General features: G+C 41.1%; 8 protein-coding genes and 4 long non-coding RNA genes across 28 annotated transcripts; 6 read left to right on the top strand and 6 right to left on the bottom strand.

Moving 5' to 3' along the window:
• Positions 1-8,498: 8,498 nt before the first annotated feature.
• On the top strand, positions 8,499-18,820 carry ANKRD34B (ankyrin repeat domain 34B). 5 transcript variants are annotated; one of them, XM_038402918.2, is made up of 3 exons: positions 8,499-9,003; positions 15,902-16,049; positions 16,628-18,820. In XM_038402918.2, the coding sequence occupies exon 3, from the start codon at positions 16,671-16,673 to the stop codon at positions 18,216-18,218; it is 1,548 nt and encodes a 515-aa protein (XP_038258846.1). In that variant the 5' UTR covers positions 8,499-9,003; positions 15,902-16,049; positions 16,628-16,670; the 3' UTR covers positions 18,219-18,820. The 5 variants fall into 5 exon arrangements, with proteins under 5 accessions (XP_038258846.1, XP_043370940.1, XP_043370939.1 ...); XM_043515005.1 differs by lacking the exon at positions 8,499-9,003 and adding an exon at positions 9,893-9,959 and having other exon boundaries at positions 15,917-16,049; XM_043515004.1 differs by lacking the exon at positions 8,499-9,003 and adding an exon at positions 9,893-9,959.
• A 15,334-nt stretch (positions 18,821-34,154) lies between these two features.
• LOC122460309 lies at positions 34,155-53,864 on the bottom strand. Its single transcript, XM_043514948.1, has 3 exons — positions 53,854-53,864; positions 51,567-51,571; positions 34,155-35,386 (listed from the first exon to the last, which is right to left on the bottom strand). The coding sequence occupies exon 3, from the start codon at positions 35,135-35,137 to the stop codon at positions 34,232-34,234; it is 906 nt and encodes a 301-aa protein (XP_043370883.1). The 5' UTR covers positions 35,138-35,386; positions 51,567-51,571; positions 53,854-53,864; the 3' UTR covers positions 34,155-34,231.
• Positions 47,759-52,301, top strand: LOC119856252. The gene is made up of 3 exons (XR_005293224.2): positions 47,759-48,031; positions 48,623-48,671; positions 50,027-52,301. It is a non-coding gene; the product is annotated as an uncharacterized LOC119856252 (long non-coding RNA).
• A 1,133-nt stretch (positions 53,865-54,997) lies between the features above and the next one.
• LOC122460310 lies at positions 54,998-57,185 on the bottom strand. The gene is made up of 2 exons (XR_006281554.1): positions 57,016-57,185; positions 54,998-56,788 (listed from the first exon to the last, which is right to left on the bottom strand). It is a non-coding gene; the product is annotated as an uncharacterized LOC122460310 (long non-coding RNA).
• Positions 57,186-78,367: 21,182 nt separating this feature from the next.
• Positions 78,368-117,069, bottom strand: FAM151B (family with sequence similarity 151 member B). Of its 6 annotated transcripts, XM_043514953.1 has the most exons (7): positions 102,209-102,421; positions 98,252-98,377; positions 96,005-96,196; positions 93,142-93,307; positions 86,917-87,134; positions 84,342-84,477; positions 78,368-79,074 (listed from the first exon to the last, which is right to left on the bottom strand). In XM_043514953.1, exons 4-7 carry the CDS (start codon positions 93,294-93,296, stop codon positions 78,921-78,923), a joined length of 663 nt encoding a protein of 220 aa, XP_043370888.1. In that variant the 5' UTR covers positions 93,297-93,307; positions 96,005-96,196; positions 98,252-98,377; positions 102,209-102,421; the 3' UTR covers positions 78,368-78,920. The 6 variants fall into 6 exon arrangements, with proteins under 6 accessions (XP_043370888.1, XP_038259007.1, XP_038259008.1 ...); XM_038403079.2 differs by lacking the exons at positions 96,005-96,196; positions 102,209-102,421 and adding an exon at positions 116,933-117,069; XM_038403080.2 differs by lacking the exons at positions 96,005-96,196; positions 102,209-102,421 and adding an exon at positions 103,274-104,155.
• On the top strand, positions 101,600-104,345 carry LOC122460311. Its single transcript, XR_006281555.1, has 2 exons — positions 101,600-102,647; positions 102,896-104,345. It is a non-coding gene; the product is annotated as an uncharacterized LOC122460311 (long non-coding RNA).
• Positions 114,975-175,534, bottom strand: ZFYVE16 (zinc finger FYVE-type containing 16). 5 transcript variants are annotated; one of them, XM_038403071.2, is made up of 20 exons: positions 175,424-175,534; positions 174,107-174,724; positions 158,543-158,651; positions 156,092-158,337; positions 149,272-149,368; positions 147,520-147,696; positions 145,207-145,349; positions 134,948-135,326; positions 133,252-133,374; positions 131,358-131,513; positions 130,263-130,487; positions 129,118-129,200; positions 127,730-127,834; positions 126,226-126,373; positions 125,046-125,126; positions 124,244-124,406; positions 123,150-123,252; positions 122,364-122,528; positions 115,205-120,615; positions 114,975-115,006 (listed from the first exon to the last, which is right to left on the bottom strand). In XM_038403071.2, exons 3-19 carry the CDS (start codon positions 158,610-158,612, stop codon positions 120,454-120,456), a joined length of 4,626 nt encoding a protein of 1,541 aa, XP_038258999.1. In that variant the 5' UTR covers positions 158,613-158,651; positions 174,107-174,724; positions 175,424-175,534; the 3' UTR covers positions 114,975-115,006; positions 115,205-120,453. The 5 variants fall into 5 exon arrangements, with proteins under 5 accessions (XP_038258999.1, XP_043370878.1, XP_043370879.1 ...); XM_043514943.1 differs by lacking the exon at positions 175,424-175,534 and having other exon boundaries at positions 115,205-118,915; positions 119,835-120,615; positions 174,107-174,287; XM_043514944.1 differs by lacking the exon at positions 175,424-175,534 and having other exon boundaries at positions 115,205-118,483; positions 119,835-120,615; positions 174,107-174,287.
• Positions 174,854-196,812, top strand: LOC119856032. Its single transcript, XR_006281556.1, has 3 exons — positions 174,854-174,909; positions 176,896-176,985; positions 196,552-196,812. It is a non-coding gene; the product is annotated as an uncharacterized LOC119856032 (long non-coding RNA).
• Positions 185,336-223,215, bottom strand: CCDC125 (coiled-coil domain containing 125). 2 transcript variants are annotated; one of them, XM_043514946.1, is made up of 12 exons: positions 222,938-223,215; positions 218,339-218,696; positions 216,449-216,507; positions 214,123-214,209; positions 210,711-210,788; positions 207,061-207,146; positions 203,795-203,877; positions 201,393-201,508; positions 198,592-198,699; positions 195,182-195,356; positions 186,255-186,388; positions 185,336-186,102 (listed from the first exon to the last, which is right to left on the bottom strand). In XM_043514946.1, exons 2-12 carry the CDS (start codon positions 218,655-218,657, stop codon positions 185,713-185,715), a joined length of 1,635 nt encoding a protein of 544 aa, XP_043370881.1. In that variant the 5' UTR covers positions 218,658-218,696; positions 222,938-223,215; the 3' UTR covers positions 185,336-185,712. The 2 variants fall into 2 exon arrangements, with proteins under 2 accessions (XP_043370881.1, XP_038259006.1); XM_038403078.2 differs by having other exon boundaries at positions 222,882-223,188.
• Positions 223,216-225,030: 1,815 nt separating this feature from the next.
• AK6 (adenylate kinase 6) lies at positions 225,031-232,277 on the bottom strand. Its single transcript, XM_038401317.2, has 5 exons — positions 231,983-232,277; positions 230,951-231,043; positions 227,373-227,431; positions 226,593-226,738; positions 225,031-226,435 (listed from the first exon to the last, which is right to left on the bottom strand). The coding sequence occupies exons 1-5, from the start codon at positions 232,008-232,010 to the stop codon at positions 226,246-226,248; spliced, it is 516 nt and encodes a 171-aa protein (XP_038257245.1). The 5' UTR covers positions 232,011-232,277; the 3' UTR covers positions 225,031-226,245.
• An 11-nt stretch (positions 232,278-232,288) lies between these two features.
• On the top strand, positions 232,289-268,174 carry RAD17 (RAD17 checkpoint clamp loader component). The gene is given in 18 exon segments (XM_038401313.2): positions 232,289-232,733; positions 232,998-233,099; positions 235,258-235,518; positions 236,196-236,279; positions 240,867-241,023; positions 242,269-242,405; positions 246,695-246,747; positions 246,843-246,968; positions 247,059-247,128; positions 252,575-252,602; positions 252,605-252,685; positions 256,559-256,750; positions 259,483-259,568; positions 259,766-259,912; positions 260,279-260,425; positions 261,318-261,438; positions 263,792-263,849; positions 267,149-268,174. Coding segments are annotated over 17 exon segments (2,061 nt in total). The 5' UTR covers positions 232,289-232,733; positions 232,998-233,054; the 3' UTR covers positions 267,417-268,174.
• A 1,476-nt stretch (positions 268,175-269,650) lies between these two features.
• On the top strand, positions 269,651-283,345 carry LOC119855430 (MARVEL domain-containing protein 2-like). 3 transcript variants are annotated; one of them, XM_038401314.2, is made up of 7 exons: positions 269,651-269,902; positions 270,660-271,832; positions 276,157-276,189; positions 278,486-278,619; positions 279,244-279,415; positions 279,857-279,907; positions 281,714-283,345. In XM_038401314.2, exons 1-7 carry the CDS (start codon positions 269,837-269,839, stop codon positions 281,828-281,830), a joined length of 1,746 nt encoding a protein of 581 aa, XP_038257242.1. In that variant the 5' UTR covers positions 269,651-269,836; the 3' UTR covers positions 281,831-283,345. The 3 variants fall into 3 exon arrangements, with proteins under 3 accessions (XP_038257242.1, XP_043370882.1, XP_038257244.1); XM_043514947.1 differs by lacking the exon at positions 281,714-283,345 and adding an exon at positions 280,978-281,697 and having other exon boundaries at positions 269,718-269,902; XM_038401316.2 differs by lacking the exon at positions 269,651-269,902 and adding an exon at positions 269,947-270,066.
• Positions 283,346-288,358: the final 5,013 nt, after the last annotated feature.

Raw genomic sequence — 288,358 nt, 5'->3', positions numbered from 1 at the left:
AGGAAGCTTTCTGTGGGTTAGTGCACTGTTCAGTGGTATAGTGGAAATATTCCTTGAGTCAGAGATGGTGAAAGTAAGATTCCAGGTCACCACAGAACTGTATCATGTTTGTGGGAGTGGTGGAGCAGAAGGAGAGGCCCCAAGATAGGACAGACTCTTCTGCTGGGCTAAGAGTGTAGCTGGATAGATTAACAATATTGTTGGGTGAGTTAAGGGTACCACTGTTGTGGCCCTTTGTGGTATGTAGGTGTTTAGATAATTTAGTGTCCTTTTTCCTCTGTAGAGAAGCAAAGTATGTGTTGTAAATGGCTTGTCTGGTCCAACTCTATCCGCATATCTATTCAAGGGACACCATCATAGGACCTAACCTCATCAGCCACACCATCAGGGGATCATTCACCTGCACATCTACCAATGTGATATATGCCATCTTGTGCCAGCAATGCCCCTCTGCCATGTACATTGGCCAAACTGGACAGTCTCTATGCAAAAAAATAAATGGACACAAATCAGACATCAAAAATGGTAACATTCAAAAACCAGTAGGAGAGCACTTCAATCTCCCTGGACACTCATTAACAGACTTAAAAGTGGCCATTCTTCAACAAAAAACTTCAAAAACAGACTTCAGCGAGAAACCGCAGAGCTGGAATTAATTTGCAAACTTGACACTATCAAATTAGGCCTGAATAAAGACTGGGGAGTGGCTGGGTCACTGCAAAAAGTAATTTTCCCTCTGTTGATACTCGCACCTTCTTGTCAACTGTTGGGAATGGGCCACATCCATCCTGATTGAATTGGCGTTGTTAGCACTGACCCCCCACTTGGTAAGGCAACTCCCATCTTTTCATGTGCTGTATATTTATACCTGCCTACTGTATTTTTCACTCCATGCATCTGATGAAGTGGGTTATAGCCCATGAAAGCTTATGCCCAAATAAATTTGTTACTCTAAGCTGCTAGAAGGACTCCATGTTGTTTTTGCTGATACAGACTAACATGGCCACCCCTCTGAAACCAATCAATTTGTAAGCACCAAAAAGAAAATAAGGTAATAAGTACCTGTCAACATGGATTTGTCAAGAAGAAATCATGTCAAACCAACATAATATCTTTCTTTGACAGAGTAAAAAGTCTTGTGGATGGGGGTGAGAGAGGCAAAAAGCAGTAGATGTTAAATACTTTGACTTTAATAAGGCTTTTCATACGGTCTCACATGAGTTTCTCATAAACAAACTAGAGAAATATAGCCTAGAGGAATTGCTATAAGGTGAGTACACAACTGACTGGAAAGCCATATTCAGAGTAGTTATCAATTATTCATAATTGAGCTGGAAGGGCATATTGAGTGGTGTGCCACAGTGATCTGTCCTGAGTCCGGTTCTATTCAATATGTTCATAAATGATTTGGCTCATGGCATAAAGAGTACACTTATAAAGTTGGGGGATGGTACAAAGCTTGGAGGGATTGTAAGCGAGTTGGAGGACAGGATTAAAATTCAAAATGACTTTGACAAACTGGAGACAGTCTGACTTAAATAGGATGAAATTCAATAAGGAAAAGTGCAAGTACTACACTTAGGAAGGATTAATTAATTGCACAAATACAAAATGAGAAATGACTGCCTAAAGAAGGAGTACTTCAGAAAAGGATCTGGGAGATATAGTGGATCACCAACTAAATATGGGTACACAGTATAATGCTGTTGCAAAAAAAAAAAAAAAGTGAACATCACTCTAGAATGTATTAGCAGAATTGTTGTAAGCAAGACACAAGAAGTAATTCTTCCGATATACTCAGCACTGATAAAGCCTCAATTAAAGTATTGCATCCAGGTCTGAAAAGAAAAGATGTGGAAAAATTGGAGAAATTTCAGAGGAGAGCAACAAAAATTATTAAAGGTCTAGAAAACATGACTATGAGGAAAAATTGGGGTGGGGGAAAAATTGGGTTTGTTTAGTCTGGAGAAGAGAAGATGGATAGTCCTCAAGTATGTACAAGGTTGTTATAAAGAGGATGGTGATGTATTGTTCTCCTTAGCCACTGAGGACAGGACAAGAACTAATGGTCTTAACTTGCAGCAAGGGAGATTTAGGTTAACAAAAACTTCCTAAGTGTAATGGTAGTTAAGCACTGGAACAAACTACCTCAGGAGGTTGCAGAATCTCCATCACTAGAGGTTTTTAAGATCAGGTTAGACAAATACCTGCAAGGTATGATATATAACATTGGTTCTCAAACTTTTGTATTGGTGACCCCTGTCACACAGCAAGCCTATGAATGCGACCCCCTTATAAATTAAAAACTTTTTTTATATTTAACACAATTATAAATGGTGGAGGCAAAGTGGGGCTTCAGGGTGCAGGCTGACAGTTTGCAACCCCCGCCCCTTTTAATGACCTTGCGACCCCCTAAGGGGTCACAACCCCCAGTTTGAGAACCCCTGATATACAATACTCAGTCCTTCCTCAGTGTGGGGGATTAGACTAGATGATTTATCGAGATCCCTCCAGGCTTCCAAGTTTATGGTTTATAAACTAAAGTACAAATAAATACATAAAATAAAACCACCACCACAAAAATAGACTCAAACCAAGTGTGATGGGTTCAGTCACAGAGACCCCCCTTGGGACTGCCACCTGATGTGCTGGAATTACCTATGAGCCCATTTTCCCTGCCAGCTTAGGGCTCCAGAACCCTGCTTTGTTAAGCCAGACACCCTGGCCTATTCTACCAAAGACCCAGGTCTGATCCATGCCCTCAAAACTGCAGACTTTAACCAAAAACTGCTTAGCAGGTCACCTATTTCCAGAACCCAGACCCCAATGGGATCCAAACCCCAAATAAATCTGTTTTACTCTGTATAAAGCTTATACAGGGTAAATTCATAAATTGTCCGCCCTCTATAACACTGATAGAGAGATATGCACAGCTGTTTGCTCCCCAAGGTATTAATCGTTACTCTGGGTTCAATAATACACAAAAGTGATTTTATTAAGTATAAAAAGTAGGATTTAAGTAATTAACAAGTAATAACAGACAGAACAAAGTCAGTCACCAGGTAAAATACGCAAGTCTAATACATTAAGAAACTGTTTACAGGTAAAAATCTCTCTCATGTTCCAATAAGCTTCTTTCACAGACTAGACTCCTTTCTAGTCTGGGCCCAATCCTTTCATCTGGTACAGTCCTTGTGAGTTCCAACGGACATCTTAGGTGGAAACTAGGGGTGGTTCTCAGCCTTTCCAGACTACTATACCCTTTTCAGGAGCCTGATTTATCTTGCATACTCCAAGTTTCACCTCACTTAAAAACTACTTGCTTACAAAATCAGACATAACAATACAAAAGTGTCATAGCACACTATTACTGAAAAATTCCTTACTTGCTCATTTTGTCTATATGAAATTTTAGTTTCTACTGACTTTGCTAGTGCTTTTATATAGCCTGTTGTAAAACTAGGCAAATATCTAGATGAGTTGATTTACCCCCTGGAAGATCTCTTTGTACCCCTAGGGGTACTCATATCTCTGGTTCAGAACCACTGAATTAGAGCAAGAAAGTTCAGTAGAAAATAACAAAGACCTAGAGCCACTCACTACAGCTGTTTATGCACAGATGACCCAGACCTTTCAGGTGAGATTGTACTCAGATGGTGAGCCTGAGTGGTCACCCATGCTATAACTGTCACACTGCTACTTTTAGGCATTAGCTCAAGCAAAGCTAGTGTGTATACATCTGCCCAAACTGAGAATTACACCTCCCAGTTGTTGTGTAGATATTCAGCGATTAAAGAATCTTCCCCTTACTTTTTTTAATTCCCACCTTATTAATTAAAACAATGCCTTGAGGCTTATCAATATTTAGAGTGACTGCTCTGATCAAACAAACAGAATACAGGGATTTAGGCCCCACCTAGTCAGGAATGTGCTTAACTCTCATTGACTAAATTGAATGCAAGTATGTGCTTGAGTGCATTCCCGAATAAATATGCTTTCCTGAAATGGGATTAAGTACTGTGCTGAACAGAGATTGATATAAGAACATGCTTAAGTACTGTCCTGAATTAGGACTGGCTTGAAAAGGCAGGTGGCATGAAAAATCCAAATTCTTCCATCCTGATTTACATATTTTAGCAAGTGCATGGCTAATTTAGCAAACCTAGTGCGAAGTATTTTCCTTTAGCAATTAAACTTAATGAGCTATTGATACCAAATGGAAATCTTTTTAAAAAACCAAACAAACCATTATTTATAAACCATTCTGCCTATAAAATAGGTCAGTGGTTTTCTGTGTTTTCTTCTTTAGTTTTTATTACCAAAGACATTTGCAAGAAAACAGTATTTGATTTTTAGAAGTTCATCTGTTCTTACTGATTATTCCTCCCCGGAAGTCACAGAACCCCTTTTTCCCATAGATAAAACTTCTGCTGGAGAAAAGGGTACTTAAAAATACAAGTAACAGCCTTCCATGGTGTCAGTTACATTGAATTGCAGCCTCATGGAAAGGGAACTGCTGCTTAGGTGAAAGAACCACAGGAAACTGAGACCCTATCCCATAGACCCTCAACTTTACCAGCTCCTGTGCTGTGTTGCTATTGATCGCTTAACTCTGGGGTTCTTAAACTGGGAGTCAGGACCCGTCAGCCTCCACCCCAAACCCTGCTTTGCCTCCAGCATTTATAATGATGGTGTTAAATATATAAAAAAGTGTTTTTAATTCATTGGGGGGGGGTCACATTCAGAGGCTTGCTATGTGAACGGGGTCACCAGTACAAAAGTTTGAGAACCACTTCCTTAACTGCAGTTTAGCACTGGTGTTCCCTTTTCAGGGAGTAGTGTTGTGATGGGGAATTTAATGCTGGTCTGAGTAACATTAACATTTTCCACTTTTTAAGGGGCATTCCTCTAATGGCTGCTTCTCTTTGGTTGTCAACAGTCTTCAATACTCATGGATCCCACAGAGTGCTCTATTCTATTGAGAGTGGAAAGTCACTGTATCTCACGTAAGGTGGAGACGTGCACAATTAGAAGACTGGAAGGTGGACAGCAACATCTTGCTACCCACTATGTTCAGTCATCTAACTACTATCATTCTAAAAAGAAAAGGAGTACTTGTGGCACCTTAGAGACTAACAAATTTATTTGAGCATAAGCTTTCGTGAGCTACAGCTCACTTCATTGGATGCATATAGACTAACACAGCTGCTACACTGAAACCTACATCATTCTAGATATTGACTTGTAACACATTTAAAAAAAACAAAACAAAAAAAACTGCCTCTCACACAGTCCTACCATGGGGTGGCAGTGTAGAGGAAGGCCCAGTATTACATTAGTCCCACAATCCCTTGTTTAGTGTGGTAAGTATTTTCACAGCTACTAATAATGATGTCAACAAACAAAGGACTAGGCTGTGACTCCAGGAGCAGATGAACTCTTAAGAAACTAAAATATTAGTTGAATGCAAATAGACATTAAAAAGCAAAGTGAAAAATACGAAGTTTGCACTTCATATAAGCACAACTGCCTCTAAATAGAATGGATCAATTTAATCCATAGAGTAACTTCATTTAAACCAGTGGAGTTATATTGGGCTAAACTAATCCCCAATATATTTCAAAGTTTTCTGTGAGGCAGCAGAAATAAAGCGTTGCACTGAATCTCCAATACATTATTTTGGTAGAGCCTGCTTGAAAGAAACTCTCAATTTTATGAAGTACAAGGATACAAGATTCAGTGATCTAATCTCTTTGCCTAGCCTTCTTGTCATTTTTTGATGTTGAGAAATTCTCAAGCATAAAGCAGCATCCTCTTTCAGTGAAGAGTTCAGGTTGTCAAGAAAATGTTCACCAATTTAAAGATATTCCACTTAAAAAATAAAAAAAACCTAACATGAGTGTTTCTAATTTTTGGTTTCTGATTAGATCATTAACCACACAGAGGGTTCATCTCAGAATGGAGTGATTGTTTTATTAAAAAATACTTTGGGGCTAGCTGCTATTTCAAATCAATTAAATTGACTTTGACAGAGTCTTAAGACTCAGTGCCTTTCATCAAATAATTGTCTTTCTTGACATGGGCTCATATAAAACTGATTTTTCCCTTACTAATTCTGTTCTTTTTGAAGTTCACAGGTATACTGTCTATTGCACAATTGATTATTTACTTTTCTACTATACATTTTCAGTTTTCCTTAGAAAGTCTTGAAGTGTGCTAAAAGGACAAACATATGTATTTCAGCTATAATTTAAATAATAATTACTTGCACGCAATATTTTATATTTCCTTCATATGAAAGAAATCCATATCCTTTATTTGCTCAATCTAGCCATTTGGCAAGATGGCTACGGTAGCTGAATGCAGATCAATAAAAATAACGTCTCAGAAAAAACAGCTTTATAGTAAAATCTTGAGCATGTGGTTTGTGTATGGATTTCAAATATGAGCCTTTAAACACAGAAAATAACTGCCGATGTCTTGACATGATATATACACTTTTTGTCTTAATAAAAAAACAGAATCCTTGACCAGAATTTATTATATAGGAACAGGTATTTTATAACATGGATTAGGAGGAGTCCTTTGCTACAGTCTGATTATACCGATATGCCTAGTGCTACAATGTCATATTGTCTAGATGTGTATTCTTTTACAATCTTTAGTTTTGGTACCAGTACACATCTGAGGGGGGAAAATAAACTCTAGACATTCCCATACCCTATTTGGGCCATATGATTCACTCTACAAGAAGCAAAATGCTGACAAGAGTTAATAAATGAGCCAGATACTTAACTGGTGTAAAACCATGTAGCTCTAACGAACTAGCTTATGCTGTAGCCCTATCACTTGGTTATAGTACAAGAAATTTAAAGGTAAATTCTGTCAACAGATGTCAATGGAGCAAGATTTTGTTTATTTATTGTGCAACATACTCTAATATTATTTGAAAGTCCCATGTGCCCCACTTGTGGCTATTACTCATGCAAGTAATCCTACTGTCTTCAATAGGACTAAAGGTAAAAGATATTGGGCCCACCTTCTATCAGACCAACTTCCACTTGTGAGAGAGACAAGCTTTCAAACTTATACAGAGCTCTTCGTCAGGTCTAGGAAATGTACCCAGAGTGGACTAGTTCTTTAAGTGTTGTAGGATTGGGTTATTTTTTATTTAAGCTACTAAAAAAATACACCAAACACCAGAGAGAAAATATCGGTCCTGAAAGCCAAATGCGTACGCTAAAAAGGTTACATTTATTTAAAAAACAGGGGATGAAGTTCATGCCCAGTGTTACTCTGCTGAAGTAAATGAAGTAACAGTAGTGTAAATGACAGCAAAATCAGGCCCAAAAGTTTCACTTGATACAGTCAACATTACAAAAATGGTTCAGAGATAGTCGAGTAAATTACATGATGAATAGAAAACTTGGTATCTATAAATAGACAAAGAGAGTACCAATATAATTCCATGTAGAGCTTCTAATGACTCTGTACTCCAGACAGAGTGGTGGTTTATCCTCAGAATCTCAAAAGAGAATTGTTACCTTTGATTGTGTTTTGATTCTTTTTGTTCAAGATATGGCTTTCCTCTACACTCTGCTACTGCTCTTCTCTCTTTAGCCTTCTCAGATGGTGGCTACAGCTCTTTAGACATCCTTTCCCTTTAATTTTTTTAAACAAACAAGTTAATTTTGTGTAAAAAATTTTGTGATTCTTGAAAATATTTTATTAACAGTTTATTGATTCATTACTGTCAAATGTTCTATTACAGCAAAATGTGTATATTTATACATAAAATGTTAAAGTGTATTATTCTACACAAATAAGCAATTAACTCTTGCAATGTTAACTTCCCATCTTCTTTTTATTCACCATAACTAAACCAAAATAAGGAACAGTATTAAGAAATAAATATATTTTTGTGTTTATATGCTTGTTTCTAAAGTATGATGAATAAGTGGTAAGTTTAATAGTTATTTATAAATTCTTTAACTACACAAGAGAAGAATGGCTCCACTTTTCCTTTGAAGAAGCTCTTGGTACTGTGTGGGTAATATTTAAAGGAGCTGAAAAGGTAGAAGTGCTATGGATCATCCAAAAGACAAATAAGTGGAATGGACTAATAATAAACATTGACATCATCTTTATAATAATATTTATACTTACAGTAACTTAACTAATACTGCCTCAATGCTGCTATATTCCCTTATTTGATATAAGAAAAGGAGTACTTGTGGCACCTTAGAGACTAACAAATTTATTAGAGCATAAGCTTTCCTGAGCTACAGCTCACTTCATCGGTTTTAATATAACAAACAACATACTAGCAATATTACTAGCATACTAACAATTATTATGTTTATATTAAAATGTAGCTAAAAGGAACAAAAATATGCAATATGAGCTTCTAACAATATTCCTAAAAGTTCACTTTTCCGAACTGTTGAAGTAGTTTATTCTTTCTTTCTTTCTTTCTTTTTAAAAAAAGACTCTGACCTCCGCTACCCTAAGCGGACTAATTTAATGAGCAAGGCAAACAAGGACAAGTGGGCGTGTAAAAGAGTTGCAGTAGCTACAGTGGGGAAAATGCTCCCAGCAGCAGCACTGATGAACCATCCAGAAGTGTACACCGCCCCCAGGTCTTATAGATCGCACGCAACAACAGGTCTGAGAAGAGCAGTGACCTTTCTAAAGAGCGCGTGCTGCGTGCCTATGCTTTTCCCAGCGTGTTCAATAAAGAGCTGGTATTGACAATGTGGGGATAGGTGGGAGGGTGAAGAGGAAAAGTAAGCAGAGATCGTTAAAGAGCCAGCGCACAACAGCCAAGCATGTCCTTGGACAGTCTTAAAACTCGGGTCTTCAGACGTCAAGAGAACAAAGAAATTAAGCGATTCCCGCCCAACCTTGATGTTGGTTAACACGGTGCGTTGTTCACAGCGATTCACGCAGTTCTAAGCCTCAGCCAGAACATTGACCTGACCTCATCGCTTGCACTTCAAAAAGGTAACATAACACGATTCTTCTTCACAGCCCTCTTTAAAACTCACCACTGGCGATGCCTCGGAAGACACTTGAGCGCGGCGAGGCAGTCGCTGCTGCTTTATTTTCCTGCACGGGTTGGTCTCTCGCCTCCCACCGGCGTGTGTTGTGTTCAGCTGGTGAAAACACCTGTCGTCATCTGCTGAGGCCGTGACCCCCCCGGAGGCAGTGGGTGCCTAAAGAGGGGTTTCAGAGGAGCAGCCGTGTTCGTCTGTGTTCGCAAAAAAGAAAAAGGGGGACTTGTGGCATCCGATGCAGTGAGCTGTAGCTCACGGAAGCTTATGCTCTAATAAGTTTGTTCGTCTCTAAGGTGCCACAAGTCCTCCTCTTCTTTTTGTGGCACCTTAGAGACTCGCCAATTTATCTGAGCGTCAGCTCCCTTCATCGGATGCCTTCGGTGGAAAATTCAGTATTTTCCACTGAAGCGAGCTGTAGCTCCCGAAAGCTGACGCTCCGATGCATTGGCGAGTCACGAGTCCTCCTGTTCTTGTTGCTTGAAGAGCGCAGCACGTGGCGCAAGGGGCCTTGCTCCGCGATTGGCTCCCCCCGTAGAGAGGAATCATGGAAAGAGGAGCAGCCCGCCCGCGGGGGCTGCTTCCATTAGCTTTGCTTAAATAAAGTTCACAGGTTACGTCTTTGCCCTGGGCCGCCGGTGAGATGCGAGGGGTTAGGGCGGGAAGCCCCGGGGGCCGTTCAGACGGCGGCAGGGACACCGCTAAGCCCCCAACAGCCGTTGGGGCCGGAGGGCCGCTGAGTGGGAAGCGCCGCCAGGGAGCCGAGGGGCAGGCCGCTGAGAAGGGACGGGCGGAGTGCTGGCAGTTTAAACAAGCGGAGGGGGCAGGCAGAGGGGAGGGGTGGCCTTTGGTGACGCTCAGGGGGGAGGGGGCAGGTTTCCGGCAGCAAGTAGCTGTTTAGAAGGGGTAAGCGGAGAGGTGAGACCTGGCCCTTTAACATAGGGGGCAGGAGAGGCAGGGTGGGTGCAGCCGTTGAGGGGTTGTCACAGGGGTGTCTAGACCCCAGGGGTAGTAGGTGACCGGTGCCGGGCCCGGGCCCTTGATGGGTCAGCGCTGCCCCCGCCGCCTCAGACACCTACTCGCCCCCCCACACGCACCGTTCCTGGCTGTGCCACGGGGCGGGGGCGGGCCGCGGCGCTCGGGCTGGGAAACGTTGCCGCCGCTCCCCTTGCGGAGCGCGGGGGCGGCCGTTGCGGAGGCAGCTGGGGCAGGAGGAGGCAAGTGGCAAAGCAGCCGCAGCAGCGTCGGGAGGCGTCTCCAGAGCGGGGACTCTCGGTTGTTGCTGCCGCGCCGCATTCCTGTGCGCAGAGCTCGGCTCATCCTCCGCCGGGCTCCCGGGGGCGGGAGACGCGCCTGTCCCGCAGGTAAGAGCCGCGTGGATGCGCCGCTTCCTCTGTAGCGCCAATCTCTGCTCTGACCGCCCGCGCCGGGCGTTGCCGCTCTCCGGGATTGCGGGAGCGAGGGGTCGCCTCTGTCTGTGCATTTGTCCTGCTGGGGCCATTCCCCTTTTTCAGCGAATTTGCAACTCTCTCCCTTTCTCTTCGGTGCATATTCGCTGCTGGTAGCGCGGGAACTAAATGGCATAAAGTTAGTGCAGTGCCGCTCAATGGTATAAAGTTAGCGCCCAGCAGCGATGGGGAAAGCGGCTAGGCTAAAGCATGAGATTTTAAACAGTTCAGACTCCGAAAGGCCTTCCCCCCCCCCCCCGCACCGTAAGACAGCTGTTGAAGAAAGCTCCCGATTACCTAGCTGGCCCTTGACCTGGTCTCCAAATTCATTATGTTGTTCTGCACTCAAAATACTCAAAAGTTCCTAGCCTTAAGGAACTTCCTCAATATTTGTAAATTTTGATGGATCCTCCCCTTCCGCTCAAAGCCACTTAAGTTGCTGTCCGTATTCGAACAGCGTTCCCTCTCTGGGAGCGTCTTTCTCCCCACCACCGCTTCGCTGACTTTACCAAGAGCGCTGCAGGTGATAGGCTAGTTTGTTACTCTTGTTTATTGAAAATAAACAAAAAATCGCGTTTGTTCCCACGTTAATTATATTCTGGGATCCAGTGGCGAGATGAAGCTAATGGGGGGGGGGGGGGTGAAATAAATGAGAGAGTTTCTCACACGTTTCAGCTGGGTTTGCTGGAGAAACTCACCTTTACATTTTTCTTTCAGTAGCAAGATAGTCTATGCTCTTCAGCTGAAAGGATATTTGTGGGATTTATTCAAAATAGGTTAGTTTGCAATACAACCAGGAAGTCCACAGGGGTGGTTTCTCAGGCGTTCTGTTGACTTAAGTGATGAAGAATGGAAATGCTATTTAAGAGCCCAAACATTTTCCATTGTAACCTGCAGGCTCTTATCGAAAAAAGCATGATACGTTAGTCCAAATAGCTCCATCGCTAGAGAATCTGCAGGTGCATTATCTCTTCCAGCATCAGGTAATAGGGAAAAATCATGAATTGCAACACTGGAAAGAAGAAAAACTCTATTAATACAGTCCAAAATAAGAGATGTGCTCAGCTCTTAATGTAGCTCATTTTGGGGTTACAGTCAGTTTTATTTCATGTTTCAAAATGTTGTTGGGTATGGTACGTTTACAGTAAGTGTGCTCACGAGCCTGAAGAACAGTTCCAGTTAGACTGTACTGATTTTTGCCTTGCCTTGTTAGCTCTTCTTGCAGCTGCCTGTGTTTAAAGGTTACTGGGATTAAAGAATCCAGCATGCTTTGGGATGTTTTTGTTGGAACAAGATTCTGTGAGGCACTTCAAAGATTAAAAGCAAATCCAAGTCACGGGCCTTTCAGTGAGGAGGCAAGAAATTTTTAATGGAAGGGTTTAAAATGTGTGTGGTGTTCTAGGCTTGCTTTAAAAGTCCACAGAGAATATGCCTAAAAAGTATAAAGAGAAGTTGAATTTTCTTTGAGTAGGGAGATCTAGCCAATTTATTCCTGTTTTGCCAGGTCAGACTAGGATGCCATGCTACAAGCACAATCCACAGCAAGCATAATGTACTGCAGAACCCCAGACCACCATCTCTGACCAGTACAGATTTTCTCTCTTGCCCACTGCTCCACTCCACACCCCACCAGTTGCGAAACAGGGAATTCATTAGTTATATAAAACCAATTCCAGAAAACTCAAGTTGTGACTCATTATATACAGGAAACAGGAACTGTGATGGAGGAGACTGCGTTTAATAAGGTGGCTGGAGCATTCCAAGCTTTCTTAAAGACAAGAAATCTTTAGGCCTGGTTTACACTACAGAGTTAGGTTGAACAAAGCAGCTCTCATCAACCTATCTCTGGAAGTGTCTATTCTACAATGGTGCTCCTGCCTATGTAAATTGCCTACTATGTCGACTTTGGCTATGGCTACATTACAGACACTGTCTAAGCTGATGGGAGAGAGGTCTCCCATCAACTTAATTACTCCAGCCCCCACGAACTGCAGTAGCTATGTCGGTGGAGAAGCTTAGGTTGATGTTATTTACGTTGCTCAGGAGGTGGCTTATTCAGACCCCTGAGCAACGTAATTTATATTGACACAACTGGTAGTGTGTACATAGCCTTAATAACTCCACCTCCATGAGAGGCATAGTACTTAAGTCAATGTAGTTAGGGTGACGCGGTATCTGTGTAGACGCTGTGTTACTTATGTTGCCTGTTGGCTGTCAGCCCCACGGGACTGTTGTTGCTATTGATACACTGGCAAATTTTGAGATGCGTCCTCAAAGGATAGGATCTATAGTACACAAAGCTTCAATGAACAAGATTTAGGAATATTTTATTGTTATGGGATATGTAATTCTAGTTTAATTTATCAATCTATGATGAATTACAGTATTATGAATTGGGTTTCTGTTGGAATTGTGGTCTTTGGTACAAACAAACATATTTATACATCTATCCTTGAGCACAGGGCTCCTGATGGTGTAAAATGTACCTAAAAGGGAACCAATAATTAACCAGTGCGGGCTCAAAAAGGGGGTGACAATGGCTGGGGAAGCTTGTGTCCAGTGCAGCCAGGGGATGTATATTCCCATAGAACCTCTGTCAGAGCGGATCCTTTGCCAGTTTCACTTTAAAACATTTTGGTGAAACATTTTGGTTGGGTAGCACCTGATGGAAGATCCTTATGTTCCCCTAGGAGGAAGGCCTCTCCAAAGCATGAGTGAATCAAGACCAATTCCATATTATATAGTTCATAGTATATCACTGTAGCATTTTCTTTTTATTACATTGTGCTTGACTTTTGAAGTTCTAAGTGCTCATCACTTCTCAGGATCAGGCCTCTTATTTCCCTTTTGTTCCCCCCCAAGTGGAAAAATATAGTTTTTCTATCAATCAAATCCTGCTTGTTTTACTCATGGGAGTAGTCAAAATGCCCTGTAATGAGGCAACGTGCCCCAGTGGATAGGTGACTGGACTGCGAGTCAGGAGCCCTGGGTGCTGTTCCTGGCTCAGGCAGCTGACCTATTATGTGACTTTCATCAGGGTGCTTTGCCTCTCTGTGCCTCAGTTTGATGCTTTAGTAGAGTGCTTTGATATCTACAGATAAGTGCTACATATTTACACAGAGTGAGGCAAGCAGTTCAGGCCCTATGATTTATATTGTAGATATGAGATAAATGTTAAAGCATCTATATTTATTTATATTCACACATATTATTGGTGCCAAGAAATAGAAAATAACTTTTTAATCCAAAAAAGTTAAAATTCTAACATCTGTTACGTAAAATATATTACTATTAAATCTGTTTTTGGAAACCTAAACTTAAGTTTTTTATGGGATGCTATTTAATTTAAGAATAGACCAGGTGGGTGTGGATGCATTCTCTATCAAAAATACACCTTTCATAAAAATTCACCTTTCTATCAACTGGAGCAATAGACAACTACAGTACTCTGGAATATTCCCTTCCCTTCCCCCAGTTTTTGTCAGTGATCACACAGAGGAGAGGGAATTTACCCCTTCGCAGAGGGCCAGCACAAGGTCCATGTACCACTTAAGCCCTCAAAATAGGGCTTCTGTGGGATAAAAGTGGTGAATGAACCTTGTCCTGGCCCTCTGTGCCAAAGTCAATGTCATTCCAAGGTGAACACTTGGTTTCTTGCTCTATCACATTGGAGGACAGCTCCGTTTTCAAAAACACTACCATATATGTCTACATTCATTGTTTTGTAACAAGGTCAGTGATAGTATGTAATGCTAAGGAGACAACACAGCGTGAGCCTGGATTAATACAAATATTTTAAACCATTAACTGAAAGCTCTCATTGCATATGGTGATACTGGATTTTGCCACTTACTAAAACCAGATAATTTACATCTATACAGCATGTTAAAGTAGAATGAATTCAACTGAACAAGAACATTCCTGCAATAGAAGTTCCATGATGTTTATTTAAATTGATTTATATTAAACTTGCATTTTGAAAGAGTTATTAAAAAGTCATCTTTTGAGTCTCAGGATTCAGAGTAAAGCTCCAAGGGACTAAAAAATGAATGAAAATTGTTTTTCCTTAGTTGTGTTTTGAAACATTACAAACATCTTCATTGTATGGGTCATACTCGACATTAAAATATGAGTTTTTGAACTTTAATGTTGTCTCCTGAAAAATAGCCTTTTATCTATGAAATAGTACAAATTGCAATGTTATGTCTAGACAATTAATAGTCATATGTTTGAAGAAACACTGTGCTACAGATGGAACTGAATTCCATTTCTATTAGGACAACATTCTAAAATTACTAAGAGTATAGTTGTAGTCTGAAAAGTTACTAGCCTTGGTATTCAGCAGGAATAAAGAATATTTGTTTTTAATTAAAGCAAAACAGAAAAAAAATTGAAGGGACTGTTTTTTCAATATTTGTGAATTAAAAAAATATGTAGGGAATCAGCTTCTTTGTAATACCTTGTTTTATCGTAACTAATCAGCATTTTTCCCTCTGCTTTTACAAGAGGAGAGGAGTCAAAATTATCTAAACCTGCTAGACGGTTCCTTTGCAGGAGGTTCCCTCCTGCCCTCTAATACCTTGAAAAGTCCTCCACAACAGCTCAATGGAGTTAGAGTAGGAAAAGTAGAACTAGTGAGCACGCACGACAGACTGACCAGAAGTAATGACAGGTTTCAGAGTAGCAGCCGTGTTAGTCTGTATTCGCAAAAAGAAAAGGAGTACTTGTGGCACCTTAGAGACTAACAAATTTATTAGAGCATAAGCTTTCGTGAGCTACAGCTCACTTCATCCGATGAAGTGAGCTGTAGCTCACGAAAGCTTATGCTCTAATAAATTTGTTAGTCTCTAAGGTGCCACAAGTACTCCTTTTCTTTTTGACCAGAAGTAGAATTGCTTGTGCTAAGGGCCTAGAGACCACTTGACTTTAAAAAGAAGCACATGCAGCTGGACCTTGATACTAGCATTAGGAGCTAGTTTATAGTCTTACTGTAATTTAAATTTACTTCCAAATTAAATACATCTGTTAATACCATAATATGATGCTATTATTTAGGGGAAAATGTAACCAAGTGTTCATGTCAGCTGCAACAAAACAAATCCATTACTTTAAAAATGGAAAAGGATACATTTGAGACATTTTTATTCCTCTTATATTGTAAATGCTTTTTTCAGTAGTTTTTACAATTGATTTTGTGTTGACTCTATATTGATACTTTAAGTTGTTATTTCCTGGGGGTGGGAGTGAAGTAATTTACCTCTCCTTAGTTAAACATAAAATTAAGTTACTTTTAGTTATATCTTTAATGTCTACTGTAAATACAAAATAAGACAACATTTTTCATTACAGTGAACTCCTACTCCATGAGTTTAAAATATCACATTTTACTTTTGTTATCAGGTGTTTTTCTTCTAGAGTTGATAGTATATGCTGAGGCACTTGATCCTTCTCAGTCCAGTGAGCCCCAAGATGCATGAAACATACCGTATGTCACCCAAATACTGCTATTTCAGCCTAAGGAGTGTATTTTCAAAGCAGCACAAGGATGGTAATGTACACTCAGAACTATTGTTTTGTATTAGATGTTTACTAATTTTCCTAATAGTCTTTAATGTGTATTAGTATTTGATTTTGTTGTTCTATTATTGCCCAGATTTGTGTTTATACTTACTTGCACTCAATTTATTTTATAGAATTTTTTTGAGGAAAACCACAATGCAAAAAAAAAAAGTGTTTGAAATGTGATAATCTAATGCTGATGTGAGAAAATACTATAGGATTACTTCTGGTCTTGCATCCATTGGTGTACACTAGGAATAGCTCCCATCTGAGTGGAATTATGTCAAATGAGTGAAATCAGTGTAAAGCTAGTGTAAGTGAGTTTAGCATCACTTTGTGAATACAGTACGGGATGTAATATAGGCTACTACTGAATAAGCATGAACATTAAAAAGGGAACAGTTGTTCCTTAAAGATGTAAATCAATGATATGGCAATATAATTTAATATTTAAAAACTTTGTGTTTGTTCATGAAAATGGAAAGATTGTATCTTCACAAATTACTATCAAACAGGGAAATTATAGGCTGGTTAATCTTTTTCCTATTCATTCTCTCTGAAAATTAGGTGGTGTTTTCAACAGCTAGGGAAGAACAAGGGCAAGACTGGTATGATGGATGAAGCAGTAGAGGTATCAATTGATGGGAACTCCCTTATAAAAGCTGTCTATCAAAGCAGACTTCGCCTCACAAGACTGTTGTTAGAAGGTGGAGCGTACATTAATGAGAGTAACGACCGAGGTGAAACACCTTTAATGATTGCTTGTAAAACACAGCATGTGGACCAGCAGAGTGTTAGCAAAACAAAAATGGTTAAATATTTGCTGGAAAATAAGGCAGATCCAAATATACAGGACAAATCTGGAAAGACACCCTTGATGCACGCATGCTTGGAAAAGGCTGGCCATGAAGTGGTTTCTTTATTGCTGAAAAATGGAGCTGACCTAAGTCTGCAAGACCATTCTGGTTACTCTGCACTTGTTTATGCAGTAAACTCTGAAGACCGAGAGACCCTGAAAGTTCTCCTAAATGCTTGTAAAGCAAGAGGAAAAGAAGTAATCATCATTACAACAGACAAGTCTCCATCTGGAAGGCAGACAACTAAACAGCACTTAAATTTTCCTCCTGCTGACATTGAGGAATGCCATTCTCCAACTGCCTGCACTTCCCCATCAGAAATAGAACTTAAAACATCTCCACTTTTAAATTCATGTGAAACAGAAAAACCTCTTTTTAGCTTTAAAGAACCAGATCAGCCTGGAAGCATGCGAAGTATATCTGAGCCAGTCTCCCCTACTAGAAAACCAAATTTAACACATGTAGGACCCAAGCTGGCACAAGTGCAACGTCTGCATTCTGAGTCTTGGATAAAAAGCTCTCTGTTCCATCAGAATAAAATTTCCTCTTTACAAGAAGAACTTCAGGATATAACTCCAGAGGAAGAACTGTCTCTGAAAGTCAATGGACTAGCCTTATCTAAGAGATGTATTACTAGACACCAAAGCATTGATGTCAAAGACACTGCTCATTTGTTGAAAATCTTTGATGAAACTGGCTCAAAAAAGTTATTATATGAGGAGATAAATTCTCAGTCACCTTATCCTAAGAGAAACCATAGCCACAGTGAAATTCCTGTAGATCAGGATTCAGGTTCAGTCCAAATAAGATTTGTTTCAACTCTGAGAAGTATTATTCAAAAAAGAAGTTTAGGGGCAAATCACTACAGCTCTGATTCTCAACTAACTACTAGTCTGAGTCCTGCTACCACAGAAGATAGCAAATCACTTCTAGGAAAGAAAAAGATTCTCTCTCCTTCTCCCTCCTTGTTATCAAGTTCCAGAGAATTGCTAGAGAACATGCCTTCTGGTCCACTGAACAGGAGAAACCATTCTATTTTAGAGAGACGAGGGTCAGGAGCCCTCTCTTTAGATCATATTGCCCAAACTAGGCCAGGTTTCCTTCCACCTTTAAATGTGAATCCTCATCCTCCAATTCCAGATATTAGTTTTGGCAACAAGACTTCTGGAATTGTTTCTTTGGGACAAAAACCCCTAATTCCAACAGCACCTGCATTTCCCAAGGAGTTCAAAAGTAACAAAATGTTGGTAAGGAGGCAGTCATTACAAACTGAACAGATTAAGCAACTCGTGAATTTTTAATAGAGTACTAAAGTGTTAACAGATTTATACAACGTGTACATACTTGCAGTTTTATTCATTTGGAATAAATATACCCCTGCACCACAAAGGCCCTTAACATGGGACTCTTGGATAGACTCTGGGATGAGTTTCATCTTAGATTTAGCTAATAAGTGTGAGAGTAGCAGCCGTGTTAGTCTGTATTAGCAAAAAGAAAAGGAGTACTTGTGGCACCTTAGAGACTAACAAATTTATTAGTGCATAAGCTTTCGTGTAGCTCACGAAAGCTTATGCATTAATAAATTTGTTAGTCTCTAAGGTGCCACAAGTACTCCTTTTCTTTTTGCTAATAAGTGTGTTCAGCTAAATGTACTCTGCTGCTATAATCTGCAAAATGACAAATTATATTTTCACCATATTCTTCACAATAGAAAACCAAAACACTATGGACCTGATTCTCTGTGTCCCCATACTTTGTGAGTCATTGACACAAAACACTTTATATTCTGATTTGGTAGCATTTTACACTCAGTTTGTACTCACTTTGCACAGATGTTAATTTCTCTTAACTAGGGGTCACCAAATAAAATTAATAGGAGCCGGAGGGAGGACATGCTGCTGTTTCTGGGAGCTGCTTGAGGTAAGCACTGCCCAGATCCTACCCCCCGACCCTCTTCCATGCCCCAACCCCCTGATCCCCCCTCCTAACCCCTTATTCCCACACCCCAACCCCCAGTTTCATGAGCATTCATGGCCCGCCATACAATTTCCATACCCAGATGTGGCCCTCGGGCCAAAAAGTTTGTCCATCCCTGATTTAAGGGAATGTACACAGAAAGAGGAAAGGTTTTTTTTTTGTTTTGTTTTTTTTTAATATATTAGCCACTCATTTTTAAATGGTGATAAAGATAACTATTTGGGGATTTTGTAACATACCTAATTCTTTAAACATTGGATTAAATTCTGTATGTAAGTCTAACCACTAAATGAATGTTCCGTTTTAAAAACGGTTTCTCAGACAGGTTCCTGTCTTAAGATTTCCTTCATGTTTAAGAGCATTCAAACATCATGGAATTACTAAGTGCTTTTGACTTTAACAACTTACAGTGATTTGAGCTGTGCTACAAATAGGGCCCTACCAAATTCCCAGCCAAGAAAAATGCATCACAGACCATGAAATCTAGTTCACACCCCCACCCCCTGAAATCTGGTCTTTTGTATGCTTGTACCCTATACTATACAGATGTCACAGGGAAGACCAGCGTTTCTCAAATTGGGGGTCCTGACACAAAAGGGAATTGCAGGGGGGTTGTAAGGTTATTTTAGGGGTCATGGTATTGCCACCCCTATTTCTGTGCTGCCTTCAGAACTGGGCAGCTGGAGAGTGGCAGCAATTGGCCAGGCTCCCAGCTCTGAAGGCAGAGTTGCCACCAGCAGCAGTGCAGAAATAAGGATGGTGATACCATACCATGCCACCCTTACTTCTGCGCTGCTGCCTTCAGAGCTGGGCAGCCGCTGACTGAGGGTCCATCTCTGCAGGCAGCATCACAGAGGTAAAGGTGGCAATATCATACCATGCCATCATTATTTCTGGCTTGCTGCTGGCAGCAGCTCTGCCTTCAGAGCTGGGCTCCGAGCCTGCAGCCACTGCTTTCCAGCTGCCCAGCTCTGAAGGCAGTGCCACTGTCTGCAGCAGTGCAAAAGTAAGGCTAGCAGTACTGCAACCCCCCCCTTACAATAACATTGTCACCCCCCCAACTCCTTTTTGGGTCAGGGCCCCTACAATTACAACACTGTGAAAATTCAGATGTAAATAGCTGAAATAATGGAATTTATGATTTTCAAAATCCTATGACCATGAAACTGACCAAAATGGACTGCAAATTTGATAGGGCCCTAACTATAAACTTGCCATGTGTACTTTCTTGCAGAATGTGAACATTGGGTAAAATATTTTAATAAAACAGATCGTATAATAAATCAAATTAAATATTTAAATGTCTACTTTATTTTTTTCTTCTGCCGGTGTATAAGTGTCAGTATAAATTGTGACCAAAATGCATCCCTTGCCTGTTTCATTTAGGCCAAGTACTGAAATTTCTTGCACATGAGTTCTTATGCCCCAAGAAATTATCTTTAATTGAAATCCAAAATATAATATGGTATTTGTAAAATGCCAATAACTTGTCTGACCAACAGGTCATGAGTATTTTGTCCCCATTCTGAATGTGAAAAAAATTTTATACTGTGCAAAAAAAAGGCCTGATACAAAGCTCATTTAACACAATAAAAATATTCCCACTGATATCACTAGCCTTTGGCTCAGCCTCTATACGCCCCAGAAAAACTGAAGAGACTGTATGGTAATTAATTTTACTGACTTGGAGAGAACATCCAAAAATAACTCTCCTTTTGTATAATAATTTAGGAGGTGTTCAGCCAAGCAGCTGTGGTTTTGGTATTACACCAGTTGCCTCAACTGTACTGCCATGTCTCACCATAAGCAGCCTAACCACCTGTGGTAAATGTACCAGAGAGGGAAGCTCCAACCTTATCCCAGTGGGTGAAGCCCACTCAAGGGCTCTCATATCTTTCTCCAGGAGCCAGACCTAGGGTCAGATGAACTAATGAACCCCCGCCACACACAAACAAACCCAAGTGTGACAACCACAAATGCATTTGCCTCGGATCAACCTCATTCATGATCTATAAAAAATAATCTAATAATTAAGGATCTTTTACAATATTTGACTCTGACCCAATGAAAGCAAGATTGAAAAGACGCCCTCCTCACCCCAGAATATCTAATACATGATGACTGGACAGCATCAGACACCTGTCTCTGACAGGCATTCCACCCTGTAAATTGCTGCATTTTGTTCAGTACAGAACGTCATGGAAATGCATAATGTGCTTGGTGCCGCTACAGTGTCCAACTGACAACACGAGAACTAATCTAACCCTTCCTTACAACATTAACATTTAAAAATGCCAAAAAAGGCTTATTGGCCATAGGTGGCCATTTAAGATGCAGCAATCCATTGACAGTCTTCAATTAGTCCAATCCTGTCCTCTGTTGAAAGGATGCTTGCCCTGCCAGGGAGTTTTTTGGGGTGGTAGTAGTGAGGAAATAATTCAAATGGAACCATGCTGATCATGACCAGAATTTCTTAGGAGCAGATGATTGGGGAAATTAGGAATGGTGGGGATTCTAATAGCAATGCAGAAGAGTGGAGGAAAAAAAGTTAAACTCATTTATCTTATTTTTATGTCAGGTCATCGATCAGTTCACTTTGATTATTTATGATCTACAGAATAAATTCTGTCATTTGTTTTTATGGTTAAGACCAACAGAAGAAAACTGCTACTAGTATCAGATGCTAAATATTTACAGTGAGGAGTCTTTTAGAAATGCCCAAAATACTTAAGAAATAAATAGCCATATACAAAACATGACAAAATGGTAAAAAATGCTAGTGATTTCATTTTTAAAGCATTTATATTTCAAGTATGTACATCTTTAAACAGAACTGTTGTGATCGTAAAAATGGAAAAGACGATTACTCGCCTTGTTATAACTGTTGTTCTTTGAGAGGCGTTGTTCACATCCATTCCAACTAGATGTGTGCGTGCCATGTGCACGGTTGTCGGAAATTTTTTCTCTTAGCAGCTCCAGTCAGGTTGGCCTGTAGTGATGCCCTCATGGCGCTCAATTTATGACCCTGCCGTCCCAATCTCCCTTTGGTTCCTTCTTGCCAGCTACTCCAACAGAGGGGAAGGAGGGTGGGTATTGGAATGGATGTGAACAATGCCCCTTGAAGAATAACCGTTACAAGAAGGTGAGTAATCTTCTTTGAGTGATTGTTCACGTCTATTCCAATTAGGTGACCCCCCAATCTCTCCCACGGGGGTGGGGTCGGAGTTAAGGAATCACTGACTGAAGAACTGTTCTACAGAGAGCTGCATTGTCTCTAGCATGCTGTGTGATGGCAAAGTGGGTGGCAAAGGTATGCACCGAGGACCAGGTAGCCGCCCTGCAGATCTCTTGGATGGGTACCTGGGCCAGGAAAGTGGTGGAAGAGGCCTGAGCCCTTGTTGAGTGGTCCCAGGGCTAGGACCTTGGTGAGGTCATAGCAGGCACAAATACAGTCCTTAATCCAGGAAGAGAATCGCTGGGAGGAGACCAGAAGTCCCTTAATCCAGTCCGCCACAGCTACAAACAGTTGGTTTGAGTTCCTGAAAGGCTTTGTGTGCTCCATGTAGAATGCTAACACTCTCCGCACATCTAACGAGTGAAAACTTCTGCTCCTGTGCATTGGCATGCAGCTTGGAATAGAAAAATATCATGACTTGGGGAGAAAAGCTGGGTGCAGCCTGAGTTGTACCTTGTCCTTGTTGAAGACTGTGTTTGGGGGGGGGGGGGGTCAGAGATTAATGCTTTTATCTCAGATACCCTCCTGGCCGATGTGATTGCAACCAGAAAGGCTACCTTCCACAAGAGATACAGAAGAGAACATGTAGCGAGTGATTTAAATGGGGCTCCTATAAGCCTAGCTAGGACCAGATTGAGATCCCAAGTCGGTACCAGTGGGCAAGACTGAGGGTATAAGCGCTCCAGACCTTAAGGAAATGGCCCACCATAGGACTAGGGAAGACTGAACGCTCCAACTCGCCAGGGTGGAAAACTCAGATGGCTGCGAGGTGCACCTTGATAGACAATCTGGCCAGGCCTTGCTACTTCAGGTGTAGGAGGTAATCCAGGATGAATGGTATAGATGTCCGGAGTGGAGATGCTCTACTGAGATTACACCAGCATAAAAACTGTTTCCATCTGGCCAGGTAGGTGGCTATGGTGGAAGGTTTCCTGCTACCAAGGAGCACCTCCCTCGCCAATTCTGTGCACTGGAGCTCCCTTGTGTTTAACCATGAAACTTCCAGGCTGTGAGGTGCAGGGCCTGGAAGCCTGAGTGAAGCAGGTGGCCATGGTCCTGCGTAATCAGATCAGGAAGGAGCAGCAGTGCAATGGGAGTGCTGACAGCTCCAGAAGTGTGATGTACCAATGTTGGCGCAGCCAAGCTAGAATGAGTAGAATTACCACTGCCTTGTCCCTGCGAATCTTGAGGAGAACCTTGTGGACGAGTGGTATCGGAGGGAAGGTATACGGTAGATGGTTCCCCCAGTGCATTGTGAACGCATCTGAGATTAATCCCAGGCTGTGTGTTTGGAAGGATAAAAACATTGGACACTTGCTGTTGCTCCTTGTGGCAAATAGGTCTACCTGGGGAAACCCCCACCTTTGGAAGAGGGAGTGGATGACGTCCATCCAGATAGACCACTTGTGACTGCAGAATGACCTGCTGAGGTAGTCTGCAAGCTAGTTGCGTGCTCCCGAGAGATAGGACGCCTCCAGGTGAATGGAGTGGGCTACACAAAACTCCCACAGGTGGAGAGCCTCCTGACAGAGAGGGGAGGAATGGGCTCCGCCCTGCTTGTTTATATAGAACATGGAGGTGGTGTTGTCACTCAGCACTGCCATGCAGTGACCTTGCAATATTGTATGGAAAGTCTGACAGGCTAGTCTTACCACTCTGAGTTCATTTATGTTGATGTGGAGCAGGATCTTGAACTGTGACCACATGCCTTGAGTCTGTAAGTGTCTTAGGTGTGCCCCCCAACCAAGGTCTGACACGTTTTTGTTAAGATCATGGACAGTTGAGGGATAGTGAATGGGACTCCTTCGCAGACCATACAAGGGTCCAACCACCATCCTAGGGTGTCTAGACTCATGGCGGTACTGTTACTACCGAGTCCAGACCCGGGTGATAAGCAGTAGTAAACCACATCTGGTATGGTCCGAGTCTCATCCTGACGTGCTGCACCACATAGGTGCATGCTGCCATGTGTCCCAAGAGGCTGAGGCATGTCCTTGCAGTGGTGGTGGGGAATTGTCTGAGCATTTGAATGAGATGTGACAGGGTCTGGAATCTGGGTTGTGGCAGGATGGCTTTCGCCTAACCGAGTCCAGCACTGCCCCCAATTAATTCTATTCGTTAGGTGGGTGACAGTTGATTTGCCTACAGTCAGGAGGAGACCCAGCCTCTGGAAGGTCTCTCTGACTAACAGGACATGGGATTGCACCTGCTCGCTGGAGCTAATTGTTCAAGTAGGGGTATACTTGCACCTGTCTCTTTCGGAGAAAGGCTGTGATGACTGACATACACTTGGTGAACACCCCAGGGGGCTGTTGATAACCCGAATGGGAGCATCGTGAACTGATAATTTATGCGACTGACAATGAACCTCAGGAAGTGTCTGTGGGGTGGCCAGATGGCTATGTGGAAGTATGCATCTTTCATGTCGAGGGCAGCATACCAGTCCCCCCAGATCCAGAGAAGGGATAATTGTGCTCAGGGAGACTATGCGGAATTTCAACTTTACCATGAACTCACAGGTCTCTGATGGGTCTGAGACCTCCCTTTGCCTTGGAGATTAGGAAATAATGGGAATAGAATCCCTTGCCCTTAGCTCCTGAGGAAACTCTTCCACTGCTCCTGTGGTGAGGAGCGCCTGCACCTCCTGGATAAGGAGTTGCTCATGAGAGGGATCCCAGAAGAGAGATGGGGAAGGGGGGTGGGAGGGAGGGGATATGATGTTGCACTCTATATGTTTATGGAAATATGCTTTAGTGTAAATATGACGCAACTGGAATATATTTTGTGCTACACATGCCAGGTAACATATCTTTGTTAAGGTTATGATCTACTGAATATATTTGTCCTATTTGTACGCATGTATCATTTATATATCTGAAGTTATGAGCATTGGCTCTAAGCTTGTTTTTGAAGTGTTTGCTGTAGGAAACGCATAAGGGAGGTTTGGCCAATATATTGTGAAGAAGTTATTCAAGTAATTGGGAATACTTAACTAACAATGGACTTTGGGAGACGCCAATCCATATCTGAACTTTCCTGGGAACATTCAAACTAACATGTAAACAATAGCGTTGGCCTGCAAAAAGCTGACTCATTCATGAACGTGTGACTTGCCCAGGTGGCTACAAACTCCATCTTGTTGCTGTGATTTTGCACAGAAGAACAAAGGGGTTTCCACCCACAAGAGAGAGAATATAAAAGGCCTTGGAACCCTCTCTATTTTGTCTTAAGCTGGCTCAAGAGATAGCCTCTCCACCCCAAAGAGAAGCCTGAAAGAAAATGGAACAACGGACTGTAACTATGGGGGTATAAGTGATTACAGGACCCAGGCCATAAACGACAACATTGGTCTGAAAAGGATTGTACCTGAGATAACATCTAAGTTGAAAAGTTACTATCTGTAACGAGATGCTTAGTATTAAGTTAGCCTTGCGTGTTTTGTTTTATTTTGCTTGGTAACTTACTTTGTTCTTTTTTCAGAGTAGCAGCCATGTTAGTCTGTATTCGCAAAAAGAAAAGGAGTACTTGTGGCACCTTAGAGACTAACAAATTTATTTGAGCATAAGCTTTCGTGAGCTACAGCTCACGTCATCAGATGCATTTGGTGGAAAATACAGTGGGGAGATTTTTATACACACACACACACACACACACACACACACACACTGGAAACAATGGGTTTTGTCATACACACTGTCTTATTACTTGAAACCACTTACATCCTACTTTTTATACTTAATAAAATCACTTTGGTTTATTAATTAACCCAAAGTAAATAAGTAATACCTGGGGGAGCAAACAGCTGTGCATATCTCTCTATTAGTATTATAGAGTGCCCACAGTTTGAGTTTACCCTGTATAAGCTTTATACAGAGTAAAACTGATTTAAGCGGGGTTTAGGCTCCTAGAAAGCACTCAATATTCAGTCTGGGAAAGTCCCTGTTAACTGAGAAGCCCCTGGCCCTGCATTAGCCTGAGGGAGGGTTGGAAGGCCTGCATCTGGAATTCGTACCTCTCCAGCCCTGCAAAGGGTGGGGTTGGTATTGCCTGTGCTGTTGTACCAGCTGAGGTTTGAAGGGCTTTCTCGGGGTAGCAGGTGTATGCATCCCCAGAGATTTTATGGTTGTCCTGGAATCCTTAAGGCTTTGAAGCCTTGAATCAGTCTGGTCACAAAACAGCCCTGCACCCTCAAAGGGAAGGTCCTGCAGGGTCTCCTGAACTTCTAGGGGAAGCCCAGATGCTTGGAGCCAAACTGTTCCCCCTCATGACCACCCTCAAGGTGATGTTGGCCAAGTCGAGTGAGGCCTGCAGGGATGTCCTGGCAACTGTCTTCCCCTCCTCGACCAAAGCCAAGAATTCAGTCTTTGAGTTAGTGGGAAGTAACTCCTTATATTTTGACATGGAGTCGTAAGAGTTAAAAGTATACCTACTGAGAATAGCTTGCAGGTTAGCTGTAGACCCCCTGCGGCATACATTTTCTTGCCACAGAGGTCCATCCATTTGGCCTCTTTAGCCTTAGGAGCTGGTGCTTGCTGACCCGGTCCCTGACACTCCTTCTCATTCACCACAGAGACCACCAACCAGGGAGCAAGGGTGTGGGGGGGAGAACAAAAATTCATAGCTCTTAGAGGGAACAAAGTATTTTCTTTCCACACCCCTGGCAGTTGGTGGAATGGAGGCTAGAGTCTGCCACAAAGCACTATAATTGTTGCCAATAGTCTTAATTACTGATAACACCACTCTGGATGGGCCCTCGAGCATAAGAATGTCCACCACCAGGCCCTCTGGCTCAATGACTTCCTCTGCCTGTAGGCCCATATTATGGGCAATGTGGCGGAGTAGGTACTAGTGGGTCCTGTGGTCGATGGGCGGAGGCCCTGAAGTTGAGGCCCCTGCCACCGCCTCATCAGGAGAAGATGAAGAAGAGGTCAGTGGAGGCATAGGGTCGTCACGACCCACCATGTGCTCAGGTTGGTTCGGGGCAGCGTTGGTGCTAAGTGGCTGAGCATGGTCCATTGGAACCTTGGATGAGGGTGGATCTGGGGCTGGTTCCGATGTGCCTTCTGTAGTAAGCAGGGATGGTCTAGATAGAGCCGCCTCTGCGATACGAGGGGTGGTTCTGTCCACCGGTGACAGTGCCCGGTGATGCCTCAACCTAATGGACTAGAAACCCTGCAAGGGGTACCCCGGGTCTGATGATAAGCCCAGGGAGTCCAGAAGGGCCATTGTGCAGCGGGTGGCCATTGAGGTTGCCAGGACAAAGGAGTGTCTCCCACGCTTGTCCGACCTGTGCCTACTATGCTATGAGTAGTATAAGCTGTCCTCAGAGTCCGAGGAGGGTGATGACCATGGCAGTATCGAGGATCCCTGCACCAGTGGTTGCTGCTGAGAGGAGAAAGTCAGAAATTGGTGCCACAACAACTGTGTAGACAAATGGTGTCGGCTTTCTCATTACTTAAACTGGTGCCACAAGTCCAGTGCTGGGTAGCGGCTCCTATGTTCCGGTGCCGTATCACGGTGCCGGATTATAGAGAGTGATTGTGACCGGTGCCGGAGATCCCGAGTGATGCATTCCCTGGGTCTTGCTGTCATGTGCCGGTGGTGAAGTAGACTGGGAACAGTGCAGTTAACAGTACCAGACTGTAGAGGAAGATGGCCTCATTGCTGGTTTGCCTCTAGATGGCACCCATCTAGGCGGTGCCAGGGGCTTGTCTCTAACAGCAAGGGGCTGAGGCAGAGTACTTCCTATGAGGTCCCTTGCCAACTCGAAAGTATCTGGGGTGGAGGGAGTTTCCAACTCCTCTACCAAGTTGAGCTCCGCTGGAGAGTCGCTGGATGCTGGATTCAATGGTGCCAACTGGGTCACCAGAGACAATGGCACAAGGTCTTGCTGTTTGGAAGTTAAGTCCTTCCTCTGAAGCAGCAAGGTCTCCCCTGGGATTGTCTTGCTCTCTGAGGAGAGTGCCCTCTGTCGGCCTTCTTATGGTGCTTAAGGGGAACTGGGGATGTTAACCAGTGTCAGGGTGCCACACTGTGCTGTGGTGCCAGGGATCTTAGGTACCGGGGGTCTCTAGCACCAGAGTCCTTCCTCGGTACCGGTTCACAGACCGAGGCCGGGGCACTGTGCATCAAGCTCGAGTCTGGAACTTGGCAGTCAGGTGCCGCAGGATACAGTGTGGCTTCCATCAGTAGTTGTGTCAAACAGAAGTGGCGTTCCTTCCTAGTCCTAGGCTTGAAAGTCTTGCAACCTCCCCAAGACACCTCAAGAACGACTCGTGAGGGTTATTGTTTGGCATAGGCTTCTTTCATAGACCGCAAGATTTAAATCCTTGGGCTTGAGGCATGCCCTGGAGCCCAAGGCGGGGTGAGGGGAATGATCCGCTCACTGACTATATTACTAACAATAACTAAAACAAGAAAATAAAGAAATATTTCTAAAGAAAAACTAAGAATGGCTAAGGGAAGACTTGCAGGCAAGCAAGCTAATGCAGTTCCAATGCTGCCACGGACGGTAAGAAGGAACTGAAGGGGCATCAGGTCGGCAGGGTCACATATTGAGCGCCATGAAGGCACCACTCCAGAGGGCTCCCTGGCCGACCCGACGGGAGCTGCTAAGGGAAAAAGTTTCCGACAACCATGCCCGCGGCACGCGCGCACTTAATTGGAATAGACATGAACAATCACTTGAAGAGATATTTCTGTGGGTGGGTGAGTATTCTTTTAAACACAGATTACTGGTTTTAGTAAAATATACACACTATACATTTTGGTAAGCCTGACTATTCAAATCATACTGCAAGCTTAAAAAGATGAAAGAGAAAACAGTATGTTTCTTTGGCAACAATGAAACAAGGTTAGCTGGTTTTAATTTTCTCTCCAAAATTTCACAACACAATAGAACACAAAATATAGATTAGACAAAGTAGTACTAACCTCACAAGAAACAACCATCATCTGAAAATGCATATTCAGCTTCTGTATATGAAAAATTTTAAAAAATTCAGTGTACTTAGGATAGTAAATTATTGTACAAAAAGGAGGGTTATGCTGGATTGTTTTTTTAAAAACTGGTTCATGATGTGTGTTTAAAAAAGAGTACTTGTGGCACCTTAGAGACTAACAAATTGGAGCATAAGCTTTCGTGAGCTACAGCTCACTTCATTGGATGCATTCGGTGGAAAATACAGGGGGGAGATTTTATATACACAAAGAACATGAAACAATGGGTGTTACCATACACACTGTAACAAGAGTGATCAGGTAAGGTGAGCTATTACCAGCAGGAGAGCGGCAGGGGGACGGACGGACGAGCTTTTGTAGCGATAATCAAGGTGGGCCATTTCCAGCAGTTGACAAGAACGTCTGAGGAACAGTTGGGGAGGGGGGAATAAACATGGGGAAATAGTTTTACTTTGTGTAATGACACATCCACTCCCAGTCTTTATTCAAGCCTAAGTTAATTGTATCTAGTTTGCAAATTAATTCCAATTCAGCAGTCTCTCGTTGGAGTCTGTTTTTGAAGTTTTTTGTTGAAGAAGTGCCACTTTTAGGTCTATAATCGAGTAACCAAAAAGATTGAAGTGTTCTCTGACTGGTTTTTGAATGTTATAATTCCTGGTAGGGATGCTCTTCTCCAGGTAAGAGAAGACTAAGATATATTATTTCTCAAATCAGTAGTGAGTCCTGTCTCAATATATCACAAGCCTTGTCCATATGGGGAGTTTAATCAGCACTAACAAATTAGTTCAGTATGAAAATGCCTGCAGACACACAATGCAATTTATTAGAGTGCAATAACTCTGCATTTAATACAAACTCTGGAATCCTCTTTCAAAGTGTGTTATGTTTGATGCAAAGTGAGTTAGTCCAGTGAATTTTCGTGTGCACACAATGCTACCGCACATTAGTTTGGCAGTCCTCCAGCTCCTGTACCATACTGCTTTGCAGATGTCTGTTATTGACTTTGTTTACCTGCATGCCCTCCACTGTTCTGAGGTCAAGTTGACCAGATGTTCCCTACCCTGTTTAAAAACTGGCAGGGGAAACAATTTGTCCATTTGCTCCTATCACATTGCTGCAATATCACTTCAGAAGTCTTACGACATGCCTCAAGCAGCTGCTTGGAGGTGTGATGCAACCCTAGATCTCATCGCTATCTAGGAAGAAACGTCAGTGTTGCAAGCGCATATAGCCAGCCACCAGAATAAAGATCTTTTTGTGGACACTGCTAAGCAATTGAATGCGAGGAGCCACAACCAGGATGCTAACCAGGGATGGATATAGAGCAAACAGCTCATAGACTCAGACTTTAAGGCCACAAGGGATGATCATGATCATCTAATCTAACCTCCTGCATATACCCATAACCTTTGGCTGAGTTAGCTTCCTGAAATCATGATTTAATGACTTCAAGTTGCAGAGAATCCACCATTTAATCTAGTGACCCATGCTGCAGAGGAAAGTGAAAAAAATCTAGAGTGGCAGGAGAATTTTACTTTTTTCCTATCAACTTTTTATTACATTTTTATTTATATATATATATATATTAGTGACAAAGTCCCAAGCCTGTATTGGTGGGCCTCTCGCTTCCAGGCGGATTCAAAGGCCTCAGAACCCCATGAAGGTCCTCAATGTGACCTCCCTTTCTTAGTGTAATGGCAAGAGTCACAGCCTACCGAGCTATTTTCATCACAGGCCAGTACGGGAGGGGGAATACCCCACAGTCTCTCTTGCTCCGTTGAGATTAATAGATGCAGTTCGACCTCCCGCGTTTACCAAGGCCTGCTTCCCCTCTCAAGGGGTTTCTGTGAGGGACGGGGGGGGGAAACCCGGGCCCACCCTCTACTCTGGGTTCCAGCCCAGGGATCCTAATGGTAGCAGTTGTTAGCGGCTTCCCCTTCACCACTGGAGCTGCTTTGACTCCCTGAGCCACTTCCCCATGATCCCCTTTTCTAGCTTCATCCTTACCTCAGGCTTCAGCAATGCTTCCTCTCCTCCAGCTCTTTCCACCTGGGCTTACCTGAGGGAACTGGAAGGAGAGCTTTTAAACAATATAAGTGGAACCTTGGTTGGTTCCAGCTGTCACCATTAGCCTAACGGCCTTAATTGCCATGGTGTCTTAATTGGCTTGGAGTAGTCTTTGTTTGGCTATCCAGGGAACAGGGACCTACTCCTTCTGAAGGCTGATATACCTGCCTTCCTGAAGCGCCAGGGTCGTACTCTCTGTGGTTTTGGTGGCTAAACGGGTCACTAAAGTCAACAGGACCACTCTCTTATATTCTTCTGGTCTGAGTCTATCACAATACACACACACACACACGCACGCACACACACACACACAGAAAACAAACTATACATAAACATCTCATAATATATTAACTGTTTACTACCTAAACTTAGCTATAGTTGAAACATTATATATAATATGGTTAAAATAAATCAATTATTTGTATTATACAATTTACAAACGAAGAAAGTTTATGAAAGTCCAACTAGTTAAAAATATTAACGTAAGAATAGAAGCAAAATTCAGAGGAAGGGGATAGAAAGGGCAAGGGAAGGAAGTGGTTAGAGAAGTGAGGCTCACGCATTTAACAGGATCGTTAAGATATTTCCAGGAGGCATCCCATATTGCTGAGAATTTTTCTTGGGTATTGGTTACAGTATACTAATTCCTTTCATGGTGGCCATGGCCAAGCTTATGATGTTCACGCACTAGTCTTCAAGTGGTGGTTGTTTTTGGGATTTCCATTTGATAGTACTAGTCTTTTAGCAATTATTAGTGCTCTGCTGAGCCAAAGTTTTTCAGAATTATTTAGCTTCCAGTTAACACTGATTAGGTTTAATGTTACAATTAGCTTGTCACAATTTTATTTGATAAGAAAAAAATGAACTTTGCAATGAAGCAATGAACTCTGCCCAAAACACGCAAAGAGAATTCCCAGACCATATGGATTAAATTAGCACCTGCAGAATCCCAGTGCTAACATTTACCTGACTTAGTAGCACCTACTTCTTAATAGTCGGAAAGGGTTCCAATGCATCCTTCGTATCATTTTTTGCTGGATTAATCTTAAAACGGAACTCCCAGGAATAGTTCGGAGCACTGGCTGAAATTTGTTTCCATTGGGTAGTAGAAAAAAAATTGCCCTGGTTCCTCCTCCTGGGTTGTGTTTTTTTTTTTTTTTTTTAATAGGGAATCTGTTTAATTCCAATTTGCTGGCCAAGTATGCATGCCGTTTTGCCATATGTCTTGGCAATCTGGGTAATATTTGGAGAAATGAAAGCAGTTCAGCTGGATCAAGGGTAGCACAGGCATTGGGCCAAACAGATGAGAGACAATGTTTAAGTTGAATATATTGCCACTCTTCCTTAGTCTCTAGACTGAACCTTTTTTTTTTAATATTGTAAAAGGAGAAAAGTATCGCTTTGAACAAGTTGACTAGGGTCAAAATCCCTTTCCTTATCAAATCTGGCCAAATGGAGGGGTTGCCTGCTATACAGAGTTTCGAGTTACTCCAGCTGAAGGCCTTGGTATGTATTTTTAAATTTAGTAGCCATTGTATGCCAAGTATTTCTGACAGCCACAATAGTTGACAATCATTCTATTGGGAATTGGTAGTAATCAGAGTGCAGTGCATTGGAAAGGGATGAGGAACAACCAATTCTGCTTCCAGCTGGAGCCAATCAGGGGCTCTACAGCATGTGGGAATGAGCCACTGTGCACTTGGCTAAGAATTATTGCCGGATGGTAAAATTTAAAGTTGGGAAATCTAAAACCATATGTTTTGATAGGGATCTGCCATCTTTGTAAGGGAATTCTGGGTTTGTTACCATCACCGCACGAGAAGAAGAGGAAGTTACTCACCTTGCAGTAACTGAAGTTCTTCAAGATGTGTGTCCCTGTGGGTCTCCACTCTAGGTGACGGTGTGTCCTAGTGCTGTTGATCGGAGATCTTCGGTAGCAGTGCCTGGTCGGAATGCATGCACTCAGTTGGTATCTCCCATCTTGTTGGAATCTTCCTGAGTGCACGTGTCCCGCACCCTCCTCAGTTCCTTCTCTACCGAGGAGAAATCATACTAGTACTCCAAAGTAGAGGGGAGGAGGGCAGGGAGTGGAGCATCCACAGGAAGACACATCTTGAAGAACTTCAGTTACTGCAAGGTGAGTAACTTTTTCTTCTTCTTCAAGTGCTGTCCTTGGGGGTGTTCCATTCTAGGTGAATGTATAGCAGTACCCACTACGGTCGGTGGGACTTTGGAGATGCGGCAGGGAGTACTGTAGAGAGTACTGTATGGCCTACTATGGTGTCTGCTGGGGTATTTTGCGTGATAGCATAGGTTTGGCAAACGTGTTCAGAGGACCATGTAGCCACTTTACAAATGTCAGGAATGGGTATGTTATATAGGAAGGCAATGGATGTTGACATAGCTCGAGTGGAATGAGTTCTAATGCCTTCAGGCGGTTGAATATTTTGACAGGATCTGATGCAGTTAGAGATCCACTTAGACGTTGTTTAGAGAGAGTTGCACCTTTCGATCTTTCAGTAATGGAGACAAAGAGTCGTGGGGACTTACGGAATGGCTTAGTCCTATCTAATAAAAGGCAATTGCTCGCCTGACATCAAGAGTATGCAGGGTTGCCTCTTACAGAGTCTCATGAGGTTTAGGCTAGAAAGTAGATAAGTATATTGGTTGGTTAAGGTGGAAGGTGGATCCCACCTTAGGGAGAAATTGAGGATGTTGTCTCTGAAAGACTGTCTTTGGAGAAGGTTGTGTAGCGAGGATAGGCCATCAGGGCACTTATTTCACCTACTCTCCTTGCTGATGTTATTGCAACTAAGAAAGGTACCTTCACGGACATATGAAGAAGAGACGAGGTAACCAAGGGCTCGAATGGAGGTTTCATGAGATTGTGAAAAACGAGGTTAAGATTCCATGTAGCTGCCATGTAGCTGGGTAAATTTCAGGATAGAGATTTTGTAGGCCCATGAGAAATCATTTTATGGTGGGAGAGTCCGTGGACGACGGGAGGACATGCGGAGTAGGTAAGAATACCACGACTGTCTGGGCCAAGCCGGGGCACTAAGTATGACCCGTGCATTATCGTCTATGATCTTCCAAAGAACCCTGTGTAGCAGAGGGATTGGTGGGAAGGCGAACAGAAGAGAGTTGTTCCACAGGATGAGGAATGCGTCTCCTAGGGATGCAGTCCTGAGTCCCGCTCTGGAGCAAAACAGGTGACATTTTCGATTCTGGGTTGTGGCAAAGAGGTCTATTGATGGGGTGCCCCAAAGGGAGAAGAGCTGTTGAAGTATTGCGGGGTGCAGTTCCCATTTGTGTTCTGTCGAAAAGTGCCTGCTGACTGCATCGGCCGTAGTATTGTGGCAGCCAGGTAGGTATGAGGCAATGATTTGTATTTGATGTTGTGTGCACCAATTCCATATCGGGATGGCTTCCATGCATAGGGAATGTGATTGGGCTCCCCCTTATCTGTTGATGTAAAACATACATGCTATGTTGTCTGTTAAGACCAGAATAGATTTGCTCTTTATGAGGGGAAGAAAGTGAAGGCATGCTCGTCACACTGCTCTGAGCTCGAAGAGATTTATGTGTAGGCGCATCTCTGATGCGGACCACCGGCCTTGTGCCCTGTGTCTCCCTAGATGCGCTCCCCAGCCAATTAGGGAAGCGTCCGTGGTGAGCATGAGCATTGGGGATCATTGCTGGAAGGGAACGCCCATGCAGAGGTTTTCTGGTCTTGTCCACCAGCGTAGGGAAGCTAGAACATTGGGAGAAGGAGTTAGCAGGATCCCTAAGGTCTGTCTGTTGGGTTTGAAGTTGTAGTTGAGCCAGCCCTGAAGACATCTCATGTGTAGCCTGGCATGCTGGACCACGAAGGTGGTGGCTGCCATGTGACCAAGAAGCTGTAGACAGATTCTTGCCTGTGTCCTGGGATGAATAGAGAGTTTGCGTCTGAGCTGCGTGATAGTGAGGAATCTGTGACATGGGAGCAATGCTCTGCTTCGGACTAAGTCAAAATGAGCTCCAATGAACTCGATCCATTGTGTAGGTGTCAGGGCGGATTTCTGGATGTTTATTTGGAGGCCTAGGCTGTGAAACAGGGAGATGGCAAAATGGGTAACCTGAAGTGTCTTGCCATAGGAATTTCCCTTGATGAGGCAATTGTCCAGGTAGGGGAAAAAGCATGATTCTAGGTCTGTGGAGGTGAACCACAACCACAACTAGAGTCTTGGACTCTCTGTGGAGAGTCTGAAAGGAAGAACTCAGTAATGAAAATGGTCGTGACCGATTGTGAATCGTAGGAAGAATCTGTGAGCAGATGAATTGGTATATGAAAATAAGCATCCTCTAGGTCAAGGGGCTGTGAACCAGTCCCCTTGATCCAGTGCAGGAATTATTTTGCCCAGTGTGACCATCTTGAAATTTTGTATCGTCATGAATTTGTTCAGTCCGCGTAAGTCCAATATAGGCCTCCATCCCCTGGTCTTTTTCTGGGTCAGAAAGTAACGGGAGTAGAACCCTTTCCCTCGATGTTGTGTCAGCACAGTTTCCACTGTGCCTAGTTGTAGAAGGTGAGCCACTTCTACGCAAAGTAAGTGCTTGTGAGAGGGGTCCCTGAAGAGGGATGGGGAAGGAAGTAGAGTAACCGGATTGAACTATTTCAAGGACCCAGCGGTCCTGTGTAATCCGCTGCCAGGCATGTTGGAAACTCTGGAGGAGGTGGCCAAATGAGCAAGTAGGCGGTAGATTCAAGGGGAGGTCCTGCAGACCCTCAAATGTTTCAACGTTTCAAAATTGTTGTTTATTCCCTGCTGGGTGGGAAGTGGTTGCTTGAGCTTGATTTTGTCTATGCTTAGGGGGTCTAGTGCGACTTCTAGTTATGTTGTATGATTTGGGTTGTGGCCAATAATACTGTTGTGTGCGCGTGGTCTTTGGTAGTATTGGTATTGTTGTCTCCTGGGAAAAGATGGGTGAATGCCCAGGGTGCGCAGTGTCACTCTAGAATCTTTCATGGTGTGGAGGAGTTTTTTTTTTTTTTTTTTTTTTTTTTTTTTTTTGGAGAGAAGTTTATCCTTATCAAAGGGGAGGTCCTCCACTTTGGTCTGCAGATCTTTAGGGATGCCAGATGCAGAGAGCCATGAAGATCTGTGCATAATCACAGCAGTTGCAGTAGTACTGTCTGCTGTGTCTAGAGCTGCTTGTAGGGCCGTTCTGGAAATTAATTGGCCCTCAACCAGGACTGACTTGAAGTCTGCTCCCCTATCCTCTGGAATGTAAGAGGCAAATTTGAAAAGTATATTGTAATTATCTAAGTCGTAGCTGGCGAGGAGGGCAGAATAATTCGCAATTCTGAATTATAGAGTGGAGGACATGTAAAGCTTGTGACTGAAGACATCAAGGAGTTTAAGGTCCTTGTCTTGCGGAATGGGCTGATATTGCAGCTGTTTTGTCCGTTGTGCAACTGCATCCATGACAAGAGAGTTCAGTTGCAGATGAGAAAATAGGAAGTCAGCGTCCTTAACGGGAACATAGTATTTACGTTCAGCCTTTTGCAAGTTAGTAACAAAGAAGCTGGAGTTTGCCAGAGAGTGTCAGCTAGCTCCAAGAGTGCCTTGTTGATGGGGAGCATGATTTTTTGAGGGCACAGAGGTTTGAAGGATTCTGAGGAGTCTGTGTTGTGTTTCCTGAACCTCTTCTAAGGGGATGTCTTGACAGAATGCCACCCTCTTGAAAAGTTCTTGAAATTGTTTACAGTTGTCAACGTTCTGTGCAGGTGGAGGGAAGAGGGCTCCATCTGGAGCTGATGGAGAGTCAGGGGTCGGTGAGTCAGGATATGGTCCATAGCTCATGTTCTCAGGAGGGGGTTCAGGCACTCTAAAAGTGGATGGAGCTGGAGATCGACCCACAGAAAGAGTTAGTGGTTTGGTAGAAGAGGTCGGAGGGTGAGTGGTAGGAGAATGGGTTTCAGAGTAGCAGACGTGTTAGTCTGTATTCGCAAAAGGAAAAGGAGTACTTGTGGCACCTTAGAGACTAACAAATTTATTAGAGCATAAGCTTTCGTGAGCTACAGCTCACTCATGTGGCCAAGGGTACAAGGGTACCACTGAGGCCAAGGCAAAGGGTAGGAGAACCCAGGTGCTTTGCACAGAGGGGTGAAGTAGGGAAACTGAGACTGGTGGTTGTGAGCTGTGACCTGAGATGGAAAAGGTTCCGGTGGAGGAGGAGAGGCAGGTGGGGAGAACTCCACCTGCTGCTGTACATCAGGTTTGCTATCAGTAAAGGTAGCCAGTTCAGGTGGGGAGAGCAGCTGTTCAAAAAATGAGCCGTGTGTGTCCAGGAGCAGGGAGTTAGGCTCAGGTGGTACTGAGAGGTCACCTTGAGTGAGAAACTGTTGCTCCTGCTCCCTGGTCTCCGCTGAGCCTGAACTGTGCTCTAGCGCATTGTCAATTGAAAGCCTCGTTGGTGCCCCGGGGCATGTGGAGGAGCCCTGCAGGGGTCCGCTGCTGGTGCTGGGGCGCGAGGCAGGCTCGGAGCCGACGTTCTTCCCGGCCCTGGGGCAGAGAGCGCAGTCGGCACTGCAGCTATTTTTAGCTCGGAGGGGGTTGGTGCCGATGTTCTTGTCGGCACCGGAGCAGAGCGCGCAGTCCGCACCGTCGCTATTTTTAGCACTGAAGCGCTCGGTGCCGTGGAACCCTTCCCAGCACCGGAGGTCGGGTTCCTGCCTCTGCGGTAGCCGTGACTGAGGCATTGTGCCAGCCTGAGGCGCCTGCCTGCTGCGCTGTCAATACAGAGGGTAAGGATCTCGCGGAAGACCCTTTACCCTTGTTAAAAATCTCTCCTCGGAGACTGTTGGGCTTCTTGCCTCTGCTACAGAGAGGATGAAGCCATGCTCTCAATTGACTCTGATCTGGCTGGGGAGCATGAGGGAGAGGGTTTAACCTTACCTGTCTCCCAAGGCAGCTGCAGAGATTTTTCCATTAGTAACATTTTAAGCCACAGGTCCCTGTCGCGACGAGCCCTGGTCTCAAGGCTTGCACAGTGAAGGCATTTTGTGGGGATGTGTGTTTCGCCAAGGCACTTCACACATCATGAGTGTCCATCAGACCCTGGCATGGAGTCCTGACAGGAAACACACTTCTTGAATCCTGAAGCCCCTGGCATATTGAATTAGAAATGGCAGGGGAAAGTGTCTCAGCGGGAGACAAGCCTGAGGCTAAATTTTTTTTTATTTTTATTTTAAACTAAGTAACTAAACTATGTAACTATTCTAAAGGAAGGGAAACAACTGGGATGTAACTAATAACTATTTCTATGTTCTTTGTTACTGTTTCCTACAGAGACCAGGGAAGAGAAGCAGCACTGCACTGAGTCTCGTCTTCTCCGAGGATGGTTGAGAAGGAACTGAGGAGGGTGCGAGACGCATGCACTCAGGAAGATTCCAACAAGACAGGAGATGCCAAGTGTGTGCGTGCATCCCGACCATGCACTGCTACCGAAGATCTCTGATAAACGGTACCAGGACACACCGCCACCTAGAGTGGAGCACCACAGGGACAGCACTTGAAGAAGAACCTAAACAGGTTGTCCATTTTGATCAAATAAAAAGGAGAAATATGGATACAAAGGGAATTCAGGCTAAAGAGGATCCTGGGAAGAGCATTCATTTTAATTATGCTTATTTGTCCTCAAAATGGAGAGAGATAGTGCCTGCCATGCATTTAAATCGTTTGCTAACTGCATGATTCATGTTGCGAGGCTTTTGAATTTCCTTACGGAACAGGATGCCAAAATATCTGAGGTTTGTCTGTTGCCATCTAAATGTTCCTATAGAAAAAGACATTTCCAACTAAATCCTATGAGATCTTAATTGCTTCCAATTTATCCTAATTTATCTTTTAGCCAGAGTATTTACCAAAGTTACCTATTGTTTGTAGGTTTCAGAGTAGCAGCCGTGTTAGTCTGTTTTCACAAAAAGAAAAGGAGTACTTGTGGCACCTTAGAGACTAACAAATTTATTTGAGCATAAGCTTTCGTGAGCTACAGCTCACCTCATCGGATGCATTTGGTGGAAAAAAAATTTGTTTGTAGGAGAGACTGACCCAGATTTTTAATAAATGGGATGACATCTGCATATTTTAGGATTTTTGTCTCCTGAGTCCTTGAAGTTCCATACTTAGTGCTTGTCAAAGGCTTTCTCTGCATTGAATGAAATGATTGTATGGGAATTTCTAGAACGTTGATGGAATGCCATAACTCTAATCAACTGACGTGTTATCTGAACCAGGCCTTTTTAAAATAAATCCCACTTAACTGGGGAAGTATATCACTCATTACATTTTCAAGCCTCTTAGCAATATTTTTGGAAGGTATTTTTATAACTGTATTGATTAAGGAGATGGGTCTATAGCTGTTACACTTTTGCACATCCTTACCCAATTTTAATAGTATACTAATTAGGACTTGGCTTCTCTCAGACCAGGAGGTAACATATCTTTCTTTAAGGCATCTTTGTAAATGTCTAACAGCTAAGGGGTCAGAATTTCTTTGAAACTTTGACAGAATTCTATCGATAGGCTATCAGGGCTGTGGGTCTTTCCTGGACTCATTTCCTTCGTGAGCTTATTTCCTTTGATTGCAAAGGAGAGGCCATCCTGGTCTGCTGCTCTTCTGAGATTTGTGGGAGATTGAGTTTTAACAACATTATTCAGTTCTTTAGGGTCAAGTGGTAAATCATTACTCTAAAGAGCTAGATAGAATTTCAAAAATTGATAATTGATTAGTAAGAACCTGCCCTAGTTTTGATTTGAGTAATACTATTTGGGACCTTTGATCTCTCACTTTTAATCTGTATGTGAGAATTTCCCCCACTCAGTCCCCTGACTCCCAGTATGGTGGTTTGAATCTAAAAAGAGAATTCAGCATGTGCTGAAGTCAGCCTATTTACTTCATCCCAAAGATAAATTATTTTTTAAAGATTTTCTTGAGAAGGGTAGTTTGCACATTCTAAATCCATAGCTTTGAGTTGTTTGATCAATTCCAGGAGCTGAGCCTAGCTAGCCTTCTTCCTACTCGCTGAGTAGGAAATGATCCTGCTCCTACTAAAAGCTATTAATGTACCCCATAGGGTGGATCAGGATCTTTCTGGTTTGTCATTTGTTTAGAAGAAAAACCAAATTTCTTCTGTGACATAGTTCTGAAAGTATTTATTTTTCATAAGAGTTCCGTCTCCATCTTTTATGAGTCCAATTAATATCGGGTGGGAAAAACTGTAGTATCATTGGGCATGATTAGAGATCATGATAAACTTGTTTGCATTTTTAAGCATGGAGTCTACCAGATTAATAGAAATCAGAAAGAAATCTATTTGTAAATGTGAAGATGGGGAGGGGGAAAAAAAAGTAAAAATCCTCAGAGTAGGGTTCTGCAACTGCCATACATTTTTTTTTTAATGCCAATTCTTCCATATAATCTTTTATAATGTTCCTAGATGTGACTGTTTACATTGGGGCCAGCCTAACTTGTCTAAAAAAAAAAAAAAAGAGGCCAATGCCTCATTAAAATCTCCTGGTATGATGATTTATTCTAGTGGGTTAGTAATTAATTTAGAAAAAAAATCATTTAAAAAAAAACAACTTGAATCATTTTAAGTTGGTCCATATAGGTTAATTAAGATATACACAGAGTGAGATCTTACCTTCACCAGCAACAATCTACTTTCCTCATCTTTATTTATATCTAGAATGTGTAGTCTTTTGTTAAATAATATTTCTACACTTTTGGCTGCAGAGAAGAAATTGTTAAACACCCATCCATCCCTCCTAAATTTCTCTGTCTGAAAGTCATTGAGGTGCGTTTTCTGTAGGAAGAAGAAAAGGAGTACTTGCGGCACCTTAGAGACTAACAAATTTATTTGAGCATAAGCTTTCGTGAGCTACAGCTCACTTCATCTGATGCATTTGGTGGAAAATACAGAGGGGAGATTTATATACACACACAGAGAACATGAAACAATGGGTTTTATCATACACACTGTAAGGAGAGTGATCACTTAAAATGAGCCATCACCAGCAGCGGGGGTGGAAAGGAGGAAAACCTTTCATGGTGACAAGCAAGGTAGGCTATTTCCAGCAGTTAACAAGAACATCTGAGGAACAGTGGGGGGTGGGGGTGGGGGGAGAAATAACATGGGGAAATAGTTTTACTTTGTGTAATGACTCATCCGTTCCCAGTCTCTATTCAAGCCTAAGTTAATTGTATCCAGTTTGCAAATTAATTCCAATTCAGCAGTCTCTCGTTGGAGTCTGTTTTTGAAGTTTTTTTTTGTTGAAGGATAGCCACCCTCAGGTCTGTAATCGAGTGACCAGAGAGATTGAAGTTTTCTCCGACTGGTTTTTGAATGTTATAATTCTTGATGTCTGATTTGTGTCCATTTATTCTTTTACGTAGACACTGTCCAGTTTGACCAATGTACATGGCAGAGGGGCATTGCTGGCACATGATGGCATATATCACATTGGTAGATGCGCAGGTGAACGAGCCTCTGAAAGTGTGGCTGATGTGATTAGGCCCTATGATGGTGTCCTCTGAATAGATATGTGGACAGAGTTGGCAACGGGCTTTGTTGCAAGGATAGGTTCCTGGGTTAGTGGTTCTGTTGTGTGGTGTGTGGTTGCTGGTGAGTATTTGCTTCAAATTGGGGGGCAGTCTGTAAGCAAGGACAGCTGTAGCTCACGAAAGCTTATGCTCAAATAAATTTGTTGGTCTCTAAGGTGCCACAAGTACTCCTTTCTTTTTGCGAATACAGACTAACATGGCTGCTACTCTGAATTCTGTAGGAAGATATCTGCTTTCAGTGTTTTCAGAGTAATCATTCTTTTTCTTTTTAGTCGGTGATTCACCTCTTTGATGTTCCAGGGAACACAATTTATTATAATAGCTAGAAAGAGTTTTTAGGTCAAATATCTCTCTATCAAGTGCCTGAATAGTGTCATTGCTTGGGCCATTGTTAGGTTCAAATTTCAGAAAAGTGTATTGGTTATTCCTCACTGCTCTGGGGACATGAAGGGGAGGGAAAGGGGAGAGGATAAAGCAGACTAGGAAATGAAAAAGATTGGTATAATGTGGGAAACAGAAAAACAGAGAAAAAGAAAGGAAGTGATGAAAACTGACCAAGGATCACAAACATGCATATCTCTTATCCAAATTGAAAAAAGACCTAAATCCAGGAGGTTTACAAGGAAGTGGCCTCCCCCCCCCCCCCAAACACACTCAAATAGGGTACAACTGGTTTCCCTTTAATTTCATGAAGCAGAAATAGTCTTATATCAAGCGAAGGCATGGTTTCTGCACTGTTTGCAACAAAAGAAAAAGGGGAAGGAAGGGGAAGAAGGCTGGCATCTAATCTTAAGAACAAATCTACAGTGGATACATAAATTACACAAATTGTTTAAATATTCTTATTCCAACACAAATAGATCATTTGCAGATAAGGGTTCATTAGCAGAACAGTTCTGCCTAAACTCTGCCTCTGAGAGCCTTGTCCACACTGGATTATAGTGTGAACATCACTGCCCAATAGTTACATCAGCAATGTAAATCAGTGTGATGGGGTTGCTCTACTCACCACTGGATGTACTGCCTCCTGGTGGTTCTGTAGATTGGCTCGGTCATGCCAATACCCCTCCAGCAGTTACACTCCATCAATTTCTCCTCTGCAACCCATTTCTCACTCCAAGAACTGTAATGTCTTTTTCATGACTCAGCCTTCCGGCCAGGTCACTATTGTGATTCCCTGTTCCAGAGGGAAGTGTTTCAAGCAGTCTCAGACAGTCTTCCACTTCACTGCCTCACAGTGCCACTCCTACAGTGGCCGCCAGGGGAACCCAGGACCACCATATACTCCAGGTTCTGGCTCAGGGACCCGCTACACAGCGGCCAAGGTCCATTCCCTGCACCTTGCTGCCTTTCCCTGAGCTGCTTCCATACCTCCTGGCCCTCCCCACTCCTCTGGGTTTGCCAGTCTTTTCACTCCCTCCTCCCAGAGAGTAACTTTAGTCTACTGTTTTTCAAACTTTTTGATACAAACGACTGACTTACTGCCTTCCTAAACTGTGTCAGGGAGATCTCAGTGACTGGTGCCAGTTCACTGACTAGCCATTGAGTTGCTTAATAAGTGTTTCTCATCTCTGCAGCCCCCACAGACATAGCTCCCTTTCCCCACCACTACAGACTCCTTCCCTGCAGTCCCCAGCTCCTGGGCTTTGTACAGGCCCCTCCTGCTCCTGTTCAGCTGAGCATCATTTAATCAATCCCTGCTCCCTGGCTCCTTCTCCAGGTGCAGCCTGGGGAGCTAATTGACCTCCCTGGCCATCTTAACCCTTTCAAGCCTTGTGTGAAGTAGACAACCCATCACAAGCAGCATAACATTTATTTCAGCTCATTTAACAAAAATAAAAACTAAAGAAAAGAACCTGAACGAGCATTGAGAAAACACCTGACAGTCTCATAACAACACATTCTCAGGTTTCAGAGTAGCAGCCGTGTTAGTCTGTATTCGCAAAAAGAAAAGGAGTACTTGTGGCACCTTAGAGACTAACCAATTTATTAGAGCATAAGCTTTGGTGAGCTACAGCTCACTTCATCGGATGAAGTGAGCTGTAGCTCACCAAAGCTTATGCTCTAATAAATTGGTTAGTCTCTAAGGTGCCACAAGTACTCCTTTTCTTTTAACACATTCTCAGTAATTTAGTGAATCATAACCAACAATAATAATTATTCTTAGATAGGATTTTAGGAAATCAGATTTCTTTACAGTTGGGGAATTGAAAAGATTTGTTGTTAAACTGAAGTTGTCATTACATTGTTTAGATCTGGTATCTCTATAGAGAACCTTTCCCAGGTATCTGCCTGGCAGGTCTTGCTCACATGCTCAGGGTCTAACTGATTGCCATATTTGGGGTCGGGAAGGAATTTTCTCCCTGGTCAGACTGGCAGAAACCCTGAGGTTTTTTTGCCTTCCTCTGCAGCATGGGGCACGGGTCACTTGCAGGTTTAAACTAGTGTAAATAGTGAATTCTCTGCAACTTAAAGTCTTTAAACCATAATTTGAGGACTTCAGTGACTCACTCAGAGGTTAGGAGACTATTTCAGGAATGGGTGAGGTTCTGTGGCCTGCAATGTGCAGGTCATATTAGATTATCATGATGGTCCCTTCTGACCTTAATGTCTGTGAGTCTGTAAGTGTACCTTTAGGGCAAACGGATTGAATATTTCCAGATTTACTAAAAACCCAAAATCTAGGAAATTAGATGGGGATGAAACAAAAGGGCAGGGGGGAAAGAGATTAAAAAGGAGGGGGCGGGGAAGAGGGTTGGAAAAGGTACTAACTAGGAGGGAGAGTGCCTCAGACTGAAAACAAAAATCACACTTCCCTGTAGAATAATGCCAATACATGGAAGTAAAAAGTCCCCAGGTCCAGTTAAACAATTTGCTTAGAGTCAGGATTGCAAAGGTGGATGTGCTCCTGGTGACTGGAATCGTGAAGGGGTAGGGTAGAGGCAAGCAAAGTACGTACATCCATATTGTAAGTACTCCAACCTGCTAAATGCAGCAGCCAGAGCCCACAGTTGCTTCTTGAGTTTGGATGGAGGGTCAAAATTCAATAAAAAATAGGATCTTTCTCTCCACCCACTTGTTCCCTTGCTGGCTCCCTCTGCAGCTGAAAGTTAAAAAAATGAAACATGATAGTGGCTCCAACAGTCAATCTCCCTATGCTAAATTGGTTGGCTATGGATCAGTAACATTAAGGGGTGGCCAGCTACCAGATGGCAGTGGTGACCTGGTTCTTAATGAATATGGGCACTGCATGTTGATACACTGCCACTGCAGCTCAGAACTAGCTGAACACAGATCTCAAAAAAAGGTCACCTTTGCCATCCTTAAGTTCACTTACCACTGCTGCTCAACCCATGTCTGCAGAACAATCCTTTTCCACCAATAAACACTGGTTTCCCGAGCACGCACCATGTGAAGCTGCTCCAGGAATGGCTGTTGTAGTAGCTCAGTGTCTTTCTCAGCCGCCTTCTTCTGCTGCTGGAAGAGCTGCTGTTGCTCATCATCTGTTTGGTGCTGTGGCAGGCAAAGTCTAAAACTGAAGTCATATGGCTCTAACAGCCATAATACAGTCCAAACAGCCTCGGTATGTCCTAAGTTACAGGAAAGCTGTGTGGTGTATTGTTGGGTCCGTGCTGGCCGATAGCAATTCAAAAATGGGACTAGCCCACCCAAAGAGGGAAGCAGCTTGGGACAGAGAGAGCAGAATCACGGGATTTTTTTAATGTCTTCTGTAAAACATTTTTCAATCCTAAATAGACTCAAAGTTCAAAGAATTAAGACAGAGTGTTTATAAAACAAATCAGTTTCAACAAACATATTTCAGGAGTTCTTTGTGTGGGTTTAAACTAATGGTTTTCTTTGGAAAAGGGAAAGGGAGTGAAAAAAGCCATTTTTATGACTTAATTTATTGCTGTGATAACACATCCCAAGCATTATGACTCTGGAATAGAGAATACCCTTACGTTATTTTACACAACTAGGTCTTTCTTTTAAAATGAGTATTTTACAAACTTTATTTTTTTAAGATAAGAATATTCTCTATACCAGACTAGTATCTCCTTTTTGAGACTTGGTGCTTATCATGGGTTGACAGAAAGCAAAGATCTCATAGAAATTCCTTAGCTTGAACATTTCATATAATAAATAAGCAACTAAAACATAAGCATATAATCTGTTTTCTCCAAGCATCACAGTAATGGGAATAATGGTATCTCTTAAAATTCAGTAAATGCACAAGCAAGTTTGTAATAAATAAAGATTGTTCACTGAAGTTCTTTGAGTGGTCTCTGCACATTAACATTCCACCAGTCATAGGCAGCTCAGACAGTGGAACTTAGTTAACAGTGCTCATTGGACTGCATGCACGCCTCTCCGGTCTCCAGTGTGTTCCTGAACAGTCTAAAAGAGTGGCTATAAAAGGGGCACAACTGCATCCTCAGTTCCTTCCTACTGCTTCCTCAAAATGAAGACTCTGAGGAAGAAGGGAAGATAATCAAGATGTGTGACTATGTAAAGGCACATCTCGAAGAACTCCAATGACAGATAAGTAAGTGACTTCTGCATATGCCCAGTATGCAGTGCTATACAGGAAAGTGGGATGAGAAGTGTTAATAAAAAAATTATTGCATACTGGTCTATCAAATTGAGCATCTGTTCTGGACTGCAGGACTAATGAGTAATACATTTGATCAAACCCATCTAACTAATGATTGTGGTGATATTACCTTTAGTATTACATGCATAAGTCACAAATAGTTTTGATGAATGTCTAAAACTTTTAGTCCTATCAAGGTAAGAGTCTAAAGTTCTTTTTATGTCTAGAGTATGTTAATTTGTCTCCCACTTATGTGTATAAGGTATGGGGGATAAAATGGTACGTTTATGGACTGAGTGATATGAAAATCTGTAAACACTTCTAAAAGAAATTTTGGATGAGAACGTAAAACTAACTTATTCTTTTGAAGCACTGTGAATGGAAGACTAATTATAAGAGACTGTAACTCACTTATTCTCCTTGCAGATGTAATAACAATAAGAAAAACTGTCTTACTAGATAAATTAAATAAAGAACATTGTTTCAATGGCTCAAATGGGTGTCTCATTAACCTTTTGAGGACTTAATTAAGAGCCCAACCAGGGGCTGCAGCTTTCAGTGGAGGATACAAGTTAAGACCTTTTAAGAATCTCTCTGTTTCATGACCAAAACAGGACTTATTACTGAACCCAGGCTGATGTTGAAATAGCTGTTAAGTGTATCCAAATCAAAGAAACAGACAAACCCAACAATTTACGATGAAGTTAAGTCCTCTATACACTGCATTGAGACAGATAATGGTAATATATGCTTGTTTGCCCACATGCTAAACCTTTTCCATTTTTGTTTACACTTTTTAGAAAACTCAAGATGGGAGTCTATTACAATGTTCTGAACTGATGCTCAGCAGGTAAGTTCCAAGTCTTTCAGGAACCTATCCCCCAGTGCAATAAGGTGGAGTGCAGTGTTTAAGTATGGGTGATTTACAATTCCATCTTTTTGAGTTAGTCAGTCATGAACAATGGCGAGTTTCTTGTAAAATCCCAAGAAGATTGTCTGGGCCAAGCAGGTGCTATCAAGATAATCTTATCTTTGTCCTATCTTATCTTCTCTATTACTCTCTGTAACAGGGAGACTGGAAGAAATGAACATAGGAGAATGTGGTTCCAAGGATGGAGAAAGGCATCAGAGATGGATCGATCATATTTCCATGACCTCAAGCAAAATATCCAATCTCAGTCTGGTTGTGTCTGGGGTTGACCCCAAGAAGAGAAGATTTCATGTATTGCTGTGTCTTTGAATGATAATTTGTGATCATCCACCTTTTGTCTATTCAGTTGGTTTTTCAGACCATTCTGTTGCCCCACCAGATGCATCACTACAGGGTTAAGCTTCTGTGTAATGCACAATTCCCATACTTTTATTGCTCTTCTGAATAGTTGGGAATGATGAGCAATGCTTTGCTTGTTTATGTAAAACATTGTAGTCTGTGATCACCTGTATCAAGCCCAATGCCCTCTCTTAATTCCACCTAATTCATGTTGCAATTTTTGTTGTCAGTATTCCAAAGACCTTGAGCTGTGAGACTTCCTCAATGGGCATCCCAACTGGTGTTGGCAGCATCTGTCATTACTGTTATGAATGATAGAAGGTGACTGAAGAGAACTTCTCTGAGTACATTTTATGGAAGTGTCCACAAGTTTAGAGACAGCAGAATACTTTTTGGAAGGGTAATTTTTCATGTCAGACTGTCCACACCTTGTTTGTAATTAGTCGAGAGCCAATGTTGCAATGCTCTCATTTTTAGAAGTGTGTATGGGGAAACATGTTGTTGCAGCTAAAATGCCAATCATCTTGATGCAGAAGATAATCCTTTGAGAGAATACTTTGTGCAGGATTTCTATGGATGACTTTATGCTTTGTAATCTGTCCTGTGGTAGAAACGCTTGCTTACTCATGAGTCCAAGATGACATCCAGGAAGGCAATTCTCTGAAAAGGGTGAAGTAGGGATTTCTTCTGATTTATTATAAATTCTAGATTGTTAAAGAGAATGCAAATTCTAGATTCTTAAAGAGAATACATTTATATAGTACATTTTTGGAGAGAAATAGCCCCGATGACTCTTTATTAGTCAATCATCTAGATAGGGAAAGATGTACATTTCCAGCCTCGGTAGGTGCCTAGCTACTGTTTAAAAGGCATTTTGTAAATACACTGGGGGCAGTAGGTGTCTGAACAGAGGGACCCTGTATTGAAAAATAAATCACAGGTGTTTCCAATATGACTGTCTTATGGCAATGTGAAAATCTGTGTCTTACAGGTTGAGGTCTGCACACCAGTCTTTCTGGGAAAAGGTAGAAGCAACAGAGGTGAGAGTTAACATTCGAAAGTGGAATTTTCTGACAAACTTATTAAGGCTTCTTCGGTCTCATATTGGAGTTCTCTCAGGTCTAGTATAAGGAGATACCTTGAATAAAATCCTCTGTCTCTGAATTTACACAGAAGCTATTCTATAGCTCCTATTTTCAAGAGACCCAGCACCTCTAAACTTAACAGGTTCTCATAAGAAGAGTCCTGGAATAGGGGTGCGGAATCTGAGGGAGGGAGATTCTCAATTTGAGTTGAATATCCATTGAGGATCATTTTTATTATTAATTTGTGTAATGTTATGGATGACCATTGTGGAAATATTGGCTCAGTCTCTCTCTGAAGGAAAAAGAGTGAGGCTGTGAGAAGACTGGTTTGCAGTCCACAATCTACATGTCAAATATGAGATTTTACGTTCAAGGAAATTTGCTTGCTCATAGTTCTTGGTTTAGTATTTCTTTTCCTGTAATTGTACGGTTGAGGAGGCTGATAATGCCGTGTTGAGGAGAAGACTGCCTTCTTTGTACATTAAATGTGGAAGAAAGGAGGAGGACTGTATCTCATTCACACCTTAAAATTTAATCTTTCTTAGCCCTGGTCTACACTGGAGAGGGAGATCGACCTAAGTTATGCAACTTCAGCTAAGTAAGTAAGGTAGCTGAAGTTGACATACTTAGATTGACTTACTGTGGTGAGTTGACTGCTGCTGCTCCCCCGTCGACTCTGCCTGCGCCTCTCACGGTGCTGGAGTACAGGAGTCGATGGGAGAGTGTTCAGGGGTCGATTTATCACGTCTAGACTAGACACGATAAATCGATCCCCGCTGGATCAATTGCTGCCTGCCGATCCAGTGGGTAGTGAAGACATACCCTTAGAGATTAATAGACCTCCTACATCAAAAGGTATTCCAACTCTGCGTTAGGTCCAGATGATCTGAGCCAAGCATCAGCTGTCTTTATAAGCAGCAGTTCTGGCAGCAGTGTCTAAGAAGTAAACTGCAGCATGTAAAAAATATTTTGCTACTTGTTGTCTTTCCAAAACGATGGCATTGGCCAGCTCTCTCTGTTCCTCTGGCAACAGTTCAGCAAAATTTGACGTTTTGTCCTAAAGGTAAAACTGGCAGTGAGCCATCACCACTAATTCATCACTCTCAGACCGAGTGAAGAAGAAAACTCCTTCCTTCCCAAGACATCTGTTCTTTCACAGTCTTTATCTGACTGTGTGGAATGCACCTCTCCACTCCTGGAACTTTTTATAGCAGTTTCTACTACTAGAGAATTAAGTAATAGGTATGTCTGAAAATACCAAAAACCTTTCTTGAGGTAACTAATACAGCTTGTCCTCTTTTTGGGTACAGGCTGGACGGAGGATTTGCCCAGACAGACCTTGCATATTGCAAGAAACCCTCGAAGAGTGGTAATGATATTTTACCCAAAGATTAAGCTCCCAAGATATCAAAGTAGCAGCCATTCTCTGCACTAACTCTGGGGAAGCTACAGTACCTGCTAAAGGAGAAGAGGCTGAAGAAATCCCCATATAGTCTCATCCGGTGATATGTACATGTCCATTTCAGGATCTAATTCAGTAAATTCCTAAGTGGTTACTTGCTCTTCAGCATCTGAAAGTGATTTTTGGTGAATTGCAGGAGATTGTACACCTTATCTGATTGATATCATCACATCCATGATCTACAAATCTAAAGGAACCAGTTCCAGTGGCACTGGAGGCTGCATGTCATCAGTTGGCTTGCAATTGTTGTGGATCTTTATTTAAAAGGTTGGGGCTACCAGTAAAGTAACTTATACCATGGTGGTATTCTCCATTCAGATCAATAGTCCACACACAGATCTGGTTCATAATAATTATAGTAAGGATTCTCAAGAATCCATTGAGAGCCCAAAAGTTTCATTCTCAAGGAAGGCTGGAACTGAGATTAGCCTGGATCTGACTCCCCTTCCAATTGCTGATCTCAGATCCAAGAAGGAACCAATGGGAGATAATAATGGTCCTGGAACCAGGGAGAAATATCTAGCTAGGGAACCTAATGGTGTCTTAGATGCATGTAAAATAGGTGAAAATTGTTCCTCCACTTTTCTACATTTTTGCATAGAAACAGGTTAAGTTAAAGATACTCTCCTCTTTCTAGAGTCAATAATTCTCAGATCTAAGCATGGAGGAGGCATTGGATTTGATAGGTGCACTTGAGCTCTAACCACAATGGAACGGCCAGAACTGGCTCTGGTGTAATTGCCTCATTCTTCATAAGTGGAACCTCAGGTTCCATGGAGTTTACTAACAGATCTAGCTCCCCTTGATCTAGGTTAATAGCCCTATGTGGTGCCCAAAATGATTTTCTTGTGACTTTCAGGAGTCTCCACGTGGAACTCCTTTTGTTTAGTTCTAGAATAATTGGATCCGGAGAGATTCATATTTGATGGAAGACTCTGCTAAAAGAGGCCATCTCCCCTGTAGAGTCTTTCTTCCTGGATGCCTGAACCGGTGATTTATGGTCTTTTTCCTGCAGTTTCTTTGATGCCAGATCCAGCAAAAATTACAGTACTGATTATAGGTTTCATGGTTAGTCACAGTTTTTGATGTGCTTGGTGCTGAAGCTGGTCTAGATTCTTTTTCAGAATCTGTTGCCTTATTGGATCTGGCAGGTCTTGCTGAAAGGATTGCTACATACCAACAGCTTCTGTTCGTCCTTTCTTATTCTTGGTGTAAAAGTCTGGCATATAGAACATTTTGAGAACAAATGTCCAACACTGAGGCATGGTAGGCACCAAATTTGTGCCTCTGAAACTGGAAATACTAGTGAACATGAGACTCATAGTTTAAAGCCTGGTCTTTTTGTCTTCAGGTCCACCATGACTCTTCTATCAGTGCCAGAAATAAACTAAGACTAAAATATCAAATATAATTTACAACTATAAAATCTATATTAACTAACAACCAACTAATAACTATTGGCACTATCTATAGAAGGGATATGGATTCTTCTTTCCAGAGCAGTAAATGATCTGTCATGGTTAGTGTTTGGAAGGACTGGAGGCAGCTGGAGAACTATGCCTCCCCCTTTATCACCATGCCCCTAGAATGTTCAGGAACAGATAGGGAAGAGGGGTTAGGGCTGTGAGAGTATTCTAATTGGCACTGATAGCTAAATCCACGATCTAAGCTGCTTGCAGCTGCTGCATCATAAGAATAGGAATACGCAGACACCACTCAAAGAAGAACATTATAAGAATTATAATAATATTAATAAACTATTTTTGCATCAATATTGAGGTTTATCCCCCTAAGTGTAACTCCATCCATAGATGAGGAGGACAAATATGGTCGATGTTTAACAGTTAAATCAGGAGAAAAACTGTATTGAATTGAAATTGCTAAGCAAATTTAGATAGAATATATTTTACCTGAACTGTGATTTGATAAAGATACTTTGGCTAATATTTCAATATTTATGTAATGTATCACAAGATTTTGAATGGCCACATGGAATCAGGACCTCTGTTTTACATCTTATCATGAACTCGGCCTCTCCATTCAGCACATTGCTCATCCCCTCCTGCACCATCAAAATGCTACAGCATTGATTTAGAGTAGCAGCCGTGTTAGTCTGTATTCGCAAAAAGAAAAGGAGTACTTGTGGCACCTTAGAGACTAACAAAATTTATTAGAGCATAAGCTTTCGTGAGCTACAGCTCACTTCATCGGATGCATCCGATGCATCGGATGTTGCATCCGATGAAGTGAGCTGTAGTTCACGAAAGCTTATGCTCTAATAAATTTGTTAGTCTCTAAGGTGCCACAAGTACTCCTTTTCTTTTAGCATTGATTTAGTATCAACTCAAAGGTCTTGCCCAGTCTAAGAAAAAAGGTCTTTTAAAAAAACATATTAGCTAACATGTTTTTATTAAGTGCTATTTAAACAGGGATAGAACTTAGTGTGAACAGTGTTTAACACCTTTAAAACTGTTTTTGCTCGTCCTGGTCAAGTCTCTGCTCCCACTTTTTTTTTTTTTTTTGGAAGTGCAGTGACAAAGAAGTACCATTACTAAGAGCAAAGCAAAGGGAAACCATAATTATGGGCAAATTAAAATACGTAATTTTTAATCAGAATTGTAGACTGATGAAACACCCTGATTGTGAGCTGGTTTCTTGTGGTTCAAGTCAATGGGAGTTTTGCATGAGTTTGTTAGCAAAACTAATACTTATATCAAGGTAGTGCTGGTCTTGGAGTGTTCTAAAGAGAGTTTGATGAATGAGTGGTGGATGCTGAAGCTGTGATGGAAGTCTATAAGGAAGTCTGTCCAGAGAATGAAAATATCCTCAGTATGTCAATTTCAATACACCATTAACTTTCTAGACACCATCAACTTCAACAATAGAACTACACAGACAACTATATACAAGAAACCCACAGATCACCACACTTATCTTCACAGATACAGTAACCACTCCAAACACCAAGAAATCTTATCTATAGCCAGGCCTTTAGACACCACACAATATGTCCAAGGACAAATCCAGGATACACATCTTAACATACGTAAAACCTCCTTCACTAAACAAGGATACTCCATCAGAAAAGTAGATCGCATCACAGAGTGGGTTACCCACAGACCTCCAAAGAACCTGCTTCGATACAGGAAAAACAAATAAAGAAAAAAAAAACACTTCTGACCACACACCACTGGTTGTCATCTACCACACTGAAACCCAAATGGGATATTATTAAACAATCTAAACCCATACTCGAAGGGTACCATATCCTGAAAGAAATCTTCCCCAACCCCCTTTTCTGGCCTTCAAACAATCCACCAATCTCATCATCTCTCCACCAAGCTCCCACAGACCAGGGCCCATCAAGTCAAAGTGGCATGGACCCTGCCATAACGGGGTGCAACATATGCAAAACCTCTGGACAAATCTCCACTACAACAATGGCCAACACCCACACAACACACCTTTCCAAATCTATGGGTATGTACCACACGCCTATCACAACATGTGGTACACCTCATCCAGTTAACTAAATGCTCCAACAACAACTATGTGGGTGAAACAAGAGAATAACAACACTCTGAAATGAACTCGTGCAGAAAAATATTAAAAGACAAAAACACCATTACATCCATGGAGGACCACTTTTCACAAAACAATCATTCCATATCTGACCTCTCAGTCCTCATCCTCAAAGGAAACCTGCAGAACACCTTCAAAAGACAAGCCTGGGAATTGAATTGAATTTCCAAGACTCTAAAAATCCTGGACTCAAAGACTCTGGCTTTATGGCTTATTACAACAATCTGTAACCCAGTAACACTGCTTCTGTCCTACAACTGCAGGGGTGTTAACTGCCCTTTTCACCTTGAATGGTCTCTTGCAACTTATGTTAACTCCTTGTGCTAAACAATGTGTTCTATCTTGTATTTTGCTGCGACATGTGAGTACCTTTCTTAGATCTGAAAAAGAGCTCTGTGTAAACTCAAAAGCTAGTCTTTCACCAACAGAGGTTGGTCCAATAAATGGTATTACCTCATCTACCCTGTCTCTCTAATATCCTGGGACCAATAAGACTACACAACAGTGCATTGCAGTGAAGTGTACGTTTTCTAACCAGTAGTTCCTAATGAAACTATTTTGTATTATGCTGGAAAGATGACATCCACTAATGTGGATTTCCAGAAAAACAGTTTTTTAAAGAAGTCTCCAAACAATTGAAGATCTTTTTTCTTGTGCTACCAAACTCATTCATTTTTTTGTAAAAAAAACAAAAAACAAACAACTCCCCCTCCCCCCAAAACCCCACAGCATCCAGCAGTTGTGTGTCATCTGATGCAGTATAGGTAGCAGTTAATATCAACCATCCGTATTTAAAAAAACAACCCAAACATACTGAATCCAATATTCTAGTAATTTTTACAATTTTGTTTGAAAGTAAATTTTCCCAGAAAGTTATTAAATTCATTTTATTTAGACTGTCTAGTTAACTAGCTCTGTCTTTTCAAACATTCATAACAGAAATTGTGTCAGAGACTTGTTGGTAAGTTTCAAAAATACATGTTGTATATCCAGTGGCTGAGGAAAGTCACTACGTAAGCACCTGTTTAGCATATGTGCAACATGCTTCAGATGGTACAGGACCAGGATTCATCACCAAATTTGGTCCGCTGGTTGGATCATTAGCTTCCCTGGCCTGGGCTGGGTACTGACAGGCAGCATGACACATGAGACTGCACAAAGGGACCTGAAAGATTCTAATATAGCCTGCTATTGCAAAAACAGTGTTGATATGAAATAGATAACATGCAACAGGAGCTGGAATGAAATTTTCCAGTTTCCAAACATAACACAATAAAAATCACAAATGAAAGCTTTGTGCACATAAGCTTGATGAGATAACAACACACAGGTCTAATGGAAAGTTAAGTGCAGAAATAAATCTATTACAACCTTAACAAAGGGCCTGAGATCACAGACAGCTGGGTGATAAAAACAACAAAAAAGGTTATAATTACGCTGGAAGAAAATTACACTTTAAAAATATATATAAAATAATTCAGAAGCTGAATATTGAAGATGACCAGAGAGAATATTGTTTTTTAAAATGTGGTGAGTGGCATTTGCTTTCATTCAAAAATAAATTTTAAGAGTGGCAAACTCAGAAAGTCAGTTTCTGTTTTACTTTAATTTTAATACATTCTACTGTGGAACATTTATTATTTGAATGGTTGTAAAAGATGCAACATGCCAGCTCTAAATTGCAAAGTGTTGTATTATCTGTTGTGAAAATTTTGTTAAATTTATATAAAATATGAATTAAAAATTGTGCTAGACTTGCAATGTAACTCTTTTTAAAATGTGTAAATTAAAGATTTTTCATCAGTCTGTTACTTCATGTGAATATCTTCCAGGGTTTTAAATGGAGTTACTAAACTCAAAAGAACATGGATGAAAGCCTAGTTCCATTGAAGTCAATGGAAAAACTCCCTTTGACTTCAGTGGAGCCAGGATTTCACCAACTATGTCTAAATAGGAAGGACAAATAAAAGTCCTAAGATTTGGTTGAAACTTAGCAACAGACATGGAGCAATACAATACAAGAAAAGGATTCCACAAAGAGGAGGCATAGCATACAAAGAGATCCACTCCCAAACATAGAATTCCTAGTACAAGGCATAAAACCTTGACACAGGAGAGAATGGTCAGGAGTATAACAGAGGAGAGGTAGCAGAGAAGTAGACTATTAGGATTGATCTACACACAAATATCCACCAAAATAACTGAATTGGCTTTAATTCACACCTTTTATTATGTCAATGCAAGTCTGTATGTGTGTCCTGGAGAGTCCTCAGAGGGTCAGAGACAAACTCCCTGGTAAAATCTGGGCAATTCTTCTAGGGCGGGCAACCTCCTGTCACCCATTAAGATGGGATAAATTGATAACTGGTTTACAGTTACAGGGAGGCCATTGTTGGGGTGCTTCAGGTCCAAATTTGGGGGTAACAACATGGCATCCTTGGGTGGGCCCACAGCACTATTTGAAGCCTAAGGGAAGTATAACACCCTGGATAAGAGGACGAGTGACACCAAGCAGTAAAAATTTTATTGTTCTTTATCTTAATGAATTGTCTTAAAAACCAGTTTCACAAAGCACATTAAGGATTTGGAGCCCAAGGTAAGTAAGAGCCTTGTTGTTATAAATTTTTTTTAAAAAGAGTATTTGTTAGAAACTGTTATACTGATGCCTGAGCTGAAATCCTAAAAGAAACTGGGAAGCCCTGGAAAATGTTTGAGACTGGTAGAAGGGTCAGTAGCTTAACTGATGCTGGAGCTGATCATCCCAGTAAGATCAGGGAGTCTAGAGTAGGGCTGGTGGAAGGGTCAGTTTAGAAATCAATAGAGACAAGGGCAAGAGGGCCCATGGAAAACAGAATCGGGCACCAAAGGCATAGGCTAGAGGGAGGCAGATTCTGCGGTCAGGCATCCAGTATCCCAGATTTAGAAATAGATATATTAATAAAAGAAATACAAGAATTAAAAAAAGAAAAAGAGACAAAGGATAAAGAAGTAGTTAGCTTAAAAGCAGAAGCTGATACATTAAGAGCAACTATGTCAACTCAAAAAGAAAAGCAGTACTTGTGGCACCTTAGAGACTAACAAATTTATTAGAGCATAAGCTTTCGTGAGCTACAGCTCACTTCATCGGATGCATCTGATGAAGTGAGCTGTAGCTCACGAAAGCTTATGCTCTAATAAATTTGTTAGTCTCTAAGATGCCACAAGTACTGCTTTTCTTTTTGCGAATACAGACTAACACGGCTGCTACTCTGAAACCTATGTTAACTCAGTTCAGATTATTGATTCACAAAATGAAGTAAATGAAATTAAAAATGACTGGGAAATATTGGTTCAGGATATTGAGGAAGGGAAACAAAAAGCAAAAGATAGGGAAGCTGCAATGAGACTTGTACTCTTGGATGTGGGTGGAAAGAAAGAAAGAAAGAAAGAAAGAAAGAAAGAAAGAAAGAAAGAAAGAAAGAAAAAGAAAATGCTGCCTGCAAAAGGCAAATATGTACACTAAAGGAAGAATTAAGAGCAAGTAAATGGGTAATAGCAGCAATAAAATCTGGGAGTGATCAGACGAGAAGGATGTATCCTCCTTGTTGTTATGACTATTCCAAGGAACCTCTCCCAGAACCTTATAGTTCATTAAGTGAGGAACTAGAAGAACTACAAAGACCAGCTCCTCTGGCTCCAATCATTACAACCACAGTGATTAAAACCACTTCACATGGTAATGAGGGAGGACAAGAGGAGCGAACGGAAGAAAGACTGTATACCCTGAAACAAATTAGGGCCTTGGGAAAGTCTATGGGTCCCCTAACTAGAAGTACAGTAGTTCGATGGTTAGCTAACACATAAGGAATGCCTGAGTTAACAGGGAGTAACTTCTCAGCTCTAATAAAAGAATGTATACATACAGAAGATTTTGCTGGACTTTCCTATGAAATACAGTGGGGAGGACAAAGAGATAAAAACAAGATACAGGAAGAAATCTTGAAATTTTTCTTCCCTAATGAAGACCTGGTTGTGTGGTTCTATAGGGAAAAACAACAATGAAGAGATAATATATGATGTAGTTCAATTTAAAAGAGCTTTAGTGTTAGGGTTTAATTCAGCATTAAGAATGGCTATCGTTTCTGACCATCCAGAAACCACTACATTACAGGAAATAGAGGAAAAAGTGAAAAGACTACATGAAATACAGAGGTAAAAATTCCAGCCTTTAAAAGAAAACAAAATACTAAGGGAATCATGTTACCCCCCAAAAAGATACCCCCCAGGGTATCAATGGTAAAGTTTTCCAGTAATGATCCACAGGAAAAAGGAAAGCAGCAAAGTAAACAAAATAAAGAAAGAAGAAAATAAAAATAAAAAGTTTGTTCCTCATGAAAAGAGAAATGTTTGTGATTTAGGAATGAATTGGCTTGGAAGAAAATTGTTACATTACAAACCTGGAAATTAATGGTTTACCCACCAAAAAATTGCTTCGAAGGTTAGCCAACCATGAAAGAAGCACACCTACAGCTCCATCGTGTCTCAAAGATTAGGTAGAGGGAGGCTGAGTGCCCCCATCTCCCCGATATCAGCAAAAGAACATGCTGATTTTGTGGCACATTTACAAATAAACAGATAACTGGGGGAGACCCACTGTATATGTGGAATTTAATAGGGGAGTGATTGGACAAAATGTTAATAAATATGGGTGCCACAGTTTCTTTAGTTAGTACTAGAAACAAAAATTTATTTGGACCCCTGGTAATAACAAGGAAGCTACAAGGATTTAATGAAGCAACGAGTAAAGTACCCTTTAGTGCTCCAGTTCATTTTCAATTAGGGACAAAATGAGATCGGGAACAGTTCAGCTTAATAAATTTGGATGGCAATGGAATAATCGGTGTTAATATATTGAGAAAGCTTAAAGTAACAGTAGATTTAGTAAATAAGGTGTTATGGGAAATTTTGATAAAATTAGAACCATAGATCAACCAATTTTTATTGAAGCAGGGTATAGGTTAGCTACTATTAAAGCAGAAGAAGAACTGAAATGGCCTGATTGGTCAGCAGAAGTTTTGCAAATTGGACAAAAGCATAAAGAGGTCTGGGATACTAATAAAGGCAAATGTGGAAAAACAGAAGCAGAGGTGCTGATTACTGGGCCTGATCTCACCCCAAAGACAGTATAAATATCCTAAATAAGCAGAACCCAGTTTAATAAAGACTATTCAAGGACTTTTAGATCAAGGAGTTATAGTAGAACAACAGAGCACAAATGCTACTGCTATTTGGCCAATTTTAAAAGCAGATGGTAAAACCTGGAGGTTAACCATCGACCTGAGGCCTCTGAATAAAGTAACCTCAGTGACTGCTCCTGTAGTAGCAAAGTATTCAAAAATGATTGCTTCCATTATAGGAGGAGCACGGTGGTCCACTGTTTTAGATTTAGCCAATGCATTTTTTGCTATCCCTTTACATCCAGACTCCTTGTACAAATTTGCCTTTACGTTCTATGGAAGACAGTTCTGCTTCACTTGAACCCCCCAAAGATTTCATAACTCACCTGCTATCTGTCATATGCATGTGAATAAAATGTGGGATAAAATGCCCAATAAGGATATCATCATATTGTATGAAGAGTATATCCTTATCAGCACAAAATCTAAGGAAGATAATTTGGAAATATTAGACCAAGTGTTACAAAAAATAAAAGAAACAGGGTTCAAAGTCAGTCCAGAAAAAAGCTCAAATATGCCAACAAGTCAACTACCTGGGAATAACATTAGGACAAGAAGGGCAATCAACTGACAAACAAAGGGTCGAATTATTACAAAAATTGCCATCTCCAACAGATATATCCACTTTAAGATTGTTTTTAGGGATGACTAACTTCTCTAGAGATTTTACAGAGGATTATGCAGAAAAAGCTAGTCCATTGTATCAGTTGTTAAAGAAAGGTTATTAAAGAAAGGTAATAGATGGGAGTGAAGATCAGAACAGCAAGAAGCTTTTACTCATCTTAGAAGAGCATTAGCTCAAGCCTCAACTTTAGCATATCCAAAAGTAGGACAACCTTTTATATTACAGTTGGCTACTACAAGCACAGGCATGAGTGCTGTTTTAAGTCAAAACGATGGCACAGGTCCTCAACCAGTAGCATATGCCTCGAAGATTCTTATCCCAATACCAGTTATCCCCAATGCTTTTAAAAACATCCCATTCATCTGTAAAATATGTACTAACAGAAAAGATTAATGAGGAGCATGTCTCTAGTCCCAGGTTAGCAAAATGAACATTAGCCTTATTGAATAAGAATATAATCATGGAAAAGATTCCAAACTTATCTCCAGTTCCTTATGGTCTTTTAATAGAAGGAGAACATCATAAATGTCCTTTACCAGAAATTCCTCTTGAAGACCAACATAGTTTCAAGATGGAGCAATCCTAGGCGAGGTTATAGATTCAGTAGATGTGATTTCGTTTGCAGATGGATCTAGCTATTATGAGGAAGGAAGGCATATACGGGATATGCAGATGTGAAGATATCTGATGAAAGTTATTAAGGGAGCATGTTTATCTCATTCAGCACAAACTGCTGAAATTGTAGCTGTAATACACCTCTACCCCGATATAATGTGGTCCGATATAACGCGAATTTGGATATAACGCACTAAAGCAACGCTCTGGGGAGCAGGGCTGCTTTACCTCGTTATATCCGAATTCATGTTACCGCAAGCAGTTCCTCTGTGCCCCCCCTTACTTGCTGCGCTCCCCCACCCCGGCTCACCTCCACCTCCTCCCACGAGCGCGCCGCAGCTCCGCTTCTCCTTCCTCCCAGGCTTCCCACGCCAAACAGCTGATTGGTGCGGCAAGCCTGGAAGGTGGGGGGAGGGGAAGTGGAGCGGCGGTGGCATGCTCAGGGGAGGAGGTGGAGGCAGAGTAGAGGTGAGCTGGGGCGGGAAGTGGTTCCTCTCCCTACCCCGATATAACGCGGCCACACCTATAAGACGGTAAGATTTTCTGGCTCCCGAGGACCACATTATATCGGGGTAAAGGTGTAGTAACATTGGAAAATATGCCAACAAATGAAACCATGGCTATTTTTACAGATTCTGAATGGATATTAAGAGCCAAAGTAGATTGGATGCCTCAGCAGCAAAAAAGAGGCAGGAAATCAGCAGATGGTAAACCCATTGCCCATACTGACAAGTTAATGTATTTATGGGATCTAGCACAACAAAGAACTCAATCCGTATTAACAGGTAAAGTAAAAGCTCATAAGAAAAATGTTGAGGGAACTCAATGGAATAAGAAGGCAGATGGATTAGGCTAAGGAAAGAGCCAGGGAGGGGATAACATGGCAACCAAAAGTCCAGTTGGCCCCAATAACAAAAATAGAAGGAGAAAAGGTAGAACAATTGATTTAGTGGCTTTACAAAGAAAAGATCCTGAAATACAAAAATTTGTATCAAAAGAAAAACACCAAGGATGGAAAATTTGGCAACATGAAACAGGGTTGATATTAGCTACTAAAACAAATGATAATATGTCTGTATGAGAAGTCCTAACAAATTACAACTGAAATAATATCCTTAGTACATGACAATGGGAATATGGGAAGAGATAAAACCCTTGATAGGCTGCAAAAAGCAGGTTGGTGGCCAAGTATAAAGGCAAATCTAGAGCAGTCTGTGAAGAGGAAGTTACCTTGTGTAGTAACGATGGTTCCTCAAGATGTGTGTCTCTATGGGGGCTCCACTGTAGATGTATGTGTGCTCCTGCGCCTCTAATAGTAGATTTTTGATAGCAGTGTCCTGTTGAGCCTGCGCATGTGCCCTCCCTCCCTGGTGATCTGCCTTGAGGTTATTTAGCACTGCGTGGGCGAACCCCCCCCCCCCCACTTCCTTCTCTACTGCAGAGCACTATAGAGAACTCCGAAGTAGAGGGAAGGAGGGTGGGTTGTGGAGCACCCATAGGGACACACATCTTGAAGAACCATCGTTACTGCAGAAGGTGAGTAATTTCCTCTTCTTTGAGTAGGGTTCTTATGGGTGCTCAATTGTAGGTGACTCCTGAGCAGTACCCACCACTGGAGGCTGGGACTTCAGAGTGGAGTCTTTTACTACAGAGAGTACTGTGGAATCAAAGATGATGTGAGCGGCCAAATCTTCAGTGATCGCATAATGTTCTGCAAAAGTATGGGTAGAAGCCCAAGTCGTTGTTCTATAGATTGCTGAGATAGGGGTATCCCTATGGAATGTGATTGAGGTAGAAACTGACCTCGTGGAGTGCATATGGACTCTGGATGGAAGCAAGTTGCACCCTTGATAAGTGATTAATGCAACTAGAGACCCAATTGGATAGTCTTTGAGCCAATATCACAGAGTTTTTGGATCTTTCTGTGGACAAAAGGAAGAGTTTAGGGGATTTCTGAAGTCCTTAGTCCTGTCTAAGTAGAATGCTAAAGTCTTTCTAATAGATAGCATATGCACAATTATCTCCCAGTTGTCACAATGTGGTTCTGGGAAAAAACAGGGAGATGGATCAGTTGATTTATATGGAAAGTGCAGAGAAGGTAGGGAGAAACTTGGGATATGGCCTTAGAGTTACTTTGTCTTTAAAAAAAAAAAAAAAAGGGCAGTGAATGATGGATGTGCCATCAGGGCCGCTGTTTCTCCTATGTGCCTAGCTGAGATAATGGCAATTAGTAATGCTGTCTTCCTGGACAGGTGTAAGAGAGAACAAGTTGCCCTGGACTTGGAGGGAGATCTAGTCAAAGCCCTGAGAACGAGGTTAAAATCCCAGGTTGGAGCGGGTGGCGTCACATGCGGAAAGAGATTCCCAGTGCCCTTAAAGAATCTACACATTAGTGGGTGAGCAAACACCTAGTAGGAAGCCGATTTCGCTGAGAGATGAACCTTAAGGAAGCTGAGAGTTTAAAATGTAGTGTAAAATCAGAGAGAGGAAAGATGAGGTTGGGTCTGTGTGTCTGAAATGACACAAACTTGGAGTTGTTTCCATATTGTAGATAAGTATGTTGAGTGGTCAACTTTTGGTTGTGTTGCAACACATCTTTCAGCTTGTCAGAGCATTCTGCCTTTTAACTAAGCCTTGGAACTAAGAAATAGCCAAGCCTGGAGGTGGAGGACCCATGGGTTGGGGTGAAGGGTCAGCCCCCATTATTTTGAGAGAGTGGGTGAGGGATGGGTTCGGCTGAAGAGAAACAGGAGGGCATATTGCCATCTGTGTCAGGTAAGGGAGTCAGACCTGTCATGGTCAAGAGGGGAAATCAGAATAACTCTTGGTTTGTCTCGTTGAATTTTAAACAGAGTCTTGGGCCTGGTCTACACTACGAGTTTATGTTGAATTTAGCAGTGTTAAATCGAATTAACCCTGCACCCGCCCACACAACGAAGCCATTTTTGTAGACATAAAGGGCTCTTAAAATCAATTTCTGTACTCCTCCCAGATGAGGGGATTAGCGCTGAAATAGACATTGCTGTTTCGAATTAGGGTTAGCGTGGACGCAATTCGATGGTATTGGCCTCCGGGAGCTATCCCACAGTGCACCATTGTGACTGCTCTGGACAGCACTCTGAACTCTGATGCACTGGCTAGGTGGACAGGAAAAGCCCCGGGAACTTTTGAATCTCAATTCCTGTTTGGCCAGGCGAGCTCATCAGCACAGATGACCATGCAGTCCCAGAATCAAAAAAGAGCTCCAATGTGGACCGAACGGGAGGTACTGGATCTGATCGCTGTATGGGGAGACGAATCCGTGCTATCAGAACTACATTCCAAAGATGAAATGCCAAAACATTTCAAAAAATCTCCAAGGCCATGATGGACAGAGGCTACAGCAAGGACGCAACAGAGCCGCATGAAACTTAAGGAGCTCAGACAAGCGTACCAGAAAACCAAAGAATCAAACAGATGCTCCGGGACAGAGCCACAGACATGCCACTTCTATGCTGAGCTCCATGCAATTCTGGGGGGGGAGGGGGCACAAAGCCTGGCAGCGTATGGTCCTGGTGTTTGCTGGCATTCAAGCAATATCCGTTCTTTATCTCTCTGTGTTATCCTCAGGAGAGTGATATCGTTCATGGTAACCTGGTTGAAATAGGGGAATTTAATTAAGGGGACATTCAGAGATGGCCGTTCCTACTGGGCTGTTTGCTTGTGGCTGTACAGAAATCTTTCCTGTTCTGAAAAAGCTTCCTCCTGCGCTGACTCAGGTGCTCCGGACAGCCAGGCTGTAGCAAACCATCTGGTGGACTCTCCCAGAGAGACACTGGGGATGGTCGCGACATGTGTGTGTACATCACCCAAGAATTTCAATATGACTTTGGGGGGTGAGGGAGGAAGGCGGGCATGGGTGGCAGGCTTACCTCAGGGGGCCTATACCGTGATTGTAGGTTGGCTTGATGGAATTGGGGAGGACCCTTGTAGTGTGACGATGGGCCACGGAAATGATCTCCTCCTGGCTAGTGTCAGATTCCTCAGTGGGTAAGGGTGGCACTAACTGGAATATTGGCAGTATACAGCCCGGTTCCAAGAGTGATTCTGGGTGCCAGGATGTGCTCGATACCGGGGTCCTGGTACCAAGTAATGGGAATGGCGGTTCTTCCCCAATCATCAGGTCTCCAGGGTTCATACACTACCAGGGGTTCATTTGGTACCCCTGGTACCAGAGGAGTGTCTTGGTACATTGTCAGCACTGATAGTTGGGCAGAGCACTCCTTAACTGAGAGCTTTGTTGTTCCCAGTACAGAAAGTTCGTTGGTGCCACTATTTTAGAGATGATACGGTAATTGTCTCTCCCTGGGTACTGAGGTCACAGGTCTCCAGATACCAGAGCACGTGTGTTACCATGGGCTCACTGGTACCACAGAGGAGTGTCTGTAGTATGTTGTCAGTATCGATGGTTGGGAACGTGCAGAACACTTCCTAGATGGGAGTTTTGTTGCACCTGGTACCAAAGGGTTTCTCTGTGCCGCTCTTTAAGAGGTGGTACGGCAATTGTCCCCTCTCCTTAGGGGATGGTAACATTGCCTGAGAGCCTGACTGCAGAAGCCTCTTGGTGCCGGAAGCCCCTCCTTGCTGACAGTGCGGCAGCAGAGCTCACAGCAGGAGACCCCTTCTCGGGTGCCTGTTTCAGAGCTGCGGTGCGGACAGTGCCTCAGCAGAACTCACAGGGTACTTATTACTGATGATGCCATAAATATCATATTCTATTTAATGCTCAAGGAAAAGGAGCATTGATGTGGCAAAGATCTGGTGAGAAATCACCGCAACCCTCAGAATGTATGTGGAAATCTAATGAAGGGATGGGACCTATATGTGGTAAAGTAGTAAGGATTGGCCCATTGCAATGTGTATTGCAGAAGGGATTAAAGATAACTGCGCACTCACCAAATCTTTTAATAAATTCAGAAAGAATAGTAAATCAACCCCAAGCGCTTCTCACAGATTTAAAGACAACAATACAATGCATCAGATCCAATACAACCACCACTGTCAACAGTATTCAAGGGTGTACTTTTACAATTCAAAAGAATAATAAGTCTACAGCAATAACAATTATGAAGGAGGTCATAAAAGCTATAGAGCAGAATCCGGAAGATAGGAAACTCACTACGTATTATGTTTCAGAGTGGTAGCCATGTTAGTCTGTATGAGCAAAAAGAACGAGGAGTACTTGTGGCACCTTAGAGACTAACAAATTTATTTCGGCATAAGCTTTCGTGAGCTAAACCCACTTTATCAGATGCATGCAGTGGAAAATACAGTAGGAAGATATACACACACACACAGAACATGAAAAAATGGGGGTTGCCATACCAACCCTAACGAGAGTAATCAATTAAGATGGGCTATTATCAGCAGGAGAAAAAAAACTTTGTAGTGATAATCAGGATGGCCCATTTCAAACAGTTGACAAGAAGGAAGAAATTACTATGGCACACAGAGGAGTGTGACCAAAGTGAGAATCGGGAAGGATGAGGGACTGTGCCAGTATGAAGATATGTTGGCTCTGTTTCCTGTGAAGGAAAGCCTTGTGCCTACACTGGACAAAACCACACACTCATTGAACTCACAAGATTATGAAATGCTGATCTGTAAATAAGTTTACGAGTTCAGCAAGGAGGGGACCGTAGAGGGAGATTTTTACTTTGAATCTTCTAGGATATCCGGCAGCACCCTGACAGAAGCTTGCAGAAAAATCTTGGAATGGGTTTAAATATTGTGAAATTACATTTCTCTTAATTGTACTTAAAAAGAGTGGTGACAGTATTAGGATCCTTTAGTTTGCATAAAACAGTAATTAGTTTTAAGATTAAGGCTCTAATTAAGTAGAAATTAATGATAGTTTAAATTTAGAAAATCCAAAATGGTGGATATGGGGATGACATAGTAGGGGGCTAATGATATTCCAGAACTTTCTAGAACTTTCTAGAAACTTCCAGAATCCAAGATGGCATCATAGGGGATGAAGCCACATATGAGTAATGTGACCAAGCATAGGTACACCTGAGCTAGGGATCTGGCTGCTGATTGGCTAAGAGAATATCACCCCATTGAAACAGCAACCAATCAGAGGCTAAGAGAATGTAACGCCACTGAAAGGCGACCAATCAGAGACGAGCTGCGTAGGCTGGAAATTGTATATAAGGTTATCAGCCAGCAAGCTGAAGTTGTAGTGGGTTTGGGAGCCTTAAGAAGAACAGAAACTGCGAGACGCCTCTGAAGAAAAGAAACCATCTGAAGAACATCTACCTGAAAAGAAGAAGGTTTTTAGCTAGGCTTTGGGTGGGGTCTTGTGAGGCTTTGGGTGGGAGTTGCTTTGGGGTTCTGAAGAGCCACCTCCTGCAAGAAGCCTCAAGCAGCAGAAGCAGCATCTGCAGCGGCAGCAAGAGAACCCTGAGGTAGCCCTGGAAATGGCTGCTATAGCAGCCAAACTAGCAGCTTCTGCCAGCGGCAGCTCTGTAACTGCCGCGAGAGGGCAACCGTCGTTTCTTCAGCTGCCTGCCAGAACCAGCTTTGGCAGCAACTGGAGAGAGAAACAAGACCCCTGATACCAACCTCAATTTTAGACAAAGCAGAAGGGCCTTGAGGGCTCAAGAAGTACTCGAGACCAGTAGAAGTAGTGTAATTCTCCATCTATTATTAAGGAATGTGTGGGTTTTGCCTTTAAATAAAGCTGGATACCAGTAGTCTGAGTGAGATCTTCCCCTACCCATCCAATAGCCGCTTGGCCAGCGCCTGTTGGATGCTAAATGTTAATGTTACATGTTAAATGTTAATATCAGTGTTCAGTGAATGATTACATTGTTATATGATATACACCTCTACCCCAATATAACATGACCCGATATAACGCGGGTTCTCATACAACACGGTAAATCTCTGACATTCTGCTCTGAGCAGCGTGTTAAGGGTGCCGGGCTGGGCCGGGGCCGAGGGGTTGCATAAGGGGCAGAGGGTCTTGGGGGGGGGGGTCAGGGGCTTCCCCGCCCAGGGTCTGGGAGGTAGGAGCTGGGGAGGGCACTTTTCGGGGCGCCGCAGTCCCAGAGTGGCCTGGGGGATTAGCGGGGGGCCGGAGCAGCCCGCTCTGCTTCCCTCGCCCCAGCCCCAGCCATGTTGCTCGGGGAAGAAAGCTTGGGGGAAGGGATCCCCCCTGCACTCACCGGCAACGGCAGAAGTGGAGCAGCCCAACCCCAGCCTGCTCCACTCCGCCAGCTCCCAGCCGCGTCGCTCACTTCCCGCTGCAGGTGAGTGCGGGGGGGGTCCTTTCACCAACCTCCCCGCACTCACCAGCGGCGGAAAGTGGAGCGTGGAGGCAGGAAGGTGGCGGAGTGGAGTGGGCTGAGGTCGCGCTGCTCCTCTTCCTGCCGCTGCCAGTGAGTGCCTGTCGGGGTGAGGGGTGTGCATAGGGGTCGGAGCAGTCAGGGAACGGGAGCAGGGAGGTTGGGTAGGGGGTGGGGTCCTGGGGGTGATTAGCGATGGGGGTCTCTGGAAGGGGTGGTAAGGGAACAAGGTGGGCCAAAGCAAGTTCGATATAACACTTTCTCACCTATAATGCAGTGAGATTTTTTTGTCTCCCAAGGTCCGCGTTATATCGGGGTAGAGGTGTATATTGTCTGTGCTGTTATCTGCTGTGCCTTCTTGCTTTTCTGTAACTACCAAATTACTTGAATAAACTATTATTTTGGTTTTTGAATAATTTCTGCTTGTGTGTGTGTCAATCCTTGAGCGGAAGGCAGTATCTGTGTCCTTTCACGGGATAGCAAGACTAGTTTGCTCTGGGGAGCCCTCTGCAGGTCAGAGACAAGCCTCCTGGGAAAACCCTAGCAATTCCTTTAGGGCAGGCGACAACCTTGTTTACCCTTTGGTTAGACAAACTTATAGGTAATTTAGTTGGTGTCTAAATTCTTAGGGTAACAGCTGAGGAAACAGAATGGCCCAATTGGCCAACACACGTACTGGAGATTGCACAGAAGCATAAAGAGGTTTGGGCCACCAATAAAGTAGAATGTGGGAAACAGAGAAGTTCTAATTACTGGACCTGATTCACCACTCTAAAAGCAGTGTAAGTGTCCCAAATAATCAGAACAAAGTCTCATGAAACTATTCAAGGGCTCTTGGAGCAAGGGGATATAATAGAAGAACAAAGTACAGATAATGCAACCATTTGGTTGGTTCTGAAAGAAAATGGTAAAACCTGGAGATTGACCATTGATTTCAGACCACTGAACAAGGTAACTCCAATAACTGCCCCAGTGGTAGCTAAATATTCAGAAGTAATAGCCTCTATTATGGGAGGAGCCCAGAAGTTTATGGTTCTAAATTTGGCAAATGCATGCTTTGCTATACCTTTACATCAAGATTCTTGGTATAAGTTTGCATTTACGTTTCAAGGACACCAGTGTAATGAGAGATTTTGCTTTGAATGTTGTGAGATACCTTGCAGCATCTTAACAGAGGCTTGCAGAAAACCCTTCGAAGGGATTTAAAGACACTGTAAAACTCACTTCTCCCAATCAGCATAATTAAAGGGGTGAGAGTAGCAGGACACTTCGACTTGCATAAAACAGCAGTTAATTTTAAGATTAAGATTTTAGATAAGTAGAAATTATAGTTTTAAATCACAAAATCCAACATGGCGGATCAAAATGGCAGAGACAGGGATGACGTAGTTTAAATTTAGAGAGAGGAAAATTCAATCTTCAGAGGGAGGACCTTTGCTTTGCTAAAAATAGGTCAGAGGGAGGAGCTTAGCTTTCTAAAGATAGCATCATGGGGGAAGAGCTCTGTATCTAAAAATAGGATGACATCAGGGGAGGAGCTAGAAGCTGATTGGCTGAGATGAGCTGATCTTGAGAGAGCAAACAGTATATAAGGCTGACAGTTAGCAGGCTGAAGTATAGTGGGTTTGAGGCTTTGTAGAAGAACAGAAGCTACCTGAGGAGAAAACAGATAACTCTAGAAAAAGCAGCTACCTGGAAAATCAGCAGCAGCAGTAACAGAACTCCAAAGGTCACCCCAGCAATGGCGTTCATAGAAGTTCAATCAAGCAGCTCTACCTGCAGGAGCAGCAGCAACTGAATTTTCTAGAAGGCAGCAGCTTTTAGGTTGCTAAGCTACCTGTAAAGGCAAACCCCAGCAGTTCCAAGACAGACAGCCATGGTGACCTGCAGAAATAACAGCAACCACCATCTCCGGCACTGGCACCATTGAACCTGACAAAGCAGAAGGACCTAAGATGAGTCAGAGGGATTTTGGCGTGAAAGTGTAAGTCTAATTATTTCTTTTAAGAGTGCATGGGTGTGTCTGTTAATAAAGTTGGATGCCTGCTTCTGAATAAGATCTCCCCTACCCATCCTATGACTGCTTGGCCAGCACTCACAGGATGCTAAATATTAAATGTTAAATATGAAATGCTAAATATTAAATGTTAAAAATATTAAATGCTAAATATTTAGTGTTAAATGTTAAGGTTAAGGTTAATGTTAAGTAATTTTTTTTTAAGTCTGTGACATGATAATGGTTTCTTGTATGTGTATATAGAGGCTGTGTATACTACATTGTATTAAGTACGGTACAAGATTGTAACACTAAGACTAAAGCCTTTGTGTATGCAGGATCATTATATGCTTATTATATTGAAACTATTGTATTCTCTGTATATGTTAGATATTTTGTGCAGTCTGTCTTTTTTTGCTACGTTGCTTTATTGTACAACTCTTAAAATGTGATTCTATTTTGTTTTATTAACCCTAAAGGATGGCTGGCAAAAACATCAGGAATGCCTGGATTAACAGGGAGTGAACTCTCAGGGAGTTTTTCTTTCCTGGAGAAGACCCAGTGGTATGGCTCCATAAGGAAAAGAAATGACTAAGGGAAAGGCCAGAGTCATACATAGCTAGAAGAAGATTACTGTCTAAACATTCAGGAATTCCCCAGAGAGGCAGATTAATATTATATGATGTCCTGCAATTTAAAAGAGTATTATTGTTAGGATTTAATCCAGCAATAAGAATGGCTACAGTTTCTGATGATCCCCTCCAGACTCCTTTATGTGATATAAAAGAAAAAGCAAAAAGACTATATGAAATACAAAGGGAAACAAGTTTGCCCCTTAAGGGGAAGAACGAAAAAGTATCAGTAATAACTTTTTCTAATAATGATCCAAAGGGACAGGGAAATCCACAAGGCACAAAGAATAAGGAGGGATTAAAAAGAGAAGAAAATCAAACTAGAAAGTTTGCTCCTCATGAGCAACAAAGGTTTGATGAAGGAAGAAATTCTCTCTGGAAGAGATTACAGAACAAATTCATGGGTTATCTACAGAAGAACTACTTCAAAGTTTAGTGAATCATGAGTGAAGCATACCTACAGCTCCACCTAACCCTAAAGGTCAGGCATACTGAATCTGAGCACTCCCTATCTCCCCAATATCAACAGAAGATCATGCTATCTTGGTAGCACATTTACAAACAGACGACTGGGGGAGACCCACTGTTTATGTGGAATTTGATCGGGGAGTTTTCGGACGGAATATGTTAATAGATACAGGTGCCACATTTTCTTTAGTAAGTACCAAGAATAAAAATGCATTTGGACCTCCTATAATGTCAGGAAGCTAAAAGGATTTAAAGAAGCAACGAGTAAGGTACTGTTTAGTTGTCCAGTTCACTTTCAATTAGGAACAATACAAGAAAGGGAACAGTTTGGCTTGATGAATTTGGATGGTGATGGAATAATTGGTGTTGATATACTTAAGAAGCTTAGAGTAACAGTAGATTTAGTAAATAAGGTGTTATGGGAGATACCTTTTGATAGAATTAGAACTTCAGATCAAACAATAGTCATTGAAGCAGGGTATAGGTTAGCTACTATTAAGGCAGCAGAAGAAATAAAATGATTGGCCAGCAGAAGTTTTATAAATTGCACAAAAGCATAAAGAGGTCTAGGCTACTAATAAGGCAGAATGTGGAAAAACTGAAGCAGAAGTATTGACTAATGGGCCTGATCCCCCACTGAAAAGACAATATTAATATCCTAAGGAAGCAGAACCCAGTTTAATGAAGACTATTCAAGGACTTTTGGAGTAGGGAGTTATAGTGGAACAACAGAACATAAATAATGCTGCTATTTGGCCAGTTCTAACAGTGGATGGTAAAACTTGGAGGTTAACTATCCATCTTAGACTCCTCAATAATGTAACTCCAATGACTGCTCCCGTAGTAGCAAAGTATCCTGAAGTGATTGCTTCCATTATGGAGAAGCATGGTGGTTTACTGTCCTGGATCTGGCAAATGCGTTCTTTGCCATACCTTTACATCCAGACTTCTGGTATAAATTTGCATTTACATTTCAGGGATGACAGTTCTGTTTCACTAGAAATCCCCAGGGTTTTCATACTTCACCAGCTGTTTGTCATATGCATGTGAATCAAATGTTGGATAAAATGCCTAATAAGGATAACATCGTATCCTATATAGATGATATCCTTATCAGTACAAAAACTAAAGGAAGAGAATTGAGAAAAACTGGATCAAGAATTACAAAAGCTAAAGGAAACAGATTTAAAGGTTAGTCCTGAAAAAGGTCAAATATGCTAGCAACAAGTTAATTACTTGGAGTAACATTAGGACAGAAAGGATGAACACCAGATAATCAAAGGATAGAATTATTGCAAAAGTTACCAGCCCCAACAGATGTGTCTACTTTAAGGTCAGTCTTGGGGATGACTAATTTCTCAAGAGATTTTATAAAAAACTATGCAGAAAAAGCTAGCTCATTGTATCAGTTGTTAACATAAGAACATACATAAGACCATAAGAATGGCCATAAGAATGGCCAAAGGTCCATCCAGCCCAGCACCCTGTCTACTGACAGTGGCCAATGCCAGGTGCCCCAGAGGGAGCGAACCTAACAGGTAATGATCTAGTGATCTCTCTCCTGCCATCCATCTCCACCCTCTGACAAACAGAGGCTAGGGACACCATTCCTTACCCATCCTGGCTAATAGCCATTAATGGACTTAACCTCTATGAATTTATCCAGTTCTCTTTTAAACCGTTATATAGTCCTACCCTTCACAACCTCCTCAGGTAAGGAGTTCCACAAGTTGACTGTGAGCTGAGTGAAGAACTTCCTTTTATTTGTTTTAAACCTGCTACCCATTAATTTCATTTGGTGATCCCTAATTCTTATATTATGGGAACAAGTAAATAACTTTTCCTTATTCACTTTCTCCACACCACTCATAATTTTATATACCTCTATCATATCCCCCCTTAGTCTCCTCTTTTCCAAGCTGAAAAGTCCTAGCCTCTTTAATCTCTCCTCATATGGGACCCCTTCCAAACCCCTAATCATTTTAGTTGCCCTTTTCTGAACCTTTTCTAATGCCAGTATATCTTTTTTGAGATGAGGGGACCACATCTGTACACAGTATTCAGGATGTCGGCGTACCATGGATTTATATAAGGGCAATAAGATATTCTCAGTCTGATTCTCTATCCCTTTTTTAATGATTCCTAACATCCCGTTTGCTTTTTTGACTGCCACTGCACACTGCATGGACGTCTTCAAAGAACAATCCACGATGACTCCAAGATCTTTCTCCTGATTAGTTGTAGCTAAATTAGCTCCCATCATATTGTATGTATAGTTGGAGTTATTTTTCCAATGTGCATTACTTTACATTTATCCACATTAAATTTCATTTGCTATTTTGTTGCCCAATCACTTAGTTTTGTGAGATCTTTTTGAAGCTCTTCATAGACTGCTTTGGTCTTAACTATCTTGAGTAGTTTAATATCACCTGCAAACTTTGCCACCTCGCTATTTACCCCTTTCTCCAGATCATTTATGAATAGGCTGAATAGGACTGGTCCTAGAACTGACCCTTGGGGAACACCACTAGTTACCCCTCTCCATTCTGAAAATTTACCATTTATTCCTACCCTTTGTTCCCTGTCTTTTAACCAGTTCTCAATCCATGAAAGGATCTTCCCTCTTACCCCATGACAACTTAATTTATGTACGAGCCTTTGGTGAGAGACCTTGTCAAAGGCTTTCTGAAAATCATGATCTCCCTTTACAGAAACCATGTTGACTTTTACGCAACAATTTATTTTCTTCTATGTGTCTGACAATTTTATTCTTTACTATGGTTTCAGCTAATTTGCCCGGTACTGACGTTAGACTTACTGGTCTGTAATTGCCAGGATCACCTCTAGAGCCCTTCTTAAATATTGGTGTTACATTAGCTATCTTCCAGTCATTGGGTACAGTAGCTGATTTAAAGGACAGGTTACAAACCATAGTTAATAGTTCCGCAATTTCACATTTGAGTTCTTTCAGAACTCTTGGTGAATGCCATCTGGTCCCGGTGACTTGTTACTGTTAAGTTTCTCAATTAATTCCAAAACCTCCTCTAGTGTCACTTCAATCTGTGACAATTCCTCAGATTTGTCACCTACAAAAGACAGCTCAAGTTTGGGAATCTTCCTAACATCCTCAGCCGTGAAGACTGAAGCAAAGAATTTGTTTAGTTTCTCCATGATTACTTTATCGTCTTTAAGTGCTCCTTTTGTATCTCGATCATCCAGAGGCCCCACTGGTTGTTTAGCAGGTTTCCTGCTTCTGATGTACTTAAACATTTTGTTACTACTTTTTGAGTTTTTGGCTAGCTGTTCTTCAAACTCCTTTTTGGCTTTTCTTATTACATTTTTACATTTAATTTGGCAGTATTTATGCTCCTTTTTCTTTACCTCACTAGGATTTGACTTCCACTTTTTAAGGATGCCTTTTTATCTCTCACTGCTTCTTTTACATGGTTGTTAAGCCACGGTGGCTCTTTTTTAGTTCTTTTACCGTGTTTTTTAATTTGGGGTATACATTTAAGTTGAGCCTCTATTATGGTATCTTTGAAAAGTGTCCATGCAGCTTGCTCTAGTCACTGTACCTTTTAATTTCTGTTTAACTAACCTCCTCATTTTTGCATAATTCCCCTTTCTGAAATTAAATGCCACAGCGTTGGGCTGTTGATGTGTTCTTCCCACCACAGGAATGTTAAATGTTATTATATTATGGTCACTACTTCCAAGCGGTCCTTTTATAGTTACCTTTTGGACTAGATCATGTGCTCTACTCTGGAGTAGATCGAGAATTGCCTCTCCTCTTGTGGGTTCCTGTACCAGCTGCTCCAAGAAGCAGTCATTTAAAGTATTGGGAAATTCTGTCTCTGCATGTCGTCCTGAGGTGACATGTACCCAGTCAATATAGGGATAACTGAAATCCCGCACTATTATTGAGTTTTTTATTTTGATAGCCTCTCTAATCTCCCCTAGCATTTCATCATCACTATCACTGACCTGGTCAGGTGGTCGATAATAGTTCCCTACTGTTATATTCTTATTAGAGCATGGAATTACTATCCATAGAGATTCTATGGAACATGTGGATTCATTTAAGATTTTTATTTCATTTGATTCTACATTTTCTTTCACATATAGTGCCACTCCCCCCATCCAACTGCACACATGACCTGTTCTATCCTTCCGATATATTTTGTACCCCGGAATGATTGTGTCCCATTGATTGTCCTCACTCCACCAGGTTTCTGTGATGCCTATTATATCAATATCATCCTTTAACATGAGGCACTCTAGTTCACCCATCTCATTATTTAGACTTCTAGCATTTGTGTACAAGCACTTTAAGAACTTGTCACTGTTAATTTGTCTGCCCTTTTCTGATGTGTCAGATTCTTTTGTGAATGTTTCTCGTCTGATCTGGCACATACTTTGTCCTCTTTCATCCCCTCCTCCTGACTAAAACTAGAGAATCTCTATCAATAGACTCTCCTCTAAGAGAAGTCTCTGTCCAATCCATGTGTGCCTCTGCAGCAATCAGCTTTCCCCCATCTCTTAGTTTAAAAACTGCTCTGCAACCTTTTTAAATGTTAAGTGCCAGCAGTCTGGATCCACTTTGGTTTAGGTGGAGCCCATCCTTCCTGTATAGGCTCCCCCATCCCAAAGTTTCCTCAGTTCCTAATAAATCTAACCCCCTCCTCTCTATCCTATCGTCTCATCCACTCATTGAGACTCTGAAGCTCTGCCTGCCTACCTGGCCTTGCGTGTGGAACTGGTAGCATTTCTGAAAATGCCACCATAGCGGTCCTGGATTTCAGTCTCTTTCCTAGCAGCCTAAATTTGGCCTCCAGGACTTGTCTCCTACCCTTCCTTACGTCACTGATACCTACATGTACCACGACTACTAGCTTCTCCCCAGCACCACACATAAGTCTATCTAGATGCCTCGAGAGATCCGCAACCTTTGCACCAGGCAGGCAAGTCACCATATGGTTCTCCCAATCATCACAAACCCAGCTATCTATCTTTCTAATGATCAAATCTCCCATTACTAACATCTGCCTTTTCCTTATGACTGGAGTTCCCTCCCCCGGAGAGGTAACCTCAGTGCGAGAGGATACCCCAACATCATCTGGAAGGAGGATCCCAACTATGGGAAGGTTTCTCTCTGTTCCTGTTGACTGCTCTCCTTATCTGAGCCTTTCATCCTCCTTAACAGTGCAGGGGCTGTCTGACTGGAAGTGGGACAAATCTACAGTGTCCTGGAAAGGCTCATCAACATACCTCTCTGCCTCCCTTAGCTCGTCCAGTTCCGCCACCAGTTAAGGAAAGGTAAGAAATGGGAATGGGGATTGGAACAGTAGGAAGTGTTCACTCAGCTTAAAATGGCATTAGCACAAGCCCCAGCCTTGGTATATCTAAAAGAAGGACAGCCTTTTGTATTACAGTTGGCTACTACAAATGCTGGAATGAGTGCTATCTTAAGCCAAGACCATGGTACAGGTCTTTGACCTCTGATGTGTGCTTCTAAGACTCTAGATGGAGTAGAACAAGGATTTATTCCTTATGGAAAAGAGGTATTGGCATTAGTTTGGGCTTTGCAACATTAGGACTATCTCCAGTGTTTTTGAAAACATCCCATTCACTTCTAAAATACATGCTGACAGGGAAAATTAATGATGGGCATGTTTCCAATCCCAGGTTAACAAAATGGATACTAGCCTTGTTAAATAAAAATATAGCCATGGAAAAGATTCCATGTCTATCTCCAGTCTCTTTTGGTCTCCTAATAGAAGCAGAACAACATGAATGTTCTTTACCAGAAATTCCCACGAAGCACCTATACTATTCCAAGGCGGAACAATTCTAAGCGAAATCATGGATAAAGTAGATGTAGTTTGGTTTTTGGATGGTTCTAGATTTTCTGAGGAAGATAAAGCATATGCGAGATATACAGCAGTGAGAATATCAGAAGAGAAGGTTTTTAAGGGTCAATGTTTGCCACATTCAGTGTAAGCTGCCAAAATTGTAGCGTTAAGAGTGGCACTGGAAAACACACCAAGAGATGAAGCTGTGGTTATTTTCACAGATTCTGACTGAATACTGAGAGCTGTAATAGACTGGATACCTTAAAGGGAGAAGACGGGAGAAATCAGGGAAGGTAAACCTATTAGTCATGCTGAAGAATTAACTTATTTATGGGGATTAGCACAACAAAGAACATAATCAGTACTAATGGGAAAAGTAAAAGCCCATAAGAAAACTGTTGAGGGAGCTCAGTGGAATCAGAAGGCAGATGAACAGGCTAAAAAGGAAGCCAAGGAAGGGATGATACGGCAACCGCAATTCCAGCTGGCCCGATAACAAAAATAGAGGTTGAAAAGATAGAACAAATTGATTTAGTAGAAAATAAAGAAAAGATCCAAAAAATAAAAAACCACTGTGGAAAATCTAAGTCTAATGATCATGATGGTTCTGGGAAGTCACTTACAAAGAAAAGAAAATATGACAATGATTATATAAAATATGGCTGTGATGTTGCACTCTATATGATTTTATGAAAATATGCTAATGACTGTGAATATAATGTAACTGGAATATGCTTCATGCAAAAGGTCTCTTGTAAGGTGTCATTACAAAGCTTATAATCTACTGAGTGTGGTCATCCTATTTGTATAAATGCATCATTCTTGTATCTGAAACTATAAATATGAAATATAACTCTGAGGGCCTATTGTAATTATGCAAAGTGTGGGTCATTAATGGTGGTTTGGAATCTTGATGGCTCTCATCAGCCAGGACAATTGACTCTGTTTGTAGGCAGGCTTTCTTGTGAGTCAGCCCGGGAGGAATAAAGGCTTGGAGTCTCACAGGAAATGTGATCATGTCACCTGGTACTGAAATCCATCTTAAACCTGGTGCTTTTCCATTTAGAAGGGGGTGGGGGAGCAGAAAGACAAAAGATTCCCGCCTTGTGCCAAAGCCACATAAGGGGGTAGAACAGAACAAAGGGGGCTGCAAACATAAGAAATCTCCTAGCTACCACCTGAGCTGGAACAAGGGCTGTACTAGGGGAAAGGATTGTGCCCAGACTAGGAAGGCATCCAGTCTGTGATAGAAGCTTATTAAAACATCTGAGGGTGAAGTTTTATCTATATTCAGTTTTCTCACTGTATTAGGCATAGACTTGTGTGTTTTATTTTATTTTGTTTGGTAATTCATTTTGTTCTGTCTGGTATTACTTGGAACCACTTCAATCCTACGTGCTGTATATAATAAAATCACTTTTTACTATTATTTAACGCAGAGTATGTATTAATACCTGTGGGGGGCAAACAGCTGTGCATATCTCTATCAGTGTTATGGAGGGCAAACAATTTATGAGTTTATCCTGTATAAACTTTATACAGGGTAAAACGGTTTTATTTGGGGTTTGGACCCCGTTGGAAGCCAGGCATCTGAGTGTTAAAGACAGGAACACTTCGTAAGCTGCTTTCAGTTAAGTTTGCAGTTTGTGGGATGTGGTTCAGAGCTGGGTCTGTGTTTGTGGCCGGCAAGCATGTCTGGCACATCCAGGCAGGGTTCTGTAGTCCCCATCTAGCAGGGAAAGCAGGGGCAGAAGTAGTCTTGGCACATCAGTTGGCAGCCCCAAGGGGGTTTCTGTGATCCAACTCGTGACAATGGCTTTACATGCACTGGTGATCAAGAATGTCCAAAACTACTGTGTGTAATTTGTGGTGATGTCCTAGCAAACAGCAACCTCAAACCTTCTCTACTTTGGCTCCATTTAGAAACTAGGCATCCTGCGTAACTTAACAAGCCTGTTGATTTTTTCAAGCGAAAATTAGCTGAGAGGAAAAGTGACATTACCAGTTTTTTATCCAAAGTAAGTACTGATAATGAAAATGCACTTGAATGGTCATACCGCGTGAGCTACTGAGTAGCAAAAGTATCAGAAGCCCATACCATAGCAGAGAGCTTGATTGATCCATGTATAAAAGATGTACTTCATTGCATGCTCAAAGAAAAGGCTGAAAAAAGGATTGACATGGTACCTTTGTCTAATAATATGTTGTCACAAAAAATTAATGACGTCCAAATAAGGAACCTGGAGAGCTCATCTAGTCCAGTCCTCTGAGCTGAGGCAGAGCCGTGTATACCTATACCAGCGATACTCAGACCTCAGTCAATCAGGACTTAAATTAGTGATCAATATTACCCAAAAGAGCCACAGTAGTGTAAATTCATTGTTTCATTTACTATTTATAGTGTCAGTGTCTATTTCCTTTATATTCATACTTCTATTCCTATGGCCTTTCTGAATTCAGAGTTTTGTGGTTCCAAAATATCATAATAAACCCTACTTTTATCAAAGTTCTCTCTGAGATAGAGCAGGTCTTCTATGGAGTACTCATCATGCATTCCTGTCCAAACAGTCAGGCTGTACCTGTATTAACAGAGTTATTAAAATTCCATATTTTTATCTTAATACAAAGCATCAGACACATAGAAAGACAGTACTGATAGGCTTCTAAAATAATTAGGACTCTGGTATCTTAATTTCAGATACAATTACATATAAAAAACTAAAGGATGTTAAGGTTGGAAAGTCAAGCAATCAAAAGTTAGGAAATAACAGAATTTAGGTTGCCTGGGAACTATTAATTCAGCATCCTTGTGCCTGTGTATTATGATACACTCTTTAATTACATGATCACATACTATTTTTCCCCACAGGATCACAAGATAGATGATGTTCAATGGTAGCTATTCAATATTTCTTTTTGTTCATACCATTCTATCCCTGCCTCTCCGATGCTAAACAATTCATTTAAACCATACGCTTCATAGGTGGTCACTGATTGTGTTCCTGCAGTTTCTGGATGTTCACCTTGAGATATCTGGGGCCATATTTGTCACAGTGCTGAATACTCATTGGGACAATGGAAGTCAATTGGAGCTATGCACTAAAACATATAAAGTACTATAAAATGCTAAGTACTCTGAAAAAAAAATCAGGTCCTAGGTTTCTCTAATTGGGTACCCCAAATTAGTTGACACTTTACAATTTTGCCCTTGATCTCTAGGTTTCAGATCCTCCTCTGTAAATGGGGATAACACCACCATCTTACGTCACAAGGGGTAAAGATAAATTTGTTGAAGTTTGTGAACTACTCATACTATGGTAAGAGCTATAAGAAAAGACCAAGAGGAAGTTAACAATTCTGTATTCAACGCAGTGTTTCAACAGAGTGTAGTAAATATGGCCCTAGCCACACATTGAATAGTGAAGGTACAAAAAAAAATATTGAACAGTTACCCATTCAGTGAGCACCATCCATCGTGTCCACTGAATAAAGAGGTCCTACAGGAAAAAGTAGTATGTGATCATGTAGTTAAAGACTATATCATAATGCTCATGCACAAGGAGAATGACTTAAGATTCCACCTTAAATACTGGCATTTCCTAATTTTGAATGCTTTATTTTACATGTTTACTGTTCTTTTAATATCGTTCTTTTGTATATAATATCCTAAGTGTTTAAAAACAACCTAAAAAAATGAACTCTATTAAGAACAACCATATTGACTCCTGAATTGGTCATGGGCAGGGTTGGAACCTTTACATCCACAGCACAAATCTCTACTACTTAAGCTAACAGAGTAATTGGTAATGGTAATAGGTTGTTATTAGGGGTGTTGATTAATCGCAGTTAACTCACATGATTAACTCAAAAAAATTAATCGTGATTAATTGCAGTTTTAATTGCACGGTTAAACAATAGAATACCAATTGAAATTTATTAAATATTTATGGATTTTTTTTACATTTTAAAATACATTGATTTCAATTACAACACAGAATACAAAGTGTGCACTGCTCAATTTATATTATTTTTATTACAAATATTGCACTATAAAAATGTTAAAAGAAACAGTATTTTTCAATTCACCTCATACAAGTACTATAGTGCAATCTCTTTTTTGTGAAAGTGCAACTTACAAATATAGATTTTTTTGTTAAATAACTGCACTCAAAAACGAAACAATGCAAAACTTCAGAGCCTACAAGTCCACTCAGTCCTACTTCTTGTTCAGCCAATCACTAAGACAAAAAAGTTTGTTTACATTTAGAGGATATAATACTGCCCTCTTCTTATTTATAATGTGACCAGAAAGTGAGAACAGGCATTCACATGGGACTTTTGTAGCCGGCATTGCAAAGTATTTATGTGCCAGATAGCTAAACATTCATATGCCCCTTCATGCTTCAGCCATCATTCCAGAGGCCATGCTTCCATGCTGATGACACTAGTTAAAAAAAATAATGTGTTAATTACATACGAGACTGAACTCCCTTGGGGGAGAATTGTATGTCTCCAGCTCTATTTTACCAGCATTCTGCCATATATTTTATGTTATAGTAGTCCCAGATGAAAAGGAGTACTTGTGGCACCTTAGAGACTAACAAATTTATTTGAGCATAAGCTTTCGTGAGCTACAGCTCACTTCATCAGATGCATTTGGTGGAAAATACAGAGGGGAGATTGATATACACACACAGAGAACATGAAACAATGGGTTTATCATACACACTGTAAGGAGAGTGATCACTTAAGATAAGCCATCACCAGCAGCAGGGGGGGGGGGAGGAGGAAAACCTTTCATGGTGACAAGCAAGGTAGGCTATTTCCAGCAGTTAACAAGAATATCTGAGGAACAGTGGGGGGTGGGATGGGGGGGAGAAATAACATGGGGAAATAGTTTTACTTTGTGTAATGACTCATCCATTCCCAGTCTCTATTCAAGCCTAAGTTAATTGTATCCAGTTTGCAAATTAATTCCAATTCAGCAGTCTCTCGTTGGAGTCTGTTTTTGAAGCTTTTTTGTTGAAGAATAGCCACTCTCAGGTCTGTAATCGAGTGACCAGAGAGATTGAAGTGTTCTCCAACTGGTTTTTGAATGTTATAATTCTTGACATCTGATTTGTGTCCATTTATTCTTTTACGTAGAGACGTCCAGTTTGACCAATGTACATGGCAGAGGGGCATTGCTGGCACATGATGGCATATATCACATTGGTAGATGCGCAGGTGAACGAGCCTCTGATAGTGTGGCTGATGTGATTAGGCCCTATGATGGTGTCCCCTGAATAGATATGTGGACAGAGTTGGCAACGGGCTTTATTGCAAGGATAGGTTCCTGGGTTAGTGGTTCTGTTGTGTGGTGTGTGGTTGCTGGTGAGTATTTGCTTCAGGTTGGGGGGCTGTCTGTAAGCAAGGACTGGCCTGTCTCCCAAGATCTGGGAGAGTGATGGGTCGTCCTTCAGGATAGGTTGTAGATCCTTGATGATGTGTTGGAGAGGTTTTAGTTGGGGGCTGAAGGTGATAGCTAGTGGTGTTCTGTTATTTTCTTTGTTGGGCCTGTCCTGTAGTAGGTGACTTCCGGGTACTCTTCTGGCTCTGTCAATCTGTTTCTTCACTTCAGCAGGTGGGTATTGTAGTTGTAGGAATGCATGATAGAGATCTTGTAGGTGTTTGTCTCTGTCTGAGGGGTTGGAGCAAATGCGGTTATATCATAGAGCTTGGCTGTAGACAATGGATCGTGTGGTATGATCTGGATGAAAGCTAGAGGCATGTAAGTAGGAATAGCGGTCAGTAGGTTTCCGATATAGGGTGGTGTTTATGTGACCATCGCTTATTAGCATCGTAGCGTCCAGGAAGTGGATCTCTTGTGTGGACTGGTCCAGGCTGAGGTTGATGATGGGATGGAAATGATTGAAATCATGGTGGAATTCCTCAAGGGTTTCTTTTCCATGGGTCCAGATGATGAAGATGTCATCAATGTAATAATTTGCAAACTGGATACAATTAACTTAGGCTTGAATAGAGACTGGGAATGGATGAGTCATTACACAAAGTAAAACTATTTCCCCATGTTATTTCTCCCCCCCATCCCACTGTTCCTCAGATATTCTTGTTAACTGCTGGAAATAGCTTACCTTGCTTGTCACCATGAAAGGTTTTCCTCCTTCCCCCACCCTGCTGCTGGTGATGGCTTATCTTAAGTGATCACTCTCCTTACAGTGTGTATGATAAACCCATTGTTTCATGGTCTCTGTGTGTGTATATCAATCTCCCCTCTGTATTTTCCACCAAATGCATCCGATGAAGTGAGCTGTAGCTCACGAAAGCTTATGCTCAAATAAATTTGTTAGTCTCTAAGGTGCCACAAGTACTCCTTTTCTTTTTGTGAATACAGACTAACATGGCTGCAACTCTGAAACTAGTCCCAGATGATGACTCAGCACATGGTATTCATTTTAAGAACACTTTTGCTGCAGATTTGACAAAACGCAAAGAAGGTACCAATGTGAGATTTCTAAAGATAGCTACAGCACTTAACCCAAGATTTAAGAATCTGAAGTGTCTTCCAAAATCTGAGAGGGATGAGGTGTGGAGCATGCTTTCAGAAGTCTTAAAAGAGCAACACTCTGATGTGAAAACTACAATACTTGAATCACCAAAAAAAGAAAATCTACCTTCTGCTGGTGGCATCTGACTCAGATGATGAAAATGAACATGCGTCGGTCCACACTGCTTTGGATTGTTATTGAGCAGAACCCATCTTCAGCATGGATGCATGTCCCCTGGAATGGTGGCTGAAGCATGAAGGGGCATATGAATCATTAGCACACCTGGCACATAAATATCTTGCAATGCTGGCTACAACAGTGCCGTGAGAACATTTGTTCTCACTTTTAGGTGACATTATGAACAAGAATTGGGCAGCATTATCTCCTGCAAATGTAAACTAACTTGTCTGGCTGTGCGATTGGCTGAACAAGAAATAGGACTGAGTGGACTTGTATGCTCTAAAGTTTTAGATTGTTTTATTTTTGAATTCAGTTATTTTTTGCACACAATTCTAGATTTGTACGTTCAACTTTCATGATAAAGAGATTTCACTACAGTACTTGTATTAGGTGAACTGAAACATACTATTTCTTTTGTTTTTACAGTGAAAATATTTAATGAAATATACATCACATTTTTACTATATAATTATAAAATAAATCAATTGGAATATATCCGATATCAACTCGATCGAGTGACAAGGACTGTTGAATGGAACTCCTTCCAGGGTTTCATGAAATACATGTAATATATTGTATTCATTTCATGAAATGTAAACACTGAATCTAATACAAAGTATATACAAAATGCAACTGTTTAAATTGGTTTGAATTGATTCCAAATTGAGAGATTAAACTATTGAGTCTATTTGACTACATTTGAGTTGAGAAGTCTTTATGATGGAACTTAGCACAATGTGCCTTAGTTTCAAGGCTTTGCAGATTCAGTTATGAAATCATTTTAAAAATATGTTTAGTAGAATTTTAATATTTTGTGCACACATAAATTGCCCCACTTTATTATAGCAGACAGAATATCTTTAGTCCATATATTTTATGGGGGAAATTCCCATGTAAAAAAATCATTTCAGTTTGCTCTTTTATTGATAATGTTGTAGCTATCTTGAATGCAAATTAATATATATGACAAAACAAATTTTAAAACTGAGTAATTTTTTGTTAAAAAAAAAAGCTTTTTAATATGGTTTGTAATAGGTGTGCACATAATAAATGTGTAACATCTGACTAGTATCTGCCTTTATCATGCAAATGACTAAACAAGAAGTCCTCAAACTTACCTGTTTGACTTTTGTAATAACCAGAGCAACTCAGATTTTGACTGTCGTACCAAAGCTGCTCTAACAGGAAACGTTACAGGCTGAGTAAGTGCGTCACATATCTGAGCCATCTCTTTCACCATTGCCCAACTGTATCCTATTGGAAAGATCATTTGATGCAGTATTAAGAAACTCTCCACATTCCTATCAGAATATAAAGGTATCATGATTTATAAAATAGTTAGATTTAAAGATATACCACTGTTCCATACTGTCGACATGTGGATTTTGTGAAAATCTACTATTTCTAAAAATGAAATTGAACAAAACATGACTATGATCAAAAATGAAACTGACTACTCATTTTCACTGTCCAAGTTCAGAAAAATGCCAGAAGTAAATATCAGCATAAATAGTGAAAAATAAATTATACAGCATTTGTAAATTCTTTATTTCAGTTACTTAAGTGTTATTTGTAATATTTTCAAAGAAATATTAGTTATGAGGAAATCATGACCCCACTGAAGTAATTGGGAATTCTGCCATTGACTTCAATGGAGACATGGTTTCTAATGTAACAGTGACCCTTTAAAAATAAAAACTCTTTGAAAGAATAAGAAAAAAGGTAATTTTAAGAATATTTCCGAAAGAATAAAAGAAATAACTGACATGGTTTTAAGTTATACAGAAATGAGGTGGCTAAAAATATTTTAGTTAGGGCTTGGAGAAAATATGTTTAAAAGCAAGCAGTTTAAAAACTGCTTGCTTTTAACATCTATTTTTGCAAGCTTCAAAGCTAGTAAAAAAATTTTTAATTTGTTCTTTCATTCAATGTAATGGAAAGCATCAGGTAATCTTAACTACAGGCATTGCTATCTCTGCCATCTATTACATCACAGTGGTAAAAACACTAGTGGCCAGCAGCATCTTGTCTACACCCGTGCTTCCATTGCTGCTGTCACTGGTGAAGCTGCACCAGTGTTAGAGTAGTGAAAACTTTTGGGGGAAAAGATTAATGTAGGTCCAGACTATACATAGAACTGTGATTTAATACGCAGGTAATAATCACTTAAAATATCCAGTTACAATTAGTGCAGTTTCACTGTATCCATACAATCACATTTTGCACAGTAGCCACACATCAAATGTATTTGTACATTAACATCTATCACACTGTTTTCCTCTGTTTGTATGAAGGCACTCTGGGGAAAAAAACTGGGCTGATATCACATAGCATCCCAGCCAGGAATTAAATGCCCAGGTAACTTTATCCACAGAGTACCGATATCACCACCTGGGGCAATGCTGGGATGTTGTATTGCAGAGAGACCCGGGAGAAAGAAGGACCAGACAGCCCTGTTACCCAAACATGATTAGCTGCTCCTGCCTAAAACACACAACAGTGATACAACCTGATTACAGGAAGACAAAAATCAACTTAGGCTGCCAGCAAGGGCAATACATAATTAACTGTCACCTTATTTAACATTCCTCTTACTTAAATACTACGCCAGCCTCTTCTGAAAACAAAGTTACATGAAAATCATGAAATATCTCCTCAAAAGCAGAAACAATCAGTTGAAATCTGTGTGTCCAGTACTAGTTAGGTTGTACCAACCACCTGTATATGTGTGAAGTTTTAAACTAGTAATTGTCAGAATGAAATGTTATATCTTTAATGCCTTTGGCCGCTAAGTATTGTTTTTGCTGTCTTTTACCAGTGCACACATCATAAGCCTTCCATTTCCGTTTTTCAGCTTATAAAAGTCTTCATACAATCTCTTTGATGGAAAGGCCATTTTGATGTGAAAATGCAACAGTTGCAATCATAGAAGATCAGCTGTTTTTTTATATTATAAAGTGAGGTAAGAGTGAAACGAAAGCTCCTGTCTGAGTAATAACAGTATGCACAAAATGAAGTGAACTGTAATTAAATATTTAAACTTGTATTACACTTCCTTGGATAGTCAGATTTGTTTTCACTTTTTAAAATTTCACTTTTTAAAAATTCATGGATAATCAGCATGTAGAAGTGTACATGGCCTGATTTACAAAACCCTTGCAAAGAATTCAGCTTCACAAATTTAAAAAAAAAAAAAATACAGTAGGACATATCTGTATGGATCTTGTTTGAACTAACAAACTGTCTTAATCCATCTCATTGTCCTTAATTATTGCAGAAGTCTAAATAAGGATTAATTTAATAGAATATTAATACTAAGGGCCTGATCTTGCAGTAATTCAGTGGAAGTTTTGCCCAAGATGCGACTGAAATATTGACAGCTGGAAGGACTGACAGCAGCACTGTAAAAGCCCTGATATCTAAGGAACAGGTTAAAAAAATAAATACAGTTAACTTCAAGAACAGAAATATAGTGGATCTATATATGTTCATAAACCCTATTTTCCAATTCTATACTAAGTTGCAAAATGACATAAATTTAATGAAATTATTGTCTTTTAGTCTATTTTATTTATATTAATTACATTTTAAAAAAACTGACACAGATGTATGCAAAAGAAATTGCATCTATGTTATTGAGGCAAATGTGGAGGCAACCTCAAGCCTTGCACCATGTAAATCTTCCATCTTTACCTTTATTGCATTGTTGAGGCTGCCACCCAGTTGTCCAGCCCAACGATAAGGTCACATGCGGGCAGAATGAAGTTACAGTGTCTAGAAATCTTTTTGCATCCACGACAGCGTTACTTCCATTAGGTCCAGGGAGAATGTCTGCATTAATCCAGACAGGTCGCCTCAGATGCAACTTTATGCCTTCAAGAAGCATCATAGAGGGCTTCACCGCTGCTAGACTGTAAAGATAAACACACTATCAGCAAGACAACAGATTCCTAGTGATATGATGGGAAAAAATACAATACACACACACTCTACTGAAACTGTTTCCACAAGCTAGGGCTAGTTCAGGCAATGCTGTTAACCAGCTGCTGGGGACCTCCTGTTTATGAGGCCCCATCCCAATCATATCCAGATTACAAAGCTCATGTGGGTAAAGTTTATGCCTCACTGTTGCATCGCATGGAGTATGAAATGCTTCATGCTCACTGAGAGCTCTGGGGTGAGTTGCCTGATAAATCAAGATGTCTTCCTCTTCTCTTCATTGTGCCCTGGTTGAGATTCTCACCTTCTCCTGTTTAATAAGACACCTCCATCTAATATTTCCCTGTCTCACTCACAAACACATATACCTACTCTCTTCCTTTCCACACTTGGCATATTTAAGGCAGATGGATGAGAAATGTCACACACAATCTTGGGTACTGCAGCTGGAGGATCTATTTGCTTTGCTTTGCAGGGGCTCCAGATGTCCCTGAACTAATGCTGCTACAAGCTACTGAATGCAAAAGATAAATATCAGGCATCTCAAAATATACTTTAAAAGTATATTTAGATTTCCTGCAGATTTCCCTAGACAAAAGGAAAGAAATTTTTTCTCCCCAAAAACACTTCATAGGTGGAGCTTCTGCCTGCCTCTTCCCGTTCTTACCTTAATATGCCAAGATCTTTGAATTAAGCGGCACATAAGACCCAAACTGATATTATTTGTATTATCGGAGTGCCTAGGAGCCCTAGTCATGGACCAGCACCCCATTTTGCCACCACAATAGCAGTGTCCAAAACCAGCATAAAAAGTGGGATTATATGGTCAGTCATGCTAATGGAGCGGATTAAAAAGATAACCAACAGGAGTAATATGCAAAAGGTTCCTGTATATATATTGTACATATCTCTAATACAGGAACAGCTTTATTACTCCTGGGGGAATTCTGCATCACTGTGCATGTGCAGAATTCATGGCCCCCGCAGATTTCTTTGCTTACCTGCAGAAAAATGACTTCTGCTGGGGAAGCCAAGGGAAACTGCAAGAGCGGTCATGCGCCCACTCCCTGGCAGTGCAGACAGGTTGGTTTGGGCACCCAAAACTGCTGGTAGAGAGGTAAATCACCGCCAGGAAGGGGCAAGGGGTGGGTAGTCATGTGTGAGAGAGAGAGAGAGAGACAGACACTCTGTCCCTCTCACTCACTATTGCAGCACTCTTGGCATGCAGGGTCAGTGCTCTGGGGTATTTCTGAAGAAGCAGGTGTGGGGCAGGCTCTGTTCCCTCACGTGGAGGAGAATGTAGTAGCCTGCCTGCTTAGCGAATCGTTCCCATTGTTTTTAGTGAATCCTCCAGGAGTATAAAACAGGTGTAAAAATTTTAAGGATCCTTTACATAGCCAGAGTGGTGAAAGGAGCCTTATTATAAAGGACAGTAGAGCCTTATAAATGCTTATGGCGCTTTAGTGATTAGAACTGTTCTAAATTTTTGGAATGAAAAAATTTCCTACCAAAATGTGCTCTTTTCTGGAGATGGTCAGTAGCATAGGCACCAACTCCGTGGATGCTCCGGGGCTGGAGCACCCATGGGGAAAAACTGGTGGGTGCTCTGCACCCACTGGCAGCTCCCTGTCCCACCCCCCACTCCCAGCTCACCTCTGCTCTGCCTCCTCCCCTGAGCTCGCCATTACTCTGCTTCTCCCCCTAGCTCCCAGCGCTTGCTGCGCAAAACAGCTGTTTCGTGGTGGCAAGCACTGGGAGGGAGGGGGGAGGAGGGGGAACGTGGCAGGCTCCAGGAAAAGGCGGGGCCGGAGAGGCATTTGGGGAAGAGGTCCAATAGGGGCAGGGATGGGGTGGAGTTGAGACGGGGACTTTGGGGAAGGGGTTAAGATGGGGGCAGGGCAGGGGGCAAGCACCCACCGGCACCTGGAAAAGATGGCGCCTATGGTCAGTAGCCAGTATAAATTGTGAATTTGAGTCCCCAGCCCTCACTTATTCTTCAGTTGCCTATGATGTAACATTAAGCATATGACTACATATATTTGTTGACTAATACTTAGAAGTAAAGGGTCAGTACTAGCTATATTACTAATAGACAGAGGGGGTTTGGGGATTTCCTCCAATGCTCCCCACTCCCATTCTCCATCCATTGTATTTTAGTTTAAATAAATTACCAAGATAATTGAAACCAGCTGGATTATATCCCATTATTTTGACAAAAATATGCAGAATTTTAAAATATTGTGAGCAGAATTTTTAAGTTTTGGCACAGAATTTCCCCAGGAGTACTTTATCCAAAAGCTGCTGCTCTTTTGGACAGTTTCTCTCATGTTACTCTCCTGGTTGTGCTTGTACTATGTGACTGTATTTTTTAAATGCTTTTATACAATTACATTTTTATACTGGTTTCAGAGTAGCAGCCGTGTTAGTCTGTATTCACAAAAAGAAAAGGAGTACTTGTGGCACCTTAGAGACTAACAAATTTATTTGAGCATAAGCTTTCGTGAGCTACAGCTCACTTCATTGGATGCATTCAGTGGAAAATACAGTGGGGAGATTTATATACACATACAGAGAACATGAAACAATGGGTATTACCATACACACTGTAAGGAGAGTGATCACTTAAGATGAGCTATTACCAGCAGGCAGGGAGTGTGGGGGGAAAAAAGAAAACCTTTTGTGGTGATAATCAAGGTGGGCCATTTCCAGCAGTTGACAAGAACGTCTGAGGAACAGTGGGGGGTGGAAATAACATGGGAAAATAGTTTTATTATTCTTTACTGCCGCAAACTGGGGGACCAGAGCAGCTCCTCCACAAGGGTGGCCAGTGCCAGAGAGTGATGCACTGGGGATGATGCATGCACTGCCATCATTGCCGGCTTGCCCATGGATTGCACTGGGGCCCGAACCAGTGCCAGCGACCTCTCCCGCCTTGGAGGGGAGGCTGGTGCCATAAGGTCCAATGCAGCCTCAAATGCCTCCAGCACAGAGGGGAGCTGCAGGTCTTCTTGGTGGCGGGCCAGCAAGTGATGAGGGTCCGGACTCGACTGGACCCCCCACTGGGGTAGGAATCGATGTGAGCCGTAGCAGTTGGGCACTGGATGGAGGCTTACCGACTGCCTGATCCTTAGACCTGGTCAGGGAATATCCTCTGTCTGACCTCTTCTTTTTGTGAGGTACCAGGGATTGAGACCAGTGCCTCACAGAGGTCTGGGTCCTGTGCACAGAGCTGTGGCGGTGCCGAGAATCTCTAGAGGAGTCCTTCCTTGGCACTGGCTCACGCATCAAGATGCTTGGAGTGGCTCCCCCATACCAGGTTCTGACTAAGGCCGAAGCATTGGCTCCATAAGTAAAATACAGAGGCGCTGATATCTGTCCTTTAAGGTTCTAGGGCGGAACTCTCTGCAGATCTTACAACGTTCTCTAAGGTGGCCCTCATCGAGACACTTCAAGCACTAAGTGTGCGGGTCACTTCTGGGCATAGACCTGCCACAGTCTGTATGTGCCTTAAACTCTGGTGACCGAGGCATAGCCCAGTGCCAGGGGAACGTTGTGGGGGGAGGGAAGCCCCCCCAAAGGAAACATATGAATCTATTTACACTAACTACACAAATAAGAACTACACTAGTACTATATACACTAAAAAGGACACTGTGAAGAACAAGCACTTGCCAAGGCAAGAGCAATTGGGAGTTCCAGCTAGCTGTAACAAGCAGTAAGAAGGAACTGAAGGGGTGGTGGGTCAGCAGGGCCCTATATTGAGCGCCAAGAGGGCACCCAGACCGACCTTATAGATACTGCTGGGGCACAACTCCGGGGGCACCCAGGCGGACCTTATAGATACTGCTGGGGAAAATCTTCCATCTGTAGTGCACGCAGCGTGCACACACCTGATTGGAATTGACATGAACAAGCACCCGAAGAACAGATATTTATAACAATTTATAAGACAAATATTTTTCAGTTTTCCACCCTCAGTACGTCTGAAAATCCAGTACCATCTCTCTGAAAATGGGCACCGAGAAAATGAGGAATACACAATACCTCTACCTCTTGAGCTAATAGAGTAACTGGAGAGGATAAAAGCCCACCGTTGCCATGTGGACAATTCACTATAGAGGGATAAGACAAATGCTTTGTCAGGGGTTTCACAGCTATTTGCTGTCCTCAGAAAAATGTAGAAACTTGGAAATCCTGAGGTAGATTCCAAATTCTGAAATGGATTGTTTCTAGTGGTTATTTATGCTTCTACCCTTTACCCCAGCCTCTATGTGTCTCTCTTCGTAGCCAATCTCTCCAGACCCAATTCCAACCCACACTCTCTGTCTATCCACCCCACCATCCCGACTTTTGTGACCTACCCTCTAAGCTCCTATACATCCCCATGTCTCCTGAACCCTTCTGCTCCTATCCCCAGGGACCCTCCGCAAGTACCTCCATCCATCCTTATATACACCCCTCTCTATTAAATCTCACCCCCCAAAAAATCCTTATTAGCCCCAGAAAACCCTTCCCTACCCTCCTCAAATATTCCCCTTCCCATACTGAGACCCAGCACCCCAGCTCCCTCGATCAGTCCTAATGGCCCCTCCTCAACCCCCCTTATATATTTCCCCTCCTCCACTGAACCCCAACACCCCATCTAGCCCCTCTCCTCTGGAGGGGTGGGAGGTCCTGAGGTGGGGAGTCGTGTCCTATTGCTGGGTGGGTGGCCCTTTGGAAGGGTGACCAGGCCAAATTTGAATGAGAAGCGCTGTGACCCTGTGGACTAGGTTGCAATGGCCAAAGCAGAGAACTGGCCCCAGCCCTGCAGGACAGGAGCTACTGCTACGTGGTCAGTTTTTCATTTTATGTTGTTTTTAAAGGTTCTTTTCCTTTCTGTGTGTTACTTTGCATTTGTGAAATACATGAGGCTTTACCATCTGTTTTTGTACCAGGCTAGTTGCCCCTTCGCCTCCATGCTGCCTGAATGCCAGTGAGTTAGGGCCGCTTTGAGAGCCCTAGAGAGAAAGTCGCCCTGATCTCAGCTCCAGTGCCTGATGCCACAGTGGCCCCTAATAGCCAGAAGGATAAATTGCAGGGAAAATCCTGAGCCTGCACCCTAGGTTGAAGCACGCTCATTACAGATGGAATCTTTGAAGAATAACGTTAACACTCTCTAACAAATCTTCACTAAGCAAACTGCAGTTGCCAGAAGATTAAAATTTAACCAAATTTCAGTGGATTTTCACAGGAACAGCAAAAGGCACATCCATCACATAAAAGCAACCCACTGTTAAATTGCAAATCCATCTCCAAAGCATAAAGGCATGAGGACTTCTTGAGGAAAAGGTGGTAAAAATTATTTAACAACTTCTTCTTCCCTAATCTCATTCTCCAGAACAAACAAAAAAAACAGTAGCTTAAGTTAGATACCTGGCATGAAAATTTTCAGTCTGAACAGTTACAGTTTGGCAAAGTTAAAAGCAACTGAAAACAAGGTATTATAATAGAAAGTGCTATGCAACATTACCTATTGGTGATGCTATCAGCTCTGCCATACGCAATAATTACTATACAATATTTTAAATACAATAACTCTTTATTGCATATGCAATATTATTGGTAGTCTAAAATATTGTAAAGCCTTGGGACAAACAGCTTCACTGCATCCATTAATAAAAATAAGTTGTGTTTGAAAAATACTTCTCTAGTGCACAGATATTCATAAAAAGAAACCACACACACACACAAATAAAAAACAAGTTTTGGTACCATTTAGGATTAATCATTTATGATGGTACTGTATTTCATTATCACTTATTATGTTTGATTGTATTTCACCATTCAGTAATGCATACATTATAGTAAAATGTATTGTTAATAAAAGTTCTGTAAACAGAAGTTTGCCCTACAATGGACAGCACCAACACACAACCAGTAGGTGGTATCTATTAATAAATAATAATAGTGCAGAGTCCTTGTGAATCTTTTACATACCTCTTAAAATCCAGCTTGATGCCTTTTTTAGTGTTCACAATCTCATTTAGCCATGACTGCAATGTGTTGTCACTGTTTGTTTCAGGAGGATGAGCCATGATTGGTTCACCATTTCCTTCTTCCTCACCACAAAGAAGAATATCTGCTTCTACCATATGAGCAGCACCTGTTCATTTAAAACATTAATATTGTGACATATCCAGATCCCCAACTTTTCAGATTTTGTGCATGTATATTATATATTACACACAAAAACTACATTAAAATAACATTATAAGATTGCAAAGTCAAGCACTCCAAAGTTAGGAAATGCCTGTGCAACTTTAATTCAAGCTCCTTCTGCATATGCATTATGATAGTGTTTACTTATATGATCACATACTATTTATTCCACAAGACCCCAGCCTCATTCAGTGCACAGGATTGATGATACTCACTTGATGAACACTATTCAATATTTTGTTTTATCTCCATTGTTACACGTGTCCCTAGGCTTTATTTACTGCACACTATTCACTGTGCTCTGAATACAGAATTATTAGTTTCCCCATTGTCTTTTCTACAGGACTCATCGTTATAGTGTCCAAGTACTTCACAAACATTAATTGATTTACCTTGACAGCACTCCTGTCAGATGATCCCCCATTTTACAGATGCAGAGCTGAGGTAAAGAGAGATTAAGGTCAAAAGTGTCCACTAATTCTGGGTGCCCAATTTGAGATGATTTTTCATAGTACCTAGCATTATATAACATTTTATATGTTCAAAGCACAGCATTTATATGTTCAAAGTCAGTTGCAGCTCTGAGTATGCGGCACTTCTATAAATCAAATCCCAGGGTCTCAAGTTTGGGCATCCAGAAATGAGGAATCTGTGAATAGTGGAATTTAAGCAACTTGACTATAGTACCACAAAGGAATTTTGTGGCAGAGGTAGAATTCAGTTCTTCAGAGCAGCATTCAACTGCCTTAATCATGAGATCCTCCTTTCTCTTGCTGCAATCTCATTCACAAACACCTTCCAACTTGTGCAACAAATGAGGCAGGGGTCCTACAGACAACAGTCTCCTTCACTACACAACCCAGAGCAGGTCTGTCATGTGCACTGAATGAAGCAGTGGTCCTGTTCAAAAAATAGTATGATCACATAATTAATGTCTGTATCATAATGAATATGCACAAGGGTGCCAAATTAAGGATGCACAGGCATTTCCTAACTTTGAATCCTTGGCTTAGCAACTGCACTGTTCTTTTAATGTACATTTTTGTATGTAATTTCTTAGGTTTTTAAAAAATCAAACTGAAAAAAACCAACAGAAATTGCATCATGTGACATCATATTTACACTTATACGGCAGATCAGAAGTTTTAGAATGTTTAAATCATAGGCGTTGAGTTTCTAATCTGCTGGGGGTTGCTCCCCCCGGCTCCAGCCAGGCGCCATCCCCATTCCACCCCTTCCCCCAAGGCTCCACCCCTTCTTGTGTCTTCCCAACCCCTCCCCGCCTCCTCCCCCGATCAAGTTGCACCCTTGCTCCTCCTCCCCAGAGCCTCCAGACGGTGCGAAACAGCTGATCTGCAGTAGGTGCTGGGAGGAAGGGGAGGTGCTAATTGGCGGGGCCCACCAGCGGGCAGGAGGTGCTGCGGGGAGGGGGAGGTTCTGCTATGGGGGCTGCCAGTGGGTGCTCAGCACCCACCAGTTTTTCCCTATGGGTGCTCCAACCCCAGAGCACCCACAGAGTCGGCACCTTTAGTTTAAATCCACTGGACAGACCATTGCCATTTGAGCTAATGGAGTAAATGATAGCAATAGTTGATTGTCATCCTCTGTGACAGCACTAGATGGAGATGAGACATGGTCACTGGGTTTCACAATATGTGCTGCCAGCAGACAAATGGTGAGACTCAGGAATCTCGGGTTCCACTCCAGACTCTGGAGAAGAGTGTTCTCTAGTGGTCACTGCAAGCTTGACCTTTTGTGCTAAATCCCCTCCAACATGTCTTTATTGCAGTATTGTCTTTTCCCCATCTCTGGCTCCTCGCCCCAGTTCCTCATCACAATCCTGTTCTCCTTGCCCAAACAGTCCCAGTCTCCCCTGATAGACTCCCTGTCTAAGCCCAAGTCTCCACCCATGTCCAGTCCCAATCTCCTTGCCCAGCCAGCCCAATTCCCCACCAGCTCTGACTTCTTGTCCCTTGTCTCCTTGTGCAGTCAGTCCCCATTTCGTCTTCCCAGCTGATCTGATCCGTCTCTTCCCAACCTCTGGCTTCCAGTCATCTCCACAGTTCCAGCCCCTCTCCCCATCCAATCTCAGTCCAATCTCCTCATCCACCCCTGCCTTATCCAGCCAGTCCCAATATCCCTGCATACCCTATCTGATCTCAGTGTCATTGTCCCTGGCTCCCTTCCCGCAATAGCTCCAGCCTCTCCTCCTCCGTGGCTCCCATTCCTCTTTCCCAACCAGTCACAGCTCCCATGCTCCACCAGTTCCCAGTCCTAGCCTCCTTGCCCAATCAGTCCCTGTCTCCTTCCCAACAACATCCAGTCCCAGTTTCTCTCTCCCCACCTGGCTCCCAGTCCTAGTCTCCCCCTCAACCCAACGCCCCCCCCCCAGTAATTGTCCCACCAAGCTCCTAGTCCCAACCTACTCCTTTCCCTCACCCTAAGTCTTGCTCCTGTCCCTTCTGTACACAAGTCAGGTAGCTTCCTCCTTCACACTGTCTTGGCAACAGAAGAATGGGGGTCATTGAGAGCACAGGCAAGACAGTCTCCCTGCTCTCAGTTCCGGGACCCAGTCCCACACCAGGCTGGAGAAGCAATTACAGGAAAATTCCTTCTGAGTTCTGTAGCCAGGGGAATGTACAATGTCACCCTGTAGGGCTGATGTACACAGAGTCTGGTCAACACTAAAAGTTGCAAGGGGATGGACCATGCTCAGTTACTCTGTGAAGACAGTGCATGCTCAGTTCAGTGACAAACAGGAGCTATGAAGGAATGGAGCATGCTTATTCATTCTATGGGTATGGCGCACGTGCAGTCTGGTCAGCACTAGGACCTAGAGGGGATGGAACATACTCAGTGAGGATAGAATTTTAAGAGATTTTAGCTGCTAAACTTTAAGAAGTCTCTACTAAACCTGTGTGAACTGTAGTTTTTCAAAGGCTTATAGCTCAACCAAATTTGCATGGATTTTCACCCAGGAACAGAAATGGCATATCCCTCATAAGGCAAATTTCAAGCTCCTTCTCCAAAACATGGGTGTAACAGAGTTTCTCAAAGAAAAGGTCTCCAGATTTTTTTTTTAATATGGCCAAAATAACTTATCTTTCCTTAGCCCCATTCTCATAACTGACTGAACAATCCTGGCTGAAACTTTCCAAAACAATTCAGCCTGAGACAGATAGCCAGCATGGAGAACTTCAGCCCAAATGTTAAAAATGGCAAAGTTATAAGAAAAGGAAAAACAGGCTCTTATAAAGGAAAGTGTCGGGCAATCTTAATAGGCAGTCCTACAGCCCTACCTAGAATATATATATGCACATATACATATTTTAAGTTACTTAGATTTTAAAACTTGAGACATAATATGAGACATAACTTTACTTTCAGTAAGCAGCAGAGTAGCTGAGTTACCTATTTTCCTAATTCCTTCACAAATCTAATTAATTCCACTGGAAACAAAATCTAATAATTTGAGGTAATTAAATCTTCATGAAGGAAAAAAAATACAGTTCAGAGCTTCTAAGAAAGATTATCCAATAATTAAAATATTTTAAATCTTTATTTTAAAAAGCAATTAATAGAAGATGATGATCTGTTAATGTAAGACCACAAATCCTTGGAACCCTCGACTGTTTGCAAAACCTGTTGACTCCATGTTCCCAAATGTAACTGATGACTAGATCACAGTCCTCAGTATTAACTAAGATAGAAGCAGAAGATCACCACTATCACTCCAGAAAAATGAATGAAGCCTATTGGCAGATATTTTTGTATTCTCTATCTTGATGAGAATGACAGATTTTGGTGACAATTTTGGGTAGTTATCTGCATCAGTGTATCACAGAATAGCTCACACAAGTTCAATTAAAGCGTGCAAAATCAAAATTCTTCTATCATTGTTGGCAGATATCAAGTGAACTCAGGAGTGGATTCAATATTAAGATTATGGAACTATTCACATAACTACACTTTGGTCAGATTTTCTTGGATATATACCACAAAAGGAACATTGGACTTATTTCATTTGATTTCATCTGAATGCACTGTTCACATCCATAAGTGGAATTCTGGACAGTGGCTTATCTGCCAGCAATGAGGACTGACCAGTTTGCACTTTGAAAGTTCCACTCAAGGTCTATTAATAAATGACATCTTAAACTGGATAGGGACAAAAACAGGGTGGTCACTTAAGAGAAGACAACAGAGAGTAGTTGTTGATTTAGTTGACAAAATAACTGGTTAGCAATTATTAAAAATCAAGCAGAAAAATATCAGGTGGATAGTCATAATCAATGACATCTTGAAATGTACTATGCTACTTCAGCTCATGACAAAGATACAGGTTATTTTTGGATGCAGCGTTCACCAGCAAGATTGTTACCTTTGTGCCTTCAACAGCAGTGAATACACCACTTAGGAAGACAGCTTGGGTGACAGATTGAACAAAACTATTACTTACCATATCCATACTTGTGCTTTGTCAATATGGGTGACAGCACAACTAAACTAACTTTTATGGTCACAACAGAGACACATTCTATATTTAATAACCAAGTCTCAACATCCTTACAAATGTAGACAACAATTCAGTATGAGGGGTAACAGTCTTGATAACAGTCAAATCACTTGCATTTGGCAGATGTGCTTCTTGGGGTGTAAAAATATCAAAGTACGCATTTAAACAAATAAAGATTGTTTACCCAAAAGAACCAAACTGAGCACATCCTTTCCACAAATTCAAATGGAATTTAATTACATCTTAACTTTGGACTCTGCAACACACTAATCTATGTTATGTCGCCAAACTAAGATTATAGCATCATAAAAATATTTTATGTGAAAACAATATTGATAGATCCATTTTTCAAAATACACATACAATACTTACTTTGTATTGCCTCTTTCATTTGTGATTTATTGTTTGCTGCATGATACCAGATGATTTCTGCTCCATCTCTGGTTTTAATCTGGTTAGTGTTCAGAAAATAATCCAATACATTTTCACTCCAAGATCCTATGTCAATAATATTTAAAGTAAGTACTGCATACATGAAGAAAAGTTTTAAATACTTTCTTACCATTGCAACTGAAAAAGGAAGAAAGACATCAGAAAAGAAGAGACTAAGCAGATGCCTTTCCAATCCTGCTTTAAAAAACACAATCCACATACTACATGAAGTCCAAATTCAACTTCTTTCTGGGGATTTAGTTTACTAGCAAAGAAAATAAGACAAAAACCTTCTCCTGGTCTTGGTTGTTCCTAAAGTTCCTCCCAAAAGACTATTCAGTCCTCACATTTGATCTTCTCTTTTCATGGTTCAGAGTAGCAGCCATGTTAGTCTGTATTCACAAAAAGAAAAGGAGTACTTGTGGCACCTTAGAGACCAACACATTTATTTGAGCATAAGCTTTCGTGAGCTAAAGCTCACTTCATTGAAAGCTTATGCTCAAATAAATTTGTTGGTCTCTAAGGTGCCACAAGTACTCCTTTTCTTTTCATGGTGTAATTTGCACTTCTCTTATAAACAGTGAGGTAGCATGTAATTTACTAAATGCATCCGATGAAGTGAGCTGTAGCTCACGAAAGCTTATGCTCAAATAAATTTGTTAGTCTCTAAGGTGCCACAAGTACTCCTTTTCTTTTTACCTCTGCTCAGTAAATCAGCAGGATTAGCAGCTACTAACAGAGTGGGTGTATGAAAGATAGTATCCTGTAACATCTTGGACAAACCTTATTTAATTGAGTTTAATACCTTGGGAGTCCATTGTATGAAAAATGCTATTGTCTGTGTTTTACTGAGGGATTGTATGTATTTCCATGGAACAGTAAATAGAATAACCGTAGGGGATGATCAGGCAAATTCATTCAGGTTGTAACAGCTCCAGAGAAACACTCTCCTCCCCCCTGGGTAAGGTCTACATATACTAGTTCAAACTAAATTCTCCAGGGAACAACAGACCAAGAAAAGATTTTTGGATAAATAGCCTTTTAAATGGGCTCTGTGCCACCTTTCTGATTTAAGTGACAGGATTACTGGTCCAAGATAGGCCCCAATCCTTAGGGAAAGACTGAAAGGATTTTGACCTACTGAGGCCCCATAAAACTAAGTGCTTGTTCTGAGCTGAAGCTGTGATGAACTTATGACCACAGTTCCCATCATCACTGTGTGGGGTCTGAAGGACTAATTGCCAACCAGAGCCCTTGTTGAAGTGAGAGGGTGATCTCTAGTAAACTTATTAGCATGTGTATAGATTTTATTATTTTTGATACGTTTTCTCTGTAATGCTTGCTATCTTAAGACTAAAACTACTTGCTTAGAAACAGCTGTGGGTAATTTATGACTAAGGCTATGTTTTAGTCACAGGTATTTTTAGTAAAAGTCATGGACAGGTCATTGGCAGTAAACAAAAATTCATGGCCTGTTACCTGTCCATGACTTTCACTTCATACCCCTGACTAAAAATTGGGGGCAGGGGCTCTTGGGGTGCCACAGGTACTCAGGGCGGGTCGCGGTCCAAGGGGGCATTACTGGTGCTCAGGCTCCCTACCCAGCTCCTGGGAAGCGGCAACCTCCGGCTCTTAGCTCCATGTGCTGCTTCCGCTCCACCCCAAGCCCCAGTTCTGCAGTTCCCATTGGCTGGAAACCGCAGCCAATGGGAGCTGTGGGGGCAGTGCCTGCAGGGGGAGGCAGCACATGGAGCTAGGAGCTGAGGGAGGGGAGTTTCTGTCACCCTTCTGGGGAGCCCCCCCTCTTCCTCCAGTGAGCACCATCTCAGACCCCAATCCTGAGCCCCAAACTCCTGCTGCTGGGAGGTGGGGGGGGGCAAAGACTGCTCCAGCAGCAGCTGGTGCGACTGGCCCAGGGACTGCCTGAGCTGCTCAGGTGGCTCCCAGGCCAGCCACACGGGCCGCTGCAAAAATTATGGAGGTCACGGAAAGTCACAGAATCTGTGACTTCCCTGACAAACACTGAGCCTTACTTATGACTGTGGCAATCACAATACCATCTCTGAGAAGTGAGGCAGACCTACTTATGCAGTCTGTCTTTTGCTAGGAAAATCACAGTATAGTCAGGGAACTGTGCAATATCCTGGTCAAGAGGGAGAGAGATGCAAGAAAGGCAACAGCTAGGGAGCTAGAAGCCTGAGAATAGTGCCCTTGCTGAACCACTAAGGGGAAACACAAGTTGCCCTGAACTGTGACAAAGTGTTTCAGTAAACACTGCCAGTTTGTTACAGGGAGGAAGTGAGAGAGGGGCTAAAATATAAGAGAGGGGAAAAAGAGACTGAGGGGGAAAGATTGCTATTGAAATCAAAATTCCCATTTATCCACAATTCTATAATCCTCTCTCACCTGTTGTAGTCTCTTCTTCTACCTTCCGTTGGCAGGAAAATGATGGTATAATAGGTGCAGTACTACAGAGATTTTAACTATAAAATCTCCCTGGTTTTATAGGTGCTTCAGTTGCCCTTATGACCCTCACCATTATGGCATCTTCCTTTCATTCATCTGAACTGTGTTAATCTATTCTTCTGGCATCACCCTGGAAGCATCAGATAGTAAATTCTGATTGTTGTCCCATTATTACAACGTACTTCCCATTAAATCTCTGCGTGAGACTATTTTTAATTCCACTACCACTGTTATGCCAGAAGGTCCCACTGCAGGGCTCTACACTAATCCCATACAGAGCTCTACTTCCCATACAAATTCCCTGTTGATTCAGCAGGAAACAAAAATCTGATAAACACAGAAAACTCTTTTCAGATTAAGGTTGCAGTCTCCTAGTCTGAGGGCATATTATCTTTCAGGAGTGAGAGTTTTTAAAAACAACAAACCACCTGATGTAGAGTTTTGTTGCATTTCTCAAATAAAGCACCAAAACTATTTTCATTTTGCCACCTGGATATACCAGCCCACCATCTTCCTGATGTATATCTACTATCAAAACTGCAACAAAGAATGCTCATTTTCAAATTTGTTTCATATATAGAGAGCCCTGCAAATCATGGATATCCATTTTATATGGATCAGATGCGGACCCAAATTTTGTATCTAGAGCCCCGCAAATCTGCGGATAACTGCTTTATATCCATGGACCATTTTTTTCAGATGCAGATACAAATTTTGTATCCAGGCAGGAATCTATATATATAGATCTTAGATACTACGTATGATGATTTGCCAGCACACTGTTGTTTTTTTCCACTAAGCTGTTCTAATATGATTAGGGGATGATGTCTGTGAAAGTAACATGCTAACTTTGTATAATGATACTTGGATAATTGGTTGGTTCTACCCTTAAGGAGGAATGAGAGATGACTGCCTCCATTCAATGCCTTCTGCCTCAAGCAGGAATTCATAGAATCCTTTTGTGTCCTGTATAAACAAGGCTGTAAAGCAGCACACCATTGTACTATTAAGACGTTCTAGTTTTTCTGATCATTAATGAGATTGGACTGTTGCAGATGAGTCAGATAGTTTGGGTGCCTTGTTTAAGAACTGCAATCTTGATGCTGCAGTTCCTGATTTTATATTTTCTTCAGATCTCAATATTTATGCAAGGTAAGGCATGCTCACACTGCTGAGTTACCTGTGACTTCAATTCACCTCCACAAAAATTCAGTAAGAAAATTTCTTTAGTTTAGCTAGTCATAGCATGGAAATGGAGAGCAAAGAAAATGGGGGGGGGGATGAGAGGGGGTGTTACCCTTCTTGACATTGGCTGGAGCAGAAGTTAATTAACCTACACCTTTTAAAATCCTTAGAAGGGTAGCCATATGGAGCTTGCCAGGAGCATCCCAAGCCCTAGGAACTATAAGAAAAATTATCGAGCCCCCTCACACTCCAGGATCTATGCTCGTGGACACCCACACGCAGGAAGGCCCCTAGCAGCAGAGAATTGCAAACTTTTTGCTGGGGTCTGAGGCGCGGAATAGAGAGGTTGGCGTAGGGAGCAAAGGGGCAGCTCCCTAGGACAAGACAGCCCATGGAGGATGCAGGAACGTTTCCGCCCCCCTTTGATACAGCCCGCGGGTTTTTTAATTATGCTCCATAGGCGACGTGACGCAAACACGCTCGGATTCATGACGTCATGTCACAAACGACACTAGCGTCACAAAGCAGAAATTTGAAGTCTCTCTCCCCTCACTTATTTTCTCCGGTTCCGGTGGGTTTTCCCCGCCATTTAGTCTGCGGGTAGGGGTCGGTTTTCTGTCCAGACGCCCTGCAACTTGAGTCCTCCCGGCCAGGCCATACCCCCAAAGCCAGCGCCCCTAGGCAGGTTTCAGAGCAGCAGCCGTGTTAGTCTGTATCGCAAAAAGAAAAGGAGGACTTGTGGCACCTTAGAGACTAACAAATATATTAGAGCATAAGCTTTCGTGAGCTACAGCCCACTTCAGTGGAAAATACCGTATTTTCCACTGAATGCATCGGATGAAGTGAGCTGTAGCTCACGAAAGCTTATGCTTAGATATATTTACTAGTCTCTAAGGTGCCACAAGTCCTCCTTTTCTTTTCGCCCCTAGGCAGAGCCTCTTGCCCGCGCCAGTCGGCTTCCTTCTCCAGGAGACTTGGGAAGGGAGTTGGTTTGCCAGGGAATCGGGGCTACCGCCGCCCCGCAGAGCAACGCACGCAGCGAGCGCCGAAGGACCGGGCAGCGAGCGCCGAAGGACCGGGCACTGGCGCTGACGACGCCTCAGGGGGTCCGGGCGGGGACAAGCGTGTGACGGGGCGCCTGGGATGGCAGGTACGGCGCGGAGCTGGGCTCAGACGATGCCTCCGGCGACTGAATAATCCCTCGCCCTAACCCTAGCCAGGCCTCATCGCCCTACGGCTGAGCCGAGCGGCGGTTGGTTCACCACAGCCCCGGTACCGCAGCCCGCCCAGCAGGGGGGACCCGGCTCTTACCCAGCTCCCTCTCCATTGCTGGCCGCAGGCGCTTGGGGTCCTGCCGGCTTAGCCCCGCCTCCTGTGGCCGGCACTCGATTCGGCCTGGGCCTCGGGGCGCAAGGATCCGGGATTCCCCTCGCAACAGCGGTTACGCCTGTGCGGCAGCGCAGCGTCTCGTGACTACCTTCTCGGCCGGGAGCCATCTTGCTCCGCGAAAGAACTAGTTCCTAGTTCTTGCTGCTTCCTTCCCAGGTGCCAGGGCGGGAAACCCCGCTGAGGGCCCAGTTGGCCACACCGCGGCCCGCCCAGCAGCCGAGCCTCAGGAAACGCAGCCGCGCGGTAGCAAGGCCGGGAGAGGCCTCGCTGGCACGTGGAGGGGCAGGTGCGGCTGAGCCAGGCCCGTGGCAGCAGGGTGATGGGGCAGGAAGACGGATTAATACCCCAGCCCCCGCGAAATGGCAATTTAAGGGAAAATATTAACGGGTCACCATAAACCCAGTGCGCGCTACTATCGCTACCCTACGTCACCCCAGGGAGCTGGGGCGGCGGCATCACTGCAGCGTTCAGGGAGCTGCCCTGTCCCCTTCCGCGGGGAAGTGTCCGTTTAGGGCCAGGGCCGGGGAGAGGAAGCGCTGCCCGCTCCAGCCCTTACCCTTGTTAAAAAACGCTTAACGGGGCACGAGCCCTGAGCCTAGAATTGTGTTAAAAGGGGGTGAGCGCCCGGCCCTAAAACAACTTTGCCCCGTATTTTTACATTCTTAAACAAGCAGCACGGAGCCTGGTTTAATGCCCCAACTGCAGCCTTAAGAATAAATGGGAAATTACGTTCCACGCCGCCCGTTAGCCAAGCGAAGATGAAGGCAGGCAGTAAAGAAGCTGTAGAAATTGGCACAGGCTGGGTAGAGGAGGGAGTTTTAACACCTTTACAACACAAACAATTATAATGAACGCTTTAAGGTAAAGAAACATGTAGTCATAGAAGCAAAGTCAAATCTCTATTATAAGGTGTAAGCCTAAATGTTTTAAAGAGACTGTTGTTTCTAGAGCAGTTGTTAAAAGGAGTAAAATTGATAACTATTAAAAAAAAATTGGACATGGACTGTTTTGTAGACATGTGTACTTTGATTATTGAATAAATAATAATTAAACCATCTATTTGTCTCATCTAGTTTTGCTGGGGACAGAGTTGATGCATTATTTTTTCCTCTAACTTCCTAATTTTGTTGGAACCATTCCTTGAGCTTCTGGAACAATTTTTCTTTTGCCCATCCGAGGCCTTCAGTAGTAGAGCTAGTAGTAAATAAGAGTAATTAATTTATTTGAATGGGACCATTTCTAAAAGGAAGCCCCTGGAACGTGGTAATAAATATCCAATCATTTGTAAAATTTGGTGATAAACCACACCCTACTAATCAGACTGGACATGTCCATCATATGAATAAAAGCACCTCTTTCACAATTTCTCTCATATTTATTCCCATTTAATCTCTATTTTTTTTAACCTGACTTGTGCACAGTATTGTTGAAATACTATGTTAAATGTTCTTTCATCAGGCAGTAGAGGCGGTTGCTGGTTCTCTTTTCCATATCAAAACTCATTCATCTAAGGAAACTAATCTATCCAAATCCTATTCTGACCATGTCATAGATGGACATATCTTTGTTAGGAAAGTTGTATGCAAAGACAAGTTAGTTATATTTATGTTTCCAGCAGAAGCCATCACTTGTATTAAAGTTAGTTCTCTCTATAAAACAACTCTCTAGAAAAGATGAGAAAAATACCTATGGAAAGGTTACTAACCTTGTACAGTAACTGGAATTCTTTGCAAAAAGAAAAGGAGTACTTGTGGCACCTTAGAGACTAACAAATTTATTAGAGCATAAGCTTTCGTGAGCTACAGCTCACTTCATCGGATGCATTTGGTGGAAAAAACATCCACAGCACAGCTGTGGTAGCCACAGCACCACTCCCAGCTCCAGGGCTTGGACACGAGTAAAGGAGGGGGCACAAGGTAAAAAGTTTGGGGACCACTGAAATAGGGCAACAGATGTGCCCTAAGATCTGTCAAGTGGGCTATGACCCTAGGTGGGTATGTCCCATTAGCAACTGCATAACAGGAGAGCATGCAGCTGGAAACCCACTTAGTCTCTCTGTGGACATTGGTGTTCCCTTAGCTCTGTCCACTGTAAATAGAGTCTTGGGGAGGCTCTAAAAGGTTTAATCCTGTCCAAAGAATAAGCTAGTGATCTCCTAACATCCAAGGTGTGATGGGCAGCATTTACCTAGTCTGATGGGGTCTAGGGTGGAAAACTAGCAGATGAATAGCCTGATTGATATGGAAGTCAGAGACCACTCTGGGTAGGAATCACAGATGTGGTCAGAAGGATACCGTGTCCCTAAAGACAACAACGTAATAGAGCTTAATACGGTTGCTCTCAACCTTTCCAGACTACTGTATCCCTTTCAGGAGTCTGATTTGTCTTGTGTACCCCCACATTATAACTCACTTAAAAACTATTTGTTCACAAAATCAGACAAACACAAAAGTGTCACAGCCATTACTGAAAAATTGCTCATTTTCTCCTTTTTACCATATAATTAGAAAATAAATTGGAATAAAAATATATTTCAGTGTATAGTATATAGAATAGCATAAACAAGTCCTTGTCTGTATAAAATTTTAGTTTGTACTGACTTCGGCAGTCCTTTTAATGTAGCCTCTTGTAAAACTAGGCAAAGATCTAAACGAGTTGATGTACCCCCCCGCCCGCTGGAAGACCTCTACGTATCATGGTTGAGTACCACTGACTTAATAAACCAACCTCCTAATTCAGCAACTCTTCAAGCTGAGGTAATTGCCACTAGAAGGACAGTTTTCATGGAAAGTTTACAAGCGTACAAGTAGAAAGTTTCCCATAGAGAGGTTTCATCAGAGAATTAAGAACCAAGTTCAAATCCCAAGTGTGGGGGGGATTCTCAGACATTCAGGAAAAGATTCAATAGATGGGAATTTGGAAGTAGCAGGATGAGCAAATACCAAGAAACCTTCCACAGGAGAAGTCTTTAAACCATGATTTGAGGATTTCAATAGCTCAGACATAGGTGAGAGGTTTATTGCAGGAGTGGGTGGGTGAGATTCTGTGGCCTGCATTGTGCAGGAGGTCAGACTAGATGATCATAACTGTCTCTTCTGACCTTAATATCAAGAAGTCTATGAGAATGAAATGGTGTGATGGCCAATAGGTGGACTTTAATGGGGCTCAAAGAGAGACTTCTTTTCTTCAGCGAACAAAGATACTCCAGAGCCTCCAGGATGGAACAGTTGACAGGAGACAGGTGATATTAAGTGCACCAGTGATGAAATTTTTTCTATTTCCCAAGGTAATTTTTCCTAGCAGATTTTCTGGTGTTCATTAGGACTTTTTGAATCTCTCTGGAACAGGAGAATTCTAGACCCTAGAGCCATCTAGCAATCAAGCCTTGAGCCATAGTGTTCAGGCTGGGATGACAAACATTCCCCAAAGCCTGAGTCAGAAGACTGGGCATCAGCAGGAGACTGATGGCTGGCCGAGAGGAGAGGTGAAGCTGGTAAGGAAATCACACCTGTCTTGCCCAGAATGGTGTAAGAGTACCATGGTTTTGTCCTGTTTGATTTTATTTAGAAATCCTGATGATTAGCAGTGTTGGAGGAGATTCTTCGACCAAGAAAAGAGAAAGGCATCCCCCAGAGAAAGGCAACTAAGGCCTTCCCGGGAGCTTAATTTCATACATTTCTGGTTGGCAGTGATGGTAAAAAGGTCTCCAATGTTCAGAAGACCCCAGATAAGGAATACCTGTCTGAGTGTGGATCTGTCAAGTTCCCAGTCTTGATCTTGACTGAAGTATTAATGAGTCAGTTATCTAGGGTGTTTTGAAAGCTAGGCAAACTGCTGAGATGAGGATTCAGTGGACTGTGCACCATTCCATAACCTGACTGCCTTTCAGCAGAGGGAATAGGATCTTGTTCCCCCTGTCAATTTATGTAGTATATACTGGCCTGGTTGTCTGTCATTATATGGACAACTGGGCATTTTATCATGGGGAGAAGGTGGTGGGAAGTTTATCTCACGCCCGAGCTCCTGAATGTTGATACGTAGGGTAGACTCCTGCGTGGACCATCTGCCCAGCATACTGTGATCTTGTGGATAAGTTTGCCATCTTAGAAAAAATACGTTCAAAACTATTGTGACAGTGTGAGGGATGGTTGAAGGGAACTCCTGAGCACACCTTGTGTGGATTCTTCCGTGAGTTGAGGGAGACTAGCCCACATTTGGGACTAGAGAGCATCATGTTCAGACTGTTTCTGTTGGGGGTATAAACTGTCCTGATCCTGTCTTGGAAGCAGCACAGGTGTAAGTGGATGTGTACCATGATGAAGGTACATGCTGCCATGTGCCTGAGGAGCTGTAGGCATGATCTGGCAGTGACCCATAGGTTCATTTGAATTTACACAATTAAGTCGGTCAGAGTGAAAAATCTGTCCTCTTGTAGGTAGGCTCTGGACATTCTGACATGGAGAGTGGCCCCTATATAGATAAGAGGGAGGACTTGGCAGTATTGAGCTGAGGGTTGAGCGTGTGGGAGAGACATAGCCTTCTTTACAGCAGTTTGAATTTCAGTATAGGAATACGCCTTGAGAAGCTAGTCAAGATAACTGAAGATTATTCCCCATTGGTGAAGCTGTGTGGCAACTACCACCATAACTTTCATAAACACTCTGGGAGTCCGTAAGAGAGGACTCGGTGCAGATAGCAGTCCTGATCTATGTAAAAGCATAGGAATCTCTTGTGACAGGGGATGTTATCATGGCATGAAAGTATGCATCTTAAATGACAAGGGTTACAAAGGTCATTCAGATCTGGGGTGAAATAGCTGCAAGTGTTACCATCTTGAATTTTTGTACCTTGACAAAGGTATACAACATCCTGAGATCTAGAGTTGGCCTCCACCTGCCCTTTTTTTGGGGAACCAGAAAGTATCTGGAATAAAATCCCCATCCTCTATACTAAGTGGGAACTGGTTCCATAGCTTCTATGCAGAGGAGGAAGTAAAATTCTTGTCTGAGGAAAGGCTCATGAGATGGGTGCCTGAAAAGGGATGGGACAAGAGGGAGTGATGGAGTGGAAATGGATGTTATAAACTCCAAGATCTATCTGTCAGTGATAATGTGGTCCCATGAGATGCAGAAATAGGAGAGACTATCCCCAAAAGATGGGAGGATGGAAAGGGCAGATGATACAACAGCAGACCCAGATTGTGGGAGTGTTTGTGGCCCTTGGCTGAGATGTCAAAATGAACACTTCATAGATGATGGCTACTGCATCCATCCAAGTGTAGCAGTGACAACTTTCCCCTCTGCATTCTGGGTTTCTTTTTAGGTGGCTCAGATGCTGTATGGTAGATGGAGAAAAAACGGTTGCTTGCCTGTACACTAATTGTTGTTGTTCAAGGTGAGTTGTGCACTTGTACATTCCACTGTAGATGTATGTGCTCCCAGTGTACTCCAGTAGAAGACTTTTGCCAGAACTATTACTAGGCATAGGCAATGTCTGCACCCCTACTGTCCTCATGCTCTCACGCAAGGACATAAAAAGGGCAAGTCTGCCGTCTCCCTCTCCAGTCTTTCACACGTCCAAACTGGTGGGGAGGGAGGTAGCGGATGGTATAGAAGCAAAACGTCTCAAAGAACTACAATTACTGTGTGGTAGGGTGACCAGATGCCCCAGTTTTATATAGTCCCGATATTTGGGGCTCTCTCTTATATAGACGCCTATTAGCCCCCACCCCATCCCAATTTTTAACACTTTTTATCTGGTCACTCTACTGTGTGGATAAGTAACCATTCTCTCTCTTTTGAGTGATTGTGCACATATACATTCCACTGTAGATGGCTCATCAGCAGCTCCCTTACAGGTGGAGTGACTTTGGATCATCTAAGCAGAGATTGTAACACTGACTTGCCAAAGCCACATCATCATGAGTGGAAAAGATATACACAGAGGACCATGTCACTGCCTTGCATATATCAGTTACTGGAACATTGCTCAGAAAAACTAATGAAGTGGATTGAGTGAACCATTATTCTCAGTGTAGAAGAGACTTAAACAACATTGTAGAAGAGCTTAATGCAATCAGAAATCCAATGTAAGATTCACTGAATTGATAGAAATTGACCTTTAATTCTCTCAGCATAGGCTACAAGAAGCCTAGGGGCGAGAAGTATTTTTTGCAATCCAGATAGAATGCCTGGGCTTCACAAACACCCAAGGTATGAAGTGTTTTCTCAGTTTTAGATGAATGAGGTTTCAGGAAAAACACTGGAATATTAATTGTTTTGTTTAGATAGAAAACTGACACTGCCTTAGGCATAAATTTAGGGATTGGCCTAAGGGGAACCATATCCTTATGGAAGACCATGAAAGGAGAGCCAGTCAGGAGAGCCTGAAATTCTGAAACCCTGCTTGCGGAAGCGATAGCCTCCAAAAATGCCATCTGCATAAATTATGACGACAATTAAGTTGTAGCCATAGGCTCAAAAAAGGTGTCCCTATGATTTTGAAGAGACTAGATTTAAATCCCATATGGTACAGGAGCAGACATAGAAAGGTAAATGGTGATGAGGCCTTGTAAAAATTGAAAAATGAGAGAATGAGAAAAGATGGAAAAATCTGTCTACAGGTAGATTTAGTGCAGAAGCAGAAGTCTGGAGAACTGCCACAGAACTAACTGAAAGGCCTGATGATTTTAGGTATAAAAAGGAAGTACAGCATATGTGTAATCTCCATGTGATGAGGTGATAAATGCTAAGACTGTGTCCAAACCTATAATCTTTTCCACTTCACTCCATATAAGGCTCTAGTGGATGCTTTTCTGCTGCACACAAAGATGGTCTGAACCTCTCAGAAGCACAACTGCTCATAAGTATTGAGCCAGCAATCTTCCATGCTGTAAAATGGAGAGTTGAGGTTGAGATGCAGTAACTTGCTCTCGTTCTGAGACAGAAGATCGATTAACAGTAAAGTTATCAGAGACTGGATGGAAAGCTGGTGTATGTCCATGAACCAATATTGTCTTAATCTTTATTGCACCAGCCTGGCTATTATGCTTTGTCTCATGTTGATCTCCCCATAGAATTTGAGTTGGATCTCCCTGTAGAGTTTGCTTCAATTAGCTAGTTTTTTTATAGCTTTAGTGCATATAGTTATAGTTTGTTTAAAACAGGGATTTTTTCATAAAAAAAATTCTCCAGGAAATTACTAAACTATAATAAACTATGTGCCACATGCAGGTGGGGAGAAGAAACTGAGAGGGAGGTGGCAGATACAAGCATTACGCTCTTGTCAGAGAGTATGCACACATGCTACCTAGTGGTACTGCAGGCAAAAGTCTGACTCGAGTGCACAGGGCTCACACACACCTAGTGTGGAACGTACTTGTGCATAATCACTCAGACAAGAACTGACTGTGTGGGACCTCTCTGCTATCTGAGGCCCATTAAATCTCCTCGCTTGCAGGTGTACATATGCCCAGCAAATGAAAGCTTGCCTTAGAGTCCTTCAGCAAATGCAGAGACTCATCCATGGAGTTGCTGAATAAGATACAACCGCATTTGCTCCAGTCCCTCCGACAGAGACAAACACCTATAAGATCTCTATCAAGCATTCTTAAAACTAAACTACCCACCTGCTGAAGTGAAAAAACAGATTGACAGAGCCAGAAGAGTACCCAGAAGTCACCTACTACGGGACATGCCCAACAAAGAAAATAACAGAACGCCACTCACTGTCACCTTCAACCCCCAACTAAAACCTCTCCAGCACATCATCAGAGATCTATAACCTATCCTAAAAAATGATACCTCATTCTCCCAGATCTTGGGAGACAGGCCAGTCCTTGCTTACAGACAGCCCCCCAACCTGAAACAAATACTCTCCAGCAATCACACAACACACACACTAACCCAGGAACCTATCTTTGCAACAAAGCCCGAAACCAACTCTGTCCACATATTTATTCAAGTGACACCATCATAGGACCTAATCACATCAACCACACCATCAGGGGCTCGCTCACCTGCACATCTACCAATGTGATATATGCCATCATGTGCCAGCAATGCCCCTCTGCCATGTACATTTGCGTAGAGACTGTCCGGTTTGGCCAAAGAATAAATGGACACAAATCTGACATCAGGAATCATAACATTCAAAAAACGGTAGGAACACACTTTAACCTCTCTGGCCACTCAGTAAAAGATTTAAGGGTGACAATTCTGCAACAGAAAAGCTTCAAAAACAGGATAAACACACACCCCTTCTCTGTATGTGCGTGTATATATACGCGCACACACACACACAAGGTATCTCTCTCTCTCACTATATGTTCCATTCTATGCATCCGACGAAGTGGGCTGTAGCCCACAAAAGCTTATGCTCTAATAAATTTGTTAGTCTCTAAGGTGCCACAAGTACTCCTGTTGTTTTTGCGGATACAGACTAACACGGCGGCTACTCTGAAACCTGAATAATCAAAGGTGATGTCTTCTACAGTGTTTTAGATTTCACGCTTTAAGCCTGCAGACTGCAGCCATGTGGCTCAGCTCATGACTTCAGCTGTGCTGATGAAATGGGGGGTTGTATTGAGAGTTATCCTTGCCAGAAGGTGTCCTTCTGTAATGAGGGCCTGAAACAGTTCCCTATGCTCTGATGGGAGATCTTCCTAAAGGAATTAATTCTAAGTAGCTAATGCGATTATATTTTGCAAGAATTGCCTCGTAATTAGCAATTCTGAAATGCAGGGTGGCAGGTAAGTAACTCTTGTGACGAAAGATATCTAAGTGCTTTGGATCTTTATCATACAGGATAAAGCCTTCAAATTGCATTGTCTGTTGAATATTTATTTACTGCATCGACAACTAAGGAGTTAGGGACAGGATTGGCAAATAAAAATTCTGAATCCCTAGCTGGAACATGGTATTTTTTTTTTATTTTTATTTTTTTATTTATTTATTTTAAAAGACCAGGGCGGGGAATGCAGTGGTGGCAGGAATTTGCCAAATTGTTCTTGGCAGGTTCTAACATCACCTTGTATATAGGAAAAGCAACATATGCTAAAGATGGTGTGTGAAGCATGTCCAGCAGTTTATACTGAGTCTCTTGCACTTCTTGTAACGAACGGTATTTGAAAAGTTATCTGCCACTCTTTTCATCAATTCCTAATGTTTGAAGTCATCGGCACTAGACGGAGGGGGCCTAACAACTTCATCTCGGGAGGATGCTGAACTAGTTGTCTGAGGGGTAGCCTCTATCATCTCACCTTTCTTGCTCCTCAAATGTCTCCTCCTGTGGTGGAGATTGCTCTATGGAAATAGAGAGAATTAGGGAGTGTTGTCCCTAGCATTCCCTGCAAGTGCAGGGTACCATGGAGAACTGTTGTCAATAGACAGCTCAAGGGTCCTACTATGGCCACGAGGAGAGGAGAGCATAAGGGAGTGATCATAGAAGGAGGAAGACTGAAAGTATCCTTCAGTGGAGCAGCTTCAGGAGAAGCTTGTTGAGGCATGTAATCATAAGAGCCCTGAATAGAAACTTGAGGGTCTGGAGAACTTTTTGCATAGTCTAATGGAGGAGCAACGTTAGCTTCTCTGAATGCCTGGGTACCAAGGAATCATGTGGTATTGGCAAGGTATTGGATACAGTGGAGATAATGGTAGCAGGAGTCTAACTGAGCTCAATAAAGGAGTGTCAAGGCTGATTCCGCACTCTGGCACTTGGTGTACAGAAGGTGGGGGTCCGCAAGGATTCTAAAAATTAATACTGGCCACTCCAGGCTTGTATTAAACTCCCAAGATTACAACTTCTCTCTGACCTTGGATGAATAGATGCTGCCACCACACAAATGCAAAACCCATGGAAACCCAGGTAGTCACACTTGGGAATTCCTTCCTGTGGGATACCCTCAAGCCCTTTCACGCCCCACTTCCAGGGAAGAGCCGAGAAAGAAAAAGAAAATTAGCTGTTGTCCCCAGCTAATTAAACAACATATGCACAAACCTCTTAGGACACCAAAAATCCAATCCCGTTCTTAAAAAAGGTAAATTTTATTAAAAACAAAAAGAAAGAAAATACATCCAGAATTTAGGCTTTTGCTAGATTTAAAAAACCCACTTACAAAAATTAAACATCAAGAATAACCTTCTTGAGGTCCAGCTTAAAGATTACAAGCAAAACAAAAAGCATTTGGGGTTAGCACAGAGGAGTCCACAAGCCAATAAGAAATAAACAGAATAAACCTAATCGCATCTTTCTAGACATTTTCTGATTATGAGGAGGTTTTAGGTATGATCTGATGATTTCCATACCTGACAAAAATCTTTTTACTGCATAGTCCCAGCCCTGTCTCTGCTCTGTCCCCTCCCTCTGGAGAACAATGGAACAGACAAAGTGAAGTTTTTCCCAATTTAGAAAGTTCTAACCTTCCCACTGGCTCTTTTGGTCCGGCGCCCACTCCTTTCCTTTTACCTGTGGACTTTTTAACCCTTTACAGGCAAGGCAAGCAGAGAACAGCTACTAAGAGGGATTTTATAGCTAACTGGCTGTCTGAGTGTCCATAAAAGGGAGTTCCCTCTTTCCCCCCGCTTCATTTATCACAAGGAGACACAGCTTCATCGGAGGCAAACATAGCCTTGGAAAACATGAACTCCTGCGGTACTGGGTGCAGTTGCATGGGAACCTGATGAACCTGGGTTGCAGTAGCCTGCAATACTGAGAATGGTGCAAGGAGAACTGCAACAACATCTGCTGGACTACCAATCGAGGCACCGAAGTAGTAGATGTTGCAGGCAGTACTGACTTCTTCAATGCAGAGCCCATAGAGTCTCTAGTATCTTGTTTATACTTTGATACTTGTTCATACTGAAGACTTTGGTACCAATTGGTAAGTACCATATGATTTAGATAAGCTTGAGGACTTCTATTTAAAGCTTTCTGTACCAAAACTGTTCAAACCTCTGTAGAAGCTTTAAGGAGTGTGGGGTCTCCAGCATAGCGGATCTCTTGCTGAGGAGATTTAGTATTCTTGATGAAAGTCTTTCCGTCACTTTTAGGTCTACCGGAGGCTAACGAGACACTGGGGTGACTTGGAAGCTGCTGTACAGGGACCATTTCTGCGCTTGAACTTAAAGCTACACAAAGGGAGCACTTCATCGTTTAACATCTCTCTCACCTGGAGTGGCTCTTAAAACAAGTGTGGAGGGCGCATGTATCCACAAGGGAACAGATACGGTGTGAGTGACTGTCACTAACTGGGAAAGACTCCTGGCAAGTGAGTCAGTGTTTGAAGTCTGGGGACTTAAATATGCCCCCAAAAGTAACTAAGGCCTTGTCTAGACTACAGAGTTATGTCGACAAAAGTTATGTTGATGATCAAAAAAGTGCTATAACAACATCACTATTGCATGTTCACATTACGCTCCCTTTGTTGGCAGAGCGTGTCCACAGATGATGCTCAAGCATTGACAGTGAGAGCAGTGCATTGCAGTGCAGAAGACAGTGTTTGGCTGGATTAGAGCACTTCCAGTCTATTATTTGAGCTGACTGGCTTGACAATTTCACATTTTCGAATAGCTACACCATCACGTTTAATAGATCTGTGCAAAGTATCTCACTTAATTTTTTTTTCTTATTCTATATAATTTCTAACACTATAGTCTTCTTAAAGTTTTATGAAAAGGAGTACCGGTGGCACCTTAGAGACTAACAAATTTATTAGAGCATAAGCTTTCGTGAGCTACAGCTCACTTATGTAGCTCACGAAAGCTTATGCTCTAATAAATTTGTTAGTCTCTAAGGTGCCACCGGTACTCCTTTTCTTTTTGCGAATACAGACTAACACGGCTGCTACTCTGAAACCTTAAAGTTTTATGTTGGAAAGATTATAGGAATATTTTTGAAACAAGAAAGATATACTTCACAAAAACATTCAGGTTGATTTTGTAGCTGTTCTTCCCAACCTAGATGCTGCATACTTTCCCCAGCACGCCAATGTGTTTTGTTTTTTTTCCCCTGAAGTAATAGTTGGTCATTAAAATCATTCAGTTCTTCTGTGATAAGATTTGAATTCCAAGCTATTTTATAGAATATGTTTCCCAAGTGTTTTTTGGATGATGACTTCTCAGAGTACAACAAAGTTCTCCCCAGCATTTCAGATTTGGCATATATTACTTCAAAGCCAGATATGTTCCCAGTCATGGATTGGTTTAGATACTAGTTGTAGGGAAATGCTCATGTTTGACAATACATCATTAGCATATAAACCTATTGTCTGATAGGTTTCTGAAAGTTTTATTCTTCTGATAAATTCATTTCTTATCCTCTGTGTAAAAGGCTACCTGCAAAAAGTAAAGACAACAATGGACGTCCCTGCCTACCTCTCCAGTGTAATTCAAAGAGGGGAGATTTAACCCCATTGAGGCTCTCAGCCGCTTTTTGTCTGGTATAAACAGTATTTTGTCTCAGAAATCGTGAATTTGAATAAAGTTTGTGGAAACCTTAACACTGCTGTAAAAACACATTTGATTAGGCCCCCAAACAAGTGGCATAGTGATCCTGTATGTGAGGTTGCAATGCCATTCATTTGGGGGCCTAATCAAATGTAGTGGCAGTCTCTGAAGCTGTTGACAACTTTATTGATTTACCTTACTCATCACACACTGTTCTTAGTTTCTGGCAGCATAGACATACATATGCCCATCATTGAAGGGTATAGCTGTCCTCTGAGGGACAATATTTGAAACCCTGAAGACTTTTGCTCCATCGTAAGAGCTGAAAGCCCAGTACTTGGCAATCAAAAAACAAAAATTTACCCACAACAGAAATCTATACAAATTATCTTAACTACTAAAGAGATAACTATATACAATAAATTTGTTTAAAATGTGCAAGTGTGCATAAGGTAGAGATGCTGCTTGCAGTACCATCTCACAGCCCTGGGCACACCACAGTTCTCCTTCCTCCAGCCCCAGCCATAAATATGACCCGCCAGGACAGGGGTGAGAGGAAGAAAGGAGAGTTGTTCAGTTGCATAGAACAGAATGTCAGCCTTTATTTCCATGGGTATGAATACAGGCAATGGCGCTATTTTTCACAGGAGGTAGTTATTTTAGCAGATCTCTCACTCCTGAGTTTAAAAAAAGGCACTGGTAGCACAATGGCTGTTGGCATCCCAAAGCCACCAGGGCCTGTATGCTGCTAACCTGTTTACTGCAACTGTGCCTGCCAAAGTCATCGCAGAGTGAGGTAGGAAAGTATCCTACCACAGAGTTAAAAACAAGGCTACCATCTGTAGAAACCGTCAGGAGAGAACTGCAGAGTACTTTCATGAAAGTTTTATAAAGATCACTCAGGAGGATACAAGACACAGCCTGTGTACATGAACAAACTGCTCCACACCTCCCATCCCCAAATTCGACAGGAGAATGACAGACGGATACCAACTCTACCCCCTTTTTTGTATTGCTGCCTTGTCTAGTACAAATAAAACAACGTAAAGTCTATACCCATGTCCTGCTAAGTCAGAGTGTGGCCAAGCATTATATGTACATTTAAACACCATGAGGAAAAATGCATGCATACACTTACCCAAGGTTCCTTCCATTGCACTGGGCTTGTCTGTGCTTGTCTGGTGGGACTGGCTAGTCTCTGGTGGAGTCTCAACCAAGTCTTGGCTCACAGCATAGGCATAGTGGGACCCTCACCCTGCTGCAGGTCCCCCATCCTCTTCTTCCTGCCTGCTGTTAACAGCAGAGGTCTCTGTCTCCAGCTCCTCAGAGGTATCTACAGTGGTCTGCAGGGTGCTGGCGGGCTCTCCGTCAAGTATGGCATGCAGCTTGTTGTAAAAATTGACAGGTCTGTGACTTGGCAGCAGATCGACTGTTGGCCTTCCTGGCCTTGTAGTATGCCCACTGCAGTTCCTTTGCTTTCATGCAGCACTGTACCCATTGTACCCCCTGACCTGCTTCCCCTGCGAAATCTTTTAGTAAATATCCATGTTTCTATGACAATTCCCTATCTGTGCCTGCACAGTTTCTTCTCCCCACAGGCCCAGGAGATCCAATACCTCCCATCTGCTCCAAGCAAGAATGCATCTAGAGCATTGAGCCCGCCTGGTCGGTTGAGCACTTGTGCACAAGGAAGAGCTACTAGATGTGCTCGCCAAGCTGGGCAATCAGGAAAAGGCATTTCAAAACACAAAAGATTTTTAAAGAGGAGGTTTGGCTTCTGGTCTCTGACCCCTGGGCACTGGAGTTCACAATCGTGAGACAGCTGCTGGAATACTGTTGAGGTTGAAAGAGATCACAGTGTGTTTACTTTTGCACTGTGTCGACCTCAGTAGGTCAACCATGGCTCAACACTATTTGGGAAGGTGGTGTTATTGTGCCATTGTAACGGGGTACTCACATTGGCTAAAGAAAATTTTCAGTGTAAAGACATATACAGCCACGTTGATGCAAGGTGACTTATGTCAATAAAACTTTCTAGGGTAGACCAGGCCTTAGTTATTTTGGTGTATGTCTATGGATTGTCCCCACACAGATGCAAAATAATTAAGTTGGGTTTTATTTGCATCTTTTGTTATTTTGGTGCAAGTTTCCATGTGAAGGAGACTGATGATAAATTGTTAATATTGATACTTTCTCCATCCTGCAGCAACAGCCTATGTTGACACACAATTAAGATAAAGGGATTTTTTGTTGGGTAGTTGGGGGAAGGGGAATCCACACTCACACAGTCTCCAGTAGACTGTGCAGAGCTTTAGTTTGTATTCAGTTCACATTTGGTAGGGTGTTTTTCATAGGCATTAGGGCTAAAAACTAAAAAAAATTAAAGCATAGACTGATTAACCAGAAGTTGTAGTGCATGTGGCCCTTTCTGCTCCATTATTTTATGTTCATCACTGATTATACTACTGCACCTTTCTTAAAAGAGCCTCAGTTTTTGGCCAGGAGCCACACGTGTGGTTTGTCTTCCAAACCAGGAAAGTTACTATGAAACATTTTATTCTGGTCCATTTATTTGTTGGTAAATTACAGGCTGTTGCCTAAAGCTGTATTTGGACATAAACACAGCAATTCCTTTTTTAAGAGCAGTCTACACTCCAACTGCAATAGCAGAACCAAGCAAAGAGAAACTCTGAAGACAGAAAAAAAAAAAGACAAAATATAGGAAACGTTTGTCAAAGATATGGTTTTTGTTTTTAACAGAAGAACAATGTTATTTTACATCAGCTGTTAAGCACTTAAGTCAGTTTTATTTGTTAAGGATAATTATTAAATGAAATTGAAACGTTAAATGGCAAGAGTTTAAGACATGAGTCTCATTTCCAATAACCAATATGGCAACACAAAAGACAAAGTAATTAGTCTGCAAATTGCTTTCATCTGCTATAACTGTACTTAACATTGACAAAGGACATGACAATGATCATTTGACTACTGTTCATGTTTCAAACACTGTTTGTCCCTGCTGTCCTCTTGTTAACTACTTTCAGAAGACTGGACATCCATCTTGTTCATGCTGCCTATGTTAATGTCTTTGGCTGGTCCACAGAACTGCAATTCATCTCTGAACAAAAATTGTGTGCATTACTACAATGAAATACCTAGTTTATTGTAGCCTAAGACCTTAAATCCTGAACCTTTCCATTAATATGGGGCTTCAAGCTGTGGGTAATACGGCTGGTGACATTTTTATTTTATTATTTTTTTAAGTTACTAGTTGTGTTTTTGATACAAAAACCATATAAATATCCCCTATGAGAATCAAGAAGGCATCTAGATGTTTAGGTTTTTAATGATCTGTCAGTCTAAAACTCTAACATTTTACTCAAATGATTTGGTCTTGGATACAGTGTGTTCCAATTCTCTTCAAATTGAACAGGTAAGTTATGCAATAGTTATCATGCCTGATTGGTGTTCACTGAACCTCGATACTCAGGCATAAATTACAAGCATCATCTTAGTTCTTAATTGCTAATACCCCAGTATCAAAAATATGTACTATACAAAGAACCTCAAATATGCCAAAGCAATCTGATCGTGAAAATTAACACTTAATACATTTTCTCCCTGAAAAATAAACAGGGCAACCAAGAGGTCCCAGAAGTTAGAGAAGGGAGGAGAAAAGATATTACAGGTTTCATGCCTGACTTATTGCTACATGATTACTACTTTAAGGGTCATCTGGCCAGTTCTTAATCACTCTTGGAAGTCCCAAATTACAAAGGTACATTTAAACACGGGAGGGGGAGAGGGGGGAACAATTAGTGTAATACAAAAATGATACCCAACAAAGTTAGGTAAGTCATTATAAATACATAAGAAAATCAGCTACACTATAAAGAGACTCAGTGTAAATGCACAAGTTCCAAAAGCACCAACAAACATGTCAACTGTCTTGATTTTTAAGTCAGGACAAGTCCAATTATGAAATCTTTAAAAAAATCAAAAACAAAAAAAACCAACAAAAACAACCCATAACATACCTGGCAAAGTTTTGTTCAATTCTTCCCACACAATCAATATCCGATTGTGCTGGCAAATTCCATATATTATAAGTACACAGTATCCGTTGTTTGCAGCCAACCCTCAGAGATTTTATATTTGGATCGCGACAGCAAGTAACAGTTCTGTACCAATTAAATATATTTTACAAGATTTTTTAAAAATGTAAATATAGCTCATTTGCACATCCACATGGAGTGTCCCAGATTTAGGTTACATCTAATCATAACGACTGTTACTAAAATATTTGCTTGGGTTTAAGAGGTATATGGCTTAACCTTACAATGCACGTAGTAAATGCTACAGTTTGCTTAGACGTAATGCGTCCTTGCCTTTTTTCAGTGACTGTATTAAGTGTAAAGTTTCGGAATCTTAGGAAATCTTAAACTCTACAATCCTTTTTTATGCTGGGGATGGAGGAGAGTTGGTTCATTTTTTAGAAACAAAACCCAGTTTAAAAATCTATTACTAAACTTAGTTGTTGGGATTTTTTTAAATAAATCTTAACTTTTTTTTAGTGTTGGTAGCATTACAGCATTGGTGTTGGGTTAGTTCTAGCAAATCAGATTATACATAGTATAATATATGCTGTCATTTATATTAAAAGAGGTATTCTGTAAGAAAAAATACTAATTCCATTTCCAATGGTAAGCTTTTGGGGTCTGATGTCCCACCATGGATCACAGGAATCAGAGCACTGTCCAGGTCATTTAGATAATGCTGTGGAAGAAGTTGGCCTCCAGATCCTAACTGATACTCAACCTAAAATAAAAAGAGGTATATTAAGTTGATACATTACATATTAGATATTAATACAAAACAAAAGTAGAGGTGCAGTAGATGCACTGTGCAAACATCACCATCAGTATAAAACAAATTTCAGCTCCTGGTTTTCTATTATAAAAAGTGATATTGAAAAGACTTTGGGCAAGTCAACACATGCACTGGCAAGAAGGTTTTGTGTTTAGAACTGAGACACACCACCTTCTGCTCATCGAAAAACCTGTCTTCAACACTTCAAGTGCTGCTAGTTCAGGATGCAAGCAACCAGAAATATTGTGAATTAGTTATTTAATGACAGACCATTGAAAACTATGAAACTTTAAACAAAAACCACAAGTTTAAATTGTGGTGAGCTGTAAACTTCTGCATCTCTCTAAGCTAAGATCTTGAACCATTACCTAGAGTAGTTTCTCTAGGAACAACAGGGATCGAGTCTAACTCTCAGACTTGTGTTCTGAATTCTTTCCAGGTACATCCACTGCTGGTAAAGGACTTTTAAATCTTCCCACCTCGCCAAATGCAAAGAGCTAGAGAAGTTATACCTAAATACCATTATTTTAAGGTGGTGTGACTTTATTGAGATAAACTGTGACCGTATTGTTGCAACCACTGTTATAATATTTGCAGCAAATATTGTAAAAAGGTTGTCATGTGAGGTGTCTATGAAGGGGTTATAATTATGCTGGCTGTATGTGTGTATAATTTTATATTTGAAGTTACAGGCTATGTACTTGTACTTCAAATGTATTTGATTCCAAGTAGTCTCAGTGAAGCATTTGGTCAGCTTCTTGAGAAAGGACTATTCTCAGTAAGTGCCCAGTCAAGAAACACTTAACTGACAATGAACTTTGGGAGACACCAATCCACATCTGAGGTTTCCTGGGAACATTCAATCTAACATGTAAACAATGGTGTCAGCCTGCAAACTGAGTCATGCATGGACATGTGACTTGCCCATGTATCTCCAGACTCCATCTTGCTGCTGTGATTTTCCACAGTGAGAACAAAAGGGGTCCTTCCATGGGCAGAGAATATAAAAGGCCCTGTAAACCTCTCCATCTTGTCTTCATTCTGCTTCTGACCTCTGAAGAACCTTGCTACAAACAAGCTCTGAATGAAGGACTGAATGACCCAACCCAGCTGTGAATGTACTCCAGAGACTTGTTTTGAACCTGCAGTTTATTCTGTCACCACTACAAGCCTGAACCAAGAACTTTGCCATTACTGTATGTAATTGATTCCATTTAACCAATTCTAGCTGTCATCTATATCTTTTTCCTTTTATGAATATACTTTTAGATTTTAAAATTCTAAAGAACTGGCAACAGCATGATTTGTGGGCAAGATCTGATTTGTATACTGACCTGGGTCTGAGGCTTAGTCCTTTGGGATCGGGAAAAACTTCTCTCTTTTACTGGGATATTGGTTTTCATAACCATTTGTACCCATAACAAGTGGCACTGGTGGCGATACTGGGAAACTGGAGTGTCTAAGGGAATTGCTTGTGTGACTTCTGGTTAGCCAGTGGGGTAAAACCAAAATCCTCTCTGTCTGGCTGGTTTGGTGTGCCTTAGAAGTGGAGAAACCCCAGCCTTGGGCTGTAACTGCCCTGCTCTAAACAATTTGTCCTGAATTGATACTCTCAGAAGTGTCCCACCAAAGGCAGCATCGTTACAGGTGGTGATATTAAATAATAATGTTATATATCTGAAATTAACAAAAATTACCATATCGGTATCAATGGAGACTCTGAGACCTATCTTATTCATTCCATTATTTTTCAGCGTTTTGAGATGTGGGCAAAGAGCAGCACTGCAAGCTACAGCAATCTCTTTTGCAAACTGATGGGGTGTTGCACTGGATAGCTCATGGTCTTTTAGGATATAGAACACCTGAAAGTATAGTAAGGACACAACATGATTAGTGGCTTTTTTGGTAAGAATTTCAAAGTTGTCAAAATGGCTCAAGATGCAATATCACTGCTTAAGATGCAGTAAAATTACCGATACTTTTTTATTGGCAAAAGACTTTCAACTTTGGAATTGGGTAGTTTATCAGTAGCAAAGCAGTTCTGATATAATTATCCATTTTTATTATATATGATAGTGCCTAAATGTGCTAGGTGCTTTCCAAAATTAGGTAGAGACAAGAAGTCCCCAAACAGCAAATACTGTGTTGGTACTGTTGGAAATTATCCTCACAGTTAAAACACTCAGTGAATTAACAAGCAGCCATAAGAATAACTGGATTAGAAGTTGCATAATTGCATCAAAAGTTTTAAAAAAGGAAAATGTATCACCCCTATTTAAAAAATAAAATCACTCCTATCCAGATATTTGATACGAAAGTCAGAGAGAACTGCAAGAACAGTGAACATAGAAAAGTGAACTAGTTTCTGTGGTAGCACCTTCCCTTCATCAGCATTATTAATGCTATTTAGAATAGCAATTGGTATAAATAAATCTGATATTTTAACATATAAACAAACTATTTATTAGTATTCATTTACTTACTTCAGTACACTTCATAAGTTTTTCCTCAGTGTCAAAATCTCCCTGTAGTATTCTTTCACTTTGAATTCTTTCCATTGACTTTCCATCTACTGGGCTTACAACTCTATAAAATAAAAGTGTATAATAAATTCAAATTGAATCAGAGCATTCTTTCATCTAAAAATAAACTGTTCAACTTAAAAACCCATTGCTTTAAGTTAAATCAAACTTCAAAGAGTAAAATATTACTCTGGACTCTGAAGGCAGCAACTGCAGAGCTTCTTGCAGCTGCATGAGGTTCCTCCGGAGGTGAAGGTGGGTCTGATTCAACCCACCACGCCCTCCAAGCAGCTGTGCAGGAGATGGATAAGTCTTGACCCTCCTCTGCCCAGCCTTTACTGGGGCACTCCTAGGAACAAGGGGACATCAGATTTCACGGGGAAGGGCTGATTTCACAGTCCGTGACATGTTTTTCACGGCCATGAAACTGGTAGGGCCCTAACTATAACAACAGATTCTCTAAGCCACCTAAAATGAAACTCTTAAACCAGTGGTTTTCAACCCGTGGTTCACAGACACGGAGGTCTAGGATTTCCAAGGGGTCCACACGTCCATTTGAAATTTTGTAGGAATCTGAAAATGAAAAGAGGTTGAAAACCATGGTCTTAAACCAACTCATATGTTATAGGAGTGATAGTGCCCTGACATTCACAGCCACGGGGGTGGGGAGGTAAATCTTGCAGCCCTCACTGAGTAGCCCCCTCTATCTAATGAATGACATTGTTGAACTCTGAAGGGAGCTAACCAGTCCTCGTCAGACAGATGGACTGTGGCTAAAAACAGGCAACACCATAAAGAAGACCCTCTTCTCACCACTCCCAAACCAGGCAGTTATTAAAATCTCAGAAGACCATTACAGGTTGTTCTCATAGTGATATCTAGAGGCACACAGGCAGTTTTCACTACTATTTCCTTGTCAGCTTTAAAGCAAGATATTAGTTTTAATTACAATACTATACTTTCCATTCTTTAAATATCCACCCTTCATTTCAAGAGAGGTGGGAAGAGAAAATTCCAACCACCACACACCCAGTTTTATTAACAAATATTCATACCCTTGGTTTACTTTTTCTTCACTCTCTACCCAGCAAATATCTACGTATTCTTTTAATTCTTCTGCATCCATTTTGCCACATTTAATTTTAAAGTCCTTCTTGTCCCTTAAAGCTTGACGTAAACCTTCCATCGTCTCTGGAGTTATTTGTACCATTAGTCCATCTAAAAAAGAAACAGTAAAAGTTCCTACTTTCCTTTACAGAACAAAAAGGGAAGAGTACTTTCATAGAACCTTGGCTGGTCAATTTATCTTCTTGAATTGTTTAAGAAACGCAATTTCACAAGCCTGGGAGTAGAATATTGACTTTTTTCCTCATCACATTGTGAAATGCTATATGAAAAATTGTTAGTTCAATTTTCAAAGCTTTTTTGGTGAACAAAAAGGTTGACTAATGGAGCTGATGTTCCATCTGGTCAAAGTTTATTTCATGAAGCTTGAACAACTCAATGAGCCACAAAATGTCACACAAAAGTAGAGGTAAAAACTTAAGCATACAAGAAACAACTGAATTAAATTCTCCTATAAGCTTCTCATTTTGAAATTCTTTACAAAATGACAGGCATTAAATCAAGAGGTCCAAAAAAGCCACATCATAAAAGCGTCCTCAAAACGAAATATGGCCCAAACTGCGAATTTACATATAATAATTTATGCACACTTTTTTTTTTTAAAGTTACAAACCTTAAAAAAAAGCTTAGGTTTACAATGGGACAGACTCTTACTCGCATCAGTATTATGAAGAGTTGTGTTCTGCAATTCTTTGCCTCTTAATAAGGAATCATTTAAGATGCAATTCATACCTTCAACTATACTTGATTTAGCAAGAAATCCTGAAGATGTTTTTAGGGCTCCATTGAATACTACAAAACTTGCACCTGTAACTAAACACAAAAGTAAAAACATCAGATTGTCCATCTTTATACTTAGTGAGTTAACAGTCACTTTGAAAGTGTAAAGCACTATACATCAAGTGCTAAATATTATGCTAGACTGAAAGTGCGCATAAAAGTTACTCAGTTATAGGAAGATGTGCTGATGTGGCTCTTGTTAGCATCAAGAGAATTCACTCCTTGAAATCAGAACTAGAAAAATGCATTGATTTTGCTAACTTTTTGAGTTTTAGGAAGATATGCAGCATCCTAACAGGATGCTAGCAATCATATAGGCACAGAAACCAAAGAAGAAATCTGTGAAAGAACAGAAAATATGTAGTACCTAAAATTTGTTTCTCACTTATAAATGAAGTTACCTCTAAAATTAGGTTTTAATTTCTGGAACATTCTATTAAGTAAAATAATTAATCCATTTTTAAATGGCACTAAAACCTATAAAAACCCATTTACTTCACAATTAAATCTTCCCCTTGTCACTACAGACTACTTGTGAGAGCTTGCTAGGCATTGATTGTTTTCAAAGCACTATACAAACAAGAATTTAACTACTGTTAATTCCTATTAGTCTCTAGTCTTGGATGTAACTAGACAGATGTAAAAGATATGTAGCCATCCAGAATCTGAACAATATTCCGCAATTTATAGCAATTTTAAGAGTGTCAAAGTAATGGACCAGAAACTATTCTACAGCACCCCTTCAAAATGTAAGCTGAATTAATACAAGAACTGTATGAGTGGTCATAAAATACAAAAAGCTTTGGAAAAGGGACAAGAGGTCAAAAGTTGGAGTGAAATTTGAATAATTTAGTGTAAATGGAATGTTAAGTGGAGGTTGTCAAACAATGCTTTATGTAATTAAAGTATTTTTGCTAACCGCTGAATGTCATACATAGATGTCATGTACGCTTTTATTATTCTTTAGCTGCTTCGTATTGTGGTTAAGGCGTTCGGAATTATAATGGATCATCTGCCCACACAAACTACAGGAATATACACCTTTTGTTTCTTGTAATCACCTAAAACATTAGAGTGCACATACCAGTTTCAGAGGTTTGATAGAACACTAAAAACATAATAAGCCACTTACCTCTCCTGGGGTGGCCAGTAGCACTGTTTGCTTGTGTCTGATAGACTCCATCACTCTGTACACAAACTAAGTGAGAATCTGCTTCAGTGCTAAAACTGGCTCCAATGCTAATAACATGCTCATTAGAAGAATGTATTACTTTCATTACCTGCAAATACAAAATGTTCATTTAGAAACTGACATTTCTGCAACAAAATCTTGCTCTGTTTTGTTGAATTCTCTGTGGACTCTGGTTGTGTAACAACTTAGTAGCATTTTTCAGGTAAAATGCTGTATTATGAAAATAACTATCTATATGTGAGCATTAGCTTTCTCTATTAAAAAGCTAAAGTATAATTTACATTTTAAAATCTCTTTTTTGGAACTGATTTTTTATGGAACTTGCAATTGCTTATTGGGGTAAATTTCTATGAACTTGTAACCACAACTTCAAAGTTTTACTGATTGGAAAAGTCCATCTGAGTGAGTACTCCCTGACCAAGTATACTACCAAATATTAAGGATCTCCCAAGAGACCTTCATTTTTGATTTATAGGACAACCCTATAAGTTCTGCAAACCCAGTTTGCAGAACTTGGACGGATCCTAAAGCTTCATAGCCTAATAGACTAACAAATTTATTAGAGCATAAGCTTTCGTGAGCTACAGCTCACTTCATCGGATGCATTTGGTGGAAAAAACAGAGATGAAGTGAGCTGTAGCTCACGAAAGCTTATGCTCTAATAAATTTGTTAGTCTCTAAGGTGCCACAAGTACTCCTTTTCTTTTTGCGAATACAGACTAACACGGCTGCTACTCTGAAACATAGCCTAATAGGGTCCCTAAAAACAGAACAAGGGTTTATTATTTGTTTCTATCATAGTTCCAAGCAGATCTACTGTGAAATGTGAAAACACAGTATGAATTCTGAGAAGACCGAAATCTGCAAAAACTGATCTGAAATAACTTTTAGCCAAAAAAAAAAAAAAAAAAAAATCCTTGTACTATTTTGATTATATATTCAATTTTACACTTTTGTAAAGCCTTTTAAACTAGAACAAAACTTCACAGTAGAAGAAGCTGAAGGCCTAAACATCCTTGGAAGAAATTTCAGTGAAATCTTTTTCCTCCTCATTTCTATTACCAATTAGCACCTATACTAATCACCAATCTTCCTGCTTAATATCCCAGCATGACCTAGGCAATATCGCTCACCTATTAGCACCAAAGCAGGGAGTCAGTCCGTAGGGAAAAGGTGTTTGGTGTTTTTTTTTTGTTAGATATACAAGTTTAAGAATTGAAAAATTAGTACACTGAATAGTGAACAAAAGCAATTATAGGCCTCTCAGATTTGGAAAAGACAATACCCTATAATAGGGTGTTTTGCATTTTCCAGCTTCTACTCAAATTGGCCCACAGTGTTCTTGTCAACGTCTCATCTTTAAGATTTCAGAGGTATTATAGGAGGAGAATGGAAGGATTAGATTTCCTGAATAAGTTAGTATGATATATGAAATTATACTCACTTCATCATATCTCCTCAGAGGGATTTTAATGCAGCTTTTACCCATTTCCATATGAATAAATAAATTATCTATGGTATGCAAGGTATATTGATAATTTCTAAGGTCCTGAAACAAACAAAATACTTTATTAACTGACCGTTTAAGCAGCATAAAGTTTTAACCACTGATATACCATCATTTCTAAAAAAAATTTTTTTATTTTTTTTTAACACTGTTTAAATGAAGTACTTTGTAATTCTAACAACTTTTTTTTGTCCTCAGGGCGCTCTTGAGAGGCAAGCATTCTTCTTATTTCCATTTTACAGAGAGGGAAACATGCTAAGTGACTTGCCGGATAGGAACTATTGAGCAGTGTATCAGAAAGTAAGTAATCTAATTATCTCAACATGCTAGTCAGTGGCTCCAGATTTTGTCAAAACCAACAGATTAAAACAAAGCTAGTATTTGTAACAAACCAAAAAAGGGGTAACAAAGATTTCTATAAAGGGAACTTTGCCCAAAACACTTGTTCTTATTTCAGCTTTCCAGAAAAATTCTACCCTGGGCTAAGAAACTGAAATTTAACATGCTTCAAATTGAACCAATTTGGTTATGTTAAAGAGAGGGTCAAACCAGCATCAATCTGAACTACAGAGATTATGGTCTACACAAAAATCTTGCCAGCAATAGTTATCACCATTCAACTGAAAAGGTTGTTGTCCTTTCTGGACATGCACTCTAAATAGTTTTAACCCTGCAAGATCTAGTTTGGATAAAAAGTCATAATGGATAAAAGTCCAGTGTTAGGTGTTGTTACAGAGGACAAAAGATTTAATTATGATCAAGTTCAAGTATGGCCTTACTAGAGAATGCTCATACTCTTAAGTAGTTTGTAGTCTCCAGCTTGTTTACATTTCTCTAAAAATGTGCAGATGAGCTGTTTGCAACAAATCATATATCAAGGCAGCATGCTGTAGCAAGCAATTAAATTAGGATCATGTCACATTACTGCTGCAACAGCCTGAAGAGCAAAATTTTATGATCACTCACAAACCTAAGTCTCCTAGATGTTAGCAGAGTCAGTCACCAGATCATTGCCTAAAGCTTTCTTACTGGAAAAAACTGATAATATTAACTACTTATTTTAAATGAATAAGCTGAAGTTATATTAGTATATTTCAATATCAATAACTAATCTGAAAGGCACAACTTAATACTATTCTAATAGAGCATTTCATTGTGTGACTAGACTGAAGTCTAATGTTCACTTCACACCTAAATTACACTGTGTTAGAACATTTTTCTCTAAAAGACAAATAGTTCAACTTCAAATTGTGAGGGTAACTTCACATTCATCTGAAGTATAATTAGGAGGGTAAGGAAAATTATGTAAAACATGGTTTACTCACAACAAGTAAATTCATGATTGTGTGTCCTATCTCCCCAAAGAGAGGCTTTCGGTGTCTGATGCTTGTTACAGGAGTTGGGTATGCTTTCAGAGGAAGAAAAGAACACTGTTACACATAAAGACCAAAACAAAATAATCTAACACAATTAAAATGTGACTTTTTTTAAAAAAAAAAAAAGTCAGATGCAGATTCTTTACCTTCTGTAAAATGACAGACTTCAGCATTCATTGCAGGGAAATGGCATCAGAAAACAGACAATGTCTGTGCTTACTCTGATTCAGCAGCACAAGATGTCTGCATAGCAAATGTGAAAGAACAGCAGCCCCTAAAAGCAGGAAGAGTGCCACAGAAGAATTGCATTGCAGTGGCAACAGCCAGCCTGTAAACTGGGGTGAATTCCATTCCCCACTTAGACTGTGAGAAAGGTGGTCAATAAATTTCCACATGTTTGAGAGCAACTAAACACACAACTAATCATCAGTGGGATTTGTGTACTTGGCTCCTTCTACCCCATTTTGAACATTCAGAAGCCATATTTTCATGGAATAATTGACACTGAAATTTTTTTCCCCTTATGGAGAAACTTGATTACTAATGACTGATATGGAGCTGAGGAATTTAATCCATAATGTATGAGACACTACTATTACGTTTAAATTAATAAGATCATAAAGCTCTGTTTTCAGAACACTTCACAAATATTAAATCTGATCATTCAAAAAGGATTCAATATATTGTTGTACATATCCACAATCTAAGCTCTTTTGTCAGCACACTCAGATTCCGTATCATAGGCTGGTTTAGCAAAGTTTATGTTTCTCCTGAAACAAAATTTGAAGAATCAGTATTTTATGGTCAAATCCTACCATTTACACACATCTACCCAGACTAAGTTGATAGTGTTTCAAGAGGTGTCCAGCAGCACAGAATTTGAATCACAGTGTTTACAAAGCTTTTTTTTTTTTTTTTTTTTTTAAACAAACAGGCTTGATGTACAAAGTACAAATTTAAGGCCCAAGCCTTTGAAGAATCACACTTGTATTTAATTTTTGAAGGCAATGGCATTCACAGTGCATAAAGTTAAACATGTGCATACGTCTTTACAGGATTGGGCCTTAACATGCATACTTAGTGTTAAAACTCACCCCCGTATTCTGCTCCCAATCTCAACATTAAGCGAATTGGAAAAACCTTTGCCCATGGTATTTCCAGTTTTTGAATGAGAATGCCACAAAGAAAAGGATTATTTGGTAACAGGAGACTGTCAAGTTTCTGAAAAGTTGGTACAACAAACAGGAATCCTCCATGATCCTTGCTACCAAGGAAGCTTTCAGTAAAGGTAAAATTTTCCAAGTTTCCTATGTATTTTCCTGGAGAAAGAGAGAAAAAGAAAGAAGGGGGGGGAAGAAAGAGAGAGGGGGGGAGTTAAAATCTTCACCATAAAAAACAAACGTGTTAAGTATGCATTCTTATACATGTTGGTACGTGGAAGAAATCCACCCATTACTATGTGAACACTATCTCCCTTGTGTATTTTTAAAGTAGCAGATTGAATATTGCAGCTTTTCAGGATAACAGGATACAGACCTTTATAGTTTTGTACAATTCATTATTGAAGTACTTCCACATTAAAAAAATGCTGTTTTTAGAAGCCAAATGTGCTAAAAATATTGTCTCAGACTTTTAGTACTATTGACATGATATTGCATTTTATTCTATCATTTTTAAGTCAATAGAACCCAGTTTCAAAACACTTTTTTCAACTCAGACTGATCTTTTTAATAAAACTAATTTACAAAACAATTAACACTTAACAAAAATTCTGTTGGGCAAGTCTATGTACATACAATTAGTTAACTTTTGCAAATTAAGCTCCAATTCAAGAAAACATTTAAGCACGTGCTTAACTCTATTCAGTATAACACTTGTCTTCTAGAACTAGGGCTCAAAGGATTTATACCTACGACCCATCATACCAAAGTAGTAGATTAAAAAAAGAGGTTAAGACAAAAATGCAATGAGGCAGTTTATAGGAGAACTAATACGAAAAAAAGGACGCATCCCTGTACAAAATTCCCTGCATCACTTTGACAGAATCTGAGGAAATAGTTATGAGCACTGAGAACTTTCAAACAAAATTAGCAGGAACCCTCTAAGAATTCAAAAACATTTATTTCCTGGTTTGTGTTGAAGTCAGCAATAAAACACTAATCTTAAAGCTACAAATTAAAACTCCATACCTTTCACTGCATCCTTATATATGTCAACAAACAATGTGAAGATTTCTTTAGGAACGGCATCTTCATTTGGCAAACATAGCAACATAATGATAATTTCTGCCTGACCCAAGCCATGTAATCCATTTGTTGAGAAGTACCAGCACTTTTCTGAAGAATCTTAGTGATAAGAAAAAATATTTTTTTTAAATTCAGCTATATGATACTCAGTCTTGGAATCAAAGATATCAGAATTTGGAATTAATAATCTGTGGTCCTCTGTAGCTTTACTCCTACCACTGCAATATTGCTGTCTACAATGTTTTTCTTTTTAAAACTGAAATTTCAGAAAGCACTAGATAACCCACTGCACAGGAGAGAGAGTAACTCTCATAGGGACATTCTTCTCAGGCCATATTGTCTGGAGACCCAGGGGGAAAACACCATAAATGAGAAACACTGGAGAAGATAGTTCATTAATGGGCATCAAGAAAAATCTGATAGGATACAGGTTTTGAAGGACCTCACGGAATCAAGGTGCTGATTAAAGAAAGTTTTAATTGCAAAGGCAAACTTTACTATGGAACCCCAGGCACAGGCTTGTATCTTTGAGCGAAACAAGTAATACACCTTCATTTATCATAGTCTCTTGCATAAACAAGTATGTTGCATGTTTGCAGCACATGCAGGTGCCACCTATATAGTCACTTATTTCTGTTTAAGTGACTAATGAAAAGGCATCAAGAACTCAGTCATTTTAATAACAAGGCCAGAAGGGACAGTTGTGATCATCTAGTCTGACCTCCTGTGTAACACAGGCCATAGAACTTCCCCAAAATAATTCCTAGAGCATCTCTCTTAGAAAAACATACATTCTGGATTTAAAAATAGTCAGTGATAAAGAATCCACCACAACCCTTGGTAAGTTGTTCCAATAGTTTATTACCCTTACTGTTAAAAATTGCCTTACTTCCAGTCTGAATTTGTCTAGCTTCAATTTCCAGCCATTGGATCATGTTATATCTTCTTATGCTAGATTGGAAAGCCTATATTATTAAAAATTTGTTTTGTACATAGGTATTTACAGACTGTATTTTAAGTCACCCCTGAACTTTCTCTTTGTGAAGCTAAATAAATTGAGCTCCTCGAGAGTCACTGTAAGGCACGCTTTCTAATCCCTTAATCATTCTTGTGGCTCTTCTCTGATCCCTCTCCAAGTTAGCATCGTTCTTGAATTGTGGATACTGGAACTGAGGAATATTCCAGCAACAGTTACACCAGCTCCAAATACACATGTAAAATAACCTCTCCACTCCTACTCAAGATGCCCAGGTTCACATTAGCTCTTTTGGCCACAGCACCACACTAGAAGCTCATGTTCACCTGACTATCCATCACAACTCCCAAATCTTTTAAACAGATATCTGAAGTTACTGTAAAATGAACGGAAGTATCCTTTGATTATTTACCCAGCAGGGTCTCCAAAGCTTTATACAAACCTACAGATAAAAAAAATCCGTATTAGACAGCACCTTACACAAATAAAGCATGAAATCTGTGTACAGTATGCATCAAAAATGCAGCACACACTTCTGGGAAAACATTCTTGTAAAAGTATTCTTATTCCTACCTAATGAAAGATATTACGGTGAATACAGCCCTGCACTTGTCCTACAACCAAGGTAGGCACATAAATAAATTACAAAAGGGGTTAAAAGCACACTGAAAAAATTACTTGAAAAACCTTAAATTTACAGATTGGTTAAAATAAGGCAGCATATATCTCACAAGTGTGAAAATGTTTGAATTTTATCTGCTCAGCCACCAAGATCAGTGAATTTAGTGTTTACACATTTCAAACATAATGAACCATGGAACGTATGTAAATAAAGGGAAACAGTGTTCATTACCTACTTACAAGATACTAACTTGACATTCACAAGGAGGTTTGCATTTAGGATAAATGTTAATGGATTAGGGCCTCCTTCTGCAAGAAGCAAGGTGACCTGCCGATGAGATGGGTGTTCTTCCACCAGAGGATCTAAATAAGATAACATCTGGATTAATTCCATATACCAGTCAATATCCATTTCTTCTCTATCTATAAAAAACATTACAAACTACAACGTATGAAATATGGTACTTGAAACTTCCATCTTTCTACTTAAAGAAACTGCTAAAAACACATTTTCTTGAACCTAAGGCAGACATATAGCAGCCAATGAATAGTGACATCACTTTTGTTTAAAGATGACTAGACCATATCACATAAGCAAAGACAGTAGTATGTTCTGAAGTCATGTATAACATACAGCACCCAAGAACATTAAGATTAAACTCGATAAGTTTATGGAGGAGATGGTATGATGGGATATCATGATTTTGGCAATTAATTGAAATTTAAATATTCATGGTAAATAGACCCAATGGCCTGTGATGGGATGTTAGATGGGGTGGGATCTGAGTTACTACAGAGAATTCTTTCCTGGATATCTGGCTGGTGAATCTTGCCCATATGCTCAGGGTTCAGATAATCGCCATATTTGGGGTCGGGAAGGAATTTTCCTCCAGGGCAGATTGGAAGAGGCCCTGGAGGTTTTTCGCCTTCCTCTGTAGCATGGGGCACAGGTCACTTGCTGGAGGATTCTCTGCTCCTTAAAGTCTTTAAACCATGATTTGAGGACTTCAATAGCTCAGTCATAGGTGAGAGGTTTATCGCAGGAGTGGGTGGGTGAGATTCTGTGGCCTACATTGTGCAGGAGGTCAGACTACATGATCATAATGGTCCCTTCTGACCTTAATATCTATGAATCTATGAAACATATGGGTATCTTGCCAGGAGCTTCAGGGCCACAATTAGCTTGCTAAATGTAGGCCTGGCTTGACATGAGTGATTAAATATGGGTGAAGCCTCATTTCTTGAGAGATAGGATTAGAGAGGTAAATGGATCAGCGGTCTGGAAACAGAATGTCTGTACTAGCTAAGATAAAGGGCAACATCCAGGAAACCATTTATGGACAAGATAAGCCTGGAACATAAGGTGAGATAGAGTAAGTCGTGCATGAACTTTGCATGCTATACAGGGATTGGCTTGGTCCAATCCCAAAATATTAATGTAAATGTAATGTGTAAATAATTATATTATATAAAGGAAGAGGTCTGCTGTGTAACTTTGGATGCGCGGTATGCCCTATACCCACTCCCTATGCTTGAGTCTCATCATATCAGGGTAACTTTGCTGTGTGCCAAATAAAAGAACCTGAATAATGAGACTGGAGTTCAACAGAGTGGAAGTGTTCTTGCTAAGTAATACTAATAAACTCCTCAACACCACATGTGGTCTGCAGCTTGTGCACCAGTACTATACTTCATACGCAAACTTACTTGGGCTCAAATACTAATTGATACTGTTGTGGTTATGCTCATCTTTTTTTTCATAATATACAAGTTCATATAAGTGCAAGTTCAGCTATCAAGCTGGATCCAAAATAATGTGCATTTTAAAACAATGTTATTTTGGCTTCTGGAATGTCACAGTGTATACACAAAGATCCATATATTTTTACAAAGCTTGCATCCAGTAAATATTAATATTCCCCAATCCAAATTTTACCTTTTCCTTTTTCTCCAGTTGCAAGTAATAGCGGTGGCAGTCCATCATCATCAGGAATAAGGCTGAACGCTTTGCTAACGCAGTTTTCAATACCACATAGCATTCTGTAGTCTGAAGGACTAACAGGCGAATCATCATTAGTTTGGTTAACTGTTCCAAGGCTGGGAGACTTCTCAACTTTTGTAATAAAAGGTAATTCATCAGCAGCTGGAATTAGAAAGTCAAGACTATGCAACATCTCAGTTTGCACTGCAGTGGGCAACTTATCATCTGGAGCAACATGTAAGGAACAATGGAATTTCTCAGTTCCTGCAGTAACTGGAGTTTCATCCTTTGGTTTTATATCAGTTACACAGATGTCATCTGCTGGACTTGCAACCTATGAGAAACAAAACAGACTGTTGATTAGATTTGTTATTCACTGTCCCTGAACAACACTAGTATTCTCCTATATTAGTGTTTCGAATGTAAAATCAGCCAGCAAAGAGAGTATATAGTCATTGACCATTTTAGGGGATATTTTCCTAAAACAGAAAGCAAGCCACATCTCTGAAAATTACAGCACTTTTGCATCTTTAATACATATTGGTCTCTGTTACAGAACAGGTAAATATGTCTGAGTCTAAAATAATTAGTATAATATTTAGTCTGATATTTACCTGTTCTATAGTAATTCATACCTAAAAATGGAGCATCTACTATTTTAGAGTATGACACAGTCAGTAGACACAACACCATCAAGGATTACATTAATAGCCATGTAGACCATGAACAATTGGGCAGAGTTACCAGTATGACTTTATTTTGCAATACTGTAATTTGCCATAATTTGGACCTGAAATATATGCAGACAGTTATCTTCACATGATTTACTAATAGCAGCTTACTCCAACATTTAATAGTAATGCTCACTCCTACTCTAGGTGTCACGTCTATGTTGACCCCTCAGTGAATTATGTAAAGCTGACAGGGTGTGGCGATACAAAGCAGCACAAAAAGGATATCAGTTTTTCCATATGACTAAAGTAAAACCAAAATCCCACACCATCAGCCCAAGCATTCACTCCTCCCTTCTTTTTCCATTTCATCGATGCAGCTCTCCTGGAATTAGCAGTTTCCCAGTGTGCACTGGGTTGTGACAGAAGTGCCATTTGTTTTAAGCACTGGTACTAGGAATACGCACATAGAAAATAATTTTTTGGTGTTGAGTTTTCTAAGGGCTTGTTATTTTGTGAGCAGATGAGGATAACTGGCTTCCTTAAATTTTAAATTTGCAAATTTATACAATAATTGAATATATCAAGTTGTATCCCTCTCCTGCCATCTCTCCAGCTCTCTTGCTTTCTTGAACTATAAGCTCTTTGGAAAAGACCACATCTTTGTAAAACAGTTGGCACAATGGGACAAAACTTCAATGCAAGTAATAAAAACATCTTTTTAATTATAAAGAAAAAAAAGTGTTGGTATGATAAGGCAGGGCAGGAAGGGAGAGAAAGGCTCTAGACTTTCCCACTCCCAGCAGGATCAATCAAGAGACTGTCTTCCTCCCTATGCCAGCACCATAAAAATACAGCATGTGAGTGCACCATACAAAATACAACCACCCCTACCTCCACCTCCAAAAATACACCCTCACCTTTCTATTCAGTTTGAACATTGAAAAGACAGATTATTTTCAATTCTAACATGGTACACTGGGGCATTAAGCGACTCCTGGCAGAACCAGGTTAGTTTTTAAAGACAGAAGCAATTTTTTATCTGATCATTTAAAAAAAATAAAATAAAATGGGATCTTTTACTGTCAACATGTTAATAAAGACCGACTTCAGAACTTTAAGATAGAAATACTCATAGCCAAAAACAATTACCTTAATGCTATGCAGAAGAATTGGAGTCATAACGTAACATTTAAACAACATAATTTTAAAGTTTCAGTGGAGACACAGTACACTGCACAGACTCTTATCCACATGGTTTCTGTTTAAATGGGGTCTCGTGTACAACTTCAACATAAAAACTGAACAGCTGCCCAACGTCTTTCCAGAAAGCAGGGTGGATAAAAAAAAAAGTTGAATAATTTTTTTAAACTAATCAAATTTTTTTTATTTAACCTGGATTTTTATTGTTATTCAATTATAATAATTTATTTTAAAAAATAAACCTGTTTAAGATTAAAGTTCAATTTAATAAAAACTATGTTAAGACTAAGGCTGTCAAGTGATTTAAAAAAATAAATGTGTTAATTACTGTTAAACTATAATAGAATTCCATTTATTTAAATATTTTTGGATGTTTTCTACATTTTCAAATACATTGATTTCAACTACAACACAGAATACAAAATGTACAGTGGCCACTTGATATTTATTTTGATTACAAATTTGTGCTGTAAAAAGCAAAAGAAATAGTATTTTTCATTTCACCTCATACAAGTACTGTAATGCAATCTCTATCATGAAAGTTGAACTTACAAATGTAGATGTAAAAAAAAAAAAACAAAAAACAAAAAAAAACTGCATTCAAAAATAAAACCATGTAAAAAACTTTAGAGCTGACAAGTCCAGTAAGTACTACTTCTTGCTCAGCCAGTCACTCAGACAAACTTGTTTGTCTACATTTGCAGGAGATAATGCTGCCCGCTTCTTGTTTATAGTGTCACCTGAAAGTGAGAACAAGCATTCGCATAGTACTGTTGTAGCCCACGTCGCAAGATATTTACGTGCCAGATGCGCTAAAGATTCACGTGTCCCTTCATGTTTCAACCACCATTCCAGAGGACATGCATCCACGTTGATGATGAGTTCTGCTCAATAACGATCCTAAGCAGTGCAGACCAACACATGTTCACTTTCATCATTTGTGTCAGATGCCACCAGCAGAAGGCTGATTTTTTTTTTGGTGGTTTACGTTCTGTAGTTTCTGCATCAGAGTGTTGCTCTTTTCAGACTTCTGAAAGCATGCGCCACATCTCATCCCTCTGAGATTTTGGAAAGCACTTCCGATTCTTAAACCTTGGGTCGAGTGCTGTAGCTATCTTTAGAAATCTCACATTGGTGCCTTCCTTGTGCTTTTTCAAATCTGCAGTGAAAGTGTTCTTAAAACGAACTACGTGCTGGGTCATCTGAGACTGCTATAACATGAAATACATGGCAGAATGCAAATAAAACAGGAGACACATTATTCTCCCCCAATGAGTTCAGTCAAAATTTAATTAATGCATTTTTTTTTTAACGAGTGTCATCTGCATAGAAGCATGTCCTCTGAATGGTGGCCGAAGCATAAAGGGGCATACAAATGTTTAGCATATCTGTCATGTAAATATCTCGCAACGCCATCTAGAAAAGTGCCATGCGAATGCCTGTTCTCAATTTCAGGTGATGTAAATAAGCCAGCAGCTTTATCTTCCGTAAACGTAAACAAACTTGTTAGTCTTAGGGCATGGCTACACTTGCAAGTTACAGCGCAATAAAGGAGCCCCAAGCACACTAGCTCACTATCCGTCCACACCGGCAAGGCACGTAGAGCGTCTGACTCTGCAGCTACAGCACTGCTGGTACTCCACCTCAGCGAGTAGAATAATGTTTGCTGTGCCCCCACTGGAGCACCACGGCGCCAGTGTGAACAAGGTGTTGCATTACTGCATTCTGATCAGCCTCCGGAAACGTCCCATAATCCCCTTAAGTCAAGTGGCCACTCTTCTCATTGTTTTTGAATCGCTGCAGGAATGCGGATATGCCCTTTGAAAGCTCTGTTTCTGACAGCCAGCTGCTTATCTGCTCCGAGACAAAGCAAACCATTAGTGTGGAATGCTGTGAGTGAGAAAGAAAGAGGTGGGAGGGAGGTCTGCTACTGTCTGAACTTACAAGACAGCATGCTGACATGCTCGCAGTCCCCAAAAACCCACTCTCTCTCACCCCACATATACACAACACACTCCCTGTCACACTCCACCCCCCATCCCCATTTGAAAAGCACACTGCAGTCACTTGCATGCTGGAATAGCTGCCCATAAAGCACCGCTCCCAATGCCACAGCAAGTGCCGCAAATTTGACCATCCCAGTTTGCCTGAAGCTGTCAGCGTGGACAGACTGCAGCACTTTCCCTACTGTGCTCTCCAAAGGCTGGTTTAACTCAAAGCGCTCTACATCTGCAAGTGTAGCCATGCCCTTAGCGATTGGCTAAATAAGAGGTAGGACTGAGTAGACTTGTAGGCTCTAAAATTTTACATTGTTTTATTTTTGAGTGCAGTTATGTAAAAAAATATATATATATTTGTAAGTAGCACTTTCACGATAAAAAGATTGCATTATGGTATTTATATGAGATGAATTGAAAAATACTATTTCTTTTTGCAAATATTGGTAATAATGTAATACAACACAGAATACAAAGTGTGGTAACTGAAATTAATATATTTGAAAATGGAGAAAAACATCTAAAAATATTTAACACATTTCAATGGGTATTCTATTGTTTAACAGTGCAATTAAAACTGCTATTAATTTTTTTGAGTTAATCGAGAGTTAACTGCGATTAATCGACAGCCCTAGTTAAGACCTAAACTTATTATAAATCTCTTAAACATTAAATAAAAAGTAAGTATGTTGAATCCATGAGCCTCTATCAATAACACTGGCTTTTCTATACAGAGAAAGCAGCATGGAAAAACTAACTTTTGAGGCCAAGCTTTATAAATATGGCACAGTATGTAATGTACTACCTTTAGAGCCTGATCCTGTGTGGGACCCAGGGGCTGGCAAAGTCATCACAAGTGCTGGGACCCAACCTCTATCTCCAGGAATCATCATCGTGTATCTCATCAGGATCATCCACTGAGTTAGGCCTAGTCTCATACTCCTATTTGATAGTTTCTCCCTACTTCAGCTCTGATTGGCTTAGTTCTCAAATTATGAATATTTATGACTGCACTCACCATGGAAACTTACTCTCCAGCTCATGGAAAAACACTGATCTGCCCAGTAACTAACTGACCTTGCTTTTGAGCAAGCAAAAGCAAACGGCCTTGCTCTGTCTCCTTGCATGTGCGCGTGCGCGCGCACACGCACGCACGCAGAAATCCCCCTCAGTCTCTAAACAAACAAAATACTGCAATGCAAAAGGCATGCAGATTACATAAGCAGAAATCTTGTATTGTTGTTAGTTCTTTTGTTTTTCTGAGGATTTGGGTAGTTATTTAACAAAGGAGAAGGAGTAAGGTGTTTAACCAGAAAGGAGCAACACTAGTGTAAAAGCAGGAAACTGTGAGAAGAAGAGACGTTCTTTGAAGTGCAGCCTTTAGTGTTTACACATCTGGGAACTGGAGGAAAAACCTTTTATGACTGCATATTGTAAAAAAGACTATTTTGGAATATTTTCAAGAAATTCAGGAACCTCTGGTCTGGATAAAAAAGGAACATGTGCCAAATGTAAACAGTGCAACAAAGATTCAAGGCCTGGTTAACAGAATGAAACACTATGAAAAATATGCCTCAGAAGGCAATGACTTTGAAGAGGACAATGTGGACATGTCTGAGCAATATGTATCTGGTTAGTCAACTTATTTTCATACCATTCTTATCGACTCCCTACAATGTCTTAATATGCTAGTAAATGAAAAAAACTTAGATTGTCATAAATTTGTGTTTTGGGTGGATTACTTAGTTACAAATTTCAAAGTGTCTGTTCAAAATGTAATTGGTTTATTAGTTTGTTATGGGAGTATTTATCAATTAAATTTTTACTATTACTGCTGGACTTCTGTAATGATTTCTTTATTGCTCAATGTAATCAGACATTCAAGGTGAAGATCTCCTGTTTAAAAGTAAAGTTGATATATAAAGATAGATGTTCATATATGTAAATATCCATCTGCAATATCTGCTGGTACCACCAGCAGTGCTGCAACTAAACGTATGTCAAAACAGTAAATTACCAGTTAATAAAAGAAAGATTTTCTTCATCATCATCAACCATAGACAAATTCAGCACCAGCAAATTCCAGCAAGGCTCTAGATTGTTCAGTTCATTTATGCAACAAATTCTCCTTTCATCTTGTTCAGAACAAGTGTTTCACTGACATGGTTCAGCCATTATGGCCAGACTACCCTCCACCTAGCAGGACAGACATTGTTGGGATGTTGCTGGATATAGTGTACTAGAAGGAAATTGATCAGTGTGCAGAAAACATTGATAGAAATTTGTTAATCTGAGTCTTGATAGATGGAGCAATATAAACAGTGATCCAGTAATACGTGCTTGTGTGACAACAGAAGATGGCATTGCCTATTTTACAGAAACAATTGATACATCAGGAAGTGCCCATACAACAGACTACTTAAAAGAAAGAGCTGTAAAAGCTATAACAAACTGACCACAAATTAAAGTGTCAAGAGCGTAGCTTTGTCACAGACAATGCATCCAATATAGCAAAAAGATGAGAAGAAACCTAGAAGATGATGAAGAAAACCTGAAATATATACTAGATAGATATATATATGGGAACTGTGTTCATTTAATGCATCTTTTAGCGAAAGACTTAAGTACAACAGGGAACTGATGGGCAGGATCCCCTGGGAGAACAACATGAGGGGGAAATGAGTCCAGGAGAGTTGGCTGTATTTTAAAGAATCCTTATTGAGGTTACAGGGACAAACCATCCCGATGTGTAGAAAGAATAGCAAATATGGCAGGCAACCAGCTTGGCTTAACAGTGAAATATTTGCTGATCTTAAACACAAAAAAGAAGCTTACAAGAAGTGGAAGATTGGACAAATGACCAGTGAAGAGTATAAAAATATTGCTCGGGCATGCAGGAGTGAAATCAGGAAGGCCAAATCACACCGAGAGTTGCAACTAGCAAGAGATGTTAAGAATAACAAGAAGGATTTCTTCAGGTATGTTAGCAACAAGAAGAAAGTCAAGGAAAGTGTGGGCCCCTTACTGAATGAGGGAGGTAACCTAGTGACAGAGGATGTGGAAAAAGCTAATGTACTCAATGCTTTTTTTGCCTCTGTCTTCACGAACAAGGTCAGCTCCCAGACTACTGCACGGGGCAGCACAGCATGGGGAGGAGGTGACCAGCCCTCTGTGGAGAAAGAAGTGGTTCGGGACAATTTAGAAAAGCTGAACGAGCACAAGTCCATGGGTCTGGATGCGCTGCATCCGAGAGTGCTAAAGGAGTTGGCAGATGTGATTGTAGAGCCATTGGCCATTATCTATGAAAACTCATGACGATCAGAGGAAGTCCCGGACGACTGGAAAAAGGCTAATGTAGTGCCCATCTTTAAAAAACGGAAGGAGGAGGATCCTGGGAACTACAGGCCAGTCAGCCTCACCTCAGTCCCTGGAAAAATCATGGAGCAGGTCCTCAAGGAATCAATTCTGAAGCACTTAGAGGAGAGGAAAGTGATCAGGAACAGTCAGCATAGATTCACCAAGGACAAGTCATGCCTGACTAATCTAATTGCCTTCTATGACAAGATAACTGGCTCTGTGGATGAGGGGAAAGCAGTGGACGTGTTGTTCCTTGACTTTAGCAAAGCTTTTGACACGGTCTCCCACAGTATTCTTGCCAGCAAGTTAAAGAAGTATGGGCTGGATGAATGGACTATAAGGTGGATAGAAAGTTGCCTAGATTGTCGGGCTCAGCAAGTAATGATCAATGGCTCCATGTCTAGTTGGCAGCTGGTATCAAGTGGAGTGTCCCAAGGGTCGGTCCTCGGGCCGGTTTTGTTCAGTATCTTCATAAATGATCTGGAGGATTGTGTGGATTGCACCCTCAGCAAGTTTGCAGATGACACTAAACTGGGAGGAGAGGTAGATACGCTGGAGGGTAGGGATAGAATACAGAGGGACCTAGACAAATTAGAGGATTGGGCCAAACGAAATCTGATGTGGTTCAACAAGGACAAGTGCAGAGAGTCCTGCACTTAGGACGGAAGAATCCCATGCACCGCTACTAGACTAGGGACTGAATGGTTCAGCAGCAGTTCTGCAGAAAAGGACCTAGGGGTTACAGCGGACGAGAAGCTGGATATGAGTCAACAGTGTGCCCTTGTTGCCAAGAAGGCCAATGGCATTTTGGGATGTATAAGTAGGGGCATTGCCAGCAGATCGAGGGACGTGATCGTTCCCCTCTATTCGACATTGGCGAGGCCTCATCTGGAGTACTGTGTCCAGTTTGGGGCCCCACACTACAAGGATGTGGAAAAATTGGAAAGAGTCCAGCGGAGGGCAACAAAAATGATTAGGTGACTTATGAGGACAGCCTGAGGGAACTGGGATTGTTTAGTCTGCGGAAAAGAAGAATGAGGGGGGATTTGATAGCTGCTTTCAACTACCTGAAAGGGGGTTCCAAAGAGGATGGCTCTAGACTGTTCTCAGTGGTAGCAGATGACAGAACTAGGAGTAATGGTCTCAAGTTGCAGTGGGGGAGGTTTAAGTTGGATATTAGGAAAAACTTTTTCACTAGGAGGGTGGTTAAACACTGGAATGCATTACCTAGGGAGGTGGTGGAATCTTCTTCCTTAGGAGTTTTTAAGGTCAGGCTTGACAAAGCCCTGGCTGGGATGATTTAGTTGGGAACTGGTCCTGCTCTGAGCAGGGGGTTGGACTAGATGACCTCCTGAGGTCCCTTCCAACCCTGATAATCTATGATTCTATGAACTCCAGGAATAAAGAAAAATGTTGAAACTGCAAGATACTTCCATAACAATGCACTTGGCTTCAGCTTTATTGAATAGAGCTGAAGGATCCAAACTAATTCTCCCGCAAGATATATGATGGAATTCAGTGGTTGACTCTTTTGAGCTATTTATTAAGAACTAGACTATTCCGATAAATTGTAAAGGAATTCATGACAAAATAGATGGAACTATCACAACGAAAGCAGTCAACTTCAGACTAAAGCAAAAATGTAGACGATATGCTGAATATACTAAATCTATTACCACAGCCTTGGACAATCAGCAGAAAGATTGCTACTGCATTACTGATGCTGATGAAATTTGGAAAGAACTTCAAGAGATATTGCAGAAAGCAATACCCAGTGACGAAGTTAAACTGCAGGTAGTGAAGAAACGGATTTATTCCACCTCATTTTCTCACTAATATTTTCAACCTGAAGTTTTAGAGTAGGTGCCTAACCCCTTAAGGAGATGCTGCTATGGCATGGGTATCTTATAATCATCCATCAATCATGCTAACCATGATATGTTTCAGGGCTGGACGTGAACCATTCTAGCAGACATGTTTGCTGATGAAGTTTTTTAAAAAAAGTCACACCACAGAACTGATGGAAGTCACTAAGCACCTGGAACCAGAGTTTGCTGAAGTGCTAAACCAGCTTTTGACAGAAGTAGGCATAGAAAGAATCTTTTTCATTTGGACTAATTCATTCAGAGTTGAAAAAGCAGGAAAACTTGTGTCTCAACCTACGAATAAAAATGAGGAAGGAGGGGATAAGATTTACTAGTTTTAAAAGTCTGAAGGACAACTAAGTAACTTATGAGATTGCGGTCTCATTTTCAAGAGGTGTAGGCAAGTAGGAACTTAAGATCCAGTCAGTCACTTTCATTTAGGCATATTTGAAAATTTTCCCAGGCTGACCTGAAATAATCAGTTTAATTCACTGACTACAGTTATTCCCTCTATTCCTTTAATGAATCATTTAATTGCAAAATATGAAACTTGTTTTGACAAGAGAAGTTTATGTATCTAAAACATTTAAGGTTGTTTTGTTTAATAAGTTTTATATGCTATTTTGTGTTTAATTAAATTCCAGTTACCATCCTAATGCAGCTTGACATGAATAATGAGCAAAAAGTTAATTATCTAAATAAGCAACATATCATTCACGATGTTCTCACACACTAAAAATGTACAATTAAAAATAATTGAAAACATTAAACTATATAATTGCTTAAATAGATGTATATAGTTACAATGTAACTTCCAAGATAGCAAAAAAGATGTAACAAATCTAGTGTAAAGGTTCTATTTAGTTGTAATTCAACATGTTTTAAATGGTTCTATCAACCAGTGAGAATGTATCTTTCTTTAGAAAATAACTGAAGTAGAAATGAAAAAGTTGATTAAAATTGATGCAATCCAACTGGCCAGAAAGGAGTCAAAGCCACATAACACTGCATTTATGAGGGTGTCATCTTAAATGGGCAAACAAAGCGGTTTAAAGACAATCAACTTTTTATTTATAAAAATCATGAATCGGTGTATACTTTTGAGAAAATATCATATGCACCTCTGGTAAGTCAGGGCTTGCTGGACTCAGCTCTTGTGAAGACCTCTTGACTCCAGAAGATAGTTTTGTTGTGTCTGCAACTTCACCATTAGGCAAAATACCATCTGCAAACCAGACTCTCCTCTGTTCTCGGGCGCACAGCCCTAAAATGGGTTAAAAAAAAAAAAAAGAACACTAACTTGGTATTACCACAGTTTTCCAGCAGCAAAAGGGTCTGTATAAAATTTCAGGCTTTTTTCCAAATTAAAATTTTACATTAAGCATGTTGGATTTAGTAGGAACCATAATTATAGTTCAGAGATTTTTGGAGTGCAAGTGATGCATCTTTCTACATATATTTCTTCAAAACATGGGAACTTTCTGATTTAATAGTAGTAAAAGTTACTGGAACTAAGCAGTCACCATACACACAAAACTGGTATTCTCTGCAATCAGTCAAGCAGAACTGTGGGCAAAGATATTCCCACACCAGCAGCAGAAGTAACCAAACTATACTTAATGCATCAATTCCTAATTAGGTAAAACAGGCTGCTATTTACTTAATCAATTACTCTGATGTTGGATCATATTAAAGAAGTTCTGTATTAAAATCACAAATGAGTTTGATTCCCTATAGTTTAAATTCCAAGGTATTACTAATTAAGAGGTCTCTTGGTTTTTGGTACTGTTTCTCTCCCTCTCTGTGTGAAACTTGCAAGCTGCTAATTGTGTTAGTACATCCTAAGACAGAGTCTGTTCTCAAAAAGCAATTCTTTGTAACAAGAGAAACAGCACACAGAGACTCCCCGCCCTTTTGTTGTATTTATCTCGCTTTGTTAACAATCGTGATTAAAATAGAGATAGAGGATGTATGCTTGGTGTGGATAATAACTGAATGATCAGGGAGGTGCCAGCCTAAGAATCCAGTGTCCATCGGCCAAAGAAGGTGTCAAGTGGAAACAACCAGAGGACCCCCAGAGGGTAGACTGGAATCCATCCAACAGCCTCAAGAATGGGAGAACCGAACAAAACGGAGCCGTCAGGAGTGTGCCATCTGCTGATTGATTCAGCAACAGCATGATGAAGCAATTCCCATAGACTGGCATAGGAAGAAATTCCTATAAAAATGGACTCTAGAAACTGAGATCTTTGGGGTCCGATTCTGCAAACCAACTTCCAAGAGCGTCAGATGTATATCTGACAAGGCCCTACTCCCTCCTTGTGTCCAGGCCACCTGGTCAGTGGTTTGGCATGAACAACTCTAAGGCTGGTAACCATGATAACAACTTTGCAGTAGATCTATATCTATATATGTGTGTGTGTGTGTGTGTGTGTGTGTGTGTGTGTGTAAGTAAATAAATATGAAATGGAATGGAATTTTCTAGCTATAACTAACTGCTTACTATGATTCTTTCTTTCTGTATTCACAATGAGTGTGTGTGTGTGTGTGTGTGTGTGTGTGTGTGTGTGTGTGTGTGTGTGTGTGTGTAAGTAAATAAATATGAAATGGAATGGAATTTTCTAGCTATAACTAACTGCTTACTATGATTCTTTCTTTCTGTATTCACAATGAATGTGGCATTTTGCCTTTTCCCCTTTTAAGAAGATCCTGCTGGTTTTTATTTTATTGGTATACCACTGGAGTAGTACAAGGATGGCAACATACCATAGATACAAGACAATAGTTTATCAACAAAACAATTCATATAACTTACCACTTTTTGTTTTAAAGATACTCTAAGTACATCTAATCTTTTATCAGTGACATTTTTGTAGTAAGCAGAAAAAATTCAGAAGTGTAGTTGACATAAAAGAGATGAAAATGTGCTTTATCCATTATCACTTCTCACCAGAGAATGTTGTGTCACCCAACTTGCTTTGTTTCAGTATTATTTATCTTACTGTAGCACCTAGAGGCCCCATCTGAGATCACAGTCCCTTGTGCTATATATTGGACACAGTAAGAGAGAGTCCCTACCCTGAAAAGCTTACAACCAAACTAGACAAGATGGGGTAATACTTCTTTTAGCTATTTTACAGATGAAGAACTAAGACAAAGAAATTGAGTGACTCACCCAAGCTCACACAGGGAACCTGACTCCACGGCAGAGCTCAGAATTGAATGCAGGTTTCTCTGACTCCAAGTCCAGTATCTTAACCCTAATAGAGTCTTTCTTCTCAACCCATAGCCTTTTCTGAATGGCTACACTGATCGACTAAATAAATCTAGCCATTCTGCAAAAGCATCTATTCTGTGTATGTGTTGAAAGAGTATATGCTGAATAGCTTAGAAAATTTAGATAACAGATTTAAATAATTTTGAGTTGCACTTACCATCAGCACCTGGATGTTTAAGTACAGAGATAGGTAACAAAAGAGAAGATGAAGGAGAATTAGGTGTGCCAACTGTCTGGGCTTCCTGCAAAGGTGCAACAGTAGAACAACATTCAGAGGAGACATTGGAATTAGGGATAGTACCAGTTGGACTCATCATCCTTTCAAATGCCTGTGCTAAAAGGAAAAAAATGCACTTAGTGTATAAGATCATGCCATTTATTAAATGTTTACAGCTGCCTCAAATTTTAAGTTAAATATTCCTGTCTATTTTACTTCAAAATGTAGAAATGGGCATTCATTGTACAGCCTTTTGCTTCAGCAATGACCATACATCAAACCATGTAATTCCTGCAACCACACATGCCTCATTTACAACAAAAATGAGGAGTCCTTGTGGCACCTTAGAGACTAACAAATTTATTTGGGCATAAGCTTTTGTGGGCACTACAAAAAGTAATTTTCCTTCTGTTGATATTCACCCCTTCTTGTCAGCTGTTGGGAATGGGCCACATCCACCCTGATTGAATTGGCCTCATTAGCGTTGACCCCCCACTTGGTAAGGTAACTCCCATATTTTCCATGTGCTGTATATTTATACCTGCCTACTGTATTTTTCACTCCATGCATCTGATGAAGTGGGTTATAGCCCACGAAAGCTTATGCCCAAATAAATTTGTTAGCCTCTAAGGTGCCACAAGGACTCTTCATTGTTTTTGCTGACACAGACTAACATGGCTACCCCTCTGAAACCTATCATTTACAAAAGTAATGAAATGGAGAAGGATATTCACAGAGACTGTAAAAAAATAGACTAACAATTTCCCAACTTAAGTAGTGATGCTATGTTCTTCTGTCTATTAATCACAAGTCACGCTAGCTTGATTTCATGCTCAGTTGTGACAATGTTTCTGAAGTACTGATAAATCCCATATTCTCCATATTGGGAAAGGTAAAGAAGGGTCTATGGTGGAGCTTCAATACCAATCACATTTAGGTGCTTAACTCTTCTATTTACAGGCAGGAGAATATTACAAGTAAAAACAAGCTTTAACTGGGATAATCAAAAAGGAAGAAATTTAATCAGATTCATGATAAAAAAACAAGATAAATAAAACAGGAATGCACTCCTCTTTTATCTTTGTTAAATGTTTCAATACAAGAAATTAGGGCTTCAGTTTGTCACTCTTGTTCCCCATACTAATAATGTCACATCTTCACACAATTTAACCTTCCTCAAAAAAGGACTGCACAATCTTGCAAAGCCCATTTATATGAACATTTATGACACAAGTGGAGGCATAACAGAGTGGACTAGAGGACACAGTCTTGGAAACAATCTGAGGAAGCCTTCCTCAGGTAAACAGAGGTTGAAAATGTCCCTTGCCTCAACACACACAGTCTTGGGAAAGGAATTACATGCAATATTTTTGCAATTTAGACTCCACACCAACCAACCAACCAACCAAACAGCAGCACTCTAGCTGCATTACAAATCCTATGCCTTTCCATCAAGTATATGCATAATTACTGTGGCTGCGGCAGAGAATGAAGATGGAAGATTGAAGTCACTGACATCTACTAGCCAGGCAAATTTTATCAACATTTCAGTCATTGTCTTAGAAAGGAAATGCTTCCTCCTGGGTGCACAGACTCATCCTTCAATCCTAAAACAACAATTTTGCTTAACTTTTCTCCTTTGATGAAAAGTAGTAATTACAAGTAAATAAAACCATGATCACAACTTTTTACCTTTATTAATAGATTTGTAACAGCCAATACAGACTCTTGCTTCCTTTTCAGCGTACTGCAGCTTGCACTTCCGATTGCAACAGACACCACAGAACACCTGGGTCAGAACAAAAGCTAGTTTAAACATTTTACGTGGAGATGGTAGTGCCACCTATAGTTAAGATTGCCTGACACTTCTCATTACAAGACTATTTTTACTTACTTGTATAATTACCAAGCTAACCATTTGAGCTGAAATTTTCCATGCTGAGTGTCTGCCTCATGGTGCAGACATCTCTCAAAATGCGGCTGGGGAGGCAGATTTTGCCCTCTCTCATAAATACATTTCAAAAACCATTTCTCATTGAGAAGCTCTACATCCTCATGTTTTGGAGCAGGAATATGAAGTTTAGGAGGGATTGCCTTTATGTCCAGGATGCACTTTTTGCTGTTCCCATGAAAAAGCACCTAAATTTGGCCAAAGTACAAGCCTTTGAAAGAAAGATTTTAGGTCTCATGAAGGTGGCCACTCCTTAAATGGGGAAAAATGCATTTATTATGAGCATAAGAAACCTAGAAAGTGTAGGATGAGGAAAAAATGGGTTTGACCTTAATGTAACTTCTGAGCAGATATTACTGCCATGTGGAACTTTAGAGAAGTTAAGGATAACCCCATCCCAAGACTTAAAGGTGAAGAAGACGCTGTCAGACAGCAGAGTTCCCAGCCTAAGACTGAGCAAACCTTTTATTCAGTGGCCTAGATAGTAAACCCACTTGCATTTTTTTCTTTTGGTCATATGTTAGACTGAAGTCCTCCTGGATTGTAAGAAGATGGTCTGAGCCCTTAGAGGACAGGAACTTCATTATCCAGCAGGTTCCATACTGCTAGGAGAAGTGTATCTAGGTTGAGTGGCAAAATCCCTCCTCTTAATATTGACACACAGGCAGCAAGCAAGGATATTCTCTGGCCACCTGCCGAAGACCTGGATACTAGTGCTGACAAGGTCACAAAGTTGGCTCAATTGAACCTGATCTTCCTTTTGACCCTGGGCAAAAGGGTCCTTTTGACATTTGACAAAGGGTCCTTTTGACATTTGACCCTGGGCATTTCTGCTGAACTATAGCCAACATCTTCTATATGCTTTCTATTCCATCCCATCCAGGGGAATGGAATAGAAATAGAATGGAATAGAAAGCATATAGAAGATGTTGGCTATAGTCCAGCAGAAATGCATCCGACAAAGAGCTTTTGTCCGTGTGCTCTTGTGTAATACACTTTGGTGCTCTGTCCCAACTCAGAGAAATCTATTATTGAGTGACCCTATTCACAAAATACTGCAATAGCCACCACTAGTTTCAAGGGCCACTTTTGTTGACAGTTAATCCTGAATCCTCTTGCTGAGCAAGTGTGCCTTCACATTCACTTTCCCAGCAAGAACAGGTGGATTTGGTTCTGGATATACTACATTTACAGTTTTCTTGCCTCTGCAGATAGGAGCTGAGAATGTGCTCCTCCCTACTTGTTGATTTAACACATGGCCATGGTGTTGTCAAGCACCTGTACAACACATAGCTGCAGAAATGGACAAAAGGCTTTAATAGCCCATTACACTACCATGAGCTCCATTACTCTGATATGGTGTCTGGACTCCAGGTGTTCCTTAGATCACGTATTTTGATACACAACCCAGCCCAGACTGGAAGCATCCAAGGCGACCGTGATGACAGGAAAAGGGAGAGCAAAGGGTCTCCCCTGAAGATTTTGTCCCTGTTTTCCACACAAACTGTTGGAGCATTGGAGAAAGGATGGTCAATTTCGTCTGTACATTTAGTGTGTAATAACTCACTACCTATGTTCAGATGAGCAAAGGCATAGGTCGATGAGGAATCAAGCCCACTAGTCTACAGAACTGCTTGGTTTGTACCAGTTTTTCCCTGGGACCTGTCAGGAGGTCTTGAATTATGAAAAGTGCTGTAGTAAAAACGTATGTCCTTCAGCTAGTCTGGGATACATTCTGTCTTCTCTTTTATACAGGTGGGGATAAGAAAGGAAAGAATCAGATATCCTTGGATGGACTGAGAAGGCCTGAGCTGATAGGCAGAGCAAGCTTTTCCCTGGTCTGCATCTGTAATATGTCAAACTGGAGGAAATCAGATGTCCCTGGTGAAACTGTAACTTGAGAGCATTTGCTTACCTCCCCAAGAGTTCCTGATACTGTCCATTTATCATGAGGGGAAATGGATGAAGCACCAATCTATATGTTCCACCAAAGGAGTCTCATCACATTCCTCAGATATAGGCAGCTCTTCCAGAAATTGTGAGGGGTCCAGGGTTAGTATTGGTGTCAGCAAGGAAGGGTGAATCAGTGCCAGGTGAATAGGCAGCTGTGAGAGGATCAATGCCAATGGAAAAAACGGTGCCAGCACACAGGTCAGTACCGGAGTTGGTCATGGTGCTGCCTAAGAACCTCATGTGGCCCTACATATAGAACTCAAGAGGGCCCTACATGAGATGCTTCCATGATGTCTGGATCTGAGGCAAGGGCAAAGGTGCAGAGTATCAAGGTCAAGAGAGCAGACCTTAAAGGTTCGTTTCCAAAAGGGTTGAAAGTCTTTGAGATGGTTCCAGACCAAAACCAGAGAATTTGGTACAGGAACAGTGTCAGGTTGCACTGTGGTAGACGGTGGGGAGGGGGTCTAGTAGTCTCGATGGTGGACCCCCACTCAGGTCTACAGAAATCAAAGGGGCTACCAACATCCAGATCAATAAAGGGTCCAATTTAGTTGATGACAATACACTGGCTCCAGAGGAACTTAAAGAGATTACAGCTGTGCCATATGAGAGTTTCTAAGACCTTCATATGTCAGGAAATATGAAGAATAGCGCTTATTCACTTCTGCTTTTACCCTCTTGTAGTGAGATTCTTTGTCTCCTTTCTTTAACCCTAACAGGCATCTGCATGCACTTACTGTGCCAAGACAGAGGTATCAGTGCTGGAGGAAAGGTGTGGCACTGGGGCAATGGTGTCAGAAGTGGGCACCAAGATGGGCGCTTCCTACATCACCGCAAACAACATACTTCTTATAGCTCTTACAAGGCTCTTGGCCCAATATGGACCCAGTAAAGGCTCTGATGGCTCCAGGGACAAGTCAGGCTATGTACACTGAGCTTTTTTATGCCACTATTACAAGAAATTGGTAAGTTAGACTAAGACCTAGCTTGACTGGATGAAAGCAGGTTCCATTCATTTTCTGCAGTAACAGTGAAGCAACTGCGTACGTTGTGGGGGAGTCTACATCACTCTCACACAAGATCTCACATACCATAGAAGGGATCAAAAGATATGGCTTTTCAAGATGCTTTTGCAGCTCAACACCAGGGACGATATATATCCCACATCTGAGAATACACAGGGGCACCTCAGGGTCTCTGCTCTGTAGAGACTTGTTAAGAACAGGTCTCTGAAAATGCCATCCGTACTGGACATGCTCTAGCCTAGGGTTGCAAGAGCTAAGCAAGGTGTTAGCTTGGAACACCAACTGCAGGTAATGTAGCAACAGGCACAGAAACTAAGAGCAAGAAGACTATTTCTCCTGGGCTCTCAGGCAATGTGGATGAAGAAACAGCTGACTCCAATGCAGAAGAGACCAGAGACAAGCACAGATGGGGGAGAGGGAGTAGATTCATATAACTAGCTATGGGGAAGGAGAAAGACTGGAATTGGCTGGGCAAGAAGACTGGGATGGGACTCTGATGGGGAGCACTGAGGAAAAAAGACAAACTAGCTAGGCAAGGTGAATGGTATGAGGTATGGGGGAAGACAACTGAAACATTAGTAGGATGGAAGGGACAGACACAGAATGGGTCAGGCTTGGGGTAAAGACCAGGCGTAGGAGGATCTGTGACCGCTAGAGAACACAGTCCTCCAGAACTTCAAATGGAATCCAACATTCCCAAATCTCAACATACTTCTGTCATCAGCAAAACAGCCGTGAAACCTACCACCAAAATGAGCGTTCATCTTTTAGTGTCTGGTTCACATACCAGATAACAATCTACTACTGCTGTCAGTGAGCAGTTACCATGAGCCCAAGTGGCAGATGTCTGTATTGTGGATCTAAAGGTTCCAACCCTGTTACTCAACCCTGTGTTGTCAATATAAATCTATGAAATAACTTTTTTTTTCCAGATTTCCTTTTAAAAAAAGCTACAAACAAAATTATACACAAAAAGATGTGAAAAAAATTAAGTTTGTAAAGTCAAGTACTCAAATGTTAGGCAATGTCAAAATTAATACTGCCCACAAACTCATACAGTCCCCCTATGAGTATGCATTATGATACAATCGCCATTACATAATCACATTTTTTTTTCTTTAAAACAGGACTCCTGCCTCAGTCACAGCACAAGGTAGAGCTGCTCAGAGGATGAAACAGGGTTGCGTAATGAAGGAGGTGTGTGTAATATCTCTGTCATTTGCTACAGAATTTAGAAGGTGTGTAGCGAATAAAGCTGGGGACAACAGGTAGAGAAAAGGTGGTCTCATGGTTAAGGCAGTTGAATGATCCTCTGGAAAACCGGATTCTCTCTCTGCCTCTGCCATAGAGTTCCCATGTGATTCTGGACAACTTGTTAAATCAAACTTCTCACAAGTGGTCACTAACTAAGCACCTGGGGTAGGATATGCAGAAGTGCTAAACACTCTGCTCTAAATAGAATCTATGGGAGATGTGCTTTGAACATGCAAAATGGTAAAAATAATATGTTAAGTACTTCGAAAAAAATCAGGCGCTAGGCATCTCAAAGTAGTCACCCAAAATTAGTGTACACTGTTGACCTTAATCACTGTGCCACAGCTTCCTATGTGTAAAACAGGGATAATACTGTCATCTCACAGGAATAAGGTGAAAATAAAATGTATTACTATTTGTGAAGCACTCCAATAGTGATGGAGTGCCACAGGAAAGCCTCTGAGGAAGTTAATTATGTATTCAGAACAGGCTTTAAATGATGTCCAGTAAATAAGGTATGGGGCCACACAATGAATCAGGATAAAATAAAATACTAAATAGCAGCTTGCTGCTCATTAAGCACTATTCATCTTCTGCACTGAATGAGGCAGGGGTCCTTAGTAAAAAATAGTATGTGATCATATAATTAAAGTCTAAGACTATTGGAATGTATATGCACTAAGGCTCAAATTAATGCTGTGCAGGTTTAGACTAAGCTCTTTGGGGCAGGATCTTTTGTTCTGTGTTTGTACAGCACCTAGCACAGCGAGCTCCTTGTTCAAAACTAGGACTCCTAGGTGTTATGATAATATCCTTAATTCTAGCATTTCTTAACTTTGCAGTGCTTGAGTTTGCAGTCTTAATATTCTTTTAACTAAGTGTTTTTGTGTAATATATTAGCTCCATAGCCCATCACTGACATACAGTGGAAAATAAACTAAAAATAGCAAATCTTATTCATTATACTGACCACTTCAAAGATTACCACAATCAAGAATAACTATGAGTTGTCTTCCCCACATTCCCTGCACTTTGTCAGATTTCATTAAGATTTGAAATACTAAGATTTATTATTCCATCATTGAGAACAGGAGTGGGCAAACTATTTGGCCCAAGGACCACATCGGGGTTGCAAAACTAAATGGAGGGCCGGGTAGGGAAGGCTGTGTCTCCCCAAACAACCTGGCCCCCACCCCCTATCCGCCCCTCCCACTTCCTGCCCCTTGACTGCCCCCCTCAGAACCCCTGACCCATCCAACCCCCCTGCTCATCCCCTGACTGCCCCCTCTAGGGACCCCCACCCCTAACCGCCCCCCAGAACCCCACCCTCATCCAACTGCCTCTGCCCCTGACTGCCCCAACCCCTATCCACACTCCTGCCCCCTGACAGGCCCCGTGGGACTCCCATGCCTATCCAACCCCACCTGTTCCCCATCCCCTGACTGCCCCGACCCCTATCCACACCCCCAACCCCTAACAGGCCTCCCGGGACTCCCACACCTATCCAGTCCCCCGCATTCCACATTCCCTGACTGCCCCCCCGAGAACCTCTGCCCATCCAACCGCCCCCTGCTCCCTGTCCCGACTGGGACCCCCCACTCCCCGCCCCCTTACCATGCCGGAGTCAGCCACACCACCACACTGCCCAGCAGGAGCAGCGGGGCCAGGGCACTGCCCACGTAGCGGCATAGCTGCGGAGGAGGGGGAACAGCGAGGGAGGGGCCGGGGACTAGCCTCCCCAGCCAGGAGCTCAGGGGCCGGGCAGGATGATCCCCTGGGCCGGATGCAGCCCACAAGCCGTAGTTTACCCACCTCTGATTTAGAAGGTAGAGAAAAACTTTGGATATCCAATGAAAAAACTCCTTAGTAATCAGTTTAAATTGGTCAATAATAGGTCATAGGGCAAGATTTTTCACCTCAACTGTATTTTCACAGTAAAATCTTATATCTTTGCTTAATAATCAGTGATTGCCAAATACTAAGTGAGTCATCTGTAACTCTTTATAAACTATAAAACTATAGAGTTAAATTTAATTCAAAAGTTTCCTAATGGAAGATTGATAGAGCCTAAAAAAGTAGCACTAAATATCAGGCAAAGGAAGGAAAAACTAAGTCAGAGTGGTCTTATTAGGTTGAAAACCATTGTGTTATGGTATCATATTTTTCATTTGAGGATCCCTAAAGAATTCTGAATGGAGATGCAGACCCCTTTGGAAACCTTAGACAGTTTGCCAACCCCCAAGGGTCCATGGACCACAGGTTGAAAACCCTGCTGTAACACAATACATGGGCAAAACAATTTAATGCAAAGCTTTTTTTCATAACTTACTTTCCCACATGCACGACAGTGGTGTCTTCTTTTTGTAAACGTGAACTTGACTTGGCAGTTCATGCAGTTGGGTGCCTCTGAATCGGGAACCCAGGGTGGCTGTTTTAGTCCCAGAACTAGAGGTCCTTTACCAAGTTCTACACTGGCAGGCACACAACTTCCGCCTGCTTTCAAGGAGTTTTCTGTATCAGATGGATTACATTTGGAGCTTATGTTGGTACTAGTTTTGGTTTCTGAGAGAGGGGCCTTTGGGGGTAAGGAATTCACTTCCTGGAATTCAGTCCTAGGCATATCTGGCTTGCTGAACTCTCTCTCAGTTGCAGTTCTTTGAGGAAGATTAAGCAACTGTTTAGGTCTAGCACCTCCAATATGTACATTCTGATGGCTAAGAATAGGGACCGGTACTTCAATACGAGTCTCAGTTATATGGTTAGAGGCCTCTTGTTGAATAGGATATGTACTTTTTTCTGGGGGAGACTCCAATTTATATTCAGTATCAGCTATTCTACAAGTACTATTAATACTGGAAATCTCTCCAATCTCCTCCAGTTTTGCTTTTGTTTGTGAATCATTGACCTTTTTGAAATCCAGGTTGTTTGCTTGATTTGCATCAGACTTCAACAGGTCGTCCATACCTTCTTCAAAGGGCTGTGAATTATTGGGCTGAAGACTCTGACCAGATAAGAAGGCATCAAGCTCAGCATCACTAATCAGTGAATCACTTTTAATTAAGTATTCCTCAATAGTTATGTCAGCTAAAACTGGACAAGTAATACTTTGATCATGACTGTCAACTGGCTGAATACCATCATTGCACAGTTCAATTTTAGATTCTCCAACAGGGCCAGCAGCAGCAGCGTGCATTTGGGGAGAATCACCTTTATTAATTTTATTGTCAGATTCCCTCTTCTTTCCATCTATAGTTATAGCTTCTTCTACAAAGCATTGGTTGATTTGGTTTAGATATCCTTCCTGTTCAGAAGGTTTCATCTTTCCAGAGGATTCCATATTGTGGAATCCATGTTTAGATTTTCCTGCATGCATAGTCACAGTATCACTGATGACATCTGCTTTTTCGTTCTGAGGTATATGCTCACTTTTGTCTTCTGTAACAACTAATGAACCACATATGGATACAGCAAGTGGAAGACATGACAATGAGGTTTGGAGATCTTCAGCAGTTACATGTGAAGTTGAAACACTGTGCAATATTTCATTGGTATTAAATTCTGGACTGCACAAGTTTTCTTCTGCACTTTTCATCTTACCTAGTACTACTCTATCCTCTATTTGAGATGAAGAGTCTCGTAAAACACATTTTCCAGATAATTTTAAACTGTGTTTGTGTAATTCAGAACTCTTTGGCAGATCAGAAGGCAAGGATTCCCCATTACCTTCATCTTTTGAATCTACATTGTCATTAACACTCTCTTCAGGTGCCTCTTGATTTATCACACAGCACAGACTTTCATCTTTTAATGATTCACAAGGCAGCTTTTCAAGGGTTGTTTTGTCTTTGGAACTGAGAGCATTTGGGTTCGGTGATGTTACAAAGGCAGATGTAGCGTTAAGGCCTGTAATTTGTTCCAGCTGATCAAATACCTGATTATCCTTTAAAGTGTCTGTCCTATTTTGATCATCACATGAATCGGAGAGCTTCTCTCTACCACGATTGTGTGTTTTAAAATCCAACTGGCTCAACTCTTTTGTTGCAACATGTCCTGCATCTTGTGGTGTTGTGTCCCCATCATTCTGTTGTTCTGTGCCTGTCAGTAGCTTTTGGTGGTGTTTCAAACTACAAATTGTAGCTGGTACTAAAGATAAATCAAAGCCAACCAAAGAATTCTCATTGCACTGGAATTCATCTGGCTGCAGCTTCTGAATATTTTCATTATTACTCGTTGAATGGATCAAATTACCTGTGTCACTGATGAGATCACATACAGGTATACTACACCTCCCCAGGCTCAAAGGCTGAATTTCATTTGAGGCACCACCATCCACAGTAGACAGAAGATCGAGTCCAGTAACATTTTTCTCATTTTGTGCTGAGGAATTCAGTTCAAACTTGGCTGTATTTGTTGTAGCCTGACTGGCTAGAGAGAATTCTTCTGACATACAACTGCTAACATATTCTTGCACTTTTGGTATGAGGAATACAGGTTGTAAGTAATCCAGTTCTGAAGAGACTGAATGCTGTATTGAATTGCACTGGTTTGCAGCTGTTCTGTAGCAGTCAAGTTCATCTATTTAAAAACAAAAAGGGAACAAAAGCAAAGTTTATAAAACTGGTTCCTCAAACAGCACTCCCACCTCGCTAAAGCTTCAAACAAAAAACCACCACTTATGGACAAAATTATTTTCACTTCCTCTTGTTCTTAATCATTTAAGTTTGTTTTCCCTATACAGAAAGAAAGAAGAAAACAAAAGTAGCACAAAGATGCAACTAACCTGTATTTTGCTCAAATTCATCAAGTAGTTTGTCCAAGTCACAGACTGCTGCTTTAAAGTAATTGTCCATTCTAGTTATGTCTCTAGTGAAATTTTAGCCCTCTTGTACCTATAAAGAAGAATGTGCTGTTTTATTTATTCAAAGGATTGGGTAGCAAACTGTTTACAGAATCATAAAAATTTTCATAAAAATGCTCTTTTGAGAATGAGAACAGTTTTATATTTTACAATGAAATATTTTCTTGCAAATTTTAGAATAGCCCCTTCCCATCTCCCCATATACAGAAACCAAGATTATAAACACTGCATTTTAAAATCTTTGTGTTCAATATGTTCTCAAGAATCTTCACAGAGACAGAAACAAAGGGATTTAACAGGTTTCAGAGTAGCAGCCGTGTTAGTCTGTATTCACAAAAAGAAAAGGAGTACTTGTGGCACCTTAGAGACTAACAAATTTATTAGAGCATAAGCTTTCGTGAGCTACAGCTCACTTCATCGGATGCATTCGGTGGAAAATACAGTGGGGAGATTTATAAAACCCATTGTTTCATGTTCTCTGTGTGTATATATAAATCTCCCCACTATATTTTCCACCGAATGCATCCGATGAAGTGAGCTGTAGCTCACGAAAGCTTATGCTCAAATAAATTTGTTAGTCTCTAAGGTGCCACAAGCACTCTTTTTTTTTTTTTTTTTTTAAAAAAGGGATTTAAATAGCCTTGCCAAAACTGAATCATTTGAAGGCATTTGCTGTACTGTCACAATTTCATAGTTTCAAAGAGTTTAGGGTAGGAATGAACCACAAAGAAAGGACACCACTTGATCATCTAGTCGGACCTCCTGTATATCTCAGGCTATTAAATTTCACCCAGTAACCCTTATATTGAACCCAAAAACTTCAGATCAAACCATTTCAGTTCTCAGGAAGTTACCCTGAGGTGCACCATAGGCAGAAGACAGGAGAAACTGGAGGTGCCACTAATACCCTAAGGAAGGGAGATGGAGAGGGGCTGGGAGAACAGAATACAGCTGGCCAATTGTGTATTGAGTAGGAAAATTCCCTCCTGATCCCTGAAAGTTACCAGCTGAAACCCTGAAGCATGAGATTTGATTACAGTCAATGTATTAGTGCAGGCTGCAAGTATTACAAGTATGCATAGGGCAATGCAGAGCTTCTTGTTCTCTCTATAGCACATTAAGGGAAGGAATGAAGAGGGGGAGTCAAAGACTGCAAAGCCTGACTCCTGACCACCTACAGAACACAGAATTCCTCCCAGAACTGGATTACAGTATATTTTTTAGAAAGATTTCTAATCTAATTTTAATGATTCCAAGTGAGGGTGAATCCACTTCCTCCCCCAACAAAGCGTTCCAATGCTTAATTACCCTCACAGCTAGGAAGTTGCATCTTATTTCAAGGATGAAGTTGTCCAACTTCAACATCCAGCCACTGGCTCTTGTTATGCCTTTGTATGCAAGACTGAAAATCCCCTTGATATCAGATATCTTTTTCACCTGTATATACCTGTGCACAGTGATTATGTCACCTCTCAAACTGAGAGAATAGAGCTCCTTTGGTGTTGTGTTGCAAGGCTTGTTTGCCAGTCTTGGATTATTTTTTTAGGCCTCCTAACTCTTTCCAGTATTTCCATATCATTTTCTGGAAGTGTGGACACCAGAACAGCACACAGTATTCTTGCAACAGTTTTACCTATGCTGTGTACAGAAACAAGATCACTTCCTTATTTCTACCTAATATTCCCTTTTTATATATCCAGAGATCACATTGGCCCTTTTTTGCTGCAGCATTGTACTGAGCGCTCATGCTGAGAGTGATCTACAATCATCCCTAAGACCTTCTGAGTCACTGCTTTCCAATAGCCAGCGTTCTATGTTCCCAGATATATTACTTGCATTTACCTGTATTAAAACCACATTTTGTTGGATTGTGATCATTTAACCAGGCTATTCACATCCGTCTAACAGAAACCTGCCCTTTCTGTTTAGTATTCTACCAATCTTAATGTTCTCTACCAACTTTACCAGCAAAGATTTTATAATTAAATGGAAATTTGTATTAGAAGGAGGAGGAAAATGAAATGCAACTGTTATTTAGATTTATACACTTCAGTGCTTTCTGCAAATGTGTATGTGCACAGGCAAGAATCACCAACTCAATTATGTTTGAGTACAAATACATAGCGTCTCCTTTGGATTACTATACTCCCAGCCATGCATTAGTCACTCCAACTGACCTGCAGTCTTTAGTGGGCCATGTGACTTGTCAACTAAACTCTTTATTTGCCTATAAAGCAGGCATAGCATAGGCAGCAGTAGTGCAAGCTTTCCAAATTGTTTTAACCCTATTCCTCGTCTCCTTTCCTTGCCCATTCATTCAATCATCTGCCTCTGTACCTAACACCACAAAAAAAATGACAAGCAGTTATAAAATAACCACCACTTTGATATGTGGTCTCCTGGCAAGTGAGAACTTGACTGAGACCACAAACTCATTTCATACAAGCAATAAAGAGCCTTCTGATGGCAACAATAATGATTTGGGGCACAAAGCTTATCATTTTATTAATATCTTGAGAAGTGTAGTCCAAGACAAAACTACTTTAAGTAAATATTATTTTATGTTCTGCTTGCTTTAGTTATTCTATGCATAAAGTAAGTTACAAGCATTGAGAGAAAAATGACGTTATGAATACTAGACAGGTGGGCCTAGGTGGACACAGGGTCTTCTGCTGTCCCCAAGTCAGTTTTCAATAGTGACCATTTTCATGATAAATTATTTCACTAGATCACTCTGCAAAATAAGACTTTTAGAAACATTACATAAAAAGAAAACTGTACTGTAAAGAGTCATTTTAGAAGCTACCACTTCATTTTTAGAACCTGTACACTTGCTTTTAGTCTTGTCACAAACAATTTTTTCCTCTTATAAGAAGGGATATAAATTATCAGACCTACAGGCATGAGCCCACCACTAACTGATGGGTGTTAGGCACAAACTTCTCCCAAGGATAGGTTATTTTATAGTTGTCCACTGTCCACTTCTTGTACCTTACTCTGAAACACCTCATACTGGCCACTATGAAACAGGATACTGGACCAGAACTCTGGTCTGATCCAATATGGCAATACTTATGTTTCTATACTATTAAACCTTCAAAAATAAAATATTAATGACTTAAAACATTACTTAAAAATTTACTTTTATATGCACAATAAAAATTACTGAAGAGCTTTATGAACATTGACTTTCAATATCAAAGTTTAGAGTGTAAATATTATGCAACACCGAACACTGCAACCCACATATAAAAACCTTGTAATTCAGACATATGATGTTGTCATCTATGAATTATTAGTAAAGTAATTATATTCAAGTTGCAGAACAGGGAAGCTGTTGGAAAGAGACAAGACAAATTATCTGAATTTTATCTTAATTTTCTTCTGGGGCTCTAGTCAATATATTAGCCACTCAGGCTTCAGTCTCCAGGATTAGGCTCTAGAAAATTCTGTCAGTGGAATTACAGCCCTATAAACTAAATTACCCATTTACTGTAAATGATTGCATGAACATCTTTTATTATACATGTTAAAAATACAGTAAGCAAAGTATCTAATTTCACAGTTCCTGATGTTCAACATTTTAAAAAAAATTCTACGTTTAGAGTATTTTAAAAGGCAAAACAGGATTAGATAGCTTTAAGCAACTGGTTTATCTTTTATGAAAGCTTGCATTTGTGTTCCTATGACAAAAAGATATTTAGGAAAAATAATTAAAATCTTATAACTGAACTTTTTACAGCTCAGCCCAATATTCATATTAAATAGAAAGGAAACAACAAATAAGATTTTTCTCATTAATGGCTGCTCACCTCCTGAAGAAAGATTAATAGGATTTATACATCTTACTGATTACAAAAATTTAAAGAGGTACTGAGGCAGAGTGAAGAGATTAAAGGATTTATCAGGCAAATCTTTGTCAATCTCACACTGAGCCCCATGACCCTCAATCCGTATTTTTTCTTAGGGCATAAACTTCTCTGGGCCAGGGACTGTCCTCCTTTGTATTTGGACAGCACCAGGCATAACAAGGACCTGACCCTTATTGATGCTCCTTGACACTACCAGAAAAGAAACAAATATTTATCTTTAATCAGTTGTGGAAGACTGCTGCTGAACACAACATAACATGCCTCCTCCCCCAGGGGGCTGAATGCATTATAACTTTAGGTCACGCCTAGCCTCCACCAAAACGGGTTGAAAGAGACAGAGACTCTGGGAGGACAAAAGGCTGCCTGAGTTGGGGAGGGGAGATTTGCAGTAGGTATGCATGTGGATTTTTTTTTGGGGGGGGGGGGGGGGGAGGAAGCTTGTATAACAAGTCCCACCTGTATTGAAGTTGTGAGGAGACTGCATGTGTAGATGAATTCTGCCTGTGTTTGTGTACTTGCTTGATTATGAAAAGAACACTGTAGAAAGATTGTAGGAGCATGCTGTAGAAAAGCACATGTGGTTTGTGACTAGGGAAGAAGCGGATGAAAGTTTTTGGTGGGGCCAGGGGAGACCCAATGCAAGAGGAAATCCTAGGGATAGTATAGAGAAATCGGAAATTGAGAATACAAGATAAAGGAGTAAAAGAGGGTCAGGGAAAAAATTAGAAACTTGGCAGAAGGAAGATGAGCGCACAACACAGGAGAAGACAGACAAGAAAAGGACATTAAGGGGAGAAAACAGACGGAAAAGAGAAAAATATCAGACAACAGAAGAAAGGAAAAATTAGAGGTAAGGGAAAAGAACACAGAATGGAGATAAAATAAATTTTTACTTAACAGAAAGGGTGGGTGCAAAGTGAGGCAATAACCAACCAAGTTTTATTTATTTTGGCTCAAGGGATGGCTCAAGTATGCTATAAGAACAGAAATTCATGAGAGCCAGCACCAGCTGTTTTGGCTGCCCGTCTCCCAATTTTATCATTAGATCAAAACAAATTCTCTCTCCTAGTTTCCCCACAACTTTTTTCTGTAGCTGCTTCTACAAGCATCCCAGTTTTTGAAAAATATGGTGGTCACTTTATAAATGACAAAAAGAACAGGAGTACTTGTGGCATATTGGAGACTAACAAATTGACAAAGATGACAGTCCTCCAAAGAAAACCCAACTGTTGCAGAAAGTTGTGCTGGCAATTTATTATTGGGTGCTCTTTCCTTTAAGCCAGTACTAAACTCCCAGCATGACACTAGGCAAGACGATGCGGGGGTCAGGGGCTGGAGCTATATGGCTAGAGATGTTTTTAAGATGAGAAATGAGTCTGAGGCTCTCACTACTCCTGATCAATTCCATGACATCTTAAGAAGAGAGGGGGCATTAACTCCAGTGCCCAAATTCTAACTAAAATAACTACATTCTGAGTATAGAAGTTCTCCCTACCTTTTGAATCAGAGATCCCCCCCCGACAATTTCCGCTCCTAAAAAACATCCGTCGTGCTGTCAGAACCAAACAGATGGCACATTTCATCCCAGAGGTGGCTAAATGATCATATACTACTGCTATGTCATTTTATGGCATTTCCAAGTGATGTATTTAGTGGCATCAATATTTCATGACACAAAATGATTTTACTTTTATAGCACCCATAACAATTGCCTGACCGTGGTAAGCAATCACAAGACGCTGTGTATGAATTATTTGTATTTTTATTCTCCTAAAAAAACCTTTACACTTTTTTTACTATTCGTAATGAACAGCGCACATAGGCACAAGAAGACTTTTTGTTTAGGACAAGGATGGTAAAGGCTCCTCCTGACTGTTCAAAGGAGACAAAAACCATTTTGAAAAAAAAAAAAAAAAAAAACCACAACCAAACCTGCTTCTCAAGAGCAAGATCCTTACATTTTATTTACCAAGATGAATGACTGGTATGGGAGCATGTGAACACAGATGAATAGACAGGGTGTTCAATTTCAGGGTAAAAAGAAAGTCTGATATGTTAGGTTCTTTACGAATGCTTACGGTTTCATGTTAGCATAATCTTAGAATCTGGACTCCAATACTGACTTCCAACCATTTTTTTTACATGTGTGTTATTCAGCAACTAGAGGATGAAGATACCCTAGAGAGTTAGTTTTTCAATAACTAGTTGAAATAGTTTTTCATTTTATTTTTCTTAAAGATACCATATTTATGCTATAAATTATTTCAATAACCAGAGATGTTTCTTTTTCAAAAAATATTTTATACTATTTGAAGGTTATGAAAAAAATCTCACTTTTCTTCTGGTCCTTCAAGAGTCCATATCCAAAAGTCTGAGAGAACATATAGCACCATGCTGCTCTGTGACATTTGATACCCTTTCAAAAGGTAATGCTTTCACAATGTGTTGCCTGAACACTAGCATGATGCCACTTTTCAAAGCAAAAAGTTTCATACAATAGGGATTGCATGTTAGGTTGTAGGAGTTCAAGCAACATTCAGGGTACGTCTATACTGCAATAAAAAACCCATAGCACCAGGGATTGGGCTGCGGGACTATAAAATTGTACAAGAGCCATTCAGGTTTGGACTGAAGCCCAGGCTCTGAGACCCTGCCCTCTTGCAGAGTTTCAGAGCCTGAACATCTACACAGCAATTTTATAGCTCCACAGGCTCCCCCGTCCCCTGCAAGCCTCATTCAATTGACTCAGGCCAGTCACAGGTCTTTTATAGCAGTGTATACATCAGGGGTGGGCAAACTACAGCCCGGGGGCCACATCCGGCCCTTCAGACATTTTAATCCAGCCCTCAAGCTCCTGCTGGGGAGCGGGGTCTGGGGCCTGCCCTACTCCATGTGTGCCGTGGCTCTGCCTGGCTCCCGGAAGCAGCATGGCATGTCCCTGCTCCAGCATCTAAGCATGGGGCAGCCAGGGGGCTCTGCAAGTTGCCCCGCAGCTCCCACTGGCCGGCAACCATGGGCAATGGGAGCTGCAGGGGACGCGCCCGTGGATGGGGCAGCATGCAGAGCTGCCTGACCACGTCTCCGTGTAGGAGCCGGAGTGGGGACATGCCACCGTTTCTGGGAACTGCTTGAGGTAAGTGGCACCCGGAATCCGCACCCGTGAACTCCTCCTGCACCCCAACCCCCAGCCCTGATCCTCCTCCCACCCTCTGAACCTCTCGGTCCCAGCACAGAGCACCCTCCTGCACCCCAACCCCTCATCCCCAGCCTCAGCCCCACCCTAGAGCCCGCACCTCCAGCTGGAGCCCTTAAACCCTCCTGCACTCCAACCCCCAATTTCATGAGCATTCATGGCGCATCATACAACTTCCATACCCAGATGTGGTCCTCGGGCCAAAAAGTTTGCCCACCCTTGGTATACATACTCTCAGTCTGTCACTGAGCATGTGCCACCACCTCAAGAGAAACTCAAAGGGGGTGGGGGTTAATATTTATGAACTGGAAGGTTGGCAGTTGTAGCCTACAGACGGCAGTCTCTCACAAATGTTAAGGGGGACAAGGTGGATGTGGCAATATTTTTTATTGGACCAACTTCTTTTGATAAAAAGAGAACCTTTTGAGCTACACAGAGCTCTTCTTCAGGTCTGGGTAAGATACTCAGTTGTCACAGATAAATACAAGGTTGAACAGATAGTTTAGCATAAGTAGTTAACACATTCAATGGGATCATTCAAGGTGAAGTGGCCCATTAACACCACTGCAGTCAAAGGACAAAAAGGAGGGTTAGTGGATTACAGACTGTTGGAATAAACCATAAATCCAGTTTTTTATTAACACCATGATTTTTAGTGTCTCGCAAAATGATGAATTTAAGCTCCAAGGCTCATCTTTTCAAAGTGTTGTGCAGTTTTCCTTTAAGGATGAGAACTGAGAAATCAGATATAGAGTGATCAATCACTCTGTGAAAAGTATTTACCCACAGATGATCTGGTGTTTTGTTTTGTTTTTATCGTTTTCCTGTGAGAATCCTTTCAAGAGCGGATTGATCATCTGGTTTCATCCACATAGTTGTTACTGGGGCATTTAGCGCATTGGATGGATGAGGTACACCACACGTTGGCCTGGATCTTAAAAGATGGGTCATGAAGGGTGCCGATCATTGTAGTAGTGGAGATATGAATGCAAGTTTTGCATCTGTCATTCTGGCAGAGTCAGATATGTAACCCACTAACCCCATTTTTAGTCATGTGATTACAGGAGTGTTAACAGGCCACTTCACTTTGAATGGTCTATTATGTTTCTGTATTGTTGTTTACATGAATTATTACTCAAAGTTCTGTATTAAAATGCATAGTAAGGAGTCCAAAAATATTGCCCGGATCTTTTTTGTTATCTGCATTGTTACAGACATATTTGCTGACAGGTATTTTTAAATAAATTACCAAAATAATTGAAACTGACATGATTATATTGTGTTTTGACAAATAAAATATGCAGAACTTTTAAATATTGTGCGCAGAATTTTTTTTTATTTTTGGGTCCAGAATTCCCCCAGGAGTAAAAGATGCATGTTTTACATAGTTAAAGACTGTATGGCCCACGTCTATCCTGCTGACTCACACGGACTTTGCAGTTATTATCCTTCGGTGCCAGTTAACTCCTGCAAAAGAATAAGTAGGATCCCCTTAAAAAAAAGCTGATCATGAATGTTTCCAAGGAAATATTTACCAAAAAGGTCTGTCTTCCAGTTATCAATCCATTCATTTTGTAAGCTGAGCACCGTTATAATTGGGCCTAGAAATTTACCCTAACACTGAAACAGTAGCTGTAAACAGTGAGCAAAAGTTTATAAAATGTCACAATAACAACCTGTAACAACAAAAGTTAAAGGGAAAACATATGAAAGGAAGACATACACTGAATGAGTCCAAGCAAAAAAGGCCTCCTGATACAACTCAAGAACTTATGTTAAGATCATGTGTGGTAAACAAAAGAAGCTTGGGATCAGAAATCAGTGAATCAAAAAAGGTGTGCCAGAAATTAAGCCTAACTGTTGGATAAAATAATGAGAAGATTAGCTATTCCACCCATCACCTCCCTTTTGGGATCCTTAGAGAAAGACTCTGGGAAGAAAAACTGGCTACTGACATGAGCTTCACTATCAGGCTGCCATCCCCATCATCTCCGGGGCCTTTGTTATCCTACCGAGAGATGTCTTCACCAGATCAGGCCAGAGAGGGATCCAGATGACATCACTATCTCTGCTGGCTCTGGCTGAATTTCGATCACCACCTGGGATGTGAGACATTGTCAAACTCCCCACCCTTTGTGTTTTCTTCTCCTTCTCAATTTTACTAAGATGATGTTGAAGTAAAAAGAAAATGGTACAGAGTTTAAGCATAGAAGTTTCTGGTCATCAGGGAATAAGGTACAGGTGTGAAATTCAGTTTAGGAACAGGTGGCGTAAGGAATACATAATCTGCAATCTCCCTGACTGGAGGTAAAAGTTTAATGGGTCAAAGTACAGACATTGAGATATGGGGGTATGTTGTTCATATAATGGCTATGTTCAGGTGTGGAGTATAATGAGTGTGGATGATGAGGATGGATTTACCCTCATTTGGTGGAATTTAATGTTTAGGGAGTTTATGGTTCCAGTTCATATGGTCCAACTTCTCTTTCCTAACCCTCCCCTTTTCCGTTCTGTTTACTAAGAGTCTGTATTAGGTTTCAGAGTAGCAGCCATGTTAGTCTCTAAGGTGCCACAAATACTCCTTTTCTTTTTACGGATACAGACTAACAAATTTATTAGAGCATAAGCTTCCGTGAGCTACAGCTCACTTCATTGGATGCCTGTCTGTATTAACTGGCCAAGACTGTATATTTTGCAACATTGCTATGACCAGAAAGAGGCAACTAAAAGCACTGCCCTAAACTCATACCAGCATTGGGCTGTTTGCCAGGGCTGTGCCTGTTTTGTTTTCCAGCAGTGATGTTGCAAGTGACAGTCAACACCAGAGACAGAAGATGTATTTTCTTCTTCGTCTGGTCTTTCCTCTCCTCTTGTGTGTGTGTTTGTTGTGTTTTGTCTTAAAGGAAATGAGATCAGACTTAACAGCAACAACAACAGCTCCAGTTATTTCAACTAACTTACCTTTTCCCCAAAGAGAGTTTTTACCATATGTACTACCATTTAAAGACAGTCAAACTAGGGAAATTTTTCCTTCTAAAAAACTCTCTTCAGTTAAAAGGAAAGGCAAGAAGGGATGTTGTTAAAAGCAAGCCTTTATACCTTACATTTCAAATCCTTTAACTGCTTTTCCTTATCTTTAATAAATGGTTACAAGGATTTTTAATGGTGTTTGCACCATGGTACTAAGCAGGCTGATGTCTCTCTATACCAAACCCTGAACCGTGTTTAAAACTCTTTAATGTTGGGCAGTGATTGGTTTATGCTAACATCTTTCATTCCTTGGGCCTATTTATTCTATCTAAATTAATGTAACAGCACCCAGATGGTACATATGAGAGATAAGGGTGTTTGCTCATGTATTACAGAAAAGAATACTAAAAGTGCATTCCATTTTTCTACGTAAACATTTGGTCTACTTGGAAACAAACCCACCATAAAGCCTTAAAACAACGAGTGTGTGAGTTTAATTTACCCCAACATTTTAGGACTAGCCCTCAATTTAATGTAGTAGAAAATAATCATCATACAAAAACTTAATTGCAATATCAGGAAGTATATATGATATATAGTGTAATTACATGTACTAGTAATACACCTATATAGCGTAAGCCAGGAAGTCAGTACATGTAGAATAGCATGTATAAACTACAAAATTAAAATAAGTTACATCTTTAAGGAAGGCTTCTGGAAAAAGTATGACCTTTAATGACATCTCAGAATATACTATATCTGCTGGTCAAATACCCTTTTTTCCCAACCAAAAATATCAAATATCAAAAAATATCAAAATATATATATCAAATATCAAAATATCAAATATTTTGTTAATATCAAAAAAGCTTGTTAAGCGAAAAGCTTATGTGGATACAAAACAAGAGAAGCAGTGTGAATATCACATGACAAAGCCATGTCTCAAAAACTCCTGCTACAGCACTTCACATTCCACAAACAGAAAGATTTATATAAAGAAATATTAGCAGGCATTTTACCCAGTTCAAGCCGCAACGAGAGGAGCTCATACTCTGTATGCAGTGTTGCATTCATCTGAAGTATATAGGTTTCAGAGTAGCAGCCGTGTTAGTCTGTATCCGCAAAAAAGAAAAGGAGGACTTGTGGCACCTGAGAGACTAAAATTTATTTGAGCATAAACTTTCGTGAGCTACAGCTCACTTCATCGGACGCACAAGCTGCCACAAGTCCTCCTTTTTTTTTTCTGAAGTATATAGTATATAACAACACTTGAAAAATAGCTGTAAACAGCAACTTTAAATTCTAATTACTGATTTTATATAAGACAGGCACATAGATAACACTTCAGAAAGTAGACTCTCTTATGGGCTTCCTACTCCATCCCTTTTTTTAAAAAAAAAGAATGTTTGTGGGGGCAAAGACACACCTTCATTTTGAGTTTAACTTATAGAGTAGTTGTAGGTCAAAATTATAAAAATATCTATCCACTTAATCTAGAGAGCTAAATAATATTTTAGTGTTTAATAGTAGCAAGTGTTTATGAAGGCCTTGGGAGGGGAGGGCGCAGAGGAAGCATTATGGTCCTAATCCAGAGACCGATCTTTGCAGACCCCAGTGGCTTGTGAAAATATGAACCCCTACTGAAACAAGGGCCCACCCTGCTGATCCAACTGCAGGATCAAGAACTACATTATATAAAAGAGCATGCTAACCCAATTTTAAGACAGGTTTAAACAGATGTAAGAGTGTCCCATATACAAACACTATGTCTTCACTGTAAAAAGTGTGGTTTTAACATCAAAATAGCTATCTGGATATAAAAATCCTAGAGGAGACAGGGCATGGAGGAAAGAGTTTATTGTTGAGACAGAGCACAATTATTTTACAACAAGAATAGTTCTCTAAATCTGTGCAACATCACATCGTTAAACCAGTGCAACTCTGTGTTTAGACCTGACCCTTTTAAACCTTTCTTCACTAATTTTTATGGTGCATAAAAATAAGATGCCAAGAATGGTATCAGGGTTCGGCTGTTTTTCTCCCACCCCAAAGAGTCCCTACAAGTCCTTCGTAATCACCCGACCTCCAGTATTCCCACACTTCAGAAGGACATGCAGGACTTCAAGCATGGAGGTGAACAAAGTTCTCTTTGTCAACTACCTTTGGAGTTCATCAATACTGCTTTTTACCTCACAAGAGGTGGTCTAATTCACTACTGTTCGATTACTACTACAAAATCTCCAGAATGTGTTGTTAACCACAGACTACAGCAATCCTTGTTGAGCAGTACAAGGTATTATCTATACCCACAGGTTTGGTACTTGCTTCCTTTGCAAAGTTAATAGCTGGGTCAGGACTTTAAGAAAAAGAGATAGAAGTTGTGGAAGTGTTTTCAAACATACAGAAAGCAAGACACATGAGCACTATTAACTGAAGGAATATGGCCTTGCTTGGAAGTAATGTCGCTTCATACATAAACTAGAGTGTACAAATTCCACTGACGAAGGTTTAATTCAAATTATACAAAATATTATGGTTCCTGAGATAAAATAACCTGACATCTTTGGCCTCATTATTATATGGTAGGAGAAATGACCCCAGGAATATAATGCTCGAGGCCTGGGCTACACCTAAAACTTAAGTTAACCTAGCTCTTTCGCTCAGAGATGTGAAACATTCACACTTCTGAACGATGGAGTTAAACTGACCTAAATTCTAGTGTAGATACCACTAACTTGATGGAAGAATTTCCATCAACCTAGCTACCACCTCTCAAATGGGTGGATTTACTACAGTGACAGAAAAACCCGTTCCATCCCTGTTGTGACTGTCTATACTACAGCAGTGCAGCTGCAGCCTGGCCACTTCTCTATTCCCACCCCGCCCGCCCCAAACCAAATAATTTGTGAATAATTTGAATATACAGAATAGAAAATGGTACAAAGTGAGCAATGCAGTGGAAAGAAGTCAACCATCCAAGGTAGATCACTTGTTTTCATTATCATTGTTCTAGGACCCCAGGAGAAGAGCTGTGCCATCAACAGCCAGTTCAATAATTGAAGAACGCATTTTCCTGACATAACAATAAAGTCTCTTACTGACTGTGTGTATTGCTCCAATATTCCTATCTGAATCAGCTTTTATTACTCAGCTTTGGAAAACAAGTCACAGAGGTACCATTATTTCAACAATTCTGAAAGATGACCAACAACTCCTCAAGCAATCTAATAGCTAAGTGTTCTCCTGCTGTTGCAGATTCTTGTCTTTTGTGATAAAATATGACTACCAACTACCATGTGTAACAATTTTCTATTAGAAAACTTCTAAATGATCCAATCCTAGAAGCTAATAATTAGGCAATTTTAGACACCGTTGGGAACCTTTAACTGCAATATCCATTTTTTCTAAAATAATACATTATGAAGAATCAGCTATGTGTTAACCTTGCAGTTTCAGAAATTAAGATACATGTATTTTAAGTAAGGTTGCATGTCTGTCATGAAAAAGTCACAGTTTCTGTGACCTCTGTGACTTTTGCAACAGCCGGTACTGCCTGAACTCTCGGGCAGCCCCTGGCCCAGCAGCAGTTTGAGTATAGAAGGGGGCTCAGGGTGGGGTCAGGGTGTGGGGCAGCGCTTACCTGGGGGAAGGAGCAGCCAGCATGTCCCTACAGTTCCTGACCTAGGCAGAGTGGGCAGGGAGCCCTGCAAGCCACTGGCCCTGCTTGCAGGCACCACCCCCACAGCTCCCATTGGCTACATGCAGTTCCTGGCCAATGGGAGCTGCGAAGCCAAAGCTTGTGGTGAGGGCAGTGCCTGGAGCCTCCCTGGCCTTCCTTCCCCTTAGGAGCTGCAGGGAAACGCACAGCCAGGTAGGGAGCCTGCCTGCCAACCCTTCCCCGAGTGCCAGCAGGGGTCCCAGGCCGCACATTGCTGCCCCTCCCCCACAAGGGTCCCAGGCCGCATGTCCAGCACATGCGGTGCCCCCAGACCACCCCCAGAGCATCTGCAGCCCCCGTGACCAAGTTTTAGTTAGATGTATATAGTACAAGTCATTGACAGGTCACAGGCTGTGAATTTTTGTCCTTGACTTTTTCTAAAAATACCCATGACTAAAACGTAGCCTTAATTTTAAGATAGCTTGTGGAGCACAAGTGGCTCAAGTATTTTTGTAGTCTATAAAAATTATGCTAAGGCTGCTTTACATGTACATTGTTAATTAAATCATTCAGTTGTACTCACAAGTCTATTTTGAGAAAACTATCAAAATAAAGCAAGACAACAGTTTATACTTCTCCAATAAAGCAACTGAAAACAATGTTCTGCTTTCTATGGTATGGCAGTAAGCACAATTAAATACACCTGACTTCTTGAGAGTAATCACCTATTACACATTGCCTGTGAAGTTCAAATTGCTTCAATTCAAGTTAAAGATGTCTAAAAAAAATAGCTGGTCTCCACAATAACAATTTGCAAACAAAGTACCAGTTGCCAAGATTTAAGGATTGTGTTGGGTTTGTCAACCCGTTTTACTCCATCCCCCCGACAGATTTTCAAAGGATGTCATAATTTACATCATATCTGCCTAGATTAGATAGAAACTTTCTGCCATAAGGAATTTACTTTTCTACATTTCTAAAATTTCTCTTTCCAATTTATAAAATATCTTGTACATCTAGCAAGCTATACAGATAATGATTTCCATGATTACTCATAAGTCTTTGTTACAGACTAGAAGAAACTACTCATGCTCTACCAGAGACTTTCAGTTTGAAATAGGTATAGCCAAAAGGAGTTAAATATGTTCAGCGATCACTCACTTTACACCCTCGCTGGAAAGTTAGTTTCTAAATACAGCATGAAAGAGAAGCCAGCTGAGACTCAGAGGGGACAGAAAGAAGAAGAAAGAGCAGGAAACATTATACTGTGATACCGCAGCCGTCAGGGGTCTCCCTGTACTGGGAACATTCAAGAGCCTCCACAAAGGAGGAAGGAAGAGCTGTGGGGCAGGGTGGGAGGGCCTGGTTTAAGCTAGGGACGGAAAGCGGCTGCCTAACACACACCAGAGAGGGACAATGAATCCCAGGGGTGCCCACCAACCAGGACAGCTTTTCAGGGCCTTTTGAAAGTCCAGCAACAGAAGCTCAGGGGTCTGCGAACAGCCTCGCCCCCAAATCCTCTACCACCGGATTCCAGCCACCCCTCATCCCGGGGGGCGGGACTCAGCCACCCTCCCCCCATACCCCGCTCACGCCGGGAACTAACCCACCCTGCCCCCCAATGCTCTCCTCCTCCCGGGCGGAAGCCGGCCACTGACCCAGCCGCCGCGAAGAGGCTGGCCGGCCCCACGGACGCGGCGCGACGGGCTTCTTCGCCGCGCCTCGGGGCAAGGGGTCGGATCCCGCTTCCTGTGCCCCCCTCGGAGCCTGAACCCCGGCGCCACCTCGCTCACCTCATAAGCGCCCCTCCGCCACTGGCTCCGGGACTGCGGCCCGCACAGAGCAGCCCCCGCCCCCTTGTTTGTGTTTTCACGGGACTCGCTCAGGTTTCTATGCGCATGCGCAGAGCCTAGTTCTCCTTTGCCCGGCGGAGGCTGCGGCCATTCCTTGGAAATTCCTTTCTGCGCCTGCGCAGAATCCTCCACTTGCTTCTTGTGGGGCGTTTTAGCGGCTGGGGGCGAGTTCCTCGAAAGCCTTGTGCTGTGTGGTGCAAGGCGGCGCCCACAGAGTCAGCCCCATCCCGCCGCCAAGGCACAGGAGGCGCTGCAGAGCCGGGAAGCTGAACGGCTGGAATCCAATAGCAAAATCACCCTTCAGGTCCAAATCTGCTGCTGGTAACCGACTCTAGACCGGTCTCCGCACAGATCTCACACCCGTTTAGTTAAAATAGCGTTAATCTGTTGAGTGACGCACAGTCAAACTGATTTCAGTATGTCCACACGGCAGTCAGCAGCAGTTTCTCTACCTCAGTGAACAAAATGTGAGTGCAAGTTTTGTGTGAGAAGAAGCCCTCAATTTTTGTCTCTCCTCAGATTGCAACAGTTTCAGTATAAATTGTGCATCAAAAAAATCTACAAAAAGAAAAGGAGAACTTATGGCACCTTAGAGACTAACAAATGTATTTGAGCATAAGCTTTCGTGAGCTACAGCTCACTTCATCGGATGCATGCAGTGGAAAATACCGTGGGGAGATTTATATACACGGAGAACATGAAACAATGGGTGTTACCATACACACTGTAACCAGAGCAATCAGGTAAGGTGAGCTATTACCAGTGGGTGGGGGGGGAACCTTTCGTAGTGATAATCAAGGTGGGCCATTTCCAGTAATTGACAAGAACATCTAAGGAAGGGGGTGGGGAAATGAGCCTGGGGAAATAGTTTTACTTTGTGCGATGACCCATCTACTCCCAGTCTTTATTCAAGCCTAAATTAATTGTATCCAGTTTTCAAATTAAATCTATGTTAGACAACTATTCAGGTTGCAAAAGCAATGCACTCTGATGGGGTGGGACCGAGGGATTTGGAATGTGGGAGGGGGCTGCGGGTTGAGGCAAAGAGTTGGCATGTAGGAGGGGGTACTGGGTCTGAGCTAGGGATGCAGGCTCTGGGGTGGGGCTGGGAGTGGGGGTGAGGGATTCAGACTGCAGGAGGGGGCTGCAGGTTGAGGCAGGGGATTGGGGTACAGGAGGGGGTATGAGCTCTGGGCTGGGGCCAGGGATGAGGGTTTTGGGTGTAGGAAGGGGCTCAGGACAGGGGCACAGGCTTACCTCAGGGGGCTTCGGGTCAGCAGTACAGCAAGGTTAAGGCAGGTTTCCAACCTGTCCTGGCTCCCTACTGCGCCCCGGAAGTGGCCAGAAATAGGTCTGGCTCCTAGGGGCAAGGAGGCAGGAGGCTTCACAGGGTGTTCTCACCCATTGGCACCACCCCCCCGTTCCCATTGGTCACTGTTCCCGCCCAATGGGAGTGCAAAGCTGGTGCTCAGGGTGGGGGCAACGTGTGGAGCCCCATGCCCAGCCCCCCCGCCTAGGAGCCAGACTTGCTGGCCACTTCTGGGGTGCAGCGTGGTGCCAGGACAGGTAGGGACTAGCCTGCCTTAGCCCTGCAGCACTGACAACTGGACTTTTAACCGCCCGGTCAGCAGAGCTGAGCGGAGCCGCCACGGTCCCTTTTCGACCGAGCATTCTGTTGAAAACCGGATACCTGGCAACCCTATGTGAATGCTTTATGATATAGGCCTCAATTACATCAGTGGTTCTCAACCTTTATTTTCACGGACCACTTGAAAATTGCTGAGGGTCTCAGCAGACCACTTAGTGATCTTTCCAATGTTGCTTTTACCATTAGCTAACTGTTGTAAAGCACTGTGAATAAAAGCACTATATAAAAAAAAATTTAACATTTTTTTGTTCTACAAATAAAAGCACACAACTCATATTTTAATATCAGTAGTCTTACCTTTCTAATGCGATGGATGTGCCCTCTCTCTCCTGCCATAGCAGCCCCCAAACTGGGGCTGGGAAGGATGGGGGTCTCTCCCTCTCTCCCACACTGTAGAAGCCCCCGAGCTGGGGCTGGGAAGAAAGGGGGTGTCTCCCTCTCTCCCCCCCATAGCAGCCACAGAGCTCAGGCTGGGAAGGAGGGCCGTCTCTCCCCAGCAGCCGCAGCTCCGGAGCTGGGGAAAGTAGCCTCTTTCTCTGGCCGCCGCAGCCCTGCACGTCCCAAATTCCCACCACCCCCTCTTCTGACCCCCCTCCCACCTAAGGCCACCACCTCACCTTAGAAGTGCATCTTCTCCAGGGTCCAGGCACCTAATTAGTGGAGCCACACCTGCACGGCTCCACTAATTAGGTGGGTGGCCCTTCATTCTCTTGTATGGTGCCACCCAGGTGCACACCTTAGAGGGAAATATCCACAGACCACCTGAATGGAGCTAATGGACCACAATTTGAGAACCTCTGAATTATATGATCACATACTATCCCTATCCTTGGGCAAGGAGACTGGGATGAGGGGGGGAGGGTGGAGATTAGGACTGGCTGGATGAGGAGATGAAGACCAGGCCTTACCCAGCATGTGGAGGAGACTAGGGGGAGGGGAACAAGAGGGATGGACAAAACTGGAACAAGGGTTGGCTAGAGGGACAGAGGCAAAAAGTCTGTGAATATGAGAGCACACTGTCATCCAGCATCTGCTGTGGAATCCAAGATTCCTAACTCCCACCATTCCTCTCTATTTACAGCTGCAATTGAAGTCAACAGGAGTTGTGCTCTGCCTATATCAATGCTACATGAAAAATCAGGCACTAAGTGACTCAAATTGGGCACCCAAAGTAAGTGGACACTTTGGATCTTAATCTCTCCTTGCCTCAAATCCTTATTTGTAAAATTAGGATAATAATAGCCTGTCACCTCAAAAGACTGTTATTAAGAAAAAATAATTAATGTTTGTGAATCACTCAGATACTATAGTGATGAATGGCACAGTTTCAGGGCAACTGCAACTAGATTTCTCCCACCGTAGTCTCTGGAGGGCACCCACTTAAAGGTTTCTGGCTCCACCTCTTCTGCATGGAGACCCACATCTCCCTATATCCTGACCAGGGGTTTTAAGGCTGCACAGTTGCCTGCCTTATCATATGATATCCCCAGCAAGCTGTGCTTCCTCTCCAAAGACTGTGACCAGTGTATTGCCTGCAATTATAAGTTACCACACAGCTCTTTCTAAGTAAGTGTGTTTATTCTTATGGTAAAAGCATTACAGAGAAAACATTAAAACAATAAAAGTTCTTACATACATGTTAAAAAGCTTGCCAGAGGTCACCCTCAGCTCCAACCTAGCATTCTGATAGGTGTAGTTGCTCTGGGGCTGGAACACCCACAGGGAAAATATGGTGGGTGCTGAGCACCCACCAACAGCCCCTCATCAGCTCCTCCCAGTGCCTCCTGCCCACTGGCAGGCCTTGCAGATCAGCACCTCCCACCTGCCACAATCAGCTGTTTTGCAGCATGCAGGAGGCTCTGAGGGGAGGAGCAAGAATGCAGCGCACTTGGGGAAGGGGGCAGAACTGGGTGGGGGTGGGGCCTTGAGGGAAGGAGTGGAGTGGTGGCAGGGCCTTGGGCAGTACCCCCCAGCACATTGGAAAGTCGGCACCTGTGCTGGTAGATTTTAATCCTTCAAAACCCACAACTGGGTTTTCTCTGTTACAAATATATCTTTGTCTTAGATTCAGAGCAGAACAAAGGCATAACCTGTTTCTTTATATAGCTTTGATCTTGGCCTTGCATACCAGGTAATCACCAGACAAAGACTCTCTCTTCACTGGGTAGCTTCAAAGGCTGGGTTTTTGCATAACTGGAGATGGGTAATTTGCATTCACCTTTCCCTAGGGATTCCCCAGGAGATCCACTTCACACTTTTTATCCCACAAGTCCATACTTGTCTGGCACATTTTCAATATAGTCTTTTGAACTCCCAGGTCTCACATCACATCTCTCCCTTAGAGAGGTTACATACAATCCCAGCTCACAATAATGCATACATTTAGTGCAATGAGATCTTCCTAAGACATTGCAGGATATTCCCATATCCATTACAATGAGCACCATGGAAAAGCCCATGAGGAAATTAATAATTCTATCTTCAGAGCAGGGTTTGTATAATATGCAGTAAATAAGACAAAAGTAAATCCATTTAATATTTTGTTTTCTCCTTGTTATTAAATGGATTTACTTTTGTCTTATTTACTGCATATTATACAAACCCTGCTCTGAAGATAGAATTATTAATTTCCTCATGGGCTTTTCCATAGTGCTCATTGTAATGGATATCGGAATTTCCTGTGAGTACTATCCATTCTGTGCACTGAATAAGGCAAGGGTCCTATAGAAAAAATAAATTGTGATCACGGAATTAAAGACTATCATAATGTATACACAAAAGGAGGACGAATTAAGGTTATACAGGTAACCTTACATCACCAGCTTCCTTGTACCACTCTGTCTTAATCCTATTCTGAAGCAAACACTGCATGAAATAAGGATTTTTTTTTCAGGAGAAAGGCTAACTTAAATTGCTAGTTGGTAACAATATCAATTATAAGGAGTACTTGTGGCACCTTAGAGACTAACAAATTTGTTAGTCTCTAAGGTGCCAAAAGTACTCCTTTTCTTTTTGCGAATACAGACTAACACAGCTGCTACTCTGAAAAATGTCAATTATATCATTTTTAAAAAGTAGTAATTTGGCCAATAGTAACTTAATCAGAGACCAGGGTCATTACTGACACCACACACCTGCACTCCAGTCAGTCACCTTAACACCTTTCGTTCATAATGGCCCTGTTCCGCACTTGAGATTGTGATCTTAAGTTGTAAGACTCTGCATCTGAATGCTACCATCTCTTCTCCCGACACAAGAATTATAATTTATATTTTAGCTATCATAACCAAACCTTACAAAAAGAATATTCTACAACTATTAGACTGATTTTTGTCAAAGCATCTGAACATATTCTCTTATTTTTAAAGCCCTTTAGCAAAAGGCACCACTCAGCATGCCGTCTGCTTGCAGCCTATGCTCTTGTGGAGCTAAGATTGGTACATTTAGTATTTGTTGCAAGATCTCCTTTACAATGCTTCAAGGCCACAGATACTTTTGTACTGCTTACAAACAATTCCATTATGATTTATATAATACTTTCAATGTGCATGGAACTTTTACAAGTGGCCAATTTCTCAAAGCTGAAAGCAACTATGAGCCAGATCAGTTGGGAGGAAGAATTTAATCAGAAAAATGTGAAGGATAATTGGAAATCATTTAAGAACACCTTCCTAGATGCTCAGAAAAATGCAATCCCACACTCAAGAAGGCCATACTGGTTAAAAAAACTGACCTGGTATAGAGGGGAAGTGAAAGAAGCTAAAAAATAATACGTAACAAATGGAAGAAGGGGGAAGTTGATATTAAGAATATAAATCAGAAGTAAGGAATTGTAGAAAATTAATAAGGGAAACAGAGGAACACAATAAGCCCCACAAAGGGAGAATATTTGTCTAAGTTCTCTGGTTTGATAGAAAATCACTGCTAGACCCAAGAGGGAAGAGAAGAGGGCAAATGGCCTGCAAAGACAGAAACTGCCACAAGGGTGTGTGTGCAGGGATGTAGCCTATCTTTGGCCATTGCATTAGAAGCTTTATAAACACTTAAATAAGACTGTCCCTGCTAGAGCTAATCAAATTCACTGGCAGGTCCAAAAAAATCTGAATTTTGATTTGGTTTGGAGGGAACTGAGATAGCCGTATTTCATGATTTAGAAGCTGGAAAAATGTCATTTAGCCAGCAGTTAGGGGATTCAACTTGAAGGGGGGGGAAGAGGTAGCTTCAAGTCCCTATTCCAGAGCAGAAATGAAATGCATCTCCCACATGCTAGGTTGAGTAACCTAACCACAAAGCTACAGGGTATACTTGAATAGTCATTCGTCCAGAGAGGCGACACTTTAGTTCAATATCTCGGGCACTCACCTTAGAGGGATGGGACACCCAGATTCCAGTCCCTCCTGCACTATTTGTGTGTACAAAAGTGGAACAGGTTGTTCAGAGACTGAGAAAGATCTCCCAACAGACTAGCCTATAGCTTGGTATGTCAGGTACTCACCACACACAAGGGAAAACTGGGTTCAAGTCCCTGCATTGCTCAAATGTCAGATGAATACCTTAGCTTAACATTATAAGAAGGGGAAGTGTCTCTGCAACCAGTCTTGGTGACTAAGTCTCCTTGTGAACCCAGCCTGAAAAATCAAAACAAGATGTTTCAGAAGCATCAAAACTGTTCATTTAGATATTTCTCAAAAAGAAAAGGATTACTTGTGGCACCTTAGAGACTAACAAATTTATTTGAGCATAAGCTTTCGTGAGCTACAGCTCACTTAACTTGGACTGAAACAATTTGCTGAAATCGACACAAATTTGCAAAATGTTTTGGTTGACCCAAATCTGCCTTCTTTGTTTAAAAAAAGTTTCAGACAAAAAATTTCACCCAGCTTTAGTACCTATCGCAGAGAGTTTAGAGTCTTAGATAATGAAAAGATGCAAAAGTGAAAGAAACAGACAAAAGGAGGGTGCAAAGAGCACAGAAGGATGAATGAAAACATCATGCCCAGCAAACATCAGTGCCCAAGACCCATTGAGATTGCTGTCCCAACCTCTCCATGCATTAAAAACCTTTTTGAGGTGCTTTCCTCCCACTTCAGTGGTGGAGCTGGAGGCCAAAAGTGAACTGAGCTATTCCTGATTGAAGCTGGCATTTTTTTTTCTATTGTCCTGTCATACAGTCAGCAGATGGTATCTGAAAGGGAAAAATTTGCATCTTTAGCCCTTCATTCCATCAAGGGCAAGATTTATGACATCACAGTGTGCCATAGCTTCTGCCTTTTGTAATTCCTTCATGTAGGGTGATCACATTCAGAGACTGAGAAATAGATGTTCTGTTTATTTTACACTTTTGCCTCCCCCCTCCCCCCCCCCGATAAATGGCAGAACTCCATGTATTTTGGTTCCTTGGCCACACAATTTGCTGCTGATGTCACTCCTTGCTTCAGGATTGTGATCCAGCACTTAGATGACTTCGAAAAAGTACTTAGGCTCAGGCCTTAAATCGTCGTAGAGTATTTCCCACAACCCCCTTTCCCCCCCCACCATTCCCCCCTGCTTTAAAAACTCCAGGGAGGTTGAAAATATTTACCAGATCTCTGCTTCAGACAGCTCCGACTGAATTTAAGCCCTGCTTAGGCTTTATTATGAGGATAATTTTCCAAATGTGAATTAAGTGTAAACTGATGCAGTACTGTGTCACCAGCCAGCCTGAAACAAATGAATGTCCCCCACTTATCTCAAGGGACCGTAAATTTACATTTTCATTTGTTGTTGGACACACTCGGCTAGCTGTGGTAGGAGTTCAAGTCACCTCTGCCTCTGAACACTATTCCTTGGGGAAGCAGGAGCGAGGGAGAAGAAAACAAATTCTCATAGTAGGTATCGCTAGTGCACTCATTAGTGGATGATATTATGGAGTGTGTGATTTGTTTTTAAAAAACATGCACCTGAAAGCAACCTTTTTAGGAATATTTTTATAAACTTGGAAAATAAATAATGCACATGTCAAATGCACATGTCTACACTACACAGCTTTTAACGACAGGGCCACGTCGCTAAGTCGGGCAGTGTAACTGCTGTATATCGGCACTTTTGCCAACAACATACTTCCATCCCATATGAGCAGGGTTCATGTTGTCAACAGAAGAGCACGCCTGCCAATGACGAGCCATTTACACTGCCACTTGCCATGGTAAAACTTTCGTCTTTCGGGGGGAGGGGATTCTTTAAGCACCTGTGAATGACAACATTTTTATCATTCAATTGGCGGTGTAGACAAAGCCTTAGTCACTACAGAATGAATAATTAAGGAAAAAAAGTAAACATTTAATATACATGCTACATAAGAAAAAAAAAGTTTGATGGTCTGTTTTTCAGAGGTGCTCAGCAACCCAATCTTGTCAACAGAAGCACCTTTGCAAAGTTAGGCCACTACTGTAAGACTCCATCTAATGTACACATGTATGTATTGCCTGCATCACTACAATGCTGATTGATACAATACAGAATTTCATACTCAAATTAAAAACAATATATTTATTTTTGTAAATGTTACAATTATCATACAATATGTGAATTGTTTGTGCCAGCATTTAAAACAATTTTAGAGAGGAAAGAAAGATGGGTAAAGAACTACAACATTGTTTAAGGATATTGCATTTCATATTTGGACTAATAGAAGTATTTTAATTCACATGCAGTTGATATTTCACAGAAATAAAGTCACCATTGATCTGTCCAGAAAGCACCAGTTTTATGTGGACTCAGCAAGTAAACTTTTCTTATAGCTTTCCTGATTTAGATGATATAGTTAAGACAGTGCTCCTATAGGACTGAAAATGTAAAGATAAATACAGCCATAAATTAACTGACAAGGAACACAGTGCATTCAAAAAGCCCCAAAGGTATAGTTTTCCTACATTCATAGATCCCATTGACAACCATGTCATTCTCAAGTTACTGGAGTTTATTAGAATTTTTTATTAACAATTATAATTAAAAAACAAAAAGAAAAGGAGTACCGGTGGCACCTTAGAGACTAACAAATTTATTAGAGCATAAGCTTTCGTGAGCTACAGCTCACTTCATCGGATGCATTCCGTGAGCTGTAGCTCACGAAAGCTTATGCTCTAATAAATTTGTTAGTCTCTAAGGTGCCACCGGTACTCCTTTTCTTTTTGCGAATACAGACTAACACGGCTGCTACTCTGAAACCTGTAATTAAAAAACAGTAGTCTTTGCTTAGTACAGTCATAAAACTTGTATTCCTAAATAAAAACTGAAGAGGATGTAACTACAAGCAGTCCAATAGTAGTAAAACATTTAACAAATATTTTAGCTTATATTAAGATTTTATTTCAATAAAATGTATGTTTAGGTTTCAAAAATATTATTCTCTCTGGTTAAATTTCATCATTTATTATTCATGTTTTGCAAGCACCTAGTGAGGGATCAGGGTTATACTGTAGTAGTTGAAATCCCCACCAGGGAAACAGCATTGGGCCCAGAATCTTTTAATTTATAGGAAATTCAGTACTCACGGAACAGTGACTAACAGCCTTGGCATCAGCCAGGGATAGCATTGGCAGGTGATCTGAAAGATTTCACAGCTCTGCTAATGTATCTTAGGTATGATATGCATTATGAAATTGTCTGTGTTAAAACATGTTTGGGAACCACCATGTTACAACTCTGTTTTGGTCCTGGTCTTTGTGGACAGGACCAATGTTATAACCAGGATAAAGTACAAAACAACTAACCTCTTTTGGACTTAGTCTTTATCAAGTTGGTCCCCAGCTGTATTAAATCATCACGCTTTAAAATATAGATGGGAGCAGGATTTGGGCCTGTCATCTAACTAATTAACAGCAAAATTCACATACCCTTCAATGAGACAAGGTTTTTGTCCTTAGTCCCTCAATATACTAGTCGTTAGCTTCCTTTGAGCAGAAACTACTGATCATTCCAAATTTCCTGAATTGCTAACAGAGCTGAAACCTTAAAAAGTATATTGTTCTTTTTGCTAGTTCCCTGTTTGAACCTGAGCATCCTCAATTATATCAGAATTGGTCTGCGTACAGATTGTTAAATACTATTCAATGAACATATATGTCAGCAAACTGGTGTTTTCCTGAACCGTTTAGCTGGTCAAATAATATTAATTGAAAAGATTTTACTCTAAGAATAGCAGCAATATCAATCAAAAATATTCAACGTTATTTTTTCTGGTATTCAGCCTGTTCTATATAACTACTTGCTGCAAATGCAGCTAAATAGAAATAATATTTCAGGAAATAACAAGTACTTGCAAATATTAAAGAAAGCCATGGAGTGAGAGATATTTTTAATGAACGAGACAAAACCAACTTGGAACTGGAAGGCTATTTCCCAGAAAGTTTCAGTGTAAGTCAACTTTTGGACTGTGTCCAAATAGCTGATAAAAATTATGTTTAAGTGTAGTCTCAGAAACTTAATACCTTATGATAAGTAGGGCTCTACCAAATTCACAGCTATGAAAAATACATCACAGACTGTGAAATCTGGTCTTTTGTGTGCTTTTACCCTGTACTATACAGATTTCACGGGAGAGACCAGCATTTCTCAAATTCGGGGTCCTGACACAAAAGGGAGTTGCAGGGGGAGGTCAGTTGCAAGGGGATGTCACAAGGTTATTTTAAGAAGGGCAGGGTAGTATTGCCACCCTTACTTCTGTGCTGCCTTCAGAGCTGGGTGGCTGGAGAGTGGCAGCTGTTGTCCGGGTGTCTAGCTCTGAAGACTGCACCCCACCAGCAGCAGTGCAGAAATAGGGGTAGCAATACCATACCATGCCACCCTTACTTTTGTGTTGCTGCCTTTAGAGCTGGGTTGCTGGAGGGGTGGCTGCTGCCCTATGGCCCAGCTTGGCAGACAGCAGCCCAGAAGTCAAGTTAGCAATATCATACCATTCCATCCTTACTTCTGCGCTGCTGCTGGCAGTGGCTCTGCCTTCAGAGCTGGGCTCCTGGCCAGCAGCCGCCACTCTCCAGCTACCCAGCTCTGAAGGCAGCACCACTATCAGCAGCAGCACAAAAGTAAGGTCAGCAGTACTGCAACAACCCCCTACAATAACCTTGTTACCCTCCCACAACTCCTTTTTGGGTCAAGATCCTTTCAATTACAACACTGTGAAATTTCAGATTTAAATAGCTGAAATAATGAAATGTATTCTTTTTTAAATCCTACAACCGTGAAATTGAACAAAATAGACCATGACTTTGGTAGGGCCCTAATAATAAGGTACATCACACTGGTATAATTATAACTTACATAATAAAACAAAACAAACACTGAAACCATGAAGCTATTTGTTGTGACTTAATCTGGAATGGTCTTTGCTGCTATATGTTACATACAGGATTTTGAAATGCATCCAGCATTGCTAATGTTAATTAATGAACTATTGATACAGCACGGCACGACTCTTGGTTTTCCACACATTTCTTATGCCTTCTTTTTAAGTACATGGCAGAGTTGGAAGAGAATCAAATGGCTTTTTAACATCTTTATTTTGGTTATCCGACATAAGAGGAAAAGAACAGGTAAAAGGCAAAACCATCCCCACAGCAAAAACAAGCCACCTTGATTAATTAATCTTTCCAAAAACTTTTGGCCAACTTTTTTTCATAGTAGCAGGCATACACAGAAGCGGACAGTAAACAGACAGTTTACAAAGTCTAAAAAGGCTTTTACAGTACAACATAATTAAAAAAAATAAGTATCTTAACATTTTTAACCCGAGTATTGAAATATGTTCTTTAGAAAAGTAGTTCATAAACCAGATATTCCTGGAATTTTATTACAGAATTAGAGTTTAAATTTAGGGATGCCTAGGACATGGCCTGCAAGGCTTACTTGTGCCTTGGCACTATCACAAGTTATTTTTTAATTCTGAGTGCTCTTGATATGTACAATTCATATCTGTAGTTTCAGCTATAGCTTGCACATAATTTTCTTTACAATTCCTGGATGGCCAGGAATGTGATTTTTTAAATGGTCTTGCTGATTTTTGATATAGTTTCGTGTTGAGAATTGAGCAAGTGTTGTCCTGAGAGCCAAGATTTTGGCAACATGAATATTCAGGATCAGTTGACTCTTGAGATTCTGAAGCTGTATACTGATGGTTCTTCAAAATGATGTTCTCTCCTGAAAGATTGTTTTCATTACTCTGCTTTGATGCATCTTCTTTTTCCTCCATTGTACGAGCCAGCATATAACTAACCTTTCTTTGATGAGCCAAAGCCTCTTCTTTATCATTCAACTGTATTCATATTAAAAAGGAAAAAGGAAATCTAGTTTATAAATGATTCTTTAGAACATCATCATATATGAGTCAACAATATTTGTTTGCTCAGAGGGAACAAAGCCAACTTTGATCAATATGCCTTTTCGAGATTTTTTTAAGATACTAACCAAATCTATTAGCATCCTAAGGATTTCATGAGGATTATCCAATTCTTCCATTTTCCTATAGTCAACATCAGAAATAAGCATGCCCGTCAACTTTTGTCCCAGATTTTTCTTGTTCCCATGCAACATAACAAGTCCTGAGAAAAGGAATACATTTCATTTGAAATACACAAGGACATGAAAACTAGTATTCTTTAAGCAAAAAGAAGTTGACTTTGGGATAAAATATACATTTACAAACTAAGATATGGAAGGAAATACGGCTTATAAAGTGGTAATCCAAATTATAGTTGAAATTCATTGGACACAATATGGAAAATGGTTTTGCATGCAATGCTGTCCTGGCCCACACCAATGATAAAAATAGTATTTTTATTGCAAACATGGTTCAACAAAATGGAAACTTCTGGAACTGCATGAGAAATACGCTTTGGCTCTTCTATAAAGACTGTGAAGTCCTTTGAGATCTACTGATGAAAAACATCATACAAGAGACTAGGTATTATTATAACAATCCCTACTTGTTTTGTTTTTTGTTTTCTAAAAAGGACACTATATGCTAGGTTAAAAAAGGTTTTTTGAAAGGAATGTAAAAAGTTGTAAGTCTTAAACTGCTAAATATATATTTTTTAAATTTCAATGAAGATTAAAATAAACAAAGGATAAACTATCCTGAGTTAAGTCTAGAAATATATGCTTATATCCCACTATAAAAAGAGTGTGGAATTTTTAAGTTCTTTTTATGTTTGCTGAAGATGCCTCAGGACATATAATTAGCGAACAACACCAGAATAATCAGTAGTTTAATGAAAACTTCTAAAATATATCCCATGTCAGAATGTTACATTCTGGGGGCTCTTTAGCAAACAAAGAAAAAACCCCAGCAGATTTCACAAAGCACAACAGCAGGGGGTCAGTGGATTACACATGGGACTGGCAGTGGGTTCTGTTCCCAGCTCTGCCGTGGATTAATCAACAAAGCACTTAATATTTTCTGTTCCTTGGTTTTCCTATGTGTACAATAAGGATAACGATATTTACTTCTCTCCTTTACCGAACAATTTGAGATCTGCAGATGGCCAGTGCCAAGTATTATTGATAATAAGAATGTTTTCTAAAAGTAGTTAAAACTTGTTTTTACATTATGCAATATTTCTTAAATTGCCTAGGGAGTGGGGGATAGTCAACACACATTTCTGTGCTTAATTCAAAGTTGTAATTCCCTTACCGTGTGAATTTATCATACATCATAATTAAGGCTAAGATTCTGTCATGCATATTTTTAGTAAAAGTCACGGACAGGTCACGGGCAATAAAAAAAAAAATTCACGGAAGCCCGTGACCTGTCCGTGACTTTTACTAAAAATATGCATGACAAAATGGGGAGCTGCAGGCTCCCCACATCACTCAGGGGGAACTGGGTTGGAGGTGCAGGGTCCCCTCACCACCTGTGGTGGCTCCAAGCTCGGGCCACCCCGGCCACCCGTGGAGGCTCAGGGCTCCATGCTGCCTGCAGAGGCTCAGTGCTTGGTGCCACCTGCGGCGGCTCCGAGCCCCGGGATGTCCATGGAGACTCCGAGCCCCATGCCACCACTGGCGGCTCTGTGCTCCCAAGCACATGCAGCGGCTCCGTGCTCCAGGGCACCCGCGACAGCTGGGACTTCCTGGGAGCCCCGCTGCCGGCAGCAGCCAGGAGTTTGGGGTCTCCCTATTGCCTCAGAGCTCTGGGAACCCTTGCCTCCACCCCAGCTGGGAGTTGCTTGCAGGGCCAACCTGGCTCCCTCTGTGACTGGGAGCTTGGCCCCCTGAAGTTCCCAGCTGCTAGGGGTCACAGGGGACCCTACAGCTCTCAGGAGCTGGGGGCTCAAGTCACCAAGGTCTCCGGATGTCATGGAATCTGTGACTTCCGAGAGCTCTGACAAAATCATAGCCCTAATCATAATACTTCTATAAAACAAATTAGTACTATCAACAAATTTTTCTCTTTTATAAAAAAAATATAGCAACTAAAACTGTAGGTTAAATCTTGCCCAGAATTAAGATTTGTAACAATAAGATGATATAAATCCTAAAAACAATATAAATCTTTTCACAAAAGGTTATTACAATTCTAAATAAAAGTTTTTTGTTTGTTTTTTTTTTTAAAGAAAAAAAGAGTACTCACCTTGTGCAGTAACTGCGGTTCTTCAAGATGTGTGTCCTTATGGGTGCTCCACTTCAGTTACTTCAGGTGCCTCTCAAGCCATTGGTCAGAGATTTTCCATTAGCAGCGTCCATTCGACTCACACATGCCCTCTATACAACCACAAGCCACACACCAACGATATATAGGGCTGCACAGGCAAATTGCCCTCAGTTCCTTCTCTATCTGATCGTGCAACAAAGAGCAGTCTGAAGCAGAGGGGGAAGGAGGGTGAATAGTGGAGCATCTATAGAGACACACATCTCAAAAAAACAGAGTTACCCCACAAGGTGAGTAACTTCTTCTTCAAGTAGTGTCCCTTGCTCCACTTCAGGCGACTCCCAAGCAGTATCCCCACAGGGGATGGGGAGCTTCGGAATCAAGTCCAAGACTGAAGACAGTAGAGCAGAACCAAGTGTTGCATCAGATCTGATGGCAAGAACCAAGGCATAATGTTTAGAAAAACTATGCACTAAGGCAGAGCTATTAGATGGGCCCATCTCAAACACTGAAAGGTTTCTGACTAAAGCTGTAGAAGTTGCCTGCAATCTGGCAGAGTCTGTATTATCCTTTGGAGAGGTATAGCACCAGCTGCATCATAGAAAGCAATAATACACTCAGAGATCCACCTTGAAAGTCTCTGTGAAGAATTCATGGATTCCTTGAATCTTTTTGCAATGGAGACAAAACAGTATAGATGCTTTTCAAAATTGCTTGTTCTGATCCAGATAAAAGGTCAATGCTCATCTCAGATTCAATGTATGAAAGGAGGTCTCATGCTGAGTGGTTTAGGGAAAAATACAAGTAGATGAATAGACTGGGTAAGATGGAAATCCGTCAGCACCTTAGGTAAGAATTTTGGATGTGGTCATAAGCAGACCTCGTCCTTGAAAAATACCATAAATGGGGGGCTTTCCCATCAAGGCCCCATTGTCCCCAACCCTGTGGGCTGACATGATAGTGACTAGAAAGATAGATAAATGAAACAAGGTGCTGGTCACCACAGGTTCAAACAGAGGTCTCATAAAGTATCTAAGTACTAGTTTGAGATCCCAAGATGGAGTAGGATCCTTAACCTGTGGGTGGGGTCAAGGTTTCCTAAACCCTTAATAAATCTAGAGGACACAGCATGAGCAGGTACAGAAAATCCCTCTAGTGGGGACTGAAATGCTGATATTTCAGCCAAATAAATCTTAATGGAGGTAACTGATAACCCTGATCTCTTCAAGTCTAGCAGGTAATTCAAGATGGCTGAGAGTGGAGAAGATTCAGGCACAAGGCAGTGACAGCGATACCATTGGTTGAACCTTTTCCATTTCTGAAGCTAAGATGACTCCCATCTACTGTTTAGTAATGCCTGTTGTACTCCTGTCAAGCAGGTGGATTCTAAGCCCGTGGACATCTATGAGCCATGCTTGGAGATGAAGGATCTCTATGTTGAGGTGAAACACACAATTTGTATCCTGAGAGAAGAGATGACACATGGTCAAAAGCTTAAACATCAGTTGGACACACCGATTAAGCAGACAAGGATACCAACTTGGCCTCAGCCAGGTTGGTACTATAAGGAAAACCCTGGTCTTGTCCTGACTAATCTTGTTCATCACTCTTAAAATTAGTCGTGTTGGAGGGAATGTATAGAACAAGCCCTTTGTCTATAGGAAGGAAGAAGAAAGGCATCTCCCAAAGAATGGTGACTTTGGCCTCCTCTTGAACAGGATAGGGGGCACTTCCTGTTGCTGGATGTGACAAATATGCCCACCTTTGTAAGTCCCACCTGTGGAATATCACATGAAGAATTTGAGAGTCCAACTCCCATTCATAGTCCTGGGAGAAGCCCCTTCTGGGCGTATCATCTGTGACATTCTGGACTTCAGAGAATTAGATGGCTGAGATCTGAATCTGATGGGCTATTCACCAGTTCCATAACTTTATAGCTTTGGCACATAATCAGGGGGATTTTGCTTCTCCCACTTTGTTGAACATGCAAGCCACACCATCCCTCATGATCTTGATTGATTTGCCCCGATAAGAGGTAGGAACTGAAGGCAGGCATTCCTGACTCCTCTGAGTTCCAACAGGTTGATATGGAGACTGGTTTCCTGAGATGACTATCTTCCCCGAGTTGTTAGGGTATTGAGGTATGCACCTTACCCTAACAGTAATGCGTCTGTTGTCACAGATATTGTTGGAACTGGGTGGATGAAAGGGATGCCCACGCAGACACTGAACTGATTTTTCCACCAGTCTAGGGCATTCTTCACCTGGAAGTGAACTGTAACCTGTTTGTCCAAACAGTCTCTGGTTGAGGAATAGATCCTTTGGAACCAACCCTGAAAGCAGTGGAGGCATAGTCTTGCACGCTTGGTCATGTAAGTGTAAGCTGCCATATGACCCAGGAGCTGCAAACAGTTCCTTACTGTAGTGCAAGGGCTTCCTGGAATTGTCTCTACCAGTTTTATGCATCTGTCTGTGGGAAGGATGGCCCTGGCTGCCAATGAATCTAAATATACCCCTATAAATTGTATTCTCTGTAAAGGGACTACATTGATTTTTTTTTTTTTTTTGCATTTAGCTTCCAATTCCTGCAAGAGAGAGAGAGAGAGGGCTGTCTGGATGGAAGTTAGTACTAGTTCATATGATCAGTCCTTGAGTAGCCAGTCATTGAGATATGGGGAGACTAAAATTTCTTCTCGCTGAAGACAAATGGCTACTATCGTTGAACCTTTGAGAACACCCTTGGGGCTAAAGCGAGGCTAAAGGGAAGTACTCAATATTGAAAATAATCAAGGTCCATGGTGAAATATAGGTATTTTCTGTGTGTGGGATCTACTGCCATATGGAAATAGATGTCCTGTAGATCGAGGGATAAAAAAACAATCTGCTGCCTCTAAAGAAAGGATTGTAACTGCCAGAGTCACCATTCTGAACTTTTAAGACTTTATAATTTGTTCAGTCACCTCTGATCCCACTGTGAGGGGATGGGACTTGTTCTATCACTTCTAAACGAAGGAGAGAGTGTACCTCTTGACTCAGTATAGTCTCCTGAGAGGTGTCCCTGAAGAGGGATAGGGAAGAAAGTGGGACGGATGTAAAGTGGATGATGTAGCTGATGTTATAACGTCCATAGACAACTTGTCTGTTGTAATAAGCTGCCAGGCCTGTTGGAAATGGGAAAGACAGTCTCAAAAAGTGGAACGGTGGGTGAAAGTTTGCAGCTTGCAAACTAGAGGTGAAGAAGGAGTTGAACCCTCAACCAACCCATTAAAACTGTTGTTTCGACAAGGACTGGGTGTTAACTGAAGGCGGGTGAGAAGCTCTTTTCCTCAGGAATTTTCATCTCTAAGTATCAGAGGGTAGCTGTGTTAGTCTGTATCCACAAAAACAACGAGGAGTCTGGTAACATCTTAAAGACTAACAGATTTATTTGGGCATAAGCTTTCATGGGTAAATGTGGTGGTTCAGTGAAATCCAGAGAACTGGGCCAGGCACAATCTCTATGCAATTTGAGAAAGGTTATATCTCCTCTTGTTTGTAGAGGTGCACATACTTAGAGACCTCATTGTGGTCCTGGAGTCTTTCAGCATGTGCAGGGACTCATCCATAGTCCCTCAGACGAGCTTACGACCATCACAGAGGAGGGTCCTCAATAGTATTCTGAACTCTTTCAGGAACCCTGACAGCTGAGAGCCACAACGCCCCATACATGACAATCGTGGTGGAGATGGATCTAACCACAGTGTCCATGGCATCTAAGGACACTTGAAGAGAGGCGCTGGATAATAACTGATCCTAGTGATGGCCTAGAAATTCTCTCTATGCTCCTGTGGAAGATATTTAATAACGGTTGTAAAACTAGTTGTAATTCATAAAGTCATATGTGGCCATGATTGCCTGCTAGTTTGTGATCCAAAACTGGAAGGTCATAGATGAGTATGCCTTTCAGCCAAAAAGGTCAAACCTCTTCTGATCCTTATCATAAGGGGTAGACCTGGCATAATGCTGTTTACTACCTTGTTTATGGCATCCATCACCAGGGAATTAGGTGGGAAGGAGGAAAAACAAAAATTCTGAGTGCTTATAGGAAACATAATATTTCTTGTTTGACCATTTACTAGTTGGTGGGATGGTGGCAGGAGTTCGTCACACAGTCTTTGCTGGATCCAGGGGTACATCATTAATGGGTAACACAACTGGGGTGGGTGTTGTCAACTGCAGAATGTCCAGGAGATTGTGTTGTGAGTCTTTAACCTCCGCAAGAGGTATCTGGAGGGTGTCAACCATCTTCTTCACCAGGTCTTGGAACTGGCGAAAATTGTCTGACACCGATGATAGCGGAGGCATAACTGCCTCGTCCAGGGATGAAGACAAAATAGGAGTTTAAGGGGTGGAATCTTTGTCCACCCTACTCGCCTGTTACTCAAAGGTCTCCTCGTGCCAGGGGTTTGGTGGAAGAGACGGTGAAACCCTAGTCTCCTGGTGCAATGGAGCCGTAAGTCTAGCAAATTGCTCCCAATATGCTGCCCAAAGATCTCAGTATAGCCACTAGGGAGGCCTCTACAGGAAAGGGGGTGATACCCAGGACTGATCCTACCATCCCTGATATGGATAAGAATCCTTGTCAAAGTATGGGGTTCCTGTAATGATGCGAAGCGAACTCTACACTGATAAGGAGATCACTTGAACATCTCCTTCATCCTCCTCAATGTCTTTTAATGGGGAGAAGGGACCCAGTACAAAAGGGTGGGGAATCCTGCAAGGTAGCAATGGTAATCTGGGGACTAGGGTCTCAGTACTAAGAGTCAGTCGGCATCCATGAGCAGTGAGGCTCCAGCTCATCTAACACTGACAAGTCCCTGGAGTAGCAGAATTCCTGGGGTAGCAAGTGGGTTGGTACTGATGCAGCAGTTGAGGTGGAGGGTATTGTTAATCTGGAGCATATAGATGCTGAGGCCAAAGGTGTCTGGTGCTTTGATTTTGCTGGTACTGATGGACCAGGAGTATATATCCTGGGCCACTCTGTCCTTCCCAGATGGTACCAAGGAGCTGTGCTTCTCCAAAGTGCTCCAGGATCTCCCAGCCCCACTGGTACTGAGAAGAATCCTTCACTTCCATGGTACTGAGTCACAAAGGCAAGGTCTCTGACACTGCAGACTTAAAAGGAGATTGGGGCCTTTTGGGAGCTGGCTCTTGTAGTGGAAGACCAAGGTCCTCTTCTTTGCTACCTTCCTTGAGTCCTCCATAGTCTTCCCCCACCTCTCTTAGGGGAGACCTTAGCTGAGGTCGAAGGGGCATTGGAGGCAGATGTATAGGAGGCGGTCCCTGGACCTGACTCAGAAGTGAGTTGAAAGGAATGCTCCATCATCCAAAGCTTCAGTTTGGTTTCCTGATTCTTCCATGCTCTAAATTTTAGAGTCAGGCAAAAGCTACTTTTGGGAGACATGGGACTCTCCCAAGCAACGGCAGCACTTAGATTGGCCATCACTGACCAGACAGCTTCCCGACAAGAGAAGCAACATTTGAAACCTGGGAAGCCAGGCATGTCCAGCCAGGCCAAATAAACTCCCCGGGGAAAAAAAAGGCATGAGGGAGGGAGGAAAAAATCCAAACCTCTCACTACTACCTACAACGAATTCTAACTAGATACACTAAACTAACAATAGAATAGCAGCAAAACATGTTGACGCATGCACAAGGTGGACACACTAGAGCTCCATCTCAGTCCGAGGTTGTACAGAAGGAACTGAGGGCAGTTTGCCTGCTATATAACCTCGGTGTGTGGCATGAGGTTGTATAGAGGGCATGCATGAACTGAATGGACACTGCCTATGGAAAATCTCTAATCAAGGTTTTCAAGAGGCACATGCACACCTGAACTAACTAAAGTAGAGCATCCATAGGGATACTACTCAAAGAAGAACAAACATTCTCTGCAATATTTACAATTGAAATGTGATGCACTGTGCTACTACAGGATAACCTAAAAGTGAGATTGACTAAAGAGACCAGTCTATTTTCACAGTCCAAGTTGCATGCAAAAGATAAACAAATATCATAAATGGTGTAACGTATGTTTGGTTTTGAAGATCCCTGCAGCTTTAATATCCAATATGTTATTAGTGCCATAGTTAAGGATTTTTTTCAGCGATTTTATTTAGACCGTATCCTCTGAGTGCAGGATAAAAAAAATAGATTAAAAAACCTAGACTGATAGATCCAATATACTGTTAAAGTTATTGTTAGTGATTACAAGCAAGTTCTTTTTACATACAGAAGTCCTAAAACAGAAGTTGTGAAACTCCAGCAGAAAATCCCTAACTAGTTGACACAATATTGTGATAGGTTTCAGAGTAGCAGCCGTGTTAGTCTGTATTCGCAAAAAGAAAAGGAGTACTTGTGGCACCTTAGAGACTAACAAATTTATTAGAGCATAAGCTTTCGTGAGCTACAGCTCACTTCATCGGATGCATCTGTAGCTCACGAAAGCTTATGCTCTAATAAATTTGTTAGTCTCTAAGGTGCCACAAGTACTCCTTTTCTTTTTACAGTATTGTGATGTATTTGCAGTTTTCACATCACTTTTCTCCTTTTTTCTTGATTCTCAGGATTCTTAGGTCAGCAATTGCATCACAGTTGTGAATGAAACAGAGTGTTGTAACTCTTTAATAAACCTATCCTCTTTCCTATTGATGCTTATTAATTTTACTTAAATTCCAACAACAACAAAATTATGAAACATCACAGTTACCATCCTCTTTCAGGCGTTTCCAGTTTATAAGTTTTGTTTCTTTTTTACAGTTCTTATTCACTTGTGTGAGCCTCAAAGCCTGGTCCTTCCTCTGCATTAACTGCTGCTCAAACGCAATTCTGAAGGCATCTGCCATTATATATGCTTCTTCTTTACTCTTCTTCAGAACTTCACACTATTTTTAATTAAGAGAAAAATAGAATGTATCACACAAACTAGGAAACCAAAGCAGTTAAAAAAATTTAGTCTGTCTATTCACACAGATAGTAGACTTCTTATACTATCATGGAAAGAGCACCGCCAACACAGACACACTCATACCAGGCCTGTATGGCTGAATGGAGATAGAGGAGGAGCTAGCTCAATACTTTTAAGGAAGTGATGACATCAATCCTTTCTTCAAAACAATCTTTTTTTCTTTTTAAGAAGGAAAACAAACTAAACACTATTTTGCTAAAAGAATAATTTTGAAGTGGGGATTGAAATCCTTACCCTTGAATGTGTGTGTATATATATCTACATACACACACATCCTCTTCACTAATTGCCTCTCCTGCAGTACCATTTGCCCTTCGAGGACAGCTTGAAGAGGAGCGGGAATCTTGCATGCCAGTTACACTCAGCACTGCTGTCACAGCCAGGCTGGGAACATGTGCAATAGAGTTCTACGTTATGAGAAGTTGAGGCACTAGTGTCAAGGAGAACAACCCATGTACAACAGTGCCACAATAGCATCATTTCTAAATCTGTGCTGCTCTTTGAAAAGGGAACTATTGCCCTACAGCTGCAGGACATTGAGGAAGGATACCATACTTATAAAAGTAATAAAACAAAAATGCACCACACAAATTATGGTTTTAACTAAATCTATTCTTTAAGCAAGGTAGATAGGAAACACTTTTTCAAACTAAAACATGATATAAATGACTAGAAGAAAGTCACAGTTGTACGTCTTTAAAAAAGAAAACGATTGTAGGACTTGCTTTTTTTTTTTTTAAACAGACAAGCTATTTTCCCCCATATGTTCTTGTTCAGGGTACATTCCTGATGGACATTTTTAGTTCACTTTACTTTTTCTTAGCCATTTTCCTGTTGAATCCAAATGAATCTTCAAATTGATGACAACTTCTGTGGAGGATTGTTACATATGCACAATGGACCTTTCAAAATAATACTTAATCTTACAGTCTCAAGATTTCCAATGGGCTTCCAACAAACTAAAACTAGAACTCACAAATATAATTTTCCATCTTTGAGGGATGGAACTTAGGTTATTCAATTTTAATTGCGTTTCTGTGCTGCTGTATTTATTATTTGTATTGCAGTAGTCCTAAAAAGTCTAAATCAGGATCATGACTCTATTATGCTAGGAGCTGTACAAACATGAGGGAAGACATCGTCCTTAACCCAAGAGGCTTAAATATACTTTGGGAAGATGCAACAAGTAAATGTGACAAACAACAAGAGGAAAAAAGAAGGACTGATATAGGTAACAATAAGTTCACATGGTTTCTAAAGGCTAGCTCTGTGCAAAACTTCTGAAAAATTTCAATGTACCACACATGGGTGTTCTCTCTCTGTCATTGTGTTATATTTTCTCTCTCTCTCACACACACATATACATTAATAAAAGTGTGGCCACAACTGGATATCTGCAAAAGGCAGCACTCTTAAATTAGGTGTATGTGTGTTTACATACCTACACACTTATACCAGCTAACTCTAAGCAACAAATCAGTTTAGGCTTTAAATTTGTAACATCCATTCAAACAAATTCATCATACCTCTTAATAATTAAGACTAGTATATGATTACCATGCTCAGGATCACCTATCTTTAGCTTTAAAAAAAGACCCTTATGCAGCAAATCTTTTTTGAACAGTCAAATTCCAAGAACATCCTTGTAAAGGAGCAGCCCTGGAAGATCAGGACTGCTCCCCTGTCAAAAAAATATAATTCCACAATATATACGCTATTGGGCCATAAAGTATCCGTTCACTGTATGTTGTGAGGTACTCAAAAGGATTACATGGGATTCAGCAACTGAACTGAGTAAGATTAATAAAATCAAAGCAAATCTAGACTCATTTTACAAATCCTTTTCTCAATCTTGCAAGCTTTTTATAGCATATAAAATATTAACTTATGTTAACAGATTACATTAGGGCTCCAATACAGCAAGGAGCAGTTGTTCCTATTTTCAAGTCCTCTTTGAATCCTGGGAATGATGATAATGTGCTATACAGGGATGGTGCTTTTACACCAGAAAAATGAAAAAAGTTATGAAGCTGTGTATGTGTTTCCTGTTCTTGGCCTTTTTTTTCCCCGTTTACTGATCAGTAAGAGTTTAAAACTATCAATTTGCTTAAAAGCACCCACAACTTTTAAAGTACTCATAATTACAATTTAGAGAAAATTTGGGCTCTGGTTTAAAGGCTGCTGCATCTTGCACATAATCAACTGTGGCAAAGATTATAAGAAAAATAAGTTTCAGAGTAGCAGCCGTGTTAGTCTGTATTCGCAAAAAGAAAAGGAGTACTTGTGGCACCTTAGAGACTAACAAATTTATTAGAGCATAAGCTTTCGTGAGCTACAGCTCACTTCATCGGTTGCATCCGATGAAGTGAGCTGTAGCTCACGAAAGCTTATGCTCTAATAAATTTGTTAGTCTCTAAGGTGCCACAAGTCCTCCTTTTCTTTTTAAGAAAAATAAGGGAGCAGTCCATCTCGGTTAAACAACAGGAGAGATTTATAATGCCAGCAACTTGGATTTAAAAAAAAATTATGCCTGGACTATAGAAAATTGTATGAGTTGCAGAAGTGATATTCCTGATCTCTAGGGCACTGTTTTCCTCTATCAAAAATTGTCACACTTAATACCTGAAGTTAGTGCTGAAAAACTGATTTGGAGGCAAAAAGATTTCTCTTCCTCTCATGGAGTTCCTCCCTCTCTCTGGGAACTGCTAAATCTTCCCTACCAGTTGTGACTTAAACCTAGTAAAAATGGCTAGTAGAGAAGTTTCCTTGTATAGATATACTGGCAAACCTTCCTAGTATAGATGCAGCTTATACCCGCAAGAGTGCTTTTGCTGGTATAGGTTATACTGGTTTATCTAACAAAATATGCTACACTGGCAAAAGTGCTTTTTTGCCAATATCACCATCTACAATAGGGCTTTTGCCAGTATAGAAATGATGTAAAACAAAATATTACTACACAAGCAAAAGTTTCTAGTGTGTTATTACTACTACTAATTTGTATTACCATAGCATTTGCTAAAGCCTGCAGAGACTTTTGAAAAGCACTATTTTGTTTTTGAAATGTACTAGATCCAAATAGCAGGTATACTCTAAACTTTTTCATGAAAAAGACATCTATGCTGCTCCACATCCAACTTAGGCTACATTACCTCTTGTCTGAGCTGAAGGAGTTGCTTTCGAGTTGCAGCTGACATTTTAGCACAGGAACAGGGCTCTCCTCCAGGAGCATTACAGGTGCAGGCTCCAAGAATCGCCAGCTTCAAATCCAAGAGCATTACATACCAGTTACTCAAACACCTCTATGTGCACACACAAAGTAATTTAAAGAATCTAGTAAAAAATATCTTGAAATCCTAGTGGAATAGGGGTTAGGGAAACCCACATTATCTACACACACATGCTATTTATTTTTAATTAAAATAAACAAGTAATAAAAATTATTCAAACTTTACAACATTCATCATCAACCGCCCCTCCCCTCCTTCACAATATTTTCTCTATTACTAATCATGCCAGTTTGGTATTTGCAATATCTTTGGCAGAGGAGGAGAGGGGAAGTAAACCCTTTTGGAGAGCATCCCCGTAAGAGTTTAATGTGCTTTAACGTCACATATTTAGTTAATTCTTGAGTGTCCTCATGTAGACAAGCCCGGAACAGAAAAAATTTCAAAGTCAGGGACAGATACTAGTGCTATATTATACGCTCTAATTTTATCTGGGACATGTGCATGGATAAATTTTCTTTCTTTTTAGGTACATAAAACTTGGAAAGATGTATTCTGCAAAATTAAGACTATGATTATATTATGGAGGTCACGGAATCTGTAATTTCCAGAGACCTCCGTGACATTGGGGCACTGCAGCAACCCAGCCTCTGCCGCAGCAGGGGACCTTCCCGCAGCAGCTCTGCCATGATGGGCAGTGGGGGGGATCCCTGCAACTGATCAGTCACCGCCACTGGCAGGGTCGCCCAAGCTGCCTAGCCACCAGTGCTGCTGGTGTGGGACCTGGAGCTCTCTAGCCACAGCAGGCAGTGGGGGGACCCTGCAGCTCTCCAGCCGCTGTGGGCAGTGGTGGATCCCCCCCAGCTCCCAGCCCCACAGGCAGCAGGGGATTCCCTCACCAGCTCCCAGTCCTGCGGGCAGCGGGGGCCCCCAGAGCATCCCAGCCACTACCAGTGACGGAGGGACCCTGGCAGCTGCTCAGCCACCGCTACCGGTGGGGCCCCCCTCAGCTCTGAGCCCAGCAGGGTGGAGGAGATTTCCCCCCCCAGCTCCCTGCCACTTCGCATGAGTGGGGGGCCGCAGCTCCTAGCCGCTGCATGCAGTGGGGCAGGGTGCTTGATCCTCCTCCCTCCCCATTTTGTCAGTCATGCTTTTAGTAAAAGTCAGGGACGGGTCACAATTCCGTGAATTTTTGTTTATTGCCCATGACCTGTTGTGATGGGGTGGACTAGGCCCATAGCCCTCTGCTGGAGACCTCAGGGTCCTGCCACACTCGTCCCAGGTAAGGAGCAGTGGAGAGATCCTTCAAGCAAGCTAGAGTGGCTACAGGGGAAGCAGCCAATCAGGGCCCTGGAGAGCCCTATGAAAAGGAGCTAGAGCGCCTGAGCCGCAGACAGTTCCTAGAGCTGGATGAGCATGAATGGGGTGGCTGGCTGGTTGGCTGAGGGAACTGCAGCACAATGGACAGCCCAATGCTAGTAGGGACCAGGGGAGCAAGGAAGAACTCCTGGCTGGCTACTGGGCCTGAGCTTAGAAGAGCCCTGAGTTAAGGGTAAGGCAGCAATGAAGGCTGGAGTCTGGAGCAGTGGGTGGGTCTGGGTCCCCGCTTCCCCATAGGCCACTGGGGAAGGGCCTACAATTGGACATCAGTACACCCCCAGAAAGGGACTGAACTGTCAGAAGGCCCAGCTGAAGACTGGGGCCAAAACAGACTAAAAGAGCAAAACCATTGCCTCCAGGGAAGAAATGTCAAGCTATTCCCTGAATAAATGGGTAGACAAGGTATTACTAACCTCATCAGCCTATGAATAAGTAGCTGTCAGATATTTAACAAATGTGGACATACCCACACATATTGTATATTATGAGATTATTAAAAGGCTTAGATGCAGATTTTAAAAATGCTTAAGTGATTTAGGGGCACAAATCCCAATGACTTTCAATGGCAGTTGTGCTTCTAAATCCCTTAGCTTTTGAAAATGTTCTTCCTAGTTGTAATTGAATACCCAAGTAATAAAGAGACCATTACATTGTCATCTTGCTAGAATGAACATTTCCAGGAATGTGGATTCAACCTGTCATGTCATACTATTTTTCCTTGTCAATAGGATTCTCCCCCTGGAAAGTTAAGGAAGTCTTGGATATATTCCAGCCTACTCTCTGGAAATCTCAGACCTTGAATCACGTACACTGGATTCTTAGTTGTTCACCATCATTTTTGCCACATTTGCAGCATGACAGACAGGATAGTGGAATATCTTCCACTGACCAGGAGCCTGCTAGAAGCATGGCTTCTACCATTCAGCATAAGGACGGTCAGAAGAGTTGTCAGTATGTTTATACTGCTCCCTGAAGACCTCAAAAGAGGTCTCCTCTCATAAGAGAAGTGCAGAGTTTGAAGAGATAGTGTTAAACCTGTTGACATTAGTAGGATATCCTGATGATTCCTCAGTCCGCTCTTCCTTTCCACAACGGTAGCAAAGCAGATAATTGCCCAGCAGGCTCAGACCATTTATTGCAAGCACTCCATTAATAACAGGAGGCATATTTCTTATTTGCTATAAAAGTCATACTGTATTCTGATGCATTATAAAAATGAATTTTTGAAAGGACATGTTTCGTGAAACTTCATTAACTGGTCAAACAAAACGTTTAACAAACAAACACACACATATCTTCCAACCAACCATACTTACTGAAATAAAGAAAACAAAATTCTCACTTACTTCAAGACCTGTAATTTCTGTAAAGCCACTTTTATTAATGGACATATTTTCCTGAATAATTTTCTGTTGTTTTACATCAAGCATTGCAAGAAATTCCAAGCGCTGTTGATTCAAAACTATGAAATTCAACATTGAAAATAATTAGTTTTTCATGCTTCTAATTTCTGAATATCTTACCAAGAAATCATCACAGAGTGATAGCTCTCCTACAGTTAAGGTTAAAATCAGCTTTCTGTTCAAAGCTTGGCTCTGCTGAGTGCTCTAAAATCTAAACTATTAGCTGTATTGCTTTGTAATGTGGTGTGCTGGACATGGGTTTCCATTCGTGATCCAAATTTGGGGCCATTTGACCAAAGCATACCAAGATACAGCCCCTGAAAAAACCCAGCTTCTCTTAAAGTTGAGAGTTTCTGGCAATTTTTTTTTTCTTTCTTACAGATAGAAATCAAAACATGGCTCAGTTCATTGCATCAGGGTCTCAAACATTCAAGGGTTGCCCCAACAAAGTGCCTGGTATCCAGCAGCCCTTTGGGCAAAATCAAATTAAAACATTATTTGAAAAAGATTTTGCTTCTCCAGTTTGGCTCTTTGCAAGCCTCATGTGCTTATTCTCATTTCCAATAGATTATACTAAGAATGCATGGACAGAGGAGATAAGAGGACTGTTACCTTCATATAAACTTGATAGCTCAAGGAGATAAGTCCTTTGAATCTGACTCATCCAGCCAGTGTCTGTTCTAGTCAGACCATGGGTGAAAAGGCTCGATGGCATATTGCTAAAATGTCTGTCTGTCAGTGGGTTTACTTTGGGATAATGTATTTTTGAACTTAAAAAACAAGTAGACATGTGAATGTTTGCTGAGAGGTGAAAGGGGTTTGCTGTAGGGCTGTAAATAGCAGTTAACTCATTAACTCAAAAAAATTAATCATGATTAAAAATATTAATCATGATTAATCGCAGTTTTAATCGCACTGTTAAACAACAGAATACCAATTGAAATTTATTAAATATTTCAGATTTCTACATTTTCATATATATTGTATTCTGTGTTGCTACTGATCATGATAGAACAAACATGATTATTTTTTTAAAATTACCTCACTGTAAGCTCATTCAGAGTGCCTTACTTCATTATTTTAATGCAAAGAGTGGCAACTAAAACAACTACCAGTGTGGAAGAAAAGATTTTAACAGTCAAATCATACATCTAACATGAATTTTGATTCTACATTCAACCTATCATTCCCTCCTGTCTTCCCCATCCCAGAGAAAATACCCCAAATCTGCAAGGCCAGTAGGACTGAGAAGAAAAAGTCAAAGACAACAAAGATGGGGCTCTGTTGCTAAAGGTGAATATCCTATGATCCATCACAAATATGTCAGTGACGCTCCAACACGTTGCTAAAGAACAGTACTCAAGTTATGGCAAAGAGTCACATTTTAAAAGGATATCATGAGTGTGTGTGTGTGTGTCTCTCTCTCGCACGCACTCACACACACCACACACACATCCCACTCCTTATATCAGTACATCAGAAGTCACAGTTATGAAGGTAAGTTGAAATGAATGAAAAATTAAGCGATATCTGGCTTAAGATGGTATCTCCAAACATCAGCTGCTGAAGAAGATTTCCAGATCCAAAGTTAAACAAAGCAAATCAGATGAACATGAAGGCACCACTGAATATGAATGTGTTGGCTCTTAAAGTAAAATAAACCTCTTTTGTGACGCTACAGGAGCAATCTTTACCACCATGGCTGGCATACACCCCCATTTCCTGGGACCCGGAGCTTTCATCATCCTGATCCTGAGGGATGTCCTGACCAGACAAGGCCAAAGAGAGGGACCTGGATAACATCACCACCCCTATGAGCTCAAGCTGAATCCCAAACACCATCTGGGATGAAATGGGATCAGACTTACATTAGCTCTAGCCCACCTCAACTTCTTCTCTTTTCCCCAAAAGGAAAGTTATTACCATATTTAATACCATCTAAAAGTTTGTCCAACAAGATGATTTTCCTTCTAAAAGGATGTTTAATAATATGTTTGCCATGGTACTAAGCAGGCTGCGATTTCTGTATAACAAACCCCAAACCTTGTTTAACATAGTGTTTGTCCAACATTAAACAATGTTAACACCTTTGGCCCATATATTCCAAATAAATTAATACAACAAACCCCTTATGCTTAACAATCTGTTCCAATTTGAATTTAGACACTTGTTACATTCCCAAGACCTGAAGAACTCTGTGAAGCTGTCCATTCCATCCACAGAAGTTGGTCCAATAAAATCGGTGCCACAAGTACTCCTTTTCTTTTTTCACCTATCTTGTGTCTCTCATTAAAAACAGTACGTTTTAAAAGGGTAACGTATTGACCTATGCAGTGTTTGCTTACTTGCATTTTCAGATTTAAGAGTTCTGACTTCATCTGTTCTGAGTTTCAATGTTTCCTTAAGGGCTGCATTTTCACAATATATCCTGCAGAAGTTGGAAACAAACACAGACTGTTTTAGCTTTGAAATAGTTATTTTAAAAAGGACTCAAGTTAAAATCAGTTGTGTCTTAAAATGTTTTCCTTAGCTTTGTTTTATATATATCAATTAGAATTACTGAAATATTAGAGAAAAATCCCCCTGCCCTATTTTTTTCAATTTGCTTACTCTGTGCCTCTGACAAGACTGTGGGCTGGTCTTCACTACCAGAGAGTCAGGGATCGATTTAGTGGGCCTAGTGAAGACCCGCTAAATCGATGGCAAAGCGCCCTCCAGTTGACCCCGGTACTCCAGCTTTCCGAGAAGAGTAAGGGAAGTTGATTGGAGAGTGTCTCCCGTCAATGCAGCACAATGAAGACATCGGGGTAAGTCGACCTAAGCTACATCGACTCCAGCTATGTTATTCACTTAGGTCGACTTACCCCCATAGTGAAGAGAAGCCCTGAGTGTGTAATCAGTTTCCTATTTTGTTTGTGAAGATTTCCCACAGCAATGGAAAGAGAAAAAATATGTACAAGAAATGGAAGATACTGTATCATAAAATTACAAAAACTGGCAGAGGGTTGGTGCAAATAGCAAAATATAGAACCTGAAACTACTTTTAACTCTTTAAAAAAAACAACAGCTAGATATTAAGCTGATAATGTCCCTTCTACAGTCAATGATTCTTTGTGGGAGATTCTGCTAATAATATTTAGTATACTGCCCATTATATAACAAACACAAAAAGAAACAAAAGGGCATATTCAAAGCCTTGCAAATAAGAAACATTTTGAAAATCTCAAACAAGTAAAATGGAACACTGTAAAACACCTGAACTTGAGAGAAAATGGAAGATACTATATTGACACTGGGAACAGTCATTAAAAAGATATGTAAAAAATACATAATTATGGTACTTTGAAATATCTGTTAGACAATCCATAACGTCCATGAAAGGTTAAAATACAGTGATTTTATTGGGCACATTTGTCTGTTACGATATGGCTTTGTCCTTAGCAAACAGTGCAAACTTCCTGTTTCCTTAAGTACGGTTCTAAAACACATCTGTTCTTTTAATTCTGGAGTACATCAAAATGTAATGCACTTCATTTTGCATTTAAATTTTTCCTGTTCCTGGAAGAGAAAGGGACACAAGCCTTGTTTCCATACAATTTGTTCTGATATTGTATTAATAAGACTTTTCCTGGCACATCTCCGGAGTTTTTATTAAAATACATTTATTTACATCTCATGGTTTTTTTTTTAAACAGTTAACGGGTGGACTGAAATCTCTTTCTTTAAATATACATCTTAAAGGCAAAATACCCACACTTCTCATCTTGTTGCCTCAGAGATCCGAAAACCTTTTGAAAAATTGATTGAATTCGTGAATTATTGCAGTTTTCTAAAACTATTTCTCAATTTCAGTTTCCGATCAAACTTTATTCTGGCCTACTCAGCAACTCTTGCTAGCCAGCACACAAGTTCCTCTTATATGCAATTCTAAGCATTAACAGAGTACCGATATACCATTTTTTCCCCGGCCCTCTTTTTGTGTGATTCCACAGCATGTGAGATCAGCTGAGGTGCTCACATTCATGCACTCATGATTTAAATCAGTGGTCTCAAACACGTGGCTATTTTCTCAAACATGAGTTATTTTCTGCAGCCCATCAAGCTCCCCGCATGCCCCCCCACAGTTATTTCCTGCGGCCGCCGAGCTCCCCTCCCTTGCCGCTCCCCCAGCGCACCGCCTCCCCGCTCCTCTACTTACCTCCAGGCGCTTCCCGCCGCCAAAGAGCTGTTTGGCAACACTTAGCAGTTTCCAGGAGGGAAGTAGGAGGAGCAGGGAGCCACACACTCAGGGGAGGAGGCAGGGCAGGGGCGGGTATTTGGGGACGGGGTTGGAATAGGGGCAGGGAGGAGGCGGAGTTGGGGTGGGGTCTTTGGGGAAGGAGTTGGGGTGGGGTCTTTGGGGAAGGGGTGGGAAGAGACAGGGCAGGGGCAGGACCGGGGGCGGTGTCAGTGATGTGGCCCTCCGGGTAATTTGAGTTTGAGATCCCTGATTTAAATGGAAAGGGTCTGATAGCAAGCCCTTATATGAGAAGCCCTTAATTCTGGAACTTCCTTCCTCATTAGGAATCATAGAATATCAGAGTTGGAAGGGACCTCAGGAGATCATCTAGTCCAACTCCCTGCTCAAAGCAGGCACAATCCCCAATTTTTTTTTTTTGCCCCAGTTCTCTAAATGGTCCCCTCAAGGATTGAACTCACAACGCTGGGTTTAGCAGGCCATTGCTCAAACCACTAGCTGGACAAAGGCAGAGTATGACCATCAGGACATGCCAAAAAGGCCTGCCTATCTGTTATACTCAAGCTTTCAAGAAGAGAGGATGAATTAGGAGGGTGTAGGTGTTTTTAAGGAGTATTTGTTGATAATCCTGATAATTTGCAAAACATAACAAACAAATACATAATAATCAAATAATTTACATGTACTTATTCCTTTGTTCTAGGTGTGTTTTTAAAAAATCTAAAATCTTCACTGGAATAATTGAAATTCTGCTGTTTGGACTTCAGAGAAGTTACTCATGTCTTTAAATACTCAAAAGAAAAAGTCTGGTGGAAGACTGCTTCTTAGTGCTCTCAATGTCTGTTACTGTGTTACTAATTCAGTGTTTTTGGTTTGTCCTACATACCCAACAAGTAACAGCTGCTGTCAGTCAAAAAGCAATTTTTATTTAAATGTGGAGCAAGTGGTAGTATCACATTCCACTTGAGCACACTCTTACTCATGGTTATAGTGTAAAAAATAAAAACATCATTAACCATTGTTTGACACTACTATATGCATGCATGTTTTCTACACCTCATTAAATAAAATGTTAACTTATAAATAGTTTTGTACCAGTTGGTTAACATAAGGAAAGACATTGAATTGAAAGCTCAAATCTTCAAACAAGAGTAAAGAATTGCAAGTTAACAACTATAGTGCTCAATACTTAAAAACTGACATGTCTAGCATACTGATGAATGTTAAATACTTTCTGAGATCCACAAGGAAATTAACATGAAGAACCAGAAAATCTGGTATGTTGGGGCATACAGATGACATTAGAAAAACTTCAGGCAAGAGTCAACAAGATATTTAAAAATCAAAAGAGATTCCATAATTGGATCCAAATACCTTTCACATTTTTCTGTCCATGTCTCTTCTATGTTTTTAAATCTTTCCTGATCAAATTCAATTTCCCATTGCAAAGCATTTATTTCCTAAGAAGAAAAAACAGCAACAGTTAATTACAGGAATGCGTCTAAAAGCACCACAATATTTAGTTTAAAAAAAAAAATTGTCCATATTTCCAGACTTTGTATCCAAGGAAACTCTTGGTTCTGCTTTCCCTAATGTCAGAGCTCAGTTTCACTCTGTTACTGCGTCAACTAACAGTTCTCTTTAAATTTAAGCTGTTTTTAAAAAATATTTAATTGGCAATTTTACATGACTAGTTGAAACTAACTATACAGGAGATTTAAAAATAAACACACCTAGATTAATAGCGTGGAAAGCATTTGTAGGCAGCTTCCAGATTTTGTTACAAAGTGCTGGAATATTTATCAGGATTTACAATATGGTATTAGCTTGTCCTTTTCTCTGAACATAGTCGGAGGGCAATGTGACAGACTACAGGATTGTCTGTACACCGAGTTGCATTGGTTTAAGGTGTGATTTTAAATGGATTTAGTTAAACTGGTGCAAGTCTGGTTTAAACCAGGTTTATTTTGGTTTAGTTTAAGATTATTAGGAACAGATTTAAAATAAACTGAAATAAGGGCTTGGCTACACTTGCAAGTTAGAGCGCATTACATCAGCATCAGGCGCCCTAACTCCTGAGGTGTTCACACTGGCAAGGCACGTAGAGTGCTTGGACTCTGCACCTGGAGCACTCCTGATAATCAACCTCCACAAGAAGCATAAAGCTTGCTGCGCCCCGGCTGAAACACCTGGGTGTTAGTGTTGACGATGTGTTGCATTACTGCGCTGTGATTGGCCTCCGGAAACGTCCCATAATCCCCTGAAGTCAAGAGGCCACTCTTGTCATTGTTTTAAAAACTCAGCTGGAGGCATGCAGATATCCCCTTTCAAAGCTCCTTTTCTGACAGCCAGCATGCATATCTGCTCTGGGACAAAGCAAACCATTACTGTGGAATGCTGTATGTGAGTGTGAGAGAGAGAGAGAGAGAGAGGCGGGGGGGGGAGGAGAGAGTCTGCAGCTGTCTGAACTTACAAGACAGCATGTTGACACACTCTCTGCCCTCCAAAACACACTGTCTCTCCCCCCACATACACACAACATACTCCTTGTCACACTCCACTCTCCTCCCATTTGTAAAGCACTCTGCAGTTACTTGCACACTGGGATAGCTACCACAATGCACTGCTCCTTATGGCGTTGCAAGAGCTGCTAATGTGGCCACGCCAGTGCGCTTCCAGCTGACAGTGTAAACACACGGCAGCGTTCTCCCTGCTGCCGTCTCCAAAGGCTGGTTTAACTCCCAGCGCTCTACATCTGCAAGTGTAGCCAAGCCCTAAGACACTCTTTCACTGGAATAAGAGAGTTCACACCAGTGAACAGTTTAACTGAATAGGTGCAAGTTTGTGTGAAGACAAGTGCTCACAGAAAGGGACATCCCGGCTCCAGTAACGTTACTGGGACTTTTGCCGCTGACTTCAATGGGACCAGGATTTCACCCGGAGTTTTTAAGATGGAATCCTTTGAAGAGCTTAAAAGGAGATTATAAATTGCTGGGGCTTCTGAAGTCCATGTGTCACAAGTCCCTATTACCTTTTTAGGTTAAGACATTCTGTATGGTTATTTTCCTTGGGTGATGCCTACTAATTGGGCGGTTGGGGGAGAACAAAACAAAACCCAACAGATTCCTTTTCAGACACGAGGTTAAGCTAACTTACAGTTTGGGCTGTCCAAAAATGCATGGATATTATGCCATGGTTTCTTTAAGTACCTCTTTCCCTTCACAGTAAGTGTTCTTTTCAATACTCATGCATCTAAGATGGGTCTTTTTGATATTAGACAGTTTCTCCTACGGGAGTTTCCCATAGTAACAGTAAGCTGCTATCTGTACAAAGAATATCAAGTTGAAATTATTTATATAAAGAATATCACTATGTGTAGAAATCAGACCCAAGTCTGGATGTAGCAGATAAAATTACTATTTGACAGATGGCACACTGTTAGATACATACTGAAAAATTCCCACTCTGCTTTAATGGTTTTACTGTGAAATTTTGTCACCGCTTCTCTGCAGTGGTGATAGTTAGCAACAATCCTCCACTGAGGACAGAAGAGGTGTGTTTTACCTAAATACATTAGGCTGCAATCAAGTGAATAATGGTAAAGTTCTCCAGTATCAAAGTGACACTATCTCATGGTAACACTGCAGTAAGGTACCTTATTCTACACTCACCTTTTTGAAGGAAAATTCTTCAAACCATCAGCGTAATGGAGAAATTGATGGTGTTAGTTGCTTTTGAGTAATAATTCCACATTGGGAGAGAGATCAAGTGATTATCCTCCTTCTAACATGCTATCATTCCAACTAATCCTTTTGCCTCACTACACAACAGTATATAGTAGATGAAGAGGAGGAGCAGGTTTTCTACGTATTAGAAGTGGCACTACTAACAGCTTTAGACCCAAATACAATTGAGTCATAGAACTGGTTATAACATGTTTTTCTCCTAACCAAACTACAATTATAGTGGACAAGGAAATTTCACTGTATCCAATAACTGTACTAAAGCATTAGGTATTTCCAACGTTCTGCCTATACTATATTGTAAGTGTTGTAGCCAGGTGCTGCAACTTAGTTTTATTTGCAGTGTGGACAAGTCTTCAGGATGGATTCCATGTGTTGAGGCAGTTAGGCCAGACATTTTCCACATGCATTCATGTAATGTCTTATTCAGAAGGAAAAGCTGCCTCTTTGTGGCATATTACAGTATAAATTCACTGTGAATGAATACTGTTCACTTATGCATACTTCATTGCCAGATAAAAGGGGGAATTCTGTGTCCATATTTGAATGTAATATTTTGTACTTGTCTAAATCCCACTTGTAAATCTGTAAAATGCCCACATATTGAACACCTTAAAGGCTCAATACCAAGCATAACATTGCAGTAACATTCCTTAGAAAGTCAGACAGCTGACAGTCTAACGTTTGATTAGAGATACAAGTTCAAGTCTTAAAAAATGAGTTAAAATAGTTTCAATCACTATACTTGCCCTCAACTCTCTCCACCAGTTTCTAATGGATCTGCATTTATATTCCTATTCTCAGAATGTCTCTCCCCCATCTTGATCCCCTGTGTGTGAAAAAGCCACCCACCTAGTCATAAAAAATGAGAGAGAAAATGACTAAAATTGGAGAGTTGGACACTTAACTCTCTTAAGTTCCTTTGAAAATCCCAGCCTATCAACAAAGTGCTGTCAAATTCACAAAGTGAACAAGTTGAAAAACATTATTTTTTCTGTCTTTTCAATATAGTAATATTAAGAATTATTTGTAAATAAAGGTACAAATGTTCAGACATAAATGTGATAAGTTAACATTGTCTCCTTAAAGCTAAGTGGGATCAGACTTCTGTCAGCAAAACTTAAAACAAAGTCAAATATGTATTATATTCAAAAATAGAGGGACCACCTTTGTCACTTCAGAATAAATCCTAAATTACTGGTTTAGCCTCACAAATTACAAGGAATAAAGCCACTCTGATATTAGCATGATTTTGCGGAGATAAGAAGTCTGCACCCTTACCTTTTCTAAAGCTCTCTTTTGTTCCTCAGTTTTTTGAAGCATTGCTTTTGTATGACTAGTGGCTTTATTAAACACTGTCTGTGAAAAAGATGAACAACAACAAGATCATACAGACAAATCTAACAGTATTATATAACTAAATTAATGTATCATTTTACATCATGTGGAAACTGCCATTCTAGACTTACAGGTGGTATAAAGGATAATAAGATCTAGCAGCTATTGGAAGAAGGAAGGGCAGGGGAAGCAAAATAGAAATTAGAATAATATGATTTTAAGGTTTGATATTTCACAACCTGTAAAGGTTAGAACTAACCAGCATATGCTTTTGGAAAGCTGGGATATCAAACCCTGTTTTTTAAAAACCAAACTTTAAATCTGTCATTAGTCCCTCAGCTTAGCTGTTCTTTTTGGCACGAGTTAAGGACAGAATATAGAAAATGCAGAACCTCAGACTGGTTTTCAGTTCCCAGAACACATGTGCATAGAGACTCATGGGGAGATTAGGTATTTAACTCCCAAAATTAACCTGCTCACTGGTGACAAATGTCGGCACCTGTGAATCAAAAGGAGCTCTTCTTGACCATAGGTTTTATAGATTCCAAAAGCCACATTTTGCTTTCATTACAAGGAGCTACCACTTCTTAAAAACGTAAGTAGATTGACATAGCATTATCTATAAAAAAAAATAAAAACTATGGGTCAGAGTTGTGAGTGCAATTCCTTACTGATGGGTTAAGTCACATACACTTCCTCATATCAACAGACTCATAAGGAAGATAAAGAAAACTCTTTAAATTAAATTTACATTTAAACTGATTACAAAAATCCTAGTGGTTTTAGTATTCAGGATGTTAAGCTTTCAATAGCTGGGCTGCAACCACAGCTGTGTTTTAACTCCTGCTAGTCTTTGCTATTTTTAAAGTTTAGCAGCATTTCAAGAACATAGGAATGGCCATAATGGGTCAGACCAATGGTCCATCGCAGCACAATATCCTATCTTCTGACAGTGGCCATTGCCAGATACTTCAAAGGAAACTGAACAGAAGACATTAATTTCAAATGATCTATCCTGTTATGCAGTCCCAGCTTCTGGCAGTTGGCAGCTTAGGGACACCTGGAGCGTGGGGCTCTGTCCCTGACCATCTTGGCTAACAGCTACTGACAGACATATGCTCCATGATCTTAACTAATTTTTTTTTTGTAACCACTTATACTTTTGGCCTTCATAGCATCCCAAGCAATGAGCTCCACAGGTTGAATGTACATTGTGTGAAGACGTATGTTCCTTATGTTTGTTTTAAACCTTCTGCATATTAATTTCATTGGGTGATCCCTCGTTCCTGTGTTATGTCCAGGGGTAAAGACCTCTATTGTATCACTCCTTAGTTGTCTCTTTTCTAAGATGACCAGTCCCAGACTTCTTAATCTCTCCTTCTATGGAAGCTATTCCATACCACTAATCATTTTTGTTGCCCTTCTTTGTACCTTTTCCAGTTCTAATATATCTTTTTTGAGATGGGGCAACCAGAACTAAATGCAATATTTAAGGTGTGAGCGTACCATGGATTTATATAGTGGTATTATGATATTTTGTATTTTTATTTCTCTCTTTCCCAGTGGTTCACTACATTCCATTAGATTTTTTTTGACTGCTGCTGCACATTGGATGGATTGTAACAGCTAATTTAGAACCCATCATTTTGAATTCATAGTTGGGATTATTTTTTCCAATGTGTATTACTTTGCACTTACCAACACTGAGTTTCATCTGCCATTTTGTTGCCAGTCACCCAGTTTTGTGAGAACCCTTTGCAACTATTCGGTAAGTTTTGGATTTAATTATTTTGAGTAATTCTGTATCATCTTCAAATTTTGCCATCTCACTGTTCACCCACTTTTCCAGATCATTTATGAATACATTGAACAGCACTGGTTCCAGCACAGATCCTTGGGGAACTTCACTATTTGCCTCTACCAATTGCAAAAACTGACCATTTATTTCTACCCATTGTTTCCTATCTTTTAACTAGTTACTGATCCATGAGTGGACCTTCCTTCTTATCCCATGACTGCTTAGTCTGCTTAAGAGTCTTTGGTGATGGACCATGTCAAAGGCTTTCTGAAAGTCCAAGTATACTATATCAACAGAATCATCCCTTGACCACATGTTTGTTGACATCATCAAAGAATTCTAAAGATAGGTGACACACGATTTCCCTTTACAAAAGCCATGTTGACTCTTCCCAACATATTGTGTTTACCTGTGTGTCTGATAATTCTGTTCTTTTCCCAAGAGGTTCCCCAGTTCCTAATAAACCTAAAACCCTCCTTCCTACACAATCGTCTCATCCATGCATTGAGACCCTTCAGTTTTACCTGTCATTCTGGCCCTGCATATGGAACTAGAAGCATTTCGGAGAATACTATCAGGGAGGTCCTGCACTTTAATCTCTTACCTAGCAGCCTACATTTGGCCTCCAGGACCTCTTTCTTTTCTTTCCCTATGTCACTGGTATCTACATGTACCATAACCACTGGCTCTTCCCCTGCACTGCACATAAGTCTGTCTAGATGTCTCATGATATTTGCAACCTTCACACCCAGAAGGCAATTTACCATGAGATTCTCCCAGTCATCACAAACCCAACTATCTATATTTCTAATAATTGAATCCCCCATTACTATTACCTGGCTCTTCCTAGTAACTGGGGATCCTCCTCAGGAGAGGTATCCTCAGTGCAAAGATATCAGGACATCATCGGGAAGGAGGATCCCAACTATGGGATTGTTTCCCTACTATTGGATTGTTTGCCTCTGCTTCAACTTGAAAAAAAAATATTAAAAAGATCCTTTTTTTCTTTTAAGGCCTGTTTATATTACAAAAGTAACTTTCAAGTACCCAGGATACTGTATGGATGACCATTGATCCAGGTACAATGCCGATACAATTTTAAATGGATGGGACCTAACGGTACTGTAAATGGGTTGCGTAACCACGCTACAACCTTGGAAATTGATTGTGGTGTCTTTGATTTTAATAGTAAACAAAAACATCACAACACATACAAAAAAGGGATACCCTAATAGTTATTAGGTATTGTCTTTTATTGTGAGAGATCTGGGCATGAACTGAAAGGAACCTCTGATTTGTGATGAAAGACACAGCACAGGAAGTAACATTAGTAAAAGGAGTCAAAGGAAGATAGCAACCACTGAATAAAGTGGATAGATCCTATAAGGTCAAACTACCAATGTGCTATTATAGCGGAGCCTCTTTCAATAACAGTTTTGACTGTGTGTGGAAAGGAGTAATAAAATCATAAATGCAAGCTCTTTAATATTCAGGTACAGTTAATGCTTTAAATTAAAACCCTATTAAATAAGCTGTTAATTTAAAAGCACTTCTTACCATATTTTGCAGAATTTTAAGTGCTTCTTCTTTTCCTTCAAGTTGTCTCTGCGATGCTTCAAGCTCTACTTTTAAAATCTCTATCTCCTGCAAAAAACCAAAAACAAAAACTAAAGTAAAAGCCAGAACAGTCTTGTTATGTCTCAACAAGTTGTTACCAAATGAGCTCCCGTCACAAGATAATCTTTACCTATTAATTGATTTACAGCTTGTTTCCAATATGACATGTTAATGAGAATGCAAATTTAAACAAAATGTATAATCAAGCCTACATACTTATAGAATTACTATTTCTTCCCATTCTCTTCAAGTGTACTTTAAAAACATATGATTGGATTCTGTAGTTCTTTTGTTTTGTGTTTATTCTGGCACAGGCTTTTGAACACTATGCCCTGTTCTGCTCTCTTCTTTTAATTTGCTACAACCGTCTATGGATATTATATAATATATGGATACTATTCTAGCATTATTTTGTATATCGATAATTAAGCAGCTGTCCAGGTAAAAAAGCTCCTACCCAACTGTATCCTCATTTGGATGCCTGGATCACCTTCCCTTCTCCTCTTACAAGGAAGTCAGTTTGCAATTTCCAAGAGTTAAAAAGAAAAACCACTCACTCCCTCTGCCCCTCTTCCATTTCGGATAACAAGCAACAATGACTTGCAAGTGCACACACACACACAAACACAAAAGTTCTGTCTTAGAACTTTAGGTGAGTCAGAGCAGAAAGGCAATGTTAAGGACAAGGTCTCAGACAAAAATGTCCCAGACTTTTAACTGAAGTTCACGTTAAAAATAAGAAGTCAGTCATATTAACAGCTGAAATTCATTTTGCAGATTTGTAGGTGGTAGAAACCTGACTGGCTGCCAGAACTAGATTCTGCTCCAAAATCAACGCTGACAAGCAGCATTTGTTACAATTCCACTAATTCAGCAACTGATACTGAAATGTGCCTGTATTTGGAGGACTGACTTGGATGTACAAATTGAGCCATTCAGTTGAATATCTCAAAACAAATGGACAAAAATAAACATTGATTGAACAGATAATGGCAATTGATTTATTCAGTATAGAACATGATTGTATGTGCCCTACACAATCAAGAGTTCAAGTATTTTAGAGTTTCGAAAGTAGTCCTTTTCCTAGAAAATGACAATTTCCTTATCCAGTGATTTTAGCCTTCAATCTAGACTATATAGGTACATATGCTTTGTATTTAGTTTCCATCTTACATTTGGTCTCCAGAAGCAGCACACGCCAAATCTTTGGCAAATCATTCCTTTGAAGTATTTCATGTTTAAACTGTAGGACTAAGTAGAGAATTTCAATAAAATATGTTCTCTCTCTCGCCAACAGATTCTCAGATGCATGATGCAGAGCAATCCTATTGAGTACGGGGTGCCTCTTGGGAGTTGTTGAACACCTTCAACTCCCACTGAATTTAGTAGAAGTTGAGGGCACTCAGCAAATCCTAGGTGTTGAGCACCTTCAGGGACTGGGCCCACATTTTATGCTGTTTGATGGCTAATAGAATGCTTTCTGACTTGCACATCCTCTCTATGCCAAAGCTTTATGCTTATTCATATACCCTCTTGAAATAGTTTTCATTTTTACTCTGCTAGAATGAATGCTACTATCCCACAGCTTTAACTGGAGGCTCCTATTTTGTTCTCTTTACTTAGCTTTTCATTTCTGTGGTTTGTTTATCTTGTTACTAAGACAATACTAATGTGTAAAGGGTTGTTTTTGGTATTTGTTTTACTTTGATAGTAATAAGATTTGTGTTCCTATGTTTGTCCTCAGGTAATAGAACTTGCACCACAACACATTCAAATGACAATTTTTCTTTGTACTGTACATCATAGCAACCCAATTATTTGATTAATAAACTTGGTGATGTTCCTTGAGATTTTACTGTGCTCTGCATGCCAGGGTCCCTTCAACATAGCTGGCTTGAAATAGGCCTGCCAGCTTCCATGTTGGTGCTCCAGGTTTCCAAACCGAGAGTGTAATGAAGAGATTGCTGCTAAATGAAGTATTGCCCCTTTAAGGCCCTCCACACTTTGGAAATCTAGAACAAAGAGTCTTCCTCTTCATTGCACTCCAGAATTAGAAAATCCAGAGGATACAGTGACCTTCAGCTTATAGATCCTGGGGCACAGAATCTTTTAAGTCTCCGAACTAGCTCTCTGATTGACAGAGTTCATGTTTACCCAAAGTTTTGGGTATTCTAAGGTCTTCCAATTAAATAACATTGTACATATTTTATTACATTATAACAAACAAGCATTTCAAAAAAAAAACCCATTCAGGACTAGTACTAACCTCTATAGCCTCCCGAAGTTGTTGCCTTAATTCTTCATTTGACACTTCAGAATTAGATTCTGTATAAAATTGATGAGATACCAACACATTCACAAAACTCCCAATTCTTTTAGTTTTCTTTATCTTTATATTGATAAGAGAGCCCATTTAAACACCCATTATCATCCGTGTAATTTTTATGAGGCTAAATAACACAGAATTACAAAATACATTAAAACAGTATCTATTATCTGATCTGCAATATTTCACATGTAAAGAAGACAAAAAGCTAGAAAAAGAAAAGTTTAGCCACACAGAGAATAAATTAATTTCAAGTGTTTCCTTTTATTAAAAAAAACAACAACTCTTTCCCCCCCAAATGCATTTTCATTTTTCCTGTATATTTATGAACAAAAGTGTTTTCAGTTTTCAACAATTAAAAACACGACAACAGCTAGCTACCAGGTGTTTAAGAATTCTAATTGCATAGAGTGTGGATGACTTGCATGAAGCCTTGCAGGAGAACACAGAGGGAAGCACTGCACTGAATCCACTCATTCATTCAATTCATATAGATTCCAGGTGCTTATTATGGGCAACTGCTTTTTCTCACCTAGTCCCTGATCCTTCAGTGACCTCCACTCCACACAGATAGACCCTTATGCAGAGGACCAATGAATTCAACATGGTTCCATGTGGGCTCAAGCATGGAGCATGGAGCTCGTTGCATAGACCCTTATCACTTAGGGTGCAAGCAGAAGCATTGTGAAATTGACTGGGATTGCACAGTCTCATAAATTTCACACTGGTCCTGCTGACACCAGCAAAAGAGCAATTATGTTGGACAGTTTGGTTTATGTTGGAGGGGGCAGGAGTGAGCCAGAGTGATTAGAACACCAATGAGGGAAACACTCAGTTGGGGGAAGTAAGAATAACTAAAAAGATATTTGGGGGGGGGGGGGAAGGAGAAGCACTAACTGTGGTTGACTATATTCACAGCATTGCCACCTTTACCTAAAATTCAGTACTAATAATGAGAAAAGAGAGAGAGCTTCAAATGCTGTAGAGTAACTTTTTAAGGGTGAGATTGTTCCTGAACTATAATTTCAATGAAATATCAAGCACAGATGTTTGATATTTAGCTGGAAACTAAATTTGAGATATAATTTCAGGGATGATATACTTAAGCAACTTACAGACACAAGGAAGTGGAACAGGACTGTGTCATTCCAATTCATCCATAAACAAAGAAAATTAGTCTGCTTCTTCCCCTGCCCCCTTATTTCCTGATCTCTTTATCAAACCTCACTTTCAATGACCCCATGAAAGAGGGGTCATAGGACCAGTAGCTGGAAGGGAAAAATCCAATAGAGCTTCAACCTCTACCATTTGAAGAGGCTGGAGGGAGAGCTTAGACCATCCCCAAACTAACCTGAAATTACAGTTGAATGCATTTGGCTGCATTTATACAATAGTTCAGTGTTTATCATGCTAAATCAACTCCCAAATTCTAATGTAAATAAACATTTTTATTCAGCAATTCACAGTCTACATATTCTTTATTCTGTTTGTCATAAAAATATCTCAGCACTGCAGAGCAGTATCAGAAAATATAAGCAGCATAACTAAAGTTCTTAAGCATTATTAGACTTCTAAGGGTGACTAACTTTACAGTGACATGACATGAGCTCGAAAGACTGTACAACACTAACTTTTAAGATTATATCAGTTACCAATGTATTGTGCAAACATTACAGGCACATCTTAAAAATATTTCATTAAAGGTTCTCAAAATGTTTTTAGAAACATTTTGAATAAAGCTTCCTAACACTCTGAGAAAATAATCTACCTCACAAATTTCACAAACAGAGAAACTTTAGGGGCAAATAATTAACTAAAAGTTAGTCTTACCAGAACTATTTTGTTGGCTGCATCTAGTAATGCCACTTATTCCAAGCTTTTTGGATGACACATCATACAAACCATTGCATTTTGAACAGTGAAAAATTGCAGCATCACTTTCTTCCCCTTTCTTTAGCAGAAGTGGGTTGAAGATCTTATCAGACCCTTTCCTAGATCTAAATGTGTGCACATTTAAACCTTCCATTTCATAGACACCACCAGGTCTTCTACCAAGTCCATGTCCCAAGTCTCCACATGTCATGTCATCCTCTTCACCTTCCGAGTCTTTCTCCTCCTGTTTGCTCTGTAATGTGAACGCCTCACTCATTGGCAATGTGAATTGTGTCTTCTTCAGAACTCTATATACCTATTTGAAAGGGAAAAGATCCTCAGACAAAGTAGCAGTACAGAAGGGAATGTAGTACTTTGTCTGAGATGAAGTGAAAAAATCTTGTGTTTTTAGAGTCCCAGTGTTTTCCAACACCATGTTCAGGATCCCAGAAAATGTCTACTGTGCACATGAACAAAACACATTAGGATAATCTAAGCCATTTGTCCATAAAATTCCCTGCTAGGTATGCAGGAGTGATTCTGGTGAATTGAATCTAAGATTAAACAAACAGATCGGTTTTAACTGACACAAAAGCGGCAGGTATTTTAAATTTGTTCAAAGTATGTTTCTAATAACATAAAAGCATATCAGTGTTCTGGTCTCTGCCAACAAGGCACAAGAGAACACACCTACCCACCAGGTTTCTTTACTTTACTTTAAAAAAAAGCCAGTAAAGAGGAAGTATTATTAGGTTTACAATTCACTAGGTACAAGAGTCGCATCAAGTTCTCTGAAGTGTGTAACATTTAGTTCATGCACAAGTAATTCAGGTACAGTAGAAGTGTAAGAAAAATTATTCCCTTCTGAACTTTCTTGAATTTAATGGATTTAGTTTTAAACAATTTAATACTATTTTCAACTGAGGCTTGTTAAGTGATAGACATTTAATTTGTAAAAACAATTAAACCTTTATAAAGAGGAAACACTTTATATCTTTTCCTTAGTCATAGATCACTTTCATTCCTTGTAGATTATTTTTAGCATGCTGAAATGTCAACACCAGCTGACTTGGTAACATTTTCAATACTACAATAGTTGCAAGCTGATGTAAACATTTCTAAATCATATCCCACTAATTTGGATTTTACCCGTCTTCATTTTCAATGTGATTTGATAGATGTTGGAACCACTAACCCCAGGATTTTTTTTCTAAGAAAGGGGAGGTCACCATTTATCTTTTAGGCATTTCTATTGTGCCCATCGACATGATGTCTAGGGCTAGAAATTAAGAATCGAAAAACAATTTATCTCCAAACTCAACTGCTGCTACTTATTTGGTTTACAAGCTCAATTCTTCCTGCCAACCCTGTCTCCTTATCTTCTCTCATGGAAGAAACAAAGTGATAGACAGTCCTGGATTATTCAAATTAACAAAAGTGTGTAAACTCCAGTCACATTTTAAATACATTTCAAATTCCTCCCAGCTGAAACAGAGCATCCTGCAGCCAGGAAACACAGATGATCATGCTGAGACTGCAAGGTAAGAAAAATCAAAGGCCAAATTCTGTCTCCAGGTATACTGACAGTGCTGAGCTTCATCCTTCCTTGTGAGTAGAAAGTAGCAACACAGACCAAAACAGTTACTCTAGAACAGCGATTCTCAAACTGTGGGTTGGGACCCCAAAGTGGGTTGCAACCCCGTTTCAATGGGGTTGCCAGGGCTGGTGTTAAGACTTGTTGAGGCCCAGGGCCGAAGTCCAAGTCCAAGTCCTACCACCCAGGACCCAAGCAGAAGCCTGAGCCCTGCTTCGGTTTTAGCCCCCCTGCCTGGTTTGGCAGAGCTTGGGCTTTGTCTTTGGACCCCCACCTGGGATAGCAGGGCTTGGGCGGGCTCAGGCTTCAGTCCCCACTCCTTGGATCATGTAGCCATTTTTGTTATGAGAAGGGGGTCATGGTGCAATGAACTTTGAGAACCATTGCACTAGAATCAATAATTCAGACAGACAGCCTACTGGATAGTGTGCATATTGGATAGTGTATGAATATTGACTCGTTAAATGTTTAATCATTAGCAAACCTAATTAAACTTCTATTCACAGTAATTTTTTGACAGACTAATGGATTATTTTTTCAGTAATGTTAGTTGAGTGGCCCACTGAACAAATATGTAAAGTTTAAAATTGCACCAGGCTGCTTAGAAACGCATCTATGTGTTGAATAAGAAACTCTCAACATACACCTGGCTGTTTGAAAGAGGGTAATCAGCAAAGTCGGTGTCTAATCAGTTATTTCTTATTAGACTCAAATTTATGAAACTAGAGCAGATACTCTACATAGGGTAAATTCCTACTCTTTACACAAAGACACCTAGAAAGATGAAACGATACTTAGTTATTATGTTGAAGGGCACATTAGATATACCACAGTGAATAAACTGTTGTGACAGTTTAACGATGAGGTCCAGTACATGTATCACAGAGCTGAAAGTGCCCAGTAATCACAATTGAATACCTTAGCTCAGGGATCGGCAACCTTTCAGAAGTGGTGTGCTGAGTCTTCATTTATTCACTCTAATTTAAGGTTTTGCATGCCAGTAATATATTTTAACGTTTTTAGAAGGTCTCTTTCTATAAGTCCATAATATATAACTCAACTATTGTTGTATGTAAAGTAAATAAGGTTTTTAAAATGTTTAAGAAGCTTCATTTAAAATTAAATTAAAATGCAGAGGCTCCCGGACTGGTGGCTGCCACTGAAAATCAGCTCACATGCTGCCTTTGGCACACGTGCCATAGGTTGCCTATCCCTGCTTTAGATGGTTACAAACCATGATTTATGCCTATTGTGAAAGAGGCTTATAAATGTAAAAACACAACCTCTGAGATCCATCCTTAGGCAGCCTTCTGTATATAAGCAGCTATGTTAGGAACATGATAGCTCATTTTTCTACTCTCAGATTGAATAAAAATATTAAAGCTCTCAGGTCACTGTAAGTCTTGTAGTCAGTTACTGTTCAGTTAGTGCTTATGTGCTGTAGGAAGTTTCACAAGAGGTACACAAACAACTAAAAATTTATTTAAAACTAGGTTTGTGCACTTTTTTGCACTTTATAATTTATAAAGGTCAAAAGGCATTTTTTAAGATTCTTTTTTCCCTGCCTGTTTTTACACTAAACATTCAAGTCACGTCTAGCCTAAAGGACTATATGGCTTTGTTTACATTAGGAATTAAAGGTCTGAAAAATCCTAGCTGTGTAGCTCCATCACCAGTGGAATGGTGGAGGCTACAGTGTAGACAAGGCTCAGATATTTTTACAGTGAGACCATTTTTAATGTGTGAGCTTACCTAAGCTTTGGCTACACTACTGCTTCCTCTGCTGCACCTGAGGGAAACCACAGGTATAAAAAAAAATCCAGCTAGATACAAAGACAGAGAGTCTTTCAGCCTAAATAGGTTCTGAATTTCTAATTTAAAAATATAGACAACTGTTAACCTTTTCACGTCTTCTTTATACATCCTAACGCCATAAAAAGGATTACACGACCAATGTTTCTCTTTTTGCAGGATACTTTTAAATAGCAGTGAGATATTGGAAGTCAGGGCCAAAAAGGTATTCTGGTCAACGTGCAGGAGTGAAAAAAGTAGAAAGAAAAGGAGTACTTGTGGCACCTTAGAGACTAACAAATTTATTTGAGCATAAGCTTTCGTGAGCTACAGCTCACTTCCTTGGATGCATCCGATGAAGTGAGCTGTAGCTCAGGAAAGCTTATGCTCAAATAAATTTGTTAGTCGCTAAGGTGCCACAAGTACTCCTTTTCTTTTTGTGGCTACAGACTAACACGGCTGCTACTCTGAAACCTGAAAAGAGTAGGGGGCTCTAGCGATGAAGCACCTAATTCCAGGAAGTGCGCGATGCCATTAACCAACACTCAAGAAATCAAACCCTTTGCGCTCCCCTGTGCACATGTGTGATATCTCCTAAGAAGCGAGGCAAGAAATCACACCTGCGTACAGAGCAGCGCGGTCCCCCGCACTCAAGCTCTGCAACATCCCCCTAGGCTACTGCTCAGCCCTGACCCCAGAGCGCCTGGCAGCACCTAAACCCTGTGCGCGTACACTCCCCACCCCCAGTACCCACTGCATATTGCTGCTTCATATTGTGCAAACCCTGTTTTATTACCAAACCCAGCCGCCTGCGCCCCACCCCCATCAAGGCCTCTCTGACCTTCCTCCTCCTGCCCCCAGCTCCCCAACCTTTCCCCTCAGCCACCCTGGAGCGCCCAAGCTTGCAGCCCAGCCGCACCCCTCGCAGACTCTGCGTTCCCAGCGCAGCCCGGGGGGAAGCGCCCCGGGCGGCGCCGCTGCTGCCCCTTCCAGGCAGGGTGCGAGGGCCCCTCCGAGCCCGGCGGCGGGAAACCCCGCGGAGCTGCCCCCAGCCGTCGGGACAGGCCCGGCAGCAGCCACCGGGAGGCTGTGACCCCCCCCCCGCGGCCCACCAACCTGGGTTTCTACGCTCCGCAGCCACCCGTGCTTCCTCGTCCCCCACCTGCGAGTACCGGCAGCGCCGTCCCGCCCTCGGGGGGGCAGGGCCTCAGGCAGGGCCGCTCCCCGGTTGGGGCTATACATGGCAGCGCTACTAGCTTTCCATGTGGGGCCTCAGCCAGGGTAGGAGTGGGGCAGGGCGGGAGAGAGAAAGCACCGGGGGAGGTTAGGACGTGATGCTCCCCCGGCCACAGCCGAGGCCGAGCCCGCAGGCAGAAAGCAGCCAGGAGCCTGTGGCAGTGCGGGCATGAGCAGAGCCCAGCCTGGCATTCAGCTGCCCTCTTAGCATTTATTATCTCCTGTGCCGCAGGAGAGGCGATGGGCTTTATACACACAGATGGGGTATATGCAATTGCTGATACTTCAGCTCATAGCCAAACGGGGGTTAAAAGTTCCCCCGGCAGCGTGGATTCCATAACTGACTATTGTACCGATGGCTTCTTGTAACTTCTAATGCATCTGGTGCTGACTCCTTCCCGAGACTGGATTCCACCCTGGAGGAGCCATTGGCTCATTGTCCTGTGACAATTCTTACAGGACGGGAGACATTGATGGAGCATCCCACAGAGTTCAAAATATCCAAAGAGCTATTAATGGTTAGTGACCTTGTCATAGAAGATAAAAAGCTAAAATAGATGTAGAGAGATACAAGTTACAAGTCATAAGAACATGAGAATGGCCATACTGGGTCAGACCAGAGGTCCATCCAGCCCAGTATCCTGTCTACCGACAGTGGCCCAGAGGGAGCGAACCTAACAGGTAATGATCTAGTGATCTCTCTCCTGCCATCCATCTCCACCCTCTGACAAACAGAGGCTAGGGACACCATTCCTTACCCATCCTGGCTAATAGCCATTAATGGACTTAACCTCCATGAATTTATCCAGTTCTCTTTTAAACCCTGGTATATAGCCCTAGCCTTCACAACCTCCTCAGGTAAGGAGTTCTACAGATTGACTGTGAGCTGAGTGAAGAACTTCCTTTTATTTGTTGAAAACCTGCTACCTATTAATTTCATTTGGTGACCCCTAGTTCTTATATTATGGGAACAAGTAAATAACTTTTCCTTATTCCCTTTCACCACACCACTCATGATTTTATATACCTCTATCATATCCCCCCTTAGTCTCCTCTTTTCCAAGCTGAAAAGTCCTAGCCTCTTTAATCTCTCCTCATATGGGACCCATTCCAAACCCCTAATCATTTTAGTTGCCCTTTTCTGAACCTTTTCTAATGCCAGTTTATCTTTTTTGAGATGAGGGGACCACATCTGTATGCAGTATTCAAGATGTGGGCGTACCATGGATTTACATAAGGGCAATAAGATATTCTCCATCTTATTCTCTATCCCTTTTTTTAATGATTCCTAACAACCCATTTGCTTTTTTGACTGCCACTGCACGGACGTCTTCAGAGAACTATCCATGCTGACTCCAAGATCTTTCTCTTGATTAGTTGTAGCTACATTAGCCCCTATAATATTGTACGTATAGTTGGGGTTATTTTTTCCAGTATGCATTACTTTACATTTATCCACATTCATTTGCCATTTTGTTGCCCAATCACTTAGTTTTTTTGAAGTACTTCACAGTCTGCTTTGGTCTTAACTATCTTGAGCAGTTTAGTATCATCTGCAAACTTTGTCACCTCGCTGCTTACCCCTTTCTCCAGGTCATTTATGAATAAGTTGAACAGGATTGGTCCTAGGACTGACTGTTGAGGGAGAGGGGTAACTAGTGGTGTTCATTCTGAAAATTTACTATTTACTCCTACCCTTTATTCCCTGTCTTTTACCAGTTCTCAGTCCACTGAAAGGATCTTCCCTCTTATCCCATGACAACTTAATTAACATAAGAGCCTTTGGGGAGGGACCTTGTCAAAGGCTTTCTGGAAATCTAAGTACACTATGTCCACTGGATGCCCCTCGTCCACGTTTGTTGACCTCCTTAGAGAACTCTAATAGATTAGTAAGACATGATCTCCCTTTACAGAAACCATGTTGACTTTTGCCCAACAATGTCCGTACCAAGCCACTCTTTTCCTGAGAATATAGTTCTTGATGTTACATTCCACAAATCTGATACAAATAAAATAGACCAATTAACACTTTTTATATTAATGTACTTTAATTTTCATGTTTGGAAAAATATTTTACCAAAAATACTTAAAAAAAAAAAAAAACAAAAATGACAAAATTGCTTTATGGAAGTACACACAGAACTTGTTTGCATTATAGTCCTTCAAATCAATCTGAACAACATTTTTCCTCTTCCAGCAGGTGATAAGTTTAAACAACTCTGGCAGTTTCTTACACTGTAAGATTCTGTGTTCCTTATTCAAGCAACACTCCCATTGTGTTCAGTGGGAATGCAACTTGCAGGATCTGGCTCAGAGGGCTCACAACCCACCATGAACAAACAAGATAAACCCATCCAAATTAAACACTATCCTTTCACACAGATCCTTGTTAACAGAGTCCAATCAGATCATTTCCATGCACACAGGCCACTCAGTTACAGTGAAACTTATAATGAGCAAAGAGCCTGCTAGTATTGTAGTTGTAATAACAGCTGGATGCATAATGCAGTACAATTAATAAAGAGGAATTCTTGCAGGGACTGACATTTAACTGGCCATTATGACAGGTGACCACAGGCAGTCAAGCTCAGGTTTCACTGTAGTCATTACATCTGTCCTCAAACAGTAATTCACACTCCCCTTTCCACAAAATGATATACTGCTGCTTTTTTAAACTTTCCATTCACAAAAACTTTAAAATTCACCCAAAGTGAATAAAATAATCAACATAAAATGAGCAATGGTTTATATTCTGGAGAAATATTTGAGGATATACTCCTCTATGCTATGAAAAAGCTTCTGCTGTTTTAAAATATTTTAGCATTTGAAAACAGCTCACAAAAGTCATGCATTTCACATACCTACCATGAACATAAGCCTTCAAATATATACACACTCCATTGCAGCCTGGAGCTTTCTCTAATGTAAGAATAGCCTGTGTGCGCTCCTGACCTCCCTCTATAACCATTTTATAATATAAATCCCAGCTCCTCCCAGTACAAAATCCATCTTTCAGTGGTTGGGATTATTTTAATTTAACCATGTCAGATTCATCAGTATGATCCATCATTATTATAATTCCTCAATTTTTCCTCAGATTGAAAAGTTATCATTGTTCAATTATATTTCAGTGACTAAAAAAGGTTAAAATTTACCATTCCACAATTACAAATTTTGTTTATTGAACAGCCAGAATAACCTGAAAAAAAAAAAAAAGTCCAACATGTTCCTTTTTCCTCAGATTTCAGTTGTTGTCTTTCATCCACTGCTCAATCCACTGTATAATCTGATCTAAATTCCGCTCCAGGTCCTCTGGTGTGTTACTAGGCAACTGGTGTACAATTTCTTCCTTATAAGATGACATTGCCTCTTCATAAATAGTCTGAAAAATCTCACATTGAATGTTGTCCTGTAGTTTTTTCCCTTTGTACCCTCTAAACACAATATCAAAAAAACACTTAGATAAGCAAATATATATATAAAAAAAAGAGGACTTCATATCCTTATCTTATACAAAACCCGAATTTATACTCTTGAAAGGCTCCTGTGAATCCGCATGACAAGTCACCTTCATTTACTCCACTGATTTACCTGCTTTCAAGTCTGTCGTACAGAAATGAGTTTTCAGTGCGAAGTACAAATACTATATGAAACCAGCGTTCTGGGAAGAAGTCACAGCCATGATAATCAACAATAACTCCACCTTCATTCATTTTGTCTTCTAGTTCATCAATTACCTACAGAAGTCAGACAAAGGCACAAGAAAACTAGATGCAGCTTCTTTGTACAGTAAAAGCTTTGTTATCTGGCAACATTGGGAGAGTGAGGGGTGCCAGTAAGTAAAAAATTCTGGCTAACTAAGACGGAAGGAGTTTGGGTATGTGAGGGGGCTCAGGGTTGGGGCGTGGGGGAGGTTGGGGGGCTTGGGCTCTGGGAGGGAGTTTGGGTGCAGGAGAGGGCTCGGGGCAGGGGTGCTGGATCCAGGCCACGCTCACCTTGGGCGGCTCCTCACGAGCAGCAATGTGTCTCTGCTGCTCCTAAGCGGTTCTGCGTGCTGCCTTCCCCAGCAGGTCCCACCACTGCAACTCCCAGAGCCCATGCCCAGTACCCCCTCCCGCACTCCAAACCCTTTGTGGCTGTTGCTCTGCCTAGGAGCAGCAGGGATATGTCGCTGCTTCCGGGGAGCCAAGCAAAACCAGATAGGAAGCCTGCCAGCCCCACGCCAACTGGACTATAAACCAGACTTTCAATGAAGATCAGAAAAGCTGGTTTACAGAGATTTCCGGTTGGTAAAGTACCAGAAACACAGCTTTTACCGTAATTAACCCCACCCCCCACTTTCAATATGGTAGATTTTGAAGTTGGACTCACTCGGTCTTCATCCAAAATTGGGCATTCATATTCCTCATCAAAGCCTTCATATAATTCCCCTATAGAAAAAAAAAAAAAAAGAGTCCACGTTATTTTGTGAGATAATGGTAGTCATTTGACAACACATTTATGTTAATTTGACACTGACAGGCAATAGAAATTATGTTTATTTTTCAAATTCTTTAAAATCTATTGTATAGATTTGTTTCAATAAAACAAATGCCATGGATAAAAGCATTAGCTTGAACATTAAAGCCATGTGGATTGATTTAAATCAGCAAACAGGAAAACTGGATTTAAATAACTGATTTTAATCATATTTAGCATTTGAACTTTTTAGTTACTTTCCTTAGGAAAAAAATTGATTCTTCTTGGTTGGTACCAATTAACATACTGATTTACAACTAAAATGGCCTTTACACTAAATTTGTTGCTTCCTTTTGCTAACCAGGGGGGCACTACATCTATACAGATGTATTTAAGCAATTATATTGCTTAATTTACATTTATCCAAATTCTTGATTTTTACAGTTTTTATGATGTTAGAATATGGTTAATGATGCATTTCTTATTTACTAGATGATTAATTTTTTATTTGTGACTTATGTCAGGCTCTCTTTAGATTTTATGCATTTTTAATTGAATATTAAACAGAATTTTTATTAAATCAAGTACCTTAAGATACATAAGAAAAAGGTTTATCAAAACATGTTTTGCTCTTGAAACTAACTAATATATCAAACAAAGGAATTACTCTCTGCAGTTAGTGAATCAAACTGATTATTTCTGGACGCCTTGTCCTTCAAGATTTTAGAACTAGTAAATATCATCCTGTTGCAGCTAGTATTTGATTCATAGATTGGAAGAGGAAAACAAGTGCTCCTCCTTTTTCAACTTCCAGTTGGTTTCCTAACTTTGAATGAACTAGTTGAATAAACTGAAATGAAGAAAATATTTTCTCTGCACCTCAGAAGAGGCTATAGCTGTCAAAAGCTGGTTTAGCACTTCAGAGAATTCTGGTTCTAGATGCATAGGCATAGACTTCTATCAGTTCAGTGGTCTGGCATTTCTTTAAAACTGGTCTGCAAATATGTATTGCTTCATATTATTTCCAGTATTTAATTTAAATGACTAATAGATTATAATAAGTATAGACCTTTACATAGGTTGTCAATTTCAAATTTAAACAGTTTAATTTAAAATTTAAATTTAAATTTAATTTATTTTTTAAAAATCCTGTTTTAATTTAAATAAAAAATCCAATTAATTTTTAATATATCAATTTTTATCCACACTTTATTAAAACATCTTTCATACCACAAGCCTCTTAGCACTGAATTATGCCTCTACATGGCAAAGCTGCTGAGGGAAACGAGGACATGAGGTGCAATTGTGTAAGGGTGGGAAGTATAGTGAGCAGCTGGTCATGCTCAACCTTTAAAAAGGTGCAGTTAACACTTTCCCAAGTGTTTATCTGTCAGTTGTCTCAGGGTTTCCTCCTGCAACCCTCACTCCCTTAAGTAGTCCTCACTGATGCAAATAGTCCCACTGATTACAAAGGCCCCATCTTGCATCCGAATCTATACAAGCAGACCCCCATGGGTGGTGGGTATCATAGACTAAGGAGGCTGTGTCTCCTCAAACAGCCAGGTGTGGCCCTGCCCACATTCCGCTCCATGCCCTCCCTGCTTCCTCCCCCTGTGCAGTGGCCTCGGCTTGGGGTGGGTCCGTGCCACCTGGTGCTCCTGGGGCTGGGGGAGCTAGCCTGGGTGAAGGCCAGTGGCCACAGTGTGGGAGCTCTGGATTCCAGCAGTTGCAGAAGAGATGAGACCTTGTGTGTAAGGGGCGGGGGGCTAGCCTTCCTCAACTGGCCATTCACATGCCACCCATGCAGACCCGTATCTACATGGATCCACTTGAAGGAAAGGGTCCAGCGGGGCTGTTTGCATGAATGAGGATTGCAAGACAGAGCCCTGAGTTTGTAGAAAACTTTTTTTTTGAGAAATAGTTTATCACATAATTAGACTATAATGTAATGCCTATGCTCAAGGGAGCAGAGTTAAGGTTATGCACAAGACTCTGACCTTAGCATCTCCAGATCTGAGTGCCTTACTGTGCAACCTTACATTTTCTTATAATGTAGTTCTTCAGATGGAAGAAGTAAATACAGCACTGAGCACTAAATCACACTCTTGCTTTTATACTAGTGAGGAAGATAAATAAAAAGGAAGGGGAGGCTGCTGAAAAAGAAGTCATTTGCTAATATCCCTATTATCTTTGCCTGGCTTGTCAGCACTAAGGTAGGATTTTGTTCTAAAATGCCATTGTCAAGGTTCCTTCCCCACTCTGAACTCTTGGGTACAGATTTGGGGACCTGCATGAAAGACCCCCTAAGCTTATTCTTACCAGCTTAGGTTAAAACTTCCCCAAGGCACAGATTTCTTTCTTGCCTTGGGAATCAGCTTAGGTTAAAAACCTGGTACGCTGCCACCACCAAGCGATTTAAACAAAGAGCAGGGAAAGAGACCATTTGGAGACATCTTCCCCAAAAATATCCCACCTAAGCCCTACAACCCCTTTCCTGGGGAAGGCTTGATAATAATATCCTCACCAATTGGTACAGGTGAACACAGACCCAAACCCTTGGATCTTAAAAACAATGAAAAATCAATCAGGTTCTTAAAAGAAGAATTTTATTTAAAGAAAAGGTAAAAGAATCATCTCTATAAAATCAGAATGGTAAATACTTTACAGGGTAATCAGATTCAAAACATAGCGAATCCCTCTAGGCAAAACCTTAAGTTAGAAAAAGACACAAAAACAGGAATACACATTCCCTCCAGCACAGCAAATTTCACAAGCCAAAAAACCAAAAGAAAATCTAACGCATTTTCTAGCTAGATTACTTACTAACTTAACAGGAGTTGGAAGGCTTGCATCCTTGATCTGTTATCGGCAAAGGTATCACGCAGACTAACAAAACCCTTTGTCCCCCACTCCAGATTTGAAAGTATCTTGTCCCCTCATTGGTCATTTTGGGTCAGGTGCCAGCGAGGTTACCTTAGCTTCTTAACCCTTTACAGCTGAAAGGATTTTTCCTCTGGCCAGGAGGGATTTTATAGCACTGTATACAGAAAGGTGGTTACCCTTCCCTTTATATTTATGACAGCCATCAAGTCACATTTGGAGAGATTGAGGAAAGGAAGAAAACAGGGCAAAGTGTAAGAAAAAATGTGTATAATGGACATCAGTCTGAATTGTATTTTGTAAATGCACTCAGTGTGATGGATAGATACATGATCAATCTGGTGGCATCCTATTAGATGATTAATTTAACACAGAATACTTATTATTTTAACAGGATTTACATGAACATAAGTCTAGTATTTATCTCAAAAGAAATTATTACAAACTCTCCTAAGTGTATCACGCCCATCAACCCACCCAAAAAAATTTATAATTTTGATTAAGCAGCGATAATGTACATTTAATATTTACCTATTGTTTGCATGTCTGTCTTATACAAAGGAAATATATTCTAAGTACTCCAATGGAGTATACATTGTTATACAACCTACCATCTTTTGCCAGATCACCCACATTAACATATGTTGCCCCTACTCTTCCTGCAAGCTCTTTGCCCAGTGTCGTCTTCCCTACACCAGGAGTACCTATGAAACAAATTATATAAAGTGATACATTATTTAAATCAATGCCGTTCATATAATGTATTTGTATCATACCTAACGTAAGTACTTTAGCAAATAAATACATTATAGTACATCACAACCATAAACTCACTGATAAGCAAAAACACAATTATGTTAAAATGTTTAAAAAAATAAAGTTTAGATTTAAAGGAACCAACTCAGCTGTGCAGATCTTAAAGGCCACAAATGTCTCTTTAAATAGGTCAGCCAGAAAAGTGTACCCAAAAACCCCACAACAAAATAACTACCACTAAACCCCACCCCCACAGAACAACAGAGGAGAAGGGGGAGAAGAAAGTTTGGCAAGAAAATACAGATCTGAATGGCATCAACAAATAAAAGTGAAATCTGCGCTATACTATTCAATTTAAAACTGACCCCAAACTGACTCTGGTATCATCATATGGTCATAGTAAAGCAAAGTCCTAGCAACACTCTGCCAAAATCCTGAATTTGAAAGCCAGTTGTCAGACTACTTGTGCGAATGCATCACTGCCATTCTCGGCAAAGAACTGATGGGAAAAATTCCTCGATCGGACCGTGACGTATCAAAAGCTGATAATGGATCCAACAAAACTAATGAAACATGTAATGGGATCACTAGCCTTTGCAATCGTTAAGCCACTTAACCCAAAGCAGTTCCCTAGTTTCAGGACCGCTCCCAGATCCCCACGGGCAGGGACAAAGGAAACGAACATTTGCAGACTCGGCTGCAGCTTCTCTATGGATCTGGTATTGGTCGCTCAGGCCAGTAGCGAACCCCTCTTCGCTCAGCCACCATGTGCAACGTGAGGACCCGCGGCTCAGCCAGCCCGGGGCCGGAGCGGGGCGAGCCCGCGCTGCCCCGGGATCCCATATCGCTGCTCCGGCGACAGGGGCTCGGCTCTGACGGTTTCTTACCCGTGAGCAGGATGTTGGGCCGCCGCATGTCTGGCGTCTCGCCGGCTGCTAGGATGAAAGCAGCAGACTAGTCACCTAGGAGACACGTGAGCAGCTTCCCGGGGCCTTCCCCGGCCTCCTGGCTCGGCGCACCCTAAGGTCGTCAGCAGCTGCGCCACCACCGCTTGGTTTGTTTGTTTGGCTCCCTTTGGCAGGGGTGCGGGGCAGGCGCTGTGCGGGCAGCTAAGTGCCGCGGCGCCTGGGAGGTCCCTGCGGTAGTAGAAGGCTGGGTCGGTTTTCCCTGCGTCGCTCTTCTCCGCTAAGGAGAGGCCTCAGTGCCTCCCCCTCCCCCTCGCCGGAAGCGGGTGGTCCGGCGGCTGAAGCGCGCTGTGCCCAGGTGTTTGTGCGGCAGGGTCCCGCGGTCGCTGGTGCCGGGCCCCGGGAGGGGGAGCTCGATCTCCGCCCGAGCCCTGCGGCAGGACCGGACTACAGGGGGAGAGAAACAACTCTGTCAGCTCGCCCGCCCCAGCGCCCGCCTGGGACCGTGACAGCAGCGGGGAGGGGGCTCTGAGTTTACCGGGCCTGGGCCCCTCGCCTAGTGCAGGGGGGGGGGCCCTGATTAACCACGGGTGGGCCCGTGTACGCTACAGCGACAAGCGAGTTAGGGGAGCTGGTATCGACAGCCTGACTGTGCTCGGACACTGTTACAGTCAGGGCCAGGGAAAGCTTTACGCTGAGTGCTTCTGTAACCGGGTCACTGCCCTTGGGCAAGGTAGGGTATAACCCAGTTACAGGGATGCAACCCAGGCCCGCCCACACTACAGCTGGGTTGTAAACGCTCTGCCCCACCCCGTCTCCTTTGTAGAGCAGATAGGATGTATTTTTAACCTTGTATTTGCATATACATTTATTTAAATATCACTTAGAAATTCACATAGTTTCTAGACTAGTTAATCTTTAATGGCTATAAATAGTTTAGATTATTTTTCTCAAGAAAGAAAGGATTATTCTTAAGGTTTGTTCCACCACTTTTCAGTTTCAGGTCACTTTCTTTAACGTGGTCATACACTGCGGATGGGAATGATAAAGGTTGATGATGTCAAAAAATTCTTCTAGAAGAAAGATAGTGCCAACTAAAGTAGGTGATTGATAATTAAAAATATTTTTTAAAATAAATTGTTTTGATTATGTATGTAAATTGGAGTTTTAATCTTGCTACAGCACAAGCACATCTTGATACAAGTCTTTGTAATTAAATAAAAAGAACAGGAGTACTTGTGGCACCTTAGAGACTAACAAATTTATTTGAGCATAAGCTTTCGTGAGCTACCGATGAAGTGAGCTGTAGCTCACGAAAGCTTATGCTCAAATAAATTTGTTAGTCTCTAAGGTGCCACAAGTACTCCTTGTCTTTTTGCGAATACAAACTAACATGGCTGCTACTCTGAAACCTGTAATTAAATATAATTTTATGATATAGCAACAAGCCATTTCTACCCCTATATATTAATTAGAAACTTAAATGAAGGCAAAAAAGGAAAAAGATTATTTGCACTATATTCCTTGTTTTTATGCTGAGTGTAATTTCAGTGTTCTCTTGGAATGGTTTAATTTGTTTTTCATACTAAAAGACAGCTTGTGTTAAATCTGAGGTCAATTTAAGTACCGATTGCTTTGTATCATCTTTCTTATACCTGAATATTGCTTTGGCCATCATTGTGGCTTAAAGTGAGCCATTTAAAGGAAACCAATTTGAAAGCTAGCTTTAAAAAATACTACTACTGCTACTAATAATAATTAATTTTAAAGTACTGCAAGTGCTCCTTAATCTCTGTGCCAGTATTTGTTATCCAGTCACATTTTCCTATACAAAAAGGTTTTTTCCTCTCACTGATGCACAGTGAAAAAACCACATGAATCAAAGAGATTACTGACTATTAATTCACACAATGCTGTCAAGTGCACAAATTTATCTGGGGAAAAAAAATCAGTTCTGATAATCTTAGATGTTACTTGTGCGATTAAAAACTACTTGAAGCTTAAAATAAAGTCAAGTCTGATTTTCTTTTTCCGGTTGATGGTACCCCTTTCACTCAGTGGAACATTTTTAAGCCCTCTGCAAATATGCGTTGGTTTTGTAAAAAGTGTGCAGAGTACTGAGTATGCACAATCCCTCTTGCTGGGGAAAAAAAATGATTTAATAAATTCTTATTGGGTTCTTTCAGGCTGGGCTCTGTGTATTGTACAGCCATAGAACATGTGATGGATTCCACAGATTTGTTCTTTAGAATCTAAATTTTCATTTTAAAAAATTGTTCTAGCCCAGTGGTTGTGAAGATAACCTTGAAAATGTGGACAGAATGTAAACTGTGCAGTGTTGTCATTGAGTGTACATACAGTTGGAAAAAGAGCTCTGAGTTATGTAAACTTCCCCACCTGTGTCAATGGGCTATTCAATCTAAACCTAAAGATAAACATTTTAATATTAGCTTTGTTAGCTATTTCATTACTGATCATCACTGTAGGAGAAACTTTTGGTAAATGTGCTTGACCCACAATCCAAAATTAGTTTCCATATCTCTCCGTTTATCAAAGCCCAACTGTTTTCTACTTAGCTGCCAAAACCTTCTGTTTCCCCTGCCCTCACCCCCACCCACACACTCTTAAATTTGTGCATTGTAAATACAAAAATATGCAGCATATCAAACATTCAGAATATAGAGGCAATGTTAAATACATTGAATAATATAAAAATACTGAAGAGGCTATTGCATTCTTTGTTGTTTCATATTTAACTAATTCTAAACCTTGGCTTTTTACTTAATAAAGGAAGCTGCTCCAGAATTTCCCATGTGCTCCACAAGAGTGCTATGATACAATGTCCTTGCCACGGAATTTAGGTCAAGCTTCTTGTGGTGCATAAGAGGCTTTCACTGTAGAACTTAAGTTAGGGGTGAGCAAGCGAACATTTGTTTATAATTATCAGTACCTACTAAGGACTTCCAAGAGCTTCTTTTCAAATATTAAAGGGACAAGTTGAATGAGATAATATCTTTTGGAATAACTTCTGTTAGTGAAAGAGACAAGCATTCAAGCTCACTCTTCAAATATGGCATTTTATTATATTTTCATAAGGGAAAATGATTGGTTGTTACTGAAAATGTTCAAGATGTAAATTTATATATTTGATAGATAATGCCAAGTTATTCAGAGTCAACTGCAGCTGAATATAGAGCAAAAAAAAAAAAAGTGAAAAACTGTCTGACATTAACCTTCATAAATTTTTGTTTTGTCAGGTAACAGGTTGGGTGGCATCTTCATTTGATGATTTCTTCGGGAATACAAATACTTCATCTAGTACCCTTCTTGTGAAGTCATCTGGGGAGGCTAATCAGCATCAGAAGAGAAAAGATCATTCCTCTGTGCCAGAAAGTAGCAAGAATAAGGTTCTGGCCAGAATCAAGGGAAACTCATCTTCAATTTGTGATCACTCTAAACAAAATCAAAGCCAGTCTCAAAATGAACCATGGGTGGATAAATACAAACCAAGAACACAGGTATGAGAAGTATTCTAAGTGTTAGATGTGGTAAGGGACATAAAATCATTTTTGGGTAACTTATGAATTGTTCTATTTCTGCAAACTAGTCCTACCCAGAGTGCAGCTTCTAAATGTTAGATTGTCTTGCATCAGTGTAAAATCTGAATGATTAGTTTACTGTGCCAACTATCTGTAGAGAAGACCGTGAACAAACTCAGATTTTCACAGCTATTTATCCACAGAACTTGCATTTTTACTGATGCATTTCAAATATGTTTAGTGTGTGTATTAACTATTACTCTCAAAATGAGGAACCTTGTGGTATGAACTACTGTGGAGTAGTAAATTAACATTCTTATGCTTTTAAAATAATCCACCTCTGAAATGTCTTTGTTGGTATGTATGTAAATAATAAACAACTGTACTTCAGGGATTGTTTCAGGGCTCATCTTTGATTCTTGGCATTTGGAAAATTGGTGGGGAATCGGAGTTAAAGGAGGGGATTGGTGATCGGTTACTTTTAATTGCTGTGCTCAGGATGTATTTAAATTATGTTAAGGGTGGCTAGGTCATTCTCATATGTAAGCACTGTGTTTGGCATTTTTACAAACATAAGTACTATTCTTGAACTGTATCAGTAAAAGTCATAAATCAGAGCTTATATGTATTTCTTATATCCTCTCTCATCATTCTAGAATGAACTTGCTGTACATAAGAAGAAGATTGAAGAAGTTGAGAGCTGGTTAAAAGCTCAAATATTTCAAAGGCAGCCAAAGCAGGTAGTCCATAAATTTTCTTTTTTAAATTTATTTTATTTAATTAAGTTGTAAGAAGTTAAACTTGCAAGTAATCATACAAATAACACTACAGACCTTTTATAGTTATATAGACTCTACGTCACTGAAATAGAATGAATTATGTGGGATTCATGGGATTTATTTGAATAAACAGGATGTTTCTTAATGCACAGCTGAAGACAAATCCAAAATTGGCTTAATGGGGTTTGAAGTAAGAGAGAGCCTCTGTATTTTGTTTGGGAGACACTTTGTTTATACATTTTAAAGAAAAAATGGACCCATGTGACAGACCACTGCAATCTAAAGGAACTCATTGTGAGACGAGCATTACACCATAAACAATGACACACATTTGAAAATATAACTTCTATTTTAAACTGCTGTGTACAGATACTCAGAAATGCTTGTCTTGTAGAAAACTGGATATCTTGGGAGTTTAATATAATGCACAAGGTAGTTCGCATTCTATTTTAATATTGAAAGGACTGTTGACATTTTAATATCATATAAAATTATTCTAACAGTGTAGGCGAGAGCTTTATTTTTCAAACTTACTTATTCTTATATCCCTTCAGAATCTGTATCTGTAGGAGAAATAAGAACTGGATTCTATTTCTCCTTCAACAGAATTATTTACTAACTTCTGGTCAGTTTACACCTGTGCAATCCCATTAAAGGTAATGGGGTTGCACAGGTGTCATTGAAATCCTAATTTATTCTGCAGAACTTCTGTTGACGATATGTTAGTGTGCAGGAACTAAGCTTGAATTATATAATGGCAGATTGATTTTGTAGAACTGGTACTTGTAAAAAGATGGCTTTTCTTCATAAACTGAGAACACTGATGAAGAATCATTGAGACACAACATGTAACCCTGGATGATGTTTCTGATCATTTTTCAGAAAAGAACCAAACTATAAATGTTCTATCAATTCCTTAGAGGAAATCTCAAAATGAAATGTTTAATACTAAACTGGATGAAGTTCTAGACACAGATACAGCAGGGGAACAATTTGACATGGTCAAGGTCTCTAGAGAACCTGAAAAAGGCCCTATCCTGTTTTCCTTGTACACCCAACATCCCCATTGAAGCCAAAAGGGAGTTTTGGTAGTTCATGGAATGGAGGACTGGGCCTCTACTAGGTCATTTTCTATCTCATTTTTAAGATTTTTCTGTGAAGGCCCATTTTCATAGATTCATAGATACTAAGGTCAGAAGGGACCACTCTGATCATCTAGTCCGACCTCCTGCACAGCGCAGGCCACAGAATGTCACCCACCACTCCTATGAAAAACCTCACCCATGTCTGAGCTATTGAAGTCCTCAAATCATGGTTCAAAACTTCAAGGAGCAGAGAAGCCTCCCTCCAGTCAACCATGCCCCATGCTACAGAGGAAGGCGAAAAACCTCCAGGGCCTCTCCAATCTGCCCTGGAGGAAAATTCCTTCCCGACCCCAAATATGGCAATCAGCTAAACCCTGAGCATATGGGCAAGATTCACCAGCCAGATACCCAGGATAGAATTTTCTATAGTAACTCAGATCCCATCCATCTAATATCCCATCTCAGGGGATTTGGCCTATTTACCCTGAATATTTAAAGATCAGTTACTTACCAAAATCCCATTATCCCATCATACCATCTCCTCCATAAACTTATCGAGTAGAATCTTAAAACCAGATAGATCTTTTGCCCCCACTGCTTCCCTTGGAAGGTTATTCCAAAACTTCACTCCTCTGATGGTTAAAACCTTCGTCTGATTTCAAGTCTAAACTTCCTGGTGGCCAGTTTATACCCATTTGTTCTTGTGTCCACATTGGTGCTGAGCTTAATAATTCCTCTCCCTCTCCTATATTTATCCCTCTGATATATTTATAGAGAGCAATCATATCTCCCCTCAACCTTCTTTAGTTAGGCTAAACAAGCCAAGCTCCTTAAGTCTCCTTTCATAAGACAAGTTTTCCATTCCTCGGATCATCCTAGTAGCCCTTCTCTGTACCTGCTCCAGTTTGAATTCATCCTTTTTAAACATGGGAGACCAGAACTGCACACAGTATTCTAGGTGAGGTCTCACCAGTGCCTTGTATAACGGTACTAAAACCTCCTTATCCCTACTGGAAATGCCTCTCCTGATGCATCCCAAAACCACATTAGCTTTTTTCACAGCCATATCACATTGGCAGCTCATAGTCATCCTATGATCAACCAATACTCCAAGGTCCTTCTCCTCTTCCGTTACTTCTAATTGATGCGTCCCCAGCTTATAACTAAAATTCTTGTTATTAATCCCTAAATGCATAACCTTACACTTCTCACTATTAAATTTCATCCTCTTACTATTACTCCAGTTTACAAGGTCATCCAGATCCTCCTGTATAATATCCCGATCCTTCTCCGAATTGGCAATACCTCCCAGCTTTGTATCATCTGCAAACTTTATTAGCACACTCCCACTTTTTGTGCCAAGGTCAGTAACAAAAAGATTAAATAAATTTTAATTTTAATAAATTTAAAATTTTAAAGCAGGACTGGTGTGCAGCATCCTATTGTGGGGGTCTCAAATTGTATCTCTTATTAGCAAAATAGTATTGCAAACAATGGGTGTTATAATGTAGATCATTTTTATTTTTCAGAATTATTTCACATTTTATCTATGGTGACGTGCTACAAGGCATATGAACTTTCAGATTCCGTAACTGGGCCATTTTGCTCAGTGTTTTAAAATGGCAAGTCCACACCTCCTTTCTTACCATCACAATCCAGCGAAAAATACATAGACTATATTTATGATAAATTGTTCATTTCTCCTCTGTCCATTAATTATGTAGCGTGGTGAATATACAAAGTGTGAATCAGATCATTGAGAGATAATAGGCACATGCATACAAATACTTACTGATAGTCTTCACAAGGTGGAAACTGAGTGCCTGAGTCTCCAGTTCACTAGATTAGTGCTGTACCAATATATTATTAGAACATTAACTTGACAAAAATATTTTTAACACTGAAAATAGGACTATAAAACTTGTCATATCAGACCAGACCAATGGTTCAACTAGTCTGGTAATCTGCCTTTTCCAGTTATAAATACTTTAGATCAGTGGTCTCTAAAGTGGGGTGCGCGCACCCCAGGGGGTGCGCCAGAGGATCCCACGGGGTGCGCGGCAGGAGGCGTGCTGCCGGGTGGCACTCAGCCATATTTTTTTCTTCAGCGGCAGCTCGGCACGCTTGCGGCAGGTCTTTCCTCCTCCTTTCTTCGGTGGCATGCCTGCGGTAAGTCTTACCCTCTCCTTTCTTCGGCAGCACCGTGGGGGTGCGCGATCCAAAAACTTTGGAGACCACTGCTTTAGATGAAGGCAAAATAAAATCCCTTCTAAAGCACCTAGTCAACTTGTTACAGCAAAGTGTTAAAACTCAGTCTACTTTGAATTTATCTAAAATGTAAGGTATTGGAATTATTTATTAATATGGGAAATCACCAAACACCAATTTAACAATAAATTCCTTTATTAAATCCAAAGGCCAAATGTTACTTTATGCAGTTACTTTAAACATGCCTAAAAGCCTTAATAATAAAGCTCACTACATCTAAACAGTAACAAAACATTTATATGCATTTGATGAAGATATTTACAAATGGGCTAAACCCAGCGGTGTTTAGACCCATATTGGTTGGCTCCAATATGGGGAAGCAGGTATTAGCAATGAACTCTTTCCGAATTTACTTTTTATACTCTCTAACAAACGAGTGATGTCATTTCCAATTACTGACTTCAGTTAAAAATCACTTGGAGATGGTTCACCCTTATTTCCAGTATTAATCCGGATAAGATATACAATCTCCTTTTTTCCTCAAGGACTTTCCTCCCCATCTTCTGGGTGTGAAACCGTTTTTCTATTGCACCTGGGATTACGTGGGCTTTAACACTGGTGTGAGAGTTGGGTAAGGGCCGTGTTGGCTCATTTTAAGACGCATTCTCTTTCTGTGATTTAAAATCATCTGTAGTCACCCTTGGCGGTCAGAGGCCTTCTTTTTAGAAATTTCCCCTTAGCTCATTAGTTATTTGTTGAACCAGAGATGTCCTCCCTATTTTATTCCTTCTGGCTTTATCGCTTCTTTATTTTCAAGTCATTCCTTCTACTTGCTAGTCAGAGTCTTTCTTTACAATACACACATTTCCTTAACCAAACTTAAATTAACTTTAATTCTATACTTCGCCTACATAAGATAAAACAATTTAAAATTGGTGTGTTGGGTTGGGTTTTTTGTCATTCGTGTTAGAACCTTTACTCAGGTGGCCAGATCCACTTAGGCGCTGCATTGGGATCCTTTAGCATCCCTGGTGTACCCATGCGGAGTCCTTTTGACTTTGAGAGTGGATCTCAGTGTAGAATTGAGGCTTAAATATTGCATGCAGTGTGTATAAAACTAACATATTTTCCCATTTTAAAAATCAGGTTTTTAATAAAGCAGTGATACAATACTTCAAAAAGAACAGAAACTTTAACCCAGCATTTCTCCTCTGTCACATTTGAGTCTTGGCTTATAGTCCTCTTTTTGTTATAGGGTGGCTCTGTTTTAGTGTTAACTGGACCCCCCGGTTGTGGAAAGTCTGTAACTATACAAATATTAGCTAAGGAACTTCATGTTCAGGTGCAAGAATGGACCAATCCAATATCTCTAGACTTTAGGAAAGAAGACTTCAAGGATGCTTTTAACTATGGTAATTTCCCCCCAGTTATTTTTATAGTTTCTTAACTGTAAAAATTTTTAACACCTCAAAACCATTAAATAAGGAATAACTTTAAATTTCTTTCTGAGAGATTTGATGCTAAAAATGTGCTTGGCAAAAAGATTGTTTTTTGTATTTGTTTCTTGTGCAACGTCAAATTAAGGCCAAAATGCAACATTCTGTTTTTTAGTTTTTGTTTGAAATGTGAATTTTTTTTAAAAAGGTCTGTTCAGCTGGTGGGAGAAATTCACTTCAGTATGGAGGGCCTGTATAATGTCCTCAGCAGCATGTAAGCCCTCAAAGTGAGGGCATGGCTACACTTGCAAATGTAGAGTGCTTTGAGTTAAACTAGCCTTTGTAGAGCACAGTAAGGAAAGTGCTGCAGTCTGTCCACACTGACAGCTACAAGCGCACTGGCGTGGCCACATTAGCAGCTCTTGCAGTGGCCGCAGAGAGTGGTAGCTATCCCAGCATGCAAGTGGCTGCAATATGCTTTTCAAATGGGAGGGGTGGGATGGAGTGTGACAGGGAGTGTGTATGTGGGGGGAGAGAGAGTGGGGTTTGGGGGGGTGAGAGCGTGTCAGCATGCTGTCTTGTAAGTTCAGACAGCAGTATACCCCACCTCCCCCTGCCCCTCTCTCTCTTTCTCACACAGCATTCCACAGTAATGGTTGCTTTGTCTCAGAGCAGATAAGCAGCCGGCCGTCAGAAACGGAGCTTTCAAAAGGCATATCCGCATTCCTACAGCGAGCTCAAAACAATGAGAAGAGTGGCTACTTGACTTAAGGGGATTATGGGACGTTTCCGGAGGCTGGTCAGAGCGCAGTAATGCAACACCTCTTTCACACTGACGCTTGGGCATTTCAGCCAGTATGCAACAAGCGTTAATCTTCTTGCCGAGGTGGAGTACGAGGAGCGCTCTAGCCGTGGAGTCAGAGCGCTCTATGTGCCTTGCTAGTGTGGACGGGTAGTGAGCTAGGGCGCCCGGGGCTGCTTTAATGCGCTCTAACTCGCAAGTGTAGCCAAGCCCTGAGACTTAAACGTGTCAGAGGACCTTTGGCAGACCTGTTGCACTGGAGTCGACTTTATTCTTTAAAGAGAGATTTGGCATATATTTGATGGTAGACTGTTAAATAGTCATTAACAGAAAATATCAAGAGGATATGATGGCTCTTGTATGAATTTATAATATTTGATATAATATGGTACATTTTTTAATTAATTTTCCTCTTCCAGAATCAAGTTTTCAGATGCTTCCCAGTCAGGCCCAGACTACTCTCTTTCAAGACTTTCTGTTAAGAGCAAATAAGTATAACAAACTTCAGATGCTAGGGGAATCCACAGAGGCGGCTGATAAACTTATTCTCATTGAAGTAAGTAAAAACTCTTGAAATTATTTACTTGGATTACCACAGCACCTAGAGGCCCTCATGATGAACCAGGATCTGCTAGGTGCTGGAGTACAAACAAAGGACAAAAAAAGACACTCCCTTACCCCAGAGAGTTGACATTCTAAGTATTGGACAGGAGATAAAAGATGATTCAATACAGACAATACAAAGAAACACTGAAACAGCGTTGGTCAGGGTGAAAGGTTGTGGTCCCAGCACATTAGTATCCTAACCATTGTCCATGTTTTGTAGACATCACAGCAGAGAGGATGAAGGAGGATAATGAGGGAGCTTTGTGGATGTTTATGGGAGCTTCTCCCAAGCATGAAGGGCAGCACAGGAGGAAGCACAAAGCTGCTTGTTTGAAAATTTAACAAGGGGTGATGGAGGCTGACATCATTGGCCAATTGAAGGCAGGAGTCAGCATGTTGACAGTGAATATGAGATGATATGTAGGATAGGGATAGGCTATCAGAGCCTTGAAAATGAAGACAAGTAGCTTATGTTTGATAGAATAGAGAAAGAGGAGCTAGTGGAGGGATACAAAGAGAGAGGAGACATAGTCAAAGCAGCAAGATAGAAAAATGATCTTTGCAGCAGCATTCTGAATGGATATGAGTGGGGCAAAATTGTATTTGTGAAGGTCAATATAAAATATATTGCAGTAATCAAGTTAGGAGATGAGCGTCTGGATGACAGTTTTAGCTATATGGGTGGATATGATCAGTGATGAGCTGCCAAAATCTTAACCGGTTCCCTATAAAAAGTTCTGATTTAAGGGATGTGCCCCAGTATGTATTTTTTGTACCAACAGGGTTACCATATGTCCGTATTTTCCCTGGGAGGAATTTTTAAAATTTTAAAATTTTAAAAATTCCTCCTGGATGGCAATTTAAGAACCAAAAAGCCTGACCTGTCCGGGAAAATACGGATGTCTGTTAACCCTGCCTAAAGTTCTTTTTTAAAAAGATTGGCCTGAACTAGAGATGAGCTCCGTTTCACATGTGTGGGTCCCCACCACTCCCTGGGGGTGTGCTAGGGTGACCAGATGTCCCGATTTTATAGGGACGGTCCCGATTTTGGGGTCTTTTTCTTATATAAGCTCCTATTACTCCCCACCCCCTGTCCTGATTTTTCACACTTGCTGTCTAGTCGCCCTAGGGTGTGCACATGTGTGGGTCCCAGCTGCTCCCTGTCCCCCTCATTGAAGCAGGTGTTCAGGGTTATTGCCCTGGGAACTGCAGGGCACCAGGGGACGTGGGGCCACTGCAGACAGGGGCGTGGGGCAGGGCTAGCTGGAGGCAGGGGGTGCGGGCGGGGCTGGCTGCAGGCAGGGCAGGGCCAGGGGGGCGGGGCTGTTTGCAGGCAGGGCAGGGCCGGGGGTGTGGGCGGGGCTGGCTGCAGGCAGGGGGTGCAGGGCTGGCTGGAGACAGGGCAGGGTGTGTGTGCGGCAGGGGCTGGCTGCGGGCAGGGCAGGCAGTGCGGGGGTGGCTGGAGACGGGCAGGGCAGGGGGTGCGGCAGAGGCTGGTGCGGGCAGGGCAGGGGGTGCGGCAGAGGCTGGTGCGGGCAGGGCAGGGGGTGCGGCAGAGGCTGGTGCGGGCAGGGCAGGGGGTGCGGCAGAGGCTGGTGCGGGCAGGGCAGGAGGTGCGGCAGAGGCTGGTGCGGGCAGGGCAGAGGGTGCGGCAGAGGCTGGTGCGGGCAGGGCAGGGGGTGCACCAGGGCTGGCTGCGGGCAGGGCAGGGGATGCAGCAGGGGTTGGCTGCAGGCAGGGCACAGGGTGTGGAGGTGGCTGGAGACAGGGGCTGGCTGCGGGCAGGGCCGGGGGTGTGTGCGGCAGGGGCTGCCCACAGGCAGGGAGTGCGGGGGTGACTGGAGGCAGGGGGTGCAGCAGGGGCTGCTGATGGCAGGAGGTGCGGGGGTGGCTGGAGACAGGCTGGCTGTGGGCAGGGCAGGGGGTGCGGCAGGGGCTGGCTGCTGGCAGGGTGGTGGGTACTCACGGGGAGAGTAGCAGGACGCAGCCCAGGCCCAGCAGAGCAGCTGGGGACCCACCAGGCAGCGTCGGGAGCCCCAGGGCCAGGGGAGCAGCAGCAGCAGTAACAGAGCTCGTGCCCAGGGACAGGCGGCAGCCCACATAGCTCCCACAGCGCAGCGCCCCCAGCGGCCGGAGGAGGAATTAAATCAGTTCTCTGCCGGAGCCCATCAAAGCCTCAGCGCCCCCTGCGGGGAAGCAGGTTAACAACCGGTTCTAAAAACTGCTTCAAAATTTAGCAACAGGTTCATGCGAACCGGTGCGAACCGGCTCCAGCACACCACTGGATATGATAGGTTATGATGAGATTATGGGCCGGAGTGACAGGCAAAATGGTGGTGTTATCCGCAGTAATTGAGAAAGAAGGTAGCAGGGAGGCCTTTGGGGAGGGGAAGATTAAAGAGTTCTCTTTTAGCTATGTTGATCTTGAAGCTGATAGGTAAACATCTGTGAGGAGATGTTAGAGAGACAGGCTGATATTTTATTTAGGGTAGAGAGGTAAAACTGGTCATCATAGAGAAAGAGTTGAGTTGAATTTGTGTTTGCAATGAGATTATCAAGATAAAAGGTGTAGAGGGAAGAGACTGGGACCAAGGACAGATGTGTATGGAACCCCCACAGAAATCTAGAGCGGGATGAGGAGACTACTCTGAAGGAGCTATTAGAGAGATAGGAGAAGAATCAGGAAAGGAAGCCAAGAGAGGGCAAGATTTCAAGAAGAGCATAGCTGATTGTAAAGTGGTTGACAGGTCTAGAAGGATACAGATTGCAGTGCAAAGGATGGAAGCTGGATTGGTTAGAGTCTAAGATGGAATTGGAGGAGAGGAGCTCCAGGCAGTGATTGTAGTTGGTGCATTTGATTAATTTAGAGATGAAAGGGGCAGTAGCTGGAGAAGCAAGTGTGGCCAATGATGGAATTTTTAAGGTGGAAGAGTCTGAAGCATACTTGTATTGTGAAGGGAAAGAGCCAGAGGGGAGAGAGCTTAAGGAGAAAAGTAAGGAGGGGATGAGAGTGGATGGTGTAAGGGAGATCAGCAAATGGGATGGACAAATTGAGGGGTTAGAGGAGGAAGCAGACAACAAACTTCTGGTCATAGGAGGGGAAGGAAAGATAAGATGAAGGGATGGAGAAAGTTGCTCATATTTGTCAGTTTTTCTCTTGGAAAAAATTGAGATCCCATGCAGGGAAAAGTGGAGGTATGAGGAGGCGTGGGTTTAAGGAGTGAGTCAAAGGTGGCAAAAGGGTGCTATTGAAAGCTGAGATTCATGATCATTTATGTGAACATGATATTAAATGGATACTATGTTTCTAAAGGGTTTTGTATCGCAGACCAGAGTTCTCCAGTCTTCGTTGAAGCTGTATAAAACCCATGTGAGTTGATTGGAATGGCAGAAATTGCTTTAACCTCTGGTCATAGAAGGGAGTGAGTGTGCTACCAAAGGATAGCTCAAGACAATGTTGAAGAGCAGCGCTCACGCTCGGTTTCCATATATAACTTTAAAGGTAGCCTGAAAAGTAAAATTATTTGTGGTTGTACCCTCTTTTTGCTGCTTTGTGATGTATAAAGAGAGCCTGAAAGATTTGTTTTTTTAAATGCTTTAATTCTGCTTGGTTTTCTCCTTAGAAATATCAAGGATGTAAAGTCTAGTCATCCTTGTTTTGTTGTGGGACGTTCTTGGAGGGCTAAGACATGTGAGTGTGGATCTTTCACTGTCCTCACTAGAAGGGGCCAGGAGAATAGTCTTTTCTTCCAATTATTTGTTCAAGCATTTTTGTTTAACTCCTATTTAAATCCATTTAAATAGTCTGAATGAAAATCACCCCTTGTCAATCATGTTTCTCTGGTATGATCTTTCTGAGCTCATAAGTCTCCTAGTTCTCTAGTTCTCCATAATCTCCAGGATAAACAAAGTAGACGGGATTTGAATTCCTAATTTTAAAAAAAAAAAAAACAAGAAAACATTTCTTGGAAAACAGGGAAATTTTCAGGCCTCTTAATCCATAATAGTGGTTCTGTGCCCTTTTTCTCATTTTTCTTCTGCTGCTCTGTTTCTATATTAAGTTTATTGAAAAATTATTTAACTAGACATTTATGCAGCTTATCTAACCACATGTGAATTTTCCTTGAAGCCAGTGTGGATTGGAGAAAAACTGTCTGTTTTCATAGAGGGCTTAATTTTCAGTCCACCAGCAGAGAACAGATACACTTGAATTACAACTACTTCATTTGTTTTCAATAGGATATGCCTAACCAGTTTTATCGTGACCGTGACAGTTTACACGAAATTCTGAGGTGAGTTGTAAGTAATCTGCTTATGGGCTAAAATCCTAAACAACTGCCAGTAAACCAGAGTTTGTGACCCTTGTTATGCTTATTTTGTGTTTTAGGAGATTTGTGCGGACAAATAGATGTCCCCTTGTATTTATAATCTCAGACAGTCTCAGTGGAGATAGCAACCAAAAGTTATTATTTCCAAAGGAAATTCAGGAAGAACTGTGTATATCTAGTATTAGGTAAGAGATCATTCACTGCATAAAATTGACCAGAAGGTTAAGTATAGAACTAATAGTTTAATGAACATTTTTTCTTATTGAATTTGATAGTTTTAACCCTGTGGCTCCAACAATGATGATGAAAGTTCTTAATCGAATAGCTACAGCAGAAGCAAGTATGGTAAGGCATCAAAAACTGCTTGACTTCCACATGGTGCTAGGATCACAGCAAAACATTTCAGGCTGTTAAATCTAGAATATTAGTTTTTGATCATGTTGTAGTTTCATCCCTGTTTTCTTGTAATCCGGGAATCAAGCTTTCAAAAGTGGCTTGTTTGCCAAAAGTAGTGACTTTGGATTCAGAGAGAAGGGTCTGGTCTAATTCCTGAGGTGACTTTTGAAAATTCTTCTGTATGCTACAAAAAGCACCTGCTAAAACATATGCAGCAAATTATTTTCACAGTGGTGATATTGCAGATGGACTCCATGCTGGCAGTAATTGTAGGCCATGGGTATTGTGGTAAACCCAGGATAAACAGCTACAAAAGAGGGGTAGTAATTAGTCCCAGGGGATTAAGAGGCCCCTCCCTATCCACTGAGGAGAGAGAACCACAGGGCAATAAGGTTCAGCTGGAAAAGGGGTTGCTAGGGAACCAATTAGGTTCAGCTGACTCAATACTTGGGACTTTTTTAAACCCTCCCTGGGTGGTAGGAGGGGGGGAGTGAGAGGAGTAGGGAAGCTGTCATAGGCTGTTGGCAGCAAGACACCAGACCTTCCCAGTAGGGAGGCTGCACTCGCTCCCCAAAAGGGAAAGAAAACAAGCACAAGGGACTGACTGAGGAGAGGAGTAGCAGGACCCTGTGCCACCTATAAGGATTCGCCTTGCCCCAAACCTGAGTCTCCAAGGCTAAAAAGGACTGAGCCTACTGAGGCGAACAAGGTATTTTGCCACACTTGGTGTCAAAGGTGGGATGTGGTGAGTGAGTAAGTTTCTGTGGCAAGCCATCTCAGGGCAGGGTAAATCACAAAAATAAATAAATAAATGAAGGCTGTAGTGAAGGCGTTAGTACAGGCCACTGCGGCCCAACAAGAGGCTACCGGGGTCCAGATGGCTGCCCAGCAAGTCGGTACGCGTCCAACAGGAGACGAACAATTACTGATGAACCAGGCGGCCCAAGATCGAGCACCCTGAATGAAGTAGTGAACCAGTTAAAAGTCCTAACCACACTGACACACGGGCCCCAGGGGATCCGGACCGCTGCAGGCAAGCACTAATTTACAGAAGCTGACTACGGATGACTATATAGAGGCATATCTCCTTGCCTTTGAGAGGACGGTGCTGTGGGAGGCCTGGCCCCAAGACCAGTGGGCAGGTATCCTGGCTCCATTTCTGTGTGGGGAGCCCAAGAAGGCCTATTTCGACATGACCACAGAGACAGCTATGGATTACCCCCAGCTGAAGGCAGAAATCCTGGCAAGGTTAGGTGTGATGTCAGCCATACAGGCACAGCGCTTCCATGAGTGGAAATACTGGGACAGCAAACTGCCAAGGTCCTCAGCTATTTGATTTAATCCACCTTGCCCAGAAGTGGCTCCACCCCGAGACCCAGGGGTCAGAGAATATGGTGAAAATCCTCATGTTGGACAGGTACATGAGGGGGTTGCTGCTGGACATACGGGGGTGGGTCCGCCAAAACGATCCCTCCTCTTATGATGAACTAGTTGCCCTCGTAGAGAGACACGTAGCAGCCCAAGAACTTTTGCGGGCCACCGGAGAAGGAAGGCGCCAGAATCAGAGACAAGTCTCTGCGCTGAGACCCCGATTTGCCTTAGCACCAGGCTGAACTATGGAGGGGAGGAAGGAGGCCGAAGAGCAGCCAGAGGTCCCAGAGAGACTTGAGGACTGAGGGAGAGAGGCTCAGGATAAAGCCCAATAGCCCGAAAATTCGGGGGCTGCCCTGAGCAGGGTACTGATGTTATGCATGTGGCAAACTGGGGCATATGGCTGCCCCATGCCCAAATCTAGAAGAGCCCATGCAATGCGAACTGGGAAATATAGGGGGACCGTGTGATCTAATAAGTCTAGTAGGGGTTGCAGTGGTCCCTCATAGATGCACTAGACCCGTTAAGATGAATGGTATAGAGACCACTGCGTTAGTAGACTCGGGAAGTGCAATCACGCTGGTCTCGGGAAAGCTGGTCGGGCAGGACCAACTATCCCAAGCTAAATGCTCAGGAATATCCTGTGTGCATGGGGATGTCAGTTACTACCTGACCATCCCCGTAAAAATAGAAATTCTCGGAAACCCCACTAAGGTGACGGTGGGAGTACTTTCAAAACTCCCCTACCCAGTCCTTATCGGACGAGACTTCCTGGGATTTGATAGCCTACTCCCTGGGGAAATGGTGGAAGAAAATAATGAACCCAGGACACAGGGGGTGGCCCAGATAGATAACCCCGGCCTTCCACGAATTTGGCCAGGATTTGTTCTCCCCACCGGGAAAGCCCCGGAAGACTAGGAGGGAATGGAGGGCGGATAAAAGGAGGGGAACGAGGATCTTGACCCAGTACCAGAAATCTATGCTTGTAGGGGAAAGAGGTGGCTCAACGGACAGCGGGGCAGGGCAGGAGATCAACGACCCAATAGCCGGACCTTGTTCCCCGGGGGTTTTTCACGAGGGGGGGAGACAGAGGTAGATCCCCCTGAGTTTGGACAAATGGGGACCTCACTCGGGAATTTTGGTCAGGATCAGGCCAATGATCCAATATATAGCAATACTCGTAAAGAAGTAGTCGAGGTAAATGGGGTCCTCGTGGAGGGGAGAGTCAAGGGCCCAGGGCCATATTATGTGATTAAGGGTTATCTGCTATACAGAGTAGTCCAGATCCAAGAGCAAGTTATAGAACAATTCGTGGTCCCACAGAAGCATCAGAAGGGCATAATGGATCTGGCCCACAGCCAACTGTTTGGGGGCCATCTAGGGGTAGATAAGACCCTTGATCAGATTCTGCAGAGGTTTTTTTTACCTGGCATTTATGCGGCTGTCCAGCGATATTGTACCTCCTGTCCAGAATGTCAGTTACATGGGCCCCGACCACACCTAAGGGCCCCTTTGGTACGTCTACCAATTATTGAAATCCCATTCAAGCAAATAGCTATGGATCTAGTAGGGACACTGAAGAAGTCAGCCCGGGGTCATCAGTACATTCTTGTAGTACTAATATCCCAAGGCCGTACCCCTACGGAACACCATGTCAAAGACCATAGCCAAAGAATTAGTCCGGATTTTTTCCAGAGTAGGGATACCTAAAGAGATCCTGACAGACCAAGGGACCCCCTTTGTGTCTAAGTTAATGAAGGACCTATGTACAATGCTCCATATACGGACCCTCAGGATGTCACTCTATCATCCCCAGACTGATGGCCTTGTTGAACGCTTCAGTACAACATTGAAGAACATGCTACGGAAAGTGGTTAGTCGCTACGGGAAAGATTGGGACGCCCTGCTGCCTTACTTGCTGTTTGCTGTACGGGAGGTTCCAAGCTTCCACTGGATTCTCCCCATTCGAGCTGTTATATGGTCGCCACCCCAGGGGCATATTGGACATGGCCAAAGAGGGCTGGGAAGAACAGCTGAACACCGGGAGAAACATCATTGAACATGTATTGCAAATGAAAGACCGGATAGCCCAAGTCACCCCCCTTGTGCGCGAACACCTGGAGAAGGCCCAAGGGGCCCAACGGGAATACTACAATCGCCAAGCAACAACCCAGAAGTTCCAGGTGGAAGACCGGGTAATGGTGCTCAGACCCATGGCAGAGAGCAAGCTCCTGGCCAGGTGGCAGGGGCCATATGAGATAATAGAAACCATAGGAGAAGTCGACTATAAGGTCCAACAGCCGGGTTGCTGGAAGCTGGAGCAGATCTACTATATAAACCTGCTGAAACCATTGGCGGATAGAGAAGCGCATATAGTTGTGCTAGGTCAAGTCCAGTGGTTTTAGTGCCTAAGCCGGATGGCAGTGTGAGGTTCTGCAACAACTTCCGAAAGCTGAATGAGGTGTCCCAGTTCGATGCGTACCCTATACCCCGGATAGATGAGCTAATTGACAGATTGGGGAAAAAGCATGGTTTATGTCTACCCTTGACCTGACCAAGGCTATTGGCAGATCCCCCTGGCCACGGCTGATAAAGAGAAGACAGCCTTTGCAACTCCAGAGGGACTATATCAGTACACCATCCTCCCCTTTGGGCTGCATGGGGCACCCGCTACTTTCCAAAGGCTCATGGACAAACTGTTGCTACCACATGGCAAGTACACAGCAGCCTATCTCGACGACGTTATCATATATAGCCCTGACTGGGAGACACACTTGGAGAAGATGGAGGCAGTACTAGATACCCTGAGGAAGGCGGGGCTGACGGCAAACCCCTCCAAGTGTTTGCTCGGGCTAGCTGAAGCCAGAAACCTTGGGTATATAGTGGGGAGGGGCATGGGGAGGCCCCAACTCAACAGGTTAGAAGCTATACAGAAGTGGCCCCAACCACTCTGAAAAAAACAGGTCAGGGCGTTCCTCGGACTAGTTGGGTACTATAGATGGTTCATTCCCCACTTTGCCACCAGGGCATGCCCGTTAACAGACCTAATGAGAGCTCGGGGCCCAGACATAGTAAGATGGATGAACGTGGCTGAAGACGCTTTTTCAGATCTACGGACGGCCCTCTGCACTGACCCCATACTTGTGGCCCCAGACTGGGGGAAGGAGTTTATTCTACAAACCGACGCCTCTGATGTAGGGTTGGGGGGGACGAAAAGCCCATCCTCTTCCTCAGTAGGAAGCTCCTGCCTAGGGAACGGAAATACGCCGTTGTCGAAAAAGAATGCCTGGCGGTAAAATGGACCGTAGAAAGCCTCTGCTACTATCTGCTGAGACGGAGCAAATGATAAGCAAATGATAAGCAAGTGACGAGATAGTTCCTGTCACTTCAACCCTTCCACTTCAGAATACAACATAGCTCTGGAATCCAACATGGCAATGCGGATGGTCTGTTGAGAGTGCACTGTTTGCCAACCCAAGTAGCCCAACCCATAGTGTTGAGCCGGGGAGGGGGTTTTGTGGTAAACCCAGGACAAACGGCTACAAAAGGGGGGTAGTAATTAAGTCCCAGGGGATTAAAAGGCCCCTCCCTATCCACTGAGGAGAGAAAACCACAGGGCAATAAGGTTCAGCTGGAAAAGGGGTTGCTGGGGAACCAGTTAGATTCAGCTGACTCCAACTACTTGGGACCTTTTTAAACCCTCCCCTGGGTGGTAGGAGGTGGGGAGTGAGAGGAGTAGGGAAGCTGCCAGTAAGCTTTTGGCAGCAAGACACCAGACCTTCCCAGTAGGGAGGCTGCACTCGCTCCCCAGAAGGGAAGGAAAACATGCACAAGGGACTGACTGAGGAGAGGAGTAGCAGGACCCTGTGCACCTATAAGGATTCGCCTTGCCCCAAACCCGAGTCTCCAAGGCTAAAAAGGACTGAGCCTACTGAGGCGAACAAGGTATTTTGCCACAGTATGGAGTAAAAATTTGAAAGTTGTTTTTACTTCAGATACTGCAATTATTTTGCTTATCTTTTAGAATGGAGAAAAATTTGCTGTCCCTGATAAACCTCTTTAGAGTTGATATGTAAAGGCTGTTCAGGTGATATTAGAAGTGCAATAAACAGTCTTCAGTTTTCGTCTTTGAAAGGTAAATATATAGAACTTACTATCCTATATTTTTTAGCTATCTAACCAGTTCTGTGTTAGACTTTTATTTATTTATTTTTTTAAACACAGTTATACCAACCTTGCAGAAAACCCTCTCCAGATGCACATTGCCAGCAGCGGTAGGAGGGAGGAATTATTTTAATACTGTGGTTGAGTGTCTTAGATGCCTTACCTTAATATTAGCATAAGAGCAAGAATTTTTCTTAATATTAGCCAACTAGACTTTGAGTTAATACACAGCTTTGGAGGAAAGGGGGAGGAGGTTAAGATTTTTAAATTATTATGCTCTTTCTTCTTCCTGACTCCTGATGGGTTTTCCTTTTGTTCGTGATTTTACCAAGCAAAGCTTCCATGACACACTACTTAATCTAAAAAGAAAAGGAGTACTTGTGGCACCTTAGAGACTAACAAATTTATTTGAGCATAAGCTTTCGTGAGCTACAGCTCACTTCATCGGATGCATGAGCTGTAGCTCACGAAAGCTTATGCTCTAATAAATTTGTTAGTCTCTAAGGTGCCACAAGTACTGCTTTTCTTTTTGCGAATACAGACTAACACGGCTGCTACTCTGAAACCTGTCATTACTTAATCTAGGAACAGATGTTTTCCCACCCCATAGAGCGCAGCTCCCACTCACCCCCACACCCCAACAGCCCTGCTCAACTGGCCAGGAGAGGGAGATGGAGAAAGTAGCAAGCGATGAGGGGGGGAAAGAGGAGCAGTGGGCAGGGCTTCGAAGGAAAGAGGCGGAGCAGGGGACTTGGCCTCAACAAAAGAGGCAGAGCAGGGTGCAGGAGAGGTTCGGACATTGAGTGTTTGGTTTTCACAGACTAGAAAGTTGGCCACCCTACCTGCTCCCTGCTCAGAGGGTGATCAAATCATCCTTCAGTGTCCAGTCTTTTGCTGGCTGAGGGAGGGCAATACTAGGTCTGACTTAAGCTAAGGGTTTCCAAATTTTATTTTAAATATGTAATTTACTTAAAGGAGAGAACTTCCAGGAAGTAATTTACTACTTTCTACCCCACACTTCATTTAAAATGAAAATTTGTACTTAAAGGAGACGCAAATATATATTTCCATATCTCAGTGGAATTTTAAAAATATAGGTGCTGGCTTGGTAGTAAAGAGATGTTTTATCTGAACATAATAAACATAATGATAGGCCAGACCTGAAGAAAATATCTGTGTGAACTTGAAAGCTTGTCTCTCTCACCAACAGAAGTTGGTTCAATGAAAGATATTACCTCACCCACTTTGTCTCTGGAGTAGTAGACTTGTCCCAGTCTATTCAATTATTTCCTACCATCTCAAATTTAAAATGCATGTTTCTTCATGTGTGTTCAGTGATAGTGATGGGGCAGTCAGAGTTACAGCAAATGCCACAAGTTGCGATTTTTTCTAAAGTTCTCCGCGTTGGAGACCAATGTTGAATTCTTTAGAAATTCCCTCCCATAACAAACAAACAAAAAGAGAAATGTGATAGTTCAGGGTTTAGTGCACATTTAATTTGTTTTTGTTGTTTTTACTTTCTGAAGGATTTGCATAATATGTTAAACATTTGGTTTTGTAATTTTGTTTCTAGATTGATAACTCGGAGTTTAAATTTTCTTATTTCCCCATCTGGATATTATTGATTTTCATATTAAAAGTTAATGTGTTTACCTCTAATACATTCAGTTTATGTCAGTTTGTGGTGGTTTGTATAGTGTGTACATTTTTACAGGGAAAAACCCCCACCGAATATATAAGGAATATATAAGGAACTTTATACTGAAAAATTACTCTGATTTTGACCAGCTAACAGTTTGAGATTAGTAGTGTACTACTAGTGATATTAAGTATTTGGAGAGTACAAGAAAAATGTCACTAAAGTTCTGAGATTCACTAATGGGCTGCAATGGTTGGTGTTGAAATATATACTGCAAGTTATTTAAATCATCTTAAAATTACAAGCTAATGTGTATGTATATAAAACTTAAAATGCAATGAACTCTGCACACAAATGTACCTTTATGAAAAAATGAGAGAGGGTCACAAAGAGAACTTTGGAGAAATAGCAGAAATCTGTCACAAGGCATGACAATTTATATTTGTTCTTCAGTAGAAGAAAAGTACTTGTCCTTTGTCAAATGTATCCCACACTAGTGATTATATAGTTTCACTAATCTCTGTTGTAGAGAATATGAAGAGAAGAGCAATTGTTTGTATTTAGTGGGAATTTTTCAATCACTCGGGTATATTGGCTTAAAATTAGATTGAACAGATAACAGCCCTTCAGTGACTTTACAGGAACTACAACTCCACATTAGACTCTTCATGGCATCCAGAATTCTGTAACAAATCATTGTAGCAGAAAACACATCCAACCCATAAAAATGAAATAATAAAATTTGTGAACTAATAATAATGGATATATTGATACATCTGGAAAAAAATAGACAAGAGACAGCAGATAAATGAATAGAAATCTGTCTCTCCTTTATTGTTTGGATATAGAATGTTCACCTGTCACCAAACTGAATCATCTATGCAACTCTTGAGTATTTGAGAATTTGAATAAGGGGCCTTTTTTTTAATGGTTCAGGTCACTGCAGAATCAGTAGACTATTGGAAGACACACCGAAAGGACAGAGGCAGTTTCTCTCTCCCTCCCCTACCCCCCCTTTCCCACCCAGTTGGACTAGGATGTTACACAGAAAATTCATATATATGATGTATTGATAACTGAATGGAACATAACTGACCCATTGCAAATATGATTCCTGTGACATGTTAACAAGGAAATAATGTCAAATAGTAAAGGAGTACTTGTGGCACCTTGGAGACTAACAAATTTATTTGAGCATAAGCTTTCGTGAGCTACAGCTTACTTCATCAGATGCGTTTGGTGGAAAATACAGTGTGGAGATTTATATACACACACAGAGCACATGAAACAATGGGTTTTATCATACACACTGTAAGGAGAGTGATCACTTAAGATGAGCCATCACCAGCAGCCGGGGGGGGGGGGGGGGAGGAAAACCTTTCATGGTGACAAGCAAGGTAGGCCATTTCCAGCAGCATTTCCAACTGCTAGAAATGGCCTACCTTGCTTGTCACCATGAAAGGTTTTCCTCCTCCCCCCCCCCCCCCCCCCGCTGCTGGTGATGGCTCATCTTAAGTGATCACGCTCCTTACAGTGTGTATGATAAAACCCATTGTTTCATGTGCTCTGTGTGTATATATAAATCTCCACACTGTATTTTCCACCAAACGCATCTGATGAAGTAAGCTGTAGCTCACGAAAGCTTATGCTCAAATAAATTTGTTAGTCTCCAAGGTGCCACAAGTACTCCTTTACTATTTGCGAATATAGACTAACACGGCTGCTAGTCTGAAAAATGTCAAATAGTGTGTCTGGGAGGGATTTTGTACTTGTTCATATATACGAAAGCTTCCATTAAATAATTACCAAAAATAGCAAGCTAGGTGACTTGGGCACATTTTTTCAAAACTTGAGTGAGTAAGTTTGAGTGTTTAGTTTTTGAGGGAGCTTTCATCTTGACACTGAAACAATCATTTTGTCACTTCAGTATTAGCCTAAAGTACAAATGTGGAACAGGACAATAACTTAGGTGTATGTGTACCATCAGAATAAATGAGCTTGGTACTTGTGTCCATTACTTATTAATAAATAGATAACACATTAAAATCTGTGAAATAGAAGATTTATTTGTTTCAAGATGAAAATCAGTCTCTTAATAAGAGGGCTAATATAGTTCTAAAAAGTGACTGTTCAGGAGCTCTCCCTTTTTAGTTCACTGATGTTAATACCTGCTTATTCTAGTTGTTTTGTTGCTTTGATCATTAGAGTACTCATCAGAGAACAACTTGTGGTCAAGGAAAAAAGGGAACTCTATGTTAAAAAGTAATACAGAAGCATCCAGAACCAAGAAGAAAAAGAAAGCTAAGACCTTAGAAAACCAGGAGATACAAGCTATTGGTGGCAAAGATGCCTCCATCTTTCTTTTCCATGCTTTGGGGAAAATACTTTACTGCAAAAGTAAGAAGACTTTATTTACCTATTATTCATTGTCTAAATGAGAAACAATTAATGATCGGTAGATGGTCACTGGGTTTGCAAAACTATTTCTTAGAATTACCTGTAACTCAACTGTTGGTTTAATCATTAGTGATAGTGTAAAGAGGTTAGCAGTTGCCAACAGCAATTTATTTCTCATAGCTTGGACTGTCGGCTGTTCACATCCAACGTGTAAATAATGCACACTTCAGAAAAGCTTAACTGTGTGAATATACTAAAATTATATGGATATAATTCCATCCAGTGATTCAGATGTCATCATAAGCCATGAGGGATAATTGCTGTGTAGCCTTCAGAACTCTGTGATAGTTGCCTTGTAATATAAAAAGTACTTTTTTGTGTGATATGAGATATGGAGGTGTGCTCCTTGTAGCATCTCCATGTCCTCTTAATGCTGCCTCTCTTCTTGCTCCTACTGAAGGATCCTGCTACCTTCAATCCACTGCTATTTCCCTAACTATTGCTATTGCTGCTACCTTTCCCTTCCCACCTCCCCACCCCTTGGCTCTTGCCTGCTACCTTTCCATTCCCTTTTTAAGGATTACATTTGCTGGTTCTTCTCTGGGCTGTTACTCTTTTCCCAACCTCCTCGTTACTTTTTCTGCCTTACTACTATTGAGGCTTTTGCTTTCCATACCTGCAGACTCACTCAAACTTACTTTCTTTCTGATCTGTACACTTAAACACTCCCTGATCTTTCCTTCTTTGCTACCCACTACAGTTCCCTGCTGCCAGAGTAGCTTTCCTTTACTCTTATGGTGGCTTCTCTTTAACTTTCATGGGAGCAGCTTTGCCACTTGCTCATCTCTTGGAATAGTTTGTCTACTGACATGACAGATCGGTTTGATGTACCATTTTAAAAAAGCTATAATTTAGTTATTTATTTAACACTTTTATACTGGAGTACCTCCTAGAGACCTAGTTGGTCAGAACCTGGTTCTGCCAGGTGCTGTACAGACATAGAAAATCAAGTCCTTGTCCAAAGGGATTATTAGAAAATGGTGAGAGGTAAGAAAATATTTTCTGCATGTGGTTGATGACATCACAATTAACCTATAATGAGGGCTGTCAAGCTTTTAAAAAATAATCGCATAATTAATTGTGGTGTTAAAAATACAGTAATAGAATACCATTTATTTAAATATTTGTGGATGTGTTTTACATTTTTCACATATATTGATTTCACTTACAACACAGAGTACAAACTATACAGTGCTCACTTTATTTTTGTTGCAAATATTTGCACTCTAAAAACAAGAGATTGTGTATTTCAATTCACTTAATACAAGTCCTGTAGCGCAATCTCTTTAGCATTAAAGTTGAATTTATAATGTAGAATTATGTACAAAAAAAACTGCACTCAAAAATAAAACATCAAACTTCAGAGCCTACAAGTCTACTTGGTCCTACTTCTTGTTCAGTTAGTTGCTCAGACAAACAAGTTGCAAGATATTTACTTGCCAGATGCGCTAACAATTCATATGTCCTTTCATGCTTCAACCACCATTCCAGAGGAAATATGTCCATGCTGTTGATGGGTTCTGCTTGATAACTGTCCAAAGCAGAGCAGACTGATGTATGTTCATTTTTGGCATCTGAGTCAGATGCCACCAGCAGAAGATTGATTTTCTTTTTTGATAGTTTGGGTTCTGTAGTTTTGCGCATCAGTGTATTCTTTTTCTAAGACGTCCAAAAGCATGCTCCACATCTCCTCCCTTTCAGATTTTGGACGGCATGTCAGATTCTTAAACCTTGGGTTGAGTGCTGTAGCTATCTTTAGAAATTTCACTTTATCTTTGCATTTTGTCAAAATCAACCTTCTGCTAGTGGCATCTGACTCAGATAATGAAAATGAACATGCATCAGTCTGCTCTGCTGTGGATCTGCTTTGGATCGTTATCGAATAGAACCGCCCCTTGCAGCTCCCATTGACCAGGAATGGGGAACCGCAGCCAATGGGAGCTTCGGGGGAGGTAGCCACAGGCGAGGGCAGCACACGGAGCCCTCTGCCCCCACTTTGACCAGGGGCCACAGAGACGTGGTGCTGGCCGCTTCCAGAAGCAGCACGGGGCCAGTGCAGGCAGGCAGGGAGCCTACCCCGGCCCCGGTGTGCGCTGCTGCCACCCCGGAGCTGGTCCAGGTAAGCAGCACCAAGCCGGAGCCCGCACCCCACCCCCCTGCCCTGAGCTCCCTCCTGCACCCCACATCCCTCCTGCACCCCAACCCCCTGTCTGCACCCCCTCCTCCACCCCAGCTCCCTTCCCTGAGCCCCCTTGTGCTCCCCACACCTCTCCTCTGTCCCAACCCCTTGCCCTGAGCCCCTTCCTGCACACCGCACCGCTGCCCAGCCCTACATTCATGGCCCCGCATGCAATTTCCCCACCCAGATGTGGCCCGTGGGGCAAAAAGTTTGTCCATCCCTGCTCTAGGCTTTTCCTAGCAATTAAGAACCAACACAGTAACCAATAGGAAAATAAGACTTCATTCTCAGTATTCTAATAAGCTGATAATTGCATCTTATTATCATTATACATCTCTAGCATTACCCCCACCCCTTCTTTCCCACCATAAGTTTAAATATGAAGTATGAGGCTTGATTTTATTCCTCATTTTTTGATTAATGTTCAGTACAAATATAAAAACAATTTTATGTTTAATATTAAAGACTGTGGGACTATTTAAATTGCTTATAGGAGAACCACTATCTGATTCAGAATTTCCTCGGTTACCTTCTCACCTATCTGAATATGACAGAGACACCTTACTTGTTCAACCTGAGGTAAAGGACTTTATAATCATTTGATACCAATTAATAAGACTTACTGGTATTTATGCAATTTGATGGACTCTGCACTTTTGTCATTTACTATGTATATAATTTATAAATAAAATAGATGTATTAATAACATTACATGACACTTCTCTTTTTGCAGAACATAGACTAATTTGTGTATTTTTATTTTTTTAATTAAATAGGATATTGTAGAAAAGTGTCACATGCCTGGGGACCTATTTAATTTATATCTTCACCAAAACTATGTAGATTTTTTCACTGATATAGACGATCTTGTGAGAGCTAGTGAATACTTGAGTATTGCTGACTTCCTCTGTAGTAACTGGAATGTAAGTTTGATTCATTTTCACTCTTAATTTTCATATCCTGCAGCCACGTATCTGTGCATTCTTACTGATTTATAGTAAAATAAAATAACATAGGTTTAATATTTCCTACAACATACAATAGTGTATACAAAATATTTGCCTGACATGCTGTCCTTTTCAGTTTATGGTGAATACATTTTAAAAATTGGTTCAGAGAATATGCCTTTCACTTGAAATAACTAAGCCTGTTTATGCTTTCATCCTTTAATGAGTGTTCCAAACATGGATGAGTAGCTGCAAATTAATAGCAATATTTGCTCACCTTTATAGTCTTCCACTATGACTCAGCAAACTTCACAATTTGCATAATGTCATGTTTTGTTTTAGTCACGACCTACACTCAGAGAATACAGTGCATCTGTGGCCACAAGAGGTGTGATGCATTCAAATACTGCTAGAGCTTTTGCCCATTGCCAAGGAGGAATGGGTTTTCGGCCTCTTCATAAACCCCAATGGTTCCTAATCAATAAAAAGGTAAATACTTCCCATTTAAGGTACTTTCTGTTTAAATTTGGAAATGTAACTGCTATGATTTGTAGTGTTTGAGACTATTCATGTTAGAAACAGTGTACTAAACAAATATAGAAGTATATGCGAATACTTTTTTTTAAATCAGTTTTCAGATATGGACTTATTTTCTAGTAATTAGAAAATAACTAGAGGTCCCAGAAAATGGCCTGTTTTCCACCCAAAATGAATATATTTCTGAGGTCCTTGAAATTCAAATTCATACAGTACAAAATTAGTGCAAAAGAAATATAATGAAGCGTTATAAATGAAATCAAACTCATGCCCCTTAAGCTGTCTTAGTCTGATTTGTAAGGTGGACAATTTTTGATTCCCTTACTATTGCCTTACCTTATGTGTTTGTGACAAACAGCTCAACTATAAGATTACAAGGCTCTGGAAAAAAAAATTTGTACTTCATTTAAAAGGTGCCTTATTCTGTCTGAAAAGTGTGAACGAGGCATCCTGTAATTCAGTTATAAGAATCCTCAGGAAACTTGCAGGAGAAACACGACAGATTTGAAGGAAATAAACTTAATAATGTTGTTTTGGTTTTTTTTTAATTAAACCTGGTTGCTTATCTTTTGTCTGAACCCTCACCCCTTAATGGCTGTTTGAAGAAGAATCCAGTAGGCTAGGGCAAGGCTTATTATGCTGTTTTGTATGATGTGGAATGTTTGGGTGAATATTCATTACTGCTTTTAACATATCGTGGTAACCTACATAATTATACTGACAAAATAACAAAGAGCCAAAACATGGATTCTTTGGTTTCTTTGGAGCTTAATTAAGCTTTCAGATAGTAGTATGTTTTCTTACTTGTGGTTGTTTTTTTTTTTTTTTCCCCCAACTCTCACAGTATCAAGAAAACTGCCTTGCTGCAAAATCTCTATTTTCAAGTTTCTGTTTATCACCTTTATGTCTTCAAACCCAGCTGTTGCCTTTTCTTGCCATGCTGACAAATCCAATGAGAAACCAAGGTAGTGTAAACATAACTTTTTTTTAATTAAAAAAAAAGTTTAAACTTCTATCTATAATACATATGGAAGGTTCTTGTGAGCCAAAATCAGAACACAATCTGCAGTCTTTCCTAGATAAGAAAACAGCATGTTGTGGAATAAATACATATGTGTAAGACTTCCAGATCTATTTTTAGCAACATCATTTCAAGCCCACAATGCTTTATTGGCTTAACGTTACTTAAAAGCTATTTTAAAAATATTATTTTACACCAAAAGAATTAAAACAAACGGTAATTTACATGTACGAGACAGTTAGTTTGTTTTCAGTGCACCGTAAATACACATGGTGCTTTACATATACACAAGACAATGACCCTGTGCTGAAAAGTCTCTAATTTTGATTCTGATCTTTCTCCTTGTTTGTATTCTTTCTGATTTCAAGCATTAGGGAGTAACATTTTGCAGGATAGGGTTCTATATGTCCCAATCTGTTTCACAATATAGGTCCCACTCAAATATATAGTAATTACTTGGACTGTAAGCCATTTGGGAGACGGACCATCTCTTTGTACTGTTCATGCAAAGCCTGGCACAGTGGGATTCTGGTCCATGACTGGGGGTCCTCGGTGTTACATATATCTATATATAATATAAAAAGTGATAAATACTAAACTATTTTGGTTCTTCATAGTACTTGTCAGTGTTCTACATTTTCTGAGCTACGTCAATTAAACATGGACCGATTAACAGGAGATACTGAATTCTCTGTAAGAGAGGCCAGTAAATACATTTAACTAAGTTAAATCCTGCTGTCCCTTTTACTTCAGATATTTGTAGACGACTAATGTACCTCAGTCATTCCCTTTAATTTAAAAAGTTGTATCGTGTGTAAAAATAGTAATGTAGATGCAGAACTGCCACAGGGATCACCATATAGCAACAAAACTTTATATTAGAAGTTTGAGTCCAATATACTTCCCTATGTGAGTAGGGGGTTATAGATATATCCCAAATGTTCTTAAATGTTAGGATATTTGGGTTTCTTTCTTGTGTTGAGGTAATGCACAGATCCATGAACAAGGAGACTTATTTGAACAGGAGTTCCTTACTTTTGTATGGAATCTCCAGATTATGTATTGTTATTGAGGTTTTGTACTGTAACCTAATCCTTAATCCAGTTCATTTCATATGGCAGGGGTCGGCAACTTGCGGCACACGTGCCAAAGGCGGCATGCGAGCTGATTTTTAGTGGCACTCTACTGCCAGCTGGGGTCCCAGCCTTCGGCCCTGCTCATCCCACTGCCGGCCTGGATGGATGGAACCCCAGGCCGGCAGCAGCCTGAGCGGGGCCGGTGGCTGGGACCCCGGGTTGGCGGCCGGGACCCCAGACGGACAGCGGGATGAGTGGCTCAGCCCGCTGCCAGTCTGGGGGGTCTGTCTGCTGGCTCCTGACAGCTGGGGTCCTGGCTGCTGGTCTGGGGTTTCGTTGGGGCAGCCCAGTAAATGTAAAATTTATTACTGGCGCATGAAACTTTAAATTAATGAAGACTTGGCACGCCACTTCTGAAAGGTTGCCAACCCCTGTCATATGGAAAACACTGTTAGTTTTTCCTGATGAGAGATTTTGATTGCTTTCATTGCACCTCTACATTCTTTGACGACACTTCCATTTACTAGTGGATAAGACAAAAGCTGAAGGCAGAGTATCTTATCGAAGTGCAGAAATCTGATTCTAACATAATAGGAAATCAGAGAGGGTCATGATATTGCTGTTTATAGTAGAAGTTTAGCTGCCCGCTTTATTTGAGGTGTAGACAAAATAAGTTGTATCTTCAACAATTTCATTTTTTTCATTTTCTGGCTGGTTTAGGAAATGTTTTTTTCTTTCATTTGTATGGAGAGTATGGGAAATATGAGGCCACTCAGTTCAGGAAGTTGATGGCAATCTCAGTCATTTTATTTAGAATAAAATTATTTGTGACATGTCACAAAGTTCATTGTTTGGACAACAGGATCCACTTATTAGATATTGAACTAGATGCCTTTAAGCATACATAAACCTGAGATAAGGCCTTTCCAGTTTCAAGATGAATTCATCCTGAAGGCTATCTGAATTGGTTACTACAACATATTTACAGATGCATGCATAGGATCAAAAATCCTAGCCAATATATTCACTGCTAGTCCCTAATTTGATAGTTGTATAGCATAATACATTGTAAAAATTCATAATAGTATAACTAACTACTGTACCAAAAAATCTTGCAGACATTTACAAGATTAGTGAATTACATTTTATTTTTCTTATGTGCTTTATTTTATGTGCATTATGACCAGTCCAAGGTGACAGTGATTCTATCTTTATTCTCAGCTCAGATTGCCTTTATCCAGGATGTTGGAAGGCTTCCCTTGAAGAGACACTTTAGAGGGTAAACTTAAATCTTATTTGTGTTAGAAAAGCCCCATTCATGTTTATATATTGAAAATAAGATATTCTACAGTGCATAATCTTTCCTGCACAACATCTCTAAGATCAGAAAGGAAATACCTCTTCACATTGCCAAAACTCTCTCTCCAGCTCTCATCATCTCATGCCTTGGCTACTGCAACCTCCTCCTCTCTGGCCTTGATGTCTAGAACCTGCCACCACTCAAATTCATTCCAAATACTGCTGTTAAGATCATCTTGCTGGCTTGTCACTCTGACTATATCCTCTCTCTCCATTGGCTTCCTCTCTTCCACTGCATCAAATGCAACCTTGTGCTGTGCCTACTACCATGGGGACCTGACCTGGTTGAGGCCTATGTTACTAAATGTTAAATGAGTACAAATTAACTTACGAAAGCCAAAAAGAAGACTAAAAATTATTCTGTCCATTTACTCCTCACATACTATGAGATCACCCCTGACATTTTGACACAGCACTATATTAGGTGTAATATTAGATGAGCGGGAAAGATGATATAAAGCAAAAACTATTCTTATCTTCTTTTGAAACAGTTATACATTTATAAAATTATGATCTATTGAGAAAGTGATTTCAAAGTATTCCTATTACTTGGAAGTTAAAAACATTTTTATATATATATATATATAATGTCATGGAATTTTATACTATTGTTCTGTGAATACTTGAACTATTTTTATTTAGTATAAAATAGGCATAAATTAATTTATAGCAGGTTTATGATTTGTACTATACATGCAGTTATGAATTTCCATTGTCTGTTTTCTAAAAATCCTTACCTAAGGGAGACAAATGGATGATAGTCACAGAGACCAAAATCCTACTTATCCACAGAACACGTAGAGCTCAGACAGTAACACTGCAGCCTATCCCATACTTTGATATCATTGGGCCTCAACTAAAGAACCTATTTCTAGGGGTAGGCTGATAGTAAAGTTTCCATAACCTCTCAGTCCTTGATCTTTGAGAGACCAGCAGTTTTAAATGTGATGTGTTAGTGTTCTTTTGTTTTTGGGGGATTTTTGATTATTAAATCACTTCACCTATCAAACTGTTGATCACTGAGCAGATCAGATGATGATGACTTTGACCCTCTACCTACTTTAACTGAATTTAAAATAGTGACTCTGAAAGTGAAAGTGAAAGCGCATATTCCCATGTTTCCCAAGAAATGTAATTTTAGAAATAAAACCCATTTAACTTAAGTAGATTATGGGAAAGGCACCCTTCCACTCCCACTGACTGATCAACATTGAGAAATGTACTAGTCTCAGATTATTTTTAGACTTCTCTATGGAATGTCTTTGTCTGAAGCAGACTTTTAAGAGTGATAATTCATTAATACCTGCATTATTGGATATTGCTGTAGTATTTTGAGAAGGGTTTCACCTGCAGGACCACTTCCTCTTGAGGGGGAAAAAAAAATTGCAGATTATAGCTCATTAAATATTTTTGGAGATGGGATAAGGGGAAGAACATTGGTTTACCATTTTAATGCTATCAAATACATTAATATATATTAGTAATACTATATTAAGTATTGTTGGAGCCTTGTTGGTCTCAGGATATGAGAGATACAAAGTGAGTGAGGTGATACGTTTTATTGGACCAACTTCTGTTGGTGGGAGACAAACTTTTCATCTCTTCCACCAACAGAAGTTGGTCCAATAAAAGAGTGCCTCACCCGCCTTGTATGTCTCATTAAATGTATTGACACTGGTAAAGCATTTGGTACTGTCATGAAATTCTAACATAAGAATGGCAATACTGGGTCAGACCAAAAGTCTGTCTAGCCCAGTGTCCTGTCTGCCAACAGTGGCCAATGCCAGGTGCTTCAGAGGGAATGAACAGACCAGATAATCAAATGATCCATCCCTTTTTGTCCATTCACAGCTTCTGCCAAATAGAGGCTAGGGACACCATCCCTGACCATCCTGGCTAATGGCCCCTGATGGACCTATCCTCCATGAATTTATCTAGTTCTTTTTTTAACTCCGTTATAGTCCTGGGCCTTCACAACATCCTCTGGCAAAGTGTTCCACAGATTGATTGTGTGTTTTGTGTGAAGAAATACTTCCTTTTATTTGTTTTAAACCTGCTGCCTATTAATTCCTTGTGTTGACCCCTAATTCTTGTGTTATGAGAAGGTCCCAGTCTTAATCTCTCTTCATATGGAAGCTGTTCCATGCCCCTAATAATTTTTGTTGCCCTTTTCTGAACTTTTTCCAATTTCAGTATCTCTTTCTAGATGGGGCAACCACATCTGCATGCAATATTCAACATTATGAATACCGTGGATTTATATCGCGGCAATACGATATTGTCTGAACCTAAAAAGAAAACTAATTCATGATGCCTAGGATAGGAGCAAACTGTCATGAGTAAAGACTGTAAACAGAGTTAATATATATTAGTTTATCAATTGGAAGTGTCTAGTGGGTTACTATAGGGATAAGCATTAGGACCGGTCCTGTCAACACTTTTAATTATCTGGAAGAGGTTAAAAACAATACATTAATGGAAACTGGAGGTGATATTAATTGGTGGGAGTTATGAACACCAATCATGACATTGTAGTAATACAAAGAGACCTAGATTAGAAACATGATCAGAAAAGCAAAACTAGAAATAGTAATCTTTCCCTTCCCCCTTTCTGATTTCTTTTTTTATAGTGTAATTCCTGAAGGGGTAGGGAACAATGCCATCTTCTATGTTTGGAAAGTGTCTAGCACACTATAGGCACTGCCAGAAATAAATAATTCAACTTGTAACAGTTCACATTTTTAGGCAAAGTTATCCAACCACAAATGCGTCATGGCAGAGAAAAATCTAGAAGCAGTAAGGCTAAAAGAAGCAGCTAATGTAGCAATGTGATATCCTTTAAAACCAGCTATTTATAGTTTTTGAGCTGCATACACAAATGCAGCACTTAAAGAGCAAGGAGCAAGTACTCCTATACAGCTCCGGTGTAAGAGCACTCGCAATGTTGTGTTTAGTTCTGGGCGCCAAATTTCTGTAACTGGAGGATGCACAAAGAAGAGCAAGACAAATTATTAGCAGTACTGATTTAGAAAGAAGGAGGATGTATATTTTAGCTATGGTTATAACAATGCAAATATTTTGAAAGCTGTAAATACCAAAGAAGAAAAGGGATTATTTAGTGTGATACATGGGTGACTTATTTCATTTCAACTTCCATGATCTTGTGAAAGAGAGTGCTTCATTTTATTCTCGTTATTGATGGTTATGATGATTTTGCAGGTTAAAGCTTGAAACTCTTACAGATAAAGATCTTGGTATGTCAGGCTTTGAAAATATTGACGAAGGGGACCTTTCTGCCATGCGGCCTCTGGAGATGCTAGTCCAGTTGGAGAAAAACCAAATAAATGAGACTGAGCCAGATGAATTTCCTCTTACTTCCAGCCAGGCTAGTGGAAGTGAACTACCAGGTAGTCAACCTCAGCCTATTATAGCACAAGCAATCATGGAGGAAGATGAATTAAAAATAGATCAATATGATAGCAACTGAGTGCAACAAAATGTCAGTGGCATTGGTCTAACACTGTTTAATAGAATTTTTTTTTATTTCGTGGTAAGTCTTCCTTGACTAGATTGTTACAAATGTATCAATGATGTATTAAAGCGTCGACCAATTCTATAGTCATTCTACCTTAATATTCCTGTGACTATTCACATGAGAGTACGCTACAGCCTTAAGCCCAGTGTGTACTGAGGTAGTATCAAGATGCTAAATTTCCTTAACTTCCCGTGGCATTGCAGTATCGAGTCCCAAGTGTGTGTACTTAATCAAAGGTGTTGCTCCCTGCCTGTCCTGAGCCATCAAAGTAACCTATATTTAAACAAAATTAAAATTATAAATGATGATGAGCTGAAATATTTGAAAGAAAATTAATGGTTACTAGTAAATCACATTTATTTTTATATTTACACTTTTTTTTTTTTTTTTCAATTTAATCTTGCAGTTTCTGGATGTACCTTGTAAACTTTTTGTCAGCATTTGGAGGTTTTACTAAATCTCACGTACTACTTAAAACATTTACTATTGTTTTGAAACCTTTTGAGGGAAGAAAGAATAAAATGTAAATTGTAAAAAGTTAACTCGGTATTGATGTAAATAATGTTACTGTTAAAATTTTGTACTTTTGGCTAGATAATTTATGTATGTTTATAAACAGATGCATATGTTGTAGATTTTAGTGTTTTTTGTTTTGTTTTTTACATAATTGCATAATCAAGGAATACACCGTTAAAATTAAAGTGCTTTGTTTTCTTTAGGAAATTAAGTTTATCCTGAAGACATTTTTTCCTTTAAATGACATCTAAATTCAGATATACTTTGCAGAAGGTGTCTATTTAAATAAATAAAATCCTGTGGTATAGATAAATGAGGAGATATAGGAATGTAAGTATTCTTTATGAATAGACCATAAAACAGCATATGAAGATGACAACTTGTAGATCCTTAGGGGGGCAGTAAATAATAGAGTTGCGTGATCTGTTGTTATACTGAAATTTCATCTAGCCATCCCTATGATCTTAATAGTGGCCTAATCCTAGGATGACCAGATGTCTGTTTTTAAAGGGACAGTCCTAGTTTGGGGGACTTTCTTATAGAGGCACCTATTACTCCCCCACCCCCTGTCCTCTTTTTTCACAGTTGCTATCTCGTCACCCTACCTAATCTTCCATACTGAGTGGAAGTTGTGCCTGAGTCAGGACGACAGGTCAGGCTTACTCAGCGCAAGGCAAAGTTGCAGCTATAGCAGTAAACATACAGCATATATTAACTCATGGGGTTTAAAGGCTTACTATGGTCTTATTTTCAAAGCTTTACACTATGGCCCTTTAGAAGTGTTATGGCTGGAAACCACTGGCTATTTTTATCTTAAAAGTAGGAAAACAGGACTGAGTACATTAACACGTGACAATTTTCCATTTAAATAGAAACATGCATCTCTTCAGAATTGAAACAAACTTGAGACAAGTTCTTCAATATTTCACTTTCCATGTGCCATCGTTTCTTGTTCTATGTCTTAGAAAAGTTGTAAGAGTCATTACAACGTTGAACCCATCTTTTTGTCAGTCTTCTGTGGAACATGAATGCAGTAGTTGATTACATCATTAGTAATCCAGTGTGTTTCTAGGGCCAGGGGCATGAGATACTAGCAACTCGTGCTTATGTTTTGCTCTGTGGTATCTTAGAGGTGCGGGGTGTGCTGTTGCTGTAGCTCAAGGCAGTAGCCGCACAAGCTTGGCTTTCAGCTCTGCCCCGCTCCTAATGCCTATCTCATCCTACCCCTTTACATATCCGTCAGCATCTTGATCTTTCACCTCACTGCCGGCCAAAGGAGCCTTAGTTTCGCTGAAAGAAAAGGAGGACTTGTGGCGCCTTAGAGACGAACAACTTTTGCGAATACAGACTAACACGGCTGCTCCTCTGAAACCTAACAACTTTATGTGAGCATAAGTTTTGTGAGCTACAGCGCACTTCATCGGATGCATACAGTGGAAAATAGGGTGGGGAGATTTTATATACACAGAGAACATGAAACAATGAGTGTTACCATACAGACTTCTAACAAAAGTGATCAGGAAAGTGAGCTCTTACCAGCCTCGGCTGTGAGGGGGACCTTCTGTAGTGATAATCAAAGGGCGCCATTTCCAGCACTTTACAAGAACAGCAAGAGGGGAAATAAACAAGGGGCCCTAGTTCTGTTTTACTTTACGTTAGTTAGCGGCCCGGGGTAAAGCACGGCTTAGGCAAGTTCCCTGGCCTCGCCCGCCCCTTAGCAGTTGGGATTTCCTGCCCGAGGCTGGCGTGAGGGCGGGTCCGTAGGTTTCTCGCTGCAGAGGCAGCCCGGCAGGCGGGGGAGCAAAGCGCTGCCGTGCAGCGTAACTGAGCGTGTCTGCCCCCAGGGCAAATGGCGCATGGACGGGCCAGGCCGCGCAGGGTGCAAGTGCCCGCGAGGCCCGGGCTGGAGGCGGGGCCGGCAGGTGAGTTCCCGGGGCGGGGCTGGAGGGGACGGGCGGCCGCCTGACGCGGGGGGCGGGAGCGCGGGTCCAAGCGGAGTGCAGCGCCCTGTCCTGCGCGGCTGGGCGTTGTGCGGCGGGGCTGTGCACAGAGCTGAGGAGTCGCTGGCTGGACGCGGAGGCTCGCGGTGAGCGGGGCGGCCCTTTGTCTGGCCGGGGGGAGAGGCGAGGAGGACACGGGCTGTGCAGGGGCGGAGGGTGTCGGGAGCCGGCTCTCTGCAGATCCCGTTGCAGAATCGGGGCCCAAGACCCCTTGCTCCTGGGACTCAGTGAAACAGCGGCCAGAGAAGTGCCCCGTGCGTCTTTGCGCCTCACTTGATTGGGACGGGCTCGGTATAAAATCCCTGGGGTTTAGTTTATAGGCAATTAAACCATTTCCCAAACTTTGCTCTTGGACCTTGCATCGTCAACGTGAAATGGCTGCTGCGGTCATTGTTAGTGCCTCTGCGTTACCTTCGCTGTAACGCCAGAGGATAAAATATGAAGCATGATTGTTTCCAGGTGCAGTGGGTTTGTTTATTTTTTTTTTAAATGTTGGCTTTTCTTTGAAGAATGCACCGGTTTTGGTGGGGTTGTAAGTCTGTCGAGGAATAGTTTTTATTTTTGGCTCGTTCAGTGCTGAGCCTGTTGTTGGTATTTAACAGTTTCTTCAATGATGTTTGTAGGAACCGCAAATGAAGTGGGAAGGGGATAATTTATAAATATTCATACAATTATCTAGGTGCTCCTAGAACAGGAGATCGAATCACAAATGTCTTCCAGAAGTGCGTTGTCGCAGCACAGATCGAGGCAGCATGGCAGATCTACACAATATGATGAAGTATACGTGGATTCCTCTTTTTTAGAAGATACAGCAAGTCTGCCTCAAAGTTCACAAAATGCTGAACTGCTACTGAGTGTGGATGCCTTGCCAGCACCACCTCTCCCACTGCAACCACCTCTCGGCCCTGAATTTTACCCAAGTGATGGTGAAGAACCATCTGATCTCAAACCAGTAAGGCGGTTTATTCCAGACTCCTGGAAGAACTTCTTCAAAGGGAGAAGAAATAATCCAGAATTGGATAAACCAGCATCAGATATAAAATACACTTCTGGTGGAGTTGAGTGTTCTCCACCAGCATCTCCAATACAGCAAAACCACAAGTCAGCTGCTAGTTCTTATAAAGACCCATATGGAGGGTCAGGTGGAAGCTATAATTCACGCAAAGAAGCTGAAGCCATGCTTAACCAAGATCTTTATCCCTCCCTAGAACGACATACTCAAATGGCTCTAACTTACAGTGAGAAAGTGGAAGCTTATAATTTGAGATACTCCTACATGAAATCATGGGCAGGTTTACTCAGAATTCTGTGTGTTGTAGAGCTGCTTTTAGGTGCAGCTGTCTTTGCTTGTGTCACAGCCTATATACACAAAGATAATGAATGGTACAACATGTTTGGATACTCACAGCCATATGGTTTTACAGCAAACAGTATATATGGAGGGTATTATTATAGTGGCCCCAAAACCCCTTTTATACTTGTTGTAGCAGGCTTGGCTTGGATAGTGACCATAGCGCTTCTAGTGCTTGGCATGTCAATGTACTATCGAACTATTCTTCTGGACTCAAATTGGTGGCCTTTAACTGAATTTGGAATTAATGTTGCATTATTCATTCTGTATATGGCTGCTGCGATAGTCTATGTGAATGATGCTAACCGAGGTGGACTCTGCTATTACCAATTATTTAAAACACCAATGAATGCATCATTTTGCCGCATAGAGGGGGGACAGACAGCAGCAATGATCTTTTTGTTTGTCACAGTGATTGTCTATCTTATTAGTACAGTCGTTTGCCTAAAGCTATGGAGACATGAAGGAGCAAGGAGGCATAGAGAATTAATGGAAGAAGAGGTAAGTCAAAAACTATCAGATCAAACTGATTGCATCAATTTTCTTGTGTGCATTTAGAGTGCACGTTACAAGGAGGGATTAAATAGTAAACATTGGGTTCCAGTTATCATTGTGCCTTGGACTAACTGTCATGTTAGGCAAGTCATCTTGGTACTAGTTTTCCCAACTATACAACAGGAATATTTACCCACTTTTGTAGTATTCTGAGCTCCCTAAAGGAAAGTGTCACATTGCGAGGTGCATTCCAGACCAGTGAGGGTTGTGTCACTGCCTGTCCTCAGTGCTTAATTTATAATGAAAGTGATGCTGGGGCCCAAGCAATTTGTTTTTTACTTTCATAACGATGCAGCAAGCCCAGAGGTGCCAGGGCTATGTACTGCCAAACCTAGAGGTGCAGCGAGCTGCCATGGCACAAATGAAGCACTGCCTGCTCTGTAATCTTGAGTGCCTCACAATGCTTTTCTGCTGTAGTTCTCAGATAGACTAACTCCCAAACAGCCTGCAGGTCACACCCTGAGCGTGTCTGTGTAGCTGCAGCTCTGGTCCATCAGTTCGGACCCCAGCAGTCTGTCAGCAGCATCCAGTCACACTCTGGCCTTAGTTGTTACTTGCAGGTGACCCCAATACATTTCCAGTCCTGAATTTTCAGATAATAAAGGTCCATTGCCCTTGTAAAGAGTCAATATTGAACAGTTTGCTACTTTAACGGGAGTTACCAAACGGTTCAGTTATTCAGCACTGAATTAGTTTAGATTAATAATAAAACAAGTTTATTTTACTACAAAGAGAAAAATTTTAAGTGAGTATAAGGTATTAAAGTCAGAAATAGTTACAAGAGAAATAAAGATAAAATGCTTCCTAGTAGCTGAAACTTAACAAGCTAGACTTGGTTCAAAGTAAAGTCTTTACCACATTTCCAGCAACATGGCTGACCAAATTCTAGGTCACACCCTCTCCTCCCCCCCCGCCCCTCCCCGCCAATTCAAAGGGGTGGTTCCTTTGTCCGCTTAGGTGAGAGAGAGATTGGGATGTGTTTGCCTCTCACTTTTATAGTTCAGTAATCCTTTGAAATGCATTTTCCTGAGGTTTACCCTGAGATAAAGTTCATTCTAGCTGTGAGAAAGGAGATATGAAGTTAAAGAAGTTCCCTGCTGCTGTTTGCCAAAATGCAAGTCGCTCTGCCTGACCTTGTTCTTTGCCAGATTGCTGATCAACTTTAATGACACTTGGCTGGAGGTGTCACCTTGTACTTTCTTTGAGAAACCAGTTACCCTACAGCAGTGGTTTTCAAACTTTTTGTACTGGTGCCCCCTTTCACACAGCAAGCCTCCGAGTGTGATCCCTGCTTAGATGTTAAAAATGGGGGAGGGGGATAAATGTAGTGGGGGCTGAGAGCTATCAGCCCCAAGGAGCTGATAACTTGAAACCTGCATGTAACCACTTTGCGACCCCCAGTTTGAGAACCCCTGCACTAGAGTTGTCTTGTAAACTGAAATTATGCCAACAATATGTTTATGTTCATAATTCTTAATACGCATTTCATACATACTTTACATAAGAATATTGATGATTGTGTTAAATTTTTAACAAGGCATATTTTGCACAATTGCAGTAGTGTGTAGGGTGTGAATACAGGGGTGGTCACAGAAAGGCACTAGCAAAGCACCTGATCCAGCATCCATTGAAGTCAGTGGTAGTCTTTCCATTGATTTCAGCAGACCTTGGGTCATGCAGTCACATAGAAAATATTGAAGTCCTCTCCCTAAGTCAGTTGGTCAACTGCTTTTTAGTACATACTCTTCTCTGAACAAAAGATAGGGAAGAATATAGTATAAACTGTCTTATTTTAACACTTTAGTAGGAGGCCTTAAAGCAAATGAGCCTTTGAAGACCGAACTTTCAATTTAGAAGTTAGTCAGAGCTACTCTAAGCATATTAGAAACTGATTTTGTGAAGTGTGCAAAATACCAGACCACCACTACTGACTTGTCTATGCATTTTCAGCTTTCCTCACACTACTAATTCAACACTGTGTCCTTGGATCTGAGAAGCCAAAGCCAAGCCTAAGTATTTGTCACTTATGTAATGATGATAAAAGAAAAGGAGTACTTGTGGCACCTTAGAGACTAACAAATTTATTTGGGCATAAGCTTTCGTGAGCTACAGCTCACTTCATCAGATGTGAGTGATGAAGTGAGCTGTAGCTCATGAAAGCTTATGCCCAAATAAATTTGTTAGTCTCTAAGGTGCCACAAGTACTCCTTTTCTTTTTGTGCATATAGACTAACACGGCTGCTACTCTGAAACCTGTCATGATGTAATGACGTTTCTCGGATATTTATAGTAAGAAAGGTTGCCAATTTTTTAAATACAGAAAGCTAGATAACTGAGTACCTCTTTTAACTGGTTTCCTACTATCTAGATATGTGTGAAACAAAACTTTAATGCATTAGTCCTTAAATTCTAAATCAGTTTTCAGGTCTCTTCCTGCAGGCCCTTTCTCATTAGCATATTTACACTGTTTGTATGCCTTGTAGCTCTTGTATTAAAAAAAATCATAATTCTTGATATCTAGTTATTTTAGCAATATTGGGCATAGGTGGAGTTGCTTAAGGCTTAAAAGGAAAAAAAAATCCACTGAAATAAAATATATTTTCATTATGCAGCATACAAATCTGCTATAAAGCATCATGCTATAACTTTGATAGAGTTCAATACAAATTATTTATGCATGCAGTATTTTACTGTATGTTGTAGGGGCTCTAAATATAAGACTGCAGGATCACTTGTGCTCTGATTCAACTATTTTGCAATTGGATTTGCAAAATATTAGGAACATAGTTTATTATTAATTTCTTAATCTCCTATCTGGTGGATGATAACGGAAAATCTGTTTTATTTTTGCTTTATCTATCAGCTAAAGCATTCCAAGAGGGTTGTGCAAAACATGATCAAATTGAAACACACATTTTATTAAAACTTATTAAAAATCACTAAAATATCACATTCCACAAAATTCAGAGGATATACTTGAGCCACATCTAAATAGGATTCAGTTTTTGATTTTCCTTTTCTCACTAGGGAGGAAGAACAGTGGATTTCCTCCCTCCACTTTCTAATTTTAAACTTTAATCTTTCCTTTGTAAAATTCTCCTTAAAATACACAATTTTACTCAGGATGTGTCCTAATTTTAAATGAAATGAATAGCTGTATAATTCTTACAATATTCTTGTTAGATGATTAATTTTATATTATAAAAATCTGAAAAAATACGTTTTACTGAAGTTTATATATAAAATGATGATATTATTCCCACCACCCTCCAACATTCTTCTACTCTTTTTACTTGAAAATATTCCTAAATAGATTATTTTTATAGTGGTTGGTTTGACTGACCTGAGTATGATGGAAAATAGTTGAGAGATGAGTTATTTCCCAAAATTGATTTTAAAAAAAGGCTGACTGCCCCCAAAGTGTTCATGGGTTAATATCGGACAAAATATAAGAGAGTGACAAAAATGGTAGGGAGGAGATGGAAGTATCTTATCTAAAAGTAGTAACTGAAAATCTGTGATGTCCCACGGGTGTAATTCTTAAAGTTTTATGTGTGGTGGTGTTTTTAAATAAATGCCAAAAATGGCTCAGAAGTAAACTGGATGGTAACAAACTGAATCTCAGTGATGGTTCAACCTGGTGATGAACAAAAAAAAAAAAAAAAACAAAAACCTGTCAGCCATTCTTGCAACTGTTTCTATCACTTCTCAAAAAGAAAAGGAGTACTTGTGGCACCTTAGAGACTAACAAATTTATTAGAGCATAAGCTTTCGTGAGCTACAGCTCACTTCATCCGATGAATGCATCCGATGAAGTGAGCTGTAGCTCACGAAAGCTTATGCTCTAATAAATTTGTTAGTCTCTAAGGTGCCACAAGTACTCCTTTTCTTTTTGCGAATACAGACTAACACGGCTGCTACTCTGAAACCTATCACTTCTCAGTGACTCAGCAGACATCCTGGGCTGCAGAGTGACAATCATGGAATCTTCTTATAAGATGCTCCAAATAAACTGGTCTAAATAGTTATATTTTTTTTTGAATTACTGGCTTCTCTCTTTAAAATTTTCTTTTAAAACTAATGACACCATACTGCCACACACAGCTTTCCTGAAAATAATACATTTACTCATATTTAAACATTAATTGATCACAAATATCCTGTATCGTATGACTTTTATGGGGTTTAGGATATTAAAGGTTTGTGCTTTTGCAGAATACATGCATGCTTCAAACCTTCGTTAAGCAATAAACTGTTTCCTTTTTTTTAGATGAAAACACAACCTTTTCTACCAAAAAGGATGGTAAGAGTCAAATTTATTCTCTCCTGTGTCTGTCTCTCCTAATTTTCTGACTGATATTATTATAGGATGGAAAGAGGTAAAGTTTTCCAAAGTGCTGGCCAGAATAGGTTAATCTCCGTGACAGATTTTCTCATTAAGTCTTAGCTTCTTAACACAAGACCACTATTTCTCAACTTTTTTTGGTCCTGAGGGAAGTTGTGGTCAGGCAAAACACAAACAATACCCCCTTTGGAGTATATCAACGTTGCCTTCTGAATATTCTGGTTAACTTCTTTGACCATGGTAAACAAAGGAACTCCCTGCAGGAACGAGCAGCACCCATTGTTCCAGCTCAACTCTAGAGCTTAGTGATGCTCATCAAGTGGCCTTTCTTGGTTTCAGTCTTGTTTTCCAGCTGGATCTGGTTCAGAGCTCTAAATTCTAATTCTTTGCCTCAAGTGTTTTGGTGCACCTGTGGTGCCTGTGTGTGTGTGTGTCATTTTCTTGTTTTCAGCAAACTTAAGACCATTTGGTGTATCCATGCTTGGTCTGTTACTTTTTTGAATATGCTTGGATTCAGTACTTCTTGGCACACATTTCTCTTGTTCTGGTGCTTCCCTTGACAGGTCAGGACTTGACCCATTTTCTTTCCCCTTGGTGTTTTGGCAAGTATGACAGTGAGGAAGAAAGACAGTTCGGTGTTTTCACATCTTGGCCACGTTGTAGGACGGGTGGACAAACTTTTTGACCCAAGGGCAAGGCTTGTGGGGGAGGGGGAACTGCCCCCCAGCACTTGCCAGCCACGTGGCTGGGAGCCAGGGGAGCAGAGCAGGGTCGCTCCATTTCCCGCAGGAACTGGCCAGCCTACCCCCTGTGGAGGCCTGTAGGGCACCAAAATAGCTAGGGACGGCCCTACAACCACGATATTCAGGATATATCTGTACACGTCATCTGATGAGCAAAAAGGTGTGGGAAGTTCCTCCAAACAGTTATTGAGGCACCCCAGAGAGAAAAGGCTAACGCGGAGCACTCTGAAGGGTAAATGCTTCAGGCTGAAACCTGAGTTAACCAAGACTACTGTCCCTTCACTGCTCAAACCCCTAGTTTAGCCGTTTAAACTAAACCAGTTTAGTAAGAGTAGGGCAGATTTACTACAAAGTGCCTTGTGTAGTAATCAGCGAAGCTTTGCCAAGTGTTGGAATCTTGGGAATTTGAAGTCAAGGATATTGAGCAACCTCTCCTCAGATGAGGCAGAGCCTCTGAGCAAGTAGTGGAATAAGGAGACAATGAGAGAAACTCTGCTATTCTCCAGCATATCTGAATTTAAGCTTATACTTCAATAGCTCCACACTGAGACTTCTGGATTTTCCCCTCTTGTGTGCCCAAAGAAGAGAAGCCAGTGATTGTGGGTAACTGTGTGTGCTCAGTAATCTAACCAAGGGCTCCTGGATCTCTCTGGGGAAGCCCCAAAGCCCACAGTATCATTTTTGAGACATGGGCATCTAACTGTGCGTCAGCAAAGGCAGTATCTCTTGGTGCAGTCAGAACGCTTTTTGCACTGAGGCAGATGCTTGTGCCCAAAGAAGCTCTACCTTAGACACCAGTGCCCAGAGCACTTCTTGTGCAGGGGCTCCAACGGTACTGATGCTCCCAAGGCAATACTTCCCACACAACCTTAACTCTGCCCCCATAAAAACTGGGAACTTCACAGTGACTTTCTCCTACTTAACAGAAACTACCAGTGTCTCTGTGCCCACCACAACACCAAATCAGGATTCTTATTCCTACACTCCAGCAGGACCCTCAGAGAAAGGGAAAAATTTTTGCTGATTGACAGAGATTAACTTAGACCCACTGAGCTACCTTTCTTCCTAGTTTTCTTGTTGCACAATCACAATTAGTCTAGTAATACCTTAGGGAACTTCCTTAAACTTTCCAGTACTTCATTCAAGTCGCACAAGACTAGTACAGTATTCCCAAGCCCCCAAAGGAATGCTATATTACGGAACTGGTGTCACTACTGGGGCAGATTTAAGGTGGTTGTGTTGTGTGAGAAATCTCACTTTATATTTCTATATGCCGTGGTGGTGTAGCCATGTTGGTCACAGTATATTAGAGAGGCAAGGTGGGTTGGTCCAGTAAAAGATATTCACCCACTTTACATTTACCAGTTTTCTAACTCATGCTTTGTTTTTCTCTCTAATATGACAGTTGCATTCAGGAAGGCGTAGGAAACTGTTTAATACCTGCAACTTTAACTCCTCACTAACAATTATTTTGTGTTTTTTATATTTATCATTTTTACTTTTAAAATTAGTACGAAAGTGAAGACAGACCAAGAGAGGTCAATTACAGACAATTTAAATCGGTGGAAATGAAACCTGAACTACTTAATGGCCACATACCATCAGGGTACATTCCTAAGCCTATAGTGATGCCAGACTACTTAGCGTGAGTGTGTTTTTGTAATTTTCCATTGTTTGTTTCATCAAAGAGGTGGTATTTTTTCTGTTGGCTTATTTTAGTATCTAACCACTTTTTCATACTTCATACTCTATTGGTCTCCAATTTCTTAAAGACATGAATTTTAAATAAGAGAATGATGGCCTGTGGACGTAGCATGTACATATTTAATATAAATGCATAATTTAAAAAATCAAAATTTTGTAATAGATTATATAATTAAAATATCGAACAGAATAATTAGCAAGGGGATGAGGAAAGGACATACAGTGGTACAAAAATAATTGAGAGAATAAATGTACAGGCATTTCTTTGAACTTTTCTAGAATCTGTAATACTTGTTAAACAGTCTGACTGACAAAATCAGAATCAAACCTTAGTAAAGGAAATTTAAAATGAGTAAAATCCACAAAAAGTAATAGTCTTTGTAAGTTAATAGAACTCCATATTTCCATAGGGACATGTTTCAAATAATGTTAATTTGCATAACACTTAACTCAGATTTCAAAGTCTTACGTATAACCTGCTGAAGTTTGCATGTGCTCAAAAAGCCACATTTACAGCTTTTTTGGAAAGTCAAAACTCCAGCACTAATAATTGTTTTTCTTATAGGAAATACCCAGCAATTCAGTCAGACGATGAGCGAGATCGCTATAAAGCTGTGTTTAACGATCAGTTTGCTGAATATAAAGAGCTCTCTGCTGAAGTTCAGGTGGTCTTAAAAAAGTTTGATGATTTGGATGCATTGGTGAGCAAGCTGTCTCTTCACCCTGGAAACATGCTGGTAAGTAGCTAATTAGATGCGTGTGTTTTTAAAAAAAATTAATCGCAAAACCAAACTAATTTGTTTTCAAGAATTGAGCACAATCTTAAACAGCTAGACTGCCTATGGGAAGAGAGAGACCGTATAATGCTAAAGATGAACGAACAAACAAGATGGACTTGATCTCCTGAAAACCTGTTAACTTCATATTACAGAAATAGTGAAACACTTCATAACTAGCTTCTACCCATATTTTCATCAGTTTTTATTTTAGTTGTTTTGAATTAGTTTCCATCTTAATTGAAAGTTTTGACTAATTTTAGTTGTTGACAAATTCAAACTAATGTTTTCAATGAAAACAAAAGCTAAGATAAATCTCAGTTCACGCATTTGACAAATCTGGGAGAACACTAACAACAAACATAAGGTTTTTTAAAATGCTTCACCATCTTGTTTTAATAGGAACATGACAGAATTTCAAAAGTTCTGCAAGAATACAAAAAGAAGAAGAATGTGAGTATTTTCAGCTTTACGTTTTAATACTAGTTTGCAACAGGGGCATAGGCATGGTGGGCCATGGCCCACCCACTTAGCATCCAGGCCCAGCTCCGGCACCCCAATCCCGCTTCCTGGCAGGAGCGCTGCGGGGGGGGAGGAGGGTGGAGTGGGTAGGGTCACGGGAGCTTCCATTTTTCTGGGGCCCCCCAGTTGGTTGGGGGCCCTGGGCAAACCCCCTTGGCCCAATGGCTAATCTGCCAATGGGAGAAGGGCAGGTGAGTGAGCAGGCAGCCCAGTAGCTGCAGAGGAACCCTCCAAAAGGGTTGGGGGAGCCAGGCCGTTGGGGAAGCCAGGCCCAGTTTCGGACAGTGTAAATGGGAGCCGTTACCGCTGGAGAACGCCGTCTCCTCCCGGAGCTGAGTGCACACCTAGGGCCCAGGGGCCCCTGGCCAGAGCGTCCATCGCCCCCCGCAAGGCCGGCTGGAGGTGGGGACGAGGCTGCCCCGAACCCTCTTGTCCTCCTTCCCCCTGCCCCTGACATTGCCCACCCACCTGAAGCTGGGGCCCACCCAAGTGTCCCATCCTGGCTATGCTACTGGTTTGCAATGATAATCCAGTGGGTGGTTAAGAGGATGTAAGTCAGTGGTGGGCAACCACTCTGCTGGGGGGCCATGAGACAGTGTTTATATTGACGGTCCACAGGCACAGCAGCTCCCAGTTCACGGCCATTAGGGGCTGTGGGCGGCTGTGCCTGTGGATGGTCAACGTAAACACTGTCTCGTGGCCCGCCAGCAGATTACCCTGATTGGACACAGGTTGCCCACCACCGATGTAAGTAGACGAAAGCAGCTTTGACAGCAGGCACAATCTATTGGTTAAGGTTATGCCCAGCCTTTGCATGTTACAATATTCAGTGTACCTGTCACATAAAATGCTGGAGACTTGAGAAAGTGGGTTTAGTTTGTTGTCCAACTCATTACAATTTCATGTTGGTTGCATCTTGTGATGGCTCTAAATGTATAAATTAGATTTCAAAAGAAACTGTGGACGTTCTTAGGCTAAAATGTTTTTCTGTTTGATGGTAGGTCCATTTATATATTAATGTCTTGCCTTGAGAAGGCTTGCTAACATTGTTCAGTTATTTTTTTTGGAACCAGTCCATTTTCTATCCACACATGCAACAAAAAGCCAGCATTCCTTGTAAGTGATAAAAACAACGAGGTACATATGCTTAATCTTGAAAGGAAGTCTCTCATTTTCTATTTAATCAACTTTTTTGGGGGGTGGACTATATATTAGTTGCAGAATAACTATTGCTGGAATCCAGAAGGGGTTCTACTTCATTGCTGTTAAGATAGGTTGGGGGTGGGGGTGTAATTACTGGCATTCCAGTAAAATCTTGGCAATATAATCTCCTGATTTGTACCTTTTCGGTTTTTTTTATTCAATGCAAATTGACGGTTCATATTAGTCTGTTTTGTACCTTCTTTTTTTTTTTTTTTTTTGTTAAAGATCACCAGCTACAAACGATCAGAACACAAATATATAACTGAAACAGGGCAGCACAACAAATAAAATTGAATTACTTTACTAAATGGCTAAAATACATCAAAACCACAGCCCCTTTTCCACCTACCAAGAAAGCAGGAAAAGGGCAGGTAGAAGAAATTATGTTCAGGAAAGAACAGCATGTGTTTAGAGGGCATGTATCCATATGCATATGTGCTGTCCTCCTCCAACTGCATTATTGATTGATCTTGGTGAAAACTGAAAGATGTATTGTATTAATGAGTTGTTGATTTGCTTGTATATTTCTTGCAGGATCCTACATTTCTGGAGAAAAAGGAACGTTGTGACTATTTAAAGAACAAACTTTCTCACATAAAACAAAGAATTCAGGACTACGATAAAGTTATGAATTGGAACACACAGACATAGTATCACTCTAACTATGTGGAAGCTACTTAGTATTTTGAAAGAGAAATGATTTTTAAATATTTACCTTCAAAATTATCAACTTCCTAATGTGAAACCAATTGATTCCTTAATCGATGCCTATATATAGTCTCTTTTCAATCTTGTGTGTTTCTGACAGGTTTTGTACGGAATCATATTTTAAATGCAATATAACAAATAAGTTAACAAGCTGTTTTATGGCATGTACATTAATTGTATGTTTTATTAATAGATAAATGCCTAAGTCTGTCCCTTTTTATGCAGTCATAGGTATGGTTATTTTTACTCATCTGTTCTCCCTTTCTTTTGTCTCTCTTTCAATGTGTGCACCCTTTCCATCAGATCTGGTGCTTCTAGATCTAGTCAAGAATCTGTGCAGTAGTGCTGTAACAACCTCAGATAATGACTTGGTATATTTCCTGTATAGTTAGAGCCCTGCAAATCTGCAGATATCCACTTCGTATCTGCAGACTATGTTTGCAGATCAGATGCAGATACAAAATTTGTATCTGCGTGGGGATCTACGTAAGGTATTGGAAAAAAACTGGGCTGTTTTTATGGCCCTGATTCAGCAGAGTATTTAAACACTTCAGTTCAAATAAGTGAAACTGTTTGTTCATGTCCTTACATGCTCCGCAGAATCAGAGCCACTTGTTAGTCCTTGTCCCCTTTTTTCCCCCCATTCTGAAGATTGTTGCTTTCTATGGGGTGAACCTACAGATCTCTCAGAAACCACTGAGTGGTGTCTGCCTGACAGGAAGGAGAGAAAGGTGGTACAACCTTCCTTCCTGTTTGATCCTGATTATTTATTTAGTTCTTATATCTTTGTCTTTTCTCATGCGGAAGTTCTAAAGAAAGCAGTTGAAGTTTTTGCCTGAATAAGGACTGCAGAACAAGTCCTATATTAGCAACCATAGCATAGCTTAATTCTGACCTCTGCCTTGCAGAGGTGAGGCAACTTATTCACATTCCTAAACCATAGTAATATGGGAGTGAAGAGATTATTGAACTCATGTCCAGGCTTGGCTAGTGCTGCTATGGAACTAGCACTCTACAAACCTCCCCTTGGTGACATAGGTAGAACTGCATGTGTTAAATTAAGGGAAGAGAACACCCAAAGGAACATGACTTTTTTTTGTTAGAGAAAACTGGAGAGTGCAGCTGATGCAGGTAATTGTAAACACTAGGAGTCAAATGAATGTACATAGTAAATTTTAAACTTAATTCTCAGTATAAAACCTCCCAAACAAGTTAGGGTATATAAACCATAAGCACCTGATGTAAATCCAAGTGAAATGTTTTTCACTGGTGAGACACAAGCCTTTAGAGATTTAGCGTACCTTTATACTAAACCTTACAATGTGGTCTGAATTTGTAAATCTGTCTCGTATCACAGTTGTAAATACTTATACATTTTTATGAAAATAATGTCATCTTACATGAATTTTATCTTTGTATGAACTTTTTTTTACTAATTAAAATACACTAAAATTGTTAGTGATTTTCTCATTGGTATTGGCTTCTTCACTGAACAGTTTTCTAGAACCAGTATGTCACTCGACATTTCATTATGAAATATGTTGTTTAAATGTCCAAAACATAATACTTGCTATAAGTAATATATAAACATAATACTTGCTATAAGTACTTGGAACCAATTGCTTTTGTTAGGATTACATCTTGGCTTTTGTTAGTCTTTTTTCTGAAACTTTCCATGCTTGGTCTCAGATTAGAAGGGATTATATCTCCAAGCTGTAATCAGTTATTAACTATGGTAGCTTTCCAAGTGTAGTGGAGAGGTATGTTCATAGCTCGTAGTGTAAGGCTGTGGTGTTTCCACGTGACCTTACACTGCTGTTCTAAAGCACTACAAGTGTCTGTAACTCATAGCCATTTCTAGCTTTTCCCCCTCTTTTTTAAAAGAAATGGGGAACACTTAAAGTGAAAAGAATTGTCACTATAATATCAGTGATGGGTTTCAGTACTTAAGATATGAAATTGGGATCATTGACTTTTCAGCATGCTGTAAACTGTTCACATTGCTTAACCCATATAGTTGAGAGCTTTATTATGCTATACACTTAAAAAGATAACCAGGAATAAAAATGTACATGCCACATGATCAAATGAATGTTAGTTCAAGAACCTAAACTCAGGTTCTGACAGCTGAGAATTTAAACTGTAAACCTAAGTTTTTACAAAACATACATGTGTGTTTCTAGGTATATTGTAGGTAACCTCTTGTTAGTTTTAACAGCTGGTCTTAAAATGTGTGCCCATCCAAATAACCAGTAAATCTATAAAATACTTATCAGAAGGTTCCTATGAGCTAGATTAAACATTTTTGGGGTACTATGAATTGAGCCCTGTGAAGTTTTTTTTTTAATATAATATTTCATTTTATTTTTGGGGAATGTTGTGGTGTCTTTGTTTTATCCCTTGGGGAATAGGTTGCCAGGTCCTGCTCTTAGGGGTCGGGGGCACTGGAGGGGGGTTGCAGAGTGAACCCATCCCACACTTGCGCTGCAATGGTGGCTCCTGTCTCACAGGTCGGGGCCTGGCTGCCTGCTGTGGGTGCTTGCATATGGGGTCACAGTGCCACACTCAAATTTTGGTCCCACAGGACAGATGCCACTGATTTGGGGTGAGGTTTTTGTTTTTGTTTTTCATTCTATTTTTGGTGTTTTTCAGTTAAAAACGCAAGGCTTTAACTATGAAGCATGGCTCTGGAATTTACACACACACATTTAACTTGCACATGTTTATATTCTCTAGTATGTAGAAAGTTTCACTTGTCACAATCTGGGTCTGTTCTGTTCTTTCTTGTGGATGGTCACCAGTCTTGTAAGCTCCCTGGATCTGGGTAGTGACCATTCAATATTATAACTTTGCATCTCTCAGGCATACCCCCAGGTGCAGACCCAGTCTGGATTTTAACTGTTGTTGCCTTTCAATGTTAATGTAAAAGTAATCCACGACTGCTGCATGATTTCCTCCCTTCTATAAGCGAACTTGTGCTGCTTGTGTATATGTGGCAAAGTTCTATTTCCATTGTGTTAATACCAGGATGAAAAAGCTGCATTTCATAAATGATTCTTACCACTTTCTGGACCATGCATTCCAGTACAATTCTAATTCCAGTATTTACAGAATGTACTTGAGGTTTGTGTCATGGGGCAATTATTCTGATGTTAGTTTTAAATTACAGATAAATCTGCTGCATGAGCAGTTTTGCACACCTGATATGCTGCTTTTCATATATTTACTCTTGGGGAAATAGATCCAGGAATTACCTGAGTTCTTTATCAAACCATGATAGGAGAAAGAAGAAAGCCTGAGATATAGGAGAAATTCTTTAGGACAATGATGCAACTATACTACAGTGATAAACTAGAACTGAGGGTGCAGGATATGTAATAGATTGCTCACGCTGTAAGACGTATCACATGTTAGTTCCCATTCATTTTAATAATCTGCTCTTTTACTATGATTCATGGCTTGGGTGAAAGAACTCTGCTCATAACTAATTGTTAAGTAGACACATGTAAAGAAAGCATGCTCTTCCATAATGTAGTGGAAACTTACTAAATGTGTTTTACTCCTCTTAGCAGCTATTTATTTAAAAGCCTGTGTTGCTTTACAAAATGGTCTATATGGTAGATGGTGAAAAGAACTGAAGTCTATTCCTTTAACGAATACTTAAGTGTGAACTCTCATTTGAAGTAGTTATGAACATTTTAATTTGTTTAATCTGAATCTGGCCCTTATGTCAGCTTTACAGGTTTGAAGTTCTTTACCCATGCATGAGATGTAGCTTAGCAGTAGCAATTTGTGCTATCGGTGTGTTTTGGCAGGGTTTACTGCTAGGATGTGAAGGTAGCAGGGTCTCTGTATTCACTCAGGGCTTGTCCACTCTTAAAACAGTGCAGTGGGGCAGCTAGGGTGACCAGATGTCCTGATTTTATAGGAACAGTCCCAATATTTTGGCCTTTTTCTTATATAGGCTCCTCTTACACCCCACTCCCATCCCGATTTTTCACACTTGCTGTCTGGTCACCTACGTGCAGCTCCCCTGCCCCTCTGTTTAGGTATTCCACCCCACTGCGATGTAGTAGCTAGGTCAACAGGAGAATCACTGGGGGTGTGGATTTTTGTACTTATACTGACCTAATTTCCTAGTTTATACCAGGCCTCAGTCTGCTGGATTTGCCAACTCTTTACTCTTAGGGCACATCTACACTTGTGAAGTTACAGCGCCGCTCAGCGCGCGCCAAAGGAAAACCACTGTTGTGTATTCACATTGACAGCTGCCTGCGCAATATCGTGTTCACTCTTGTGGCGCTACTTGGAGCGGTGCACTCTGGGCAGCTATCCCACAGAGTACCTCTTTCTCTTTTGCTGCTAAGACTTGTGGGAAGGCGGAAGGGTGCATGGGGCATCCTGGGTGCTGTCCCAATGCCTCGTGATGCATTGCTTTGAGTCCCAGCAATCCCTGTGCTTCCGTCTGCATTTGGCGCCATCTTTTACCGGTTTGTGTACTGCACGCCCTTCCCTGCCTCTTTCGGACTGCAGGAATGGATCCCGAGTTGCTGACCAGTATGCTGCTCCTCACAAATGGCAGTGGAGTTATTCCTTCAACTACAAAGGCAAGAGGAGTGCGACATTGATCTTGCCACACATACTAACTAGGACACAAGATTGCTTGTGGCATTCACGGAGGTGCTGACCACTGTGGAACGCCGCTTTTGGGCTCAGGAAACAAGCACTGAGTGGTGAGATCACATTGTGATGCCTGTCTGGGATGACAAGCAGTGGCTGCAGAACTTTTGAATGAGGAAAGTCACGTTCATGGGACTGTGTGATGAGCTCGCCCCAGCCCTGTGGCGCAAGGATACAAGAATGAGCTGCCCTGTCACTGGAGAAGCATGTGGCAATTGCACTGTGGGAAGTTGGCTACTCCAGAGTGCTACCGATCGGTTGCTAACCAGTTCAGAGTGGGAGAGTCGACGGTTGGAGTTGTGTTGATGGAAGTGTGCAGCGCCATTAATCGCATCCTGCTCCGAAAGACTGTGACTCTGGGCACCATGCGTGACATTGTGGATGCCTTTGCACAAATGGGCTTCCCTAACTGTGGAGGGGTGCTCGATGGCATGTAGGTTCCAATTCTGGCACCAGACCACCTAGCCACCGAGTACATTAATCGCAAGGGGTATTTTTCAATGATTCTCCAGGCGCTTGTGGATCACCATGGGTATTTCACAGACATTAACACAGGTTAGTCCGGCAAGGTCTTGAACTGGCCTGTTTAAGAAGCTGCAAGCAGGGACTTGCTTCCCTGACCAGAAGATCACTATAGGGGAAGTCGAAATGCCCATCGTGATCCTGGGAGACCGTGACTACTCCTTAATGCCGTGGCTCATGAAGCCATACATGGGGCAACTTGACAGCACCAAGGAGTGGTTCAACAACAGGCTGAGCAGAATGACTGCGGAGTGTGCATTTGGCCATTAAAAAGCTCACTGGCAATGCATATATGGGAAGCTGGACATGGCCGATGACCGTATTCCTATGCTTATAGCCACGTGCTGTATGCTCCATAATATTTGTGAAGGGTCAGGTGAAAGCTTCACTCAGGGCTGGACTGCAGAGGCTGAGCTCAGGGAGGCTAAGTTTGAACCACCAGAGACCAGGGCTATTAGAGGGGCACAGCGCAGGGCCATAAGGATAAGAGATGCTTTGAAGCAGCAATTTGAAGCTAAAAGCCACTAATATCTGCTGTTATGCTTGGGATTGCAGTGCTTGTAGTGCGAGAAGGTGTTAGATGCACGTGATGCAAGAAGGGGCCTTAACATAATTGTATATTGCTTTGCAGTGCTCTTTTTGCGTTCACTTGATAAAATAAAGATTGCTTTCAAACAAACAATTCTTTTATTGGAAGACAACCACTAGAGGAGAGAGTAAATTAAAAAAATCATCAGCAGGATGGGGGATGGGAAGGTATCAAGAGGAGGAGGGGTCCCGGGACGGTTACAGATTTGTGTATGTTGAGGGATCATACCCACCCTTCTCCTCTGGAGTACAATGCAGCGGGTGCTGTACTTCAGCATTGCCAAACTGCAGAGCGATGGGTGTTGAGTGCAGTGGGTAGTGGGAGCACAGTGCTGGACTGTGAGGAGGGAGGAGTGGAATGCTGCGGGTACAGACTGGAGCCAGGAGGTTGATAACAGTGTGTTGGCGCTCGGGGGGGGCTGGGCACATGGGGAAGAGTTTTGCGACAACGGCTGCAGGGGAGGGTAGGCGCGGGGCTGCTCAGTGTGAAGAGCTAGTATCGCCTGAAGTGTGTCTGCTTGGTGCTCTGTAACTGTTAAGAGCCGCTCTGTGGCTTCTTTCTGGTGTGCTGCTGTCTCCTTTCGGTCCCTTTTCTCACAGTCCCGCCACTCCAATTCTTTTTTCTTGGTGGCTGAGTGCATCATAACTTCACGCATAAAGTCCTCTTTAGTTCTTCTTGGA

This window comes from Dermochelys coriacea, chromosome 5 (assembly GCF_009764565.3).
Source record: "Dermochelys coriacea isolate rDerCor1 chromosome 5, rDerCor1.pri.v4, whole genome shotgun sequence".
In the NCBI taxonomy this organism is placed as follows: domain Eukaryota; kingdom Metazoa; phylum Chordata; order Testudines; family Dermochelyidae; genus Dermochelys; species Dermochelys coriacea.
The sequence above is the reverse complement of the archived record's forward strand: the minus strand, read 5'-3'. Positions and strand labels throughout refer to the sequence as shown.

Bases quoted from the DNA above. Each gene is read 5' to 3' on its own strand.
- ANKRD34B (XM_038402918.2), top strand. From the start codon at position 16,671: ATGATGGATGAAGCAGTAGAGGTATCAATTGATGGGAACTCCCTTATA.
- LOC122460309 (XM_043514948.1), bottom strand. From the start codon at position 35,137: ATGTCACAGATTCCTCACTATCACGCAGCTCAGACGCAAACTCTCTAT.
- CCDC125 (XM_038403078.2), bottom strand. From the start codon at position 223,007: ATGTATAGCCCCAACCGGGGAGCGGCCCTGCCTGAGGCCCTGCCCCCC. The intron at 218,697-222,881 runs GTTGGTGGGCCG...CCTTTCAAATAG, and splicing joins TGCGGAGCGTAGAAACCCAG to GTATATAGAGTTCTGAAGAA. The intron at 203,878-207,060 runs GTATTTGGATCC...CAACTTCTGCAG, and splicing joins TGGACAGAAAAATGTGAAAG to GATATATTGTGAAAATGCAG.
- AK6 (XM_038401317.2), bottom strand. From the start codon at position 232,010: ATGCGGCGGCCCAACATCCTGCTCACGG. The intron at 227,432-230,950 runs GTAGGTTGTATA...TTTTTTCTATAG, and splicing joins GGGTGATCTGGCAAAAGATG to GGGAATTATATGAAGGCTTT. The intron at 226,739-227,372 runs GTGAGTCCAACT...TGACTTCTGTAG, and splicing joins CAATTTTGGATGAAGACCGA to GTAATTGATGAACTAGAAGA.
- FAM151B (XM_038403079.2), bottom strand. The intron at 87,135-93,141 runs GTATGTAAAAGA...TTATCTTTACAG, and splicing joins ATCAAGCTGGATTTTAAGAG to TCTAGCAGCGGTGAAGCCCT. The intron at 84,478-86,916 runs GTAAAGATGGAA...TCTTTCCAATAG, and splicing joins GCCTCAACAATGCAATAAAG to GATACAGTTGGGCAATGGTG.
- ZFYVE16 (XM_038403071.2), bottom strand. From the start codon at position 158,612: ATGGACAATTACTTTAAAGCAGCAGTCTGTGACTTGGACAAACTACTT. The intron at 133,375-134,947 runs GTAAAATTTGGA...TATCTTATTTAG, and splicing joins AACTGGAGAAAAAGGAAAAG to ATCCTCTGGTGGAAGAACAC. The intron at 126,374-127,729 runs GTGAGTATAATT...TTGTATTTGCAG, and splicing joins CTCTGAGGAGATATGATGAA to GTAATGAAAGTAATACATTC.
- LOC119855430 (XM_038401314.2), top strand. From the start codon at position 269,837: ATGGACGGGCCAGGCCGCGCAGGGTGCAAGTGCCCGCGAGGCCCGGGC. The intron at 271,833-276,156 runs GTAAGTCAAAAA...CCTTTTTTTTAG, and splicing joins GAGAATTAATGGAAGAAGAG to ATGAAAACACAACCTTTTCT. The intron at 279,416-279,856 runs GTAAGTAGCTAA...TTGTTTTAATAG, and splicing joins TTCACCCTGGAAACATGCTG to GAACATGACAGAATTTCAAA.